Source organism: Schistocerca piceifrons, chromosome 8 (genome assembly GCF_021461385.2).
Source record: "Schistocerca piceifrons isolate TAMUIC-IGC-003096 chromosome 8, iqSchPice1.1, whole genome shotgun sequence".
NCBI classification, from domain to species: Eukaryota; Metazoa; Arthropoda; class Insecta; order Orthoptera; family Acrididae; genus Schistocerca; species Schistocerca piceifrons.
The window spans coordinates 138,550,743-138,794,535 of NC_060145.1; the positions used below are offsets into that span (position 1 = coordinate 138,550,743).

The following is a 243,793-nucleotide window of genomic DNA, read 5'->3' on the forward strand; positions in this document are numbered from 1 at the left end:
GCGTTTCTGAAGAAGAGAAATTTGTTAACATCGAGTATTGATTTAAGTGTCAGGAAGTCGTTTCTGAAAGTATTTGTATGGAGTGTAGCCATGCATGGAAGTGAAACATGAACGATAAATAGTTTGGACAAGAAGAGAATAGAAGCTTTCGTAATGTGGTGCTACAGAAGAATGCTGACGATTAGATGGGTAGATCACATAACTAATGAGGAGGTATTGAATATAATTAGAGAGAAGAGAAATTTGTGGCACAACTTGGCTAGAAGAAGGGATCGGTTGGTAGGACATGTTCTGAGGCATCAAGGGATCACCAATTTAGTATTGGAGGGCAGTGTGGAGGGTAAAAATCGTAGAGGAAGACCAAGAGATGAATACACTAAGCAGATTCAGAAGGATGTAGGTTGCAGTAAGTACTGGGAGATGAAGCAGCTTGCACAGGATTGAGTAGCATGGAGAGCTGCATCAAACCAGTCTCTGGACTGAAGACCACAACAACAACAACAACGTGTATCTAAAGAGCTTTTTAGAAACCAAGCGTGACTCACAAGTATGGAAGTCCAAACACTTCGTGGAAGAATATTGGATTTATTTTCTTAAGAAAACCGATAATCCTGAACGCAAATGCCGACTGCTATAATTATGCGCGTATTTATTGTCTACTCCTGCACACAATGCCACTGTGGAAAGAGTGTTTTCGCAGATGTCCGCCCAGTGGATTGGTGAAAGAAATGGACTGCTGCCAGGGACAGTGGAATAGTCTTGCAGTGCCAGTTTAACTACGTGTTGACTTGCATACATTTTTATAAATATATGGAAGGGAAAAAAGACTTGCTGAAAAAGGTGAAATCTTCTGAAAAATGAGGTGTACCAGCTGATTTTATCGCAACAAGTCCCATGTAATTGTCTTCTAAATAAAAAGTAATTAAACAAATTTTTTACTTCATTTGTACACGCCCATCTCAAAGTGTCCCGACAAGGTGCCAGCTAGATATGGCGACTCTTGTTCAGCGAGAAGAAATTAAAAATTTGGAGTTTACCATTGACATGGTAATTCTGCCAGAGATGGCAGAGGACTTGGAAGATCACCTGAGTGGAATGGATAGTGTCTTGAAAAGAGGTTATAAGATTATCATCAGCGTAAGTCGTATGGAGGAAATCAAATGAAGTCTAATTAAATACAGCGATCCTAAGGGACTTAGTTTAGAGACTTACGTTAGACATTATGAACATTTCTACAAATATTTGTCTGGCGCGTTGCCTTTTACAGAAGTGAAACAGGGATTATGAACAATTGAGACAAAAAGAGAAGAGAAGATTTGGAAAGGTGGTGCTGCAGGAGAATGCTGAAGATTACATCGGTAGATCAGATTGATAACGTAGTACTGAATTGAAGCGGGGAGAAAAGAAGTTTATGGCATAACTCGTTTAGTAGAAGAGATCGGTTGTTAGGATGCATCCTGAGGCATCAATGAATCATCAGTTTGGTAAGGAGGGAACTGTGAGTGATAAAAGTTGTAGAGAGAGACCAAAACTTTACTACGGAAAGCAGAATGTATTGTAGGTTACAGTAGTTAACGCATAAATGAAGAAGAGGTTTGCACAGTAGCATGGACGGGTGCTTAAATCCAGTCTTCGGACTGAAGACCTAACAACACCAATGAAGGATGCAGAAAACTTTCTGAAGTAGATGCGCCAGGCCACTTTCCGTCTTACTGAAAACTAACCGTGGTGAGATGTAATCCGCTATATCGAAACAGTATTGCCAAATGCTAAGCGTTTAGTACTTAGAGAACGACAGTTTGCTGATGTACAATAGAAACAACAGACCTGTGTTCCCATGGGCGGATGGAAATACTGAAGAGGCAGCTCCGATTACCACCAGTGAAAAAAGGGTGTGAGATACTAGCTGTTGGTCCTAAAATTTTGTGATAAGTACTGATATACGAGGGCGGTTCAGAAAGTAACCTACGATTGGTCACAGTGCGGGTTGTGGGGGGAGTAGCGACGCCATCTGTGCGTTCACGCACTCAACAGGTCAGTCGGCATCAAGCCGTGGTCGAGTGAACGTCGTACCTGCGCTAGTTTAGTTTTTGTGGCAGTTTGAAATGTGTGCTGCAATAGAAAACCCCGCCAAATTTGAAGTGCGTGCTGTTATAAGGTTTTTTACAGCCAAAGGATATTCTGCAGCAGCTGTTCATCGTGAGCTTTGTGCCGTGTACGGACCAAGAGTTATGAGTGAAGGAGTTGTCCGTGAATGGGTACGTTCATTTAAAAGTGGACGAGAAAACGTTCATGATGAAGAGAGGAGTGGTAGACCATCATTGGTGACTGACGAACTCGTTCAGACAGTTGATGCAAAAGTTCGTGAAAATCGACGTTTCTCAATGTCGGAGTTGTCTACTGGTTTTCCACAGATTTCTAAGACTCTCTTGTACGAGATAGTGACAGCAAGATTGGGTTACCAATAAGTTCTGTGCACGATGGGTGCCCAAAATTCTTACCGACCACCACAAAACTCAAAGAATGGCCTCTGCATTAGACTTTCTGTCACGTTATGAGGACGAAGGAGAACCATTGTTAAACAGAATCGTGACCGGTGACGAAACCTGGATTAAGTACGTGAACCCTGAGACAAAAGAACAATCAAAGATGTGGGCACATTCAAATTCGCCTACCAAACCAAGAAAAGCCTCGCAAGATTTTTCTGCCAGAAAACTGATGGCAACGGTGTTTTGGGATGCCAAAGGAACGTGGTACGACCATTAATCAAGACGTGTACTGTGAAACAATAAAAAAGTTACGACGGGCTATACAGAACAAACGCCGTGGTATGCTGACTTCCGGTATCGTTTTTTTGCACGATAACGCCCGTCCTCACTCTGCTCGCAGAACAACGGCCCTTCTTGAGTCCTTCAAGCGGGACGTTATCAACCATCCACCTTACAGCCCAGACCTGGCGCCAAGTGATTATCACCTCTTCATGCATTTGAAGAAATGGCTCGGGTCACAGCGGTTTGATGACGACGAAGAGCTCAAAGATGCGGTCACAGGCTGGCTCCAGGCACAAGCGGGTGATTTTTATGCAGAAGGAATTTCAAAGCTTATGAAGAGATACGATAAGTGCCTCAATCGCTATGGAGACTATGTAGAAAAATAGTGCAAAGATGTAGTTGTAAGATGTATATATTAAAATATTTTTATTTAACTTGGTGTATTTTTTTAAATCAACCGGAGGTTACTTTCTGAACGGCCCTCGTATAATTGAGAGCGTTTGTTGGTTCAAATGGCTCTGAGCACTATGGGACTCAACTGCTGTGGTCATAAGTCCCCTAGAACTTAGAACTACTTAAACCTAACTAACCTAAGGACATCACACACATCCATGCCGGAGGCAGGATTCGAACCTGCGACCGTAGCGGTCGTGCGGTTCCAGACTGTAGCGCCTTTAACCGCTCGGCCACTCCGGCCGGCTAGCGTTTGTTGTTAATACTTTCCCACACTGTCACAAAAAGTCTGTAAATGTCCAAAACGCTGTTTCACTTACGTAAAAGTAGAAAACGGCCCGAAAGCAACACTATGCTGATAAAATCAGGACGACTATTGTTTATAATCTGGTTGTCGACAGTAGCATTGGATATACTGTATTTGCTGATTACACACCATTGTTCTCTTCTTCATGGGCGAACAGTTCTAAGGAATGTACGAGATACATACAGTAAGGAGCCAATGTAGGGAAGAAAAGTTTGTTTGAAATTTGTTAAACTGACATTTCCTAAACTAACCCTGAGTTAGTCTGGTGTGGTGCCATACAAACGGGATTGGTATTAGGTCACATTTAATTTTTTCCTATTATCTACCTTTTCGTTTTGTAATCTAACAGGGGGACAATGGAATGTTCGTTATTCTTTAAGTTAAGTGTGTCTTTCATCCGACCAGCTAGTTGTGTAACTGTGATAAACTCTTCACTTGAGCTAAGTTTTTGCTTTATTTTTAAATTTGTTTTACGTTCTACGTAGGTTGGGAGTTTAATAGTGGCAACTGTTTATTTACAACTTGTGCAAAATAGATATATGTTTCAAAGTTTCAGTGTCATTCAAAGTAGTCACAAGCGTTGTGTATACTATGGTGACAAAAGCCGTGGGATATCTCCTATTATCGTGTTGGATGTCCTTTTGTCTGGCGTAGTGAGCAGCTCGACGCAGCATGGACTCAACAAGTTGTCGGACGTCCCCTGCAGAAATATTGACCCAATACTGCCTCTATTGCCGTCCACAATTGCCAAATTGTTTCTGGTGCAGGATCTGTGCACAAACAGACCTCTTCCATTATGTCCTGTCAGTCTTCGACGGGATTCATGTCGGGCGATCTGGGTGACACAATCACTCACTCGAATGGTCCAGAATGTTCTTCAAACCAATCGCGACCGATTGTGACCCGGTGACTTGGTGGCATTGTCGTCCATTAAATTCCATTGTTGTTTGGGAACATGAAGTTCAGGAATGGCTGCAAATGGTCTCCAAGTAGCTGAACATAACCACTTCCAGTCAACGATATGTTCAGTTGGACCAGAGGGCCCAATCCATTCCATATAAACACAGCCCACACCATTATGAAGCCACCACCAACTTGCACAGTGTCTTATTGACAACTTGTATCTATGGCTTCAAGGGGTCTGCGCCACATACAGACCCAATCCTCAGCTATTACCAACTGAAATCTGGACCCAGCCAACCAGGCCACAATGTTCCAGTCGTCTAGGATCGAATAGACATGGTCAAGAGCCCAGGAGAGGCGCTGCAGGCGATGTCGTGCTGTTAGCAAAGGCACTCGCGTCGGTCGTGTGCTGCCATAGCCCATTACACTGTCCTAACTGATGCATTCGCCGTTCACTCCACATTGCTTCTTGCGGTTATTTCACGCAGTGCTGTTTTTTTGTAAGTGCTGACAACTCTACGCAAACTTTCCTGCTCTTTGTCGTTAATTGATTGGTTGGTTTTTGGGGAAGGAGACCAGACAGCGAGGTCATCGGTCTCATCGGATTAGGGAAGGACGGGGAAGGAAGTCGGCCGTGCCCTTTGAAAGGAACCATCCCGGCATTTGCCTGGAGCGATTTAGGGAAATCACGGAAAACCTAAATCAGGATGGACGGACGCGGGATTGAACCGTCGTCCTCCCGAATGCGAGTCCAGTGTCTAACCGTCGTTAATTGAAGGCCGTCGACCACTGAGTTATCCGTGGTAAGAGGTAATGCCTGAAATTTGGTATTTTCCGTACACTCTTGACCCTGTGGACCTCGGAGTATTGAATCCCGTAACTATTGCCGAAATGGAATTGTCCACGCGTCCAACTCTAGCTATCATTCGTGTTCAATATCTGCCAGTTCCCATCGTGCGGCCATAATCACGTCGGAAACCTGAGTACAAATGACAGCTGCTCCAATGCAGTGCATTTTATACCTTATGCCATGAAGTACTTCCTTCGATTTAGAAATAAAGTTGAAGCCACATGGGCTTAAGTCCGCAGACTGTGACAAGTGGTACAGCATTTCCCAACCCCATCGATTGAACAAATCCGTCATAACGTGTGCCATACGCGCTCGAACATCCCCCTGCAAGAAGTCGTCGCTGCCTCTTTCTCTAAGCTATTCATTTTTGGAACACAACTCGCGATCAGCTGAGAGTAAGAAGTGGCTACGCTTTCTGCAAGAGCCGCCATTTTGCACGACAGTGCTCTGGCGCTTATGGCGCAGGTTGTGACTCAATTGTTCGATCAATGGGGCTGGGAAATGCTACATCACCCACCATAGCGAGCGCAGATGAAGAACACCCTTTCCAGCAGACGACAGTCCCCTGGGTAGCAATGGCATACATCTTTTTATTGTAAATGAAGACTTAATCCTTTAAAAGACAGTGTAAGGAAGGCAATATTAACAACTGGAAGTAATAAATCGAGGTGTACCAGAATTAGTTTGGTGGGGGCGGACAGCAGTCTCAAGAGCGATACAATAAAACAAATCAGCATCACCAGATTCCCCTTAATCTAACAGATATTGAGTATAATTAGTTTACACGATTTTTTTTTTAAATTGCTATCGGGATTTTCAGTTGAGGTATACTTGTCATGTGATGTTCTCGACACCAGTGATAGTTTTCTCGTTCTATCTTAGTGGTCTTTTTTGCGTCTTTGATGCCAACCATTTTATTGTATTATTCTGGATGTCTTAGATTTAAAGTTTTAACATTTTCGTGATTTTGTGGTTGTTATTTTAGATTTTTAGTTTGTCCCCGCCCAAAACCCTCGATTTCTTCGCTTGTACCTTCTTAGGTCAATGGTGCCATGGGAACGGACGATTGTGGCGTCATGTTTGTGTTGCATTTCGGGGCTTGTGATGTAATTGTTCTAAGTCAACATCGCGGGTGATTTCGAAGCCTCTGGTTCATCCAAAACATCAAGGTTGTTGCCCCATTTACCCTCGCGCAAGAAACAGAAAACAAGTTTGGAGTGAAAAATGGCAAAACATTATTGTGAAGCACGCATTTCTGAAACAGAAATCTGACAACCAAATTCTTTCATGCAGTTTCAATTTTATGGATGTTTTTAGTTTCCCGTCATAATAACGTTACCTCCAACTTTATGTTTTTTTCTTTACTTTTTTATTTTATTTTGCATTATTCAAGCACAAAAATGACAGTAACGTTGACTTTAAGGTAAATGTTGATTATAGCACAAAAGACATAAATGTTGATTTCAAACTAAAGAGGTGATTTTTTTTCAGTCATGGCTCAAAAGTTAGTAGTCTCATCGTAGCTGAATTAAATTTTGGGGGAAATATATACAGATTAAGATTTGACGATTACTCATTAGTCGATTTTTTTTTATAAGTAAAAAGATCTGGGATGTCAGAAAGCCCATCGCACTAATGGCGTCATTTTCCTTTTCCAGTCTAACACAGGGTTAAAAATGCACAGTTAAAGAAGCGTTCTGTGGGCTCTATTTGCAGTTCTTGGATCACGACCGAATGCGGTGACAGGGAAAGACGCTGGAAATCCCACAGGGGCCAGTTCTGATGCCGAACGGCTTAATTGCTGCACTTGCGTCACAGCTGCCAGCAATACAATTCTAGGAAGCGCTTTCGTTTAGAAGTCTTGCAGCGTGGTGCTAAACGTCTTCAGGTGCCGCGGCGAAGGTTGGCGACCGCCGTTCGTTCCTGTCGGAGAATAATCTTAACAACTCTCTCGTTAACATTCCGCTATAGCCTCCTCCTTTCATATGTTGATTTCTGCTCAGGCGGTAAACGGTAGACAGCAGCATCATTTGCTTCTGAAGGCAAAGAGCTCAAGACAGCAGTTAATGGCTTCTCGGAAAACCTTCGCTTATAGGTACGCTGACGTGTGTATAAAAAGAATCACACGTACGCTGTCGCCCATTCTTTTGTTTTGTTTAAGTCAATGTTAAAAGAAGAAAGAGTTCACAGAAGGTGGTTGCTTCAGTTGACTCAAGACTACTACTTTTCTTCAAAAGCTATTGGCCTAATATTACGTGGGCACATTCATTCCTTTTCCCATGTGTGGTTTTCAGATGAATTCCGAATGGTGTCCTTGCGGTCCACTTCGGTTTCCTCATTTCCCCCTTACTGTCTGAAACAGCGAATATGTGAAGCACACTTTTCATAGTTCTGAGTACGGCACGAATGTACTGACTGTATGAAGTATAAGGTTTATAAGCACTCTACAAACATTACTGCATCATAGTCAAAATTTGTCTCGAAACTGAAACTTTTTAATTTTACTTCGCCTTCATTAACTATGACTGTAAACCATGTTAAACATCTACGCGACGTTTTCAGAATCTAATAAATGCATCAGAACGAGAATACAAAAATGAAAGTGTAGAAACGGTTTAAAAAAAGGGTTGCCAAACTTTTTAATCAGAACATTCCTTCCCTGATCAGTCTTATAATCGGCTTTTTTTAAAAATACTTTCCATGATATCAGCAGAACTCTCGATAGTTTAGTGTCGTAGACTTTCCTCAGTTCAAGCACTTTCTCAGGTAGAAGCTCCTTCTCAGGCAATTCCCATAACGAAGACAATATCTCACGTACTGCATATTAAGAAGCCAGTGAAAAAGTAATAATGCTCAAGGTTTAATATCGCGGTACTGGTAAGATCATTAGCTTGAATTAGACCGAGGTCAGGACGCACTCGTCGACCAGTCTGTGATGGCAATAGAAGGTAGCTACAGGAAAGCTGAAGTTTTAAATTTCTCACTTAAGAAATTCTTCACGCATAAGGAGCGCACAAAAAGACTGCCGTTTGACTATCGCACAGATTCCCACGTGGAGTACATTCACTGAAGCGCCAAAGAAACAGGTAAAGGCATGCGTTTTCACATACAGAGATATGTAAACAGGCAGAATACGGCGCTGCGATCAGCAACCCCTCTATAAGGCAACTATAAGACAATGTCTGGCGCAGCTGTTAGGTCGGTTACTGCTACTACAGTGGCAGGTTATCAAGATTTGAGTGAGTTTGAACGTGGTATTGTAATCGGCGCACGAGCGATGGGACAGCATCTCCGAGGTAGCGATGAAGGCATCACAACAACGTTTCACCAGACAACTCCGGTCAACTGCTGCTTGTGTATGAGAAATCGGTTGGAAACGTTCCTCATGTCAGCACGTTGTAGGTGTCGCCACCGGCGCCAACCTTGTGTGAATGCTCTGAAAAGCTAATCATTTGCATATCACAGCATCTTCTTCCTGACGGTTAAATTTCGCGTCTGTAGCACGTCATCTTCATGGGGTAGCAATTTTCAAAATGGTTCAAATGGCTCTGAGTACTATGGGACTTAACTGCTGAGGTCAGCAGTCCCCTAGAACTTAGAACTACTTAAACATAACCAACCTAAGGACAACACACACATCCCTGCCCGAGGCAGGATTCGAACCTGCGACCGGAGCGGTCGCGCGGCTCCATACTGTAGCGCCTAGAACCGCTCGGCCACTAGAAGGCAGCTGTAGCAATTTTAATGGCCAGTAGTGTATATATGTAATCTGACAGAGAGGGTGAGATGCAATTTACGACTGTTTGCTGATGACGATGGTTTACAGAAAGGTGACTTCGTTGAGTTACTGTAGAAATTTACAAGACGACTTAGACAAAATTTGTAGTAGCAATATTATGAAAAGGAAAGTTGCTAATCACCATATAGCGGAAATGCTGAGTCACAGATAGGCACAAAAAAGACTCACAAATAAAGCTTTCGGCCAGTAAGGCCTTTGTCAAAAGTAGACGACAGACACACACACACACACACACACACAAACGCAGCTCACACACACACCTGCAGTCTCAGGCAACTGAATCACACTGCAAATAGCAGGACCAGTACATGATGTGAGTGGCGACTGGGTGGGAGTAAGGAGGAGGATCAGGTGGGGTCCGTAGCTCGTGGTCATGCGGTAGCGTTCTCGCTTCCCACGCCCGGGTTCGATTCCCGGCGGGGTCTGGGATTTTCTCTGCCTCGTGATGACTGGGTGTTGTGTGCTGTCCTTAGGTTAGTTAGGTTTAAGTAGTTCTAAGTTCTAGGGGACTGATGTTAAATCCCATAGTGCTCAGAGCCATTTGAACCATTTTTGATCAGGTGGTGAGGGGGAGGGACAGTAGAGTAGGGGTGGCAGACAGTGAAGTGCTGCAGGTTACATGGAAGGCACCATCACCTATCCCATCAAAGGCTACCTGTGAAAACAGTCATGTGATCTACAAGCTAAGCCGCAACCACTGTGCTGCATTCTATGTGGGCATGACAAACAACACGCTGTCTGTCTGCATGAATGGCCATCGACAAACTGTGGCCAAGAAACAAGTGGGCCACCCTGCTGCTGATCACGCTGCCAAACATGACATCCTTCATTTCAATGACTGCTTCACAGACTGTGCCATATGGATCCTTCCCACCAACACCAGCTTTTCTCAATTGCGCAGGTGGGAACTTTCCCTGCAATTCATCCTATGTTCCCGTAACCCTCATGGCCTCAACCTTCGTTAGACACTGTCCTCACCCATCCAGCCCCTTCCCTGTTCCCATTCCAGCACTATACAGCCCTCATTCCACCATTCTCTCCATTTCCACTACCCCCTTCCTACCTTTCCCCTGCAGCACTTCACTGTCCGCCACCCCTACCCTACTATCCTTCACACTCCCCACACCAGCCTCCTCCTTACCCCCATCCAGTCGCCACTCCCATCATGCACTGGTGCTGCTGCTTGCAGTGTGGTTTCAGTGGCTTGACACCGGAGACGTGTGTATGAGTTGTGTTTGCGTGAGTGTGTGTGTGTGTATGCCTGTTGTCTATTTACAACAAAGGCATTACTGGTTGAAAGCTTTATTTATGACAGTATTTTTATTGTGCCTATCTGCAACTCAGCATCTCCGCTATACGGCGAGTAGCAGCTTTCCTTTTCATTATATTGTTACATTCCATCCTGGATATTCCATTGTTTAAAAATTTCTAGTTGGTGCGCTTAATAGCAGCCTACTCTAAATGTAGAAAAATGTAAGTTAATTCAGGTGAGTAGTAAAAACAGTCCTCTAACGTTCGAATAGAGAGTTAATTGGGTGCAATTTAACACAATTACTTCGATTAAACATCTAGACATAATTTCGCAAGTCAGGTTGGTAATAGGAAAGGCGAATGCTCGACTTCATTTTATTGGGAGAATTTAAGGAGAATGTAACTTTTCCATAAAGGAGATGGCTTGTAGAGCACTGGTGTGACCCATTCTTGAATAGTGTTCAAGAGTCCAGTATCCCCATTAGGTCAGATTAAAGGAAGGCATCGAAGCAATTCAAAGGCGAGCTGCTGGATTTGTAACCAGTAGATTCGATCAACATGCAAGAGGAGACGATGCCCTTTCTGCAAGGCATACTCTAAATTTAGAGAACAGGCATTTGAGGCCAACTGCAGAACGATTGTTTCCTCGTTCTATTTGCAAGTGGAATAGGATAGGAATTGAATAGTAATGGTACAAGGTTAGTAGGGGGGCTAGGTCAATACGGCCTCACATTCCATTTTGCCAGATGTATCCAAGGTGGCGGCGATGACGTCATCCAAGATGGAGGAATGTAGAATTGGCAGCAGCACATGACGTCATCCAAGATGACAGCCATGACGTCATTCAAAATGGTCGATTTTGACGGGAAGTTTGAATTTTGAGGGAAGTAGGTCAATTGGGCTACCTCTACTAACCTGTCTCCCTCCCCCAGAAAATGGTGGGAAGTTCAAGTTCCAACAGGGCATTACAACACACCTTTACTAACCCAACAAAATGGCGGGTAGAAAGGTCACTTGGGCTACCTCCACTAACCTAAGTCACTTGACCTCCATCTCATCTTAGGAACTGGCGCCAAGTTTGAATTTTGGTGGCAAAGAAAGGTCACTTGGGGTTTCAGGAAACAACGCTCACCTCCACTAAACTAAGTCACCTGACTGACACCTCTTCCCATGGATTGGTGGGAAAAGGACTCAGTGTGTACTGGGCTGCTGGAGAGAGGAAGGAGTGTACTTTATTTATTTTGGAACAAGTCATTTAGGGATGGAGTATATTCATCACAGTGATACAGAACACACGCTCTGACATGCCACACAGCATACAGACCTGCAAACTTCTCCTAAATGACTCACGAGCTTACTAATTGTAAACTGTCAAAATAACGCATTGCACAGCCTACAGACATGCAAACCACTCGTAAATAATGCAATGCATTTACGTCCAGGGAGCCAAACAACTCGTAAATAGTCAAAATAATAATCCGTCTAAAAGATTCTGCAAACAAGCTTGCTAATCATCAACTGTCGAAATTATGCATCAGTCTTTATTTAAACAATTAGAGGCAGCACCACCATCCAGTGTGTTCACCACGAGATCTAGACCTAGTACACAGTACCACCACCAGACAGTGCTGTCATCTGTTTCATGACGTAATCCAAGACAGTGGGGGGAAATGGTGGAAAAAGGACTCTGCCTGTGCTGGACATGAGTCTTTATTTTGCAGGCAACCTCTCCACCATGAGATCTAGAGTCCAACTGACCTAGTACACAGTACTGCCCACCAGAGAGTACTGTCATCCCTCCTGTGACATAATCCAAGATGGTGGTATGGGGGGGGGGGGGGGGAGGCGGGATGGCGCGAAAATGAGTCAGCCTCCGCTGGGCTGCTGGGGACGGAAACGAAGGAGTGTACTCCATTTACTTTGGAACATTTTATTTAGAGATGGAGTATATTTATCACACTGATGCAAAACACTCGCCCTGACGTGTTTGGGGTCACAATACACAGTCTGCAGGCCTGTAAACTACTTCTAAAATACGCTCTCCATACATGTAAACAACTCCTAATTTATCGAAATAATTTCAGCACAGATATGCAAACTCTTCGTAAATAATGCAGTACACTGATGTGCAGATACGAAATCAACTCGTAAACTGTCCAAATAACGCATAGCACAGCCTACAGACCCACTCGCAAAATAATGCAACACACAAACTATCAATGCACCCAAGCAACCTCTGCCACCCCCTGTCCACTAGACCACGCTGGAGGCTACAGGCAGCCCCAGCGAAGTGATGCGAATGTCAGCTGTCAAACCGTGCACAGCTGCCGTCAAGCATGAGACGGCGTCCTCCCTTTCATACTTGATACCTGAGGAACTCCTCACGAAATAAGTGTTCTCCTAGGCATACCGTTCATGACGCGACTGGGCAGGAATGCACGCCATCATAGCCGTGAGCCGCTGCCGGACGCAGGTGAAATCTGTTTATGTTATCCAATATACAGTCAGTGTTACACTGACGTCACAGAACTCTAAGGCACACTCAAACCGGTCTCACATGCTAGACGCCTCCGGGAAGCACGTGTCTTTACAATTGATGACCATCGATGACAGATACTGCATTGTTCCTAGTGCAACAAGAGAGACGCGTCTAACCGTGCTTAACTGACCAGCGTGACTGACGCAACGCCGTGAAGTGTGCATGCGTAGCTACAAACTGTCGCAAGCACATCTAACAAGGTTCTCAATCTTATGCTGATGTCACATTACTATGTAAAAATTAGAATTAGTCGATCTCGTGGAAGTTGTATAGTGTCCCAGAAATAGTTAACGCTCGCTTTCTTGATGTCTCAGCTTGTATGCATGGAAATTCTTGCCCTAACAGAACCTGTTTACGTAAAAAGCGCAGAATAACGTCGTATGGAGTCTTCCTCGCGGACCTAACGTGGTACCCCGTCCATCACCTGTTCCCCTTCCTGCTTTAAACACACACAAACGTTCCCTCCACTATCTAGAGGCTCCTATATTCCAGCACAATGGATGTGAATGAATTGAGCATTATGATTGGCTCTTATCGAATTTACCCGCCGAAATTACTGCTGCCGATGCTATCAAAGCACCATCCACCTTTTTTCCTTCTGCAGACGTCACATTCAGCAGTTATTTTACGCAGATCACCATATTCCACTGGCAATTAAATTTTACAAACTACAATACATATCGTCAATCACGGAAAGACTCTTACTCATTTACACTGCTCTCCCACAGAGGACAGGAGCTTGAATATTAGAACGTGTAACCGACCTGTGACGCATCAATACGGAAAGGCTCCTATTCAATTAAGCTGCTCTCCCACTGAGGACTGGACAAACTAAATCATCCCTTTAACATCATTCGTACATATACCACGAAGACGTGCGGTACCGTATATATAATCCTCTCAGCACCAAATATTGTCCTGCAGCCATCGATCGCAAGTCATCCACCCCCAACACACAACCAGATCACCCACAGTGGACCAAAGTCGCTCTCAGAAGTGTTCTACAAATTCGCTAGATATTTCTATATTACTTGTGACGTAATCTGACACGATATCAGAGGTTCTGCGATATATCCACTGAGTTATACGCGATGACTGATTGAGAATGGACACAAACAGTAGTAGTAGATGATGTGCTGATTTGAGGTCGTCAGAAAATGTACACAAACTTTTCAGATCTCTAGTGTTACACTATTTGCTAGAAATGATGTCCATTATTTGGAATCAAGTCTCTCCATTCAACCACATATCTGCATCCGATCACACCCACAAGTGACTCATATTTCTGGTACTCTCATATCTCGAAACAAGACACCTTTCACGAATACAGTAAAATTCCAACGTGGTTGTAGTCAGCCCCTACACATTTTGCAACTGCTCCCATTTCTACAGCTTAGCACATGTGATCGTTCCAATTTAAGTGAGCAGAAGTGGGAGAAAGACATATCCCCCACCTTCTGCAACCCATGTAGAAATAGAACGACCTGAGTTAGTGCAACAGGACCGTGTTTTGGCCATTTGGTGGAATTGCGAGCAATGTGGTACGTCTCCAAACTAGATACAGATACTGCAGACCGAAGCAAATCCGTGTCCATTCAAATCTATCAGCTCAACATGGTATCATCGTTATTCTGCACCATCCAACAGAGAAAAATTAACAACTATAAAAACTTCAGTAACTTCACCCAATATAGAACTCACTTAGGCGCCATTGCTCACGCGATGACGCATAGCTCTGATGTGCACCCGGCGCAGAGAGAAAGTTGTCGCAATGCTTCCCAGGATAGCATTCCTCCTAGCATTTATAATGGGACACTCAGTCCGTCATCGAATTTACCTGTAAAACTGCTACTGCTGCGTATGTTGGACGATCCTATTAAATATACAGCTTTTGATCCAATGCAGAGGTCAGTTTAACGTTTCATCACCTGCAATGTAGGATGATGACCGTATCTCACAGACTATACTGTAACTCCCAAGAGGCGTTCCCTGTGTCCCTGTGTCATATGTCTATTGAGGTACCAGTGATACACGTGAGTTCAGTAATCTATTGGTGCTTTTCAGGAAGACAGAGAACCATTCACATCTAAACTTACTTGCATTTGTGTTAAAGGATAACAGAGAATGGACGGGCTGATCGATTGAGATGGAGATGTAATGAGGTACGATTTAATGGTTGACTGATGCATTCTAGAGAAGGAGAAGTTGCTGCAGGTCAATTTTTCCATTGTTCTGTCCAGATGTAACAGTCACGTGACATAGCCTATGTTCTACTTGTATACAGCAACTTGTTCTGTATGTAGTTTAAAGCACTGTCTACTTGCGATCGTTAATGGTAAACCTGTCGGTCATCAGAGGACTTCCATCTCATGTGTGATGAAACGTGACACATTCCTCTAAACGAACTTTGATTTATGCGATGTACTCCATTCCCCCTGTCGCATCTTAGGTGTAAACTCGAGGCTTCAGCGTCATAACTAAGTTAGCGATAGGTGCTTGTGAGGTGGTGCAATCGCTGTCTACACATTTGCCTGACAGATGTGCTGTTTACAGAGTTAGTGAGGGAATGACTTGAAATTTTCACATTTCGGACGCTGTTTCCTTGTAGGAGGTATCCCACACTACTAACGATCATTTTATGTAGGCCTGATGCAGGCATCATATAATTTCTGAACCGTGATCAGAAGTGAACGGTGGACACTATACGTCTCCGGAAAGCTATATTGTGCTCGTATAAGGCAGAGAAAATGTTTTCAGAAGTAGTTTTTCCTTTTTACGGCTTGATAACATAGTTTATCGTTCAAATGGTTCAAATGGCTCTGAGCACTGTGCGACTTAACTTCTGAGGTCATCAGTCGCCTAGAACTTAGAACGAATTAAACCTAACTAACCTAAGGACATCACACACATCCATGCCCGAGGCAGGATTCGAACCTGCGACCGTAGCGGTCACGCGGTTCCAGACTGAAGCGCCTTTAACCGCACGGCCACACCGGCCGGCAGTTTATCGTAGATAAACCGGGAAGAAGGATGTATGTCATGTGCTTGAAATACATTTCTCACATTGGAATATTAACAGCGCTACATTCCATGCGACTGATAGGTTGGAAATGCAGTCGATCTATCTAACATTATAGCCCGTTTCAAGTGCAGAACGTTGTAGCCTTAGGAGTGCGTGTGATGATGTTCTCTCTTACCAATATCCTCCAGGTACCGATCCTAGACTCTAGAACAATACTTTACAGTTGTTAGCTTGGTTGATTTACGTAAAAATGCGTCTAACTCCATCCATCTGGAGCTCCATCGCCCATAAAAATTATTCGTTTCTTGTTCTTCTTAACAGTGTGCTATTACATGACAGCACTTTGAAATCCGTTACTATGCATCGATGAGTGCTAAGCTCCTCGACAGGGGCGCGTCTCGTGAAATCTCGTGCACTTGGATGGGTTAGGACTCGGAAAGCTCCATTCATTTACGGGACGTGGAGTGTAGCGGTCTTCTTCTGATCGGTTGCAGATTAATTCGGTAACGGTGCTGCAGGGTGGGTTGGTCAATGACAGTGTGAGGAGGGTCTTTCAATCTCTAATTTTACCCTAAGAAATCGAGATTGCTCTGTGAATCTGATACGCAGAGAGATAGATCGTAAATTAAGCACTATGCTCTAGGTGTTAGAAACATGTAGAGCACTGTCTGGTGTACTTCGATGATTTATGTGTTCGAGAATTAACACTGAATGAACGTACTGAGCAGTCATCTACCTACATTCGCAATGATATTCGCAAAGTAAAGAAGAGGCGGTTTAGCTATGATACTGAAACAGGGGAAACATGCTGTCACAACACTGGCCGGTTTTGAAGTCACTGTAAAAGTGCTAAAATTGTTCGTGCTATCAACTGTGTTGCTTATTATTACAGCACATCAGCAGTGTCTTTTCCATCGCATCCGTGCATTGGTGCGCTATTGGGTACCACATAATGATTGACTAACAACGTTTGTTTGAGTTTGGGAATGAGTTTTGTGGATGGGTGACAACTTCTGGGGGTTGCTAGCAGCGAAACAGTGATTGCGTACACGAGTGCAATATGAAGAATCAGTCGAAAGGGAATGCAGAGTCATAATCTATTCCGTCACTGTGACAGATGAGTTTAAATGTAGAGGTCATCAATCACTTTCGGACATCAGTTTGGAAACTTTCCACAATGCAGCCAAACTATTATAGCTTCCTTATGTTGTAACTGTCTTTTATTTAAAATTATCCACCATGTGTCACGCGTTATGGTAGTTCTGCAACAACATGATTTACACCGTGCGATGTCTAGTTTTCTGTGAGAGGCCGTGGATCAGAGCGTCTTAATGTCAGCTTACGACCTGAGACAGACCTCAAAGTCGTGGCAGAAAAACCAAATAAATGGCAGTGTTCAAAGAATGTTAGAAAACAATGTTTCAAACAACGACACAGGGTCATAGGGAGTGCCTCTTGCGAGTTACAGTATAGTCTGTGGGATACAGTCATCATCCTACATTTCACGTGATGAAACGTTAAACTGACATCTGCATTGGATCAAAAGCTGTATATTTAATAGGATCGTCCGACATAGGCAGCAGTAGCAGTTTTACAGGTAAATTCGATGACTGACTGGGTGTCCTGTTAGGAATGCTAGGAGGAATGCTATTCTGGGAAGCATTGCGACAACTCTCTCTCTGCGCCGGATCCACATCGCAGCTATGCGTCACCGCGTGAGCAATGGCGCCTAGGTGAGTTCTATATTGGGTGAAGTAAGTCTAGCTTTTATAGTTGTTAATTTTTCTCTGTTGGATGGTGTAGAATAACGATGATACCATGTCGGGCAGATAGATTTGAATGGACATTGACCTGCTTCGGTCTATAGTATCTGTATCTAGTTTGGAGATGTACCACATTGCTTGCAATTTCACCGAATGGTCAAAACACGGTCCTGTTGCACTAAATCAGTTCATTCTGTTTCTACATTGGTTACAGAAGGTGGGGGATATGTCTTTCTCCGACTTCTGCTCAGTTCCAACTTAAACTCAAACGATCACATGCACTAATCTGCAGAAATGGGAGCAGTTGCAAGATGTGTAGGGGCTGACTAAAATCACGTTGGAATTTTACTGTTGCACATATTCGAGAAAGGAGTCTCGTTTCGAGATATGAGAGTGCCAAAAATATGAGTCACTTGTGGGTGTGATGCGACACAGATATATGGATGAATGGAAAGTCTTGATTCCAAATAATGGACATCATTTCTAGCAGATAGTGTAACACTATAGATCTGAAAAGCTTGTGTACATTTTCTTACGACCTCAAATCAGCACATCATCTACAACTACTGTTTGTGTCCCTTCTCAATCAGTCTTCGCCTATAACTGAGTGCATATATCGCAGAACCTCTGATATTGAGTCAGAATACGTTACAAGTACTGTAGGAATATCTGGTTGGGCAGTGTGAGGGAGTCCCAAATACTGCTTACATACCACGTCCATTAGTCGAATCACTTTCAAAATTCAGCGATTTTATAAAGAGGTTGCATCATGGGCTACGTGTAACTGGAGTGCTGGTCTGATAATATGCATTCCAGTGATCACCGGATGGAAAAACCACCTCATTCAGAGGTAATGTAGTACCTCGATTTATAAAGCCAGTATAGCTTTTAACATGGATACTTGTGTGCATCTGTAGAACCATGACCGCTTTTGACAGTAACATACAGTAGTTGTTGGGATCGAGTTTTTTTAACATTTGGCCGATTACGTCTCTCTTTCTAGGACACGGTGGTAGCATTTACAGGAAAAACGTATGAGACATGTCAACTCATGGTTGATTTTCCCTCAGTGTTATTTGGTATTGACAGCGATCGGCTATTGCCGAAGTATTAAAGTTAGTAGCAGGGAGTGCATGATATGTTCGCATTTGAGCATCAGGCTTATAAAGTGTGTGTTTGTGTTCTGATATGTGTATAGGAAGTGACTATGTCCAGTCATAAGGAAGGCATGGATCTGACGTGCAGTACTGTGATAGCATGGGAAGAGTATGTCAAGTCATAAGAATGGTACTGATATTTCTATTTCCACAGCCACAGGCGTCAACAGAGTGTATTTCCAATACTTCACTCATTGTCGAATGTCGTTCAACTGAGACCGCGATCGTAACATTGTTGTAAGTACAGGGATAAAATATATATGTGACCGATTTCTTAGGATAAACATTCTACCTGTACGTGCTCGGTCTGCAGCGCCAGTGACCTGTGCAGGGGTGATTCACAATTCCCATTAATGGTGGGAGCCGTCAGACTGGAGATGCCTGTTGGAGTGTAGGAATGTAGATGAATTAACCGTGTTGTCCTCTAGACGACTAAATAGTGAACTAATACTTAATATGTGTTGGATAGCTTTCGTGATTGCGTGGAAATTTCAGAAGATTGAATATGGAGATGCATTTATGCTGGATCGTTACTCACGCTCATATAAGTTCGCGCCTTCATTTAGTTGAGAGAAACCCGATTGTGGTGTGTGCATCTAGCGTGTGGAAGACACGTTTGCCGGTTCTCTAGACATGAGAAACACTTTAGTTGACCTTGTAAATTATGGAGGTGATTTGGAACCTACTACATCACCGACATCGGTATTTGAGAGTGGAAATATTAGTTTCCTCTATTTGTTTCGAGTTGCCAAGTAAATGTCATCGCGGTTGTGACAAGTTTCTAGTTAGTGGTTTACAGCACGCCCCACCTAGCTAAAGTTTCGGGTTTGTAGAGAACTGATTTCCAGTTTATACCTAGGGAATTACGTTGAGCTATCGATCGGTAGGATGCTGCCTAATGCTTGATGTCGAGAAGTACTACGAAAATGGTATAATTTTATGGCGAATCATGCGAAAAAATACATGTCTTCTTGTAATCCTCGAATCTGGACATGTGTGTAGCAAAGCGATCAAGCAAGGAATCAGATCCGTAGCAGAAACAGTAACGTGTTTGTGCGAAGGGGAAACGATCCCGAATTTGTAGAACAGTTCTGAGAGCGACTTCCATTCACTGTGCGTGCTCTGGTCGCGCGTTGGGTGTGGATGACTTGTGATCGTCGGCTGCGGGAAAACATCAAGTGCTGAGAGCAGTATATATACGGTACTATATTGATGGGTCGCCGGTCGGTTTCACTTTCTAATATTCAAGCTCATGTCCTCGGTGAGAGAGCAGTGTAAACGAGTAAGAGTCTTCCCGTATTTGACTATACATATGGTAGTTTGTAAAATTTAATTGCCAGTGCAATATGGCGATTTGAGTAAAATAACCGCTGAAAGACTCGTCTGCAGAAGGAAAAAAGGCGGATGGTGCTTCGATACCTGCGGCATCAGTAATTCAGCGGAAAATTCGATAAGAGCCAATCATAGTGTTCAATTCATTCACATCCGTTGTGCTGGGATATAGTAGCCTCTACATAGTGGAGGGAATGTTTGTTTGTGTTTAAAGCAGGAAGTGGAACACATGAGGACGGAATACCACATTAGGTCTGGGAGGAAGACTGCATTTTCGTAAAGAGGTTCTGTTAGGGCAAGAATTTCCATGCAAACAAGCTGAGACATCAAGAAAGCGAGCGTTAACTATTTCTGGGACACTATACAATTTACGCGAGCTCGACTCACTCCTATTTTTACATAGTCAAGTGACATCATTATAAGATTGAGAACATTATAGATGTGTTTGCGAGGGTTTGTAGCTACGTGCACGCACTTCACTTCATGGCGTTGCGTCAGTCACACTGGTCAGTTAAGCACGGTTAGATGTGTCTCTCTTGTTGCGCTAGGAACAATACGCCCTGTGCTACTCTGTCATCAATGGTAAAGACACGTGCTGCCCATAGACGTCTCGTGTATGAGAGTGGCGTGAGTGTGCCTTGGAGTTCTGAGATGTCAGTTTAACACTGACTGTATACTCGAAAATAGAAACAACTTTCACCTGTGCCCGGTGGTGGCTCACGGCTGTGACGGTGCGCATGCCCCTGGAGCGTCTGCGCTCCCACCCTGTTGCGTCATCAATGGTGCCTAAGTAAACATGTATTTGCGACTGTGTCTGTCGCCTGTGCTATGCGTTATTTGGACCGTTTACAAGTTGATTTCATGTCTGCACATCAGTGTACTGCATTATTTAGGAGGAGTTTGCATGTCTGTACTAACACCGAGCGAGGTGGCGCAGTGGTTAGCACACTGGACTCGCATTCGGGAGGACGACGGTTCAATCCCGTCTCCAGCCATCCTGATTTAGGGTTTCCGTGATTTCCCTAAATCGTTTCAGGCAAATGCCGGGATGGTTCCTTTGAAAGGGCACGGCCGATTACCTTCCCAATCCTTCCCTAACCTGAGCTTGCACTCCATCTCTAATGACCTCGTTGTCGACGGGACGTTAAACACTAACCACCACCACCACCATGTCTGTACTGAAATTATTTTGGTAAATTAGGAGTCATTTGCTTGTCTGGAGAGCGTTATTTATAAGTAGTTTACAAGTGTGCAGACTGTGTATTGTGACCCCAAACACATCAGGGCGAGTTTTTTGAGTCAGTGTGATAAATATACTCCATCCCTCAATAAAATGTTCCAAAATAAATATAGTAAACTCCTTTCTTACCCTCCCCAGCAGCCCAGCGCAGGCTATTTTCGGGCCATTCCTCCCCCCCCCCCCCCCCCACGCCCCCAATACCAGTATCTTGGATTATGTCACAGGAGGGATGACAGTACCCTCTGGTAGGCAGTACTGTGTACTAGGTCAGTTGGATTCTAGATCTCGTGGTGGAGGGGTTGCCTGCAAAATAAAAACTCATGTCCAGCGCAGGCAGAGTCCTTTTCCCACCATTTCCCCCCACCATGTTAGATTATGTCATGAAATGGATGACAGCACTGTCTGGTGGTGGTACTGTGTACTAGGTCTAGACCTCGTGATGAACACACTTTTTGTCACCATATTGGATAACGGTACTTGGGACATCAGCTAACATCAAGGCTGCCATCTTTTATTATGTCACGGAATGGATGACAACACCCTCTGGTGGTGGTATTGTGTACTAGGTCAGTTGGAGTGTGAACCTTGTGGTGAACACACTTTATGATGGTGCTGCCTCTAATTGTTTAAATAAAGAGTGGTGCATGATTTTGACAGTTGACAATTAGCAACCATATTTGCAGAGTCTTTTAGATGGATTATTATTTTGACTATTTACGAGTTATTCGGCTCTCTGGACGTAAATGTATTCCATTATTTACGAGTGGTTTGCATGTCTGTAGGCTGTGCAATGCGTTATTTTGAAGGTTTACCATTAGCAAGCACGTGTGTAGAGCATTATACATGAGTTATTTAGGAGAAGTTTGGAGGTCTGTATGCTGTGTGGCATGTCAGAGCGTGTGTTCTGTATCACTGTGATAAATATACTCCATCCCTAAATATATTGTTCCAAAATAAATAAGGTACACTTCTTCCTTTTCCCACCAATCTCTAGGAAGAGGTGCCAGTTGGTGACTTAGGTTAGTGGAGGTGAGCTTTGTTTCCTGCAATTTTCTTAGGATGGTAGAGAAACTCCAAGTGACCTTTATTTGCCGCCAAAATTCAAACTTGGCGCCAGTTCCTAGGACGAGGTGGAGGTCGGGTGACTTAGGTTAGTGGAGGTAGCCCAAGTGATCTTTTTTTCCGCCATTTTGTTAGGTTAGTAAATGTGTGTTGTAGTGTCCTGTTGAAATTTGAACTTCCCACCATTTTCTGGGTAGCCCAATTGACCTTCTTCCCGCCTATATTCAAACTTCCCGCCAAAATCCGCCTCTTGAATGACGTCATGGTCGCCATCTTGGATGACGTCATCGCCGCCATATTGGTTACATCTGGCAACAATGAAATGTGGGGCCGTATCGGCCTAGCCCCCTACTAAGGTACTCTCTGCCATGCACCATATGGTGGTTTGCAGAGTATGAATGTAAATGCATAAGAAAACAATCCTGTCCTTTCTAAGGATCCAGCTGGTCATTCGTGTATGGAAACCTAACTCTGGATGGCCAGAAAAGTCTGAGTAAAGGCGTCCTCAGGCAATGGAACACCTCATCAAGTTTCACAAGTTCGTCAGATTATTTGCCAGACTGCTGATTCGTTTGATGTGATTGTAAAACAAGAACTGCCTTAGAGGTATTTGAGAGAAATTAGGATTGACAGTCGATTTGGCAACAAATTTGAGCTTTTGCACTTGCATTTGTCCAACAGAAGCCACCTCGTTGCCAGTCATCCGATATGATGGACTGCATGCATGTCAATATTTAGTCGCACATTTTGAGTGAAAAAGAATTTGTATTGCAGCTCACCTCGTTATATCGCGCATTCTCACTGTTGTGAAAGCTAACAGCAAAGGAATATTTGGACAAAAAGAAGTGGGTTATTACGAAAATAGTGGAGTTGATACGACTTTCCTATCTGAGTATAAAGGAGGAAGACAGAAAAAATTAACATTTTATTATTGACGTATAAGCAGGAGTCTTAATACTCAATTTATAGTTTTCTTTGTTTCCATACTAATATCAATCAGTATACGAGGTGCAATGCAGTATAGAGGTTTTAAATCTTCAGAATCTGCAGCATTTGCGAGGTATCTCATAAGTATAGAAATTGTCGAGAAATGAAACAGATTTTCGCATAACTGTGCCTTTTACAATACGAGAGCGGAGTAATTCTAACAAGTTATTCAAAGTTTGACTGCTCATTCGGAGAAAGTTGATATAATCATTAGATCTTGAGGGTACAGTTTCCTTTAGCAGATTTTCATGGAGATGAATATAGCAACCATTCTAGGGACCAACGCTTTGTTTTCTTTTTCTTTGAACACAGTACTAAAACCACTGTAGGAATGCTTTGTCATTCTTCAGCTTCTCCAGGGTTATGTCATCACGAAACAGTTCATGGATGAATGGCTGGGTGTCAATGTCATGATGTATCATGCAGCGTAACTTGCTGTGACAGTGCGAGAGAGAGACAAAGATATTGCTTATTACTCTGTGGCGGTCAGCGCTCACATAATTATTCTTAAGGATATAGAGTTTTTTTGTTCTTGTTAAGAGTAATGTTAGGAGACGAGAGCCATTCTTGTGATGTAAAAAAAATCGACGCCATTGCGAGTTTTTGATTCACATTGTAAAATATAAGTGCATATGGAAGGAAATCAGTTAATAGAACAATAAAATATTGTTCATTTCAAGAAGGTACGTCTTATTATACACCCAGCGATCTACTGCTATTGTGATTTACTAATAAACACCAGCTGAGAACAGTTCCGACGGGAGCATTCAGTTCTAGTGAAATAGTTCGATGTTTTCTTCGGAAAAGAAGTCACTTCATGGATCATTCAAATCCACAATAGTAACTGGACATTTCTCAGAACTGAAAGCAATCTGACTGCTATGCAACAGAGCCCCGAAGAATATTTCTCCGTACTTTGGTTACCACTTTCAGCTCAACACGGTATCTGCAGCATCTGGAGCAGATTTCTACAACAGCGGAAGGGTGTAATCGCTATCAGTTTCACACACCGCCCTGTGTACGCCGTATGTATTTACCCACAACAGTGAACATACAGTTACTCACACACATAGAAAGACAATACTAGGTGGTGTGGGGAACCATTTTAGTATAAAGGCCCTGTAGAGCTAAATAGTAATTAGCCTAGTAAAAAAAGGAGTCTTTATATCATTCGGAGAAAGTTGATATATTCATTAGATCTTGAGGGTACAGTTTCCTTTAGCAGATTTTCATGGAGATGAATATATCAACCATTCTAGGGACCAACGCTTTGTTTTTTTTTTTTCTTTGAACACAGTACTAAAACCACTGTAGGAATGCTTTGTCATTCTTCAGCTTCTCCAGGGTTATGTCATCACGAAACAGTTCATGGATGAATGGCTGGGTGTCAATGTCCAGTTGGCACAATATTTCGGCCATCGACAACATCAGAATTATCAGGTACGCCGACGAACTGATCTCTTTGTTTTTTTTTCTATTCTTATGGGATGGAGTGGGCTACTTGAAGACATACATTGTCCTTATCAGTCTTGAGGTACACAAAGGTAAGTTACATTTATTAATCTTTCTTCGTTTTTAGCATAATAGTGCAGGAACCTTTATATTTGGTTTCCATTTCATGAATTAGGGTATGGTTTTGCTGTGGACGGTTTTTGGAAACAGTTCCAGCATTTGACTTACTGTCAAGGGAAACATCCAAAACCCTGGCCGGAACAGCTGGTGTTACTACCTTGCTGTACAGCTACTTTGCAGCTGCTGTCATTTCATGAACACCTAGCGTTTCCATGCTTTTCACACTCGGTTTCTTCCATCTGTTTCAGCCAGTGTTTTGGGCATCAACAAATAGTTGCCTGGTGTGACTATTCAGTGCGTTTGTATGCTCTTATAGGCCAACAGTGCTTGGTTGGGTCCATGCCTCTCTAGACTCTCCTCTGGGAGCAATGGGAAACTGTCAACACTGCTCGGCTGACCACTATCTATGGATGTAACTTGGGCTCATATGTCAGGGTCATTTTCGTTCCCTGTTGTCGTACTCGGCGGTCCTCAGTTCGTGAGGGCATCGTTACACTCATATGTTTAATGGTCTGTACTACTCATGGCTCCGTCTGCTGCTGCGGATGGGAGGTTTCCCGGCGCAGGAGGCAGGCAGTCTCCATCCCGGCATGGAGCGTTGTCTAGGTGGCGTCGACCGTGGCGCTTAGTGGCCGATGCATAGCTATAATTGCCCCCCCCCCCCTCCCCCGCGACCATCGATCTGTAGCACTAAATGATGTTTGCGCCCAGCCTCACTTTTCCTACTCCTTCCACCGACACGTTGCTCTGTCCTAGGTTCACACCCAGGCACACATGTTGGTGGCACCTCTGTTATTCCTCAGCTTGTCCCCAAAGTCAGTTCATTGTGGAATGTCTGCTTCTTCTTCTTAATCAAACTTTTTGCCGGTTTCCATGTCTTACTAAGGATCTAGCCACTACCGGAATTGATCAAGATCCGTACCCAATATTCAAGAAAAGTAGTAGGAGTAATCCACTAAATTACAGGCCCATATCGTTAACGTCGACATGCAGCAAGATTTTAGAACATATATTGTGTTCGAACATAATGAATTACCTCGAAGAAAACGGTCTATTGACACACAGTCAACATGGGTTTAGAAAACATCGTTCATGTGAAACACAACTAGCTCTTTATTCACATGAAGTGCTGAGTGCTATTGACAAGAGGGATTTCAGATCGATTCCGTATTTCTGGATTTCCGGAAGGCTTTTGACACTGTGCCACACAAGCGGCTCGCAGTGAAATTGCGTGCTTATGGAATATCGTCTCAGCTATGTGACTGGATCTGTGATTTCCTGTCAGAGAGGTCACAGTTCGTTGTAATTGACGGATAGTCATCGAGTAAAACAGAAGTGATTTCTGGCGTTCCCCAAGGTAGTGTTATAGACCCTTTGCTGTTCCTTATCTCTATAAACGATTTGGGAGACAATCTGAGCAGCCGTCTTCGGTTGTTTGCAGATGACGCTGTTTTTTATCGGCTAATAAAGTCATCAGAAGATCAAAACAAACTGCAAAACGATTTATAAGAAATGTCGGAATGGTGCGAAAAGTGGCAGTTGACATTAAATAACGAAAAGTGTGAGGTCATCCACATGAGTGCTAAAAGGAACGCGTTAAACTTCGGTTACACGATAAATCAGTCCAACCCAAAAGCAGTAAATTCAACAAAATACCTAGGTAGTACAATTACGAACAATTTAAATTGGAAGGAATACATAGAAAATGTTGTGGGGAAGGCTAACCAAAGACTGCGTTTTATTGGCAGGACACTTAGAAAATGTAGCAGACCTACTAAGGAGACTGCCTACACCACTCTTGTCCGTTCTCCTTTAGAATACTGTTGCGCGGTGTGGGATCCTTACCAGATAGGACTAGTGACTGAGTTCATCGAAAAAGTTCAAAGAAAGGCAGCACGTTTTGTATTAGCGCGAAATATGGGGGAGAGTGTCACAGAAATGATACAGGATTTGGGATGGACATCATTAAAAGAAAGGCATTTTTCGTTGCGACGGAATCTTCTCACGGAATTCCAATCACCAACTTTCTCCTCCGAATGCGAAAATATTTTGTTGACACCGACTTACATACGGAGGAACGATCACCAAGATAAAATAAGGGAAATTAGAGCTCGTAGGGAAAGATATAGGTGTTCATTCTTCCCGCGCACCATACGCGATTGGAATAACAGAGAATTGTGAAGGTGGTTCGATGAACTCTCTCCCAGGCACTTAAACGTGATTTGCAGAGCGTCCATTTAGATGTAGATCAGGCGTTTCCTTATCCGAATTTTATTAGATTCTTTAATGACGCAGTCCCAGAGCTTAGATGTCCATGTCAGAACTTTAGTATGGCCTTAATTCATCTCGGCTAATTCCAATAGGCAATGTTCCATGTTTGCCGACTTGTTAGACTACTGCTATCTGGTGTGCCGTTGGTGTTCTCGGTAACGATCGTTGACAGTACACTCTCTTTCACTTATATACACACATCAAATAATTTTTTGCATCACCCCGGTTCCCAGAACTCCTGAAGATAGACGTTGACTGTGAATATTGAATCACAGACACAGTCCCTTTGACTGTTCAGAGATGTCACTAAACCCGCCCTAAGATGTAAACAAGCATGCATGAGCAGCGCCTATTAGAGGGAGGGGGTCCGACAGCCGATCAGTTCCAGGCATTCCACCAGGAAGGAGATACACGGCTCGTGTTGTCTGTAGTTCAACCATGCCTAAACGGTCAATACCGCGGTTCGATTGCGTCCCCATTGTTACTTTGTGCCAGGAAGGGCTCTCAACTAGGGTAATGTCCAGTCGTCTTGTAGTGAACCAAAGCGATGTTGTTCAGAAATGGAGGAGATACAGAGAGACAGGAATGTCGATGACATGCCTCGCTCAGGCCGCCCAAGGGCTACTACTGCAGTGGATGACCGCTATCTATGGATTATGGCTCGGAGGAACCCTGACAGCAACGCACCATGTTGAATAATGCTTTTCGTGCAGCCATAGACCTTCGTGTTACGACTCAAACTGTGCACAATAGGCTGCATGATGTGCAACTTCACTCCCAACGTCCACGGCGAGGTCCATCTCTGCATCCACGACACCACGCAGCGCGGTGCAGATGGACCCAACAACATGCCGAATAGACCCCTCAGGATTGGCATCACGTGCTCTTCACCAATGAGTGTCGCATATGCCTTCAACCAGACAATCGTCAGAGACGTGTTTGGAGGCAACCCGGTCAGGCTGAACGCCTTAGGCACACTGTACAACGAGTGCAGTAAGGTGGAGGTTCCCTGCTGTTTTGGGGTGGCATTATGTGGAGCCGACGTACACCGCTGGTGGTCATGGAAGGCGCCGTAACGGCTGTACGATACGTGAATGCCATCCTCCGACCTATAGTGCAACCATATCGGCAGCATATTGGCGAGGCATTCGTCTTCATGGACGACAATTCGCGCCCTCATCGTGCACATCTTCAGGATAACGGCATCGCTCGACTAGAGTGGCCAGCATGCTCTCCAGATATGAACTCTATTGAACATGCCTGGGATAGATTGAAAAGGGCTGTTTATGGACGATGTGACCCAACAACAACTCTGAGGGATCTACGCTGAATCGCCGTTGAGGAGTAGGACAACCTGGACCAACAGTGCCTTGATCAACTTGTGGATAGTATTCCACGACGAATACAGGCATGCAGCAATGTAAGAGGACGTGCTACTGTGTACTTGAGGTTACCGGTGTGTACAGCAATCTGGACCACTACCTCTGAAGGTCTCGCTGTATGGTGGTACAGCATGCAATATGTGCTTTCCATGAGCAATAAAAAGGGCGGAAATGATGTTTATGTTGATTTATATTCCAATTTTCTGTGTAGCTTCCGGAACTCGCGGAATCGAACTGATGCAAAAGTTTTTTTGGTGTGTGTATATATCTTGTCACATTGGTAAAATATCTGATAGATCCTGGATTTCTGTAGTCTAAGTTCGTTTTTGACACTACCAAATAGTACTCCTGTTCTGTCTGGTGGATGAAAGACGGTGTTCTCATGGGGTTTCTAGAGAATTGTTTCCGTCTTTCCAGATAATGTCACAAAAAGGTATAAACGCAAAGGCCGCATCCTTTTGAGGTCCCTCTTCTGTTTCCGCTCGATATACTGTGGGTGTCGGATGTACAGCTCTCTGAATTTGCCATTTCATGTAGCCATGGCTTCAGAACACCGTCCTCACATTTTCGAGTTCTAGATTCAGACATTCATTGTCAGAGAGGGCGCGAGCCCTATGTGCCAATGCTTTGAACACCCATTCCTCTGTCCCCAACATACTGACCAATCTTCTTTGCACCAGGATCTCCAGAAAGGAAAGCACTCTGTCCACTTTGAGCTCCATAGTAAACTTGACGTTCTGGTGTGTGGAATTCAATATATAAGGAAGTCAACCAGCTTGTCTCACCCATGTGACCGTATGATTAAGGGGAAGACTATGTACCAGGGCTTCCTCCTCGAAATCTTCCATATACATGTTGGCAACAACTGGTGAAAGTGGGCTCCACGTGGCTACGCCTTTCATCTACTCATAGTAGCCACCATGCAAAAGAAAGCATGTCGATGTCAAGACATGCCTGAGTAGGTTAGTCGTCTCTATGTCAAATTCCTGTCCAATAAATTCTAAGAATTCTTGTAAAGGCTCATTAGTAAACAGGTAGACAACATCAAAGCTCAAAAGGATGCCAGTACCCTTACCATTAGCATTGTTAAAGCATCCAACAAAATCCACAGAGTTGTACATGTGATATGAACACTTTCCAACGTAAGGGCTAAGCAAATCCTTCAGGTATTTAGTGGGTGTGGGTGAGTATGTTGGATCACCATGTTGCTCACAATAGGTCATAAAGGCATCCAGTCTTTGTGAACTTTTGGCAGTCTGTAAAATCTCGGTGGAGCTGGTGCTCTGTCATAACTTATTAACAGTCTCGTCTGGCAGGCTGGATTATCTTCACCCTCTTGGTGGGATCAACTTCTATGTTCTGGTATGCAGTGTCTTGTAGCAAGCCCTGCATTTTGTCATTGTAATCCTGGTGACACAGTACCACAGTTGTGTTGCCTTTGCCAGCTGGTAAAACCATGCTATTTGTGTCTTCTCTTAGTTCCCGTATGGCGGCTCTCTCACTGTTAGAGATGTTCAATCGTGCATGTAGTGTCTGGGCACTCACCTTGCCAAAACCACAATGGAACACATCTATGGCCAGTGGGCTGCCAGACCTGTAGCCATCCTCTACTGAACCCAGATACACGTGGCAATCCCAATTCTGGGCATACAAACTGCATGCTTCCAGATAGTGGCAGATGACAATAGCAACACGCCACTCTGTGTATACACAGCTGCACATTATTCTGTGTACACACCAGACTTCAACTGGGGGCATTGCGAACACAGTACTACATTTCGTCTGCATACTATATAACACACATTCACATGTTATGTGACATCTCACGGGAGTCCTTCTGCTGGATTAAGATGCTGCATGACCATCAATAGACAGCACTCACACTCTGGGCTCAATTATGACTGCCCTGCAGCCCATCTTTTGGTAGCGCTTTCAGCAGCAGTCTTTAGCGCCGCCCAGTTCAGTGGCTGGACATCGATCCAGTGCACCCTTGGATCCCAACCAGGGCACTGACCAGCTTGCACTTGACTGAGTCAGACACCAACCCAGACAACAGCCAGACCACCAGACAGACGTCATAACTGAATATTACGTGCACTACTGATTGTAACTATAGGTTAAAATCGTGACTGAAAGATATATTTTTGATTGTGCAATATTGCCAAACGAAACTGATAGTGTGTAAATTGATCTAAACATTGTTAGCAGCGGAAAAATGTGTGAGGGTGCTGTACATGACATTAAGTGTACGCTTTTTTAGTGGTAATATTTAACTACATCTAAATTCGATCAATAATTTTCATACAATGTTGTCCTGTTCCTCTGACTAAAAAGCGTTATTTCAGTTTTACATTCCTAAAAGCATACATTTTGCTAATGAAATAATCAGGAAGACTATGGGTCTTTTGCACTGTGAACTGTTATCAGTTCGACTTAACTCTAAACGATTGGCTGATTTGCTGTGAGCTAGTATATGCCTAACAAATCAAATTTTGCAGCAACATACTATGTTGTGAACTATCTGATTATGAGTATTAGTATTCTTCTACGAAAGTAGGTCATATACAAGTACATGCTCAGATGTGACTGTCAGTTCAGGAGCTCTAAGTAGACAGGGCAATCTTCACTCAGGCTTTTAATGGAAAAGTCCTCGTCTTGGTCTCCATAAGGTGGCGGACTACCGCATCCGTTGGCTTCAGCCAACGCCTGTTCTCAACATAGGCAACGCCATTTCCCTTTATTCTAACCTGCTTGGTTTCAACTACTGTCACGTGGTGTTGTTGTGAGTGCTCTGGTGTGAACGTTGTCTAAGTAGGCTGTTTAGGTTCTTATATTGGTAACGCCACGTAGCGCTCTGTATGAAAATCACTGGCTGTGCTGTGTGCAGTCTGTGGCTGGGTGGAATTGTTGGAATTTGCTATTGTTGGCTGTTAACAGCGCGTAGCGTTGCGCAGTTGGAGGTGAGCCGCCAGCAGTGGTGGATTTGGGGAGAGAGATGGCGGAGTTTTGAGAGCGGATGATCTGGACGTGTTCCATCTGAGACGGTAAATCTGTTAAGACTGGATGTCATGAACTGATATATATATATATATATATATATATATATATATGACTTTTGAACACTATTAAGGTAAATACATTGTTTGTTCTTTATGAAATCTTTCATTTGCTAACTATGCCTATCAGTAGTTAATGACTTCAGTAGTTAGAATCTTTTATCTAGCTGGCAGTATTGGCGCTCGCTGTATTACAGTAGTTCGAGTAATGAAGGTTTTTGTGAGGTAAGTGATTCATGAAAGGTATAGGTTATTGTTAGTCAGGGCCATTCTTTTGTAGGGATTTTTGAAAGTCAGATTGCGTTGCGCTAAAAATATTGTGTGTCAGTTTAGTGATGATCAGAATAAGTAAAGAGGGAAATGTCCGAGTACGTTCAGTTTTGCTCAGCTGTTTGAAAATCAAATAACGTAAGGGGTTTACCAGCACAGTCATTCACTAATTTTTCGAAGGGGACGTTTCAGTTGTTGATGATTTCTTCACACCATCTTCTACTGTGTCTGAGACTTTTGAAATGGCTGGTTTAAACGAACAAGGATCTGTATTAAGTTTTGTTTTAAATTCCGTAAAACTACAACTCAAACACTTAGGAAGGCTTTTGGAGAGCAGTCTTTGAGCCAAGCAATAACATCTGAGTCGTTGAAGTGATTTAGAGATGGCCTGGAGTCTGCAGGGATTATAAATGGTTCAAATGGCTCTGAGCACTATGGGACTCAACTTCTGAGGTCATTAGTCCCCTAGAACTGAGAACTAGTTAAACCTAACTAACCTATTTTAGAAACAAATGTTTTGCTAGGTAATATGTTGGGGCTCCTATATTGCTCTCAATGGGACGAACCTTCCTCACATATCTTTGGCATCCCATAAAATCGTAGTGAAAATGGCACTTGCACTCTTAAGCTCTTTTTCAGATGATCAGGAAACTGGCTGAATTTGAGGAAGGCAGGTGTCTTCCGTTCTACTGCAGCTGTTGGATCCCTCTGGAGACTACAATATGACGAGTCCTCCATTAAATCTGTCATCTTGACAAATTAAGATGTTGCAGGCAGAAAAACAGTAGTGTTTCCACTGTCAGCGGGTAAAATTACTATTTGTGTGTCTCCTCTTAAGGAACAGAGCGTATTTCTTTCTTCTGTGGTATTCCACTTGGGTGCGGGCAGTAGGGGAACAAAGAAAGCCGGGCGCTGTGGCCGGGCGGTTCTAGGCGCTTTAGTCTGGAACCGCGCGACCGCTACCGTCGCAGGTTTGAATCCTGCCTCGGGCATGGATGTGTGTGATGTCCTTAGGGTAGTTAGGTTTAAGTAGTTGTAATTTCTAGGGGACTGATGACCTCGGATGTTTAATCCGATAGTGCTCAGAGCCATTTGAACCATTTTGAACAAGGACAGCATCAGCACACATTGCAGGTTGCCTACACCAGGGGCAAGTACGCGTTCAAGGGTAAACCTAATGTTATCTTTTGAATGACACGGTCCTTAACCTATTGTATGGTTAAGTGGTTTTCGATGTCACCCCTACTCCTCCCACCCTCTTGGGAAGACGACACCACTTCTGATATCAAATTAATTGTCTAATTAATTAAACTGATTGACAAATATTGGCGGGAATAGCTCATTTGTGCCATTTCGGTATTCACGAGCTCTTTCAGATTATTCAAATAGCCTACCACCCCCTACCACTCTATCGACTTGATTGACTAATTAATTAATTAATTAAATCGATATCCCTCAGTTCTCCTTGCTCCCTCCCCTTCTGAAGATACTGATTAATCGACTGAAATTTAGGCAATGTGTGGAATATTGTTTGTTTAAATAATTTACAGGATAAAAGGTGGTGTATGGAATATAGTTTATTTAAAGAATTTCTCAGGAAATCGACCGCTGTTTGTGGATTGGTTAAACAATTGCGGCGCTTTTCTCATTCCGATCGCGTAAGGAAACACACAACTACACCATCACAGATTGCTTAAGCGTATCTGAAAAATTTCCCTGTATCTCGCCACCCGCGCAGGCTGCTTCAGCTGCACGTCCCAGGGCCCGCGACAGTTGGTGGCAGCTCCACAGCCAAGTGAACTTCAGCGATAATACCTGAACAAAAGCGACAGGTGGCGGCACCCATTTGAAATTGATACCTGGAAAATTGCCATCGCAATCCCCCGCCATCTCAAATGGTCTGAATGCATGAACCAACCTGTCGGATACCAGTGCAAGCGAGAGATGCCTTCTATCCAAAGTAAGTACCTGAGAGGGAATCGACCCAGAAATACTGCGCAAGTTAATAAAGATAAATTTGTGGTCACATGATCGTCATGTAGGGGATATAAGGCAGATGTGGTAGCCATTTCACACACACAAATTGACGATGTCACAAAGCCACTAACAAACTGACTCGTATTACACTTTAGAAATAAGATTGTTACTTACAAAGAGAGAGACTGCTGTAGTTTCCTTTGCAGATGACATAGGAACTAGCATTGGATATTTCATTCCACCATGGGCTCTAAGCTGCCCGGACTTCCTGCCGCACTTTCTTTTGGTGCGTTTCACGAACTGCTTCAGGAGTTAATAAATCTGGCGCGGAATATCATCCTGAAAATGTCACTAATGTTGCTTCAGAAGATGTCCCATGGAAAATATTAATTGAGTCGCTAATATACCAATAAACAATTTGCTTCACACAGTTTAAAACTACTCGATATAAAAAAGATCGACACTGCACAGTAGTTTGCATGCATAAATAATGGTGATATGTTTTTAATGAGAAATTACATTAAATAATCCAAACTTATTGTTATTTGACGTCAAGATGAGAGATGATGTATGAAATAATAGTCGGAATTTCAACATGAATTTATACCATCACGGTTGTAGAGTTCCTGACCACTATAGATCTGCTAAGTGTATTTTCTTTTTTAAAAGTCCTACACAATTCCTAAGTTGACTCGTTCTCTCAGCTACACCAGGACGAAGATGGAGGGAAGAAAGGGTCTACCGCGTGATAGAATGGTGACAACAAATACCACTGTGATGTATTGAGAAACACGATCCATACACAGCTAGATGTCTGACATCGCTGAAAACACTCTTACGTCACATGAACTCACCTTCTGTACGTCCACATGCAGCGCAGAAGTGCCCCAGTATAGCACCAATGCTCAGAGACTGCAGAAATCTACCACCGAAAACGCGGCCCATGACCACAGCTGCTGAAGCGCGTGTCAGCCAGGAAGAGGCCCGCCAGCCGTGAAGTGTCCATACTCCAGGAGGACTAATTGGTAGGAGATCAAAAGCTATCACTACTATCAGTGCAAGCACTCGTTATATCGAATTTTCTCAAATTCCCACGGTGTATACACACGGCACATGCGGTCTCGAAGGCGACTCAACGCAAACTAGATATTAGTTCACTATTCACCCGTCCAGTAGGAGCTGCAAGCCAAATTGTCACAAGTCGTGGCAGACCAGAAGCTTTCTTGGGTTCTCCGAACTGGTGTACAAAGGATGGACAAGCGTGAGGCCAGAACAAAGGCGTCCGCTGAGATACCGTTTCTGGCCCTGGCCTGCTTGCTTACTGCTAGGCTTTCTACGCCCATCTCCAGATTCACAAGAATGTTGGGGACTAGGCACATACTTATCAGTGTAACTACAATTAAATACTACGATTGCTGCTGCAGTCTGACACCGAACGATGTACTGGAAATGTCTCCTACTGATAGCTGTGGTTCTGCAATGAATCTCACGCTGAAATTTCAGTGTCTATAGCGCACATAATTTTTCACGTAAAATCTGTCTCACACACTTATGGCTATCGATGTATTGAATCTATACCTCCCTCATGATGGCACAGTCATTTTCTGTGCACATGCCGGAACATAAGCCACAGTAACTTTACACTGCAACATATACACATTTCAGACAAGCAGTGCAGTTACCGTTTATATGTGTGCAGCACCCAAAAAAATTATGGTTCCCCATACTCGCACCAGCTACGTGTGTCGATTATCCTCAGTTCTAGGAAATTATTTAACGTTTAAGCCTTCCAGCCAGCGCTTCTGGAATTTGTTGCATACTGCCAAGACTCTCTTAAGCAAGTGTTATAAAAGCACAGATGGCCGGCACTGTGTGATAATCAACAGCGCTCCCACAGGTGAAAGCGTTGAAAAGACATCATCGATTCCAGTTGGTGTACTATAATCAACGCTGCAGTCGATAGTGCAACAAGGAAAACGTGAGGATATGCTTAGGAAAGCCGACGAGGGGACGTTCTGTGTATCCATTTTGTTACAGATGTATCGCCCGTCCTGTTTGTACACTATAGCAGATTCTGTTGAATCCTCACATTTCTAGATTCTGCAGCTGTTTACGAAATTAATCTATGACACCATATGTTTAGGGATACTTCTGAATGCGTTGAAATCACAATTCAATTCATCAAATCTATCCTCCCCTTATGAGTAGACATACATTTTCTTTTTTACGTGAATAGTAGTTTGATAACTTTCCACAAACGTCTGGTGATATGTCAGAACATAAGCCACGGTAACTTTATGTTCAAGCAGCAGCATAACATTTCTGACTATCGTTTATAGCCGTATAAAAAACATGTGATACATTAACACTTGCACCAGCTTGGTGTCGTTTTCATACTGCCCAGTAGCAAAAAAGCCTCCCGCCATCACATATTTGTTGATGAATAAAGGATGTAATTACAATTTAAAAAAGCCCTAGCGTCTTTTTTTATTTTATCGATTTCACCACTTCCACTAAACCTTTTCGTATTTCTGACACTTGTAAATCCAGCCAACACACAGTGGCATTTATCTATATATGAGGTTTGGAACTTAAATAGTGGCACCTATTTATTCACAACCTATACAAAGTGTTACATGTTTGCACCTGTTACTGTCCTTCAAAGTAGAAACCAGTGTTGTGCAGAACCCGTTGCCAGCTATGTGGAAGGTGTAGTATACCGTTAGCAGAGCCTGTTCTGTCGATGGTGCGAATGGAGCGGTCTAAAGTTATGGTGATTCTCGTGTACGACTGTGATGGTTTTATCCTAACGCATTACGTTCCTCCACGACAAACCGTCAATGCACAGTATTACTGTTCGTTTTTGGAGCATCACCTGCAACCAGCTTTGCGAAAGAACCGACGACACATTCTGCGCAACCCACCCATCATCTTGCGCGACAATGCACAGGTGCATGCAGCTCAAGCTGTGGCTGCTCTGTTCGGTCGATGGGACTGGGAAGTTCTGTACCATCCACCATACTCCCCAGACTTAAATCCTTGTGACTTTGATCTGATTCGCTTCAGAACTATTCCAGAGATTCGACAGGTAGTAGACCGCTCTATTCGCACCATCAACAGAACAGGCTCTGCTAACGGTATATTACGCCTTCCACATCGCTGGCAACGGGTTCTACACAACGCTACTGACTACTTTGAAGGACAGTAACAGGCGCAAACATGTAACTCTTTTGTATTGGTTGTGAATAAATAGTTGCCACTATTTAAGTTGCAACCCTTGTATATATTCAGACCGCCAAGTTGGGGTTTGTTGTTGGGTTGATTTGGGGGAAGAGACCAAACTGCGAGGTCATCGGTCTCATCGAATTCAGGAAGAATGGGGAAGGAAGTCGGCCGTACCCTTTCAAAGGAACTATCCTGGCATTTGCCTCAAGCAATTTAGGGAAATCGCGGAAAACCTAAATCAGGATGGCCGGACACGGAATTGAACCGTGATCCTTCCAAATTCGAGTCCAGTGTGCTAACCACTGCGCCACCTCGCTCGGTCAAGTTGGGGTTTGTGTCAGTGCATTCCATGCATAGCTACCGTAGACTTACCTACCACCACCAAGATCATACAAATTTCCCCTGACTAAGAAATCATTGTGAGTGCAATATAGAGTACGACCATTCAGAGTTAATTTTCAGGAGCCAGGTAGATGGGTGGAGAAACCGCAGAACTGATCTAGTCTAAGCATATTTTGAAGTTCCTGTTGCTAAGCACCGCACCTCTTTAACACTTTTGAGCAGGAGGAGGATCAACGCGAAATGGATCTGCTACAGCTGGAAAAATTGAGTTTGTTACGAAAAAACAAAAGTGTCTGTTAGAACTTCAGACAAAGATTTTGTTTGTTACATGTGCGAGAAACGGCGACTTAATGATACAGACCTGTTTAGATCCTATAATGTGAGTGCAGAAGCTGAATTTTCAGGAAGGAATATCATGTTATCTAGAAACCTCCTATAGGCTTGAACGTAAAGAAAACTTTATTCTAAGCGTACAACAGACTTTGGTTTGTCCATTTCAGTGCACCAGCTGTATATAACTGAATAATCACTATGAATCCATCGTCAGTCAGTTACTCAAGAAGTGTGCAGGATATCTGCGAATAAGGTAATGCCGTAATTTAATAGTGAATTTGAGGAGTGGTAGTGAGCGTATTGTGCAAAGTATGGTCAGGCTTTAGATAACGCTATTAAAGGTGGATAGTAACTGCACAACTATGCTTAGTCAAGAACAGAGCTGTAGCCACACATTAGAAAAAAATGTTTTAGAGCTCTTACTTACTCAACATGTTACGACAGTTCACCTCGAGGACTACGGATTCGCTGGGAAAAGAGAATGTGACTACTTACAACGTATTCGATTGGTTAAATTAAGAAATGTGTGTAATGTCCTCTTCGATATTTATATGAAACTGATTCATCGCCATGTGAACGCTTTTGATAACTACATGTTCCCTACAGAAGTTGTACCTTTACTATGTGATACATATCCCACAGTTTTTATTCGTTACCTGACTTGTTTAAAAGGGATGAACTCATTTCAAAGTGTGAGCCCTGCTGTGTGCACTGTGACTCGAATGCACGATGCCACACTGATGGACCACCATCAACGTCCCTTATCTCACTTTAGTTCAAGCTTTGCAGCAAAGTGATTCTCTGCTTCTCCAAGTCGTATTGCGGTTAACTTGTTATTAAGGTGTTTCATTCTTTCAAGTGAACTCAAAATTCCGAGGAGGAAGTGTTCATTCCTCAGATGAATGGCTCCTATGAAGCAGAGTGTGTATTTTGTATTATTGTATTACTGCAGATAGGAAGAGCAGATATTAAGTATCATTTAGCTACCGTAAAGTACAAATCAAACACGCACTCTGGAAGCACTTAAAGAAACGGACAGTTACTTCGTTTCAAATTCATTCAAAGAGGGTCTGTAAGTATCAGCAGTGAAATTAGCAGTAGGCTATCATACCATTAAACATCATCATGTCCTTTAAATCAGTGAACTATACTTTCACGCCAAGCTCCAAATTTTATGTTTCCTAAACCACAAAACATGTGATGTTTGGCATAACAATACTTACAGCAAATGTGAAATAATTGTTTGTTCCCGACACAGTCAAACAAATACACAGTGATCTTTCAAATTTTGTTATTTTTGGTATAGCTGTAGCTGTTTGCACCCAAAAGCGACGTTTGCTCCAATCTTTCACTTCTTGAAGCTCAGGAGATGTAGCGCGCTTTGTCCCGATTTCTCGTTCGCAAATTACGTCCATTTTTAGTCAATTTGATACAAAAGTTCCGGTTCGTCAGATAGAAATTATGGCACCCTAGATACATACACTACTGGCCATTAAAATTACTACACAAATAAGAAATACAGACGATAAACAGGTATTCATTGGAAAAATATATTATACTAGAACTGACATGTGATTACATTTTCACGCAATTTGGGTGCATAGATCCTGAGATATCAGTACCCATAACAACCACCTCTGGCCGTAATAACGGCCTTGATACGCCTGGGAATTCAGTCAAACAGAGCTTGGATGGCGTGTACAGGTACAGCTGCCCATGCAGCTTCAAAACGATACCACAGTTCATCAAGAGTAGTGACTGGCGTATTGTGACGAGCCAGTTGCTCGGCCACCATTGACCAGACTTTTTCAGTTGGTGAGAGATCTGGAGAATGTGCTGGCCAGGGCAGCAGTCGAACATTTTCTGTATCCGGAAAGGCCTGTACAAGACCTGCAGCATGCGGTCCTGCATTATCCTGATGAAATGTGGGGTTTCGCAGGGATCGAATGAAGGGTAGACCCACGGGTCGTAACACATCTGAAATGTAGCGTCCACTGTTCAAAGCGCCGTCAATGCGAACAAGAGGTGACCGAGACGTGTAACCGATGGTACCCCACACAATCACGCCGGGTGATATGCCAGTATGGCGATGACGAATACACACATTCCAACGTGCATTCACCGCGATGTCGCCTAACACGGATGCGACCATCACGATGCTGTAAACAGAACCTGGATTCATCCGAAAAAATGACGTTTTGCCATTCGTGCACCCAGGTTCGTCGTTGAGTACACCCTCGCAGGCGCTCCTGTCTGTGATGCAGCGCCAAGGGAAACCACAGCCACAGTCTCCGAGCTGATAGTCCATGCTGCTGCAAACATCGTCGAACTGTTCGTGCAGATGGTTGTTGTCTTGCAAACGTCCCCATGTGTTGACTTGTGGATCGAGACGTGGCTGCACGATCCATTACAGCCATGCGGTTAAGATGCCTATCATCTCTACTGTTAGTGATACGAGGCCGTTGGGATCCAGCACGGCGTTCCGTATTACCCTCCTGAACCCACCGATTCCATATTCTGCTAACAGTCATTGGATCTCGACCAACGCGAGCAGTACTGTCACGATACGATAAACCGCAATCGTGATAGGCTACAATCCGACCTTTATCAAAGTGAGAACCGTGATGGTATGCATTTCTCCTCCTTACACGAGGCTTCACAACAACGTTTCACCAGGCACCGCCGGTCAACTGCTGTTTGTGTATGAGAAATCGGTTGGAAGCTTTCCTCATGTCAGCACGTTGTAGGTGTCGACACTGGCGCCAACCTTGTGTGAATTCTCTGAATAGCTAATCATTTACATATCACAGCATCTTCTTCCTGTCGGTTAAATTTCGCGTCTGCAGCACGTCATCTTCGTGGTGTGGCAATTTTAATGGCCAGTAGTGTAGAAAGCTGAACAGAGTTACTGTAAAATGGGGGGCAGTACTACCTAAATTTAATCTTATGTTCGGTTTTGTTGCGACAACTGGCAGGACACAGGCAATGCTCGCACACCAGCACAGACCTGTTCATTGTGCTCAGACTGGCACCGACCTGTCCAGCACACTCAGACCAGCATTCATCTGCAGATGGGGTAGAATGCTGCGTTCCTGTTGGCTCCCTGGGGGAAGTGTGGGTGGAGGGGGCATAATGTATGTAAAGGCCGCTCCACCCCTAGTCGCCCTCATTCTGTCGTCGAGAAATACATTTCATTCTCCAAATGAATGACGCCAAGAATTACGCTCTGCTTTCTTGACATGCAATATTTTATGTAGATGCCACTCCAGAAACTCGTTGAAACTTTGCCTCCGGGGGATATGCGTATCACTAGAGCTGCATTTTCTGTTGAGGAAAAGTTTCAGTTTGTGATTAGGAAGGGGGTTTCCCCATTCACGTATGTGGACAGTATGGCAAAAACTCAACGCAACCAGGCTACCCGACATAACTGCGTTCTGCAGTAACCTTAGAGGCGATGCCAAATGGATGCAGAATATGAACATGCCGTGAATGTTTGGCAGGAATTCAACATCTCCATTTAGGGGAGTATGCGTGGCTTTACATGTACTTGCTTATGGACGTTGTCGAAAAATTTCAGAGACTATGCATGACCACATATTCTCTGTATCCCACCTTTTATTATGTGGCATATGGGTTGTTTTAGGACGTAATGCTCAAGAAAATACACTGCAGCATCGAATTATTGACCATTGCTGATGTACTTCTTTTCCTAGAGCAAGGGATCTGTGTGGGACTTTGCCAATGTGTCTATAGGCACGTGAAGGCAAATAACCCATGGATGGGGGGCAGGTTCAATGTATCTCTTCATTCGAGTCAGGTATTGTAACTGAATGTAAATAACTTATACAGGCATACCATGCAACAATCACTACCGATTGGTGAGTTTCGATGTGTGCATGAAGACGAATGTAAGGCATTTGGTGGAAAAAGTCATGGGGAATATGGCGACTGATTCTGATGTGGGGTTAGTTTGCATGATGTGCACACCAATTTGCCACTCTGTCCAGAGCAACTAGTTCTAAGAGGAGGCTCCAGCCCAGAACTGGTGACAACAGTGGGAAATAAGTGGAGATCCATTGCTCTTTATCGTAATCTCCAGTGGTGTCTCATTTTGGGGGTGGAGCTAGTTAGTATCACCCGCACTATCTCCTTCAAGCAATGCCCCTGGTCGATGGAGGGTATTGATTTGAATAAGAGACAAAGAGCTTTGGTGGCGTGTGACTTTGAGGAAAATTTTTATAAATTAATGGACAATTCAGTTTTCAGCAAAACAATGGAGAGTTCGAGGGAACGACTTGAAATTTTTATTAGAACCAAATGGGATGGGTGTTATGGCATAAGAAAATGCATTGCCAGACCTAATTTTAGGTGGGTTACCATATTTAATAAGAACTTTGTTGCTGTGGAGATGATGAAGACTGCAGTAGAGTTTACAAAACCTATTTATGTGGTGATGTACAAACTAGAACTATCCAAACTCCACATGAACCACTTTCAGTATGAGTTTGCAAAAACTCATTTTGCAGATACTAAATTGCTTTATAGGGATACAGATAGCTTCATCTATTGGCTGAAGAACTGTGATTGTGGAATTTGTAGGTCTGTGATCAAAAATGTATGCATATTGCACATTGGAAGGTGCTATCCGGAGGTGGGCTAAGGATGTGCATCATATGGCATCAAGAGTCCTCTCTATTGAAGACTATTTGCGGTGCCTGTACAGCATTGTCCATGGTGCTGCACCACATCTGCCGCATATGGTACAGCAAATTAATATTCGTTTGGGAAGACACAAGGTGTACACTGTGCTGCAGGCCTTCATTCGTGGATGAATTTCAATAGGTTTCACACTTTCATTACGCAAATACCGAATAACAGAACGCTGTTCTTCCCTGGTGCAAGTCGCAAGTGGGGTGGCCGTCTTTAACTGATACTGCGACAGTATGTGTGCATCTGAGCTATGCTGCTACCTACAGGCCATTCTGCACGCTGTTTGTAGCATGCTTACCAACTTACAGGATAACGGCGCGAAATTTAGATTTGTTATTACAAATTAAAGTTTTCATTTGACTCAATCTCGTAGCAAGCAAAGTGGAGAGTATTTTTCCATGTGGGTATTATGCAAAGTTTCACTATCTACCATATTATTTCACAAACTACAGACTTTTTTGATGAAAGAATGTAATTTTTAAGGGTAATCGATAGCTGGTGAAACGAGAAAAGCCACGGGTTTTGGAACAACATAAGTGAAGACATTACACGTTTATTTTTGTGCCGAGGACGTGCTTTTTCATAAGCTATTGACGTTGCGTTTCCTCAGACCTTCACTTAGTGAACTTAACTCAATTGCATCTGCACAACATATTAGTGAGGTGACACTATGTAAACTCCGCTGTGTTTTGGCAAAACAAGCAAATTTTAACATGACAACAAGAGAAATATGTAGTTTTTACTCAAAATTCGCCACTCGTGACGCTTCCTTGAAAGTTACAAATTGTTTAACAAGTCGGGCGAAAATAAATTACTGTTTTCATTGGATTTTCAGCGGATATTTTTTAGATACTAGTTAAAGCAGACCCGCAAGTGTGGCCACGGAGTGGCTACACTTAATATTTCCAAAAAATGTGAGTGTAGGCTTCAGTTTAGAACGGTGCTTCCCCCTACAGCGCCTGCCGTACGTAACCCGTACAACTACCGGTCTCCCCACGCGTTCCCCGCTGACTGCGCACTTACGGGCCACATTATTCTGCATTCATTATACCAACACGCATTCGAAAAGAAATGGAGTAATTTTAGTGCCATTTCTGGTTTGCATTCGAAGAGTAATGGCGGAATTTTGGTGTGCAGCTTCAAAACGATACCACAGTTCATCAAGAGTAGTGACTGGCGTATTGTGACGAGCCAGTTGCTCGGCCACCATTGACCAGACGTTTCCAATTGGTGAGAGATCTGGAGAATGTGCTAGCTAGGGCAGCAGTCGAACATTTTCTGTATCCAGAAAGGCCCGTACAGGACCTGCAACATGCCATCATGCGTTATCCTGCTGAAATGTAGGCTTTCGCAGGGATCGAATGAAGGGTAGACCCACGGGTCGTACCACATCTGAAATGTAGCGTCCACTGTTCAAAGTGCTGTCAATGCGAACAAGAGGTGACAGAGACGTGTAACCAATGGCACCCCATACCATCACGCCAGGTGGTACGCCAGTATGGCGATGACGAATACGCGCTTCCAATGTACGTTCACCGCTATGTCGCCAAACACGGATGCGACCATCATGATGATGTAAACAGAACCTGGATTCATCCAAAAAAATGACGTTTTGCCATTCGTGTACCCAGGTTCGTCGTTGAGTACACCATCGCAGGCGCTCCTGTCTCCGATGCAACGTTAAGGGTAACCGCAGCCATAGTCTCCGAGCTGATAGTTCATGCTGCTGCAAACGTCGTCGAACTGTTCGTGCAGATGGTTGTTGTCTTGCAAACGTCCCCATCTGTTGACTCAGGGATCGAGACGTGGCTGCACGATCCGTTACAGCCATACCTGTCATTTCAACTGCTAGTGATACGAGGCCGTTGGGATCTAGCACGGCGTTCCGTATTACCCTCTTGAACCCACCAATTCCATATTCTGCTAACAGTCATTGGATCTTGACCAACGCGAGCAGTAATGTCGCGATACGATAAACCGCAATCGCTACAATCCGATCTTTATCAAAGTCGGAAACGTGATGGTACGCATTTCTCCTCCTTACACGAGGCATCACAACAACATTTCACCAGGTAACGACGGTCAACTGCTGTTTGTGTATGATAAATCGGTTGGAAACTTTCCTCATGTCAGCACGTTGTAGGTGTCGCCACCGGCGCCAACCTTGTGTGAATGCTCTGAAAAGCTAATCATTTGCATATCACAGCATCTTCTTCCTGTCGGTTAAATTTCGCGTCTGTAGCACGTCATCCTCGAGGTGTAGCAATTTTAATGGCCAGTAGAGTATTTCCACGGACTGTTTTCGCTCAAAAGGAACTGATGGATAATAATCCCACAGGCACTTGAAACGACAACTGATTGAATCGACTGTTTTCACTCGGTTGCGTTCAATGACTTGGATCACTCAAAAAATGAATGAGTAATCCACCCGAAACATAAAGTTACTGCAACTGACTGAGTTCATTCTGTTCATTCCGTTGCTCCCATAGATTGATTTCACTTAAAATAATAAATGAATAATTCAACCTATACGTAAAGCTACAGCCAAAAGATCCGATTGTATTCCAGTGACTGAATCGATTGTTTTAATTCGCTTGTTCCCATCACTATGCGGACGGCCTGAGAGATGGGAAGATAAAGACTGATTGGTGCATCATCCCTACGCACGTGTACAAACCTTGCTCATTTCTGGAAAAATCAATATTCACTACGTTTACATGCGACACCTCTCCTGGAAGAAGAAAACCGAATTTCTGAAACAGTTTTTCGCTGTCGCGTTTACATGTAAGGCCTGAAGCGAATTTGGTAGCTCAGTTAAATATGGCGCCTGGGAAATAGCTGTTAAAGAGTTTGTGATTTAGCCAGCACAGTCGCTATTTCTCTTCAGTTAGAGAAGGTGTAAACAGCTTTAGTGTAATATGTCTACTTATCCACCACTGTACAAAAAGCCACTCTGTCCATATTAACCGAAAATTTGTAAAAACAAGACGAAACCTGACAGCCCAAGCACGTTTCAAAACCGGTTGGGTTTACATGGGGGCGAAAATCGATAGCAGAATTGGAAAACCGGCAACCAGAAGTGGATTTTCAGAAACGGTTTTGGAGTGTTTACATGACCACCCAGAAGCGATATTGGGAAATCGGTTGACAAAATCCGGTTTTGGGAGCCCCATGTAAATGAGGTGATTGACAACTGTTCTGCACCCTCTTCGCCCTTGCAATTTCTGTCTCTTCCGTAAAATGAAACTGAAGTTGAAAGGGTGGCATTTTGACTTTGTAGATGTGATTCAAGCAGAATTGCAACTAATTTTGAACACTATTCAGCCGGCAGACTTCAAGCACTGCTTCTAACAATGGGACGACAGTTGCTGGATGTGTTACATGCAAGCACGAGGTGACTACTTTAAAGGTGTTGGTGGAAATCAAGTTTTCTGATTTTGACAGGGATATTCTCGGAAACTGGGTAGCACCTCGTAATGTAACATGGTAATTGCAGTCACAATACACATGTTGCATCTGTCTTTGTATATTAGATGAAAAGTGCATGAATTTTTTTCAGCTGGAAATTGTCAGCTAAACCCCACAGGCAAAGAATAAATAAGTAGATAAAACCGTGGCAGATGAAGAATACCAATTACATAATGTCAGTTTCTGTGAGTTCTTGTGCATGACTGACCCCAGTAATAATCAGCTAGAACTCACCATCTTTGGCAAATCTTGGTGTAGTACACGTTTACGTCAAATGGCATCCTCGATGAACGACAGCTCCTCAGATGTGGACACGGTGATGAAAGCAGAGCAATGCAAGGAAGGAAACGATGTACCTCATCAGGTCAAAAAGTATCGGTTTGGCTCGAATGTCAAAGCGTTGACCCTTATGTGAATTTCTGCACTTTGTCTCTTTTCTGCAAAAGAATCGCCTGCTTTTGCATTTCAATAAAGGCATGGTAAGCATCCATGCATTGTTATTTTTGTTGAGGAGTCAAGATGTATGGTACAAACGTTGCACAAACTTCCCTCTTCTTGAAAACATTTTGGACAATGTCTTGAACACTTGGTTTAGAGATATTGCTCCATTGCGATTTATGACACAACAACGCTGACATGCTGGCCACACATCCACTACTTTTACTGCCTGCTCACAAGTAGCTGTCAAATGCACAACTGTTGTTTACAGTTGGCAACTCAAACTGCCACCATAGTTGATGTCACTAGTATGCCACAAGGTCAATAAGCCTTATATAGATCTTGATATACTAGTAATAAAGTCAGCATTGGAACTTTTTGGGCGGACGGTGTCTATAGGGTGGTCGGGAACTGTCTGAAAATCTTTTAAAGTGTTGTAGGGTAGATTGTGCTGAGAAATAACTGTTAAGAAAAAAATTCGATGCGTTATGCCCTTTCTCTTAATTAGCACTGAAATTAGCCAGTCACGTCCTTGTGTGCGCAAAATCGAGAGATCCGCCATATACAATTAGTATCATTTGTTCTCAGGTTCAATCCTTTTAGGAAATCAAATGGAAAACATGTTGAGTTACACTGTCTGTGGTGAGCTTCTTGAATTTACAAACAACGGCCTGATTGGCTAACTTCGATGCTAATAAATTCGGAAACTGCGCAGCGTATCAAATTTATTTGTTAAAAATTATTTCTCAGCACAACCTAACCTGCAACACTGTTACAAGATTTTCAGACTGTTTCTGACCACCCTGTATATTAGTTTCCTTTTCCTAACAAAAGTATAAAGATAAATCTGCATACAGGTGGAGATAAACAATCTGATAAAGAGGTCGGAGCAGATAAGAGGGTGTCGACTGGAGCAAAATTTTCCAGATATCAGATAACCGTAGGTCGGAAAGGCACCGTTGTGGTGCTACGGTTATCAGAAAGACAGCCTATCAGTGATGGGTGCACAGAAGCCTGTGCACGTAAGAGTAATTTATTCCAGCTAATATTTTTTTGCCAAAGAGCGCAGTTACAAGTTACGTTACACTAAGATAATGGTTTCAGCTGCACAGTTAAAGCTTGGCTAACCTTAAAATCTTATACAATGGTGAGATAAATCATTATGATCATTTACTTACTAGCGTTTTGTTCACCTCTGGAACACAATACAGCAGCGATTCTACATGGCATTGATTTGACGGTCCTTGATAGGTCTCCAAAGGTATGCGGCACCATATTTCTACACACAGCTCATGCAGTTTCTGAAATTTACAGGCCAGTGGACTCAGTCAGCATAGATCTGGCACCCGGTAGCTTCGGAGGTATGATTCATCACTTTCAGATCAGGACAAATTTAGTGGCCAAGATATCAAGACAAGTTTAGTCATGCTCCCCAGACCACTACAGTACGTGGATTGTTATCCTGCCGAAAGGTGTCTTCACTATTGAGGAAGACATCCAGCATGAAGGGACACAATAACGTTCATGTTGCCCACATTTGTGATAGAGATTTCGATTCTACCAAAGCTCCCAAGGAAGCAAAATTAAGTGTCCCCATTCATGTATCATCGTCGACACTGTAGAGTCTTGTTCCATAGGAATCCAGGGAGAGGATGTTGTTTGGTGCCGGCCGGGGTGGCGGAGCGGTTCTAGGCGCTACAGTCTGGAACCGCGCGACCGCTGCGGTCGCAGGTTCGAATCCTGCCTCGGGCATGGATGTGTGTGATGTCCTTAGGTTAGTTAGGTTTGAATAGTTCTAAGTTCTAGGGGACTGATGACCTCAGAAGTTAAGTCGCATAGTGCTCAGAGCCATTTGAACCATTTTTATAACCTCACGTAAAATAGTTTTTGAAATGTGTGGAAACTCATCGCAAAGCATTCTGATTATGAACCGTCTGTTTTCATGAATCTTCTCAACCAAACTTTCATTAACAATAGAAGACCGCCCATTCCATGCTTCATGATGAAGCCCACTTTCTCGTCCTTCCATCAGGCATTACATTTTCACCATAAATGTGTACAAGATGACGATAAATTTCAGCTGGCTTAACATTCTTTGCATTCAAAAACCATACACAGTTGGCGGGCTCACAGATTATCTTAGACATTCTGAACGATCACTAAAAATTAAAATATGTAAACACAACTCAATCCGGCTGTAATGGCATCAGTGAAAAGATAATGAACCAGGGACACACTAGTGCTGTGGTGGTGATTTTTTTTTGAACACAGTTAAACGTAATGTATATGTAGTAATCTGAAACACAATGCACTAAATCTGCCGCGCTGTGCAACGTTGTTCCTCTAGAGTTGGTGAAATTTGGCTTCAGGGTCGTCAGCACACCTTCACTTGCGCACTGTTTAACCCTTTCGCTACGGTCAACTTCTGTGGAAGCCGGGAGCGAATGTGCCGCTCAGCCGGTGAACTGCTCCAGCAGTCGAGTGCGGCGTGTGCCGCCCACCTGGGGGACCGCTGTAGCAGTTCCGCCTCGCGTCATATTTTTCCGCTACACTATGTTCGACTTGTGTGGAAGTTTGACCTATGCACCATTATTCATACACCAACATTTTCAGAACTGCTACCTAGTCACCGATTTCAACATATCTTGCGGTTTTTACATTTCGCCAATAACGAACAGCCTTACGACAATGCCTATTTGTACAAGCTATTAAAAACGTGTGTAATTTGTATAAATATTTTCCTGAAGAAATGTACAGTATATAGTCCAATAATTGAGATAACACTACGAGTGTGAAAGCAGGACAGAGTAGCACCGCGGGCTCCACGAAAAATTCGCTGTACAGCGACATAGAGATTTGATAAACAATGTGCACGTTTCGTGGCATGCACTGCTAGCCCTTACCACTAAACTACTAGTTTATGTCAATGCAACCAGGTGGTGGCACACTCCACAGATATGACAATACATTCGCTATATACACTACTGGCCATTAAAATTGCTACACCAAGTAGAAAGGCAGATGATAAACGGGTATTCATTGGACAAATATATTATACTAGAACTGACATGTGATTACATTCTCACGCAATTTGGGTGCATAGATCCTAAGAAATCAGTACCCATAACAACCACCTCTGGCCGTAATAACGGCCTTGATACGCCTCGGCATTGAGTCAAACAGAGCTTGGATGGTGTGTACAGGCACAGGTGCCCATGCAGCTTCAACACGATACCACAGTTCATCAAGAGTAGAGACTGGCGTATTGTGACGAGCCAGTTGCTGGGCCACCATTGACCAGACGTTTTCAATTGGTAAGAGATCTGGAGAAGTGCTGGCCAGGGCAGCAGTCGAACATTTTCTGTATCCAGAAAGGCCCGTACAGGACCTGCAACATGCGGTCGTGCATTATCCTGCTGAAATGTAGGGTTTCACAGGGATCAAATGAAGGGTAGACCCACGGGTTGTAACACATCTGAAATGTAACGTCGACTGTTCAAAGTGCCATCAGTGCGAACAAGAGGTGACCGAGACGTGTAACCAATGGCACCCCATACCATCACGCCGGGTGATACGCCAGTATGGCGATGACGAATACACGCTTCCAATGTGTGTTCACTGCGATGTCGCCAGATACGGATGTGACCAACACGATGCTGTAAACAGAACCTGGATTCATCCGAAAAAATGACGTTTTGCCATTCGTGCCCCCAGGTTCGTCGTTGAGTACACCATCGCAGGCGCTCCTGTCTGTGATGCAGCGTCAAGGGTAACCGCAGCCATGGCTTAGATTAGATTAGTTTTCGTTCCATAGATCCGTGCTGAGGAGATCCTCGTGGATGTGGAACATGTCAATTTTTTTTTTATTTTTTTTTTTTTAAAGCTGAGATAACAATACTAATAGTTTGAATATATACATTACATCATTTGTTTCCATTAAAAAATTCGTCAGTGGAGTAGAAGGAGTTGGCCACTAGTAAGTCTCAGGCTCCTTTAAAACTGATCTTTATTTGTAACTAAATTTTTATGTTTACTGGCAAATTATTGAAGATCAGTGTTCCTGAGTAGTGGACCCCTTTTTGAACTAAAGTAAGTGCTTTTAAGTCCTTGTGCAGATCATTTTTGTTCCTGGTATTGTATGTATGAACTGAGCTGTTTGTTGGAAAAAGAGATATATTATTTAGAACAAATTTCATTAATGAGTAAATATACTGAGAGGCAGTAGTTAGTATACCCAGTTCTTTGAAGAGGCTTCTACAGGACGTCTGTGAATTTACTCCACAAATAATACGTATTACACGCTTTTGGACTCTGAAAACTTTTGTTTGACTTGAAGAGTTACCCCAAAATATTATATCATATGACATTATGGAATGAAAGTAGGCAAAGTATGCAAGCTTTTTCATTTTTATGTCGCCTATGTCTGCTAACACTCGAATTGCAAATACAGATTTGTTAAGGCGTTTCTGCAGTTCTGTGGTGTGCTCTTCCCAACTGAATTTATTATCAAGTTGTAATCCCAGGAATTTAAGACTGTCAACCTCTTCTATTTGCTCTTCTTTGTATTTTATGCATATGCTGGGTGGAAACCTCTTACAGGTCCTGAATTGCATATAGTGAGTCTTTTCGAAGTTTAATGTCAGTGAGTTGGCTTTAAACCATTTATTAATATCCATGAAAATATCATTAGCAGATCTTTCTAGAACTACACTTGACATACTATATATTGCAATACTTGTGTCATCTGCAAACAAAACGAACTCTGTTTCTGGCAGTGTAACTGATGAGAGATCATTAATGTACACAAGAAAAAGCAATGGCCCTAACATGGATCCCTGTGGGACACCACATGTAATTTCTTCCCATTCTGATGATGACTGATGACTAAATGCACTAGTCCCTTGCACTGACACTCTCTGTTTCCTGTTAGTGAGGTATGACTTGAACCATTTTGCAGCACTGCCCATGACACCATAGAATTCTAATTTACTTAAAAGGAAGTTGTGGTTCACACAATCAAATGCCATTGACAAATCACAGAAAATACCTGCTGCTTGTAATTTGTTATTTAATGAATTAAGTACATTTTCACGGTAGGTGTAAATAGCCTTCTCGATATCAGAACCCTTCAGAAATCCAAACTGTGTTCTTGATAATATGTTATTTGTGGTCAGATGGTTGAGCAGCCGCCTGTACATTACTTTTTCTAAAATTTTTGAGAATGCTGGCAAAAGTGAAATTGGTCTGTAGTTTGATGGTATCTCTTTATCCCCTTTCTTGAATAGAGGCTTAACATCTGCATATTTTAGCCAGTCAGGAAATGTCCCGGTTATAATTGACTGGTTACACAAGTAACTTAGAATTGTGCTAAACTCACAAGAACAAGCCTTAATTAACTTTGTTGATATTTCATCGTACCCACTAGAATGCTTTGTTTTTAAAGATTTTATTATGGACATTATTTCTTTTGGTGAAGTGAATGATATATTCATGTACTTGAAGCTATTTGTGAAGGCTAGTTTCAGATAATCAAGGGCATTATTTACTGATCCTGAAAGTCCCATTCTATCAGTAACGGATATAAAGTACTTGTTAAATAGATTTGCCACACTATGCCCATCAGTTACCAATGTGTCGTCTACCCTTAGTGCTATTTGCTCCTGTTCCTTTCTGGTTCTACCGGTCTGCTCTTTCACTATATCCCATATTGTTTTTATTTTGTTCCCTGACATCGCTATCTTCTTCTCGTAGTGCATTTGTTTAGACGTCTGAATTACTTTTTTTAATGTTTTACAGTATTCCTTGTATTTAGCTAAATCATCAGCATTGGAGCTATTCTTGGTCGACAGATAATTTTCCTTTTTGTCTTACAGGAAATATTTATTCCTTGTGTAATCCATGGTTTTATTATAGACTTCTGTTTAATTTGAGTAACTTTTAGAGGAAAACAGTTTTCAAACATGGTATTGACATTGTTCATGAATGTGTTATTTTTTTCATTCATGTCATGAGCACTATAAACATCTTTCCAGTTCATATCTTTGAGAAGTTTTCTAAAACACTCAATTTTTGGTTGATTGACTACTCTCCTGTACTCTGATTTAGCAGTCTTGATAATCTGCTTAGAATTTACATCTAAAACAAGGAGCTGCATGTCATGATCTGATAGTCCATTTATAACAGGTTTTATGATCTGATTTTGTTCCTTTGATTTGTCTATAAAAATGTTATCAATGGCTGTCCTTGAGGATTTAGTGATCCTAGTTGGAAAGTTTACAGTGAGAGTCAGATTGAAGGACAACATTACTAACTGCAGTGAATGTTTACTGGAAGATTGCATCAGAAAATCTGTATTAAAGTCACCAGCAATCAAAATTTCTTTGTTTCTTCCTGTTAAATAACATAAAAGAGCTTCTACATGATCTAAGAATAGATTATAATTTCCTGCAGGTGCTCGGTAAATAGTTATTATTATATAGGATCTGTTATGGTTCAAATGGCTCTGAGCACTATGGGACGCAACTGCTGTGGTCATCAGTCCCCTAGAACTTAGAACTACTTAAACCTAACTAACCTAAGGACATCACACACATCCATGCCCGAGGCAGGATTCGAACCTGCGACCGCAGCAGTCGCACGGTTCCGGACTGTGCGCCTAGAGGAACTCTACTTCTGTTGCACATGCTTCTAGATGCTGCTCTAAACAGAATTTATTAATGTCAATGTTCTTGAATTTATGGCAGTTTTTGATAAATGTGGCAACTCCTCCTCCATCCATATCCACTCTGCAGAAGCAGAAAGCTAGCTTAAATCCTGAAATGTCTAACATATCTATATCAGTGGTCACTTGATGTTCAGAGAGGCAGATTATGTCAATTTGGTTAGATGAGCTGATAGTCCCTGCTGCTGCAAACGTCGTCGAACTGTTGGTGCAGATGGTTGTCGCCTTGCAAAAGTCCCCATCTGTTTACTCAGGGATCGAGACGTGGCTGCACGATCCATTACAGCCATGTGGATAAGATGCCTGTCATCTCGACTGCTAGTGATACGAGGCCGTTGGGTTCCAGCACGCCGGTCCGTATTACCCTCCTGAACCCACCGATTCCATATTCTGCTAACAGTCATTGGATTTCGACCAACGCGAGCAGCAATGTTACGATAAACCGCAATCGCGATAGGCTACATTCCGACCTTTATCAAAGTCGTAAACGTGATGGTACGCATTTCTCTTCCTTACACGAGGCATCACAACAACGTTTCACCAGGCAACGCCGGTCATCTGCTGTTTGTGTATGAGAAATCGTTTGGATACTGTCCTTATGTCAGCACGTTGTAGGTGTCGCCAACCTTGTGTGAATGCTCTGAGAAGCTAATCATTTGCATATCACAGCATCTTCTTCCTGGCGGTTAAATTTCGCGTCTGTAGCACGACATCTTCGTGGTGTAGCAATTTTGATGGCCAGTAGTGTAGTAAAATTAGATGGGTCACTAGTATCTGTTGTATGGACACAAAAACCTATTTTGTTGGATTCTGAATGGTATATAGAGTATTGGAGGGCAGCGTGGAGGGTAAAAATTGTAGAGGGAGACCAAGAGATGAATACACTAAGCAGATTCAGAACGATGTAGGTTGCAGTAGGTACTGGGAGATGAAGAAGCTTGCACAGGATAGAGTAGCATGGAAGGCTGCATCAAACCAGTCTCAGGACTGAAGACCGCAACAACAACATCATCCAGTAATCTATTTGACACACTGAGAAACATAAAGCACATCGTCGATTGTGAGACTGTAGCATTTATTCATGCTTCTGACAGCTGTTGTTCTTATGGTGGGTCAGGTTTATCTGTACTGTAGGCCCACGTTGTACGTGTATCTGAACATTTAAGAAAGACTGTCTCACTGGTTTGTCTGATATTCATTTAAATACAGGAGGTCGAAGATGGCGAGCTTTTGATCCTTATGGTTCTCAGCGCCACATTTGTATTCCAGTCAAGTGACCTTGTTAGTAGATAGTACTACTTGAATTTAATAATTTCCACAAACGGCAGTTTGTGTTTGGAGTCGGTTGTTTACTGTGCAGGAATTGGTTTTCCTGTGCAGTGTCACCATGAATTGTGTTGAACCCGTATTAAGCGCTAACAAAAAAGAAAACTGCCAAGAAAAAAGAGCCGCAAAGAAAGTAGGGCCTCCCAGACCAGATCCGCTGTCTGAGAAAGTGACGATATCAAATAAACGTGACTACAAGCAAACATTTAACAAAGAAGGGTATATCAAGCGTAACGTTTTGTGGGGGTGCAACTCATGAATGTCTAATTTTCAGCCAGGAAGTTAATTCGTTACGTAATAAAGGTTTTACGAATCTCGTTCATTTGTCCGATAAAATAAAAACGCGTGAAAACTCCCACTTACACAAAAATGCGAAACGGGCAGTAGCGAAAGCTTGAACATCATTTTGCTTTTGTCATAAACTGTACTTTATTATGCACAAAACAACAAAATTCCACAAAAACAATCCTTACCCTTTTCAGACAAGTTATGCTTATTATTATTATTATTATTGACGGCACTTCAAGCTGATGAGCATTATTGTTACACTCTGATATTTATCTGTATTTAAAAAATTGTGAACATCCAGAACGTATACCTACGAGCAGCCACTGCGTCTCTCGTTCCATTCATGGTAAGAATGACTGCTTGTACACCTCTGCGCTAGCTGCCATTAATCTTGTCTTCACATTCGCTGCGGGAGCGATACGTAGGATGTGTTGTATTCCTAGCTTCCTCCCTTAAAGTTGGTTCTTGAAACTATGCAAGCAAGATTTCACGTCAGCTTGTCCTGAATAATACGGAAGACTCGAAACGTGACTCGTACGTTACCGAATTTAGACATTTCTCGAACACTTACCAAAAAGAACTGCATTTTTCCCTCCAAAAGCAAGGTTAGTGTTTGGAAAATTCGGAAAAATTCTTATTTTTTTGGAGACGAGGAAAACTGTATGCCAGTGCACGATTAGAATAAACTTAATTTAGTCAAATAATTGAAAGTGGCGTTTTACCAGTTACAATGTAATCTGAATGTTTATGTTGAATGGAACGAAAGCACAAATAAACCAGCAAGAAATGACATCAGTTGGGCTGACCTGTACATGAACCCTTTGTCAGATCATTCCAACTCCTGCAGGTTTCAGTTTACAGAAGATGTTCCACACTAGCTCATCTGGTACGTCGCAGCAGTTTGCCCTATTGATGCTAAGTTTCGTTACAAGTTACAAAAAATAGCTCTGAGCACTATGGGACTTAACTTCTGAGGTCATCAGTGCCCTAGAACTTAGAACTACTTAAACCTAACTAACCTAAGGACATCACACACATCCGTGCCCGAGGCAGGATTCGAACCTGCGACCGTAGCGGTCGCGTGGTTCCAGACTGTAGCGCCTAGAACCTCTTGGCCACCGCAGCCGGCTTACAAGTTACAAATCTACAAGTATAAATTACTTGCCAGTGCGAAATGCACCCCATTGTACGTTGTTCAAATGTGTGCGAAATCTTACGGGACTTAACTGCTAAGGTCATCAGTCCCTAAGCTTACACACTACTTAACCTAAATTATCCTAAGGACAAACACACACACCCATGCCCGAGGGAGGACTCGAACCGCCGCCGGGACCAGCCGCACAGTCCATGACTGCAGCGCCTCAGAGCGCGCGGCTAATCCCGCGCGGCATTGTACATTGTACCTACTGTCAAATTCTCTCGTTCAACATTCTATTCATGGAAGAACTACAGAGGAAAGCTGTTGGTTATTCACCTCTGTTTGTTCTGTATTTAATTAAAATTATCTTCGCCATTCCTGAATAAGCGGTGCCTGGGCAGCTGCTTAGTATTCTAACATTTCCAAGTGGAAATTGACCCCAAAATTTTACATTTAATCTTCAGCCACTAGTTTTTGCTCCAGACATATTCTACTTGTTTAAGGGGATTAATCAGAATTTTCATAAACTCATAAAATTGTCTGCCTACATTAAGCGAAGCTGAATAATATGCAGGACCGTTAAGGAAAGCGAAAACTTCCTAAATTTCATTTTAAACTAAAAGAGTCGGAGACATTCATCATGCCTCCATCATAATTTGGAACATGATAAATCAGTTGCTTCTACCTTCAAATGAGTCTGTTAGTTACGTTTTTTTTCAGCTTTCCTATGACATTCTTCCTTGGGCCACACAAACCTGTGACTATTCGTGCTGCTCGTTTTGCATCCCAAGTGGTAACCTGTGTAGTTCTGTTTGGCGTGAGACCTTCATACTTGAACAATATTCTAGGATGGGTCACACAAGTGTTTTACAAGCAATCTCCTTTGTGAATGGATTGAATTTTCCTAGTATCCTAACCTATGAACCAAAGTCTGCAACCTGCTTCACGTGTGGCTGAGCTTATTCAATCGTTCCCTTTCATAACCTACAAATTACTACACCTAGATAATTTATACGAATTGCTCAATTCCAGTTATGACTCACTGATATTGTAGTCATAGGACACAAATTTTATTTGTTTTGTGAAGTTCACTTTACATTTCTGAACATTTAAAACAAGTTGCCAATCTTTGGACCACTTTGAAATGTTACCGAGATCATAGCGAGTCACTATGCCGAGATCTACTTGAATTTTTTTACTGTTCTAAGAGACATTACTCAATTCTATGAATGCATCATCTGCAAAAGGTCTCTGGTCGCTATTAATATTGTCTGCAAAGTTATTAATATTCAATATGAGCAGAAAGGAACCCAATACACTTCTCTCAAGCCCACCTGAAATTAGTAATACACCTGTTAATGACTCTCCATTCCAAGAAATTGCCAACCAAGTCACAAATTTTGCATGATACTTTACATGATCAGAGTTTCAGTAATAAGTGTTGGTGTAAGACTGAGACGAAGGTTTTTCGGAAATGAAGAAATAATGCCTCTGCTCGGCTGCCTTCATTTTGGTTTTTCAGAATGCCATGTGGTAAAAGCACGAGATGGACGCCCCATGACTGATATTTTTGGAATCATTACTGGCTGGTCCAGAGGAGGTCATTTAGTTATAGATACCTTATTACATTTGAGCTCAGGGTATGTTATAAGATTCTACAACAAGTGAATGTCAAGTGTATTGCATGGTAGTTTTGTGGATCAGTTTTGCTGACATTCTTATAGACTGGTGTGGCCTGCGCTTTCTTCCAATTTGTGGTCCCAGCTTTTTATTCGACGTATCTGGGCATAATATAGTTAAAAAGGAATCGTAATTTTTTATAGAATCAGATAGGGATTCCTCCCAGCACTGAAGCTTTGTTGAATTTTAGTGATTTCAGCTGTTTCTTAAAGATTCTGACTTCTTTAGGAGTCTGGATTGACTTGACACAGGTGCAAGCTGCGTGCTATGGTACTCTGGCACTGGAATTTCAATGTTTACAAGGACTGTTGACATGTACCTGCACACAAACGCCGGCCGGTGTGGCCGAGCGGTTCTAGGCGCTCAGTCCGGAATCGCGCGACTGCTACGGTCGCAGGTTCGAATCCTGCCTTGGGCATGGATGTGTGTGATGCCCTTAGGTTAGTTAGGTTTAAGTAGTTCTAAGTTCTAGGGGACTGATGACCACAGATGTTAAGTCCCATAGTGCTCAGAGGCATTTGAACCATTTTTTGCATACAAACAAATACTTAATTACATTATGTTATTCGACATAATAATTAAAGTATTATGGTTAGCTCTGGTAAATGGCCTTTCAAAACATAAAAGAAACAATTAAACAATTGCGTTTCACTGTAAAATGCACATAAAAAGGATTTAAATATCAAAGATTCCAATGTCCAGTCGCTCCTGCCTTCACAAGTCCCCCAAGTTGACCAAATCACGTAGGTGTGTCTTGTTTTTCCTGCAGGCAACCACAGGGAGTTTCAGTCATGTCCCAATATGGGGCCTGGGCCTGTACAGGGATCAGATGCGAGTTAGCTTCTAAAGATTTATCTTGTTAGTTATTTACAGTTTAAGTCCAATGAATGTGAAACTTATTGCTCTGGGTCTTCATTAAGATGGAGGGCAAACTAAATAGCCAATTCGTCTATGGGGTCGATGGATGGCCGGTTGGAGAATATTTTTCCACACATGTCACATATCAATTGCCCCCTCCCTCTCCTCCTCATCCCTCCCAATATCCTCAGACTTTAACTGTCTTTTCTTGGTCCCTCGGAGTGAATCTCAATCCAGTAATCATGTAAATCGGTTGTTTCCTCCTATAAAATAACGAGTACACAGAGATTCCTCTGAAATAGAAATAAAATTCAGAGTCTGAGTCCAATGCTAAGCACTAGAAGGAGAAGCAATTCGTTTCCATTTTAGGTAATTCATGAGATCTTTAACATCTTTTAGTGACAACAGAAAGAACTAATGTTCAACACAGATGTGCTATCAAACTGCCTACAAACAATGAAAATATAAAATATGTTACATTTTTTGGTTAGTAATTGTATTGTATTTGTTGGAATTGTGTGAACAATATATTTCGTGTGTGACGGCGCAAAGTGCACTGTGTAAAATAGACCTCTTTGGCATTGTCTAACACTCTTTGTGTGCGCTAATTATTCTGTTGTGTTCGCTGTAAATTTTTTTGTTCTTGAATGTGCAAATATAGTTATTAGTAAAATGTCCTTTTTTTCTCCTTAATACTTATTCAGCTGCGCAAATTCCAATAGGTTATTGGCCCAGGCTGCATTTGGAATAAGTATATCAATAAAATAGTAGGGAGAAAGTATTGGAAAAGTTCCAATTTACGTGAAGTGCGAGTTATCCTTACAAGACGATCGCAATTTTTTCCGCATTATTTTTCGGTGTTCTTTACGGCAATAAAAAGCAAGTTACCGTTAAGAATGAGTGCGGCACAAATTCCACAGATTGAAAGACTTATAGGTCGCGAAAACTATGCAACCTGGAAGTTCGCATTAGAAGCGTATTTACATTTAGACGACCTATGGGACGTGGTAGATAGGACAATGAAATCCACAGATCAGAATTATTCAAATAAAGATAGGAAAGCAAAATCAAAATTGATATTACTGACTGATTCGGTGAATTATGTTCACGTTGAAAAAGCTGCTACAGCGAAGGAAGTCTGGGACAATTTACGAAGTGCATTCGAGGATGGTGGTCTTACGAGAAAAGTAGGGTTATTACGCGAGTTAATTACCACTCGTCTGGGCAAATGTAAGAGTGTAGACGAATACGTTAACAAAATAATAACCACGTCGAACCGACTGAGAAACATCAGATTCGAGATCGCTGACGAATGGATAGAAACATTGCTGTTGGCAGGACTGCCCGAAAGGCATGCACATATGATTATGGGACTTGAAAGCTCGGGTATACCAATCACAGGCGACAGTGTTAAGGTGAAAATCCTGCAGGATGTAAAAAGTGCTCCAAGCTGTTGTACATTGGAGAAGGAAGGTGCGTCTGCTCCCTACTCAAAAAACAAAAAGAAGAAATCGGTGAGGTGCTATAAATGTCAGAAGATGGGACATATTGCGTCTCAGTGCAAAGAAAAAGTAAGCCCAAGATCAGACACTCAGCAAAAGAGGTATGTTACTGATAGCCCAGAGAGAAGGACCAATAACAAAGGTAAGGCACTCTCATGTTTTTATTCTTTTGGTGGGATGAGTAATCGTGATATGGAATGGATTTTAGACTCAGGTGCATCTGTGCATATTGTTAAAGATAAATCACTTCTTTATGACATCAAAGATAAGACTCATATGGGAATATCTACTGTTGATGGCAACAAGCTCCAGTGTCACCCGGCTGGGAAACTAGATCTACATGTAAGTGTAAATGGTGAATCAGATATGGTTACAGCACACAATGTTCATTATGTGAAAAATGTGGCAACTAACCTGCTGTCTGTAGGGGAAATTGTCAAGAAAGGAAATAGTCACTTTTGACATGCAGGGTGCAAGAGTAATTGGTGAAAGTGGTGAAGTTATAGCTACAGCAAGTAACGAAAGGGGTATTTTTAAGTTGGATACCATTGACGGTAAACATAAAAATGTTAGTGATTCAGTATATTCAGCAGAAGGTTTTTTATGGCACCGGAGGCTTGGACATCTAAATAGAAAGAGTATGTCTATAATAAAGGATATGGCAAAGGGAATACAGAATTTTAGTGTGTCGAAGGATCCTTGTGAGACATGTATAAAGGGAAAACAAGCAAGGTTACCCTTCAAGACTAGTAAGAGTAAATCCACAGAAGTCTTACAGTTAATCCACACAGATGTATGTGGCCTGATGGAGTGTGAATCCACAGGTGGGAGTAATTATTTTCTTACGTTTATTGATGATTACTCACGATATACTCATGTTTATTTTCTTAGTTCTAAAGACCAAGTGAGATATACCTTTGAGGAATATTGCAATATGGTTGAAAGGTAGACGGGAAAGAAGATCAAGATCATCAGGTCTGATAATGGGAGAGAATATATTAACCAGAAATTGAAGAAACTTCTGGCAGAAAAGGGAATCAGGCATCAAACTACCATAAGGCACGCCCATCTCAAAATGGGGTTGCTGAGAGGCCTAATAGGACCATTGTTGAGAAAGCAAGGAGCATGATGACTGACGCTGAATTATCCAAAGATTTTTGGGCAGAGGCAGTGTCAACAGCTGTGTATTTGAACAATAGATCACCTACAAAAGCATTAAAGAATAGAACTCCTTATGAGATATGGATAGGAAAGAAACCTGATCTAAGCAATATAAGGGTTTTTGGGTGTGATGCAATGGAACATATTCCAAAACAGCTAAGAGAAAAATGGGATCCGAAAGCTAAAAAGTATATTTTTGTAGGCTATGGTGAAAATTCAAAGAGCTGCCGATTAATGGATCCATTGACTAAAAAGATTGTCACGAGTAGAGATGTAATAGTCTTTGAAAATAGAAAGGACTCAGAGCAAAACCACTAAGTCAACTGCACCTAGTTCAGAAGGTGAAACCTTGTGTGAGGAAATAGAAAGTGAAGAAGAGGAAGACGACAGCCAAGGACAAATGGATACAATTTATGTTGACAATGAGTTAGAGGATGAAAAAAATGAAGAAAACAATGTAAGGCATTCTTCTAGTGTCCCAAAACCGAAGGAAGTCTTTTAATGATGAGCCAAGAACAGCAGAAGAAGCAATGAGTGGCCCAAACTCTCAAGAATGGAAAGAAGCGATGAAGAGAGAATTAGAATCTTTATATCAGAACGAAACCTTTGAATGGGTAGATATGCCAGGAGATAAGAAACCACTGCAGGCAAGATGGGTATTCAGTTTAAAGAACCCTGAAAGCTCATCACCAAAATACAAAGCAAGACTTGTGGTAAAAGGATATTCACAAAAACAAGGGGTAGATTACGAAGAAACTTTTTCACCTGTAGTCAAGTATGCATCATTGACGTATCTTTTAGCCTTGGCAGTAAAACGAAATTTAATAATTCATCATATGGATGTTAAAACGGCATATTTAAATGGGAAATTGGAGGAGAAGATATATGTCATTCCACCAAGGGAAGCCATAAAAACCAGATCAGAAAGTAAAAAGATTTGGCGTTTGAGAAAAAGTATTTATGGACTTAAACAAAGTGGACGTTGCTGGAATCGATGTCTACATGAAACTCTAATAAATATGAACATGAAGCAATCCAAGGCAGATCCCTGCATTTACTATAAGGGGAGAAAAGAAGAAATAATAATAATGGCGATATGGGTGGACGATTTCTTTATCCTGACTGAAAGTGAAGGCCAAATGAGAATTTTCAAGAAACAGCTGCAAACCAAGTTTAAGGTGCATGATTTGGGAGAAGTCAAACGTTATTTAGGTATGCAGATTACTAAGGATGAAGAAAGACAAGAATTGAGCATAAGTCAATCAGCATACACGGAAAAAATATTAAAAAAATTTGGCATGAGTGATTGCAAACCCATAAGTACTCCAATGGAAATAGGAGTGAAGTTAAGTGTAAATGAGACTGATGTGGAATGTGACAAGAATGTTCCTTATTTAGAAGCAGTAGGGAGTCTGTTATATTTGTCTCAAACGTCACGACCCGACATTGCTTTTGCCACCAATGCAGTGAGCGGATATTGCAGAGACCCAAAGGAAAAGCACTGGAAAGCTGTAAAGAGGATATTCCGATACCTAAGAGGAACCTCAAACTATGAGTTAAAATACCATAGAGATGGTAACGCAAAACTAGAGGGATATAGCGATGCGGACTGGGGGAGTGAATTGGGATACAGTTACTCCACCACTGGCTGCTGTTTTAAATTAATGGGGGGGCCTCACATCATGGTCCTGTCAAAAGCAAAAAACTGTTGCATTGAGCACCGTAGAGACCGAGTATATGGCACTATCTTACACCACACGAGAAGCATTATGGCTACGAACATTAATAAGTGAAATAGAACCCAATTTAATTGAGGAACCTACAACCATCTTCTGTGATAATAAGGGAGCCATAAACCTAGCTAAAAATGATGTTACTAGTGCTAGTACAAAGCATATTGATACACGGCACCATTTCATTCGGGACCACATAGAGCGACAGAACACTGCCGTGGACTATCTGCGCACAGAAGACATGTTAGCTGACCTTCTGACCAAACCCTTGGAAAGGAAGAAGTTTGAGAAGATTGTGGGACTATTTGGTTTATCTTGTGGAAGCAACACACAAAATATAAGTTCAAGGAGGGGTGTTGGAATTGTGTGAACAATATATTTCGTGTGTGACGGCGCAAAGTGCACTGTGTAAAATAGACCTCTTTGGCATTGTCTTTGTGTGCGCTAATTATTCTGTTGTGTTCGCTGTAAATTTTTTTGTTCTTGAATGTGCAAATATAGTTATTAGTAAAATGTCCTTTTTTTTCTCCTTAATACTTATTCAGCTGCGCAAATTCCAATAGTATTGTATTGAACTGGGGACCTAGAAACAAGGGAAAGACTTCGTCCCCGCCATAGTCATAGTCTGGCAAGCAATGCAGATTTTTGTGGACTTGGTGACAATTGATACGGTATAGGTATTTTTTATTGTTTTTTGAACCATGCTGCTTGAGTTGGGCATCATTAGCCTGGCTCCTCGATGGTTAACTGTCTGATGTGGCTGAACCTGTTCAGTATAGCTTATTGTGTCCTCCTCAGAGCACACAAGGCTCACCACAACGTCAAGGTCACATGCCCGTACTTCAGTTCCTCTTCTTCCTTTGTTGTTGTTTCCTATTTTTCCGGTATTCCCGCATTTTCTCCCCATTAAGTCTCTTCCTTTCTTCTGTCCATGTTATTCCTGATTTTTTATTTCTTCTGCTTTGAAATCCTTCCAAATTTAGTATTATATTTTTAAAACTGTTTCTTTCTGCTATTTCCGATTCTTTGATGTTGTTTCTTTCTAGATCTTTCTTTACTTCTGTAATCCATGCTATTTCGATTTCTTATTCCAGAAATATAGGATTACTGGTTTTGTTAGTCTATTTCCATCCATTCGGTAGAGGTGTCTGAAAAAGGCTAATCTTCGTTTGGCCATTACTTTAGATATTTTCTCTATTTTGCTATCCTTCATTAATAAAGTCACGGACCATATCGGGAAAGTTCTGGCCAAGTATGGGATCAAAACAATCTTAAGACCCACCAAGAAGATTAAGGGATATTTAAGAACTGCGAAAGATGCCTGACACCCCCTAGCAACACGTGGGGTATACAAAATTCCACGCGGTTGTGGACAAGTATATATTGGAACAACGAAAAGAAATGTAAACACTCACTTAGCCGAACATAAAAGAAACTGTCGCTTAGGACAAATCGAAAAATCGGCCGTAGCTGAGCAAATTTTTCGAGATGGGAACCACGAAATTAAATTTAATGAGACAAGCGTTCTAGCACAAACATCCCATTATCATGCGCGCATGTACAGAGAAGCATTATAGATTCATAAACACCATAATAATTTTAATTGAAAAGAGGAAGTTTTAAAGTTGGACAAAACATGGATGTCGACGTTGCGCCAGCAGAATGACAATCGACTACTCTTAATTGAGAATGACGATACTTTCCAAGGATAGGCATACCGTCGGCAACACGTGACGAATGGTGGTGCCCTCTATGAGCTCTAAGAATTCTAGAGTTCCTGGAGCCTCAGCAATAGCGAAATCCTGGACGACGCGATCCCGAACGTGGCCGAGCGTGATGAGGATCAAATGAACTTCCTGCAAAGTCAGGAGCTCATAAGAAGGAAGGCAGAAGCCCATGAAGAGCAGTTCAGAAGAGAACGAGAAATAAGGCAAGAGGAGGACCGCAACAGAAGGCGCGAAGCCGCTCTTGCCCGCCGTGAGCGCCAGCACCAACGCTGGCAGGACGGCAAATAAAATAAGAGAAGACAAAACAAGCAGTTCTGGCCGGGTTTTGCAGGTGTTCCTCGGCCGCTAAGGTGAGTACTGGAACTGTCCCCAACATACTCCCGCAAATAAATTCCCAATTGGGAGAACACCCCCCCCCCCCTCCCCCCCATGCACCCCCAGCGAGCAAAATAAATTGTGCCGAAACAGAATAAAAGTACACCCCATGTCTGAAAAGGACAAAATGCACATCCTAGAACCTCTCCTAAAAAAAAAAAAAAAAAAAAAAAAAAAAAAAAAAAAAGGAGAGAGCCTCGGTGGTAGTAGCTGGATGACCTCAGAAGATGTCTCCCGCATATGGATATGAAACGTTAGGTGGAAATTTTATACATCGACCTTAGCCTCTCAGCCCAGAAGTTCCAACTGATGACAACACCGGCCGTGAAAGCCTACATTGTATGACTAGTCTGCATTATTGTCTTTCGGAAGCTGTCTGGCAAGAAATGTATATATCATCAATATACATCCAAATTGGTCATAATAGAAAACAAGAAAAGTGTGTTTTATTTATTTAGTACATCAGCAACATCAAACACTGGGAGTTTCTGAAACAACAACCCCCGATGATATCAAAGTTGAGTATCTCATCATATGGATCAGCTAAGTTATTATCAGAACTTTTATTAACTGTGATTGAAATACCGGTAAGAGTCCTAATTGCTCTTATCTTTTGTTCATCACAAATGTCAGTCCTCAATAGTATTTTCATGAAAATAGCATGTTTACTACACCTACCAGAAACAAGTCCAGCAGTTCATCATTGGTACTGAGAGAAGTCTTCTGCTTAGTAAAGGGAGTGTGTTACAATATTTCTGCAAGCAACAAAAGAATTACTGCTATGAAGTATGGCTATCAACCCAACAAAACCAGTTTATGGGAATTGCTCATAATTGATTAATAAATGTGAGATATAATTATTGTGCATCCTACCTTAACTGTATGGTCACTAAACAAATTACCCAGCAGAATTACACAAGAGGAAGACATCACATGCGCGGATTACAGACATTTTCCAAATGAGTTGTGTTTACAGCCTTCCAAGAGAATGGAGAAGAAAGAAAAGATTCAGTAATAGCCTATCTACAGATTTCTCTCAGAAGCATCAGGCTTTGAACTTGCCTCTTGTATTAGCTGATTAATGCTCCATCATCAATGACAATGTCGTAGAGCTCAGAGCTTTAACAACATATGAGAAGCAGGAGAGAGATGGATTCATGATAAAATCTTAATGTCCACTATCAACGATATTACTGTGTTGAGTACATGTACGGATGTTTCGTTACTAAATAATGCATTTTTGTTAATGAGAGTATATGGGTAGGTCCAGCCGCTAGCAAACATGTTCAATGACATGAGATATGTAATAAAAATAATTTTACAATGATTTATGGTCATCTTCATACAGCATTTGGAGAGCCCACAACCATCTCTAACTGCTGGAGCTCCCCTATCTGGAGGCCATCTTAAGAGGCTGTGCGAATTATCTAATAAAAGCAGCTAATCATGTTTCAAGCCACTGAAGGGAATTCTGGACCATTAACTAGATGGACACGCAAGTCAGTGATTCCCCCCCCCCCCCCCCCCCCTTTTGCCCTGAATTTTAATACCATTGTTAACCTCTCATTTCTGATATTACTTCTTTGATGTATAGGAAGGGCAGGAATGAAATACTATATCATTGTCTTACACCCTTTCTAATCCAATCATTTTGTTCTTGGTCTTCCATTCTAACTATTCTCTCTTGATTCCTGTGCATATTGTACATTATGTGTCTTTCCCAATATCACACTCATATTTTTTCAGGATTTCCAATGTCTTGCATCATTTTACATTGCTGAACACTTTTCCCTGGTCAACAGATCGGATGAATTGTTTTGATTTCTCATGCGTTTTGCTTCCACTATCAATTGCAACAACAGAACTGTTTCTTTATGGCTTACCTCTCCAAATGCCAAACCGATCATTATCTAACAGATCTTCAATTTTCTTTTCCATTTTTTTGGTGTATTATTCTTGCCAGCAACCCTCATGCATGAGCCATTAAGCTGATTGTGCAATAAATCTCACACTTATTTGCCCTTGCTACCTTCAAGATTGCATGGATGATATTTTTTCACTGTAATGACAAAATGCCACCACATTGATGCCCAAGTACCCCTTAATTAAAAATGTCTTGCACTCCGAAGTTAATATTTATTTATCTCCAAGATATCTTTCCCACTATTACACATACCTATACCATCAGTTGACAAAATTAAACTCTTAGTAGAGATTATTGTCATACCCACTTCCACGTATATCATTGGTAGCTCGGTTGGTAGGGCAGTGGGCTATAAAATATTGGTATGGCCAGGTCACTAGTTCTAATCAAGCCTGCATCAATATTTTAACTTATTTATAAAACAAATTGACAGTCCAATCATATGAAAATCAAATCACAATTACAAAACTTCACCCCACCAATTAGAAACAGGGTATTACTGTTTTACTTGGCATTTACATGCGCTTATGTTTGCAATAGCCATTCATACATGTCATGTTCGAAAAGATATTATCTAGTTAATGTGACCACACACTTTTAATTTACTAGAAACAACATTTTTAAAAAAAAAGTCTCCATACTGTCCAACTAGGACCCTTACTGTTTAAGGTTTTGAAGTTTCATCGTCTTACATTATGTGATCAAAAGTATCCGGACATCTGGCTGAAAATGACTTAAAAGTTCGTGGCGACCTCCATCAGTAATGCTGGAATTCAATATGGTGTTGGTCCACCCTTAGCCTTGTTGATATCTTCCACTCTTGCTGGCATATGTTCAATCAGGTTTTGGAAGGTTTCTTGTGGAATGGCAGCCCATTCTTCACAGAGTGCTGCACTGTGGAAAGATATCGATGTCTGTCAATGAGGCGTTCCAAAACATCCCAAAGGTGTTCTACAGGATTCAGATCAGGACCCTGCGCAGACCAGTCCATTACAGGGATGTTATTGTGTCATGTAACCATTCCGCCATAGGTCGTGCCATACGAACAGGTGTTCGATCCTGTTGACAGATGCAATCGCCATCCCTTAATTGCTCTTCAACAGAGGAAAGCAGAAGGTGGTTAAAACATCAATGTAGGCCTGTGCTATAATAGCGCTATGCAAAACAACAAGGGCTGCAAGCCCCCTCCATGAAAATAAGGACCACACCATGACACCACCGCCTCTGAATTTTACTTTTGGCACTACATACGCTGGTAGATGACATTCACCGTGTATTCGCCATGCCCACACCCTGCCACGTTGTGTACCGTCATTCGTCATTCCACACAATGTTTTTCCACTGTTCAATTGTCCAACGTTTACGCTCCTTACACCAAGCAAGGTGTCGTTTGGCGTTTACCGGAGTGATGTGTGGCTTATGAGCAGCTGCTCGACCATGAAATTAAGTTTTCTCACTCCCCGCCTAACTGTCACAGTACTTGCAGTGGATCCTGAAGAAATTGGGAAATTCCTGTGTGATGGATTGGATAGACGTCTGCCTATTACACATTATGACCCTCTTCAACTTTCGGCGGTCTCTGTCACTCAACAGACAAGGTTGGCCTGTACACTTTTGTGCTGTACGTGTCCCTTCACATTTCCACTTCACTATCACATCGGAAACAGTGGACCCAGGAATGTTTAGGAGTGTGGGAATCTCGCGTACAGATGTATGACACAAGTGACACCAAGTCACCTGGCCACGTTCAAAGTCCGTGAGTTCTGGAGTGCTCCATTCTGCTCTCTCCTGATGTCTAATGACTACTGAGATCGTTGATACGGACACGGTTCCAAGATGGCCGCCGAGTAAGTGACGCCAGAAACCATTTCCAGAAAGTTAAGTGATTTAGACAGGAATATAATTTAGTTTAACGCCAACAACAAATTAAATATGTGCATTAGTGTATCGTTTAGTCTTGCCGTTAAACGTTTGACTTTTCTTTGCGTATTTTTTCAGAAAACACGAAAAGATCGTAACTTCGCGAAGTCGTGCTTTGGCTTAAATTTTGTAAACGTGTTTGTTTCTTATTTCACGGTAATTTAACTAGTTTCTCGGTAACAAATAAGTAAACTACCGTAAATAGCGTATAACTTCATTATTTTAATACAGATTTCAGAAAAACAGAGTAACTTTATATCAGAAACTTGCCTATATACATTTGTTTATAGGCCTAATTCTCGTAACGTTTTTGGAGAATCAAAGTTAAAGTATCTCGTTTAATTGTCCTCTTTTTCATTCCATCGAGTGAAATATATAATAAATAGCGTATACCTTCGTTGTTTTATACAGATCTCAGAAAAACAGCGGAATTTTAAATCAGAAACTTGCTTATATACATTTGTGAATAGGCTTAATTCTTGTAACGTCTTTTTTGATTTTCGGTAATTTAATTGATTTATTCTAGCTAAAGTATTATTTTTGCCATGAGTGAGAAGTGCCTGACTTGCCGTAGAATTGTTAGTACCGGGGTTTGGTGTGATGGATGCAGTAGTTTTTTTCACTGAGGGGACTGCAGTGGCGTGGGTGTTGGGAAAGTGGATCAGGCTCATCAGTGGTTATGTAGGATTTGCAGCAGAGATAGGAAGATAGTGGAACAGGAGGGGAAAATTGCTGCCCTTCAGGCTGAGCTAGATCAGGCTAGGGAAGATCTGGACAGGTTAAGGAGGGAGAAGGGCAAAGAGAGGTGGGAAGTGGCAACAGGTAGCAGAAGGAACAGGCCTAGAACTAAGCCTGACAGTTTTGTGGTGAATGTCAAAAATAAGTTTGACCTGTTGCTTCAGTTAGAAACTGATGAGCCTCAAGCAGAGGTAGGTGTAGACAGGACACAACAAACTTTCAATAGGAAATTGAAAAAGAATGTAGGAAAGTCATCGAAAAGGAAGAAAGTTTTGTTGTTAGGCAGTTCTCATGCCAGAGGTGTAGGCCAACTTCTGCAGGAGGAATTAGGACCAGAATACCAGGTCACAAATTTTTTCAAACCAAGTGCTAGTCTGGATCAGGTGACAGAGGATTTAGGTTCACTCTGTAAAGGATTTACCAGGGAAGACACCGTGGTTATTGTGGGAGGGCCAGGGAACAGCATCGACAGAGATCCTGGGTACAGTATAGAGTGTGACCTGGTAAAGATTGCGTCGGCATCGAGACACACCAATGTTGAATTTGTATCTGTCCTGAGACGCCATGACCTGCCTCATTTGAACTCTTCTGTTGGGAGAGTTAATTTGGAGTTGGAACGGCTGCTTGGGTCGGGTGCGGGGGCTCATATTGGTGTGGCTCCTGTTGATTATGTCAGTAGGTGGGACTATACCAGGCACGGCCTACATCTCAACAGGAAAGGGAAGGGGAAACTGGCTGGGGTAATAGCAGGAAATTTAAGGGGGGGAGGCACTGCCATGAATGGTAAAATACCAGTGGTTACAGGTGTTGGAGCAGCACCTTTTTTAGGATAGGTAAGACAGAAAGATGTCAAGTTCTACGAGAGGTCAGGATTGAAACAAATCTTCAGTTTAGGAAAGAAATTAAACAGCACAATTCTAGCACATTGGATCACCAATCACAGCTACCAATTATAAATTTTCACCAATCACCAGAAATTTTATCTCCACCAAGTTGTATCTCAGTCCTAGGTAATTGCATTGATGAATTAAAGTCACCCAACCCACTTGACATAATCTGCCTCTCTGAACACCATGTGACCACTGGTATAGGAACTAGGCCTAAGCGCAATGAGAAACTCAGACAGGAGAGTACTGCAAATGTTAGAATAAGGAAAGGTTCTCATAAAAGTGTAATTAAAAATAATGTAAGTATATTTCATCAAAATATTGGGAGTTTAAAGAATAAAGTAGATGAGCTTCTGGTTTGTTTAGAAGCTGAGAATGAAATAGATATACTATGCCTGTCTGAGCATCACATTGTTACCGATATGGATAAGGTAAATGTAAGTGGTTATAAGCTCTCTGCACATGTAATGAGAGAAAATGTGGAGAAAAGAGGAGTTGCCATATATGTCAAAAGTTATCATTGTGCAAAAAGTATAGAAACAAAAAAGTTTTGTGTAGAGAAACATATAGAAGCATGTGCCTGTGAGCTTAAATTAAATAAAGGCACATTTATAATTGTAACTGTATATAGGTCCCCATCAGGAAATTTTCATCTATTTCTGAAAAATTTGGACTCCTTGTTGCGCTATCTGTCAGACAGGGGGAAGCAAATTATTATTTGTGGGGACTTCAATGTAGATTCTCTGAAAGAGGGTAATAAGAAAAATGACCTTGAAGTATTACTCGGTTCTTTCAATTTGACACCCGTTATTGATTTTCCTACTCGGGTGGTAAAGGATAGCAGCTCACTGATAGATAACTTCTTTATAGACCAAGATAAGTTTAACCAGGTAAATGCTCAGCCTGTTGAGAATGGTCTTTCTGATCATGGTGCTCAGCTAGTTACAATATATGACATAGCTCCATTCAGCAATACTAAACAGTCCTCCAAAGTAGTACGTTCAGTCAACGATTTAACAATTGCAAATTTCAGGGAAAGCCTACAGCAGTTAGACTGGGATGAGGTGTATCGTGAACCTGATGCCAATTTAAAATATAATTTATTTCATGACATTTTTGTAAATGCATTTGAAATCTGCTTCCCCAAGAAAATAGTTAAATATACTCGTAAGAAACCTTGTAACAAACCATGGCTTACTAAGGGTATAAAAATATCTTGTAACCGGAAAAGGGAAATGTATCTGACAGCAAGAAAGAGTAGTGACCCAGAAACTATCAAACATTATAAAAACTACTGTGTTATATTAAGAAAAGTTATTAAAAAATCCAGGAGTATGTGTTATCATGTCTGAAATCAGCAACTCTGATAATAAAATTAAAACAATTTGGAATATTATTAAAAGAGAAACAGGTCAACCAAGAGCAGAGGAAGACAGTATTACCATCAAATTGAATGAAAGCTTTACGAACAAAAAGTCTGAAGTTGAAAATATTTTTAATAATCATTTTCTAAATGTTGTGGATCTAGTAGGATCCAGGTGTTCATTAGAAGATGCTAGGCTGTTAATGGAAGAGGCCATACCTATGCAATTTGATACAATTGAAATCTCACCCACTTCTCCCTCTGAAATTAGGAAAATAATAAACTTGCTTAAAAGCAAAAACTCACATGGAATTGATGGCATTTCCAGCAAAATACTAAAAGCTTGTTCTCAACAGATAAGTAAGATTCTCAGCCACCTGTGTAATAGCTCTCTGGAACAGGGCATTTTCCCTGATAGACTGAAATATGCTATTGTTATACCTTTGCATAAAAAGGGGGATAGATCTGATGTCAACAATTACCGTCCAATCTCCCTTCTAACAGCTTTATCCAAAATTTTTGAGAAAGTAATGTATTCAAGAGTAGCTTCACATATCTGTAAAAATGAAGTACTAACAAAATGTCAGTTTGGTTTCCAGAAAGGTTTTTCAACAGAAAATGCCATATATGCTTTCACCAGTCAAATTTTGAATGATCTGAATAACCGAACACCACCCATTGGGATTTTTTGTGATCTCTCAAAGGCTTTTGATTGTGTAAATCATGAAATTCTGCTAGACAAGCTCAAGTATTGTGGCACGAGTGGGACAGTGCACAAATGGTTTAATTCGTACCTAACTGGAAGAGTGCAGAAAGTTGAAATAAGTAGTTCTCTTAACATGCAAAGATCAGCACATTCCTCAAACTGGGGAACTATCAAGAATGGGGTTCCACAAGGGTCAGTCTTGGGTCCTTTGTTGTTCTTATTATATATTAATGACTTGCCATTCTATATTCATGAAGAGGCAAAGTTAGTTCTCTTTGCTGATGATACAAGTATAGTAATCACACCTGAGAAACAAGAATTAACTGACGAAATTGTCAATACTGTCTTTCAGAAAATTACCAAGTGGTTCCTTGTAAATGAACTCTCACTGAATTTTGATAAGACACAGTACATACAGTTCCGTACAGTGAATGGTATGACGCCCTTAATAAATATAGACCTTAATCAGAAGCATATAGCTAAGGTAGAATATTCCAAATTTTTAGTTATGTCCATTGATGAGAGATTAAATTGGAAGAAAAACATTGATGATCTGCTGAAACGTTTGAGTTCAGCTACTTATGCAATAAGGGTCATAGCAAATTTTGGTGATAAACATCTTAGTAAATTAGCTTACTACGCCTATATTGCTTTCATATGGCATCATATTTTGGGGTAATTCATCACTGAGGAATAAAGTATTTATTGCACAAAAGCGTGTAATCAGAATAATAGCTGGAGTCCACCCAAGATCATCCTGCAGACATTTATTTAAGGATCTAGGGATATTCACAGTAGCTTCTCAGTATATATACTCTCTTATGAAATTTGTTATTAACAACCAAACACAATTCAAAAGTAATAGCAGTGTGCATAACTACAATACTAGGAGAAAGGACGATCTTCACTATTCAAGATTAAATCTAACTTTGGCACAGAAAGGGGTGAATTATACTGGCACTAAAGTCTTTGGTCACTTACCAAATAGTATCAAAAGTCTGACAGATAACCAACAAGTATTTAAGAAGAAATTAAAAGAATTTCTGAATGACAACTCCTTCTACTCCATAGAGGAATTTTTAGATATAAATTAAGAAAAAAATATTAAAAAAAATAAAAAAACACAAAAAAATAAAGTTGTTATATTAACTCAAGTATGTTGCTAAATTAACCTAATTATGTCATGTATTGGAAAATTCGACTCGTTCCACGTCATTACGAAATATCGTATTCATGATCCATGGAACTAGTATTAATCTAATCTAATCTAATCTAATATGGAGTACCTGGCTGTAGGTGGTGGCACAATGCACCTAATATGAAAAATGAATGTTTTGAGTGGTGTCCGGATACTTTTGATCACATAGTGTAAGATGAAGTTAAGTCTGCTTCAGACAATGGCGTTAGTTTACACTCACAAACAGCACAGACCTTATGCCTGTGTTACCTGTATGTCGCATGTGCTTTATATCTCTCTGCATAGAAAACCTCATCACCCTATACCTCATTGTACTGTGGGAAAATGGTGAATCTTAACTACTAGCAAACCTTTAAAACAAAAAAGACAATTTTTTGTAAGCAAAGTAGATGCATTTATCTTTATTTGTCCATTTCTCCAACTAAGATTGCTATGAAGCTATATACAATACATTCCACCATCAAAATATCTGTTACAATTTGTTCTTGCTTTTAAAAATTCAGGACCCTTCCTGGATTTGAACCTGTGTTCCTTATAACCATAGTCACAAGCGGTATCCGTTGCACTTCTTGCAGTGTCTCTGCTCAGTATCCTGTACAGCATTAACCAGCACTAAGATTTGCCAAGAATAATTTTACTGTGTTTCAGATTGTATTTCATGACTAATAGATGATAATCTAGATATAAGACATGGACTCATTTGCAAAAGTTCCATAATTCCTCTCAAAGGGTTTAATTATGTTGCACGGAGCAGGGAAAAGAATGTCCATCCTTGGACCATATCACTGCTCTAAATAAGTGGAGCATAAACAAATTAATTTTCATAATGTTTCCACTATCATCGTTCATAAAATTCTTTTCTTTTGTTACTTTTACACTGTAAATTCATTTTCTATCAGTAAATAGCTAAACTATTTGCAGAAAAAGTAAGTAAAAGCCTAGTCACTTTGGCTAACACTCCTATGACATACACTCCTGGAAATTGAAATAAGAACACCGTGAATTCATTGTCCCAGGAAGGGGAAACTTTATTGACACATTCCTGGGGTCAGATACATCACATGATCACACTGACAGAACCACAGGCACATAGACACAGGCAACAGAGCATGCACAATGTCGGCACTAGTACAGTGTATATCCACCTTTCGCAGCAATGCAGGCTGCTATTCTCCCATGGAGACGATCGTAGAGATGCTGGATGTAGTCCTGTGGAACGGCTTGCCATGCCATTTCCACCTGGCGCCTCAGTTGGACCAGCGTTCGTGCTGGACGTGCAGACCGCGTGAGACGACGCTTCATCCAGTCCCAAACATGCTCAATGGGGGACAGATCCGGAGATCTTGCTGGCCAGGGTAGTTGACTTACACCTTCTAGAGCACGTTGGGTGGCACGGGATACATGCGGACGTGCATTGTCCTGTTGGAACAGCAAGTTCCCTTGCCGGTCTAGGAATGGTAGAACGATGGGTTCGATGACGGTTTGGATGTACCGTGCACTATTCAGTGTCCCCTCGATGATCACCAGTGGTGTACGGCCAGTGTAGGAGATCGCTCCCCACACCATGATGCCGGGTGTTGGCCCTGTGTGCCTCGGTCGAATGCAGTCCTGATTGTGGCGCTCACCTGCACGGCGCCAAACACGCATACGACCATCATTGGCACCAAGGCAGAAGCGACTCTCATCGCTGAAGACGACACGTCTCCATTCGTCCCTCCATTCACGCCTGTCGCGACACCACTGGAGGCGGGCTGCACGATGTTGGGGCGTGAGCGGAAGACGGCCTAACGGTGTGCGGGACCGTAGCCCAGCTTCATGGAGACGGTTGCGAATGGTCCTCGCCGATACCCCAGGAGCAACAGTGTCCCTAATTTGCTGGGAAGTGGTGGTGCGGTCCCCTACAGCACTGCGTAGGATCCTACGGTCTTGGCGTGCATCCGTGCGTCGCTGCGGTCCGGTCCCAGGTCGACGGGCACGTGCACCTTCCGCCGACCACTGGCGACAACATCGATGTACTGTGGAGACCTCACGCCCCACGTGTTGAGCAATTCGGCGGTACGTCCACCCGGCCTCCCGCATGCCCACTATACGCCCTCGCTCAAAGTCCGTCAACTGCACATACGGTTCACGTCCACGCTGTCGCGGCATGCTACCAGTGTTAAAGACTGCGATGGAGCTCCGTATGCCACGGCAAACTGGCTGACACTGACGGCGGCGGAGCACAAATGCTGCGCAGCTAGCACCATTCGACGGCCAACACCGCGGTTCCTGGTGTGTCCGCTGTGCCGTGCGTGTGATCATTGCTTGTACAGCCCTCTCGCAGTGTCCAGAGCAAGTATGGTGGGTCTGACACACCGGTGTCAATGTGTTCTTTTTTCCATTTCCAGGAGTGTACGTATAGCTTCACGTTACTTGCAGTCTGTGAGGTCATCAGAGCTTCAGCCAAGAACAATGTGTTTTCAATCATGTTGCCAAATCTTGATATTTAATGATTTTAAGCTTTAATTACATAAAAATAAGAGATATTTTGTACGAATGTTGACCATAAATGCAATTTGAATGTCATAATCACTCTGAACAAAAACTATCGAAAACCATATTTTTAACATAGGAAAACAGCCTACTCCAAATAAATAAACTGAGGTGGCACCAGCACATGAACTGGTTAATCAAAAAACTTAATTTTGTGTGCTTGCACCTAGAAACATTTCATTGCTGTGACCCACAGAAGGGATCGTTAAGAATACCTTTGCTCAATAATATTCTGGGGGCAATGCAGTATTTACTCTGCAGAAGCATACAGTAAAAATACTGTGTAAGTTGACAGCCAAAATTCTGCAGAAGTATTTTCAGGAACCTAGGGATTCTTACATTTACGTGCCAATGCACACACTCACTCATGTTATGAGTGTTTAATAATATGAGTAAATTTAAGACGAACTATACAATTTACAACAATACCAGAAGTAAAAGTAATTTCCATATAGATTATGCATCTTTGATCATGATTTAAGATGTTTTTACATATTAGTGCAAGATTTTATAACAGATGATCGACAGACACAAAGCAGGAAATTGAAAATAACCCAATATTCAAAAATAAAGTAAAAGAACACCTCATTAGCCACACACCCAATACTCAAAAATAAAGTAAAAGAACACTTCATTAGCCACACTTCTTACAATTTATCAGAATATTTAAACTCAAATATGTAGATTCACAACCCAATGTTTAATTTAAACAGAGCTTGACTTCACAAATATATGGAAAGCTGATAGTAATCTGTGTAAAGGTCCTATATAAAAACAGTAGCTAGCAGTGTAAGAAGAGAAGCAGGGGCCTTTTTTTCTACTACAAAAAAGCTGTTTTTCTCCAAATATACCTAACAAATATAAAGTGGCCACTTGCAAATACCTGACAATAACAAATATGAAGTAATTTCCATAATTATCAGCATGGACACATTAGCACTAGTCGTAATTCATACAGTACACAGGTAGTCTGCTGTGGCTGCTTCTGCCTATTAATGCATAACTTGATTCACTCTCATGTGGGATTCATGGAACACAATGTTGAATGAATGCCTGTTTCACGTTGATGACTGTGATGAAGGCTTGCACAGTGGAATGTTGTGTTTGTGTTATGAGGGATTACGGAATGAAAGGAAGGGAAACAGTAAAATTTAGTACTGGCACAAAGCCAAGTGTTGAACAGTACCAAGGCTAACACCCTAGGTTGATGTAGAAGCTGTTATAAAACAGTCTCAGAGACCTAACTTTATGAGATACTGTGGAAAGGTTAAGGATTTTACAAGTGCACAGAATTGTGATTAATAACCTAATTCCTTGGCAGCTAACTATGAGACAGGTCAATCAAATAAGTTTTCCATTCATCCCATAGCTAAAAACATATGTTACACAAAGTGACTGTATGAATATGATAAAAGTAACTACATGACATGACATGGCATGGCACGGCACACGAGCTAACGGAACTTCTCAAGGTCTCACAGAAGCTTCCCAGCAGCATGTGAATATGGAGGCTTATATTCCAGCTTCTGCTATGTTTGAAGTGCAGTTGGTGGCAGAAGTTTTTTAGGGCACAGAACATAGTCCCAATTGAAAATCATTGTCAGCTGTGCCAAGTCTATGGGCTTAACATCATGAGCACCCAGATTGTGCATCACTGGTGCAGAGACTTGGGAGAATGTCACCAAAATGTTCATGATGTGGAGCCCATTGGGAGGCCATCCATAATTACAGGCAACTTGGTGCAAGAATGCATTAGGAGAATAGTCACTTCACAGTCACACACTTAGTAGTCAGTTTTAACAGAAGTGCCGCTCATTATTGCATTGGACCGTTATGGAACAAATACTGTATGGGAGGTTGTGCACCACATAGGCCCCGAAGCGACTGACTCCTCAACACAAAGCCTAACGGATGGGGTAGTTTCAACTTTCCTGGAGAGGTACCATAATGACGGCAATGAGTTTCTGAACTGGATCAGCACACATGATTTGCAAGCAATGCTCCAGAAACCAAGCAGCAGTCACTGCTTTGATGTCCCTGTGGCTCTCCCCATAAGACAAAATTCAAGCAGACTACACTAGTGAAGAGAGTACTGCGTTCAGAGTTCTGGGACACCTGGGGAGTTCTCCTTATCAAATTCCTAACCAGAGGTGAGAAATGAATGCTGAGCATTATTGTGAAACAAAGTGAAAACTGCAATGGGCTCATCAGAAAAAAATGGCATGGGATGCTTAGGTGCCAGACTTCTGTTACAAATGAATATAAAAGTTGGTCCCATGGTATGATTAATGTCTGAATATCGGTGGTGAATGTGTTGAAAAATAGCCCAACACTTAATGTATCTGTTGCAATAAACCTTTCCATTAAACTGTGTTTTCTTTCTGTTCATAGCCTAATGAAACTTACTAAATGATAACTATTTACAACATACCACAGAGGCATAGGTGATGTTGAGGTGATCAAATTGATACAGGACACTTGGTGTCTATCAAGTCGAGAAACAGCATCAAACTGACCTACAAGAGTCCATCTATGCTACAGTGCATGCACAATGTACAAGATTTTGTCTAAAATCATCCTTTAATATTAAAAACCCCCTGTTCTTGCACTTACAAAGAGTAAAATTGACATCTGTACAAATTTTACTTCAAAAATTATGATTTTAACAACATAAAATTAACAATTAAATAATGTTGTTTCTCCAGCCCTCTTACTATGAAATGGCTGTGCTTGTAAGAGTTAGTTTCTGCATAATATTTAAGAAAGTTTTTTTCTTTCATTATTGTCACAGAAGAGTTTAAATTTATAATGTTAATGTAATAGCTGACTAAACCCTTGGCATAAAAGAGCGAGAGGATATTGAAAATCTCGATTGTGCATGTGCTCTAGCTTAAGTGGCTTCTGTAGACCAATTTGAGGTTATCTCCTGGTGTAACACGCTGCAAGATGTGTTCCATATCAAATTCTTCACCTTGACCACCTCCACCACTGTGGTATGTTGTAAACAGTTATCATTTTTTACACTATATTTAATGTCTGTCGTATGCTGAGGCTTATAACAACTCAGCTATGAGAAAGGTACCAACTGATCACTTCTCTGTGAATGTTTTAGTAGTGGTGTAGTCCTTCATGTAATATTGGCATTTTTAGCTATGTGAAAGCAACAGACTTTGGGAAACAAATGCACTCATGACAAAAGCTTGTACTGTTTTGGATTATGCCTTGGCTGTAGAACTATTCTCTATTTTTGGATGTTGGATGTTGGATGTCCAGAAGATCACTTACCTATTCCTTTCAATTTGCTAAACATTACATTTCAGAACAATTCAATATTTTACTGAGAGATCATTTCTAATTCATCACAATTTTTTTCATATATATTTTTCACAAAGCAGGAGATACAAGAGGTTATTATTATTTTTTTTTTTTACAAATATACACATATAAAACTATAAACCACGCTAAGATCGTTGTAACATTGCTTTTCAACAATAAATAAATAAACATGTACAAAAAGCTAAGTTTTATACATCATGTAAATTGGCAGAATGATGCAAGTGAAGATACTAATGCTGATGCAGCAATGTGGCCCATTACATGGTCCCATGACTTGAGGAAGCTGCGGCTTCTTCTATCTTCTCTAAACTTCTCCTGAATAAAAAATTAACACAAAATTTTTATTAAAATGAAACTTAAATACGTTCAGTTAAAACGACTGGTACGCCAGCACAGTTTAGTTCAGGCCTGGTTATCAGTATGGCCACTGGCACTCAGGCTTTGGCCAGCTTTTGTTTACTCGTTCATTTAGTTTCATGAATTCCATAATAGAGGAAAATCTCCAAGGACATAGGATTAAATAAGGCTCACATTAAGAAACTGAAGCAGCTGTTAGGAACCATATTTATAATTAACTACAGCTAAGCTAAAACAAGGTATCCATTTTTACTTGAGCTAACAGTACTAGAAAGCCATGGATGGGTTATAAATAGAGGCACCTGTTTGTGGTGAAAATTTTTGCCTGATTTCGTCATTTTTAAAAACTTATTTCGATATATTTCTCACTAGTTTTTTTTCCATTTCGTCAATAATTTCGCTAAATTTTATTTCCACTTTACAGCAGTAAAAGGTAAAGGAAATACATGTATGGCACATTTGGAGTGAAAAATCTTTTATTTTACATGAATTGTAGAAGCATAAAAATTATAAATCTTATTAAAACACAAATACCAAATCATGAAAGCCTGGAAAACATTTATCCTTTCCCAGTCTATGTACACAATACACAAGTCAGTCTGAGAAAGACAAGGATACCATGACTTCCATATTACTGGGAGTTAGAGCTGTTTACTGTCAGACATTATATCGCAATATCTATAAAATGATCTCTCACTCATCAACATTACTGACTGGGATCCACAAAGCCTTCACTGCAGCTTCCACAAAAAGTCATTACTCTGCTTTCAGGGAAAGAAGAATACCAATCACATCAACATCTTTACCTTCTCTACAAGAACTAGCTACTAAATCCCTAAACAATATGTATGGTACAAGAAATTCTGATGTTGGAACTTCTTGTAGAATGGGATTTCTTTTTTATCAGCTGAGAGATTCCAGCACTGTCTAAATTGCCTTTTATTATGTTTCTCGGATCAAACAATTTACCTATACAAGAAATGACAATTTTTCCTGTACCACACTCCATCAAGTGGTTCAGTTTTGTAAGACTTGCTCTACCTACAGACTGGAAGAGTGATGTTAACTGTACTTGCATATGCTCTGGCAGTTTAAGAAGTTTTTCTGAGATTGTTTCGGAAAATAAATAAATAAATTTGCATCCTCTAGTAACTTAAAGCTCTTTGCAAGGTCACCAAGCTTAGACTGCAGAAGATGAATTAACAGTATCTTGAAGCCTTCTAACGTCAGCAGCAAATTGCAACATTCTGAGCAGTGCTCAACAAGAAAAATAGCTAGGCGTTGATTTTTTTTTTTTTTTCCTTCAGCATAAGTCAAAGCTTTAAAATAATTGACAGCTACACTCTCATCTTCAACAGTTTCAACAAATTCTACTATATCACAGAGATATTCTCCAAGTACTCGACACTTTCAAACCACGAGTTCCACCTGGTGATGACAGGAATAGGGAAAAGTTTAGCTTTTGTGGATACACCTACATATTTCTGAGCTAAGAACTTAATGTACGCATGCTATCTCTTTCGGGTATTAAGGAAGATGTGTTTTGTCTGCAAAACACAATGGTTCAAATCACAAAGTTCCACAGCCCACACATTGCCAACCAAATTTAATTTATGAGCCCAGCATTGTGTGTGTACTAACCATTCTGAAACTAAAACCCTAACTGCATTTATACACTTGCCCATATAACGGGCTGAATCTGAAGTTATAGAAACTACATTTCTGTACTGAATTTCAAGTTTCGGTATTACACTCATAATTGCTTGCACACATTCTGTGACATTTACATTTGCAATAACTTTCACTTTCCCGACAAATAATTTCTGAACTGCACCATCGCCACAACTAAGTACTTTTATCAGAACCACGAACACACACTGCCCTTTTCTGTCTGTCGTTCCATCACAAAGAATTGAAACTCTTTTGTCTTTCACGGCTCCTTTTAATCTTTCCTCTGCTTCTTTGATGATTCGAGGTATGTAACCTTCCCGTAGTCTTCCAGCTGAGGGTAAGTCTCCAGCACCTTAAAAATGTCAATAGAACTGCTATTAGAGTACTACGTAACGAATTAAATTACCTCATTACCCAATTATAAGACTTTTTTAAAAGGGTGCTCGAGGAAAAATTATTTTTAATGTAGGCCTATTCTGACCAACAAAAATTTTTGGCTATCGAGATAACCTAATTTTTGCTGCGATTAGCAGACGGTACATTATTACACAAACCTGGTATGTATTTGTTCATCCATTCTCTCAGCTTCGGATGATCAACTTTTTCCATCAGAATGTTAGCCTCAATGAAAGCTCGAGTAGTCAATAAAATGAATTCTTCTTTACCATTTTTCGCTCGTTTTGCCGCTGCAGTGATTTCCGTGTGCGTAGCTTGTCTTTTTATACCAGTAGTTGTTAGCACCTTCTCCTTGTTCTTCTTATGGAAGAACTGTTATTAATGTGTTTCAAGCACGTGTCCTTCCTCTGCCACTCAACACACACATTACAGTATTTGCACGTAAGTACCTTCCTACTTTTGTCTAAAACAAAAAATCCTTCTGACGAAAATTCCTTTTCTCGGTCGAAAATGGTCACTACCATATTAATCATCTGTAGCACGAAAACAAAACACAAACTACCACACTCAATGCACCGGCGATACACGATTTCCAATACGCAATACTGAATACACCGCCAGAACATTGTAGAATGTCTTTGGAATACTTGATATATTATATATACACTCCTGGAAATTGAAATAAGAACACCGTGAATTCATTGTCCCAGGAAGGGGAAACTTTATTGACACATTCCTGGGGTCAGATACATCACATGATCACACTGACAGAACCACAGGCACATAGACACAGGCAACAGAGCATGCACAATGTCGGCACTAGTACAGTGTAAATCCACCTTTCGCAGCAATGCAGGCTGCTATTCTCCCATGGAGACGATCGTAGAGATGCTGGATGTAGTCCTGTGGAACGGCTTGCCATGCCATTTCCACCTGGCGCCTCAGTTGGACCAGCGTTCGTGCTGGACGTGCAGACCGCGTGAGACGACGCTTCATCCAGTCCCAAACATGCTCAATGGGGGACAGATCCGGAGATCTTGCTGGCCAGGGTAGTTGACTTACACCTTCTAGAGCACGTTGGGTGGCACGGTATACATGCGGACGTGCATTGTCCTGTTGGAACAGCAAGTTCCCTTGCCGGTCTAGGAATGGTAGAACGATGGGTTCGATGACGGTTTGGATGTACCGTGCACTATTCAGTGTCCCCTCGACGATCACCAGTGGTGTACGGCCAGTGTAGGAGATCGCTCCCCACACCATGATGCCGGGTGTTGGCCCTGTGTGCCTCGGTCGTATGCAGTCCTGATTGTGGCGCTCACCTGCACGGCGCCAAACACGCATATGACCATCATTGGCACCAAGGCAGAAGTGACTCTCATCGCTGAAGACGACACGTCTCCATTCGTCCCTCCATTCACGCCTGTCGCGACACCACTGGAGGCGGGCTGCACGATGTTGGGGCGTGAGCGGAAGACGGCCTAACGGTGTGCGGGACCGTAGCCCAGCTTCATGGAGACGGTTGCGAATGGTCCTCGCCGATACCCCAGGAGCAACAGTGTCCCTAATTTGCTGGGAAGTGGCGGTGCGGTCCCCTACGGCACTGCGTAGGATCCTACGGTCTTGGCGTGCATCCGTGCTTCGCTGCGGTCCGGTCCCAGGTCGACGGGCACGTGCACCTTCCGCCGACCACTGGCGACAACATCGATGTACTGTGGAGACCTCACGCCCCACGTGTTGAGCAATTCGGCGGTACGTCCACCCGGCCTCCCGCATGCCCACTATACGCCCTCGCTCAAAGTCCGTCAACTGCACATACGGTTCACGTCCACGCTGTCGCGGCATGCTACCAGTGTTAAAGACTGCGATGGAGCTCCGTATGCCACCGCAAACTGGCTGACACTGACGGCGGCGGTGCACAAATGCTGCGCAGCTAGCGCCATTCGACGGCCAACACCGCGGTTCCTGGTGTGTCCGCTGTGCCGTGCGTGTGATCATTGCTTGTACAGCCCTCTCGCAGTGTCCGGAGCATGTATGGTGGGTCTGACACACCGGTGTCAATGTGTTCTTTTTTCCATTTCCAGGAGTGTATATCGAAATGGTACACAATTGATATCCGGATTGTATTACCATAACTCCAATCGAATTTCTGCAGTTAAGTTCAAATGACGAGATTTTGCGAAGTTTAGTCAATTATTTCGCAATTTGCCTTAAAAGTAAATAGTTTTGAGTTTTCAGCAAAATGTGTAAAATTTCATGAAAATTTTACGATTTCACGCTTTGCAAAAAACAGGTGCCTCTAGTTATAAATAGTGGAGAGAGTAAAGGTGACTACTCACTCTAGCTGAGGCACTTAGCAGTCAACAACTATTTGAACAAGACTGAAAACATTATTAAGGTTTAAGATAACTCCTTTCCTAGAGCACATCACACACACTTATCGTCCTGAGCAACTACATTTTGCTGGCGTGGAGCTCAAGTGGGGTGGGGGGTTCTGATAGATGCCACAGATAAGATAAAAAAAGAGAGGTGGGGAGGAGCAGCTGGGCAGCAGGGGAAAGGGAGGCTGACAGCAAGGGACAGGAATGTGGCACCGATGAGGTTGCCCCACTGCAAGTTAGGGAGTTGTGATGTGATACACAATGAAATGGAGGTGTGTGTGTGTGTGTGTGTGTGTGTGTGGTGAAGGTGGGTAAGGGACAGGGGGTAGCGAAGACTGAGGCCAAGAAGGCTGCAGGACTGAAGGATATGTTGTAATGACAATTCCTTTGACATAATTGTTCATAAGATCAGCAATATTTCCGGTCTTTTATTCTGTGTCTTAATAGGTTGCTGCTTTTGAAAAAACTTCAGGGGTGTTAAATTGGGTCACCCTCCTCTAGCATTACGCTTTTTTTTTATATAGAAATAACCAATACCATGTATATTATCAATTCTTGTATAGGTTAAAATTATCTCAACCGTTTCACTGAAAGAATTCATATGATTTTGTATACAATATGTTATGTTTCGGGCTATAATATGTAAAAAGAAATTAATTTGTTAGTACTCTGTATGTACAGTTAAAATTACTCCTCTTTTAAAAATATTTGAAATTACGAAATTTCTGGTATACTTAAAATTCATATTACTAATGGCACAATTTAATGCTAATTATTAAATTTATTTCTGGACTGATTTACAAAATAATGATATATTTTAGCGAAGATTCTTCTTTGGTAAAGGAAGCGTGTAAACTCTTTTGCTTTGTAAACTCTTTGGAATATTGTCAGTACAGCAGAATGTTAGTAGTAGTGGGCATGCCTCTGATGGGAGCAGACGTGTTTTTTGATTGTCTCAATAATGTAATTTCTGGCATGAACAAAGTGAAAATTGTAAAGTTGGTGTGATTTAGAAGAATGGGATAAAATAAAAAGATATTCATAGCAACAGGCAAATCTTCATCGGTTATCTCGTCTTCAGAAACCCAGAACGTTATAAATGAAAAATATTTACAACAAGTGGTGGTGTTGAGGGTGCCATCAGGTCAATGATAAGCTGCATATGGGCCATGGTTTGTGATATCTGCATTAAACAAAACATTGTGTGTAAAATTTCACAAGGTCCATGTAAATACAAAAAAAGTTGAAACTGAGTTCAAAATATAGAAAAAAAAGTAGAGGACAGCCCTTTGTAGAACAAATTCTTTTGAGAATATTTTGTCATAACTATATTTGTGAAATAAATGATGTGAACTTTTTTTATGTTTGTGGGATTAAGGCTTAAGCTGTTCGAAGTGAACCATTTGCAGGCCTGTTCATTCATGTGCACTGAGTGTAACATGATTGAGATTAGGCCCTTGGTCAATACACTAGTATCACTTAAAAGTCACTGGAAAGTCTTTTATGTGGGTCAGGAACATGAGATCATGGGATACTAAACCATATGGGACTCCATGTTTATGTTCCCCACATTGAGTTTGGATTAATATTTCTCTGTTACAGGTAATCAATGCCAACCTCTGATTTCTGTTATAAATGTATGCCTATTCACGCAAAAAGGGAACTTAAAAAGATTTAGTACTGGTTCAAACAATGGAAGGTCTTGTTTAAGACCACAAAACATGGAAGCAGAATGAGTTTGGTTGTTTAGCTCTAGCAGGACATCATTTATGAGGTCACATATTGTTCCCATCCCCCCCCCCCCCCCCCCCCCCCTGTTAAAGGCGAACTTAAAGGCAGTTAACAGTTATGCTGTGAACAATCGGTAGAAAACTTTCTCAAAAATGTGTGAAGGAACTGAGAGAAGCAAAATATGTCTGCAATTAGACGTGATCTACTAATTTCCACTATTCTAGAAGGCCAGATAGTTTAAATTACTTAGGAAACATATCTTGAATCATTGACTGTTAATGACAGCTTGCAGGTAGTTTGACAATCTGAAAGCAATACTCTGCTAGAAACACCGTCTTACAGGCAGAAAAATTACTGGCTTTTAGTGACAATGATTTTTGATATCACCCTATTATTAAAATTAATATCTGTCAGTGGTGTTCACAGTGTTAATCTTATTCACTTACAGACAGTTCTTTATTTTCTCAATATTTCTTGATGGTTTCAATGTTGGCTGCCAATGTCAGGAAGTAAACACTGAAATTGGTGGCTAGTAATTTCTGTGCTTCATTTGCCTGCCTTCCAACTTTTTTTCACTTTTATTATGAACTGTTTATTTTTTGTGCACTACCATACATGCTTTTTTTCATGAGAGACTATAGGATTTTACAATACTTGCACTAATTGGGTTTCCAATTTGCTTTCTGAAATAGGTAGTGGTTTCCCTTCCCGGCACAAGTTACTTTACTTCAGTGTGTTATTCATCCAATTCTTACTATTATTTAATTACAACCTATTTTCTTTTAGAGAAAAACTGGAATCCAAGTGCAGGGGGTACATGTTTAAGAAACAGTTACAATATGTGGTTTTAGGGCACACAACTTCAATGGTCATTAGCGCCCTGACTACGTTAAGAATGCACCGCGAGGCACAAGTTTAAAACAACAACTAAAAGGGAAAACATGATAAAAGACAGACTGACAGGCATAGGATTAAAAAACAGCATCATCAAATGTCCTTAGAGAGGTTTGTCAAATTGATAAAACGAAGAACACGAGCAGCTGCTCGTGGGTCATCCGCTAAAATGGCATCTAAAGTACATGGCAGGTTAAGATCTAGACGCAGTGTGTTAAAATCCGGACAGGACATTAAAATGTGGCGGACCGTCAGCAATTGCCCACATGGGCAGAACGGCGCCGGCGCAGCCGTCAGCAGATGGCGATGGCTGAACCGGCAGTGTCCAATGCGTAACCGGGCCAAAACGACCTCCTCCCGCCGAGAAGGGCGGGAGGAGGACGTCCAAGCCGCGGGAAGAGGTTTCAAGGCCCGAAGCTTGTTGTCTGTAAGTGCAGCCCAATCGGCATGCCACAGCGATAAAATGCGCCGACAAATGACCCTGCTACAGTCTGATGAAGGGACACAACAAGAAGCTGTCCGAGGCTGGAGGACCGCAGCCTTGGCCGCGGCATCTGCAGCTTCGTTCCCAGGGATACCGACATGGCCAGGGACCCACATAAAGCTAACCGGAGAACCGACGTCCACCAGCTGCTGAAGAGAGCGTTGGATCCGGTGCACGAAAGGGTGAACCGGATACGGATCACTGAGGCTCTGGATGGCGCTCAGGGAATCGGAGCAGATGACACAAGCAGAATGTCGGTGGCGGCAGATGTAAAGAACAGCCTGGTAGAGGGCGAAGAGCTCAGCCGTGAAGACCGAACAATGGCCATGGAGCCGGTATTTGAAACTTTGTGCCCCGACAATAAAAGAACACCCCACCCCGTCATTGGTTTTTGAGCCATCTGTATAAATGAAGGTCATATTGATGAACTTTGAACGAAGTTCAACAAAACGGGAGTGGTAGACCGAACCGGGGGTAACCTCTTTTGGGAGCGAGCTGAGGTCAAGGTGAACGCGGACCTGAGCCTGGAGCCAAGGTGGTGTGTGGCTCTCGCCGACTGGAAAGGTTGCAGGGAGTGAAAAATTAAGGTGTTGATGGAGGCGACGAAAGCGAACTCCAGGGGGTAGCAGGGCAGAGACATACAACCCGTATTGACGGTCGAGAGAGTCGTCAAAAAAGGAGCGATAAGACGGGTGGTCGGGTATTGACAGTAGCCGACAGGCATACCGACAAAGCAGTATATCGCGCCGGTAGGTGAGTGGCAATTCGCCAGCGTCAGCATGAAGACTCTCTACGGGACTAGTATAAAACGCTCCGATCGCAAGTCGTAAACCCCGATGATGTATGGAGTTGAGGCGGCGTAAGATGGATGGCCGTGCAGAGGAGTATACGAAGCTCCCATAATCCAGCTTGGAGCGGACGATCGACCGATATAGACGAAGCAGGACGGTTCGATCCGCTCCCCACGACATACCACTGAGAACACGGAGGACATTTAAAGAACGGGTACAACGGGCAGCCAAATATGACACATGTGGAGACCAGCTAAGTTTCCTGTCAAATGTAAGACCTAAAAATTTTGTTGTCTCCACGATTGGGACGGCAACGGGACCGAGTCGTAAGGACGGTGGGAGAAACTCTTTGTAGCGCCAGAAGTTAATACAGACCGTCTTCTCGGCAGAAAAACGGAAGCCATTGGCGACACTCCACATCAGCTGGGAGGCAATCCATTATTGGATTGATCGCGATGGCGAAGAGAGCGACGCTCAAAACTGAGCCCTGTGGCACCCCATTCTCCTGGCGAAAGGTGTCTGACAGGACAGAACCCACACGTACCCTGAACCGTCGATCCATTAAAAAAGAACGAATAAAAAGAGGGAGGCGACCGCGAAGGCCCCATGTCTGCATGGTGCGGAGAATGCCCGCCCTCCAACAGGTATCGTAAGCCTTCTCCAAATCAAAGAACACAGCCGCGGTCGGGCGCTTCCGCAAGAAGTTATTCATAATGAAGGTCGACAAGGTAACCAGATGGTCAACAGCAGAGCGGCGCCTACGAAATCCACATTGTACATTGGTAAGTAGGCATCGAGACTCGAGCAGCCAAACCAATCGAGAGTTAACCATTCGCTCCATCACTTTACAGACACAGCTGGTAAGCGAGATGGGTCGATAACTGGAAGGCAAGTGCTTGTCCTTCCCCGGCTTAGGAATCGGGACAACAATAGACTCGCGCCAGCATGCGGGAACATGTCCCTCAATCCAGATGCGATTGTAAGTACGAAGAAGAAAACCTTTACCCGCAGGAGAAAGGTTCTTCAGCATCTGAATATGAATAGAATCAGGCCCTGGAGTGGAGGACCGTGATCGGCCAAGTGCGTTTTCGAGTTCCCGCATGGTGAATGGGGCATTATAACTTTCACGATTCGAGGAGCGGAAGTTAGGTGGCCTAGCCTCCTCTGCCTGTTTGCGGGGGAGGAAGGCAGGGTGGTAATGAGCAGAGCTCGAAACCTCGGCGAAAAAGCGGCCGAAGGCATTGGAGACATCCTCAGGGGCCACAAGGACGTCATTCGCGACCGTCAAGCCAGAAACTGTTGAGTGGACCTTAGTGCCAGATAGCCGGCGCAGGCTACCCCAGACAACAGAAGAAGGAGTAAAACTGTTGAAGGTGCTTGTGAAAGCAGCCCAGCTGGCTTTCTTGCTTTCTTTAATAATACGACGACACTGAGCACGTAATCATTTATAATTGATACAATTCGCCACTGTAGGGTGGCGTTTAAAGGTGCGTAAAGCACGTCGACGAGCACGTAAAGCGTCTCTACATGCTGCAGTCCACCAGGGGACCGGTGCGCGACGTGGAGAAGAAGTAGGGTGAGGGATGGAATATTCAGCAGCAGCGAGAATGACTTCCGTGAGGTGTGCGACCTGACGATCGCAGCTTGTGAAGGTTTGATCCTGAAAGGTCGCCCTGGAAGAGAAGAGCCCCCAGTCTGCCTTGGAGATGGTCAAACTAGAGGAGCACGGAGAGGGGGTATGCTGCAGGAGATGGATAACACACGGGAAGTGGTCGCTCGAATATGTATCAGAAAGTGCATGCCACTCAAACCGGCGTGCAAGTTGGGGAGTACATATAGAGAGGTCTAAATGGGAATAGGTGTGAGATGTGTCCGAAAGAAAAGTAGGGGCGCCAGTATTGAGGCAGACAAGATTGACCTGGTTGAAAAGGTCTGCTAACAGGGAGCCCCTCGGGCAGGATGCTGGAGAGCCCCAAAGGGGATGGTGGGCATTGAAGTCTCCAGTTAACAAAAATGGTGCAGGTAGCTGAGCAATAAGTTGCATCATGTCTGCCCTGGTAATGGCAGATGACGATGGAGTGTAAACGGTACAAATGGAAAATGTAAAAGTGGGGAGAGTAATGCGGATGGCAACTGCCTGCAGGCTGGTGTGCAACGTGATGGAATCGTAGTAAATATCATCCCGGACCAGCAACATAACCCCTCCATGAGCTGGGATACCTACCACAGGGGATAGGTCAAAACGCACAGAGGTGTAGTGTGCCAAGGCAATTTGATCGCATGGGCGTAGCTTCGTTTCCTGGAGGGCTACGACGAGCGGACGGTGCAAGCGGAGCAACAACTTCAAGTCCTCTCGGTTGGAGCGAATGCTGCGAATATTCCAGTGAATAAGTGCCATCGTAAGAAGAAAAGGAAGATGAAAGAAGGGGTCACCTCGAAGGCCGCTGAGGGCCTGGCTTCGAGCGAGCACTGCCGCCGCTATCAGTAGGCGGACAGTCATCGTCCATTGGGTCTACAGGTTCATCGGCCATCTTGGGAAGATGGCCGGGAGGGGGAGCTTCCTCCGCCAGTGAACGGCCAGATGTTCGGCTACCAGCGGTGCGGCCAGGCGAAACGGATGACGGCCTGGGGCGGCAACCGCTGGGTGGCGCAGGAGAAGAAATGCGCCGTGGCGGAGAAGGAGAACTGTGCTTCCTATGAGCCTTCTTGGAAGGACGTTTGGTGGAAGTACCGGTCGAAGGCTGGGAGGTCGAGGTACGTAGGAAGTCTGCACGGGACGGTTCCTTCTTGAAGGCCCATGCATCTGACTTCTGGGTCTTCGTCTTGGCAGAAGCTGATGAAGGTGCTTGTGTCTGAGGGGTGACGGGAGGAAGAGGAGACGTCGACCGGGCGATCTTAGCACTGACCGAACGGACGACCGTGGTGCTGAAGGTCAGATCGCATGTCTGGGTTGCCACATCCCTGGTAGTCCGAGGAGAGGTGAGGACAGTACTGTATTTCCCCGCTGGGAGCAGCGTGGGCTTCCTACTAGCCAATAGCTTGCGAGCAGCCGAGGTGGACACTTTCTCTTTGACCCGAATTTCTTGGATACAGCATTCTTCCTTATAGACAGGACAGTCGTGGGAGGATGCGGCACGGTCACCCTGACAGTTCACACAACGAGGAGACGGGGGTGGACAGTCACCCTCATGGGCATCCCTGCCACAAGTGACACATTTAGCCGCATTGGAACAAGACTGTCGAGTGTGATTGAAACGCTGACACTGGTAGCAGCGCGTAGGTGTCGGGACATAGGGGCGAACAGAAATAACCTCGTAGCCCGCCTTGATGCGCGATGGCAGCTGAACACTATCGAAGGTCAAGAAAAGTGTCCGGGTCGGTACAAGGTCATTGTTGACCTTTTTCATGACCCTATGGACAGCCGTCACGCCCTGCTCAGCGAGGAATGATTGAATCTCCTCGTCAGTCAATCCGTCGAGGGAGCTAGTATAGACCACACCACGAGACGAATTCAAAGTTTGGTGAGCCTCCACCCGCACAGGGAACGTGTACAGGAGTGTGGCCCGAAGCAGTTTTTGTGCCTGAAAGGCGCTCTCAGTTTCTAGTAATAAGGTACCGTTACGCAACCTGGTACAAGATTTGACAGATCCGGCTATGGCATCTACACCCTTCTGGATTACGAAAGGGTTGACAGAGGAAAAATCCTTTCCGTCCTCAGATCGAGAAACGACGAGGAACTGTGGGGCAGGCGGTAGTACTTTTGTCACTGGTGGCTGGTCACGTTTCCGTTTTTGGGCAGAAGTCAAGACAGATGGAGTGAAATCCATTGCGGAGGAATCCCCCATGATTGCCAGCGTCTCCGATGGTGCGCTCCTTCCTTGTGGGGACCGTCTCAGAAGGCACTCCCGCCTTAGGTGAATGTTTACACCTCAGGTCACACCTCCCGAGAAACAGACGGAGGGACCAATTGGCATGGTCAGAAGGTATCAGCTCAGGCAATCACCCCTCCCCGGGCCTGGCCTTTACCAGGGGGTACGCGCGTGCCTTACATGTCTACCCAGGGCGGGGAATTACGCGTTACCCCGTCACCGGCTACGCGTGCGAACGCGTGGGTCAGCCTTCAGGCACGCACAGGGAGGAAGGAAGAAGAGGAAAAAGAAGAGAGAGAGGGAGAGAGAGGACAGACTGTCTCAAACGCCGAGGCGGAGACCAGAGAAGGCAAGGAGAAGAAGGTAATGAGAAGGCAAGGAGAAGAAGGTAATGAGAAGGCAAGGAGAAGAAGGCAATGAGAAGGCAAGGAGAAGAAGGCAAAGAGAAGGCAAGGAGAGGAAGGCAATGAGAAGGCAAGGAGAAGAAGACACGGGAAAGAGTAAGGAAGACAGTGAGGTGGAAAAGAGCAAAGAAAGGAACCAACCAAAGGAAGGAAGAAACGAGAAGTGAAAAAGCAAAATGACCGCAAATAGAGGTCGTGGAACCGTCCGTCTCCGGACGCAGGCGCTAACGACCCCCTTGAGGGGGTAGGACTCCTTTTAGTCGCCTCTTACGACAGGCAGGAATACCTCGGGCCTATTCTAATCCCCGGACCCGCAGAGGGGGTTATTCGGTGTGGAACGTGTCAGTGGATTCAAATATTAACATGTTCAAGACAGCTCACACCACTGAGGTTTGAGGCTTTCCTGGCCTACTGGACAGTGCATGCCTGTATGGTGTCACTGACTCCTAATGATGCCAAGGTTTCTACGCTTGGCCCAACCTGCACATTAAAAGGGACATACTGGCCAGGACCTCAGTAGACCTTTCGCTGTCATTTAGGCTGGTTCGTCTGTGAGTTGCAGTGTGAAGTGAACTGATCCAGCTCATCGAATATTCATCTTTATTACTCCAGCATTTGGATATTTTTCTGTTTGTTCTCCAAGGGAAGTTACTATTTAATTTATTTCATAAAATCAATTTCTTACAGACATATCCAAGACTTTTCTCAGAGATATCCTGGATCTTTCAATGAAATTGGGGAAAAGGGGGGGAGGGGGTGTCAAAATGTCTCTGGCTACGTTATTGTCTGTTTTTGTCATTTCGTGTCCATCTTTTCATTTTTATGGGTGTTTTCCAACAGAAAATAAATGTGTTCTTTGGGCATGGTCTATCATCTGAACAAAAATTAATAAAACCATTATTTCTCCCATTAGCTGACAAATGTCCACTAATGCGATTCCTCTTTCCTCTGCAACTAAATAATAACTGTATACTAATTATTCTATAACTAATATTTTCTGGGGACAAAATTTAATGTTTTTCTTCTTTTGTGTTTTTTAGATGTCAAAGAGTCCATTCATCAAGCCATTTGGAAGTAGAAAGAGAAAAACCTACACTGTAGACAAATACCTTAGCCACTTAGAATGTGGAAGACGGATGGACAGCGAGTTAGAATTTTTGTCAGATGAATCGAGTTTGGATGAGGATGAAGAGAAGTCTGCTAACTTTCAAGATGAACACCCGGTGCTACAGATGTACCCTGTGCTACAGAAGTACCACATGCTGCATCTGTTGTAGCTATGGCAGGGCCCAGCAATGCAGCTTCAGAAACCAACACAATTCCTCAACCCGATCAGCACCCCATGTCTCCCATTTTTCTTTCTGAAGACAAGTGGAGTGAGGAACCATCAGATAATATGGAGGCAATACCTTTTACTGGTTCTCCAGGACTTTTGGAAATTCCATCTCCTACTACACCAATATAATTTTTCTTCTGGTTATTTACTCAAAACTTCTTGCAACTAATAGTGGAAGAGACATATGATTTTGCCCTGGAAGTGTTTTTTTGACAGTGAAAATGACCTTGGCGATATAACTTTTTGGAAAGAAACCACTATCAAAGAAATAAAAACCTTTCAATTGGTCAGTTGGAGGGGAAGGCTGAAGTGTCACTAATACATACAGAGGAAGTGCCACAAATTTAGGATGAAACTGTATGTGTGTTAGCTGATCTTAGTGAGTTTGCAAATAAACTCCACTTATGCAGTGGTGCTGAGGACCCTATAGTAGGAGGGAAGGATCACGCTTCAAAAGTGGTATGGAAAATCACACAGATTAAAACAGTTTTCTTATGGACAACTATCATAATAGTGTTTGCTTCACCAATAAATTACTTGCCAAAATGCTTTTGCACTGGTACTCTTCACTCCAATAAGAAGGGTAATCCTCAAGAAATTGTTGTGATAAAATTGGGAAAAAAATATGAGAGCCAGTTTCTCATTTCGTCCAGTGAATTCGGAGGCACAATGGTGGACACTAGAACTTGCCGTGGATTCTCCATTGAGAAACCAAACACGATTGCTCAGCACAATAAATACATGAAAAGTGATCAAATGCTGCTCACCCATAAACCCATTTGCTACAAGACAGTGAGATGGCAACAAGAACACCCTGCAGCAAACAGACCAACCATGCAGATTCACCTTCCAGAGCAGATGAAAAACGCTTAAGGTGGAAGACCGCATTGTAGGAGGTGTATAAACTGCATGGACAGCAAGAACAAAAGAGTGGACTTTTTTTTCCCATCAGTGTCCAGAACAACCAAGGTTTTGTCTTTCTCCCTATTTTAGGGATATCAGATGTGTGTTATTTTTTATTATTGAAACTTCAGGATAGTAAAAAAACAACATTCCATTAGAACTACTGATAGCCTTGGGAGAGCCAGCCCTGACAAAACTCTACCATCTGGTGAGCAATATGTGTGAGACAGCCGCAATACCCTCAGACTTCAAGAAGAATATAATTATTCCAATCCCAAAAAAGCAGGTGTTGACGGGTGTGAAAATTACCGAACTATCAGTTTAATAAGTCACAGCTGCAAAATACTAATATGAATTCTTTACAGACGAATGGAAAAAGTGGTAGAAGCTGACCTCGGGGAAGATCAGATTGGATTCTGTAGTAATGTTGGAACATGTGAGGCAATACTGACCCTATGACTTACCTTGGAAAATAGATTAAGGAAAAGCAAACCCGCATTTCTAGCATTTGCAGACTTAGAGAAAGCTTTGACAATGTTGATTGGAATACTCTCTTCCAAATTCTGAAGGTGGCAGAGGTAAAATACAGGGAGCAAAAGGCTATTTACAATTTGTACTGAAACCAGATAGCAGTTATAAGAGTCGAAGGGCATGAAAGGGAAGCAATGGTTGGGAAGGGAGTGAGACAGGGTTGTAGCCTATCCCCAATGTTATTCAATCTGTATATTGAGCAAACAGTAAAGGAAACAAAAGAAAATTTCGGAGTAGGAATTATAATCCATGGAGAAAAAATAAAAACTTCGACGTTCGCCGATGACATTGTATTTCTGTCAGAGACCGCAAAGGACCTGGAAGAGCAGCTGAATGGAATGGACAGTGTCTTGAAAGAGAGAGACATAAGATGAACATCAACAAAAGGAAAATGAGGATAATGGAATGTAGACAAACTAATGCTGAGGGAATTGGATTAGGAAATGAGACACTTAAAGTAGTAAAGGAGTTTTGCTATTTGGGGAGCAAAAATAAATAGTCGAAGCAGAGAGGAAATAAAATGTAGACTAGCTGGCAATGGCAAGGAAAGCGTTTATGAAGAAGAGAAGTTTGTTGACATTGAGAATAGATTTAAGTGTCAGGAAGTCTTTTCTGAAAGTATTTGTATAGAATGTAGTCATGTATGGAAGTCAAACATGGATGATAAATAGTTTAGCTACAGAAGAATGTTGAAGATCAGATGGGTAGATCATGTAACTAATGAGGAGGTATTGAATAGAATTGGGGAGAAGAGGATTTTGTGGCACAACTTGACTAGAAGAAGGGATCGGTTGGTAGGACACACTCTGAGGCATCAAAGAATCACCAATTTAGTATTGGAGGGAAGTGCTGTGGGTAAAAATTGTAGAGAGGGACCAAGAGATGAATACACTAAGCAGATACAGAAAGATGTAGGTTGCAGTAGGCGCTTTGAGATGAAGCAGCTTGCACAGAATAGAGTAGCATGGAGAGCTGCATCAAACCAGTCTCTGAACTGAAGACCACAACAACAACATAGTAAATAGATTTGTTCTATCTATTATTATTTGTCTCCAATTTTCTAAAACTCTTACATCTCAATCTGAACCCATAAAAAATAAATATTTGTTTTGACATTTTTATAAAATATCTAAAAATGCCAATAAAAATTAATAAAGTTATAAACCAGATCAAAATATGATTTATACCATTCAAAATATGAATGAAAATTGGGAAACAATGATTTTCAGTATAGACAGAGGTTCCTGGCTGGTTGTTTCTCATGTGGGTTTGACTACCAAAACATCACTGTTTATCCTGGTGGGCTGTGCACGCCTCTGTGGCGCAACGTCAAAATTATATTGATATGGTGGCTTTTTTTTCCGTAGTATAAGCCATATTGTTGAGTTATTTAGGTTCGGTGGAAATAAATCACCAGTAGATCATCGCGAATATCTTAAACAATTTATCAGTGAAAAATGGCTAGGTGCTGATCACTTCATAATGAAATTGTTAATTGTATTACTCTACTTAGTAAATGTAACCCTACCACAGAGATATATTGCCTACTCAGAAACTCAGCTTATAAAAGAGTACATAAAAGTTTGGCTTACCTGAGACCAGCATCATAACCGACGCCACGCAGCCTTTCCACATGTGTAACTGCCTCTTTGATATGTGGAAGACAATTGGTAACTATTAGTGGTGACACACTGCTCAATGTTATCATGAGGCGTGTGAAAGGCTGGGTATTGAAGGCTAAGTGGTGCTGACAAATTCGTGCCACAATTGCAACAAACTGTGATCTGGAAGAGATAAAAGCACAGAAACTTTAATAAATTCCATTATTTTGAAATTACTATAATGTTTAATGTAACACTAATGAATCACTTGTTCTGGAGGAAAGTGTATCCTATACATAGTAGCTAATATGCTAACTCACTAAACATGATGTGTTTTACAAACTTTTTATGTCATAGTTTAAAAAGATTGTAGTGTCTGAGACAAGGTATCTGCAATGGAAGAAAGCTGTGTGACTGATAAGAATACGGAGTAGTTGAAATCTGTGGTATCAAGCAAAACGAACTGAATGAGCCTTTAATAGTGTTATTACATACACTTAGTCAGGAAAACTGAATTACATTTTTGTTTTTTAACAGTATATAATTGTATCAGTGCAGTTAGAGTAACTGAAATAGAAACAAGGAGAAAAAAACTTTTCAAGAGATCTTCAGAAATCTGGACAGAGAAAGAGAGAGAGAGATCAGAAACATTGTGTTCAGAGAGTAAGTCCTATACAGTACGTACATGAAAATGTATTTTGTGTGACCTTAACAGACAAAAAAAGAGTTGTTATTACTAAACTCTCTTCTTACTTCACGGCATTCGTCTCATTATGTGAAGAAAATGTTTTTGAATTACTTCCAAACTATTTTTCATAAAAATTTATTTTAAAACCAGTGCACTCTGTTAAATATGAACATTCAGCTACACAATTCATAATTTACAATTATTTCACAAAACAGCAAGCAATATGGCTCTGACTATTTCTTCACACTTACTGTAACTCAGATGTATTCTGGAATACAGCTGATGTGACAATCACTCGTATAATATCTGCAGCTTGTTTCTTACAAGGATTTTTCTCCTCCACAAACATTGCAATTTCCAGAAGATTTGTAAGGGTCCGGCTGATAACTAGGTGAAGGACTGTATCGCTCAAGTTCTTTGTTTGAAGCAGGTCCATGACAAGAGATAGAGCCTAACAGACAAAAAATATAGATTAAAATACATGACAAGAGTACTGAAATAAGAACTACAGTATTGTAAGATTCAGGAACAAAGGTGAGCAGAAGCCAGCAGTACAAGTACTGTGCAAAGAAAATGACTGTACAGCTTGCAGGAACCTCTGTAAGACTCTCTGAATCCTTATAGTCAGTTCCCTATATATTTAGTCCTTAAGAGGTTTTTGTTTCCAGCAGTAAAAATCAGCTTCAGTTTAAATGCAGTTAATGTAATCATTGTATAAGACACCATTTACAAAGAGACTTTGCTTTCTTGTCTGTGGCTGAAAGTGGAGCTGGACAGACCAGTGCAGGAGCATTCAACATGCTCTTGTCTTCTGTAAAGCAAGAAATTTGGCTCACAACCAGGAAAAATGAGAATTAAAAAGTTGCCACTCGTCCCACAAGCTATTTGAATATTTACAACTAAGGATTGAAAAATTCTGGTGGCTTCACGGAAAGTAACGGTGTTTATTGTAAAGCTGCACTGAAAGCAATAATGTACTGTCAATAGGACTCAAAATTTACTGATGTAGGCAAGTATTCTCTTTGAAAGATACTGTTGTAATCAAGTAAGTATCACACTGCCAAGTCAGGAGGCAGCAGCTGTCTTTCCCATTTTCTTTATTAAATTTAGCTGATATAAGTATGAACAAATTTATCAGAGTTATGATAGTTTACAGTTAATGCATTATACAATTTTTATTGCTGTGATTCGCCCCCCCCCCCCCCCCCCCGCCTCTTTTTTTTATATATGTACATCATGAATCATTCCACAACTCTGAAGGTTTCCTGTTTGATGGGATCACCAGAACACACAGAATGTGTGCGGTAATTTGAAAAACTTGCTGTAATTTATTTCATTTTCTGAAACAAAGAGTTGTGAATAATACTAATGAGGTAAAAATAATAATTAGAGTAACTACTTATGTAATTAACAGTATCGTGGAAAAAAATACACACCACTTGTGCATGCTGACTTGTGGGAGTGGCTCCTCTGACTTTGAGATGGACTTCAGCCACCAGGTCCAAAATAACTTCTGCTTCCTTACCCATAATGCTGTCTTCAACAAAGCAACCCAATAGTGGATGCTGCATCTGTGCAGCACTTGTTACTCTGGCAAAAACACCTCCAGAAGATGCTGAAACTGGGGGTGCCAGTCGTGGAACATACAGTAACACTATATCTCTCAGAGTGCGGTTCACATAAGGATCACCATTCTGGTACAAACGAGCTATGCCTCTTACAAATGCAGCAATTGTACGCCGCAAAGCATTAGCTACATTTGGATGCAGCTGTGACTCTGGTCTGTATACTGCATGAGGGAGCAGCAGATGGAAGACTAGCATAGGTAGGAGGCAATTGGGTGTTGACTGGAAAAAAAAGAAGTTAAAATATTGTAAGAATTAAAAAAATATGTTGTAACACATAACATTAACAGAACTGAAGAAAACATATCAAATGTCAAGAATAACACGTAATGGGACAGGTTTTGATTTTGATAACTGGAATAGCAATGTATTAATTATGTACTTTTCATTTAATGTGTTTGGCTTACTGTTATATTGTAGGCATCACTTACTGTGTCTATGGTAGAAACTGCAGTACAAAACACATCTACATTTGATACCATTGGATGGTAGACAAAAGTGTTTACTGAATGGAAATAAGACTGATTTTGCTAAAATAAACATTTGTGTGTTGCTATAATTGCTGTTGTGGTCTTGAGTCCAAAGACTAGTTTGATACAAGCCTCTTCGAATAACTACATCAATTTGAACCTTCTTACTGTATTCATTATTCATCCTTTGGTCCCCCTCTACAATTTTTATCCCAAAAACTTACGTCCATTCTTTTAGTCAAGTTGTATCATAAATTTCGTTTTTACCTAAGTCAATTCAGTACCTCCTCATTAGTTATTTGCTCATCAAATCTTCAGCACTCTTTTGTAGTGCCACAGTTCAAAAACTTCTTTTCTGAACTGCTAATAAGTCCTTGTTTCACTTCCATAGAAGATCACACTCCAAACAAATACGTTTGGAATAGACTTCCTAACACTTAAATTTACATTAAATGTAAACAAATTCTCCTTTCACAAAAATACTTTTTATGCTAGCCAGTCTGTATTTGATATATCAGTTATTGTACTGACCAAATGGCAAAATTCATTTACTACTTTTAGTGGCTCATTTCCTAATTTAATTCCTTCTGCAGCCCATGATTTAATTCGACTACATTCCATTACCCTTATTTTACTTTTGTTGATGTTCACCTTATAATCTCTTTTCAAGACACTACCAATTCCATTCAACTGCTCTTCTAACTCCTTACCTGTCTCTGACAGAATTACAATTATCAGAAAACCACAAAGTTTTTATTTATTCTTCCTCAACTTTAACGATGTAGGAAAAGATAGAGTGGTATTTACCATAAAGGAGGCACATCAAGTTGCAGACGGGCACAATTAAAAGACATTAAATGTAGCTTTTGGCCACAGTTTTCATTAGTAAAGACACACACACACACACACACACACACACACACACACACACACACAAAAAAAAGCACACACACCTCACACTCATACGACCACCACTCCAGCATCTTGCACCAGAATTCCAAAAGTGTTCTGGCCCCAGATGCTGGAGTTGGTGTGAGGTGTGCGTGTGTGTGTGCGTGTGCGTGTGCGTGTGCGTGTGTCTATTCACTAACGAAGACTGTGGCCGAAAGCTACTTGTGAGTGTCTTTTAAATCATGTCTGTCTACAACTTGACGTGTCTTCTTTACGGTAAGTAGCAATCTATCTTTTCCTACACTGTTGATATTCCTACCTCAAATTTCCATTGTTTGACTTCCTGAACTTTAGTTTCATTTCAAAATTTCTCCTTGATTTTCTTCACAGCTTACTCAACCTACAGATCGAATAACATTGGTGATAGGCTACAACCCTGTCTCACCCCCTTCTCAACCGCTGCTTCCTTTTCATGCTCTTAAACCCTTATACCTGCTGTTTGGTTTTTGTAGAAGTTGTAAACAGTCCCTGCATTTTATTCCTGCAACCTTCAGAATTTCATAGAGTGTATTCCAGTCAACATTCTCTGAACTTATGATATGGTAATATTCATATCTTTTAGCATCTGCCTCCTTTGGAATTGGAATTAGATTCGTTTTGAAATGTGAGGGTACTTCACCTATCACATTATTTCTCGCACACCGTGTGGAATAGTTTTGTTGTGGCTGGCTCTCCCAAGGACCTCAATAATTCTGACAGGATGTGATCTACTTCAGGAGCACTGTTTCAACTTAGGTCTTTCAGTGCTAAGTCAAATTCTTCTCACAGAATTGTATCTTCCAACTTATATTCACCTGCTTCCTCTTCCCTTTGTCTAGCATTATTTTTAAGTTCATCTCCCTTGTATAGCCCTTTTACATATTCCTCCCACCTTCCAGCTTTCTCTTCTTTGCTTAGTGCTGGCTTGCGATTTGAGCTCTTGGTATTCATACATCTGCTTCACTTTTCTCCAAAGGTATCTTTAATCTTCCTATAGTTGGCATCTACCTTTCCTGTAGATATGCATGCTTTTATATCCTTAGATTTCTCTTCCAGCCACTTTTGCATTGTCATTTTGCACTTCCTCTCACCTCATTTTTATCCGCTTATATTCCTCTTTGTCTGCTTTATCTGCTGTATTTTTGTATTTCTCCTTTCTCTGGTTAGATTCAATTTTTTATGTGTTATACAAGGACTTCTACTGGGCTTTGTCATTTTGCATATTTGATTCTCTGCTGCCTTTCCTAATCATTTCTCTAGGTTACCTATTCATGTTATATTAAGTTTCTTACGCCTGTTTCAGTTGATCACTGTCTAATGTTCCCTCTTATCTCTCATCATCATCATCATCATCTGGTATTTTCAATTTATCTAGGTCCCATGTTCTTAAATTTCCTACATTTTGCAAATTCTTCAGTTGTAATGTGCAGTTGATAACTAATAAATTGTGAATCCATATCTGCCCCTGAAAATGTTCTGCAGATTAAAATCTGGTCTTGAAATCTCTGTCTTGGTATTATCTAATCTATTTGAAATCTCCCTGTGTCTCCAGGTCTCTTCCATGTAAACAACTTTCTTTCACAATTTTGGCATTAGCGATGATTAAATTATGCCCTGTGTAAAATTTAACCAGGTGGTTTCCTCTTTCATTCCTTCCCCCAGTCCACATTCTCCAACTATTTCTTTCTCTTCTTCTTCCTACCACCAAATTCCCGCTACTCATCGTAATTACATTTCTGTCTCCCTTGACCATCTGAATAATTTCCTTTACTTCATTCCACATTCTTTCAACATCTTCATCATCATTGACACGGATCAAAACAGCAATGCAACATCACTCTTATACTAAGGAATTAGCCACTGTGGTACCAAGTGGCAGCAATGAAGCCAAGCGGTTCAAATAATTGTGCAAGTGCACTACAGCATAGCAATTTAAATTCAGGTATGCTTTCTTTCAAAATTATGGAACTGTATGTTAATGGAGAGAACAGAAAGCACAGTCATCATTGGCTGTTATGTTAAATATCCAATTCCATAGAGTGGGACACATCAGTAAACTGGAACAGCACAGCTGATAGTAATGTATCAAAGGAAAATTCAAAAGATAAAACTAATACTTGTGAGACACACTACTTGCCTGCAGGAGGTGAAATGTTTAGTGCTACTGACAGACAAAATTAAAAGTAAAAATGATGACATACCCTTGCTTTCAGAACTATTATACCCGGGTCGCTGAAACATGTCACTTCAAGGTCACTCCCCAAGCGCCGTAGAGTTGGTAGTATAAATAACAAACAAGTGAAGAATGGGAGGCGCCGCATCTTCTGAACCAATAACAGCACCGAACAAAAGCCGGTTCCGGGGTCGACGCTACCATATTGCCGGCTTCCATGTAAACTTTGTATGTTAGTGTGCAAACGCCTGCCGTTGTGTTGTGTTACTGCCTCGACTACAGTTTTTGTTTGTTAAATAATGTCACTAAAAAGATGTCGTTCACCAAGCGACAATCCGTTGCACCGTGGAGTGCCATTAAATAGTCAGGCTTTGGAATTGCTGCGGAGGAAGCGTGAGTTTTACAAGCAAGAAAAAGAATTTGTTTCTGTTCATGGGCAAGCGTCAATTCCTGCTGATAAAGTTTTAGAGCGTACCTTGAAAACTCTAGGACTCAGTGAACAGAAAGTTATAAGGAAAGGGGTGCTACTTCAAGACTTACAAGACAGTGAAGTAAACAGTGTAGAAGAAAGCCCATGTGGAAGAAACAGTGAGTTTTTCAGTACTCCGAGCAAGAAAGAAAAGCAGCCTCGTCTGTTACAGATATTGCTTCTTTCCAATCCGATGCAATTTGTCGGCACATATACGGATACTATAAAAGGAAAGAATATCCCACAATAGCGAAGTTGCTAATTTCTTTAAAAGAAAGTGAACTTTTCTCAGGGGGGAAAACGTCACTTAAGATGATATTAAAAAGTATGGGGTTCCGTTTTAAAAAGTTAGATGGACAAAAACTGTTACTAGAAAAAGCTCATGTCATTGCAGCTTGTACCATTTTCTTACACAAAATTGTAGGAAAGGACATACACTCAATCATATGGTTAGACAAAACCTGGGTCATGCTGGAGAATCATTTGAGAAATGCTGGACAGACGAGACTCCGAATAGCAATGGTCATCAGCCAACAGGAAGAGGATCCCGTTTAATTGTGGCCCATGCTGGATCTTCAAACGGCTTTGTGCCTGGAGGACTTTTAGTTTAAAAAAAAAAAACCAGTGACTTTCATGAGGATATGGACCACCTATGGTTTCTACAGTGGTTTAAAAATTTGTTGCTCCAGTTTAGTGTTCTGACAGTTTTTGTGATGGACAATGCACCGAAACATTCCGTGATTTTAGATAAAACTCCCACCACTAGTGACCGTAAAGAAACTATGGTGCTGTGGTTGCAGGCGAGAGACATTACTGCGGACATGAGCATGACAAAGCTACTGTTATACTCGCTCATGAAACAAAATAAGCCTGTGATGCCTAAATACGTTGTAGATGAAATTGCAAGTGAACAGGGTCACATGGTAATTAGGCTACCGCCTTATCACTGTCATTTTAATCCAATTGAATTGGTTTGGAGTGAAGTTAAGGTGTACATTGCAAGTTACAACAAGACTTTTACTATAACAGAAGTGGAAAGACTGCTACGTGAAGGTCTTGCTACTGTAGATGCTGCATCATGGAGGAAAAAAGTAACCCATGCTGCTAAACTAATAAGAGAAGCACAGACAATAGATGACATTATAAATAAAAATGAACAATTAATGATTTCTCTTTGTAACGCCGGAAATGCATATCCTCCTATTTTCATTTATTGCACTGCAATTTTTTTTCCTTATTTTGTTACCTGAAGATATAACATTTCTGTGTCTTTGTATATTGTAATTGTTTTATTATTTGTATATATATGAATTTATGTCGATGTATAATTGGTTTGTTTTGTGAATGTTATTTGTATTTATACGCTGGGTCTGGCCTAGGGAAAACTATGCTATCGAACGAATACATCGATAGGTCGTGTGGAGAACCAAAGTGTTTAGGATCTTTGGTAGTGTTAACTCTGCCGCATGGAGCGCGCGCAGAGCAGAGGGGAGGGGAGTTTGGCTGGGGTGGTGCAGTGGAGCAGGTGTGTTATGCGACGCTCCCGCGAGTTGCCGCGCTTTCGGGGTTGGGCAGCATGTAATTGCGCACGACTTGCTATGATAGTTTCTGACACGGTGTCGCGGATGGGAAGCATTAGCTGGCGCACATCAAGAGCCCGTTTCGCCTGGTGACCGTGTCGAGAAGAAGGCGCGCCAACATCCAGCTTCTGCAACAGCGACGGCCGACAATGAGTGACTGTCGCCACCTCCTCGATCGACGGCTTCAAACCTTCAATCAAGCAACAAGGAAGACTGGAAGCACGTAAAGTTTTAGAACTGTATGGCAGACCTCAGCTTTTCAAACTGATCCATTTTCATAACTAAATGACAGCAACGTAGCATGAACCTTTGTTGCTCATTGTCCCAATTGCAGTACCAATTGTTGAAATTCAAACGCCAGCATCATTCGATTCCACTGCTTTAATTTCAAAGTTCAGTTAAGGTATTCATAGCTGGCTACAGTATTTAAATTACGCAAGCACAAATTAAGAGTGCGAGTTTTGTTACCATATTTTAGCTTACCTGTGACTGAAGCTCGGCTTGGTACGTACTAAATTTTACTATTGTTAATAGTTCAGAAAGCTAAATCTCTTATTTCTAAATTGCATAGATTCGAGTAGCTTTTGAAATGATTGTTGAGGTAGCCCAAGACTAACCGTATTTTACTGAATTTCGATGTGCTTCAGAAACAAAGCTCACTATTAATTTCAGTCACTAAATTAACTTTCAATTTTCCGGTTTTATTAATTCTTTTGCTAAATTAAGTCAGAGTGTAGCAAAATTTATTATTTCTGATAAACTTTCAGTTTTCACACTACACGTGTCAACCTTCAGTTGCCACGCTTTTAGTGCTGATTATATGTGCAATAACCTTTCTTTTTCAGTTATTATAGTAATTGTCCACAGGACTGGCGACCATAATTTCCCCAAATCTCAAATATCTAATTACCGCTAGTTAATTGTTAACGTAACGACCGCACATTTACTTTCTTTATTAACTTTACCCTTTTTCAAAATTAATTTCCACCAGTTTCATTTGCATTTTTCCTTTCATTTAGATGTAACCCTTTCCTCCCTCTTTACCGACAGATTAACTTCGGGACGATTGCTTTTCCCAAATTTCCATTCAGTACACGCGGTTTAATTTTTCACTGTCATTAAGGTCGACAAGTGAGGGGGAGGTTACATCTTGATGACGATGACAATGAAGACAACGTTTTTGGCAGCAATTCCGATGACAGTGAAGGAGAACTGGATGGAATTGTGCCATTGACATCGTAAATTGGTGAGTGTAAATGTATACAGAATTATATATAAAAACAAAGATGAGGTGACTTACCGAACGAAAGCGCTGGCAGGTCGATAGACACACAAACAAACACAAACATACACACAAAATTCAAGCTTTCGCAACAAACTGTTGCCTCATCAGGAAAGAGGGAAGGAGAGGGGAAGACGAAAGGAAGTGGGTTTTAAGGGAGAGGGTAAGGAGTCATTCCAGTCCCGGGAGCAGAAAGACTTACCTTAGGGGGAAAAAAGGACAGGTATACACTCGCACACACGCACATATCCATCCACACATACAGACACAAGCAGACATATTTAAAGACCACTTTAAATATGTCTGCTTGTGTCTGTATGTGTGGATGGATATGTGCGTGTGTGCGAGTGTATACCTGTCCTTTTTTCCCCCTAAGGTAAGTCTTTCTGCTCCCGGGACTGGAATGACTCCTTACCCTCTCCCTTAAAACCCACTTCCTTTCGTCTTCCCCTCTCCTTCCCTCTTTCCTGATGAGGCAACAGTTTGTTGCGAAAGCTTGAATTTTGTGTGTATGTTTGTGTTTGTTTGTGTGTCTATCGACCTGGCAGCGCTTTCGTTCGGTAAGTCACCTCATCTTTGTTTTTATATATAATTTTTCCCACGTGGAATGTTTCCTTCTATTATATTGTATACAGAATTAATTCTTTTTCTCTCTGCAATCGTGTAGGCTATGCATGTTTTGCTTTATTTCTTTCTATGAGTGTGGATAACGTGTTATTTGGTATGCTTAGATTACATTATTATATGAAGTTTTACATGCAGCTATTACTGTAACAATTTGGAACAATTTTTTGTAGATATTGTCATTAACTTCGGGTGTTTTTATTTCCCGGTTTAATACACTATCGAACGCTTAGTCTCCTTCGTCGTTCTCTCTATTGTTACAAAAACGTACTTTGTTGCACTTAAGTATAAACGTTGATTGTAGCTTACATTTGCAAAACGTACTTTGGAGTTGTGGGCGTGTGTGGTGGCAGCTGTTGCAACCTCGCAGTCGCAGTGTAGCCAACCACACGCGAGCTGTCAAGTGACATGTTTCACCGGCCCAGGTATAGTTTCCTCCTTGGAAAGGAGAGAGGAATGGTTTGGCAAGTGTAAAAGGGAGGGCAGATCACTCAAACTCCAGGATAAGAGGCACCTGGCTGTTATGAAGATGAAGGCACTAACCATAATTTACTTGCAGTAAGTTCAGTGTAAATACGAACTAATTGTGATAACTTCTCAGATCTCTCAACTGGCTTCTAACAGCTCATTAAATTTGAATACAGAATTTGCAACTGAATTACCATTTAAGTATCTACAGCCTGATTTTTTCCCCCCCTTCAAGATTTGAAATGTTTGTGTTGTGTTGAGTGTAATGTCATAGCAAATTATGTACATTTACAGTACTCACTCTCAGGTACAAGAGACCCCCACAGTGCAGAACAAGACTGGCTGATACTTTGTAGAGCCTTAAAAGAGCTGCACCAGATATGATAGCTGGGTTTTTTAGCACTGCTGCAGAACACTTCTCAATAGGTGCCAAGTAGCGGTTACACCTGTGAACCAGAAAATTTCTGAATTAATATTCTGCAGTATTTAGATCCAAAAATTGGAGAGACAATCATAGTATTGAACAGATAAACAATATGGGGATACAAAAAGAATTAAGAGTGGCAAAAGTTACAGGTAACAACAAAAACTTTCTTTATAACAGAAATCCTAAAGTTGATTTCATGCTATCCTACAAGTCTCGTGATTCAATGACAAAGATTGCAGCTCTGTACGCCTTGATAAACTGTGATATATATTCTCTGCATTGATATTTTTTCATCTCAACTGCTTCCCCTGGTGTGAATCCATGAAAGCATCAAGTATTTTACAGAAGATTTCTGAATGATAAAAAAGTTTAAATTATATTACACTGAGATGCACCATGGCCATGGAACACAGAGAAAAATGATGCATTTGAACAAATAATATCAAGATTACATAAGGCCAAAATTATGCACCATCTGGATTTGTCAGCAGACTTTTACCTGGATAGTAACAAAGTAGCAGCAAATAAGAGACTGGAGCAGATCTCCATCAGCTACATAAAGTTAATGGAACTGTTAAACCTCTTAAAATAGCCTTCAAAGTCATTTGTCAGTGGTGTGGGAAAGGAAATATACCACAGCTGAGAGAAATTTAGATATTATTTGCTGGGTAAATGTACAATCTCCATGACAGACTACAACACTGTACTCTCTTGACTCACTAGAAATTAATGTGCAAGTGGCTGAATAGATGGACCCCCACATTAAAGGAATTCAATTTTAAAATTAAATACATCCTGGCAGGAACAATTTAATGCCTGATACTTTAATGTGACTGCCAGAAGGCACAGAATTTTTCAATGAAGCAACCAAATGAGGTTCAAGATACTCTGTGTAAGCATGCGGTGTGAGATTGTTTACTTGTCCACCCATTTGTTTCATGTTCTTTCACTATTTGTTTGATGTAAGAAAGGTAGTCATAAAAGTTTTAATTGTCATGTCAAAAGAATAAAAGTTATGCAATTAGTTTTTGCTTGTTTGTCTGCAAAAATTTTAGTATGTACCAGGACTGTGGACATGTATCTGCAAACAAACACAAAATTAGTTACCTAACTTTAGTATCCCGTCATGTGGGGGTTGCATGCAAGAAGGGAGATGTGCCCAGGCAATCAAGAACAATAGAACTTTATCACTGACATAAAGAATAATGCTAATGTTACAGTCAAAACAGAACAACTTCTGAATGAATGCAACTGAAAGATCACCCTGATCTAACGAGAAATGTATGCTCAACAACAGTTCTTGAATGTAAAATTTGAGTACCCAGTCTGTCACTGTAAGAAAACACTTCTGCAGGCAAAGTCCGCATCTGTTACACTACCAACATCTTGTTTCCACCTGTCATGCACTGTGATTTGACAAATGACACTCGATGAAAGTCAATGTTGATACAGTGAACTGGAGTTGGAACTCACATAATCATGGACTGACTGGAGGACTGCTGGGCAGCATCTCATAAAGTCAGCCAGTGGAGAGATACGGGGAAATCAAGCTTGTTATCATGTGGCCCAGACAGGTGAGCTAGTGTTGGTAACAGTGGCACTGCTGCACTCCCAAATACTGCAGTGGATGTTCTAGACAATATGAGCTGCAGTTGAGTAGCAGGCACATTACAGGGTGGTTTGCTGTATGGCTGGTGGATGGATTGTAAGGTGCCAGTCATCGATACTACATCCCTCTTTGCTATGGAGATGGTGAAGCCACCTCACTGTGTAGTTGGTAGCTGTGACGTAGGCAACAGCTGAGGATGCACCAGTGATCTTTTCTTCTCCCTCTTCTGAGGCAATAATTAAAACTGTATGACTACTACTCATACAAGTTAAAATGACAGTAGTAACAAATTACAAATTGCTCTATTCTTTTTTTAAAACATGTGTTTGTATTTCTTGATTTTCGACTTTTAATATTCTCATCTAATTTTATGTACATATTGTAGCTTACTCGTCTGTATCCACACTTTATCCCCATTCTCTTTGGAATTGCAATATCTTATTACATTTTACACTTTCAAAAGCTTACTCTTGGTATACAGACATCAACTGCCTTTTTAAAATACGTCTACTCATCAAGTGGTTGCAGAACACACATATAATAGGTATTAAAGTTTGCAAGATTTTGGAGCCAGTATCTCCTTCTTCTGGCAGAAGGGTTGAATGTGAAGGAAGAGGCTTGAAAGAAAGGGACTTATGAGGTTTAGGAAAATGGGTGGAGATCAGAAAAGTCACGCCCAGAACAGAGGGTCAGGAGAGACTTACCGGACGGGATGAGAATAAAAGACATTACACATTCAAAAGTTGATTACTTTCATTGATTTTTAAAACTTATATTTTTTAAATTGTTCTCTCATTCACTCCAACCATGTATTTTTCAGCATAACAATGCTTCTTGGAAAAAAATAGTATTGTGTCTACGTATACATGAATTTTGAACGTAGTGTTGTATAACTTTTCATTTCCTCTGTCTCCAGTGATAACAATGGGTTTGAAGTTATCTTACTGATTCCTTAGGACTACTCCCTAGTCATGACTTACCTTTATAACTGTATAATTTTTTTGTCAAATTCATTGGATACTATATAACAGTGGGTGGAGACAAAATGTATTGTGTCAGTCTTGAACATTGTCTCCACACTCATGTTCATAAATTGGGTAACAGATGAAATAAACTGGAAACTGAAGGGAACACACCAAATGAATGACATTGGAGAACTGTGGTAAGACTTTCTATGCCTTGTGAATAATTCCAGAGCAACAAAGTCAATAACAGATAACAGATTTTTTTTATGAACTGTACTCTTCTGACCATTCAAAGAATCAAACAACAAGCAGCCACATTAAAGCATGGATGAGAAATGGCTCTGTCTCTAAAGAACCTCTGTTTCTGATAGACACAATTTTTATAACAAAAAATAACACATGAATGACACATAAATACTATAGTGCATACTACTCTGAATTCTTACTGTTTACACAATGACAGTGTTTGTACCTGTATAAAGCTGGGTATGGGAAACAAGTGAAAATGAGTGGATACTGTTACCTTTCTCTCATGCTGCTTTTCTCTGCTACTGTGGTTGTTTGCTCATATGCCCGTCCTAGTATCATGATAAATGAGTATAATGGTTCTTCACCAACCAAACCTAATGTCCCTCCACTAGCTGCACAGAGAGTAGACACTTCTGGTAATTGGGCGACTACTGTTGTTAGGTTGTGCAGCTCCTCTGAATGTTCTTCTGATGAAAGCAGAGAGCATCTGTCAAAATACACAAAACCAGTACAAAAAAGTCTAAGAAAACTATACATTATAATTATGGTTTAATCTGTGATTGATTTTTGGATTGTTTTCTGCCACTTATCACTTCTTTCACCTCTGGCAACAATTTTGCAAAACTTGGTTCAGAGTTCATTTTCATCTTTATGTCCCCTAGAAATGGCTGGGTAAGTGTGTGTGTGTGTGTGTGTGTGTGTGTGTGTGTGTGTGTGTGTGTGTGTCTGCGCGGGCGCGCGCGCGCGCAAGTATTCAAGAAGAACTGTCAAAAATGCCCACTCCACTCACAGATGTCTTTAAATCATCACAAACGACTGTTTCTTGATGATTATTTTTTTTTAGAACAGACAGAAATTAAAGATATTATTGTTGGTGCTCTTATATGCTAAATGCAGTACATCTTGATAAGTGAAATTTAAGTAGTCAAGAATAAAGTATTTGTGTACATCTTGGAAACATTTCCAAAGAAATGATCTTTGGTAATTTTCAAATGCCAAGTTTCATTTTTTTTTTCAACAGGTGAATTACAACATCTTAACTAAGAATAGATATTAATATCTTCCTTTCACTCAAGTGATTCTGGTGCTTCAATAGCTTGATAGATACACAATGAAGAAATTGTATTGTATCAGATACCTGACTCTGTAGAAACATGAGGTTCACCCTTTTATGAGTCTGGTTTCATTACTATGTAAGTGGGACTTAATAACAACTAGTTCTTTCAAAAAGCACCAATTCTTTTTTGTATATCACATGACAGAATCACTCATGGTAACATATTTTACTGAAATAATGCTACTATTTATGTCAGGTTGCATTACTACAGAGAGGCATATCATCAGTATGATACCACCAAGCAGCTGGTTGCCAGTGCTGGAAAATATAATACATTACATTTTACTGGACATAAAAACATGTTAAGTTCAAGATTAATAAGCTGAAAGTGTAACATTTTGTTTCACTAAACTACCATGGAATGATGCAGCACTACTATTATTATGGCACTAACTTGAAGTTTGTCCCTTGTGTCACCCATAATCGTACACCACTTTTTCTTGTCAGTGTAGTCTCCCTCATATAATCACAGCCTTTTAATGCCTTTCCTGATGTTATCGAATCCTCTTTGTGTTGTTCTTATCTCAGCCACATCCCCTTTCAGCATTTCTCATGCAATTTTTCCATCATTTCACATTACATGCCTATATCAAGTTACCAGTATTTGTTTAACTTAGTATACTATGTGAAGTGATCTGCTCAGTTTCTGCAGTTCTCTGCTTTTGATGACTGGCTTTCATAGGTAATAAGCTTCCTCCCCAAATTTTAGGCGATTATTCACTCCTGGTTTAATTTAGAAATCACTTTTTGGATTACAGTTTCATATATTTTGATCTTACCTGTCCTTTTAAAGAAGTTTACAGTCAGTAACTGTCCAAGTGCAAAATGGGTTTGTTGTCTGCTTCAATCATGGCTAATTTTTAGCCTCTATTAGGTTTACAAAACATGAACAGATCACTGAGGTACTTGAAAAACGAGGAAAGACTAAGATTTAATACGTCTATAATGGGCAAACAGGGATCTGAATCATTGTTATCCCAATATTCACCTACTACGTTTCCTTCTCTTCCTTTTCCTTCAATCGAGTTCCAGTCACCCATGACTATTAAATTTTCATCTCCCTTCACTGTCCGAATAATTTCTTTTATCTCATCATACATCTCATCAATCTCTTCATCATCTGTGGAGCTAGTTGGCACGTAAAATTGTACTACTGTGGTAGGCATGGGCTTCGTATCTATCTTGGTCGCAATAATGTGTTCACTATGCTGTTTGTAGTAGCTTACCCGCATTCCTATTTTCCTATTCATTATTAAACCTACTCCTGCATTACCCCTATTTGATTCTGTATTTATAACCCTGTATTTACCTGACCAGAAGTCTCATTTCTCCTGCCACCGAACTTCACTAATTTCCACTATATCTAACTTTAACCTATCCATTTCCCTTTTTAAATTTTCTAATCTACCTGCCCAATTAAGGAATCTGACATTCCATGCTCCGATCTGTAGAACGCCAGTTTTCTTTCTCCTGATAACATCTTACTGAGTAGTCCCCACCTGAAGATCCGAATGGGGGACTATTTTACCTCCGGAATATTTTACCCAAGAGGACGCCATCATCATTTAACCATACAGTAAAGCTGAATTGCCCTTGGGAAAAATTACGGCTGCAGTTTCCCCTTGCTTTCAGCCGTTCACAGTACCAGCACAGCAAGGCTGTTTTGGTTAGTGTTACAAGGCCAGATCAGTCAATCATCCAGGTTGTTGCCCCCTGCAACTACTGAAAAGGCTGCTGCCCCTCTTCAGCAACCACACGTTTGTCTGGCCTCTCAACTGATACCCCTCCATTGTGGTTGCACCTACGGTACAGCTATCTGTATCAGTGAGGCACGCAAGCCTCCCCACCAACGGCAAGGTCCATGGTTCATGGGGTGAGTGGGTGGGTGGGTGAGTGGAGGGGGGGGGGACTACTGTTGCAGAAATGATTACTGAATGTCACATATGCCAAAAGAACAGAGTCGACAAAATAGTTGATGGTAATTACAAATACCTCCAGTGCCATACCTCTTGTAAACCTGGTAAATGCAAAGAATCAACTTCAGTAATTCAAGAGCAAAACATGGATGATCAACTAAGAGAAATACATAATATGTCTATATAGTGCACTTTTCTGCTTTTTCCAACTGCAGAACTTGTCTACATATAGGCAACATTGGGGAAGCACACAATCGAGCCAATCTTTTATGAACTATGAAGGATGGTAAAGCTTCTGTAATTGTTTGCGCAATCTTAAGATTACACCAAAATCAAAATTAACCATTAAGGCATAAGGGACCATTTTCATTCAATGGAGCATTTTTTCTGGTAAGTGTTGACCCTCCTATTTCATAATGCTGCAAAGCGCATGGCTGCAAATGTTTAATATCAATTTGATAAACCTGAAGATGAAACAGTATATCTTTTCTGGCCTCCAGATTTGAATATTATCAAACAACTATTTGCACTGGAAACACAATTGTTGTACCTTAAAAGCTACTGAAACTGTTCTACATTCTAAAAGAATTTCTATGAATATACTGAAGTCGCATGATTTTCAGTTTAGTGTTCAGTTGTTACATTGCTACATTTGCATATTTTACAGTATCATTGTATTTACTTACTGCTTTGTGCCAATCTGAGTTAATAAAGTGTGTATTATGTAAGGACTTCAGAAATTAAATTACATATGTTGTCACATGCTGCAACTACTGCACAAGAGTAGCACATTGTCAGAAGAAGTTACATGTTATCAATATACCCATTACTCTTCTTTGGTATTGGATCAGTCTGCTTGCAAGAAATTGTATTAAATCTCATGGAGTACCATTCAAGATGTATATTCACCAATTATCAGAATGATTCATGTAGTTCTACATGCTGGAGGTGGCCCTATACATGTTAGGTGGCTGATTTTATTATTTTGACCGGTTTCTATATATGCTATCAGAATAAATGAAGGGTGAAATTCACTGTCATACAAACCTACCACGTATTGGAGAGCAAGTCAACAAAAAACATGCATTCACATCTAAGCAAAGTGTAATATGGTTCACTTCTGTCTTCACTGATATTTAGAGAGGAATGGTGGTAAATACTTTTCAGAATAAAGTAAGAAAAAGCAAAGTACAACTTACTTGATCCATGCCTGCACTAATACAGTTTGGTAAGAAGGGAGTTGTTCAGCAAGCACATCAAGCACTCTCTGTTCTTGAAGTATGTGGCAGAGGAATCTTCGTATGAGACACACGTTGCCCCACAAATGAGCATCAGACCCAATGAGAGAACATAGCAGTGTCTGCAATTGTGGTAATGGCTGGGAGCCAGGAAGTGTGATGTTTTGCTGTGGCAACAGAAATTTTAGAGTGAAACACTTCTCAAATTTTTGTTACAAATGTTTCTCATCAAATATAATGACAAAAATATTAATTTGCAATAAGCTAATGTTTGTGAAAATTGCAGCATCAAGGAGGATACACTTGACTGAAATGATCCATTTACCACAAATTAGGCACATGATTTTACACAAATGGCCCAGTTAACTAACTGTCACACAATCTCTCACTTTAATTTTCACTACTGTGTAGAGTCCTGTGTGTTCCACTTTAAACATTTTGGCAAACAATCAGTCCAGCCAGATATATATTCCTGAGGAATCTCCTTCCATGTAGTTCAAATGTGAGAGAGAGTACCAATAGTAGTTACTGGGTGACAACAAAGAACAAGTTGCTGACAAACCATAATCCAGACATGTTTAATGGGTGACAGATCAGGTCTTTTCAGAGTACAGTGTACACGTTCCTTGCCACATGTGGCTGGACATCATCCTGATGAAATCCTGCATATTTACTTGTCAGGAAAGAGGGGTGGGGGTGGATAAAGACTTTATACCCTGCTCTGTTGTAGCACTTGCTGTTCAATACATAGAAATAGAGTTAATATTTTGTATCCAAGGGTACTACAAACCATCACACTTTGGACGAGTACAGCGTTCCACTCCAATATAGGCAGGCACCATGCTATAACCTCATAAGGGCACATTTGACATTCAGCACACCAGTGACACGATTCATGTACACAGTTCAGTCTGAAACATTTGTGGTTTCTTGACAATGGAAGCTGTTCTAATTGAACGTTTGCTGATATCAAGGTATGTATGCCACACAGTACTCGCTGTCAAACCACCAACACAAACAGTTCCACATCAGCTGTAATTCTGACACACTGAACAAATGCTGTGGATGAAGTAGTAAGATCCTATAGGTCATGCAGAAAAGATAGTGGTCATGCCATGCTGTTGTCACATTGCATGGTCCAGCACCTGATTGTCAACATGTACGACTTTCTCCTATCCACTGATTTCAATATATTCATCACTATTGTACGTGCATTCCCTTGTATGAACAAGAAAAGCCATCATGCACTGAACCCACCTGGTCGTTTGGCCCATTTCTAAGTCACATTGCATGCTGTGCTCTTTAATTTGGCAAAATATAATGGCAGCTAGTTTCATGCTTCCAATTATTATGATGATTCTTCACTGAATGAGTGTAATGCTGACATTTCAGGACACACATAAGAAACAAAGGACGGTTTTATGCCCTGTCAACAAGGGAACCATCAGAATTTAATTTATCCATATTAATGGTGGTTGAGATCTGTGGCTGTGGACTCAATTACTTGAAGAAATACTGCAACTTGCCGCTTGGAGCTGGAGCACAAGCTTGGATTGAGGAGTAGGGGGAATAAAACTGGCTGTACCCTCTCAAAGGAAGCATCTGGACATATTTAGGTTCATCATCATGGAACACCTATCTATAAAGATAGGAAATATACATCACTACAGTTAACTACTAGGCAAAAAGCAAATGTTTTTGTTGCACCCCACTCATACCACATACAAATCATACACTTTTATTTTTATTTTAGCAGATAGTATCGTCCAGGTTTCCTCTTTATATTTTCCCTTCACTTTTATGCTGCCCCAGTTCTTCCCTCCACTCAGTATATCATTCTGCAACATACATCTAAAGCAAACAATGGAAAGTCCAGGATAGAATGTAACAGTATTATGAAAAGCGGAGTTGCTACTCACCATATAGCTAAAATGCTGTCACAGATAGGCACCACAAGAAGACTGCCACAAATAAAGCTTTCAGCCATTAAGGCTTTCGCCAACAATAGACGTCTCACACACACACACACACACACACACACACACACACACATACAACTGTAGTCCCAGGCAACTGAAACCACACTGTGAGCAGCAGCACCAGTGCACGATGGGAGTGGCGACTCGGTGGGGGGAAGGAGGAGAGTGGGGCAGGGAAGGGGAGAGGAGAGATAGTATGGTGGGGGTGGCAGACAGTGAAGAAGTGCAGGTCAGATGGAGGGCAGGTGACAGGTGGGGACAAGGGGGGGGGGGGCAGCAGGTAGGTAGCACAAAAGGAGAGAAGTAAAAAGGCAGGTGTGGTGGAGGAATGACGGCTGTATAATGCTGGAATGGGAACAGGTAAGAGGCTGAAAATGTGAGGACAGTGACTAACGAAGGTTGAGACCAGGAGTGTTACGAGAATGTTCCCATAACCCTCCTGGCCTCAACCTTCATTAGTCACTGTCCTCACCCATCCAAACCCTTCCTCGTTTCCATTCCAGCACTACAGAGCCATCATTCCACCATCACACCTGTCTGTTTACTTCTGTCCTTTTCTGCTACTTACCTGCACCCCCCCCCCCCCATCCCACCCCCCCTGCCTTCCATCTAACCTGCAGCACTTCACCATCTGCCACCCCCTCTACACTACCCCTCCCCCTCAGCCTTGCCCCCCTCCCCCCCCCCCCCCCCAGTTGCCACTCCCATCATGCACTGGTGCTGCTGCTCACAGTGAGGTTTCAGTTGCCTGAGACTGCAGTAGTGTGTGTGTGTGTGTGTGTGTGTGTGTGTGTGTGTGTGTGGGCGTGCGCGCGTCTCTCTCTCTCTCTCTCTCTTCTATTGCTGACGAAGGCCTTAATGGTCGAAAGCTTTATTTGTGACAGTCTTTTTGTTGTGCCCATCTGCAACTCAGCATCTCCGCTATATGGTGAGTAGCAACTTTCCTTTTCATAATATTGATATACCTACATCGATGTCATTGTTGTCCAATGGGTTTATGACTGTCCAGCTGCATCTCATAAAATTTACAACCAGTTGACCGGCATTCATTTACCTAAAACATTCACACAATAAGAGCCCGAGTACAAATATTACACCTTGAAGATTGTTGACTTTAGCAAAGTCCTTCACTGTTTTGCTCTGAATCAGGCTTTTTCTAGTCTTACCATTCATTTAGAAGTCGAAATTGGAGTATAATAAGGGTGATAAATGGTTTATTAGCACTTCATGAGTAGTCTCTTGTTCCAAGCAATTTCTTTGACCCATTATATTAGGTTGGTGCGTAAGTCTGCAGCATCTTTCTTTAATGTTAGTATTCCAGTTGCTATGGGTTTATTTATCGCCTGTCTTTTTCTGTTTGTAGTTCACCATTGCTATTTGAGTTTACATATTGTAATTTTGTCATCTAGATATAGCAAGTGCAGCTGTGGACAGTAGAAAATTGAGTGGAAAGTGGAGAAATCTGAACATTTCTGACATATTCTTCTGTTTGAGTTCAATAGAGTGGTGCAGCCCCAGAAGCAGGTAGGAACATTTTCGCCTGGGGGTAATGCTACTGGACGGAGCACAGCTTTCATATTAAGGAGGATCATTCTGATATTAGAGACTCTCCACATTTAGGAAGACTTTTAGGGTTTGATGAAGGTCATTTAAATGCATTGAACCACCATGATCCATGCCAGTGTACTTGAGGACTGGAAAATGTGAACTGTGTTCATTCCATCATCGTGCAAATTTTGCACGAGGTTCAAAAATTAGGCGTATGGGTACCACATGCTTCAAGCCAAAAACACAAAATTCAGCGTGTGGCCATATGTGCATCTCTGCTTGCTTGTCATCAATTGGCACATGAACAACACTGATCATTCCTATCCTGTATTGTTACTGGTGATGAGAAATTTTTTCTTTGTATTAACATAAGGAAAAGAAAAGAATGGTTGAGCCCAAACAAAGCAGCAACTCCACATACAAAGATGTGCATGCAACCACAAAAGATAATGTTATGCATCTGGTGGAACAGTGACAGTGTGGTGTACTACAAATTGCTTCCTTGAGCTGTAACTATCACTGCTGACATTTATTGTCAGCAACTGAGATGTCTTGCAGACGCAATCCAAGAACAATGACCAGGAAGACTGCATCAAGTGATGCTACTCCATGATAATGCCTACCCGCATCTGATCTTGTGCTCTCAGATGTTCACCTTTCCTCTCTCTATCGAACACTCTTCAAGGAACTTCCTTTCTGGATGAAAATGCGCTCCAGATATGGCTTGACAAGTTCTTTGCCTCAAAACCAAGTGATTTCTACAGTCCCAGAATCGAAACGTTGCCCCAGCACTGGCAGGCTGTTGTAAATATTGATCGAGAATATACTATTGATGACTGAAGTCTGTGTTATGTATATCTGTTGTGCTCATTAAACTTGTGGAAAAACATTATGAACTTGTGCACCAACCTAATATAACCTTCATTCAGAACAGCTTCTGTTTGTGATTTCCTTGAATAACATTTGAATGACTGTTGATGTCTTGCTACAATGTCTAAGTTTTCTCTACAATGTTGTGACTTACTGCAATCTTTCATAGTTCAGCATAAACTTCAGTCCAAATGCTCGGACATAAATACTGCAACATCACAAGGTGGTTTTCTGCACTCTACTAATATTTCTGACTCTTTTAATTAATAGGACAAAAAAATCGCTCAACAGGAGGCAAAGATTTGTGCCCTTAAAGCTGAATTAGAAAATGTGAATTTGGTATTATGTAGGCAAAGGGAGGAAAAATAGATGGCGTGCTGGAAAAAGGTAGCAAGCAAAGGGTGGGAAAGGGAAACTGTTGAAAAAACTTTAGAAATTCTGTTAGTAAATCAGTTTGGCTTGCTATCTGAAGTTGTGGAGGAAGGGCCTCATCCAGGTGCAGCTGAATGTAGGTTGAAGCAGAATATTAGCTTAAAGAAAAAAGACCAGTCCGGATCAAATCAAAATAGGAAAAGAATTCTGCTTCTAGGTACATGGGAGTGGTGTAAGCCAGCAGTTTCAGGAAAAATTAGGTGAAGGGTATCAGGTCACAAGTTCTGTGAAACCATGTACTAGCCTTACCAAGGTGACAGAAAACTTAGGTCAGCTATGCAGGAATTTTGAGGAGGAAGCTCAGGTAATTATAGTTGGGGGAGGAGGAAACAGCCCAGCTACGAATCCAAGATATACAGTGTGATTACAATTAAACTTTCAAACCGCTGCAGAAGTAACACCACTGGTCAGAATGATGTCAAATTGCAACAGAATATTATCGGAGAAGGGGCAAAACGCGTGGCAGAAGAATAATAAATAGTTACAAAATATAGCAATAGATGGCGCTGTAAGCATCATAATTTAATAGTGGTCGGCTACAAATGACAAATGAAACATACAACAGTGCCTAAGGTGTACATTTGACGTTAAACAAACTGTACTACTCAGTGTGCATCGGTGTTCAGGTGCGATACTCGCATCCACCACAGCAAGGTCATATTACATCAAATGGGAAAAATTGGTTTTTAATTGTCCCGAGGCAAAAAACCGCATTACTTAAAATCAAATCGGATTATTAATTTCCATGTGACTGGCGCCACTACAAGTTGAAATCGAGAAACAGTATGTTCCACAACTGATCGAAGTGTTTCCAGGGTTACATTCGGAATATGTTGCGCAATGCGTGCCTTCAACGCAGCTAAGTTTGCAATCGGAACATTGAACACAACATCTTTCAGATAGCCCTACAGCCAGAAGTCACACAAATTAAGATCAGGTGATCGGGATGACCAGGCTGTAGGGAAATGCCAGCTGATAGTTCTAGCATCTCTGAAATGGCACTTCAGCAGCTACTTAATTGGATTTGCAACACTTGGAGGTGTGCCCTCTTGCATAAAAATGATCACATCCACATTTCCGAATTGGCACTTCAGCAGCTACTTAACTGGATTTGCAATGCGGGGAGGTGGGCCATCTTGCATAAAAATGATACTATCCACATATCCACACTGTCGGAGAGCTGGAATGACGTGGTTGCAGGAAAGACACTCATAGCGCCACTTACCAGTGATGGTACAGGTGACAGAACTGGAAGTATGTGTCTCTTTGAAAAAATATGGCCCTATGATAATGATGAATGATGCCCTAAACCCACATCATACAGTGAACTTTTCAGGATGAAGTGTTACTGGTTGACTTGTATGTGGATTTTCTGTTGCCCATATTCGACAATCTGTGTATTGATATATTCTGTCAGCTGGAAGTGGGATTTGACATTGACGTTGACGTCCGGGCTTCAACAGGGGCACCCCGACCCCTGACCCCTGGGTAGGTGGAGTCCTAGTAGGCTACCCCTACTTTGCCTCCAGGTCTTCTGTAATGTCATGTGGTGTATTCTTCTTTTTTCTTCTTGTCAGCTCATTGCCCTTCTCAGGTATTCTTCTCCTCAATGTTTGCTGCTTTTCAGACAGCTACGAGGGCCCGTGACAGGCCTACTTCACTGCTCCCAGTGCGGACGGCGTAGGGAGTGCCTTACTGCGATGGCTCATGGGCGGCCGCCAGTGTGGTGGACAGCACTGCCTCAGCAACTCAACAGCGTGTCGGCCAGGTGCGCGACCTTGTCGATCACCGCAAAGAGTGTGGAGACAGCTGCCGCCACTCTCCTTCATGCACTGTGGGTGCATTGCCTTGGGTGGGTGCAGCTGGTTTGCGAGTGGCAGCTGATGTGTTGCCACTTCTGCCGCCTTCCAGCGATGTGGCCTCTTCTTTGTGCATTTTCCCCTGGAGGGGATCGACATGCTAGTTTTCAGGAGTGCCCTCATGGGCACATTTTCCAGTGCGGGTGTGTCTTCGTCTGTTGCCTCCTTCAGTGGGGACAGTGGTGGCAGCATCGGCTGCCAGCATCATCCTTGCGGTTGCCGGCCACCTCACCAGCTGCGCACCTGGGTGCGGCCAAGGGAGGGAGCAGCTGGCAGTCCTCTGCGCCTGCTGCCCGTGTTGACGAGCAACCGCAGCTTTAATGACTTCATAGCCACAGTAACTCGCCACGTGTTGCCCACCACAGTTCGCACACTTTGGTGCGTGCATCCTTGGTAGCAGACGAAGTCTGCTTGGATGGGTGACAGCGAACTTCACCCATGCCTCGGGGAGAGAGCAGTAGCGAGCCATGTGGCCCATTCCCTGGCAGCGGAAGTACTGTACTAAGCCCCTCTTCTGCTTGAGGTTTTCGATGGTGACCATGGTATTGGCCACCCGTTTCAGCTGATAGAGCCGCCTGTTCTCCAGTGTGTTGGTGGCGAACACCAGCAGAGACAGCGACTCATTGTGCATGATGTGGGACTTGACTCACGTCACATTGCACACGCTAAAATCAAGCTGCACCAGTTCTTTCCTCAGTAGGGAAAGCCCTTGACGACGAGCTTCAGTAACCTCTCAAGGACGGTGGCGTGCATGTACCAGTGGAAGCCTTGGTTTGACACCTCGCTCGCCACCTTTATGAAGTCGTCGGTGTTACAGACTAGCATCTGCATGAGGTTCCCTGCTGCAGTCGTCCACTGCTTAACGAGCTGCAGGAAACCTTTGTAGTCTTCGGCCACCTAGAAGACTATGGGTGGCGGCCATCGCTGAGACCTTCCGGTGGTGGGGACGGTCACTTCTTCTTCTTCTTCTTCTTCTTCTTCTCCTCCTCCTCCTCCTCCTCCTCCTCCTCCTCCTTCCGAGTGGCCAGCTTGGGCAGCGGTCGTGGATACCGTTTGCTCGGTTGTTGGCTGCTCTGTTATCTCCTCGTCTGCAAGTGCGCCATAGCAGTTTGCAGTTGATGTGGGCGGCGAGGCAGGCCTCGTCCTGGGTCTGGCCACCTGCCGACATGTGACAGTAGTCCAGGTTGCGCCTGCCATGCTGTCACCTGGTATGGCACGTCTTCTGCCACCCTTGGTTGAGACAGCAAGCTGCCGCTTCTTTTTGGATGCCTTTTTGGCGCATTTGGTGCCGAGGAGAATGGCCGTTTGTGCAGCTCGCCATCTGGGCGCTGCAGCACGCTGGCCGTCATCCTTTGTGCCCTCTCGTCGGCCAGGAGTGTGTCATGCACAATGATGTCACCTTCGCCAGAATTGTCATCTAAGTTGAGGACCATGGATGGTGGCCGAGTCATTCTAGGCGGCAGGTCAGACAGGGCCACTGGGGAGGCAAGCTCCTCCGAACGGCGGTCTGCCACACCAACATCTCCAATCGTCATAAGTGGGGGGCCAGATGGGCCGTCGACCAGGCAGGCTCGGCCGAACAGCAATTCGCCACACCCATCGCTCTATTCGCCGCTCCTCAGAACTCCGGGCATGCCCACGACATTTCTGCTCACTGGTGGAGCGACCACTCAATGGGCTTTGCCTGTCCACAAAATCTTCCACTGCCAATCATTGTCCACTTCTATGCATACAAGAAATTCTAAAGCAAAGATTTCTTTTGCTGCCAGGTCAACAGGAAGCAACTTGTGAAAATGAGTAATTTTGAATGGATAGCAATGTGCTCACAGGTATGTCCGATGTTCGGGCAATTCTCCGTGCACTAAACATTTGCACACGACCACTTGTCTCCTCCTGCATTGCTGTGGCTACTGTTTCCACAGACGTCGACTCGATTCATTTCCTCCCTCTACCAGGTTTCACACCAAAAGAACCAGTCTTTTTGAATTTCTGAATCATTTTCTCCAGATCCACTAAAGTCATTGGATCAATGCCTTTTTTCAAACACTTCAGTGTCTAAAACTTCTGCGGAGCTATGTATGCACAGTCATCATTCTTGTAATATAGTTTTACAAGCAGAACATGATCCTGCATTGAGACAGTCACAGAGAACGTTGCAGATGCGAAAGGAGGAAAAGTCGTGTACCCAACTTGTTTATATCAACTTCAATGGGTCGTGCGCATAAAACGTTTTCATTTACGTATTCTGACACATACAGCACCATCTACTGACCAATTTTCACACTATTTTTTTTTCTTCTGTCATACATTTTCCCTCTTCTCTAATAATATTCCGTTGCAATTTGACGTCATTCTGACCAGTAGTGTTATTTCTACAGTGTTTGAAAGTTTAAAGTTAAATTATAATTACCCTGTAGTATTAGGAGTGACCTGGACAAAATACGAGCAGAAACTGAGCACACAAATGTGGGGTTTGTGGAGGTCTTTCAGTGCCACAATTGACCCTGGTTAAACACTGCTGTAAGGCATGTTAACAATGAGCTGAACAGGATGCTCCAGATACCAACAAAATCTCACATGCGTGTTGTTCCAGTTGACACTATTTTTAGGTGGAGATACACTACACATGGCCTGCACCTAAACAGGAAGCGGAAAGATAAGTTAGCTTCTCTATTAGCAGATACTGCAAGGGGGTCCACAGTCACACAAGGGATGATCCCTGTGGTTGATGGGAACAGGCAGACAGGTTTTTTAGGTTAAAGCCAAAGTCCAGACAGTCAATAACCAAGAAAAATTGAATAAAAGAAGCTTCATGTACAGTAAATAAGGACAAAGATAAGGGTAGTATCAATTTACTTCTTCAAAATATCAGGGGAATAAAAAACAAAACAGATGAGCTGTTAGTGTGTTTAGATGATTTCCAAAATAAGAATAAAATTGACAAACTTCGTCTGTCTGAAAACCATGTAACTGTGGGGATGGAAAGTGTCAGTATAAATGGGTATAATTTGGAATCTTACACTTGCAGATCTGGCATGGATTAAGGAGGAGTTGCCATTTACACAAAACAAGGGTATAAGTACAAAACTGTAGAAGTAAGCAAATTTCGTGTCGATCAGCACTTTTGAAGTTAGTGCATGTGAACTACAGCTAAAGTTTGACTCCTTATCAAGCTGTCTGTCAGACAAAAAGAAGAAGTTATTAATTTGTGGTGATTTCAATGTAAACTTTCTAAGCAATTCTTATAGGAAAAGTGAACTAGAAGTGTTATTAATGACATAAAACTTAGAATCAGTGATCAATTTCCCTACACATACAGCTCAAGACAGTAGCACTCTAATAGATAATGTATTTGTGCAGCAAGAGGATGTAAAAGTGACACATACTTTCCCTGTGATATATGGATTATCAGACCATGATGTACAATGATTAACTTACAAAACTTAGCAGCGTGTAGTTCCGAAACCATTAAGTAAAAGTCTAAGGCTGGTCAATCCGATATCTGTATAGCATTTCGGGGAAAGTTTAAAAAATGTTAATTGGGGAGATGTATATACTGAGTCAAATGCCAAACAGTTTTCAAAGAAACAGAAAGGAAAAGAAAATTTTATGAGGCAGCAAGAATTAGTAAAGACCCATAAGTAATTCTACACTATAAAAATTACTGTAACATACTGAGAAAAGTTGTCAGAAAATAAAAAAAAATATGTATACTAGAGATGAAATTAACAATTCGGACAATAAAATCAAATCAGTATGGAATGTTGTTAGAAGAGAGACAGGAAAAGTAACCACTGGGGTAGGTAGTATCACTATTAAAGAGAATGAGACCGTCTTAACCAACAGTACACAAGTAGTTAATGTATTTAACAATCATTTATTAAGTGTCGGTGAAAAAATTGGAGACAACAGTTCAAAAGAAAAAGCCAAGCAGTACATGGAAGAGTCAGTTTTAAGAAGTCCTAGTCAGATTAATTTTCATGTAACAACCTCTTGTGAAATACGAAAAATCATTAAATCTTCGAAAAATAAATGTTCTGTTGGAGCAGATGACATCTTTAACGAGATATTAAAACAATGTGGAGCAGTTACATCTGATGTTCTGAGTCACATCTCCAATGCATCACTAACTCGAGGTATTTTACCAGACAGGTTAAAATATGCCATTGTCAAGCCTCTCTAAAAAAAGAGGGGACACCACAGACGCCAACAATTACCGCCTAGTATCCTTGCTCAAAGCATTTTTTAAAATTGTTGAGAAAGTAATGTACTCAAGAGTGGCTTGCCACTTAGCAGTAATGAGATACTTAGTAAATGACAGTTTGGATTTCAAAAGTGCTGCTCCACTGAGACAGCAATATACAATTTTACTGCCCACGCAATAGAGTCTTTAAATAATAAAATGTCACCAATAGGAATTTTCTGTGACAAAAGTATCTGATTGTGTAAACCATGGCATTATGTTACAGAAATTACAATTGCATGATATAAGTGGAACAGAATATGAGTGGTTTAGGTCATACCTACAGAACAGAAAGCAAAAAGTTTCTTTGTATGGATTAAGTGATTTAAGGAAGTTTCCCACTTCATCTAACTGGGCTGAAATTGCATTAGGTGTTCCACAGGGTTCGATCATGGGTCCCCTTCTGTTCTTGATATATGTGAACGAGATCCATTATAAATCTGAAACAAGAAGGTAAACTGACACTGTTTGCTGATGATACAAGCATCATTATTGATCCAGTAAAAGAAACTCTAATAGAAATTGATACAAATAATGTTTTTGGAAAAGTTATTGGTTGTTTTTTGCAAATGGGCTTGCTCTGGGCTTTGGAGAAAGAAAAGAAAAGAAAAGAAAGAAAGAAAAAGAAATCACACACAGTACATCCAGTTTTCTACTGCAAGGACTACAGTCCCTTCAATAAATAGAACACATCAAAAGAATTCAGTAGCCAGGATAGAGCATACTAAGTTTTTGGATGTACATATAGATGAGAACCTTAATTGTAAAATTTTGGGTCTCTTAAAGCAACTAGTTTCAGCAACTTTTGCAACCAGAATAATTGCTGATTTTGAGAATATAGAAATTAGCAAACTAACATACTTTACATACTTTCACTCTCTGATGTCACATGGAATAATATTTTGGGGTAACTGAACATTTAGGCAAAACATATTCACTGCTCAAAAGAAAGTGGTAAAAATAATTGTGTGGCTCATCGTCACACATCTTCTAGGCATCCCTTTAAAAGGTTAGGAATTCTTAAAACAGCCTCACAGTACATTTACTCGATAATGAAATGTGTCCTCAACAACACGGACCAGTTTAAAAACAAGTAACAGTCATTATTATAATGTCAGAAGAAAGAGAAAGACTTGCATTATCCTCCACTTAAACTATCTTTGGCACAGAAAGGGGTATTTTTTTGATAAATTACCAGATGAAATAAAATGTCTGACAGATAGCAGTAACAGTTTTAAAAATAAACTGAAATCATATCTCCTTGACAACTCCTTCTACACCATAGGTGAATTCTTGAATAGGAATAAATAAATGTATAGGTATAATATATTCATTCATGTATGCGTTTCTTATGCACCTCACACATTCCACATTGTAAAGGTTACTGTGGATTGACCAATGGAACATGTAACTAACTAACTAAGAAAAGTGTAATATGTGGTTTACACCACTCAGCATACGTGGTGAAGGATATCAGGGCAAGAAGGTATAGCAGCTGCTGAAGAGGAAATAGTTTTAACTGTTCTTTCTAAAAGAGAATACCGAACAAAAAACTTTAGCAACATATTTAAATGCACAGTGCAAACTATCATGTGTGCTGTCCACTATAAGCCTTTTGACTGGCTTTGAAACTGAAAGGCTCCTATGAAATCAAATGGCAATATGATATTGCATTTGGTAAACAGTGAAAAAATATGTCCTTTAATGAGCAACTGCATGATTTGTAATGTTTCAAAATCTGTTCTGAATTATTTATTGATTTTCTTTGTTTTTATTCCATATTTTCTCACAATACTACTGCTATAGAATATCATTCATTATGACAGATATTCTCTTTAACATGTCTGCCATTTCAACAGCAGTGATCACTGGTGCTGCGCAGCCACTTTCCTTTTACTTCATATAAAATCTGCAACAATGCTTACCTATGTTACACCACCACAGCTGTTTTATTAAAAGTGTCATAATTGTAGTGCAGCCACATCCGAAAACACCCCCCCCCTCTCCGGTTTTGAAGCATTCTGCACGTCCACCTACACTGACTGTCAGCAGTCAATGAAATTTAGTTTCCCTCATGACATCTTGCCACGAGTTGTGCTGAACAGTGGTAACTGTTCTCCAAAATATGAAGTGGGCATCTACACCTATTTAAATAGTCTAAAAACCACCCTACAATGCATGGTGTTGGGAACATCATACCAATATTATTAACTTTCTTTCCTACTCCTTTTGCGTATTGAACAAAGGGGGAATGACTCTTTCGGTACCTCTGCATGTGCACTAACCTCTATTAGCTTCTTCTCGTGATCCTCTATGAGAGAGATATGTTATTGTGTCAACATAATAGTCACAGAGTCATCTTTGAATAAAGATTCTTCAAATTTATTCAACAGTGTTTTGCAAGAACTACGAGGGTCATTCCATAAGCAATGACAGACATTTTTTATAAAAAGCCATTAATATAAATAGACAAACGTTCTTGTTGGTGCTTCAAATTTGATGTTATCACCGTGCGCTGGCGAAGTTTCGAACTGTTCTGGCAGATGGCAGAGACATCGTACAGTGTCAAAATGGCATCTACATACGACTCACGTTACAATCAGTGTGCTGTTATTGAATTCTTGAGTGCAGAAAAAAAAAAAAAAAAAACCGTGGTGAACATCCATAAACATCTGTATGCAGTATATGGCAATGCTGCAGGAGTACAGTTGGGCGAAGGGTAAAGAGAGTTACAGCCTCAGTAAATGCAGAAACAGAGCTCCATTATCAGCCATACTTAGGATAGCCTGTCACAGGCATTGCTCCAAGCATTCAAAGAAAGGCCACTTCATCTGAACTGTTGGAGCTTTTTGAGACTGACAAAGAGGCCTCTCTGTCACGGTCATTACAGAGGACGAAAGCTTAGTGCACCACTTTGCGCCAAAAACAAAAAGTCAGTCCATGGTGGGGCATCACCCTCATTCACCACTAAAGAAGAAATTCAAGACAACTCCTCTGCCAGGAAAGTCATGGTGACAGCTTTCGGGGATTGTGATGACATCATTCTTGTAGATGTGATGCCAAGAGCGTCAACCATCAGTTCAGAGGCATACGTGAAGACTTTGAATAAACTGAAGAACTGTTTCCGATGTGTTCGATTACAAAAGAATCCAGGAGAAATCTTGCTCCAACACGTTAATGCAAGTCTGAAAGCACGGAACACATCGCCAAATTGGGTTGGACATCCCTGCCTCATCCACCCTACAGTCCAGACCTGGCACCCTCAGACTTCCATCTTTTTGGGCCGCTTAAAGAGTCCCTACGGGGAACATGCATTGAAGATGACGGTAGTGTCAGTCATGCAGTGAAAACATGGCTATGCCTACAGGACAAGAGCTTTTACCAGCAGGGAATACATGCTCTTTCACAAACTGGTGTACGGCCATAGAATGTGATAGAGTCTACATAGAAAAATACGGCATGGACAAGACATGTTGATGTATATTGTCACCAAATTCTGACACTTGTTGTGGAGAAAAAAAAAAAAAAAAAAAACCTGGGGCATTACATATCGAATGACCCTCGTACATTGTCTTTCTTCCAAGGATTTCGACCTAAGTGCCATAGTACTTCCCTCTGAATTTGTTCAACATCTGTTGTCATGCCTACGTGATAAAGACTTCAAACACCGCAACGAGATTGTAAAATTGATCTCACTGGACTACTGTATGCAATTTCCTTTGCAGATATACTGCCCTTTTCCCAGAACTCTTTGACTAAAAATCTTTCATTTGCCTTCCCTAGCAGTGATTTAAGTTGATTGGCCAGTTTCATAACACTTCTTGTTGACGTAATTTTCTTTGTTGTTGTCCACAGCAACATTTTGCAATATTTTTGAACATGGAAAGTGTCTGCTCCCTTTCTGTCACTATATGTAAGCCAACTCCATCCCATCCACCCCTCTCTCTGTCTCTGCACACGCCATCTTTCAACATGATTTCAAATATACCGCTACTCTCACAGTTAAAATTCACAGGATATTGAACACAATGACATTTTTATATCTTATGATTCAAAATTATCTGAGTGACCCACAGTCCCTAATTACCCAGTGCTGCAAATTTTTGTGGTGTTTAACAATTATTAACAATTGTTTCACTGCATATGCAATATGTTTCTGACATCTTGCTATGCTACAAAACCATCCAATAAAGTACTGTGTTCATGCAACAAATAAGTAACAGCCATCACATTTACCAGTATAACAATGAATACCTTTCCAAGTGTGAGAAGAGCTAATGCTGCAGCCAGATCTGCAGCTTGCATGGGTGGCTCTGCAACCGATCCAGATGAAGTAGCCTTAGGCTGTTGCTGAAAATATGTTTTAACAGATGGCCAAGCATGTTCCCACAATGCATAAGCAAGCTGCGGCACGGTTTCATCCCAACAGTGGCTGCCAAGGGCACGGCTGTCGCTCTCCACTCTTGTGGCAATAGACAACAGAGTATCAAGTAGGCGGCACATATCAGATGACTGGCAGTAGCTAAGGTACACCTGTATCCAGCCACCTATATGACATTGACATATGGTACTTACATCAGTCACATATCAATGTGTAAGAATGATACAAATATAGATACTTATTTAAAATAAAATTATCATGAGTGAATATTTAATGTGTCAACATATATGTATTGCTTTATTCTAAGAGGTACTAAATCGAAAAAATGAGTCAGAGATGACTGTCCTTACCTAATAACTTGCTGGCTCTAACAAGTACACTATGTGATCAAAAGTATCTGGACACTTGGTTGAAAATGACTTACAAGTTTGTGGGGCTTTCCATTGGTAATGGTGGCATTCACTATGATGTTGGTCCACCCTTAGCCTCGATGAAAGCTTCTACTCTAGCAGGCATACGTTATTGTCATTATGAACAGATGCTCGATAGTGTTGAAAGATACAATCACCATCCCCGAATTGCTCTTCAACAATGGGAAGCAGTAAGGTGTTTAAAACATCAATGTAGGCCTGTGCTATGATAGTGCCACACAAAACAACAAGGGGTGCAAGCCCTCTCCATGAAAAAATTCGACCACCCCGAATTTTACTGTTGGCACTACATATACTGGCAGATGATGTTCACCGGGCATTCCACACACCCACACCCTGCCATCGAATCGTCACAATGTGTACTGTGATTTGTCACTCCACACAACATTTTACCACTGTTCAATCGTCCAATGTTTATGCTCCTTACACCAAGCGAGGCATTGTTTGGCATTTACCGGTGTGATTTGTGGCTTATGAGCAGCCATTCAACCATGAAATCCAAGTTTTCTCACCTTCCACCCAACTGTCATAGTACTTGCAGTGGGTCCTGATGCAGTTTGGAATTCCTGTGTGATGTTCTGGATAGATGTCTGCATATTACACATTACGACCCTCTTCACCTGTCGGCAGTCTCCGTCAGTCAACAGACGAGGTTGGCCTGCACATTTTTGTGCTGTATGTGTCCCTTCATGTTTCCACTTCACTATCACAAGGATGTTTAGGAATGTGGAAATCTCATGTACAGATGTATGACAAGTGACACCCAATTACTTGACCACGTTAGAAGTCCGTGACTTCCGTGGAGCACCCCATTCTGCTCTCTCACGATGTCTAATGACTACTGAGGTCGCCTTTTGGGGGTGTCCGGATACTTTTGATCACATAGAGTAAATATTTTCTTGCAAAAAGTACCAAATCTCTTATACACAGGTTGTCAAATCCAGCATTTTACTCCAAAACATGCCAAATCCCTTTGAACTTTCATAGCAAGAAGCACCAAATACTCTTGCACTGATCTGACTGAGTATTGTGACATCACAAACACTGTGAGCCAATATAAAGTGTTTGTGTGATCATGTAATTCCTGTCTAAGTAATGGCTGCCTGCAATTTGTTAGTGTGTTATTTCACGAAATGTTCTTGTGTTTTCTGTTGTGTTTGTTTACTGTGAACAATTAATGAATTCTGATATGTCAAATGAATTTGCTGATTTGAGAGAATTTACAGAAAAGCCAAGGAAACGTAAAACATCTGTAAATATGTGGAAGCAGAATGTTTTGAAACTTGAAAAACATAATGCTGCTGCAAGTGGAAAACCTCCAATCACATGTAAACATAATCATAACTTTCAAGAGCATTATGCATATCAGAAGATGTCATGATACATGAAAATAACAGATACTGGTACAATACAGATGCTGTGAATCAGAGAAACTTTTTAATGGGGTATATTGGTGTGAACTATCCTAAAAGATGAAGGCCTAATATAGGTAAGAAAGCATGTTCAAGCACCAAATAAAACTATAAGCTACAGCATACAAATTTCTCTTCAGGGAAAGGCCTCTGTTTGTAGAGCTATATCCCTAAGTATTTTTAATGTTGGGAGAAGGAAGGCTGAGTATGCAACTGATGAGAAAATGAATTGTGAGGCTGCAGTTTCTGAAATAAGAGGTAGTGCAAGGCTTGGTGATGGTATATAGAAACTGAAGGCTGAAATTATAGCTCACATAACAAGGTTTAAATGCAGAGGACAGTACTGGGGGAGAAAAAAGACATCATTAAGAAAATATTTGCTCCAGAATTAACCATACATATGTGGAATTTATTTTATGAGAAGACAGCAGTTGGCAATAAAACTTCAACAAATCTATAAAGTGAGCACCAAATTAACTATCTAGTAGATACAGTATGATAAATTGACAGTAAACATTTAGATTCAGATTATGTGTAAAATATATGTTATGATTACTGCGTACTAAAAGGCAATTTCTAATTACTTTTTTTCTTTCAGTTTTTTGTCACCAATTTCTGGGGTTTGGCAACATAAAACAGGACACTTGCAATGTTTCACTAGCATTCAAAGTTCGTTTTAAAGCTACTACTGATTAGAATATCAAGAAACAGCTGCAGTGGAAAGGTTTGTGTACAAACTAAAAGCAAATTCTTTTTATCCAGAACCTTAATAAACACCCAGATGGCAGTTTAACAGTGAACTTTGATTTGATGCAGAATCAGCCTTTATCAAAGACAAATTAACAGAGCATATTATTCACACTAATTATGGTACATGTGTTAGGAATAATCATTCATGAGGAAAGAAAATTGCTTCACCAAACATGACATTTTTATAGGTGGCTGAAGAGCGAAGATGGCAGGGGATCCAAAGGAAATTAGTTCATGTCTATGGCATTTTTTTGAGTTAGTCTTAAAACCATACAGTGATGCAAATAATATTAAATGTATTCAATTGTTTAGTGATAACTGTGCAGCTCAATACAAAACTTAACGTATTTTATTTCTGGTCTGTGTGACTGCATGACAATGCGGATTTAATGTTGACTGGTTTTTCCCTGTACGTGGTGATTCATACATGTCTGCAGAAAGGTCTTTTGGCATTACAGGAAAGAAACTACAAAAAACTTGGAACTCTAATGCTCCCAGAGGTATGACAGTGTATTTGAGACAGTAGGAATACTTGACTACCTAAATTTCTGATTTTTCCTGGGTCAGTTGGTAAGAACCCATTCAAATATTAGGAAAAAGAAGAAGAAGAAAGAAAAAGAGAGAGAGAGAGAGAGAGAGAGAGAGAGAGAGAGAGAGAGAGAGAGAGAGAAGAAAAAACCTCAAAACTTGTGAAGCTAGATGTCATGCATGAGCATTGGTTGGTCTGGATGGTGTAAATGCAATGATACCAGTGAGCAAACACAAAATGATCAGAAGTGGGGTAAGGTATGATTGTATTTTGCCTCAAGTAAAAGACTTGTAGAATAGTAGTCATTCACAACAGGCAAAGAAACATGATATGGTACACACATTTTCTGCAGTGGGCTACAAACTGAACCAAATACCTTTCGACAAAAATCTTGCAGAGGATAATGGTGTATGAGTAGATAATGAGGATGGAGACAATGATAAAATAGATGTTCATTATGACTGTTGTTTTGAACCAAATGTCGATAATACTAAGAAAAATTATTTCCTATTTGTGTAATCATTATTAACATAGTATCTCTTAACAACTCAGGCAAAATAATTCTGTAACACAGTTGGAATCGGCCAAGTCATACAAATACTTGAGTGTAACAATATTATGTGAAGGTAAGTTGCTAATCACCATATAGCGGAGATGCTGAGTCGCAGATAGGCACAACAAAAAGATTTTCACACTTAAAGCTTTCGGCCAATGGCCTTTGTCAACAACAGACACACATACCAACCCACCTACCCACCCTCACACACACACACACACACACACACACACACACACACACACACACACACAAGACTGCAGTCTAAGGCAACTGAAAGCACACTGCGAGCAGCAGCACAAGTGCATGATGGGAGTGGCGACTGGGTAGGGGAAAGGCGACTGGGTAGGGGAAAGGAGGAGGCTGGGGCAGGGAGGGGGAGGGATAGTATGGTGGGGATGGGACAACGAAGTGCGGCAAGTTGGGCGGTGGGTAGGGGAGAGGTGGGAAGGGGGGTATGGCAGACAATGAAGTGCTGCAAGTTTGGTGGCAGTCAGGGGTGAGGTGAGACGGGGAGGGGGGGGGGGAGTAATGGAAAAGGAGAGAAACAGAGAGAAATAAATAAAAAATAAAATAAATAAAAAAAGACTGTGTGTGGTGGTGGTGGAATGGCGGTTGAGTAGTGCTGGAATGGGATCAGGGAAGGGGCTGGATGGGTGAGGACAGCAACTAATGAAGGTCGAGGCCAGGAGGGTTATGGGAACGCAGGATGTATTGCAGGGAACATTCCCACCTGCACAATTCAGAAAAGCTGGTGTTGGTGGGAAGGAACTATATGGCACAGGCTGTGAAGCAGTCATTGAAATGAAGGATATCATGTTTGGCAGAGTGTTCAGCAACAGGGTGGTCCACTTGTTTCCTGGTCACAGTTTGTCGGTGGCCATTGGACAAGACAGCTTTTGTTGGTTGTTATGCCTACATAGAATGCAGCACAGTGGTTGCAACTTAGCTTGTAGACCACATGACTGGTTTCACAGGTGGCCCTGCCTTTGATGAGATAGGTGATGTTAGTGACCGAATAGTTGGTGGTGGGAAGATGTATGGGACAGGTTTTGTATATACGTCTACACAGGGGTATGAGCCATGAGGTAAGGAATTGGGAGCAGGGGTTGTGTTAGGATGAATGAGTACGTTGTGTAGGTTTGGTGGACGGCCGAAATCCACTGAGGGAGGGGTGGGAAGGATAGTGGGCAGGGCATTTCTCATTTCAGGGCTTGGTGAGAGGTAATCGAAACTCCACCAGAGAATGTAGTTTGGTCTCGATTCCCATAAGAAGGGAGGATTTCAAAATTGCATTATTGTAAGATCATATGCACAAAGTCGACTCCCTAATCCAATGGAGATAAAATGAATATGATGTGTAAAAATTAACAAATTACAATGTGAAGAAACCTTTGATTTCAGAAGCTAGTTTGTTCTTATCCTCTTTCGTCTATACACAGTCACTCTTACATGGTAATCTGACTTTTTTACCTTCATTTGAAATAAGACCATATAATAAATTCATACAAAATTAGGAATTATGGAAATGCTTGAATTTTTATGGGTAATTAACATTAAGGCTATTAGAGAGAGAGAGAGAGAGAGAGAGAGAGAGAGAGAGAGAGAGAGAGAGAGAGAGACCAGCTTGATAGGATGGAAGGGGAAAATCTGCTGTGGTTTTGTCAATGAAACCATCTGATTCACCGAAGACTTAAAATAAAATCTGAATGTAACACACACATACTGGCTTCAGCAAGACTGCAAAAACTGGCGTAATTTTCATTATTTAGTTCTTCAGAAAACAATAAACAGGTTTTTTGGTGATGTAACCTTGATTGAAGCTATAAGATTACAGTTAAAAGTAATACTTGATGAATTACTTTTAATTTTTTTATTAATTAGCAAACTGTAACGACAGAAAAAAATCATTCAATAAAAAATGTGGACATGTGTTCTAGGGTTTGGAAACTAATGGTGTTCTTTACTAATTTGAAACACCTGAACCCCCAGTTTTCACTACATAACTATGACTCTCCTAACCTACTGAAAGCTATTTACTACTGGTTGTGAAATCCAGGTTATGTAATGTTGTTTACATAAACGTGGTAACATTTCTTGTTTTTAGGATGGTCGAGTAGAAGAACAAATTTCAAAGCTAATTTTCTGTTACTGCTGCAGAAATCAACAGCTGCGTGACTGTAAGAGCTAGCATTGTTGTGAGTGGTGTTATTTCATCGAAGCCATGTTCAAAATGTTGGAGAGGCATTGTGTGAATAGCCCAGATAAATTTTTTTTCGTATGTGGAACTTATATGATAAGCAGAAGACACTGACAAATAAGAGAGAGTGTGTGCAAATCGTGTTTTACTTATTTTGGTACGATGATCGGAGATCATTTCATACAAGCATGGAGCAATTAAGGAAGTGATGTGTAGATAAAATGAAGTGTATGAACTTTAAATTCCCACAGAATGATGTAAAAAGAATAAAACGAATCACATCAATGATTGTTACTTCTGTATAAAATTAATGGAGTAAAAAAATAGGAGGGAGGGGGAGATGGAGAGAGAGAGAGAGAGAGAGAGAGAGAGAGAGAGAGAGAGAGAGAGAGAGAGAGAGGAGGAAGAGGAAGAAGAAGGAATATCTTGTATCTGAACTTAAATTCGTCGATTTAACCTTGGTCCAGAATTGCTGATCCCCTCTTCACCAAAATCAGTCTATGCATTTGAATTCTCTGAACTGGAGGTGACTCACGAAAGCAGTGAATCTGACTATTCCGAGCATGGTACTGATAGTAACCCAAAACCTCTTACTCAAACAGGACCTAACAATTTTGTGAAAGACTTGAGACCCTCAAAAGACGCAGTACAATTTCTGAGATCATGGCCCAGTGAAAATAATTTACCTGTATATGGTACATCTCATTCAGTGTGCAGAAATCATGCTAAAGATTTTGTATAAACGAGACTGTTTTGTCACAAATGGTCACTTTTAGAACACGACAGAAGATAATTCATGGAGTACAAATATCAAATGCCTATTAGGCCTACTACAAGCAGAAAGCTTTATGTTTAGAAATAGTTTCACACTGCATTCATACATACGCATCAGTCTCTCAAGCACGAGATTGAAAAGTAGTATTACGAAATTTTCATATAAATTTGGAATCACCTTTACTTCCACAATTTTTATGACGTCCCCGCTTCTTCTCCTTCCTAGTTCTAACAAACAATCTTGTCATCACCAATTCTGTAGCTATTCCTGCCATTGTCAAAATTTGTTCGCCGATTAACTTCACTAACCCTGCCAGAATCACAGGTTTAGTTATCCTGCAATTATTCTCCAGTTAGGCGTTGTTACATGTTTGTACAAAATATTCTCCACATTACTTCCAGAATAGAACATAAACGGCTTCTAGCCGGGGACTGTACAACTGGTCCTTACTAGTGTAGCGATCTGGCCAAAAATTTTCTTTAAAAATTTGATTTTCTTGGATACACCGAGAAGATAATATGTAATCTTTCTCACCTGTTATTCCTGTTAGTCATTTATTTCAATTCTGGTAGTCTGAATCTATGAATTTCGCTTGTAATTATAACAATGCTGATCATTCGCAAACCCAATCAACCACATAATCAGACAGCGATTGGCATTCATTCATTCGGGTTTACTCTGCTCAGCTTGTATAGCCCCATCCCCTTTTGTCTGCAGAAAGTTTATCTCTAGATGTGACAAGGATTCTCCTGACAGAGACATCACATACACTATACACGCACACGCATTCAAAACTCAACTTATGATTCATTCAGAAATCAACTTAAAATGTGTTCAAAAAACAACAGGGGTGCATTTCAAAATAACATGAATAATCGATAGACCAACTTGCGCTGGATGCTAGGCGCTCTGGGAAACAAGCATCTAGCTGCTTGCTGCGACTACTTGCACACCCAACAGCCACATTCCTGTAGCCAGAAGCGGGAGAATCTACTACTCAAATGCAACTCAAATGCGCACGTGCATGAGCCCGCTCATAACTGCCAAAACGAATCCAATGTGAACAGTTGTGACTTCACACTCATCAGAGGCATTTTGTTGTTAAGAAGCATTGCATAGTCTTCCTAAAGCCTTTGACACAATTTTCTGTTGGCAGATGCTTGTATGAGCACTGTGTGTCATTGTTGTATATGGCACATTTCCTTTGCAATTTAAGTTATTTTCATTTTTTCTCTCGTTTATGTTTTAGTGTTGAAGTATTATTCTGCAGTAGCTGGATACAGTAATATCCTTTGTTAGAGTATCGGTTCTCATCAGTCAAAATTACAAAAATTTAACAGAAAACTAAAACAATGAAAAATTCCCAGAATTCTAAAAAATTCCCGGATTTTTCCTGGTTTTCTCCTGGATGAAAAAATTCCCAGATTTTTCCCGGAACTCCCAGTTGTACCGGGTCGTATACAACCTGAGTCAGATCCCAAATCTATTACCTGCAAAGCTGGAAGAAGAGATATTTGCTGGACCAGATATGTGTAAGTTGATGTCTGATGAACACTTTAAAATCACAATGATGGAAATAGAACAATAAGATCAGAGAAGTTAAAAAAAAAAATCCTTAACATATCCAGTGTATCGTTTCCCTGCCCAGACTAAAGAAACTGATTACAAGAAAATAGTGGAAGATATGTTGCAGTCATTTAAATAGTCAGAATCCAAGGTCTCCCCAAAACTACATTTTTTAATGTCACACCAAGACAATTTTCAGCACAATCTGGCTACCGCATCAGAGGAAAATGCTGAATGGTTCCATCAGGAACTTCAATGTCTGCAACATCATTATCCAGGTTTTTGGGGAATAAACATGATGTGTGACTACTTCTGGTCTACCACACATGAAGGAGAAGTGATACACCAAATGAAGGACATCAAGCACTAAGTCACAGGAAAATGTAAATGGAAATAATACCTCCACCTGGTAAGTGTCCAAATCACTGTATTTGCTTTTTCTAATTTATATGTCTCTCACATTAGTTTTTAATCATTTTATTGTTCTGCTTCAACTACCTTCCTGTAATTGTTTTCTGATCTCATAGCGTACAGAGTTTGATGATAATGTGGCGTAAAAATCTGACAGTTTGTAGAGAAATAGGTTTCAGATTCGTGATCAACACAATCGATTTAGTCAAAAATTCATATTTTCATGCAAATTACAGAGAAAAAGGAAAATTTTTTCAGCCTGTGTAATTTCTGTATGCAAAGAATTCAGGAAAAATCAATAACATTACACAAAATTTAGACAAACAAATGGAACATAAACACCAATAAATGAAGCAATGACTTTGCCAGCAGCAATGAAGGGAAGTAGGGATCGAATAATCAATATGAATTATTTCTGCCACTGACCAAGCTCAATGTTAATTTATTGTCACATATTTGCATTTTAATTGTTCTGGTACTTCCTAATTGAAATTTGAACTTCTTTGAGGTTGCATATTACATATATTTAATCAACCACTACTTTAGAAAACAATGTAGCAACATTACCTAATAGTTTCTCCTGTGACAGTTCCAAGTTTGCACTTGCATTAATAATATCTTGTAGTCCTTCAACAAATGTTCTCATAAGGAGTACAGAATCAGTACTTTTTGATTTGCATACTGTTGAAACATCACTCATGAGAGGAACTGCAATGCTTCCAACATCTTCTCCTGCAAAATAAACAAAATTTTTAGCTTCATTCTGGCATATATAAACAAAGATGATGTGACATACCAAACGAAAGTGCTGGCAGGTCGATAGACACACAAACAAACACAAACATACACACAAAATTCAAGCTTTCGCAACAAATGGTTGCTTCATCAGGAAAGAGGGAAGAAGAGGGAAAGACGAAAGAATGTGGGTTTTAAGGGGGAGGGTAAGGAGTCATTCCAATCCCGGGAGTGGAAAGACTTACCTTAGGGGGAAAAAAGGATAGGTATACACTCGCACACACACACATATCCATCCGCACATACACAGACACAAGCAGACATTTGTAAAGGCAAAGAGTTTGGGCAGAGATGTCAGTCGAGGTGGAAGTACAGAGGCAAAGATGATGTTGAAAGACAGGTGAGGTATGAGCGGCGGCAAATTGAAATTAGCGGAGATTGAGGCCTGGCGGATAACGAGGAGAGAGGATATACTGAAGGGCAAATTCCCATCTCCGGAGTTCTGACAGGTTGGTGTTAGTGGGAAGTATCCAGATAACCCGAACGGTGTAACACTGCCAAGATATGCTGGCCGTGCACCAAGGCATGTTTAGCCACAGGGTGATCCTCATTACCAACAAACACTGTCTGCCTGTGTCCATTCATGCGAATGGACAGTTTGTTGCTGGTCATTCCCACATAGAAAGCTTCACAGTGTAGGCAGGTCAGTTGGTAAATCACGTGGGTGCTTTCACACGTGGCTCTGCCTTTGATCGTGTACACGTTCCGGGTTACAGGACTGGAGTAGGTGGTGGTGGGAGGGTGCATGGGACAGGTTTTACACCGGGGGCGGTTACAAGGGTAGGAGCCAGAGGGTAGGGAAGGTGGTTTGGGGATTTCATAGGGATGAACTAAGAGGTTACGAAGGTTAGGTGGACGGTGGAAAGACACTCTTGGTGGAGTGGGGAGGATTTCATGAAGGATGGATCTCATTTCAGGGCAGGATTTGAGGAAGTCGTATCCCTGCTGGAGCGCCACATTCAGAGTCTGATCCAGTCCCGGAAAGTATCCTGTCACAAGTGGGGCACTTTTGGGGTGGTTCTGTGGGAGGTTCTTGGTTTGAGGAGATGAGGAAGTGGCTCTGGTTATTTGCTTCTGTACCAGGTCGGGAGGTTAGTTGCGGGATGCGAAAGCTGTTTTCAGGTTATTGGTGTAATGGTTCAGGGATTCCGGACTGGAGCAGATTCGTTTGCCACGAAGACCTAGGCTGTAGGGAACGGACCGTTTGATGTGGAATGGGTGGCAGTTGTCATAATGGAGGTACTGTTGCTTGTTGGTGGGTTTGATGTGGATGGACGTGTGAAGCTGGCCATTGGACAGGTGGAGGTCAACGTCAAGGAAAGTGGCATGGGATTTGGAGTAGGACCAGGTGAATCTGATGGAACCAATGGAGTTGAGGTTGGAGAGGAAATTCTGGAGTTGTTCTTCACTGTGAGTCCAGATCACGAAGATGTCATCAATAAATCTGTACCAAACTATGGGTTGGCAGGCCTGGGTAACCAAGAAGGCTTCCTCTAAGCGACCCATGAATAGGTTGGCGTACGAGGGGGCCATCCTGGTACCCATGGCTGTTCCCTTTAATTGTTGGTATGTCTGGCCTTCGAAAGTGAAGAAGTTGTGGGTCAGGATGAAGCTGGCTAAGGTAATGAGGAAAGAGGTTTTAGGTAGGGTGGCAGGTGATCGGCATGAAAGGAAGGGCTTCATCGCAGCGAGGCCCTGGATGTGTGGAATATTTGTGTATAAGGAAGTGGCATCAATGGTTACAAGGATGGTTTCCGGGGGTAACAGACTGGGTAAGGATTCGAGAAAGTGGTTGGTGTCTTTGATGAAGGATGGGAGACTGCATGTAATGGGTTGTAGGTGTTGATCTGCGTAGGCAGAGATACGTTCTGTGGGGGCTTGGTAACCAGCTACAATGGGACGGCCGGGATGATTGGGTTTGTGAATTTTAGGAAGAAGGTAGATGGTAGGGGTGCGGGGTGTTGGTGGGGTCAGGAGGTTGATGGAGTCAGGTGAAAGGTTTTGTAGGGGGCCTAAGGTTCTGAGGATTCCTTGAAGCTCCGCCTGGACATCAGGAATGGGATTACCTTGGCAAACTTTGTATGTAGTGTTGTCTGAAAGCTGACGCAGTCCCTCAGCCACATACTCCCGACGATCAAGTACCACGGTCGTGGAACCCTTGTCCGCCGGAAGAATGACGATGGATCGGTCAGCCTTCAGATCACGGATAGCCTGGGCTTCAGCAGTGGTGATGTTGGGAGTAGGATTAAGGTTTTTTAAGAAGGATTGAGAGGCAAGGCTGGAAGTCAGAAATTCCTGGAAAGTTTGGAGAGGGTGATTTTGAGGAAGAGGAGGTGGTTCCCGCTGTGACGGAGGACAGAACTGTTCCAGGCAGGGAGCTGGAAGTCAGAAATTCCTGGAAAGTTTGGAGAGGGTGATTTTGAGGAAGAGGAGGTGGGTCCCGCTGTGACGGAGGACAGAACTGTTCCAGGCAGGGAGTTGGATCATTAGGAGTAGGATTAGGATCATTTTTCTTCGTGGCAAAGTGATATTTCCAGCAGAGAGTATGGGTGCAGGACAGTAAAGCTTTGACAAAGGCTGTTTGGTTGAATCTGGGAGTGGGGCTGAAGGTGAGGCCTTTGGATAGGACAGAGGTTTCGGATTGGGAGAGAGGTTTGGAGGAAAGGTTAACTACTGAATTAGGGTGTTGTGGTTCCAAATTGTGTTGATTGGAATTTTGAGGTTTTGGGGGGAGTGGAGCTGGAAGTGGGAGATTGAGTAGATGGGAGAGACTGGGCCTGTGTGCAATGAGAGGAGGTTGAGGTTTGCTGGAAAGGTTGTGAAGGGTGAGTGAGTTGCCTTTCCGGAAGTGAGAAACCAGGAGATTGGATAGTTTTTTGAGGTGGAGGGTGGCATGCTGTTCTAATTTGCGGTTGGCATGTAGGAAGATGCTCTGAACAGCCGGTGTGGATGTGGGAGAGGAAAGATTGAGGACTTTTATTAAGGATAGGAGTTGACGGGTGTGTTCATTGGCTGAGTTGATGTGTAGGTGAAGGATTAGGTGGGTGAGGGCAATGGATTGTTCAGTTTGGAACTGGTATAGGGACTGATGGAAAGAAGGGTTGCAGCCAGAGATGGGAACTTTAAGTGTGAGGCCTTTGGGGGTAATGCCAAATGTCAGACAAGCCTGAGAAAATAAAATATGGGAGTGTAATCTGGCTAGGGCGAAGGCATGTTTGTGGAGGGAATGTAAATAAAACTTAATGGGGTCGTTGTGGGGATGTTGTGAGGGTGACATGGTATTAGAAGGTGGAAAGTGTAACATGAGGCTGAAATGAAAATGAAAATAAAAATATATGGGGAGAGAGAGAGAGGTGAACTAGAAAGTAACTGGAGATCTGGTGTGAAAAAAGGCGAAAAAGTGTTGGCTATAGCTGGGATATGTTAATCCTATGGTGAACTTGGGTTGGTAGACAACGATGTGCACAAAGGTTAGGTGGTTGTGTTGCCGCCAAAACACGTTAAAGGGTGGAGCAATTCGGGAAAATTTCGAAAAATCTACGTGTAAATGTATTAAAAGGAGTGGTTTTGTGGTGGCAGATTGTGAAAATGAGGCTAACAATTGTCTGACGAGGAAATAATGACGTTAAAACCTGTGGGAAGCAGCTAAAAAAGATTAGTGATGTGGGAAAAACGAAAATGGAAAAAAGTGAAAGTTATTAGAACTCTAAGAAATGGCTGTTTAATAGCTGAAAGGAACTGTTTGTGAACTGGAAACGGTGGATTTTATAGCAGCGGTAGTGTTGAAAGCGGAAAAAAAATTTTTAGGTTATGGTTTGGAAGTGGGTTACGGATTATTGAGTATATATAGGTGGGATAAAATTGTATGGTAGATTCGGTAAAGAGGAGAAGGTGAATACAAAGTGGAACTACTTGCAAAAACAGAAAGAGAAAATAAGATGACAGGAAAGATTTCGAAATGCAACAGTGGCAATAACAAACATAATTGTTGGGTTCAAATTAATGATATGAATATAATAGAGGGAAACATTCCACATGGGAAAAATATATCTAAAAACAAAGATGATGTGACTTACCAAACGAAAGAGCTGGCAGGTCAATAGACACACAAACAAACACGAACATACACACAAAGTTCAAGCTTTCACAACAAACGGTTGCTGCATCAGGAAAGAGGGAAGGAGAGGGAAAGACGAAAGGATGTGGGTTTTAAGGGAGAGGGTAAGGAGTCATCCCAATCCCGGGAGCGGAAAGACTTACCTTAGGGGGAAAAAAAGATAGGTTTTATACCAGGGGCGGTTACAAGGGTAGGAGCCAGAGGGTAGGGAAGGTGGTTTGGGGATTTCATAGGGATGAACTAAGAGGTTACGAAGGTTACGTGGATGGCGGAAAGACACTCTTGATGGAGTGGGGAGGATTTCATGAAGGATGGATTTCATTTCAGGGCAGGATTTGAGGAAGTCGTATCCCTGCTGGAGAGCCACATTCAGAGTCTGATCCAGTCCCGGAAAGTATCCTGTCACAAGTGGGGCACTTTTGGGGTTCTTCTGTGGGAAGTTCTGTGTTTGAGGAGATGAGGAAGTGGTTCTGGTTATTTGCTTCAGTACCAGGTCGGGAGGGTAGTTGTGGGATGCGAAAGCTGTTTTCAGGTTATTGGTGTAATGGTTCAGGGATTCCGGACTGGAGCAGATTCGTTTGCCACGAAGACCTAGGCTGTAGGAAAGGGACCGTTTGATGTGGAATGGGTGGCAGCTGTCATAATGGAGGTACTGTTGCTTGTTGGTGGGTTTGATGTGGACGGACGTGTGAAGCTGGCCATTGGACAGGTGGAGGTCAACGTCAACACTGTGAAGCTTTCTATGTGGGAATGACCTGCAACAAACTGTCCATTCGCATGAATGGACACAGGCAGACAGTGTTTATTGTTAATGAGGATCACCCTGTGGCTAAACATGCCTTGGTGCATGGCCAGCACATCTTGGCACAGTGTTACACCGTCCGGGTTATCTGGATACTTCCCACTAACATCAACCTGTCAGAACTCCGGAGATGGGAATTTGCCCTTCAGTATATCCTCTCTTCTCGTTATCCGCCAGGCCTCAATCTCCGCTAATTTCAATTTGCCACATTGATTTCACCTTCCTCTGTGGCGACGCGTTTTTAAATATGTCGACTGAGAATCTGCAGAAAAATGGAGCAGATATAGCATAAAAATATTTGAAAGACTTGAATACAGTTGATTTTTGCCAGGAACTCACTGGATTCAAAAAGCTAATAACAAAAATGAATGAAAAATCAAGTGCACTTCACCTGTTACAACATCTGTGCAAATATGACTTGCAAGAAGCGTTCTGTAGTGTTAGTATACCTTTAAGGATATACCACACATTGCCTATGAAATCTGCAAGCTGTGAGTGAAGCATCGGCAAACTGAAAATAATTAAAAGCTATGTGCATTCAATAATGAGTCAGGAATGCCTATCCGGCATTGCGATCATAGGACTGAAAATAAAACCGCCTTTGAGATGAACTTTGATGAGCTAATAGACTCTTTTGTAGGAAGTCGTGTAAAGCTGTAGCAAGATTGTACAGACAAAACTGCTGGGTCTTAAAGATTGAAGAGCTGCATAGTGACTAGCTTGTCTGTTGCCTTTACTGGTTATATGTTTCCTATATTTAATTTTATGTCAGACAAAAGAGAAAGTTATTAGCTAATAGATAATAAAGAATGCAAATTTACTGAAGGGGTTTTATCCTTCTGGTCAAATAAAATCCCAACCAGTATATAATGTATTTTTTTTATTTAAATAATATATTTTAAATGCTCGAGAACCACTATAAAGTTTCTGCCCCGGTTCGGATAAATCCGGATAGATCCGATGCTGCTGGATCCCACATCACTAAGTTGTTGGTATTTGTCTCTCTTCTGATCAGCAGATTTGTCGAGCTATGAATTTCCACCAGTTCTTTAATAAAGCTGTCTCCGTACAAAAACATGGACAAGAGATTTTTGGTATTTTGTAGTCCGTATTGTGCCCCATACACAGACAGTGTACAAGCACAGCAGATTTCTCTGGCTTGTCCTAATGTGTGTGTCGTTGAAGTTTGATGCATCAGTCTTCTGCAGTGCAACAAGTTTTTCAATGTATGATATCCTGCAGCTACGAAGAATCTTACATACCAGACCTTCTCAAAACAAGATGGTCTTTCCCTTTACTTAGAAGAGCTCTGAGGTTTGTTGGTAAGCAGAAGATGGATTTAACTTTATGTTCCTATTTTCGAAGAAACACAACTGACATGTGGCAAGACAACCACTCCTCTTTGTTCTTCACTGTCTTCCAGGTCCTCACTTTGTGTAACACACGCTGGGTGTATGGCACATCGAATCTTCCTTTCAGAATATCCATTCTGAATGAATATGGTATGGGTATGGTGCAACTCGTCAGATAAGCTGTCTGAATACAATATGACTCTTTCTTTATGTACCAACATCCTAGGCACACTGGTTCACTGTGAAAGATGGTGACAGTTGGTGGCCTGTGAGCCTAAGTTTGCGTGTGCAGGTTTATGGTGCACAGTGTGACCCCAGGTGCCATTGTCGTATCACAGCAACCACAAAGGGAAACTGATAGTCAAACAAGGGATGATGTTTCGGTGGCGATATGGATGTTTGGATGACCACAGCAAAGATGGTCACACGCAACCACGGATGCATATAACAGCATGTGATTCCCAACAGTGGGTGCTTGGGTGGCCAACAACAGTGCACAGTAAGAACAATAGCCCTTGCACATGCGCTGAAGCTCTTGGTTCATTGTTCGACAAGTAGCATTGCTATATTTCTCCACTGCCGATCAGGAAATCTTTGCTATTGGTCACTGAATTTGGCGCCTTCACATCTGTGCATGAAAAGGACAGAATTGTGCCAATGAACTTTGTGGGAACTTCATGATGATATCCAATGTTCCACCCAAGAACCATTTCTACAAGATGGTGAAGATGAAAAAAGCACACAGAAGTATGATAAACAAGTGACTGACAAAGAAAATTGTTTTATTTGTATTTAATTATCAATCGTAGGCCTCATTATGCCATCCTTTATGGATGAAATAATTATCTATGTGCCACCTACCTATAACCTATAGACAAGGTGGATGTAACTTGGACACACAACAAAACCATGAATGTTGGTACAAGTTTATTAGACTGTGGCATGTACGCCAATCACCGTAACATAAACTGAACACAATAAGATAAGGCAAATGTATGCAAGCAGTAATAATATAACTGAACGCAAGTGTGGTTTAAATAGGCACTCGCCTGTGGTAGGTTCTATTGGATGTTCACAGCATTGCTCTTTCACATCACATTCTTGTGGATGACAATGCATCACTAATGCACACGGATTTCAAGTGTGCATACATTACTTCATTCCTCTTCCCTTGGGGAACAGCTCAGATTCGCCAAATGCCCATGGCGTCTTCCTTTTGCAAGGCTATGGCTGAGATGATGTACTGATAATGGGGCGTATGATTGGAAGTACTTGGGGCGCAGGCAGTGTCACAGTCTGTCTTCTCCTGTCAACCCATACGGTAGGATGGGGGACATCGGCTCCGTATCCACATCAGGTCAAGGCCTGGTGGCCTGGTGGTGGTGGTGGTGGTGGTGGTGGTGGTGGTGGTGGTGCCCCTGTAGTTGGTAGCTGAGGGGGAGGAAATGGCTCTGACAGGCACACTGGTACTGGTAACGGTATTAGAGAAGCTGCGCAAGTTTCGTCCAACAGCGATGGGGTATCCCCAGTACGTTGTGGCAGGGACCCATCTGCAACAGCTAATCCATCGAGCAATGAAGATTGGCATGGCATCGTCAGTGTCCTGGCCGAGGTTGTCCATGTGCGCATGTGCAACTGGTTGTAATGACAAGCACTGAGGTGCCCCTCTGTACGGGAATTGGGAGATGATAGCCGGAATCCATTTTGGGTGACCACCAAACCCTTGTGCCCAGATAGGTACCTGAGGCTGGAAAGTGACAATGGTCGCACAGGTTGGTGCCTCTGGCAGGGCCGCAAGAGATGCAGGAGAGACCAGGGTTGATGCCCATGGAGCAATTCAGAAGGATTGTTGTTGCCGAATGGTATGACAAATAGGAAAACAGAAACTGATCAAAAGCAACGTCAGACGGGAACCAAGACACATACTTTTTCCATTTCATTTTGAATGTTCTACCATTTCGGCCTCATCATTGACTGCAGGTGGAACGTGGTGAATCCTGAGAGTGTTGCAGAAGGCATTGTTTTATTTGTAAATATCTAGTCCGAGTCAAATTAAGTGTCTTTGATGTGTACGCAATAGGCCACTAGGAGCCATCAGAATGTTTATGAGCTGACACTGCCCCTAGCCCATGCTGGGATGCATCTGTTGCTAACATTAAATGTTGACCTTGTTGGTAGGTAATCAGGCGATGTGCAGATCATAACATAGACATCAGTTTGGAAAACACTGTTTCACACACCTGCAACTAGTGAACAGTGAAAAGACGTTCCCTCACGCAGCAAGGTATGTAATGGTTGTACAACCAACACCACCCCCAGCAAAAACTGATGATAATAAGCAATCTTACCTAAAAAAAACCAGGAGATCCTTCACTAACATAGGACGTGAAAGAGCCAGAACGACAGACATTGTGATGAAGGGTATGCCACCTGCACCCAAGACATAGAACGCAAGTTAAACAATAGAAGGCAGAAAGAAGCAGCACTTTTCCAAATTTCGTTTGAACACAGTGCCCTGTAACACTGAAAAGAACCTACATAACTTGTTGAGATGTTCAGTGGTGGAAGAGCTGGAGAACACAATATCATCAAGATAGTTTGCACTGCCAGGCACGGACCTTACGTGCTGTTCAAGAAATCATTGAAAAATCACCAGGGGTCTGGCCACGCCAAATGGCAACTGCAAGTATTGATACAAGTTCAAAGACGTGTTAACGACCACGAGCCGTTGAGAATCAGAATCAATGGGAAGCTGCCAATATGCAAAGGAGGGGTCACTCTTGGAAAATACTGACCAGCAGCGAGTTTAGCAAAAATTTCGTCAAGGCATGGCAAGGGATATATGTCAATGATAGACTGAGCATGGACAGAAACTTTGAAATTGCTGTAAAGGCGTAACTGTCCCGACGGCTTCTTGATAATGACTAAGGGTGTAACCCGTTTGCTGGATGTGATCAGTTGGATGGTCCCAGAGGCTGTGAGGTGGTCGAGCTATGCCTTAACTTGATCACAGAACACCATCGGCACTGGGCAAGCCTGAAAGAAACATGGTCTGGCCAAAGATTTCATTGTAACATAGGCTTTGAAATTATTGGCACAATTCAACCCAGCAGAAAACAAGGCTGATACTCATATCATAAAGAGTCAAGTTGTGTGTAAGGTAATTGACCAGAGATGAGATTAGCTTTATTGGAAACAGTAAACCCGAAAAGGTTAAAGGCGTCCAAAACCATACAAATTTTCGGTGCGTGCATTGTTCACTACAAAAAATTCAGCAGACAAACCACAGATTTATATGTGACTGAGGCCGAGAAACTACCTAATATCAGAATGCTTTGTTTAGAGTAGGTGACTAATGTACGTGACACTGGTGCTAAAGGGGGAGAACCCAAGTCCATGTACATTATTTGCAAGTTGAGTAAGGTCACAGTAGCACCAGTGTTGACTTGCATTTGCAAAACCTTCAGATAAACCTTTCACATACACCTTGTTGTTGTTGTTGTTGTTGTTGTTGTTGTGGTCTTCAGTCCTGAGACTGGTTTGATGCAGCTCTCCATGCTACCCTATCCTGTGCAAGCTTCTTCATCTCCCAGTACCTACTGCAACCTACATCCTTCTGAATCTGCTTAGTGTATTCATCTCTTGGTATCCCTCTACAATTTTTACCACCCACGCTGCCCTCCAATGCTAAATTTGTGATCTCTTGATGCCTCAGAACATGTCCTACCAACCGGTCCCTTCTTCTCGTCAAGTTGTGCCACAAACTCCTCTTCTCCCCAATTATATTCAATACCTCCTCATTAGTTATTTGATCTACCCATCTAATCTTCAGCATTCTTCTGTAGCACCACATTTCGGAAGCTTCTATGCTCCTCCTGTCCGAACTATTTATCGTCCATGTTTCACTTCCATACATGGCTACACTCCATACAAATACTTTCAGAAACGACTTCCTGACACTTAAACCTATAGTTGATGTTAACAAATTTCTCTTCTTCAGAAACGCTTTCCTTGCCACTGCCAGTCTAGAATTTATATCTTCTCTACTTCGACCATCATCAGTTATTTTGCTCCCCAAATAGCAAAACTCCTTTACTACTTTAAGTGTCTCAGTTCCTAATCTAATTCTCTCTGCATCACCCGACTTAATGCGACTACATTCCATTATCCTCGTTTTGCTTTTGTTGATGTTCATCATATATCCTCCTTTCAAGACACTGTCCATTCCGTTCAACTGCTCTTCCAAGTTCTTTGCTGTCTCTGACAGAATTACAATGTCATCGGCGAACCTCAAAGTTTTTATTTCTTTTCCATGGATTTTAATACCTACTCCAAATTTTTCTTTTGTTTCCTTTACTGCTTGCGGGGAGAGGCTACAACCCTGTCTCACTCCCTTTCCAACCACTGCTTCCCTTTCATGCCCCTCGACTCTTGTAACTGCCATCTGGTTTCTGTACAAATTGTAAATAGCCTTTCGGCCCTGTATTTTACCCCTACCACCTTTAGAATTTGGAAGAGAGTATTCCAGTCAACATTGTCAAAAGCTTTCTCTAAGTCTACAAATGCTAGAAATGTAGGTTTGCCTTTCCTTAATCTTTCTTCTAAGATAAGTCGTAACGTCAGTATTGCCTCACGTGTTCCAATATTTCTACTGAATCCAAACTGATCTTCCCCGATGTCGGCTTCTACCAGTTTTTCCATTCGTCTGTAAAGAATTCGAGTTAGTATTTTGCAGCTGTGGCTTATTAAACTGATAGTTCGGTAATTTTCACATCTATCAACACCTGCTTTCTTTGGGATTGGAATTATTATATTCTTCTTGAAGTCTGAGGGTACTTCACCTGTCTCATACATCTTCCTCACCAGATGGTAGAGTTTTGTCAGGACTGGCTCTCCCAAGGCCGTCAGTAGTTCTAATGGAATGTTGTCTACTCCTGGGGCCTTGTTTCGGCTCAGGTCTTCCAGTGCTCTGTCAAAATCTTCACGCAGTATCGTATCTCCCATTTCATCTTCATCTACATTCTCTTCCATTTCTATAATATTGTCCTCAAGTACATCACCCTTGTGTAGACCCTTTATATACTCCTTCGATCTTTCTGCTTTCCATTCTTTGCTTAGAACTGGGTTTCCATCTGAGCTCTTGATATTCATACAAGTGGTTCTCTTTTCTCCAAAGGTCTCTTTAATTTTCCTGTAGGCTGTATCTATCTTACCCCTAGTGAGATATGCCTCTACATCCTTACATTTGTCCACTAGTCATCCCTGCTTAGCCATTTTGCACTTCCTGTCGATCTCATTTTTGAGACGCTTGTATTCCTTTTTGCCTGCTTCATTTACTGCACTTTTATATTTTCTCCTTTCATCAATTAAATACAATATTTCTTCTGTTACCCAAGGATTTCTACTAGCCCTCGTCTTTTTACCTACTTGATCCACTGCTGCCTTCAGTATTTCATTCCTCAAAGCTACTCATTCTTCTTCTACTGTATTTCTTTCCCCCATTCCTGTCAATTGTTCCCTTATGCTCTCCCTGAAACTCTGTACAACCTCTGGTTCTTTCAGTTTATCCAGGCCCCATCTCCTTAAATTCCCACCTTGTTGCTGTTTCTTCAATTTTAATCTGCAGTTCATAACCAATAGATTGTGGTCAGAGTCCACATCTGCCCCTGGAAATGTCTTACGATTTAAAACCTGTCTGATACCTTTCAGTATCTCCGGGATTCTTCCATGTTTCTTTTATGATTCTTGAACCAAGTGTTAGCTATGATTAAGTTATGCTCTGTGCAAAATTCTGCCAGACAGCTTCCTCTTTCATTTTTTAGCCCTAATCCATATTCACCCACTATGTTTCCTTCTCTCCCTTTTCCTACACTCGAATTCCAGTCACCCATGACTATTAAATTTTCATTTCCCTTCACTATCTGAATAATTTCTTTCGTCTCATCATACATTTCATCAATTTCTTCATCATCTGCAGAGCTAGTTGGCATATAAACTTGTACTACTGTAGTAGGCGTGGGCTTTGTGTCTATCTTGGCCACAATAATGCGTTCACTATGCTGTTTGTAGTAGCTTACCCGCATGCCTATTTTTTTATTCATTATTAAACCTACTCCTGCATTACCTCTATTTGATTTTGTATTTATAACCCTGTATTCACCTGACCAAAAGTCTTGTTCCTCCTGCAACCGAACTTCACTAATTCCCACTATATCTAACTTTCACCTATCCATTTCCCTTTTTAAATTTTCTAACCTACCTGCTCGATTAAGGGATCTGACATTCCACACTCCGATCCGTAGAACACCAGTTTTCTTTCTCCTGATAACAACGTCCTCTTGAGTAGTCCCCACCCGGAGATCCGAATGGGGGACTATTTTACCTCCGGAATATTTTACCCAAGAGGACACCATCATCATTTAACCATACAGTAAAGCTGCATGCCCTCGGGAAAAATTACGGCTGTAGTTTCCCCTTGCTTTCAGCCATTCGCAGTACCAGCACAGCAAGGCCGTTTTGGTTATTGTCACAAGGCCAGATCAGTCAATCATCCAGACTGTTGTCCCTGCAACTACTGAAAAGGCTGCTGCCCCTCTTCAGGAACCACACGTTTGTCTGGCCTCTCAACAGATACCCCTCCGTTGTGGTTGCACCTACGGTACGGCCATCTGTATAGCTGAGGCACGCAAGCCTCCCTACCAACGGCAAGGTCCATGGTTCCTGGGGAGGAGATAAACCTTGACATCAATAAAATACTTACTGGGTGCAAGGGAAATTACCGATACACAACTGATTGTGAACAAATCAATGAGAATTTGCAGAAAATAAATGCGTGGTGTAATGATTGGCAGTTATTTCCCAATATTAGTAAGTGTAAACTACTCCATATAACAAGGCGAAAACCCCCATTAATGTATGAGTACGAAATAAATGCCCAGTCTTTGGAAGCAGTAACGTCCGTCAAGTATCTGGGTGTGACTATTCGAAATGATCTCAAATGGAATGATCAGATTACACAAGTAACGGGTAAGGTGAACTTTAGATTGTGGCTTATTGGTAGAATCCTGAAGCGATGCAGTCCTTCAACAAAGGAAATAGCTTACAATACCTTAGTTCGTCCAGTCTTCGAGCATTGTTCGTCTGTATGGGGCCCTTACCAGCTGAGTCTGATTCAAGAGATTGAGAAGGTCCAAAAAAGAGCGGCAAGATTCGTGACTGGTACATTTAGCCAACGCAAGAGCATTACAAATCTCATAGAAAGTTTGAAGTGGGACACACTTGCAGATGGACGGCGCGCTAAACAGAGGGGGCTGCTCACTAAATTCCGAAATCCGATCTTCACCGAGGATGTAGGGCATATATTATTACCACTAACTTTCAAATCGCGCAATGATCACCATTCAAAGATAATGGAAATTAGAGCTCGTACTGAGGCGTTCAGAAAAGTCTTTTTTTTCCCTCGTGCGATCCGCAAGTGGAACAGAAGGGGGGAAATATGACTTTGGCACGAATTGTGCCCTCCGCCACACACCGCTTGGTGGCTAGCGGAGTATATATGTAGATGTGTAGATGTAGACATCCAGGTCAGCATCTGCAATAGGCGGTTGGAATTTTGCGTTACAAACAGAACCAATGTGTGTTATATTGCACTGGCAGCAAATGGCCCATTGCTAGGACAATCTGGCCTATCGCGACTGACAAAACATGATGGACAAGATGGAAGAGTGGAGGGTTTGCACTGTTGTTCATTACTGGACTTGCTGTGCTGCTGCTACAGCCATGGCTGATGCAAGGAAGTGGGTCAGCAGCTTTAATGTTTTGCTTGTGCAGACCACTGCTCCCCTGTGATACATCCGACAAACGGCAGGGGGAAGCGAGCTGAACTTCTGCATCCTCACACCCTGATTCAATTTGAGTATGCGCAGCCCTTGAAACCTCACATGATTGTCAGATAGTCAGAATGTTGGAGAGGGAGGGGTTTTCACACTGAAGGGCCCATTCACAAACCTCGCGATCGGGGGCCATTCGAATGATTGCTTCGCAAACCATTTGGTCGACATACTCCTTATGTACATCAGTGACAATGGTAGATTAAACCATGCAGCTCAGCTGCTAAAGTCTTATAGGAATGTTCCGATTTCTTGCGACACTGGTAGAACTCAACTGGAGCGGCAATAATCCATTTATAGTAGTACTGTAGAATGGGGTAAAGCGGGTCAAATGGGGTAAAGCTGATCAAAGACACATTACTGTACTAAATCACTGCCATCTAGGTGACAGGAGAGAGCAACACCAACTTTGAGACACTTAGAAAGCTGTGACCTGTACGTTTGTTACCTGTGTCATAAGCAAGGTGAGAAATGAAGATTGTGACAACCATCAGCAATTATTATCTTAGTGTACATTTAAAGATTTGTCATTTCAATGAAAACAAATTTTTGCAGTGACCACAGGTTAGTAACTACATCTATTTTTCAGCTGAATTCTATTAGAGCAAATCTACATCTACAATGTGTGTGAAACTCACTTTCTTAGCATAGGTTATCTTTTAGTTATTGTGCCAAACATGCCTTTTTTGTGATTCTGGGGGTAAAGTGGATCATGCCGCACAAATACATAAAGCAGCTTGGAGCAAAAGGAAAAAGGAATTATAATGAAGCTTATTTCAGTGAAGCAGTGAAAAAAGTAAAGAACAATGAAATTACTTTGCGAAAAGCTTCTGAAATTTATGCTGTGCCTTAAACTAAACTTCAAAGATGGGTGAAAGGAGATGATAAATTAATGAAATATGGAAGGCCGACTGTGTTGAGTGAAAATGAGGAGAAATGTGTTGTGGAAGGTCTTCTTCTATGTGCACATTGGGGGTTTCCACTTGGAAGTACAGTCATTAGAATTGTAATACAGCAGTATCTTAACAGGGAGAGAGTAACAGAGCCACAATTTACAGACAATATGCCAGGTGTGGACTGGTTTCAGTCATTTATGTCACGGAACTGTGAACTAACTGTGAAGTGTTCAGAAATATATAAAGAGAGCAACATCTGGGATATCACAGGAAGTTATTGTATCTTATTTTAGAAACCTGGCGAACTCTTTAAGAGCAGTTCCATTGTTTCACAGCATAAATTATGATGAGACAAATTTTACAGATGACCCAGGAGCAGTCAAAATAGTTGGGAAGAGGGGTGTAAAACATCCTGAGAAAATTGTAGACTGGAGCAAAAGTAACACCAGTGTCATGGTTGCTGCAGCAGCAGATGTACACGTTCTTCCCCCTTATGTGGTATATAAGACAAAACACATTTACTCAGGATGGACTGAAGGTGGAATTAGTGGTGCTGCATACAACCAAAACTCCAGTGGATGATTTGATGCAGACATTTTCTGTGAGTGGTTTTCCAAAATAATTATGCAATATTGCAGGACGCTTGATGGTCCTAAAGTGCTTATTGGTGACCATCTCTCAAGTCATTTAACATTACAAGTTATTCAAGATTGTGAAGCAAACAACATTCGTTTTGTCTTACTTCCACCTAACTCAACTCATACGCCAGCCTTTGGACGTGGCATATTTTTTGTCCTTTAAAGAGAGCATGGCGAAAAGTTCTTGGTGTGTCGAAGATGAAAAACAGGGGACCACTTCCTAAAACAGAATTTCGTAGATTGCTGAAATCCCCATTCGAAGCCATAAATTCTACTTCAGCAGAGAATGTGAAATCGGGTTTTAAAGCTTGTGGCATAGTCCCTCTAGATTCACAGAAAGTTCTGAGCAAACATGTAGAACATCGTCTGCAGATGTGGAAAAGTCTTGGACAGACTCACTTATTGAGCACTTAAAGAAAACTCGTGAAAGTGAAATACAAGCAAGCTCTCATAAAGCTGGGAAACGACTCTGCAATGCAAAGATTTGATTGTTACAGATGTGGCAGAGAGAGTAGTTAATGATGCTGATACAGGGGATGTCATGGAAGCAGAAGGGAGCGGATTTTCTGAAATGCATTATGACAAAGGTGATCATGTCCTCATTCCCTTCAATACTGAAGGAAGAGATACATGTTATGTAGGAAAAATTATGGAAGCAGATAGAGACACTGCTATGGTCAATTTTTTAAGGAAGAAAGGTGGCAAAAAAGAGACATTTAGTGTATCCTGATGTTGCTGACATTCAAACAGTTTCCTTATCAAACATTATTTGTAAGGTAAAGATGAAAGATCTATGGAGGACTCGGTATGCAATCTCAGACATTAATGTGAACAATGTGGAATAGATAGAATTGCCATATGTGACATGATAACATTTTTATGATGTTGGTTTTATGTTCAAGTTCTTAAAAGTAGTACTCATTTAACTGTATTTTCAATCGTAATTTTGATGTTAAATGTCTTTTTTAAAAACATATACTACTGTACACCATTATTTCATCTAAAAAGACATACAGTGGTCCACTTTCCACATTGATGGGGTAAAGCGTGGGGTAAAGCGGATCAGATTTTCATAATTTTTCTTTTGGTAACCATGTTCTGTAAAAATATAATGTTAGTGGAATCTGAAAGATGATAAATGTGAAGTACCTGACAATTTTTTGTCAGATTTTCATTAATCATTTAAGTCCTCTTTTCTTTAAAAAAAAAATCAATTTTTGATCCGCTTTACTCCATTTTAAGGTATTTCGAAAGAAGGTCGCACATGTTACCAGAAGAGAGTGAAGATGGATCCTGCAGGGGGGCCATTGGCAAAGGAGTTGATACATGCCAGACAATAACCAAGACAAAAAGAAAGCACAGTATAAGGTAACATCAGCCAGTCCAAATGCACGAAACTGCTGCTGCAACTGTTTTTGAGGCTTCCCATTCTTCGACAGGCTCATTGTAAGCTGGAAACAGTGGGGGCTAAACAACATTGGTAGGGACAGGCAAAGCAGGAGGTGCAAGAGGTGACGCGGATTGATATGGGCTCGAACTGGCCACAACAGAAACAAGCATTTGCAATAGCTGGGATTGATTGTGCTGCAATGTGGTGAACACTTCCTGCTGTTGGCTAAGGTGATGCAATGCCGCAGAAAGAGCCCTTTGTTGATCAACCTTCCGGCATAAAAACTCATCTGTAGCACCGTCTGACATTATAGATGCAACGGAGGACCAACCAGAAACTGAAATCCACACAGACAACAATCCTATCCTCGTCGCCACTCGTGTTGTAACTTGGACATAAAACACAACCAAGAATGTCAGTACAACTTTATTAGATTATGACATGTACGCCAGTCACCATAACATACACTGAACACAATAAGATAAGGCAAATGTTTACAAGTAATAATAACAGGATAATTGAATGTGAGAATAGTGTGACAGGGTTTAAACAGGCACCTGTGGTGGGCTCTACAGGAAGCTCCCAGTATTGCTCTTTGGTGGTGCACTCTCGTGGATGACAACACACTGCTATGCATGGGGGTTTCAAGCATGCGCGCATTACTTCAAAGGTGAATGGCTGTCTTTCGTAATTTTTGAGAAAATTCTTCACAAGGCTAAATACTGCTGATATACACTCATAAACGTAAAAGTGACATAGTTATCTTAGCTTTTGAAACTAAGCTTACAACATAGAAAATTAGAAGTGATGTCATCATACTAGATTTTGAAACTAATAGTTCTTTGCTCATGGAAGAGAGGGAGGGATACGTTGAGGGAGGTTGAAAGTGTAGGTTACTCACACCTAAGGATGAGAGGAAGCCACCAGTAGTGAACGAAGGTACATATTTAGCGACAATTTTTTTCGTTGATTCCATCCGGGAATTTCTGCCATCATAATAGAAAAAATTACATTAAGTAAATATGTGATGTACAAGAATAATAATGAAATCATTATACTGCACCATTCTTCTTTTTCTTGTTGTATCAGCTGTCTACAGACCGTGCTGTTTCAACTGTACGGTACCTTTTTCTTGCCTGTGGGCTTTAACTTTGGCCTAGTAACCCTCTTTCATTTCCTGTCCTCTCTTCCATTCATATTTTTCGAATTTTTAGTTTTTGCTTCCCTTGGAAACCAATGTACTCTTGGAGTTTTTTCTGGAGCAGAATGTGTTTTTGGATATCCTTCTGTGTTCCCCTCACTTCTTGCAAGTCTTTTCTATCTTGGTGAACCTCTCCGCCTTAGCTTCCTTGTTGAGTGTTTAGCAGATGATTCAGTTGGCCAAACTTATAGAATCTATATGAGAATGTGTTTGTAGAAAACAAGCCTGCTCTAACGAATGATATTTATGATCTTTTATACACTGAAGAGGCAAAGGAACTGGCACATGCCTAATATTGTGTAGGGCTGCCGCGAACAAGCAGAAGTGCCATAACACAACGAGGCACAGACTTGACTAATGTCTGAAGTAGTGCTGGAGGGAATTTGCACCATGAATCCTACAGAGCTGTCCATAAATCCGTAAGAGTAAGAGGAGGTGAAGATCAGCTCGTTGCAAGGCATCCCAGTTATGCTTAATAGTGTTCATGTCTGGGGAGTTTGGTGGCCAGTACAAGAGTTTAAACTCAGAAGAATGTTCCTGGAGCCACTCTACAGCAATTCTGAATGTGTGGGGTGTCGCATTGTCCTGCTAGAATTGCCCAAGTCTGTCGGAATGCACAATAGACATGAATGGATGCAGGTAGTCAGGCAGGTTGCTTATGTATGTGCCACCTGTCAGTTATATCTAGACGTATCAGTGATCCCATATCACTCAAACTGCACACGCCCCACAACACTGCAGAGCCTCCACCAGCTTGAACAGTCCCCTGCTGACATGCAGGGTCCATGGATTCATCAGGTTGTCTCCATACCCGTACACAGCCATCCACTCAATACAATTTGAAACAAGACTCATCTGACCAGGCAACATGTTTCCAGTCATCAACAGTCCAATCTCGATGTTGACAGGCCAAGGCGAGGTGTTAAGCTTTGTGTCATGCAGTCATCAAGGGCTCTGAAAGCCAATATCAATAATGTTTCGTTGTGTAGTTCACACAGCTGACACTTGTTGATGGCCCAGTATTGAAATCTGCAGCAACTTGGAGAAGGGTTGCACTTCTGTCACACTGAACGATTCTCTTCAGTCGTTGTTGGCTCCATTCTTGCAGGATCTTTTTCTGGCAGTAGTGATGTTGGAGATTTGATGTTTTGCTGAATTCCTGATATCCACAGCACACTTATGAAATGGTCGAACGGGAAAATCCCCACTTCATCGCTACCTCGGAGATGCTGTGTCCCACTGCTTGTATGCCGACTATAACATGACATTCAAACTCACTCAAATGTTGATAACCTGTCATTGTAGCAGCAATAACAGATTTAACAACTGTGCCAGACACTTGGTGTCTTATATAGACATTGCCGACCGCAGTGCCATATTCTGCCTGTTTATATATATCTGTATTTGAATACGCATGCCTATACCAGTTTCTTTGGCACTTCAATGTATATATGTATAGGAGTGCATTGTGTGTGGAGTCTTCTGATTTCACAATTTCCTTTAACTTAACCAAGGAATTTCTCAAGATATGTGTTTATATCATTTCTTAATCGTACCTTTTCTGTCCATAGCAAGGCATTCTGTGGCATACAAGGCCTGTGGAGTAAAGTTGTATCTTGGTGTTAATGGATACTGATTTCTTCTTATAAAGACTTTTGGTTAGTTTGTAAGCCATTTGTTTTTCTGACTTGTGAAGCAAAGAGGAGTTTGACTCTGATCACCCTCACATGTATTTAAACTTTTTCCACACAATTAATATATCCTACTTCTACCTCTAATAGCCCAATCCTACATTATTTTTTTATTTAAATCTGTTTTGAAATTATTTTTTATTCTTACACATATCAGTCTCTAAAGTTCTTCTTCTCTTTTCCCCCACTCTCCGGATTACTATCCAGTTTTTCAATTTTGTTATCTTGTATTTCGATAATTAACCTAGTCAAATTCCCTGTTGTGAAGAAGCTGAATGGAGAACCTTGTGCTGAAAGTCATGTCATGAGAGACAAAAGATGTGGAACAGAAGAATGTTTAAGAGTGTGGATTGAATGGAAGAACAACCATCCAAGGAGGAATGCGTACTGCTCAAGATTAAAATGTTAATAATGTCATATTGTTATCAGAATGAAGTCCAAATCCGAAAGCAGGATCATCAATTAAATACAACACTTATCACTGAAAGCCCATTTATTACATACACTAACGTACTGCCAGAACAGAAATGACCTCCTGGGCAAAGAGAGCAGCTATTTATACAAACTTAGAATATTTGACAATGCTGATGGTCGGGTTTGAACTGGCGTCCAGCACCATGCCAGCCAGTGATAGTAATCACTACAGCACACTGGGTGCACCATAGCTCATGGCAATAATAATATGGATTCATTGAGAAATGAACATTAAGGTTTAACTGTGGATTGTAAAAATTATTGCACTATGACTTGTTTCTCAATTATTTTCTGTACTTCTATTAATTTTTAATATATTGTGTTCAAGTCATAAACACTGCTGGTCACTAAAGTAGCAAACACTATGTAGGAAGGTGGCGTGCAACAAATGTCAAACTGGCATGAAGTGTACTGCAGGCTGAGATATCCAAGTGATTAGCATTTCAGCAAACCACAAAAAGTAGGTAAGAGTAACGCCTTCTACATTTTGTATGTATGGAAAGGTTACTCCAAGGGTTTATCATTCAGAAATTTTGTTTGTTGTTTGGGAGAAGATCGTGTTGTACCTCATATGAGGAGAAACATCCACCAGCAAGTGTCAGAATTTGACTGTGACAGGATTGTGGAATACTGACACTGTGGTTTATGGTTCTACATTGGTCAGGATCCCCCAGCTATCATGTGAATACGGAATCAATGGTTTCAGGAGGGCCGTACTCAGCACCACGTGGGAACTCAATGGATCAGGCGACTAGATCATTGTTCACTTGTCCGTACAGGAAGGTACAGCCATGTTGCACACAGACCAAGTGATGAGATATAGAACACTGTAGGCTGTTAGCGCAATGACCATTTATGCAGCTTCCCTTGACGAGGCAGCAAAGAGACGTGTGGCGATAGTGATGTGCCCATCAACAACACTGGGCTTAGGAGTGGCACTACATCATCTTTTCATAGGAGTCCTTTTCAACTTACTGTTCACCAATGTGGAAGCTGCAAAAAGAACAAATTATGCCAGGTGACATTTGTCATCATCACCTGGGGCCAAAACTTGGTGTGAAGGCATCGGATACCACTACACGCACCTTCAGTTCACATAGCCATTAGTCTGGACAGCAGCTGATATATTTACGAGGTATTAAGGCTGGTGGCTCTGTCTCAGCTCTGGGGTCATTGTGATGGTATCTCTCAGCAAGATAATGCAAGACTACATTATGCCTGTTCTGTCCTGAATTATCCCGATACCCTGTGTGTGACTGTTGCTCTGACCATTCCACTCTGCAGATCTCTAACCCATTGAAAATATCTGATCATGGATTGCCAAGAGACTGTCTCATCATCACTCACCAGTCATTACAACTGAAAGGTTCTGACACAGAACTGAAGCAACATGGAATTACATACCTTCACCTGTCATCCAAGCTCAGTTTCACTTTATGCCAAGTTGGGTTGTTGCTACCACAACTGGCAGATCTGTACACTAAATTTTGTACCCTGTACGACCTTCCCCCTGTCCCCTCTACAAAATTACCTATGAATTTAGTAATGTATTCATTTATTCATTCTACTACACATCCGCAGCTTGTGGTCTAGTGGCTAGCTTTGCTGCCTCTGGATCACGGGGTCCCGGGTTCGATTCCCGGCCGGGTTGGGGATTTTCTCTGTCCGGGAACTGGGTGTTTGTGTTGTCCTCATCATTTCATCATCCTCATCATCATTTGTGTAATGGGGTGGTGACAAGAAGGGCATCTGGCCACCCTTAAATTAACCCTGCCGAATCTGACCATAACCATGCCGACCCTGCAAAACTGTTAGACAAAGGCACAAGGAAAGGAAGAAAGAAGATTCATTCTAATACACCTTTTACAGCACAATAAGAAAAATTTCATTATCGTCATTCTTTCTGGTGTTGCCATTTTAACAGACAGTAGTGAAATTACTATATACCACACCACAAATGGTAATGTTTGTTACCTCAAAAGCTGATTCCTGCTTTCCCTAATAATGGGAAGTACAGTAGAATTTTGTACTTAAAACAGATTCTCTCCATGACAAACTCATAAATGAAGGGTTGACATAATATATGGTGATGTATTAAACATATCAGATTGATAAAAAAATGTGGTCTGATTTTTTTCCTCTGGTATTGTCCACAAAGGAGAGATGAATGATTAAAGGAGATGAAGGCAAATTAAAACATCAATATTTCAGCTGAATTCTCAGACACACAGATTACAGAAGTTAATACTGTCCCTGCTTCACTTCTCTTAACCTGGAGCTGCACACAGGTTCTTTGTGCGATCCAGTCACGATGAAGCATTTGCAGTGACATGTTCCTCTGCATTTATTTTAATTTGTTGCTGCTCTTTATATTTTGTTTCTACGAAAATTAAAGCAAAACAACTTGGATCGACCAAGCGACAAAAGTGGAAAAAATCCAAGTATTGTAGTATGTTAATAACTTCCTGTCTCTCAACTACTGCGGATATTCACAGAATGCTTGTTAATTTTTATGAGAGGAATGAGAGATAAATGATAAATCACTTCAAAGATAAAACTTTACACATCTGTGGCATACTAAGGGGAAAAAATCTGAATGATGGCAAGGAAACAGCTAGGCTAATCAAGACATGCATATAAAAGAGGAGTCCATCCTAAGTAGATAGGAACTGAAAGCGATGTGCCAACCGTTTTTTTTTTTTTTTTTTTTTTTTTTTTTTTTTTAAGAAAGAAAGAAAAAGAAGCAGCCAATACAGTGAGAAAGCTGAGAGATTGTCTGCACCTTTCTATATCATCTCACTTCCAAAAAAATGTTTTTTGTATGTTTGTGTTACCAGTGTAACATTTTCACTGCTTTCCCCCTTATTCATTCAAAACCTTATATAAATAAATTACATCAAGTTAGACAAATGACACAATATAAATAGTTTGACTGGATTATATGTTTATGACAGTATAATTACCTTGCTCAACATGTAGCTGTATCAAAGCCAGTTGTATCTTCCACACAGTCAGATGTCTCTGCACCTCCAGCTTCTCCATGTTCAGTAACTTCAGAAGATCTAGAAGCTTCTTGCTCTAAAACATTGTAATTTACATTGTCAAAATGTGTGCATTAATTCTGTGTACACTAATGATGTGGTAACAATGTACAGCACTAAGGATTACTCACCACTTCCTGTAGGTTAGGTGTTGCAATGGCTAATGTCATAAACAGACACCCAAAATGGTAAAGGCCAGTCTCTGTAAGAGACTGCAGTTTTGCCGGTGACAGCTTTGAGTATATACGGCCACGCACCTGTGGCCACAGTTCTGGAGACTGTTGCAAGTGGTTCCCCAATACAGACAAAAACAGACCCCAGCTGTTTTCTACAACTGGAGCTGCAAGTGTACGTGTTGCTCCCCTACCCAATAATTTTCGAACCTGTTCCAATAGTCCTTGACCAGTTTTGCTGCAAGTGGAACAAATGTTCAGTTGCACAGTACAATTGATACTCTATTAATATATTTCAGTTTAAAATATACAATATCATAAAATAAATGCAGCCAAAATGTCTAAAAGTGCACTATGCATTCATTCCAGTGTTATAGCAACCACTGTGTCCAAATTCAAGGTTTCTTGATTCGTAAGAAAAGCAGAAATCGAAGATTGATACGTAAAGCAGCAAAACTCTATGTCCAAGACCAATATTAACAAAAAAACACAATTATATTACATGAATAAACATGTGGAGGATATGATACAGTCTGAGAAAAGGATAATAGAAGGTGGACGCAAATATGCAAAATAGACAGTAAAGTGCAGACATCAATAGGAAAGACAGAAATGGATTATGGAAAGTGAATGCAGGTAATGGCCGTAAAGTATCAATTTTCTCCAAACTATTAACAGTCTTAATAATCTTTAATTGCATGACACTATCATGGATTCAAATAGCTAATATCCAGTTGTTAATTCCTAGACTTTTTATCTACATGCAGAACAATCCAAAACCTTCATTAATCTCTATGTTGCCCTCCAAACTAGGATTTATTATACATAAACCCCTTCTTGGTAAGCTAAGTCGAGCATTCAGCTTCTTGATAAGCTAACCCATGTATTTAATATACTAACTTTACTTTGAGTCTGGTATTGGGCTATATTATTCAGTGACATTAATAATACTTAGAGCCATCAACATATTTATTGCTATTGAAAGTGGCCGTCAATTTGTTGTCGTAGTTGCACCTTATTCCATCCTTTGATTTGAAACTCATTCACAATAACATCACCATAATATTACACATCACAAAATGACACACATATATATTTGATTTTCTAAGAGAAAATAAACAGGAAATGGCAAGGAACCTCTGCTATGCCTTTGTACAAAACTGCAAAATTGGATTCTTGCAGTGTTCCGAGTGCTACGACAGTCACCAACTGTAAAAGAATTTCTATTATCGTAATGTGTAAAAGTTGGTGGGTAGGAAAAATTAATTTGCGGTGTGAATGTAAAATAACCCACACCATTACAATTTACCATATATATTGATACATGGAACATGAACTTTTTGACTCAGTTCTTCACATTCACTATTCACACTTTTAACAGCAGACATAATATTACCGAACTGTACTGCTGCTTTATGACTAGTTACCCACAGAAGTTCATTTTAATTGTAATTTATACTTTCAATTTTATTAACAAGAACACCACTTGCTCACAAACTGATTGATAGAGAAAATGTCACCCTATCATGTACCAGTCAAAACAACAGAAATTTAGGTCACACATACCTAATTATATGTTTATAATTTAACTGGATAGATAACAAATCCAATCATCAAGCAGCGGCAGGAGAACACAAATATAAAAAAAAAGTATTACTTATGCAAGCATTTGGAGCCAGTGGCGCCTGCTTCTGGCAGAAGGGTTGAAGGGAGAGGAGGGATGAAGCGAAAGGAACTGGAGAGGTTTAGGAAAAGATGTAAAGTTCGGAAGCCATCCAGAACCCTAGGTCAGGGGTGACTTACCAGACAACACGAGAAGGGAAGATTAATTATATGTTTAATATTTTATAAACATCAGCTTTTATGAATTGCACAGGAGGGAACTCTCCCAGCAATATATCATATGTTCTCATAACCATCCTGGCCTCAACCTTTGATAGTCATCTAGCCCCTTCCATGATCCAATTCCAGCACTACACAGCCCTCTATTCCACCAATGCACCCAGTCTTTTCCCTTATCTCTTTGCTATCCCCACTCACCTCTCCCCAACTCCACCTAACCTCCCAACTGCACCTAGCTGCCCTACCCTCTCTCCACCTCATCTCTGCACACTCTCCAGAAGTACTTCACTGTCCCCTACCCCTTCCCTGCTATTCCTTCCCCTCGCCACCTCAGCCTCCTCCTTACCCCCACCCCCAGTTGCCTCTCCCATCAAACACTGATGCTGCCACTTATAGTAGGCATCAGCTGCCAGAGACTGTAGTCATGTGTGTGCAAGTTGCATTTGCAGGTGTGTGTGTGTGTGTGTGTGTGTGTGTGTGTGTGTGTGTGTGTGTGTTTATTTTTGACAAAGGGCTTGTTGGCCGTAAGCTTATTTTCTGACACACTTTTTGTTGCGCCCATCTGCAACTCATCATCTCCATCATACGGCGAGTAGCAACTACCCTTTTCATAATATTGTTATATTTAATAAAGACAGTTACATATGATGAAAGCACATCCTGAAGTTAGACAAGGAACAACATCAAGGTGAATGGAATACAAACCCAACATTTTATTGCAACATGTTCTTACAGTCTGTGTTTTTGTAACTCTGCTTAGTCAAAAATTGGTGTATGTTTTTTGGTCACGTATTTAGCCTTTGTACCATTGTTTTCACTACCTGGTTTTTCTTTTTTCCTTTGAATTTATGGGAGAAATGTAGGAGGTTAAAAGCTTGATTCTGATTCCTTTTTACATTGAAAAATATGTAAAAATCTGCCAATCAGTTGCATAGATGTTCTATAGAAATATATATAGAAGTCAGTCTCCTCACACCACACCGGTGTTACTTATGTATTAATGTTTGACTTTTTGAAGAACATTATGTCTTATATTTTAATGTATGACTTGAGCAACTCAGTTCTTAAATCACTGTACATCTTTGACGATACGTTCTTCACGTAATCACCTAACCTTCTGATGAAGTCACTCTTAGAGGTGACGAAACCGGGTCAAGGTATATAGAAAATCTATGCAACCGGTTGGCAGATTTTTACATATTTTTCAAATTTGTGTATATGGTTGCTGCAAACACCAGCCATGTTCAAAGTTGTACACCTTTTTACATTGCTCCCAAGGTTAGTGTAATTTTGATTTGGAAAAAATGAGTTGAGTGTCATAATCACTGAGCTTTCTTATTCAGTAACATATTGTGAGCTTTCATTTTTGGCTTTCATTTTTAGATTTCATATAGAAATAACTCTAATGAACTGCATATTGCACACTAAATGGAACAATTGAAAACATCCTTTACAAGATAATTAATAGCTATTAACTGGTACACCAAACCACTAAAAGGAAAATTTTTGAGTTCTAAATACTTAGATTGTTTTAGTGGGAAATTCCATCAAGTAAATTTTAATATATATTGCTTACTTGTAGTTATAGTGTACTCTCTTTTACTTTACTTACCTGTATGTCTTTACCAATTTGTTTAGGAAAAGGGGCGTAACGCACATGGACTTTAAAACAGAATTCAAATCTGTAAATCATTTACACTCCTGGAAATGGAAAAAAGAACACATTGACACCGGTGTGTCAGACCCACCATACTTGCTCCGGACACTGCGAGAGGGCTGTACAAGCAATGATCACACGCACGGCACAGCAGACACACCAGGAACCGCGGTGTTGGCCGTCGAATGGCGCTAGCTGCGCAGCATTTGTGCACCGCCGCCGTCAGTGTCAGCCAGTTTGCCGTGGCATACGGAGCTCCATCACAGTCTTTAACACTGGTAGCATGCCGCGACAGCGTGGACGTGAACCGTATGTGCAGTTGACGGACTTTGAGCGAGGGCGTATAGTGGGCATGCGGGAGGCCGGGTGGACGTACCGCCGAATTGCTCAACACGTGGGGCGTGAGGTCTCCACAGTACATCGATGTTGTCGCCAGTGGTCGGCGGAAGGTGCACGTGCCCGTCGACCTGGGACCGGACCGCAGCGACGCACGGATGCACGCCAAGACCGTAGGACCCTACGCAGTGCCGTAGGGGACCGCACCGCCACTTCCCAGCAAATTAGGGACACTGTTGCTCCTGGGGTATCGGCGAGGACCATTCGCAACCGTCTCCATGAAGCTGGGCTACGGTCCCGCACACCGTTAGGCCGTCTTCCGCTCACGCCCCAACATCGTGCAGCCCGCCTCCAGTGGTGTCGCGACAGGCGTGAATGGAGGGACGAATGGAGACGTGTCGTCTCCAGCGATGAGAGTCGCTTCTGCCTTGGTGCCAATGATGGTCGTATGCGTGTTTGGTGCCGTGCAGGTGAGCGCCACAATCAGGACTGCATACGACCGAGGCACACAGGGCCAACACCCGGCATCATGGTGTGGGGAGCGATCTCCTACACTGGCCGTACACCACTGGTGATCGTCGAGGGGACACTGAATAGTGCACGGTACATCCAAACCGTCATCGAACCCATCGTTCTACCATTCCTAGACCGGCAAGGGAACTTGCTGTTCCAACAGGACAATGCACGTCCGCATGTATCCCGTGCCACCCAACGTGCTCTAGAAGGTGTAAGTCAACTACCCTGGCCAGCAAGATCTCCGGATCTGTCCCCCATTGAGCATGTTTGGGACTGGATGAAGCGTCGTCTCACGCGGTCTGCACGTCCAGCACGAACGCTGGTCCAGCTGAGGCGCCAGGTGGAAATGGCATGGCAAGCCGTTCCACAGGACTACATCCAGCATCTCTACGATCGTCTCCATGGGAGAATAGCAGCCTGCATTGCTGCGAAAGGTGGATATACACTGTACTAGTGCCGACATTGTGCATGCTCTGTAGCCTGTGTCTATGTGCCTGTGGTTCTGTCAGTGTGATCATGTGATGTATCTGACCCCAGGAATGTGTCAATAAAGTTTCCCCTTCCTGGGACAATGAATTCACGGTGTTCTTATTTCAATTTCCAGGAGTGTATAATCCTTTCTTTTCTGTCAACTGTCTTCAAATTTTGACATTTGTCAACGCAAAGATAAAAATGTAAATCTATTGGGGAAGGAAATGGCTAATGATAAAATGATGGTTGAAAAAAAGTACACAATAAATATTTTTTTCAAAGTGCTATTAAAAAGGGACAAAAAAACTAGTGGGGAATTCAATGCAAACATTTTAGTATACATGCTATTGAAATAGCTATTTTTTTTCAACTGTCATTTGTTTTAATTTAACTGTTTTATTATCAGTGGTTAGGTTAGGTTAGTGTTTAACGTCCCGTCGACAACGAGGTCATTAGAGACGGAGCGCAAGCTCGGGTTAGGGAAGGATTGGGAAGGAAATCGGCCGTGCCCTTTCAAAGGAACCATCCCGGCATTTGCCTGAAACGATTTAGGAAAATCACGGAAAACCTAAATCAGGATGGCTGGAGACGGGATTGAACCGTCGTCCTCCTGAATGCGAGTCCATTGTGCTACCACTGCGCCACCTCTCTCGGTTTTATTATCAGTGGAAAACTTCAATGTTGCCACAAAACTTTCTACTGATGATGATGAAATCTTAAAAAATATGTCACGTAAGTGAAAAATCCTTCAGTTATTTAATAGTCATAGCAGAAATGATACCTTTCCACCTTCTTGAAATGTTGCTTTCAACTGACCTCACAACAGCCATTGTCTCTGGAGAAGATCCTGGCACATAGAAAGTTGAATTGAGTCTACGTTGGAAGTATTCCCACAGCAGGAGTAATGGATCATTGCATGCTTCCCACATTGACAAGAGCTTCCTTAGCAATGAAAGGACAACTCGAAGCTGCACCTCACTCACAGAATCCATTGACAGAATGGATTTAAGTGTAGTGTTGAGCTGATCATGGCAACTGTGAACCTGATAGGAACAAAAACTGAAATAAAATACTGAAAAGATCAAATGACATAATGCAACAGTAACTCTATTTACTTGTTACCCACACAGAAAGGATTTAAATCTTCTGATCAGCCAATTGAATTTAGGTTCCTCTGAATCACTTTATGAGAACTGCTGCACTAGTATTAGTCTTAGTCATAGAAAAGGGGAATTTTGTTAAAAATTCAGTAAAGGCGCAGTTGGGTGATGAAGTCTGGGGCTGCTGGCAATGTGTGGTAATAATTGGCAGGGAGCAGGCCAGGCAGAGTAAACATGGCACGGAGCTGCAGCAGCATATTGCACATACGATTTGTTTGGAATGAAGCAACAGCGAGGCAGGGAACTGCAGCGTTGCTTTAAGTTATTGTGATGTATGAGGCGAGGCAGTAGGCCAGAGCCGGGAGAGGCAATGTGTAAGTGGCTGACGTATGGGAATTTACGCCTGCCATAGTTTCTATCTCTCTCTGACACTACGTCAGAAGCAAGGGGAAAAGCAGTACAAATAGTCAGCCACTTTTAGCTTGAGGGGGTGTGCCAGGTCAGACGAGAAAGGGGTCGGACCTGTGCTGGTCTACGCTTGGAGGGGCCAGTCTGGCAGCGATGTTGTTAATATTCTGTGTAACCTGTACTTTGTTTCCATGTACTTGTTCGGACTGTATTCAGCCTCCGGGGACACAACACCAGGGCAGGACGGAACGGCAGCCAGGTACTTAGAGATTGCATGGTCTGCCTGAAGAAGAGCAGTGATAGCGGTCTGCAGCATGTCCAGGATGGGCCACGGTTGCTTCACAGCAGGCGTACCGGGGTCCGGGCGAGGCGTACGCTGCGAGAGGCGCAGTAGCACTGGAGCAGTGCCGGGTGTTGCCATCCAGCAAGCACCACTAGCAGCAAGTTGTGGCATAGCATCCAGGTGGGCACGCGTTCGAGTTCGGTCCTGTCCTGACCATTACATCCACCTTCGTTCCATGGTCGGACAGAGCAGGCCAAACGGGGTGGAGGGCAGCGGGGACTAGGGACTGTAAAAGTCTCCAGAATCGCGGGCAGCTACGCTGAGTGAGACGCGTTGCCTCGGCGAGCAGTGACCTGGACTGACTCCCAGCTGAGTGGCCTTGATGACGGAGCAGCGGCGTCAGCATGCCAGGAGATGCTGAGCCGGCTGGACTCGTGGAACAGTGCTGCGGGCGGAACGTCAACACTACGCTGCACCCATCGTAGTGCTGTTAATTATGTGAATAAAGGAATACTTCCGAATACTGCTGTATCACTCTGCACTGCCGCTTGACACTACTGAACTTGCTCGGCCTCCTGACGAAATACGGGTGGTGGGTCCTGACTTCAGCTCGGCCATCTGGAGTCCTGGGTTCGACCATCGACACCCCGCAACAGAATATAACTATGGCCACTCTAGGTTGGTAGCACTGAGTTATTGTACCACCTGCAATGACTTCATGATGACTGTGTATGGAAGAGTAGAAATTAGGGAAAAAGGGTTGATTTGGAACATATGAATGATCAATAGCAAGTTTGATAAAAAATTAGAGAGAAATACACAGCAGTTTAACTTCAACAGACAGTGGTATTTTGAGGTTAAACTCATTAATTCATATCAACTCTCAGGGCAAGGAAATTGGATAAGTAGGTGGAGACAGCAAAGATATGATTAAATATGATGCATACCACACCAAATATCAGCTCTTCTACAGGCAAAAGTGAAGCACCCAATAAGGAAAGTGTTGCAATAGTTTCATCAAATGTATACATACTTCAGAGTTAAAATCCTGATTTGGAAGAACCCATTTCATTGATTACTGGGGTTGGCACACCCTGTTAAATGCTGAGAATGACAATATGCAGAATTTCTTTGAATGATCACAATCAGTACCAGTTGAACTAGAATAAAATCAATCATGCCCTCAAAAAGGAAACTTCTAGCAAATGTTGTTGGTGTAAAGTGCTACTTAATCAGACGAAAACTTATGGATGCCTGATTAGGTACTTTAAAAGAGACTTAAAATCTGCCACACAAAAATATATAGTGGTATGTAAAGTGTCACTCGATGACCGCTTTTAAAGTGCTGTTGAAGAGTGTAGATATATATGTTACACGCTAACATAATTGGCCATCAGACGCAGTACACAAATTTTGTCATTAATCCTTATATAATTGAAGATAGAAACACTACACACACAACAAAAGGTTGTCGGATTAATGCACAGTAACGACGACAGCGACAATGACAACAACACAATTTTACAATCATAGATGTATATGTTTAATATACTTACAGACCCTGAAAACTTTGTTTGCTATTTATCTTAATTACAGTGAAATGATCCGAGACATGAAAAACTCTAAGCACTCTGATAGAGTCGGTGAAAAATCCATCGATAAAATTATATTTATTGTTAATTATAAATAAATCTCTTTTCTTGTGCGAAAATGGCAATAAGTGAGAACATTTAATTACCTTCTAGTAGAATACCTTACGTGATAAAAATCTTGTTAGTGATACCATTTTCATCTAGACAAACTTGCATGGTCAATTTGGTGTATTATGTAGCTCGTATTGTTTAAATTTGTAAAATAATTGCAAACATGTGCAAGAAGGGTTTGGGTCATTAAGAATTTGATCATTAGAGATGGAGCACAAGACTGCATTGGAGAAGGAAATCAGCCACGCTCTTTTCAAAGGAACTGTCCCAGGAATTTCGTTAAGCTACTTAGGAAAATCACAGAAAGATTATGCCTGGAAGTGGATTTGAACACCTATCCTCCAAAATGTAAGTCCGGTGTCTTACCACTACATTACCTCACTTGGTCTCATTGATTTAATGAGGGGATTGAATGCTCAGGTGCTTGCTGGGGTAGCAACTATATAAGAGATACGTGGAAGCTAACAGTACCAACCATTGCCAGAAGTATAATGGAGACGAACCTGTTAAATCTGTGTAACAATCACTTCAACGCACTGAAGGAGTGACATCAAGGTTTCCTAACTACAATGTGAACACAAAGGTCTTTCAGGAAAGCTAAAAATTTCTGTGCAAACCCCCCCCCCCCCCCCCCCAAAAAAATGACCGGCAGTGTTTTAGGCACCCTAGTGTGTTCTACTGCTTGTTCGTAAAGCTCAAAATAAGTTTCCCACTTAAAAGGATTGGCCACGTTGCATAATGAAGCAAATTATTGATTTTCAGATATCTGTGTATGGTACTGACTGATGTGGAACTGTGTAAAATAGGGTACTTGACTGGAGTGACAGACCGGCAAAATAAAGTAACATCTGAAACTTCCTGGCAGATTAAAACTGTGTGCCGGACCGAGACTCGAACTCGGGACCTTTGCCTTTCGCGGACAAGTGCTCTACCAACTGAGCTACCCAAGCACGACTCGCACCCCATCCTCACAGTTTTACTTCTGCCAGTACCTCGTCTCCTACCTTCCAAACTTTACAGGAGCTCTCCTACGAACCTTGCAGAACTAGCACTCCTGAAAGAAAGGATATTGTGGAGACATGGCTTAGCCATAGCCTGGGGGATGTTTCCAGAATGAGATTTTCACTCTGCAGCAGAGTGTGCGCTGATATGAAACTTCCTGGCAGATTAAAACTGTGTACTGGACCGAGACTGAAACTCGGGACCTTTGCCTTTCGCGGGCAAGTGCTCTACCAACTGAGCTAACCAAGCACAGCTCACGCCCCGTCCTCACAGTTTTACTTCTGCCAGTACCTTGTCTCATTAGTAAAGCTGTGAGGACGGAGCGTGAGTCATGCTTGGGTAGCTCAGTTGGTAGAGCACTTGCCCGTGAAACGCAAAGGTCCCAAGTTCAAGTCTCGGTCCGGCACACAGTTTTAATCTGCCAGGAAGTTTCATATCAGCGCACACCCCGCTACAGAGTGAAAATCTCACTCTGGAAACATCCCCCAGGCTGTAGCTAAGCCATGTCTCCACAATATCCTTTCTTTCAGGAGTGCTAGTTCTGCAAGGTTCACAGGAGAGCTTCTGTAAAGTTTGGAAGGTAGGAGACGAGGTACTGGCAGAAGTAAAGCTGTGAGGACACGGCGTGAGTCATGCTTGGGTAGCTCAGTTGGTAGAGCCCGCAAAAGGCAAAGGTCCCGAGTTCCAGTCTCGGTCCGGCACACAGTTTTAATCTGCCAGGAAGTTTCATATCAGCGCACACTCCGCTGCAGAGTGAAAATCTCATTCTGGAAACATCCCCCATGCTGTGGCTAAGCCATGTCTCTGTAATATCCTTTCTTTCAGGAGAGCTAGTTCTACAAGGTTCGCAGGAGAGCTTCTGTAAAGTTTGGTAGGTAGGAGACAAGGTACTGGCAGAAATAAAGCTGTGAGGACAGGGCATGAGTCGTGCTTGGGTAGCTCAGTTGGTAGAGCACTTGCCCGCGAAAGGCAAAGGTCCCGAGTTCGAGTCTTGGTCCGGCACACAGTTTTAATCTGCCAGGAAGTTTCATATCAGCGCACACTCCGCTGCAGAGTGAAAATCTCATTCTAAAGTAACATCCTCTGCACATACTAAAGATTATAGTGCGATGGAAGGGGTGAAACACATATCACCATTTATCAGGGATGGACAATATGTGGTTTTTAAGCTACGTGTAGCTCTTTTCTCAGCCTATAGTTGAGGGAACATAAGAAAGTAGCTGTGTAACACTATCTGCACAGAAAGATGGAGAATACTTTGCGGCGCCACCAGTGTGCTCTCCGTCTCTGCCCCATGCTTCGTGTTCTAACTGTTGCCTGCCCTGGCAACTGGCAACACTGGGGTGAGCACATTACACCAGGCCATTGACTCTCAATAGTAGAGTTTATATGCTTGGAAAACTATCACTGTGATTTCTTAATGTAATAGTTGTTGTGTTTGCTTTATGCCACCCAGAATGAAAACAACAATGACTAAGTAATCTCACAACACTGAAATATTCTGAAAATCAACACTAAATGTTCAACACACACTTCAAATTGGAAGCTGCAGGCAGAGTGCTGCTACTGGCTGGAGCATCATGGGGTATTCTGCTCCTTGCCTCTGTGCATCACCCCAACACCTTCCTTCTTATGTGCACATCACTATAATTCAGCTCTTGTCAACTTAACAATGCTGTGCATGAGCAACCTTTTTGTTGTCTTACACACTGTACATGGAATATATTTCTAATACCAACACATTATGGAGACAGTTCTACAATTTGCCAACTGTATCTGTTCAAATCCCAAAACACAATGATAATTCAAATCCTTCATAGAAGACATGAATAATGCAAGCTTCCTGAGCTACCTTGGCATTGTTTGTCGAAATTACTATCAGTAGGCAATGTTCTGGGCAGACTTTGAATTACTGGATTGAATCAAAAAATTTCTGTGAGGCTTCTTCCCACTTCACTTGCATGTAGGGGTGAGAAGAATGATTTATTACATGACACTGTGCATGCTGTAATTAGTTTAATCTCATCTTTGAGCCCCTATGGGAGTAGTACATAGGGGGTTATATACAGTGGAACAGAATTAAAGGATCATATTTTAGAAAACCCATAATTATCTCCCACTGTGATGTAGGGGTTGTTGGCTAAACAGTGCCAACAACCTTTCTCAGTAATGGTGAAAAACTATGGAGTTCTGAGCAACATGCCGGAACATGCAAAAAAAAATGCCAGATGTCAGAAGTAGATGTGATGTGTAAGATGGGTTAATGATGCTATATTTACACTAAATGTCAGAACAATTCTGTTCAATGCCACCAAGGAACTATCCCACGATGGGAAGGTCATCAAAGCCCCACGTTCCCCCATTTCAGCCCTTCTTTTGATGCCTCTGCAATGGAGGTCAGAGCTGCTACAAACAGTATTGAAATCATGCTGTTTTCTTATCAGTGGCCTTGGGGAGCATTTCAGACAGGCTGCTGCTGAGAATTGACATTAGAAGGCCTAGGTGGGGAGAGGCGGGCCTGGCGAGTAGGGCATTAATGAAGCCACTTCCTTTCTTGGGTCTCTGATTACCACACATTTATCAGTCGAAAATGGCAGATTGCAAAGTAATAATCAACACGAAGATGTTCTCGACAATATTTGACACAACCGAAAACACTGGAAGTTTCAATCCTTCTCTATGGACACTGGAGTGCGGCAGCCCTATTGAATATGATCCCGCCCCTTTGGAGTGCAGCGTGACCACAATTTTTGCTCTTATGTACAGGCTGGAACCACTGGGCACCATTCAGAACCATTCGACCAAATCTGAACATATCCAAATCAGCAAAGGGTGTGTGTGCGCTTTTTCAGCCTCCTGTTTTGTGCTCTCCTGTGCCATGTCATGATCACAGGGGGGTGCGAAATTGACAAAAAATGTGAATTCAATGGCAAAGCTGCCCCCCCCCCCCCCCCCCCCCCGTCATTTCAGCTACACTCCTGGTGGCACCTGCCCACCTTAACTGAGAATTTTAAAAATGTGGTTTTACACAGACAACCTGCAAAGTAGTCTTAGGCACCTGCAGGCAAGCTACCTCTTGACACCCCTCTAATTTCTGTTGCTTGCCTGCAAGCATCTAGAACTATTTTGCAGGCTCTCTATGTGAAGCCACGTTAAAAATTCTTGAGAAAGGTGGGTGGGTGCCACTGAAGGTTTTGCTACACTGGGGAATTTTAGAGGGACCCTTTGGCATTTTATTCGAGCAAGTGTCAATTCTTCACCCCCACAGTCATGCCACAGGAGGATATTTCAACCCCTTGAGTCTGTCGAGAAGGGTTGAATCGCCAAGGTGTCAGCTGTTTCAAAGGTTGAAAAGATCATCCATCCTGTTACTCACTGCACTGTGAACTCTGTGAACTATCATTTTTGACTGTGAAATGTGAGGGCATCAATGCCCCTAGGAAAGGGTTGATCTAATTGACACCCTTTATACTAACCCCCCCCCCCCCCCCAAAAAAAAAAATGCAACACATTTTTGTGTCAAATCTGAGCTCTGGTGTACTGCACTGAGAGTGGCGGTATGTCTAGCATATTTTCCCCAGCCACTCATAAGAAAAACATGTAATTTCAAAGCTGGGTTTCACGGTTCAATTTCCATCACAGAGGCATCAAAAGCAGGGCTGAAATTTGAGCAAGAGGGGCTGTGATGACCTTCCCATCGTGTGAAACATCCACTATGGCATTGGGCAGAATTGTGGTACAATTTGGTGCCAATGTGCCCACATTAACTTTTTTTCCTCAAGTGTCAACATCTTGCTGTTTGAAATGTTATGGAGCCCAAGGATGACATTCCAGGGCCCCATGCTTTCGCACCATTACAAAGGAAGGTTGTAGGCACCTTTGAGCTAAATTTTAAGCTTCTGCATCACAATGGTAGGCTATCATGGGGTTTTGAAAAAGTGATCCTTTAATTATGTTGTACATTGCAGTATGTTCCTAGATCCTTCACATAATTCTGGTTCTTGAAACGTCATAAGTAGGCTTTTGTGGGATAGTTATGTCATCTTCAAGTATCTGCCTATTCAAGTTTTTCATTATCACCATGACGCTTTCTCTCGAGTTAAATGAACCTGTGAACATACATGCTGTCCTCCTTTGTATATGTGAAATGTCTCCTGCTAGTCCTATTGGGTATTGGTCTTTCACACTTGAACAATATTTTAGGTTGGGTTTCATGAATGTTCTGAAGCAGTTTCCTTTGTACACTAAATTTTTCCAGTATCTTACTAGCGACCTGAAGTCTGTTACTTGCTTCTTTGACTATGACAGAGCCTTGTGAACATTCAATTTCATACCACTACAAAACTGTATTAGTCGACTGGTTGCAACTGTCACACTGATATTGAAGTCACAGACAACAATGTTTTTCTTTTCTTTTTTTTTTTTTTTTTCTTTTTTCATTTTGAAGAAATAAAGGGTAGATTTAGTGACCTAAAGACACTTAAACCTTCATAATAATTCCTGGAAAGTCAGTCAGCTGTTGTTGTTGTGAAGGGATGGCTGTCAATTACATCAAAAGGATTCAGCAGCTGAAGACTTGGAGCCACTGGAACTGCAAGTGAAAGAAGATCTGGAAGAAGGTTCCAGAAGAAAAATACCACCTAATGAAAGATTTTGCCAAGAGATCTCATTTTTAGGACCACTTGTGTGTGTGCTGCTCAACACTAAGGTTCATTAAATCTAAATTTTGATCTAAGCTAGCTGAAGAACATTTTAATGAACTTAATGTGATCTGCCCTTGCCAGTTGTCAGCTGGACTGTAAACAGCTCACAGCAAAATATAACACTCAAAACAGCACAGCACAAAAGTAACTTTTTTTGTCCTGATTTGTAATGAAACAGTGTTCAGTGACATTAGTTTTAAGATAAAAAAATCAATGTTTCTTTATTTTTGAAATAAATATGTTCCTTCATTAGTGTTAACTGTTAGTCCAAACAATTAGTTCTCTTCCGTAAGTTTGCAGCTCCTAAAGGTAGTGTTAGTGGACACATCTGCCTATATTGCCCTATGAGTATAAGGGATTGTAACATCATCATCTCTACAGCTGAACAATTTCATCAATATAGCCCAAAGATGATCATGATGTACTGTGGCTAAAGTGCTCCATTTGAGTTAGGAATTTCTGCATAAAAAAATGTTGGTCCTCTATGATTCATACGCAAATATGCAATCCAATAGAAATTGCATCACAGGGATATGCTGAGCAAATTGCGTGCCTTGCTCAATACTGCACTCAACATGTACTGGTCTCAGCAGTAGAGTGATTCCACAAATGTACTGTGAAGAACTGGAAATATGTTACCAGATCAGACAAATAATGCATCTTTATGTAAGTAAAGGATGAGCAGTATCATTATCACTGCTGGCAACAGAAATTCATCTGGGATTATTATGAGCAAGAGGTAGTGCAAGCTTCAAGACGATCTGCGAAGTTCTGAGAAGGTATTAATTATACGATAATGGGTCCATAGGACATCCAACAGGATGGATATACTGAGATGACACACAACCAGACATGGCAATTTGCTTATGCTCTAAGTCATAGAATCATCAGCCCCGTCTTCCACAACAAAAATTCTTGCATTCTTTAGACTAAACCCGTGACTGATTTGCATCAGGAACACTCAGGAGCAATTAAGGGTCTGAAGGGCCAGAAAAGCTCTGAAGCCACTTAGAGCAATTTGTTAAATGTCAGTGACATCATTCCACACACAGCAAGACACAGCTGTTGTCAAGGCTTGTGGAGCTTTTGCGTGCTATTATGATGGTGACAATTTTTTGTCCGATACATATAATATCAAGTTGTCTGACACAATACTGTAATGGTATAATTCCATAAAATCCTTTGTGAGAAGCAATTATATTCCTCCCCACCTACAGTATTATCACCTCTTACGTATGTATACTTCTTTGTACAAACAAAACAGGAAATAAACAATAATTTATAACATTCTGATAAAGTAATACTAAATTTAATGTCAAACAAGTATTAGCAGCAGCAGCAGTAGTAGTACAGACCTTATGAAGATTTTGTTCCTGGTAAGTACCATCTCTCTTGTATCCATACAACTGTGTCAGATGCAGCAACAACCACAAAACAAAAATTCCACGATTGGAACAACTGACACTCTTTGGAACAGCTAAAGATGCACAGGTAGTGGTGGTTTTGCTCTCTGCAGTCTTGTCTGACAGTACATTATTTAATATCTGGCCCAAATGCATCCAAAAATTCTGTATTAAAAATGCAAATCACGTTAAACTTTAACTGTAGTGAAAAAACACATGCCACATGCATTTACAAATGAACATGCACCCCCCCCCCCCCATGCAAGCATGCGCGCGCACGCACAAACGCGCGCGCACGAGAGAGAGAGAGAGAGAGAGAGAGAGAGAGAGAGAGAGAGAGGGGGGGGGGGGGGGGAATGAAGTTCTACATTAAATAACCTGTATTTTTACATAAAACTAAAGAAAGTACTAACAAACAGTTCTCACTGTCACGATGACCACTTTTTGATCCCTTTCACTCTTCAGGTTGCAGATAAATTTACTCATTCCAAATGTTTAATATGCTTGTTCCACACATTTAACATCCTTAAGTCTTCACTTTGTGTCTGTCTGCAATAACATGAAGCAACTGTAAAACTGTTTATTTATTGTTTGATACGTAACACTTACTGTTTCCTGTTGCCAAGGGTTTCTACACCTTACAACACATTTTTCAGTTATAACATTATGTATTTTCTTTCCCTCGGTTGAACAAATACAAGGAAAAGGTTAAATATGCTTCATATATACAACATACAAGAGAACAAAAAGCGGCAATATAGAGAAAAAGAACTGAATAACAACTGCATACAAGATGCTGGTGTCACCAGCCTCTTCTCTACAGCTGTGCGACAATACACATTTTTGCTCAGTCAACAAAGTTCATAGGTAGCAAAAAGAAAGATATGAAACTTGTTCTGAATAAATATGTGTTCATCTATTAAGTATCAATTCTTTCCAGTCTGCTTTGGAATGGATTTATTCCACTAGACATTCTCACTGCATTTAAAGATCTACTTTAATATACACTCCTGGAAATGGAAAAAAGAACACATTGACACCGGTGTGTCAGACCCACCATACTTGCTCCGGACACTGCGAGAGGGCTGTACAAGCAATGATCACACGCACGGCACAGCGGACACACCAGGAACCGCGGTGTTGGCCGTCGAATGGCGCTAGCTGCGCAGCATTTGTGCACCGCCGCCGTCAGTGTCAGCCAGTTTGCCGTGGCATATGGAGCTCCATCGCATTCCTTAACACTGGTAGCATGCCGCGACAGCGTGGACGTGAACCGTATGTGCAGTTGACGGACTTTGAGCGAGGGCGTATAGTGGGCATGCGGGAGGCCGGGTGGACGTACCGCCGAATTGCTCAACACGTGGGGCGTGAGGTCTCCACAGTACATCGATGTTGTCGCCAGTGGTCGGCGGTAGGTGCACGTGCCCGTCGACCTGGGACCGGACCGCAGCGACGCACGGATGCACGCCAAGACCGTAGGATCCTACGCAGTGCCGTAGGGGACCGCACCGCCACTTCCCAGCAAATTAGGGACACTGTTGCTCCTGGGGTATCGGCGACGACCATTCGCAACCGTCTCCATGAAGCTGGGCTACGGTCCCGCACACCGTTAGGCCGTCTTCCGCTCACGCCCCAACATCGTGCAGCCAGCCTCCAGTGGTGTCGCGACAGGCGTGAATGGAGGGACGAATGGAGACGTGTCGTCTTCAGCGATGAGAGTCGCTTCTGCCTTGGTGCCAATGACGGTCGTATGCGTGTTTGGCGCCGTGCAGGTGAGCGCCACAATCGGGACTGCATACGACCGAGGCACACAGGACCAACAGCCGGCATCATGGTGTGGGGAGCGATCTCCTACACTGGCCGTACACCACTGGTGATCGTCGAGGGGACACTGAATAGTGCACGGTACATCCAAACCGTCATCGAACCCATCGTTCTACCATTCCTAGACCGGCAAGGGAACTTGCTGTTCCAACAGCACAATGCACGTCCGCATGTATCCCGTGCCACCCAACGTGCTCTAGAAGGTGTAAGTCAACTACCCTGGCCAGCAAGATCTCCGGATCTGTCCCCCATTGAGCATGTTTGGGACTGGATGAAGCGTCATCTCACGCGGTCTGCACGTCCAACACGAACGCTGGTCCAACTGAGGCGCCAGGTGGAAATGGCATGGCAAGCCGTTCCACAGGACTACATACAGCATCTCTACGATCGTCTCCATGGGAGAATAGCAGCCTGCATTGCTGCGAAAGGTGGATATACACTGTACTAGTGCCGACATTGTGCATGCTCTGTTGCCTGTGTCTATGTGCCTGTGGTTCTGTCAGTGTGATCATGTGATGTATCTGACCCCAGGAATGTGTCAATAAAGTTTCCCCTTCCTGGGACAATGAATTCACGGTGTTCTTATTTCAATTTCCAGGAGTGTATGTACAATCCTAAATAAGAAACATTAAAGACAAACCTTTTCTACTTACAATAACACAGAATGGCACAGTTTAAAAGTAACTCTTTGAATGCAAATGGAATATTTTTAATCCTGAAGTAGAGTAAACAGCTACAACAATGGACATTTTTATGCAGCAAACAGTTGTCAGCATTTCAGTTTATTTCATCAGTGAAGTTAGACGTTTCACTTTGCGGTCTGCAAAATAACTTTCTCAATAGAAGTAAGAATTTAAATAGTGGAAACTTATGTGAAAATAGATTTGATTAAGGGACCTCGCTAAATTTTTGGCGTCAAGTATCCAAATAGAGGACTGCCAGCAAAGAGAGCAATATAGAGACTGTATAAAAGCTGGCTCACCTACTGATCTGTGCGAAATGTAAAACAACAAAGAGTTCCTACGGTTGACAGACCAGAAGTTATTGTAGACATTTGTTGAAGAATTATTCAGAGCCCAAAGAAGTCTACATCTAAATTGGCCCAAAAGGTACAGGTCCATGTAAATAGGAAGAGTTACTAGCGGATGTTTATAAGTCTTAACTTGAAGCCACATTGTGTAATGGTTCTGCAGCAATTATGGGAGAATGACAGTCAGAAATGTTTAAGTGACTGCATGTGGTTTCTGAATAACATCATCGATGGTTTGCTACACTCTTTCCATTACATCATGAGTGATTAAGCAGGGTTTCATCTTTTCAGTCATGTGAATTCACAGAACACAAGGTACAGGGCAATGGAGAATCCAAACATTGTGTGTCAGCAACCACTCCATGATGAAAAAAATCAGTATTTGGTGTACTGTAGCAGGAATGCGCATCACTGGACCAATATTTTTTGACATTACCCTCAACACAATTGCATGTATGGAAATTTCTCATACAGTTTGTGCTCAACTCACTGAATATGAAAGAAAATACTGCTTCTGCCAGCAAGATGGAGCAACATAACACACTTCATGTCCGTGGAACAAATCCATGATGTCTTCACTGAGAAACGAACTGTCACCAAACATTTATGGCCACCAAGTTTGCCAGATCTAACAACATGTGAGTTTTTCCTGTGGGGACACGTGAACACAAAGGTCAATGGAACAAATCCATATACAATACAGTGCACATGGTGACAGCCAGTCAAGGAATATTTTAGGGAATTGGTTTAAAAAATTTATTTCATAGGGCCAGCAAAATCTTTATAAGTTTACTCATCAGATCTTTACAAGTTTACTCCTAGAGCAACTTATGCTGTGCCTATGTGACACAACTTGCCTGTCTTTCAAAACCGAGGCAGTTCTGTCCAGTTAAAGCTCCCGACAAGAGATGCCCTGAGACCTCTGCTGAAACTGCTAGTGAATTCACACCATTGGTATTAGCCAATATCGTGTGTGGGATACAGGTCACGTGTGTGGAGGCTGGAGTGTTCTGCAGTGCGGAACACAGTTGCCTCTCTCTCTTGTAATCCAGACCTCAAACAGAACAGACGTCTTTTCGGAAGGCAGAGCCTCTGGCTCTGCTTTCCACAACCGGTCACCAACATAAGTTAACATGAACCACTTCCCATTCCACTGCCCATTTCAATTAATTGTTTGACCTCCTGGACTGGCCTGAACCTGGTAACTTCTGACCCTACGCACACCCCTTGTATGCCATACACTGAAATATATTCTCTTTATTTTTCCTAATTTCCTGTTCTGTTATTTAACAGTGGCCCTAGATGTCCACTCTCAAGTCCTGACCGCTTGACCTCTTGCAAACTGTAGTCACGAGGCATATGTAACAACCTTCTCCCCCCTTCCCTGATAATATACAGTACAACAGGCAATGAAAGACAACACCAACAATGAAGTTGCTGCCACCAGTATCCAAACTTCATGCCAGATATATGTGAATATGCTTATATGTGCACAGCTATGTGTTGATATTCCAAGGGGTCATTTAAGTATCTTCTATGATTTTTCATTGCAAATAAATGGTAACTTCATTTCAGCTCTTTGTTTCTGTAATTGCACTGCATTTTCTTCATATTTCCATGGACTACTTTTATCTATACCACTTGGTATATCAAAATGATGTAATTTTTGGTTCATTTGGTACTTCACAAGGATTGAGAACAATGGACTCATTTTACAGGTTAGTCTTCACTATATCATTCTCATCACACACTTTTTACTGACATTCACACAAACAATGACTGCCCAGGCAGAAGGACTTAGTGGAAATTTGGGCAGTTAGGAGGGAGGAAGACGTGGGACCAAGTGGAGGAAAGGAAGCAAAGGACGGTAGGAAAGTGAAAGACAAGAGTCAGTGGTTGGGAATATGTGGAGGTACAGTAAGGAAGTGTGTGTGTGTGTGTGTGTGTGTGGGGGGGGGGGGGGGGAGATAGATAGATAGATAGATAGATAGATAGAGAGAGAGAGAGAGAGAGAGAGAGAGAGAGAGAGAGAGAGAAGGGGCAGCTGCAAGGCTCGCTATCTGCTAGTACCAATGCCTCAGTCTCGGGTGCATGATTCTGTTTTGTTAGTAGTTTCTTGCTCCAGGATAGAGAAAAATTTGTAATGTTTTCATCGCTTTCCTTCTGTAAGTGCCTGTTATGATACAGTTGACAGTTCAGATTTAACAACTGAAGCAGACCAAAATATTAATTGTTTCAACTGTTTAAGGACCACATTTGTTGTTTACAATTACTAACAGATCATATACACAGATAAGTATCAGATTTGTAGGCACTTACTTTTCCGTGGCCTTTCTCATATTGGTCATCAAGTAAGAACAGCAGCAGTAACCACAGTTCTCTAACACATGTACAACTAAATGGAGACTTCTTTTGTAGATCAGTTACCGAAATCTGAAACATAGTTTAGAATAGAAAGAATGTAGCAATTTAAATTGTAGAAAAAACAGAAATGTAGCTCTTATTCAACTAACAAGTAAATTTGTGATGGGTGGATTATCCAGAAAGTCGTAATACCTCACAATATGAAGCACTCCCATTAAGTTGCATTTTACCATCACATGACTTTCCACAAAGCTCTACAAGATGGGTAGAAGTGGTTTACAAGTGCTGTGCTTCACTTTACAAGGGGTGTCCCATTTAAAGTCATGCCTGAGGACCTGATGCACTTGAGCTGGAAGGCTTAAGGGCCTTCCTGCCGACTCAGGAATGCATAGAACACACACATGGATGCAGTCATTCACAGGCATGTAGGCTGTTAACGAACTTTATGTGGGTCTTGTATCACACCAGTATTCAAGATTGTGTAAGGCTGCAATGGGAATGGCACCTACATTCACATGCTTTGCACCTGCTAGGGATTTTCCAAAACAAGATCAAAAATATTTGCACCCTACAATGAAGATCGAAAGAATCGAGCTACTCAGCTTCGAACAATTATTGGGGGACTCTCCAAATTAAACCCACGAATGACAAGACAGTACAATGAGAATCATCTCAGTGCCCAGCAGGACAAGAGTGGGGGAAGAAGAACAAAAGTCTCCAGTAGGCACATCCAGTGAGGCATTCTGGGACTCTTTCAGCAGATTTTCAATTGAAGCCTTTCTAAGCCATGAGGTGACTCTGTTTCACATAAGAGCATTCTGACTTTGAATACTGGAGGCATGCCAGTCTGTTTTCTACTTGGTTCTCAGACTTTGAGTCTGATTCTTGTATCCATCCTGATGTCTACTGTCATTCTGTGGTATCCTCAATTTCCATTCTGTGCAGGGTAGCTTTTCTTTCAGTCCAGTGTTAGGATCCATAAAAGTTCAACTGTGTTCTTGCTGCCTGACACATTGAAATATAACTTGGAATGCCGCCTCCACAGTCTAATTACTGCAAACAAAAGACATCATCTGATCATCAGGAGACAGAGAGCTGCCACTGTGGTCAGGACACTAGCACTGTCCTGACTACAGGGTGGTGGTTTTGCCTGGAGAATGATTGAGGAAGAAGCAGTGGACATAATGCAGGTTAAGCTGATCTGACTGTCATCTGTACAGCCATGGGTACACAGAGATATAAACTGCTGTCCATCAATCAACAACCATGAGATGCCATGCTGGCTAGTCTGGAGATCGAAGTGGGGTGTCAACACCACATCAGCCAGCTACTTCTACATGCACTGCTGATTCCATCATGTGGTGAGATAAAATGGTTAATCCCTCCTCCCTACCTACATGTTCAATTACTGAGCTGTGTCTACACACAGACAAATTGAGCCTAAGTAATTAGTAATTTATGTAGCAAACGGTAATTAAAAAAAACATGGCTATTGTTACATTCTTTCATTGTTTTAGTACCCAGCATGGAGTCGCTCTGCTCCTTTTGCACATCAAAGGTTATAACAAAGTAACACTGCCAAGCTATTTCTCAAGATACTAAGACAAATGTTGTACAATAAGATCAAATCTAGTTCTCTGTGTCGCAGACATCTGCCTCCTGGACTTGGAATCAATGTGTAACAGCTATCCTATCTGCACCTCATCATTGTGACAATGTTAACTAGACAGAAATTCATTCTGATGTAATAAAGATAAAAATCATTGAGAACACGACCAAGTTTGGAACTGAATTGACAAACACTCCCTGAAGAATATATGGGAACAGACAGCTTAGTGTGTTAAGATGTCACCTGTAGAGACAGTAGAATTTGCTAAATTGGTCCCTATGCTCAGCAGCTTACAGCATTGTGTCCTCTGCTTAGACTCACTCCGTGCCCTCCAAAGTCTTATGTGCGCTGTACACTGCTCATCTCTTAGTGCAGCAGGACCAGGAAAACTGTCATTTGCTCACTCTTCGTGAGGCCAGTGTCAGGTTTCTGTGAGTTCTAGGTCATGTCGGTCTGCCAGGAAATGAGGCTGCTGACACTGCTGCCAAGGCTGCAGTCCTCTTACCTCAGCCCACGAGTACCTATATTTCCTCCGATGATCTCTGCGTTGCCGTCTGTCAGGAGATGGTGTCCCTTTGGTTTCGCCAATGGTCCTCCCTTCACAGGAAGGAGCTTCGGCTTATTAAGCCTCTCCCAGGGCCTTGGATGACCTCCTCTTAGCCCTCCCACCGGAAGGAGATTATTTTAACTTGGCTGTGTATTGGGCACTGCCTTTTTAGCCACCATCATTTGCTAAGTGGTGTTATCCCACCACTTTGTATACATTGCGCCCAAATTTTAATGTCTGTCCGCAGCTCGTGGTCGTGTGGTAGCGTTCTCGCTTCCCGCGCCCGGGTTCGATTCCCGGCGGGGTCAGGGATTTTCTCTGCCTCGTGATGACTGGGTGTTGTGTGATGTCTTTAGGTTAGTTAGGTTTAGGTAGTTCTAAGTTCTAGGGGACTGATGACCATAGATGTTAAGTCCCATAGTGCTCAGAGCCAATACCACAATTTTAATGTCCGGCACTTCCTGCTGGAATGCTCCTTTTTTAACATTTTACATTCCAGCCTGGGTTTGCTGTCTGATTTACCAGCCATTTTAGTGAATGACGTGCAGGCTGTCGAAGGCCATTTAATTTTTAGTTTTGGACCTCCATTTCTCTATGGTGTTTTTTAGCCCTTTTTCCATGTGCATGTTTTTAGCTGTCTCCTAATCTGTCCATTGGTACCAACATATAGTCGTTTAACTCATCTCTGTGTTCGTATTCTATAGTTTTGACTTGGGCACGTATGCCCCAGTTGCTTTTTGTGCACTAAAGCAAAACAAAACAAATAGAGAGACAAACTTCACTATGAACTAAACCAGTTCTAGCTACGCTGCCTAAGAAGGAGTCAGAAAAACCAGGTTAACTTTTGTTTTGTCAGGAGTATTGAATATTCAGTACAGAGAGAACTTCAGACATCCAGAGACCAAAATTTGAGAATGTGATGTGGTGTCACTGCAAGAGATCAGCAGTGATCCTAACATGGCAGCTTATCTGTCTATTTCAGCAGTGTTGCAGCCTTAAATGTAGATTACACAGCTCAGTTAGTTAGTTAGTCCATGGGAACTGCCAGTAACACAGCCTGTTGCGGGGATTACTTCTTAGTTGATCACTCACTATTAATGAATGGTGAGAAGACTGGCATCCCAGACAAAGAATGTGATGTAGTTGGCGTGCATGGTTGGAGCTGGTTCTTTGTAATAGGTGGGCTTACATCTGAGTCCATGTGTTCCTTGTCACAAAGGGAGGGTGAGACCTCAATTGGTGGTGGAAGAGGCTCCTACTCCACAGACACAGACCACATGAGGTGATAGTGGAGCTCCAGAAGTTGCTGAAGGTGTTCCTGCCAGGGGTAAAAACTGTGACACACCTGTGACAGTGATGTGGGTAGTTTGTTCGTACCTGGTGTCCAACATCTGATGTGTGGGTGGAGCTGGTTTGCATGGCAGGTCTAACGAGCCCTTGACACTGTAATGCTGCTGGAAGCCTACTCATCCGTACTTCTGTAGCTGCCCAAAACATATCGTAGCCAGCCATGTGGCAGGCTCAGGGCACAGAAGGTTCCACACTGTTTATAGTATTCACCCATGGAGGATATTTTTGGGAAATAGCCATTGGGGGACAGGGTTGTCATCTAACGAGAAACAGAAACCCACAGAACATGGCCTGTTTTAGTAATTATTTTAATTTTAATGGTCACACAATGAGGTCTGCCTTCCCAATGGATGCAGGGTGAAAAATATGGTCTATCCTGTTTGCTGAGCAGAAGTTGGGAAAATCCTTGGAACAAAATTGTGGTCTGCTGTCAGACACCAACACAAAACATGAGTCCTCAATGGAGAAAATCAACTTGAAGATTGTGATGTGATGGATATCATCTGAGAGGTGTAGGGGAATCTGGAGTGTTTGGACATTATGACTAACCACACTTGCCCCCTGAATGGACCAGCAAAATCAATATTTATATGCCCCACTAATCCTTATGGCAAAAGTGAAGTACGCACGGACAAAGGGCACTCAGACATGACTTCATACTCAGTGTTCCTCATCAGAACTCTGTTAATAATGCTGAGCTCTTTTTATATGGAAATGTAGATATGGAGTCAAAATGGGGTGATCAAGAATGCGGTCTCGGCACTCATTAGTGATGAAATATGAGACTACTTAGGTCAGAGGGTTGTTGCCTTTGGCTTTGGCAATGACCTCCAAGGTAACTGCGAATCCTTTCAATATCCTCAAGAGGGCATCACGAGTTTGTATAAACAAATGTTCATGACATCAAAAGCTGGGTTGGGACTCTTAGGGAGCCAGGAGAGTGCATCAGCATTTGCTTACTGAGTGGTGGGGCAATGACGGATGTTGGCAGCTACTGAGAGACAGCAGCTGTTATCTGTTTATTAGGCACTGAGTTTTTGACCAAAAAAGCATGATGAGAGTTTTGTGGTCAGTTATTAAAGGCAATTAGTTTCATAAACAGGTTGTATACGCGGACAAGGAAAAAACATTCCCAGATTTCTCGGTTAAAAATACACTTTCTCCTGGGTGTTAAGTGACGGTATATTTTCCCTCGGAACTGTAAAACTTATCAATCCTTTGAATGGTTATGGTTTTATACATGAGCTAGAATTTGCCGGCACTTTAGAAAACAAAACTCAAGGAGAAAAAACACATTTTGGAAAGATCTTTGATGTGCAGCAACATGTACACTGCATATTTTCATATTACCAAAGTATAAATTCAAATTCCACCAAAAACCGCATGTTACTTTCCGAAGCATTGAAATCGCGATTGTGACGTGCTTTTGTAAGCCAGTCATAGCTCATTTCACGTGATCTCGCCAGCCGACGAGAGCAGATATTCAGAGCATAGGACACGTGATGTGGTCAGCCAATAGCAATATTGATGTTAAGTAGTGGGAACACACAAACAGGAAAATTTAATGGTTTAAATTAATATATGTAGTGTCGCTACAAGAAAAGCAACGCTTTCACATATGATATTGGTCTCTAAGGTTAACACGCTGCAAGAGAAGCTAAGCTTTCACATATAATGTTGATCTTTTTTGTGCATATTACACCTGAAGATATATCACACAAATGTGTCAGTAAAATTTTTAATAAGGACATAAATGTCTGATCTTCTGGGCTCAAAATTCTTCTAAATGGCTCGTCATCAAAGAGTTGATTTTTAAATGAGAGTCAAACGCTCTGTGATTTAAGAAATTCATCGTACATTCTTGCACACAGTACAACTTATGTACAAGAAGTTTACTTTGAAAGTAACACTTTTCAAACCACCATTTGCAATATTTACCCACGACCTGTTAGAAATAGGTTTGTTTCTGCAGTTGCCAGAGAGCACCAGATAACAGGCACCACCACACTTGTGCAGCTACAACGATGGAGGAGGCTTGTATGTCCATACACGTAAAACATTATAAGATCTTATGTTATGTCAAAAGAAAAGAGACATCAGAGAATAATCAAAGAGCATCGGAATTTCATAACCCTACTAAAATGTGCACATTTAAAGTGCATACTTTAAGTGTTCATTCGTATCTCCAGATTCCCAATGAAGTAGGCCTCGAACTCATTTTAAGCTTTTCAGTGTGGTTTTCGGGATGTAAATTTTCTTGGAGTACCAGTATTGTATTATGTTTGGTTCTTTATTATGGAATATATGTATGTGCTAGAAGATGAAAACGTGTACGTGAAAAGCAGCGAACAGTTGAAACTAGCCAACTGTGTGGAATTAAACACTTCGTTTCAAATACATTGACTGCCTCAACGGAAAAGATAAATAAAAGTAAAATTTCTTTAGCAAATTGACAAAAATAACTCCATTGTTCTGCAAGGTGATTAATGCTTGAGTGTCAGAAAGGTGGAAAGAAAATAAAATCTGAAACTAATAACATAGTTTGTTGTTGTTGTTGTTGTGGTCTTCAGTCCTGAGACTGGTTTGATGCAGCTCTCCATGCTACTCTATCCTGTGCAAGCTTCTTCATCTCCCAGTACCTACTGCAACCTACATCCTTCTGAATCTGCTTAGTGTATTCATCTCTTGGTCTCCCTCTACGATTTTTACCCTCCACGCTGCCCTCCAATGCTAAATTTGTGATCCCTTGACGCCTCAAAACATGTCCTACCAACCGATCCCTTCTTCTAGTCAAGTTGTGCCACAAACTTCTCTTCTCCCCAATCCTATTCAATACCTCCTCATTAGTTACGTGATCTACCCACCTTATTTTCAGCATTCTTCTGTAGCACCACATTTCGAAAGCTTCTATTCTCTTCTTGTCCAAACTGGTTATCGTCCATGTTTCACTTCCATACATGGCTACACTCCATACAAATACTTTCAGAAACGACTTCCTGACACTTAAATCTATACTCAATGTTAACAAATTTCTCTTCTTCAGAAACGATTTCCTGGCCATTGCCAGTCTACATTTTATATCCTCTCTACCTCGACCATCATCAGTTATTTTACTCCCTAAATAGCAAAACTCCTTTACTACCTTAAGTGTCTCATTTCCTAATCTAATCCCCTCAGCATCACCCGATTTGATTTGACTACATTCCATTATCCTCGTTTTGCTTTTGTTGATCTTATATCCTCCTTTCAAGACACTGTCCATTCCGTTCAACTGCTCTTCCAAGTCCTTTGCTGTCTCCGACAGAATTACAATGTCATCGGCGAACCTCAAAGTTTTTACTTCTTCTCCATGAATTTTAATACCTACTCCGAATTTTTCTTTTGTTTCCTTTACTGCTTGCTCAATATACAGATTGAATAACATCGGGGAGAGGCTACAACCCTGTCTCACTCCTTTCCCAACCGCTGCTTCCCTTTCATGCCTCTCGACTCTTATAACTGCCATCTGGTTTCCGTACAAATTGTAAATAGCCTTTCGCTCCCTGTATTTTACCCCTGCCACCTTCAGAATTTGAAAGAGACTATTCCAGTTAACGTTGTCAAAAGCTTTCTCTAAGTCTACAAATGCTAGAAACGTAGGTTTGCCTTTTCTTAATCTTTCTTCTAAGATAAGTCGTAACGTTAGTATTGCCTCACGTGTTCCAACATTTCTACGGAATCCAAACTGATCTTCCCCGAGGTCCGCTTCTACCAGTTTTTCCATTCGTCTGTAAAGAATTCGCGTTAGTATTTTGCAGCTGTGACTTATTAAACTGATAGTTCGGTAATTTTCACATCTGTCAACACCTGCTTTCTTTGGGATTGGAATTATTATATTCTTCTTGAAGTCTGTGGGTATTTCGCCTGTCTCATACATCTTGCTCACCAGATGGTAGAGTTTTGTCATGACTGGCTCTCCCAAGGCCGTCAGTAGTTCTAATGGAATGTTGTCTACTCCCGGGACCTTGTTTCGACTCAGGTCTTTCAGTGCTCTGTCAAACTCTTCACGCAGTATCTTATCTCCCATTTCATCTTCATCTACATCCTCTTCCATTTCCATAATATTGTCCTCAAGTACATCGCCCTTGTATAAGCCCTGTATATACTCCTTCCACCTTTCTGCGTTCCCTTCTTTGCTTAGAACTGGGTTGCCATCTGAGCTCTTGATATTCATACAAGTGGTTCTCTTCTCTCCAAAGGTCTCTTTAATTCTCCTGTAGGCAGTATCTATCTTACCCCTAGTGAGACAAGCCTCTACATCCTTACATTTGTCCTCTAGCCATCCCTGCTTAGCCATTTTGCACTTCCTGTCGATCTCATTTTTGAGACGTTTGTATTCCTTTTTGCCTGCTTCATTTACTGCATTTTTATATTTTCTCCTTTCATCAATTAAATTCAATATTTCTTCTGTTACCCAAGGATTTCTATTAGCCCTCATCTTTTTACCTACTTGATCCTCTGCTGCCTTCACTACTTCATCCCTCAGAGCTACCCATTCTTCTTCTACTGTATTTCTTTCCCCCATTCCTGTCAATTGTTCCCTTATGCTCTCCCTGAAACTCTGTACAACCTCTGGTTCTTTCAGTTTATCCAGGTCCCATCTCCTTAAATTCCCGCCTTTTTGCAGTTTCTTCAGTTTCAATCTGCAGCTCATAACCAATAGATTGTGGTCAGAATCCACATCTGCCCCTGGAAATGTCTTACAATTTAAAACCTGGTTCCTAAATCTCTGTCTTACCATTATGTAATCTATCTGATACCTTTTAGTATCTCCAGGATTCTTCCAGGTATACAACCTTCTTTCATGATTCTTGAACCAAGTGTTAGCTATGATTAAGTTATGGTCTGTGCAAAATTCTACAAGGCGGCTTCCTCTTTCATTTCTTCCCCCCAATCCATATTCACCTACTATGTTTCCTTCTCTCCCTTTTCCTACTGACGAATTCCAGTCACCCATGACTATTAAATTTTCGTCTCCCTTCACTACCTGAATAATTTCTTTTATCTCATCATACATGTCATCAATTTCTTCATCATCTGCAGAGCTAGTTGGCATATAAACTTGTACCACTGTAGTAGGCATGGGCTTTGTGTCTATCTTGGCCACAATAATGCGTTCACTATGCTGTTTGTAGTAGCTAACCCGCACTCCTATTTTTTTATTCATTATTAAACCTACTCCTGCATTACCCCTATTTGATTTTGTATTTATAACCCTGTAATCACCGGACCAAAAGTCTTGTTCCTCCTGCCACCGAACTTCACTAATTCCCACTATATCTAACTTTAACCTATCCATTTCCCTTTTTAAATTTTCTAACCTACCTGCCCGATTAAGGGATCTGACATTCCACGCTCCGATCCGTAGAATGCCAGTTTTCTTTCTCCTGATAACGACGTCCTCTTGAGTAGTCCCCGCCCGGAGATCCGAATGGGGGACTATTTTACCTCCGGAATATTTTACCCAAGAGGACGCCATCATCATTTAATCATACAGTAAAGCTGCATGTCCTCGGGAGAAATTATGGCTGTAGTTTCCCCTTGCTTTCAGCCGTTCGCAGTACCAGCACAGCAAGGCCGCTTTGGTTAATGTTACAAGGCCAGATCAGTCAATCATCCAGACTGTTGCCCCTGCAACTACTGAAAAGGCTGCTGCCCCTCTTCAGGAACCACATGTTTGTCTGGCCTCTCAACAGATACCCCTCCGTTGTGGTTGCACCTACGGTACGGCCATCTGTATCGCTGAGGCACGCAAGCCTCCCCACCAACGGCAAGGTCCATGGTTCATGGACATAGTTTAGACTGCCATAATTATGTGAAGGTATTTTAATTCATTTGAGAGCTCCTGGCCACAGAAATCTGTTTTTTTTTTTTCTTTTTTTTCATTTGACATGAGAGCAGCAAACAAAGAGGAAACAGCAAAATCACTAAATGTAAACATGGGTCACGTGAAGACTACCCACCTCACCACTGTAACTCAGACTGCTCTGCACATCAGCCCCAGATCTACGATCTACGATATTTCTGAACTGGGGCAACACTAGATTCCCGGGGTTTTCCCAGAGCTCTCGGTTGTCCCGGGTCGTATGCAACCTGATAAAGGAAAGTGAGAAAAGCTAGTTCTCATAAAGTATAGTCATTGCTTCTTTCTCAATTTGGCTGTAGTTTTCATGTAGTGCCATCAATGTGTTTAATACAGAGGTGATGAGCTATTCCACACCACTAGCATTTTTGTGGGAGACAACCCTAGCAGTCCCATGTTAGGATGCATTAGTGGCAGGAATTAGACTTTTGCTTGGATCAAAAAGTGCTAAGAACAGGCTTGCTAAAGGCATTTCTTAAGTTATTCAAATGAAGTTGGCATTCATGTGTCCATTTAAATTACTGCAAGCTTTTCTTGCATATGTGATCTAGTGATTTTGCAAATTTGATGCCATAGTTATAAATTTCTCATAATAGTTTAATTTCTTCCCTCAAATTGGTAGGTGGTGGTAGCTCGGTGATGGCTTTACTTTGTTGTCAAGGGGGATATCAGCCATCAGCGTGTAATGTATGTCCAAAATACTCAATGTACTGCTGAAAAAAATTCACATTTCTGCAAGTTACACTTGAGGCCACAAGATTGGATTTCATAGAAAACAGCAGTCAGAGATTTTCACGTGTTTTTACTTGATGGGACTTCATACGATGATGCTGTCAAGGCAATTATCACTGCAAGGAATGTCATGCAGGATGTGTTCCACATATCCCTGGAAAAGGGCATATGCACTGGCAATCTATATCTACAGCTATACTCTATACAAACCACTGTGAAGTGCATGGCAGAGGGAACACCCCATTGTACCAGTTATTTGGGCTTTTGCATTTCATTACCATGTGGGGTGAGGGAAGAATGACTGTTTCAATGCGTCTGTACGCACTGTAACTAATGTAATCTTGTCCTCACAAACTCTATGGTAGCAATACAGTCATCATTCAAAGTCAGTTCTTGAATATTTGTAAGCAAGCTTTCTTAGGGAGTTGACCTATTCAGTTCTTTCAGCACCTTCATGACACACTCTTATGGGTCAAACAAACATGTGACCATTGGTGCTGCCCTTCTCTGTATATCCACTGTTAATTCCTTCTGGTAAGTGTCCCATACACTTGAGAAATAGTCTAGAATGGGCCCCGTAAGTAACTGGTAATCAATCTCCTTTGTAGAGTGATTGGATTTCCCCAGTATTCTACCAATAAACTGAAGTCTGCCACCTACTTTACCTATGGCTGAGCTATATGATCATTCCATTTCATATCCTTACAAAGTTTTATATCCATGTATTTGTATGAATTGACCAATTCCAGCTGTTGCTCGCTGATCTTACAGTCATATGGCACTATTCTTTTTTTTTTTGTGAGGTGCACAACTTTTCATTTCAGATCATTTAACACAAGTTGCCAATCTCTGCATCACTTTGAAAGCTTATCAAAATCTGACTTAATATTTGTGAAGTTTGTCTCAGACAGTATGTCATTATAGTTAATGCTGCATTAACTGCAGAAAGTGTGAGGTAACTATCTGTACTGTCTGCAAGATCATTAACATAAAACATGAATAGCAACGATCCCAACACTTCCCCGGTGCACTGCCGAAGTTACTTCTACATCTGTCAATGACGCTCCATCGAATATAAGTTATAGAGTCCTCCCTGCTAAAATAATCTTCAGTCCACTAACAAATTTCACTTCACATCCCATATGATAATACTTTTGATAATATGTGTAAATGTGGTATCAGTTCAAATGCTTTTTGGAAATTGGGAAATGCTGCATCTACCTGACTTCCTTGATCCATGGCTCTCAGTGTGTCATGTGAGAAAAGTGGAGTTTTCAGAATCCATGCTGGTTGGCATGGATGAGGTCATTCTGTTCACAATACCTCATTAAGGTTGAGCTCAAATCATGTTCTACAAATCTACAACAAATTGATATCTTGGATACTGGATGGTAGTTTCATGGATCATTTGTGCTACCCCTCTTGCAGACAGGTGTGATTATGCTTACTTCCAACTACTGGGCACAGTTTTTTGTCAGAGGTATGTTCTAATAGATTATAGTTAACAGAGGGGTTAACTCAGCTGCAAATTCAGGGATTCTATTAGGCCATGGAGCTTTGTTCCCTTTTAACAATTTCAGCTGTTTCTCAATGCCAATGACATGAATATCGATGTCCTTAATCTTTTCAGGAGTACAGGAATTAAATTGAGAAATTCTTGCTTTGCTACCTTAGATTTCAGTTCTTCTCATCTGTGCATTACTGTACACTAACTCTGGTGTCACTAACAGCCTTTATATATGACCAGGATTTCTTTAGGCTTTGTGACAGATCTTCCAATAATAGTCTGCTATGGTAGTCACTGAAGATTTCATGCACTGATTTCATGATAGCCAAGTACATTTAATTCAGCATCTCTCTATCTACAATGCTACACTGTATTTTACACCTATTATGCAGTAGCCTCTGTTTCTTTGGAAGATTTTACAGTTACTGTATACTCTGCAGAGCCCCTCCCATCACAAACCGTTCTACTTGGTGTGTGTGTGTGTGTGTGTGTGTGTGTATATATATATATATATATATATATATATATATATATATATATATATATATATATAGACACACACACACACACACACACACACAGCGCATGGTCAACTATTCTTTTAAACTTGGGCCATGGTTCCTGTACGTGCTCCTGTCCTGGCCTGAAAGTTTCACGTTCTACATTAGAAATGACACCACTGCTTCTTCACCTAGTTTACTGAACACATAATTTTTTCTTCTTGTTTTAATTGCCCTTTGTACTTCTGTAATCATGTTGCTACAACTGCCTCATGGTCACTGATACCAGTTTTGATGTGGAAATCCTCAAAGTGGTCAGGTCTGCTTGTTGCCATCAGATCTATTTCTGTCGTGAACAGTGTTCCAAACTGTCTGTTCTAGATAGTTTTCAGAGAAGACATTTAGTAATATTTCACATGATATCTGGTCATGCCACCACTAAAAAACCTATAATTATCCCAACTGATTGATGATTTAAGTTTCCTCCAATGATTACAGAGTGATTGGGGAACCTACGTACAAGCAAACTGAGGAGTTCTCTTAAGTTATTTAAAAAGTCACAGCACTTGGTTTACTGTTAAGCATATATTTACACACAAATTTGCATTTTACATAATTTGACTTCATCCCCCAATTTTGTGAGTCTGGTGGTCAATAGAAGGATCCAATAATAATTTTATGTCCATGCCTGATACTGAGTGTTGCCAAACAATCGCGCATACAACTTCAGTTTCTATTACACTGAATTTCAGTTTCTTGTCTCCTGCAACAAATAAACTGCCTTCATTTTTCCATTATTGTATCCTTTTGATACATGCCTAAATGTTCCCCCAAAAATTTCTCTGTTGACAACTTCAGATTTTAACAAGTTTTCTGTATCTAGTATTATGTGAGCTTCACTGCTTTTTAAGAGCACCACTTTGTTGCAAATGCTTCAGCAACTAACCACTAAGATTTAAATACTAGGGTTTTAATGCTCTCACCTGTGGGGGGGGGGGGGGGGGCGGCATTTCTTTGGATCTTACACTGATAGTTCTCGGTTTCTTACAGATATCTTATATGGACTGGATGAGGAGTTGCTTAATCTAAGAAACCATTGTGTAGACTCCACACACAGTCAGCTACCTGCTAGCAGCCTCTTCAGGTGTAGCATATACCTGAACCACTTAACAGGACCTTATAGTTATCACCCCTATGGTACAACTCGAGGAAATCATAGCCTAGCCTGACACAAAACCTTTCCAGTTGCTGGTTCAAGTCTTCCACTAGTCACAGAACTAGGTGGCCACAATCTATTTTAAGAAAATGCTGCAGGTTTTGAGCTTTGTTGAAACTTGGCGAGCAAGCCTGATATTCTCAACCTTCTCTGCCAGACATTGGAATGATCCAATTATGACCTCAGAGTCAAGATGACAGATATTGTTAGTCTCAGTGTGTGCCACAGCCTGAAGTTGATAACACATTGTTCCCTAAATGGTGGTTGGAATAGCCTGGTAGACAATATGTGGGGCATCAAATGCTGTAAACATCATTAGATTTTTGCAACCTCACACTCAAGGGGTTCCTTGCGAGTGCACCTGGTATTACTCCCTATTCATTGCTGCAATTTACCTAAGGAGTACCATTATTCGCCATACGTTTGGTCTGACGACGATTAATAGACCCTTACCCCCTTGTGTCCATCTCCCTTCGACACGGGACACAATAAGTTTCCCAAGAGGTGAAGTAAACTTACTTCAATGGCTCAGTATTGACTTTTAGTTGAAGGCGGCACCTTGAATTTGTTTGTTAGGGGATGGGTGTAACATCCTGAGTTTGCCCTGATCATGTAAGTTTATTATTTTGACAGAGAGAAATGGTGTGTTAACGACCACAGTAGCTTGCGATTGCACATCCACTGGAAGTTGTACATATCCATTCACGAGATCAATTTTGGAAAAGTATGGGCAACACATCAGTTTTTGCATCAATTTCTCATTGCAAGGAATAAGATAAGAGTCAATCACACATTAAGCATTTACAGTAGACTTGAAATTACAAAAAATACCTAGTTTGCCATTTGGTTCATGAATGACACCCAAAGGCAAGATATAAATGATAAAAGTAACAAAATCTGCTGCCTTTTGAGATAATACAATTCTTTCTTCAGGTTGAAATGCAAAGCGACTGGAATAAGTCATGCACATCAAAATTTCAGAGTGGCTAATTATTTTAGTTGTTGGCACAGCCTAATCCTTATTAAAAAGAGAGGTCAAAAGGTTTGAGATGAGGTATACAGATTTGTAAAAGGTGCTATATGTGAAATGATATTCATGTTGCCATGCATGTGAAAGGCAAAAGTTTGGAAACCATGCAGACTTAATATATTTTGCACTAGATGGAAAGTGACAATGAAAAATTGTAGTTGTCAACAGACTTGTTTGTAGATTTTGGAGACTTGTCATAACCCCATAATTGTGTCTGTTGTTTACTATAACACAACAGCTATTGATTTACTCCTTTGAGAGGGAGTGAGCTTATTTCTTCATAGGTCTTCTCATTGATTAATGGTGCAAAAGCTGTAATACTGTAGTTTTCAGCGGCATTAAGTCATGAGCTACAGCAGACTACAGCAAGTGATCTCGTCTTCCACAATTTGGGGAATGAATTCCCAATATCGGCTTTGGGAACTATTATGTCTGCGAAAACAGTCTTCACATTGGATGGGACAGAGTTATTTCTTACATTGAACTTTGTTATGATGAAGATGACATAGACTAGTGTCTACTACTGGATTTTCAGTGACTGACTGGCATACTGGAATGCAAAGAGGTGAAGTGTCTTTTGTATTGGACTTTGTGACAATGCAGACGGTTGTCCATATGTTTAGTGACTGCTTTTCATAACATTACTGTCACTACTTGATGAGAACATACAACCTGAATTTGGACTACCCTCACACCTGAGCAGGTGGGTATGTGTCTTTAATGTAAACACATTTCTTTGTCTTGTGCAATAGGGATTATCATTTTTTCTGTGGAATCAACATATAATTTTAAACAGTCACTCTTCTCAAAATTAAAACCACACTTCTTCTTCTGATGGGAATGTTGACATAAGTGGTGGTTTATGCTCTGGTGAAGCAATTGTTGAAGTATAGACTCTTGCAAACCTATCCTCTGTTGGAATAGTGCTTCTTGCAGACCCATCCTCTGCTTCTGCAGTACTTGTTGTTATGTCTGCAGCACCTCATTTGATTTTGAAGCTGCATTTGCTGTTGTCACATCTTGAGAAACTCAAGACCAATTTTGCTGAATGTACATTCTTTAACGTGCCAACTTCGAGCCCAATGCAATCACTTGTGACTTGAATCCTTATTCACCTTGTAGAATGGGCTAATCCATTTCTTATATTCAGCAGCACACAGCACTTACTGACAACACACAAAGGCACAAACATTATGCAGTACTTTGAACAAAATTAGTTACAGCCAAGTAATAAATAATTAGAGTAATAAACTGGCAAAGACAGCTCTAGAAAATCTAGGTAAAGCTCTGAACAGTCACCAGTATTAAATATTCCTGGCTAGAGAATAGGCCAAACATCCAGTATCCAAAGTCTGAGGATGTGATGCAATGTCAAAGTAAGATGTCAACTATGTTCCGAGCTTGGCAGCGATCTGTTTGCTCCAGTTTTATATGCACCACATAGGTCACCTAGTTCGGCCTTGTGACATGCAGGTCACCTGATGCGGATGGTGACTGCAGAGTCAATCACACACAGTCGTTGTTGGAGAATGACTCATGCCAGAATGCAAGACACAGCAGCCTAAGCTTATTGTTGAACCGTGATAATCACAATTTCTGCAGTTTTCTACTTTATGTGTGGAGAGAAATTCAGTGCCTTTCTGTGGCGTGATATAATGCTAGGCAATTTCCATAAGGACATTATCTACAGCCAGGGCCGGTTTGAGCACATTTTTCCACACAAGCAACGTATGATTTGCCCTCCTCCATCTCCCTCCCTTGTGTACTTTAATATGTCAGTTTGGCCACTCTTACCCCAAGTGACATGCCTCTCCTTTCTAACCTTCCCCTACCAATCCTTCCTTCCTTTTTGGCGAAGGAGCTAATAGTTCTGAAAGATAAGAATAGTTGTTCAATTTTAAACAAGTCTATCAACAGTGCTGGAATTTCACCTCTTCAAGGTAAGTATTGGCCAGCCATTCTCTCTCTTTGTAAAATTACAGTTTTAATACGAGAAAAGACACATAATTACAGATTCATGCATTTATTAAAAATAATACCCTAGTCCCCCTTATCTTAACTTTCAGATTATTTACAGTCCTCAAATACTTAAACACGGAACCAACATAATTACATGCTGACACCTCCTCTTCATGAGGCTGTCGGAAAATACACTATTCAAACTTAATGCGACAAGCTGCACACTTTGCTGAGATGGTCAAGGTGACCAACATTGGATAGTTACATGTGCCTCAGGCAAACCGTTGGCATGTAAATTTGTGAGGCTGGATAAGAAATACAATGGTAAAACAAAAAAGTAACACACAGCTTTCACTTTTGAATACGTTTACCAAAGTTAAACTTGTATTGCATACATAGTGCCCTACAGAAGCTTACCGTATTTTCTCAAATCTAAGCCGCACTTTTTTCCAGTTTTTGTAATCCAAAAACCTGCCTGCGACTTAGAATCGAGTGCAAAGTAAGCAGAAGTTCTGAAAAATGTTGGTAGGTCCCGCCACAACTAACTTCTACCGTCGAATATATGTAGCGCTACACAGGCATGCTTTGCAGGCACAAAGATAAATACTGGCACCAAAACCTCTGTGTCAGAAAATAAATTAAATGAAAAGGTAGAAGAATGTAAACATTATGCCATGTATTTTTTTTGTGTTTGCTACTAATTTAAATCCTGTCTGCCCAATAAACTACGAAACTAGAGCGAGACAACAGCAAACGCGGAAGATTATACATATAATGTCATGTTTATATTTGTATTATTCTTTTACTGAATAGTGATACAGTCATAAATGAAGCACGGCAAGTGACTAGATTTTTAAATCTCAGGTTACTAATTTCTGTGCAGAATGTAATGTACTAAAGAGGTGTCTGCAAAGATTTTCAAACGGAAATTTTTTTTCGCTAGACTCTCGTTCAGAACATCATCTATCAGACGCACTCTATTATTTGTTTCTTGTTGATCATTATCAAAGAAATCAAGCAGTGTAAGTAACAACAACAGTCTCTTGCCATTGTTTCGCTTATGAGACAATTCCTCTCTTCTTTTTTTTATTGTAAGAAGCGGTTGCACGCACAAAAGCAAGCCATGCCACGAGCGGCGACAGGTCGTAAGCACTCATTATCATGACACAGTACAATAATGCATTTTCGGCTTAGAGTGACGTAAACACCTATATCAAAGAGAATGGCACTTATCAGATCAAAGCAAAATAAGCAACTGATTCAAACCAGGCGAAGCACCTCAAAAAGGAAGGGTACCCGTGTAAATACGGATGGAGTGCCTGACACACAGCAGTGGCTACCTGGTAAAGCTTAACTGCTAAGCTTACAATTCGAACCAAACTACTGTAACTGTATCTTCATCCATTCAACCTCAATTGTGCCTCATGTTACAATGGACCAACTTTGTTTCAATTTGGAGGTGCGGTCTAAACCTTTTCTTTCCCCTTGAATTTCAAGCCTCAAATTTCAGGTGTGGCTTAGATTCGGGCAAATTTTTTTTTCCCTTGATTTCTAGTCTCATTTTTCAGGTGCGGATTAGATTCGAGTGTGGCTGACATTCGAGTAAATACGGTATCTTAATGGCTCTGCTGCACACATTTTCTGGCAAAACATGGATGCAGAGAACAAGGATACTACAATACAGGACAGAACTTCATTCTAGGTTTACACAACTTGGAATTTGCTACTGAATATGAACTGCAGGCAATATATTGATTACAGAGGGCAATGCAACATACCTTTCCAAATCTGGCAACTGCAAGCATCACAAGGTCTGTTATCACCAACAAAATGTTCTTCTCTGTTTCACTGCTAAAGTTACTGCATCTTGTTTCACTGAAGCTGGGTGTCAAAGAATCAAGCAGCATGTCTGTTCCACATTTATAGCTGTCTATCTGTACACTTAAAATAAGATGATGCCATCGCAGATCTAGATGCAAGTGGAACAGATGATAAGATGCCTGTGGACACTTAAAAAAGAATGAAAATCAGCAATGACACACAAAAAAAGCTGATCAGATATAAAATATTATGACTATAAGCAAAAAGGTTATTGTACTTAAGATGTAAGTAGAGACTCCATTTAAGAATGGAGGTATTCTGGAGAACACAAATACACTGCAGAGATGTAGAGAAGAAGCAAAACTGATTCAGGTCTGACTGTTGCTAGATTTATATGTTCAATAATTGTGAGACTAAATAAATTAATAACACTCATAAGTACCAGCAATACAGGGAAAGATAGATTGCTACTCACCGTAAAGATGAGACAATGAATTGCAGACAGGCACAACAAAAAGACACTTACACATTAGCTTTTGGCCAAAGCCTTCTCCAGGAAAGGAAACACACACACATTCATTCAAACAAGCAAGCACACCTCATGCACACATGACTGCCATCTCGGGCAGCTTGGTCCTTGGTATTGTCATCCACTTGTAAAGAGCAAAAAAGTGTTCGCTATGTTTTTGTGGGAAAATGGGAGCACTCGGAAAATCTAGCAGAGAACTTCAAGAAATAAAGAGACGCAAATAAAGCAAATTACGAAAGTGTGCATGAAAAGCTTCAAGTCCTTCAATAAGTTGCTTCATTTGATTATGCAGTTGTTGCTATTGGAGTACAAATCATTAATCACTTTTCATTCAGCAATATCACTGAGGGTACAAGAACTTATTCAGAGGTCAAATGGAAAGAATGAATCCATAGCAGTGCTTAAGTTTGTGATCTGCCACCTGATAAGACGATTTAAAACTGCTGTACATGTGAGGCTCTCAACAGCTTGATCTCGAGGAAAGATGGTACTGGAAGGACCCCACAGCATGTTATGTACATTAAAATCCCATAAAGGAGCATATGAGAGAGTAGGTTTACAAGCCAAAAAGATCTAAATCTCCATCAAAAGCAAGTACAGTGGACATATGATTACCACATATGACATGTGCACATAAACATACAATTGCTTGCAATGGGGTGAGGAGGCGAAATGAATAGTGGTATTCATTGTTGATAAATACGGCCACCTCATCTTTAACTATCTCCGTACTGAGATAAGTCTTTATGTGTAGGTTACACACTTCAGTACAGGGGTATCAGTGCCTTTCTGCTTCTTGATACCATTCTCTTTCAGTGGGTCACCGGCAGTTTTGCAACTGACAGCACAGTAAATTTCTGTTCAGTATTTTCTGTACTAAGATTCTGTTGTCACAAGAGTATCATATTGAATAACTTATTGGATCGTTGAGAATTTAAATGCAAATACATGGACGAGAGTGGAGCTACACACAAGGAAGTTTGTTCCACTTCCAACACCTTTGAGAAAAACATTATAGTTAGATGTCAATTTTTTCACTGTCATGCCAAAAAAGCAGTGACGCTTGGTGGTGCTATTGTCTTGAGTGCTTATTTCACTGTTAGGAATATTTCTGATCACGTTACTGGATTTCCTTTCTCCTCCATATGACGTACAACCACAGATCCACACTATATGATTCTGAGTGTCTAGCACAGTTAGGTTGGGTAGAACACGCTGACTCTAACATGGGTCATATCCTCTAAAAGGGGAAGGCAAAGCTGTCCTCAATACAAAGGCTGGTGTTAGCTGTCTCTTCTAACAGCTCTTTTACATTGTAATATCTCATGACATTTCACAATTGTCTTTCAATTCCTGAATATGTCAAATCTGGATGACCCTGGAGTATTCATGAAGAATAGACTAGTTTCTACAACACATGTCTTTCATATTGCTGAAGTCAGTCATTATGAAAATTCTGTTAGATGGAAAGTTTAACTTACTGTTACAGCAGAAGTATCATCAGACTCAATTGAATTTGTTGAGAGAATTAACTACTGTTAGAACACATGCTTAAGTTTTGTTTGAAAGGTACATTGATTTTATTAATTCAACAATATATGCTTTCCTATTTCTATGTAATATGATGCACTGCAGAAGGTTGGTATCGACGAAAATTGGTTCAGTACCGTGGAACTGCAGTCACGGTCCTATTTCATCGAAGGAAAATTATTACTCTCGACAGAACTGCATTTTATTATTTTTCCTCGACCTAGCAACTAGTTTTTGTTGAGTGATCTGTCATTGCACATAGGCAGACTCTGGCTTATCTATAGAGACAACTTTGAAGAAATGAAAGAGATACAAGAGCAATGCCAACGAACAGGAGAAAAGAATTTCCAGCAAACTGCACTTTTAATTACAGTATTCTGAACTCTTTGAGGATGTCCACAATGAAAATGGTATCAGTGACCATGATGCAGTTGTGGCAACAATGACTTCCAAAGTACAAAGGACAATTAAGACAACAAGAAACATATATATATCTTCAATAAAGAGGATAAAAAATCAGTAGTGTCATATCTCAATGAGGAACTTGAAACTTTCATCACAGGGCAGGAGCATGTAGAGAAACTATGGCTGGAGTGTTTAAAAGAATAGTTAACCACACACCGGATAGATGTGTATCTGATAGAACAGCCCATAGTGGGCACCTCCACGGTATACGTCACTGTAAAGAAACTTCTAAGGAAACAGATTATTGCATAATAGGTGTAAACCAAAGCATAGTGTTATAGATAGAGAAATACTAAGTGAATAGTGTTTGGCTGTGTAGAGAGCAATTTATGATACATTCAATGACTACTGTAGCAGAATACTGTCAAACGATTTTCCATGGAATTCAAATAAATTCTGGTCATATGTAAAGGCCATTAGTGGCACCAAGGTTAGTGTCCAGCCCTAGTAAATGACACAGGAACTGAAACTGAGGGTAGCAAAACAAAAGCTTAAGTCTATTTTCAAATGTTCCTTTACAAAGGTAAACCCACGAGCATTGCCCCAATTTAATGCCCATACCACAAAAAGATGGATGAAATAAGTATTACTGTTGAGAAACAGCTGAAATCATTACAATTGAAGAAAACCCTGCCAGATTCTACACTGAATCGGAGGCTGGGTTGGCCCCTCTTCTGACTATAATCTATCCTCGATCCTTGAATAAAAAGCAGTGCCCAGTTCTTGGTAAAAGGTGCAGGTCATACCTGTCAACAAGACGTGTAGCAGAAGTGATCCACGAAATTACCATCCAATATACCTGACATCGATTTGTTGTAGACTCTTCGACGATATTCTGAGCTCCAACATAATGAAGTATCTTGCACAGAACGACGTCCTCAATGCCAACCAGCATGGATTACAAAAACTTTGATCACGTGGAACCCAACTTGCACTTTTCTCGCATGACATACTGAAAGCTTTGGATCAAGGCAGTCAGGTCAATGCAGTATTTATCGACTTCCGAAGAGCATTAGATTCAATACCACATCTATGCTTATTGTCAAAAGTATAAGCATATGAGGTATCAAGTGAAATTTGTGACTGGATTGAGGACTTTTTGGTAGGGAGGATGCAGCATGTTATCTTGGATAGAAAGTCATCACTAACTTCAGGTTAGCCCCAGGGAAGTGTATTGGGACCCTTGCTGTTGATGTTGTATATTAATGATTTTGCACACAAATTAATAGCAACATTAGACTTTTTGCAGATGATGCTGAAGCTGTATAAATATTGAGAGATCTGGATAAGATTTCAAAGTGGTGCAAAGATGGGCAACTTGCTCCCAATGTTCAGAATGCAAAATTGTGCACTTTACAAAAGGAGAAAAACATAGTATCCTATGACTATAATATCAATGAGTCACTGCTGGAATCAGTTAACTCATACAAATACCTGGGTGTAACACTTTATAGGAATATGAGATGGAATGGTCACATAGGCCCAGTCATGGGTAAAGCAGGTGGTAGCCTTCTGTTTACTGGTAGAATACTGGGGAAGTGCAATCAGTCTACATAGGAGATTACTTATAAATCACTCATGCAACCCATCCTAGAGTATTCCTCAAATGTGTCGGATCGACACCAAATATGACTGACAAAGGATATTGAATGTATACACAGAAGGGCAGCATGAATAATCACAGGTTTGTTCAATCTATGGGAGCGTGTCACAGAGATACTGAAGACAGATGTAAACTATCCCAAGAAAATCTATTAACAAAGTTCCAAGAATTGATTTTAAATGATGACTCTAGGAATATACTACAATCTCCTATGTGTTGCTCAAATAGGCATTGTGAGGATAAGATTAGAAGGATGTAGATGCAGAATCTCAAGTACAGTTCTAGTGTGCACTCTACGGAGAGTGGATGCACACACACAAAGTCAGTCAACAAAGGATATTATTCAGTTTTAACATCAATGCAGAATAGACAGTGGGACACAGAAATTTAGCTGCTTCTTGCGCTGTAGCAGCCTTGATTACAAGGGCACCATTACACAGCTCTATTGGGGATTAATACAGTAAAAAGGTTAAAAATGATGTAAATTGTTACAACTATACAGACACGAACAACTGGGACAGGCTAGACAAGCATGGAGAGCTACATCAAATCAATTTCTGGACCTAAGATCACAACATCGGGATTTGAGGATACCAGCTACTTTTGTAAAAACTATCCTCAGTTCTGCTAGTAACAATAAACTAATTTTGATATCTTTGTGTTTAGCCACAATTTAAAGATTTAATGTTATTTGTTGATTGATCAGAAGACACATCTCTATAAAGTTCTCTTGATGTTTACTTATTATAACGGGATTGGTGGGATGTGACAGGTATGTAGAAACAGGGAAAAGAATAGGTATGTGATTCACAGATCTAGAAATGGCTTTTGATCTAGGAAATAAGAAAGGCCAGAGTAATTCTAAAACTGAAGGAGGTGAACTAGAAAGACAGGAGACTAATTAAGAATACAAGGCAAAAAGCAACCATGAAGGTTAGAAATGGTATGACAAACTGGGTTGAAATCGGATTGTTATCTTTCACTAGCTCTGTTTATTCTACATATTAAAGACTTGATAATGAAGACACTAGAAGGAGAGAATGAAGAAGTAAGCATAGGAGGCCAGGAACTCAACTACATCAGACCAGCTGATGGCACGATGGTGGTTGCAGATAAAACAACATTGTAAAAACAGTATCTCTTCCAAGAACATTATCCAAACCTGACGGAGGACTGCAAGAGTACAGAATGACAATCAACACAAAGAAAACTAAAGAGATGAGATTTCATCACAAATAAGAAATGAAAGTAAAAACAATGAAAGGTTAAATTGGACAGTTTGTGCAGTACAGATATTTGAGGAACATTCTAACTGGTAACCTGACGAGTGAGAGAAATGAGATCAAGAATTCCAATGGCAAAGCAAGCTTCTTTTTTTTGCCCCCCCCCCCCCCTCTCCCCCACACACATAAACATTCATTACATGGAAAATTGTGGTCGGTGTAAAGAAAGAGGTCGCCTAAATGCCTTGTGTGAAGTTTTTCTGTACAGCTGTGAAAGTTGGACATTGAAGAAGAGAGAGAATTGAAGCCATTCAAGATGTATGTTTGGAGTTGAATAGAGAGAATACATTGAAGTAGTGTGAAGTGCTGGAAAGGTTAAAGGAGCAAACCAGGTAAATAAAAGAAAGCAGGCAGTGCACGACATATATTGTGAGGAAAAGGTAGTCTGACAACAGCTATCAAAGCTACTGAGGAAGAATAATTCCAGATGAAAGGACAAGAGGAAGATACCACACTATGGAGCATTTGGTCTGGAACAGGATCTGACGGAGATTGCATTGTGTCAGGAATCCAATAAGTGAAACACCTTACAATAATGAGTGGAATGCACTTTGACCTCACAAGAAGCTTGGTAGATCTTGGTGAAGCCAAGCATAGGCCAGCAAGACAAGAGCATGTTTTATAGAGCTGTGTTAACCTTAGTGATACACCACACTTCAGGCAGCCAGTAACAACTGCAATCCCAAAGAATGTCAGAACCACTGAACAACTGGTATAAGCAACTGCAAACCTTATTACAGCAGTTCTACATTTTCTACAGTGCAGTGTATGATATTGTTCAGGAAACATTGAAATTTCATAAATGTAGTGCTTGGTGGGTGCCTAAGAACCTGACAGACAACAAGGGCCAGCAAATGATGACATGATTGGATCACTTAATGTGTTATGTTGCAAAAGGGCACGACTTTCTGAAAGGAATCATCATTGGCGGTGAGATGTGGGTGTATCACTACATACCCAAAACCGAGCAGGCCTCTATGGAGTTGAAACATGCTGGTTCCACAGTATGAAAAAAATTCAAAGTGACTTAATCTACGAAAGTGTTCTAACAGTGTTCTGGAATATATATGGTGTGTTACTGGTAGAATTTGATGAACATGGGACCACTGTGAATGCTGCAGCCTACATCGAAACTTTGGATAAATTATGTCCTGCCCTTCATGACAAACACTGCAACATTAATGTTGATGGTGTCACACATTTTTATGACAATACTCACCCTCATGTTGCTGCTTCAGTTCATGAGAAAATTGCCCGAGTTGGGTGGGAGGTGCTCCAGCATCCACTATACAGGCCAGACCTTGCAACATCATACTTACATCTGACTGGTTCAAAGAGGAAATTTCTGGTTGGCCAATGCTTTGCCACAGATGCAAAAGTTAAATCAATAGTCTCCATCCAGGTGGCTCTACTCCAACCAAATGAACTTTTACAAACAGGGAATATTGAAACTGCTACCATGATTGGAAAATGTGTTGAGAGTGTTTGTGACTATGTAGAAAAGTAGGTAAAAGATATAAGTTCATTTGTGATTTCTTTGTTTTGTTACCTACTGACCTTTTCGGTAATGAAATTATTGTGAGTTACTTTCCGATTTTCCCTTGTACAACTGGGATGTGGCAGATCTTTCCAAACTGGTGATCTCTCCAGCTCATTGATACGTAGCTGTCCTCGAGGTGAAGGACTTATGTGTGGAGGGTGAAAACCCTTTCCAATTGTGCAGTTGAACAGCCCCTCTCGGTCTCAACGTCAATAATGTCATATGACTATCTTTCGGTACCTGTAAATATCTCCTTGAAGCAAAGCTTGTCTGTTGCAACATCTGTTCTTAATTTGCGTGACAGTCTGGTATTTACTAAATGAAATAGGTATAAAACATGCTACTCTTCTTTGGATTATATGTGTCTCCTCTATTTGTTCATTCTTTAAATTTTTTCATAAAAAACAATAATACCCTGCATCAAAATACACAATCATACACATATAAAGAATTGTATTGTGATGTTGCTTACAAACCATCAAACTACAACAAAAATCCTGTTCATTCCATTTAGAATTGCTCAACAATTTTAACTAAAAAGTATACTCCTCAGAATGATCTCATGCAGCACGAGAACAAAATAAAGTTTAACCAATACTATACACATCCACTTCTTGCCATCTCTAGCACACAATTCTGTATAATTTGTGAAGAGGTAAAACTGGCCTTCTTGCATTTCTTGCCTGCAGAAATACTGTGAACCTGTGCCACATGTTGACTTTCATCATACCTACTCATTATTGCAGAACAGAGAGAAAGTGGTGTTATAATTCATACTGATAAAACAATTATTTATAAACCTTTAAATTTAAATAACTATTGTACAACAAAAATTTGATGTCTGTGGGATTGAAATTACTGCAAAAGGCAAAACAGTTACAGTGCTTACAATTTAGAGAGCTCCAGCACAAAAGTTTCATATTTTTCTGGATAAGTTCGAATCTCTCTCTCAGCTGAACTTTTTTTTTCTCAAAACCAGATATTTAATAGTTACAGGATACTTCTATGTTAACTTCTTAACCAATAACAATTGCAAGACTGACTTAGAACATGTAATGAATTCTTACAACTTGACTGCTATTGTTATCTTCTCCACTACAGTTGCAGAAAATTGTGAAAAGCTTGGAGAAAATATTTTCATTAACAAGAGTAGAATCAACAGTGCATTATAAGCCAAGTCATAAATGGCCTTTCTGATTATGATGGCCAACTGTTTACAGTCAACAACATATATTTGTGTAACAAAGTTTCCCACACCTATCAGTCCTTTAGATGAAAAAACACTGAAACTCATTCTGCTTTTAATTACTACTTGCCACAGGCTGATTGGGATCCAGTACAGAGTATAACCTATGTAATGATAAATTTAATTTTTTTTCTTAAATGAATTCATCTCTCTATCTGAAATGACTTTTCCAAAAAGAAAAGTCAGGAAGAGCACTGAGAGTTCTTCCATGGATTACGGAAGTTATTAAAATTTCTTGCAGGACTAAGAGAGAATCACATTCCGCATTAACAGTATCAAACTATCCCCTTGAAAGAGCTTGTTATCAATTGTACTGTAAAATTTTAAGATGGAAAATAAATAAATCCAGAAGTTATATATTAAATGTGAAATTGACAACTTTACAGACTAAATAAAATCAATTTGGAATATTGTCGCAGAAGAAGCTGAGTAGCACCGTGGTTTAGTGGTTATGATACTAAACTGTTGCATGGAGGGTCGTGAGTTCAAAACTCATCTGGACCGAACAATTTTAATTTCTATAATTGGTTCGAGTACATTCTAGAAGTATCCAGAAATGTCAAGAATCATTCTACTGGAATGTTCTGTAGCTGTATATATATACTGTAAGTGTTTTGGCCGGAGGCAGTTCACTCTGCACTCTTGTGAGTGCAAGTGCTGAATAAACTTTCGTTAAGTGAAGTTAGTGTTTGTCATTCATCTAATTACACCTTCTTCTATGTGACATCATTCTGGTGGAGGCGCTGGGTAGTGGAACTTGTGATAGCGCACATTATCCATGACACAGGAGCTCCCATCAGGCCATGAGAGCCGCCATTTATGTGGTGAGAAACCAGAGTTCGAGCCATATTCAACAGATCGCAACCTACCAGAGACAGAAGAAGAAAAGGACGTTACGATGACAGCAACTGTGTGCCACCACATGAGACATCCTTCCAGGTTCTCTGGTGATGATGGCCAAGATCCAAACAAATGGTTGAAGGTATATGAGCATATAGCCAAATTTAACAAATGGGATGACACCATGTGCTTGGCTAACGTATTTTTCTATTTGCAGGGCAATGCCAAGCAATGGTATGAGAACAACGAGGAGAAGTTCACAAGCTGGGAAGTATTCCAGGCGGAACGTCGAATAATTCATGTTGAGGCAGAGAAAATGACGAAGAATGACATAATTCAGCCTTTGCAGAGCCCATGGTTGTCACCAGTGGTCCTCGTCAGGAAGAAGGATGGCAGTTGGCACTTTTGTGTTGATTATATGAAGCTTAATAAGATAACTAAAAAAAAGTCTACCCTCTTCTACGAATTGACGATACACTAGATTGTCTGAAGGGGGCTAAGTTTTTCTCAACCATGGACATGTACTCGGGAAACTGGCAAATCGAAGTAGATGAGGCTGATCATGAGAAAACTGCATTCATCACCCCTGAGGGCCTGTATGAATTTAAAGTAATGCCGTTTGGTATGTGAACCAGCAATTTTTGAATGAATGATGGATAATCATCTAAGGCACCTGAAGTGGACGATGTGTCTTTGTTATTTAGACGGCATTGTAGAGTTCTCAGAGACATTTGATGAACATATAAAAAGACTGAGGGGCTGTATTGAAAAATCTACAACAAGGCGGACTGAAACTTAATCCAAGAAAGTGTCTCTTTGGAGCAAAAGAAATCAAAATACTTGGACACCTTGCGTCAAATGAAGGTGTGCGGCCAGACCAAGAAAAGGTGTGACCTATAACGGAATTTCCTATTCCTAAAAGTATTAGAGATGTGAGAAGATTCCTCGGGTTATGTTCTTATTACCATTGTTTTATCAAAGACTTTTGTATCAAAGGCAGGCCACTCCAGGAGTTGTTAAAAGCTGATGCTAAATTTATCTGGGGTTGTACTCAAGAAGATTCTTTCGATGTGCTGCAAAAATCGCTGACGACTGATCCTGTACTTGGTCTGTATGATGAGAGAGCACCTACAGAACTACACACATATGCCAATGGGTATGGGATTGGTGCTGTTCTGGTGCAAATTTCAGATGGAAAAGAGAAGGTTATAGCCTATGCTTCTAGGACACTTACAAAAGCCGAGAGAAACTACTCCACTACAGAAAGAGAACGTCTTGCTGTGATCTAGGCCATACACAAATTTCAACAGTATCTCTATGGAAGGCCATTCACAATTGTTACAGACTTTGTTGGTTGACAGGTCTTAAGGATCCAACAGGACGACTGACAAGGTGGGCACTACGTCTTCTAGATTATAACTTTACCATAGTGCACAAAAGTGGAAGAAAACACCAAGATGCCGACTGTCTCCCAAGAAACCCTGTGCAAGACCATCAAGACTTTGACAAAGATAGTGACTGTCTCGCTGCACTCCAGGATCTCTCTGTTGAGCAGAAGAAGGACGCCAAGACATCTCAAATTATGCTTGCCTTACATCGGTCAGAGAATGTGAAAGGACAGTTAAAGGTAGTTAATGGATTGCTTTGCAAGAAAAACTTTGATCTGTATGGAAAGAGGTGGCTACCAGGGAATCCTAAACACATGCGCTTAGATGTTCTGCAGAAATTCCATGACACACCTGAGGGCAGACTTTTAAGATTTATTAAGAGATTTTTCTGGCCAAGTTTATTTTGGAGTATCTGTCACTATGTGTTGCATTGTCTAGAATGCCAGAGGAGAAAGGCAGTACCTCAGAAACCACCTGGCCGACTCATACCAATTCCACCAGTTGAAAGGCATTTCCAGTGTGTTTGGATTGACCTGTTTGGATGATTTCCGATGTCTACTAGTGGCAATAGATGGATTATTGTTTGCCCTGATTATCTGATACGCTTTGCCATTACAAAAGCTGTGAAAGCAGCTGAAGCATCCGAGGTAGCCGAATTCACTGTGGAAGACATTTATTAAAACACAGTGCCCTAATGTCGTTAATTATGGATTGAGGGAAATTTTTCAATTGCATCAAGTGACAGAGTTAAACCGTCAGTGCAACATTGCTCATCACATGAGGACTGCCTACCATCTGCAAACTAACGGTCTTACTGGAAGCCTTAATAAGATCTTGGCCAACATGCTATCACTGTTCGACAATGTTGAGCAGAGCAACTGGGATGAGGTGCTACCTTTCGTGAAGTTTGCCTAGAACACTGCCAAGCAAGACACCATTTTTCCTGGTGCATGGGCGTGAGGCGATGACGACGATGGTCACTGTGTTCCTGTTAAATCCTGATGATGTGGACAACAACTACATTGGCCAGGTGTTAACCAGAGCTGAGGAAGCTCTGGCAGTTAGCTCGACTCTGCATGCTACAGGCTCAACAAAACGACTGCACAAGGTATGATGTGAGCCACCGCCCTGTTGTCTACCAGCCTGGTGACCTCGTCTGGATCTTCACTCCTGTTCGGAAGGTTGATCTCTCTGAGAAGCTCCTCAAGTGCTACTTTGGACCTTATAAGATTTTAAGACAGTTGTCTGATATTACTTATGAAGTAGAAGATTTTGACACCGACACAAGACAACGAAAGATCAGAGATACGGTCCACATCCTTCAAATGAAGCCCTATAAGGATCCTGCAACCCAGGGCAAATTCAAAGCTCCAGCAACAGGCAACAAGCGGAAAGGTGACTAAGAGCGTAGCAGCAAAAGAAGTTCTAAGAAGATCACCACCAGGATGAGAATCAGTCACCAGGAGTCTGAGTATGCAGGACCGATGACACATTCCCAGACTAGGAGGACGTAACACTTCTATGCTGTTCTCTTATGGAGGGAGCAATGTCACAGAAGAAGCTGAGTAGCACCGTGGTGTAGTGGTTATGGTACTAAACTGTTGCATGGAGGGTCGTGAGTTCAAAACTCATCTGGACTGTACAATTTTAATTTTTATATTCAGTTCGAATGCATTCTAGAAGTATTCACAAATATCAAGAATCATTCTAATGGAATGTTCTGTAGCTGTATATATACTGTATGTGTTCTGGCCAGAGGCAATTCACTCCGCACTCTTGTATGTGTAAGTGCTGAATAAACCTTCATTTAGTGAAGTTAGTGTTCGTCATTCACCTTCTTCTACATGACAATATCATGAAGAGAGCATGGGACACGATCAGTACAAATGATGATACTATAAAGATAAGCTATTAAAAGGTGACAAATACTGCTGTAACAATTTCTAACATATTTAAAAATCACACTAATATCAAAATTCCTGGGTGCAACAACACATAAAGCAAGAGGAAGGCCACTACTCACCTATAGCAGATTGATGCGTGGAGCACAGAAACACTTAACAGAAAACATTCACACTAGCTTTTTGACCACTAGCTCTTTTTCTTAGAATAGTACACACACACACACACACACACACACACACACACACACACACACAAAAACCACCCGAATACACACTCCAGTGGCCACGGCAATACTAATTATTGACGTTCAATTACTGAAAGCTGAAATCAGTTGCCCGAGGTGATGGGTGACAGAGGTGGGGAGGGGGTACGGAAGGATGCCAGGAAGGGGTAGCCGGAAAGAGGCACGTCTTTGGATGGATGACTTTGTGGCCGCACACAAGGATGAAAAGATTACAGAGGGTACAACAAAAAGAGCTTTAGCAAGAGGAAGAGGAGGAAAAGGGGGAGGCGTGCAGAGGAAAAATTAGAGAAAGGTTAAGTTGAAGAGGGAGAGAGGGAGGGGGAGAGATAAGGGAGCAGGTTGAAAAAGAGGTGAGGAGAGGATTGAAAAAGGGGTGAGGAGAGGGTTGAAAAAGGGGTGATGAGAGGGGGTGGGGGTGGCAGAGGGGGGGGGGGACAGAGGGGGGGTGGCTGAGGTGTCTGACATCTTAGGGGAGTTATGTAGGAATTTTATGAAAGAGGATCAGGTAGTGATTGTGGGTGGAGCAGAGAATAGTCTAGATAGGGACGGGGAATATGACCGGGGTGGTGACCTGGTAAAGATAGCTACTCAAACTGCTAGCACTAATGTGCACTTCACGCAACTGTTTCAGTGCCATTATCGGCCTCACCTTACTGCTGCTGTTAGGCGTGTTAACATGAGCCTCTAGAAGGTGCTGATGGCAGGGCATGGCTCACATTGCAGTGGTGCCACTTGGGTTCATCAGTAGATTGGGATTCACTAGGCATGGCCTGCGCCTCAATAGGTATGGGAAGGGGAGGCTGGCAAAGCTTATAGGTGACAGTGTACTGGGTGGGGGTGGGATCGCTCATGGAAAAATTCCTGTAGTAGTTGGTGTTAGATCTGCACCTTTTTTAAACTGAAGTCAGCTGATCTATATAGCTGCTTAAAGGAAGTCCCTCTAACTATGGGCTCACATTCAGAGGACGTCGTGTTTCCAAGTAAAGAAGGAATTAGCATATTTCATCAAAATGTAATACGTATTAGAGATAAAGATACCAAATTTTCATACGTTAGGCACATTATTTTATTAACTATCACGTTTGAGTGTGTTCATAACAAAATATTGCTCCAGAAGGTGGACCATTATGGAATACAGGAAGTAGCTCACAATTGGTTCACCTCTTACTTGAACAACAGACAGCAAAATGTCATTACTCACAGAACTGAAGATGGCTGTGATGTAGGGTCTGAGTGAGGCGCCGTCAATGTTGGAGCCACTCCTCTTCCTTGTTTACATGAATGATATGCCCTCTAGTGTTACTTGGCTCTGTTTCAAATAGTGCAGTCCACGACATAAGTTCATGGCTTGTCGAAAATAAAATAATGCTACATCACAGTAAGACTCAGTTTTCACAGTTTCTAACACGCAATTCAACAAAACCTGATATTTTAATTTCACAGAATAGGCATATGATTAGTGAAACTGAACAGTTCAAAATTTTAGGTGTTCAGATAGATAGTAAACTGTCATGGAAAGCCGACATTCGAGATCTTGTTCAAAAACTTATAGTGCCATTGTTACTATTCAAATGGTATCTGAAGTAAGTGATCATTCGGCACAAAAATTAGTCTACTTTGCTTATTTTCACTCGCTTATGTCACATGATATTATATTTTGGCGTAACTCTTCCCATTCTCAAAGGATATTTTTGGGTCAGAAACAGGCAGTTCGGGCAATAAGTGGTGTAAGTTCGCAAACCTCTTGTCGATCCCTGTTCACTAGTCTGGGTATTTTGACACTGGCTTCTGTTTACTGTTGTTTCTTGTTAACAATATCAGCTTATTCCCAAGAATTAGTAGCTTTCACCCAGTTATTACTAGGCAGAAATCCAATCTGCATTTGGATTGCACTTCCTTAACTCTTGGCAGAAAGGTGTGCAGTATACTGCTGCATCTATTTTCAATAAGCTACCACAAATATTAAAAAATCTTAGCAGCAATCCACGCGATATCAAATCGAAACTGAAGAGATACCTCATGGGTCACTCCTTTTATTCTGTCGAGGAGTTCCTTGACAATTTAAGCTGATTCCTATGTTACATTGTTGATTGCCTTTACTTAAACTTAATGGTTTGACTTTTTTGAGTTCATAAACATCTTATTTCATCTGTTATTACTTTTATGTTTTATTTTCACGTACTGACATGTTCCATGACATTGGAGATTTTCTCCTCAATTTGGTTACGGAACTGGACAAGTAAAATAAAAATAAAACTGTCTGTCTGCATGGAAAAAGGGGGAGGGGGGGGGGGGGGGAAGGAGGAGAAGGCAGTGCATGATCTGGGAGGAAGAGGAGTGGTGTGGACAGAAGAGAGTATGAAAAAGGCAAGCTGAGGCATTGGGAACAGTAGGTTTAAGTCAGCAGGAAGTGTTGAATAGACAATTCCCATTTGGGTAGTTCAGTGAAACAAATTGTATATGCCACACATCCTGCACTCCTGCAATCCCCCTGGCCTAAATCTTTGCTCACTTGTTCCCACCGCCTCACCTTACTTTCTCCCTACTCTAATCTGTCCACACCACTCCCTCTCCATCTAGATCATGCTCTGCCTTCTCCCTCTCCCCACCTCCCTTTTCAACCACTCTCCCACCTTTCTGCCCTCCCTTTCTCCCTCTTCATCTTTAAACTTCTCTCATTTCCCTACATTTTCCCCCTCTCCCTCATCTTACATCTTTTCATACCATCTGTACTCTTTTTGTCTTGTGTACAGTTGCCAAGTCATACACCCAAAGACCAGCCTCTCTCCCACTACCTCTCGTGCTCCCACCTCCATCACACCATGCAATAGCTTTCAAGAACCAAATGTCAATATTAATCATTCCATTGCCACGGTAGAATGTGTGTGTGGGCGCGCGCGCGCAGTCTGGGATGTAAACCAGCTCGCATCCGTAGTGGAATACCACACGTGCACCCCCGGTAGCGGTAAATGAGCTAGAACGAATAGGCAGCCAGACCAGATATTAGATTTCCTGGCTACAAACATGCTGACAAATCAAAATCAAAAATGTTTTAAAAATTGACCTTTTCAGGACCAACTAGTTAAAAGACTTGGCCCTTCAATCCAAGTATGCCATTTAAACATAAAAGGCATCAATCAAGCTAAAAGCGACCACCTATCTAAACCCCTTGTAGATAATGATATTGATGTAGTTCTAACCCAGGAAACACATGCTCCAACTATGGAGGACCAGCGTAAAAGAGGTAGGATCCATGGCTACAATCTTATTGGTACTATATATTACAGTGTGTATGGTGTAGCCACCTATGTAAGGAGCAATATCAAACATGCTCCTCTCATTTTGACAAGTACAGAAAATGAAATCCAATATGTCACTATGCAAATGGAGGAGGCCATTATAAATAATATATACAAGCCACCAAATGTGCTGTGCCACTGGATATCCTGTCAATTACTGCTCACCCATTGCTTTATGCTGGAGATTTTATTATACAGCATCGTCACTGGAACTATGCACGCGACAATGAGAGTGGTATTGCACTCATCGAAATGAAAATCTGTACCTTGTTTATAATGCCAAGGATTTGGGAACTTTCTGATCAGCTGCTTGGTGAAGAGATTACAACTCAGATCTCTGCTTCGTGTCCAGGGACTGCACAGGGCACCCAGTGCCAATATCCAGAAAAGTCATACCTAATTTCCCACACAGCCGGCACAGGCCATTCATTAATCCTCGATATGGGGCTCTCTGTCCCAATAATGAGATCTGTACCACAACCCAGATGGAATTTCTGCAGGGCTGATGGGCGGAGATTTGTTGACCATCTTGATACATATATCTGTTTTATTCTACCAGGACCTAAAAACTGCCCTTGATTCGTTGGGGCTGTTATTACTGCTGCTAAGACGTTTATCTCTCATGGATGCAGAAAGGAATACATAACATGCTGGAACAAACATTTTGAACAACTTAATGAACAGTACAGCGAAACTTGCAACAGCGATATTGCACACGACCTCCTCTAAAGTCTTGACACTGGTAGAAGACTACAAAGGTGTGAGATGACAGAAAATGTAAACTTCAGACATTCAAGTAGAAAGGCATGCAGTCTTCTGCGTAAGCTTGGTGGAGCCGCCAATAAACCCGGGCAGAAACCTGGTATTTTACATAATCAAATCGCTAATCACATAGTTGAAACATCTACATCATTCTGTGACAAACAAAATACTTCCAAAATAAAATGAGAACTCACCTCCCTAAAAGCTCAGTGCCCAAATGAATCCTGTTTCTCTTCCCCTTTTACAATGACTGAATTGGATGAGGCCTTGAAACAAACTAAACATGGTAGAGCATCTGGTCTGGATAACATACACCCGGAATTTCTGATAAAAATCGGTAATGGTGGAAAAAAATGGCTGGTCCACTTTTTCTCCAACATCCTGGATAGTGGATCACTGACCTTTGAGCTAAACAGAACAAAAAAAGATGCAATTTTGAAACCAGGTAAACAAGCTGACCATCCTCAAAGTTTCAGACCAGTTTCCCTTTTGAGCTGTACTCAAACTCTTTGAGAGGCTCATCTACATAAGAATTAGCGGCTTCATTCTGGAACATATCCCAGCTGAGCAAGCAGGTTTCAGGTCATAGTGAAGTTGCTGCAACCAGGTACTGGCCCTAACAACATTCATACAAGCTGGTTTCCAAGAAAATGTGAAGACATCTGTCATGAAAACAGTCCAATGGCGAAAAATTGTTACTTTCATCAAAACCATGATAAACAATAGATATTTCCATGTTTACTTGGGAGAAAACGTGAACAAGGAGATGAAATTGGTCTACCACAGGGCTCCGTCTTAGCCCCCCTATTATTCAACATTTCTATCTCTGCCCCAATACCAGGTCAACAAAATTCTGCTACACAGATGATATTGCTCTTGCTTGTAGAACCACGAATCTCGAACGAGCGGAGAAAATTATCACAGAAGATTTAGCCATTATGAGCACCTATTTTACAAAGTGGCAGCTTAAATCCAGTACAAGTAAAACTGAAGTATGTACATTCCATCTGACTAACAAACAAGCTAATGTGGAGCTCAGAGTGAAACTTAAAGGAAACATTCTTTGATATAAGAAGTACCCTAAGTACTTTGGTGTTACCCTTGACCACAACCTTTCATATAGAAAACATCTTGAAAATACTGCTACCAAGATAAAAACTCGTAACAATATTATTCAAAAATTGTGTGGAATGACATGGGGAGCTTCAGCAGGTGCCTTGCATACATCATCCATTGCTCTGGTCTTCTTGGCAGCTGGGTATTGTGCCCCAGTGTGGCTCAACAGCTGCCACACCAACTTGATCCATGTCCAGTTGAGCCACACTATGCGATTAATAACTGTGGAGATCCGAACAACACCGATTTATTGGCTTTCTCTGCTGAGCAACATCTATCCTCCTGCGATCTGCAGAAACCGGGCCTTGCTTAGGGAATACCACGAGCTACAGGACAACCTGGAATTCCCTACACAGGAAGACATACAAAGTCTACGACTAAATAGACTCTGTTCAAGAAACCCACCATTACAGGAAGCAGAGCAGCTATATGCCAGTAATACTGGGGTGAGAGACCTATGGGACCAGAGCTGTCAACTTAGTGAAAATCCTGAATAGCTCAAGTGGTTCCGAAAGTATGATTGTGATACTGCTGGCACAGAACTAGACAGGAAACCATGGGTAAAATTTAACAGAGCTCGTACTGGGTGTGGATGATGTGCAGACTCTCTTTACAGATGGTTTGCTACACAGTCTCCAATTTGTGACTGTGGGGCTCCAAACCAGACAATCAAGAACATTAGAGATGAATGCCCCTTGCGTTCCTGTCAGGGGAGTTGAAAAGACCTCATGAAAGCTGATGATACAGCTCTTCTGTGGATTAGGAGCTTAGATATTGACATTTAGTTAGTTTTATATGTAGTTTTGCATTTTCATACTCCTGTTAAATATAGTATTACTAATGTTATATAGGTGCGCCACGATAGCTGTGTGGTCAGTGTACTGGAATACCGTGCAATGGAGCCCAGGTTCGATTCCAGGCTGGGTCGGAGATTTTCTCTGCTCAGCGACTGGGTGTTGTGTTGTCATCATCATCATCTTATCATCATCTCATCCCCATTAACGCGCAACTTGCCGAAATGGCGTCAACTCAAAAGACTTGCACGAAGTGACCAGTCTACTCGACTGGAGGCCCTAGCCAAACGACATGACATTTCATTTCATTTCTAGGTTATATACCTGTACTTTAAACTGCTTGTGAGCCATACGAATAAATAAAATAAATAAAACATCAGTCCACTACAGATAAGTGCTTGCTTTAACAATCACTTCTTAACTGCAGCAGAACATGTAAGTTGTAGGAGCTCGTTAAATACGGCCACAAATTTATTACACAGAGGTGACCACAAATTCTGAAGGTGTCAGGGGTAAAATGTAGGGAGTGAAAGGCTATTTACAATTTGTATAGAAGCCAAATGGCAGTTATAAGAGTTGAGGGGCATGAAAGGGAAGCAGTGGTTGGGAAGGGAGTGAGACAGGGTTGTAGCCTTTCCCTGATGTTATTCAATCTGTATATTGAGGAAGCAGTGAAGGAAACAAAAGAAAAATTCGGAGTAGGTATTAAAATCCATGGAGAAGTAATAAAAATTTGAGGTTCGCCGATGACATTATAATTCTGTCAGAGACAGCAAAGGACTTAGAAGAGCAGTTGAACAGAATGGACAGTGTCTTGAAACGAGGATATAAGATGAACATCAACAAAAGCAAAACGAGGATAATGGAATGTAGTCGAATTAAGTCGGGTGATGCTGAGTGTATTAGATTAGGAAATGAGACACTTAAAAGTAGTAAAGGAGTTTTGCTATTTGGGGAGCAAAATAACTGATGATGGTCAAAGTAGGGAGGATATAAAATGTAGACTGGCAATGGCAAGGAAAGCGTTTCTGAAGAAGAGAAATTTCTTAACATCGAGTATAGATTTAAGTGTCAGGAAGATGTTTCTGAAAGTATATGTATGGAGTGTAGCCATGTATGGAGGTGAAACATGGACGATAAATAGTTTAGACAAGAAGAGAATACAAGCTTTCGAAATGTGGTGCTACAGAAGAATGCTGAAGGTTAGATGGGTAGATCACATAACTAATGAGGAAGTACTGAATAGGATTGGGGAGAAGAGAAGTTTGTGGCACAACTTGACTAGAAGAAGGGATCGGTTGGTAGGACATGTTCTAAGGCATCAAGGGATTACCAATTTAGTATTGGAGGGCAGTGTGGAGGGTAAAAATCGTAGAGGGAGACCAAGAGATGAATACACTAAGCAGATTCAGAAGAATGTAGGCTGCAGTACATGCTGGGAAATGAAGCAACTTGCACAGGATAGAGTAGCATGGAGAGCTGCATCAAACCAGTCTCAGGACTGAAGACCACCACAACAACAACAATATAAGGCACTGTAGTAATTGTGTATGTCAAGTCTTTTGTCACATTTTCAATGAATCATTGCAAGAAGGCGCTGTCCCAGAGCGGATAAAGTTGCTGTTTTGAAACCACTTTTTAAGAAGGGTTACAAAACTAATTTATCCAATTATCATCCAATATCTCTGCGAAATTGCTCCTTGAAAATGTTAGAGATACCGATGTATACAAGAATTGCAGACTACCTCAACATTCAGGACATCCTCAAAAAAAGCCAATTTGGTTAAAAAAATAAATAAAATAGAAAAAGACCAACAGAGCAGGTTATTTTCTCTCTCATAAATGCAATTCTTTAACCAATAAATAACACAATGTCACCCATGGTAACTTTCTGTGACTTGCCAATGGCCATTGACTGAGTAGGCCACCACCTTCTCTTAAGGAAGGCTGATTTTTATGATTTGAATTGTAGCAATGGTACATGCATTGAATCATATCTGCAAAATAGAAAGCAGAAGGTGATACTTAAAATGGTACCAATGGCTGTTCTGTTTCATCTGACTGAGACACAATGTGTGGAGTGCCACAAGGATCCACTTTGGGGCCTTACAATGTTTTATCTTCATAAGCAATCTCCCACTTTCTACGAACACTGAGAGCAAATGTACTCTTTTTGCTGATGACACTACTATTCTGCTTGTAAGCCAGTGAACTACAAAATACGTGTAATGCTGTACTTATAGACATCTTACATTGCTTTAAGTATCATGGATTAACACTACATAATGAAAAAACTCAGTACCTACAACTGCATTCATCTCAGTGAGAAACTGATGTAATCCACTTGAACAGTGATAACCAACATATATTACACTGTGAATCTTCAAAGTTTCTGGGTATTCTCATTCACAGCGGCTTAAATTGGTCTGGGCATATTTTAGACCTTCAAAAAAACTGTGTGGCAACTTACGCCCTACTGGTGCTGCCAATACTTTCAAACCCTCTTATTTGGTCCATTTTTACTCTTATGGCATAATTTTTTTTTGGGGGGGGAGGGGGGGAGGGAGGGGGTTAACCAACCTTCAGAAAAAAAGACACTATTTCATAAAAGAGAGCAACTTCAGGGGACTTGCTAATCTCCAACCAAGCACCTCCCCAGGTGGCAGAGAGGGGAATGCTCACCAGACATGGTGTGAGCACTGGGGAAATAAAACACTCCCGATGTACCAAATTAGTACCAAGGGGATGACAGTTGCATATGTCAGTGGCGGTTCCCAAACAGTGTCTGTTCCACATGTTAGTGGTGGGTAATTAACATCCTCTGGGGCTAACAATCATAGTTGTAATACAGAGCTTGCTCCACTCAAGGTTGGTAGCCTCTGAGAAACATGAAAAGGTGTTTTAGAGAAAAATTTCCAACACCCAAACCAGTAGGGGAGGAGAAGGCTACATCAGATTTGGGGCGTAGCCAACTGGAAGGCTCAAATGAATAGGAGCATTTGAAACCACCCAAGTCTCATCAAGCACATAATGGTAAAATAAAACATAAGCACATTAACTTAATCACAACACATAACAAACTCTTTACTGAAATCTGGGAAGCTCAAAAACTTCACAAATGAATTGGACAGACAAAACAGCGTAATAGCAGGAATACAAGAAATGAGAAATATGACAGAAGATCCACATGAATCTCAAGGTTATAGAATTCACTATGGAAAACCAGGTCAACGAGCCATGGAACAGTGCCCACAATTCGGAACAAGAGTTATAGCAAATCTGAAAATGACACGATACAATGACTGATTTTAAAGTTATTTCTCCAAGAATTGCAACTTAAATTCTGAAAACCATAAACAAGATCCATACTATCATATATTCCCTTGCCCCTACCAATGAGAAAATTTTCTACCTAGAACTATGGTAGAAGTAGAAAATTCCGGGGTCTTTTGGATCAGACAATACAGAGATATAACTGGAAAATGGGCTCACACATAAACAAACAGAACCGAACAAAGACTCGTTGAAATTTGCAGAACACTTGGGCTGATCTCTAAATCTACATATTTCAAAAGAAAACCAAGCAAAATTATGAATTGGAAACATCCTTATTGGGCAAGGGGAGAGTGGCAGCAGGACCATGTCTGCATGAACAAATTCTTTCATAAAGAAACTTGAAATGTTAAAGTGCTGAGAAGAACAGACACAGGTTTAAAGCATTATTTGGTCAAAATCAAAATCACCCCATTAAGGAAAAAAGAACAGAGCCCAATTGGAGATAAAAGAGAGTATGACCCACATAAATTAAACGAAAATGACAAACATCAGAAAAACACAGAAAATACCTTAGAAATGGATAATATTGAGGAAGTAACGCCTATTTTAAAACAACATGCTGAAGAATTGGCCCCAGTAAATCAACTAAAAAAAAAAAAAAAAACATGTACGGTGGACTACGGAATGTGATGAAATTCATGACAAAAGACATTAAGCTTGAACAAAATCTCAAGGTCCCCCCCCCCCCTTCCCAAATGAACCAACCAACAAAAACTCAAACGAACACAAAAGAAAATGCAACTAACTTCAAAAACACTAGAAAAAAACCCTCTCAAATTATCAGAAAAAGGAAGAGGCAATACCTAAAGGATCTACTCAGTTCCACTGAAGTAAACTACTACAAACCAATTCCAGAGAGTGGGTTAACGGAGGCGTCCAATTAGAGATTAGAGTACCTTTTTTAACTATTATATTTAGCTTGACTCCTCCCTAAAATCCCCATTTCCCAGAGTTGTCCCGTTAGTTTGATTCTATTTTTGGAGGGAGTACTATTGTCTTATTTATATGTATTTTTGTGTTTGTTGCCATGTGTATGTAGTGACATCATAGGCGCCACATATTGGAGACACTTAGACTAGCCATTTCCACTATATTGATGACGTCATGGGTCAAAGCAGACGGGTGGAATCAGACGCTTCCATAATCCCCAGAGTGTATCTCAAAGCCTCTGATAAAAAATTATGTACTTAGAACCCACATACTATTGCTGAGAAATAAAGATGAAGAATAGCCCATAATAACAAGGATAATGCAGATATCATGGCACAAGCATTCAACAAGCTCCTGAACTGTGATGAACCTTAAAAGCTTTTAACAACAGACACAAGCACCCCTATAAAAACCAGACCAGAAAATATAATCCCACCTACATTTCAAGAATATAAACTGCACTTAGATAATGAGGAACTACAAAGCATGTGGTGAAAATCTATTGTTTGTGGAAACGCGAAAGTATGCTGGATAAAGCAACTGACCTGGTCAGTCATATGCATAACTACCAAAGACATAAACAAAGCGATTTAACAAAATTCACACGGGAGAAAAAAAAAAAAAAAAACTACAATAACGTCGACATAACAAAACCAAAAACATTAACTCACTGAAAAATATTCCACTGAAAGCACAGTCACCACCAATGCCACACACGTGTAATACTACCATGCAAATGAACCCCATACGCCACATAACACGCTATCCATAAACACACCACCAGACAGCACCACCGAGCACATCAAGATGACACCTACAAACACGCCACTCTCAAAAACTAAACTCCGTGTCATCGTGACGTCACACACCACAACAGCTTTACGTCACGGGTCAAAGCCGACGGGTGGAAACGGATGCTTCAATTGACACAGAGCAGCATTAGATGGACTGCAGAGATCAAAGAGGACATGATGAAATTACGGATTACGATAGAGGATTTGAAAGGCAAGACAGACGCACTCAAGATACTTCAGGACAAACACATCACAGCCGGCCGGTGTGGCCTTGCGATTCTAGGCGCTTCAGTCTGGAACCGCGTGACCGCCTTGCAGGTTCGAATCCTGCCTCGAGCATGGATGTGTGTGATGTCCTTAGGTTAGTTAGGTTTAAGTAGTTCTAAGTTCTTGGGGACTGATGACCACAGACGTTAAGTCCCATAGTGCTCGGAGCCATTTAAACCAAACACTTCAAACTACCAATAAAAATTAACAAAAAGTGAATGGGAAGGGTGATTTCAGATGAGAAGTTAGACCCAGTCTGAAAGAATGAAAAAGTATTGGGCCAACAAAAAACAGAAGAACCTATTTCAGAATATTGACTAAAGTGGTCCAATGTAGGGGATGGGGTGAGGGGGAGTGGGGGTAGGAGAGCAAATAAGAGTAGTAAGCGACGTTTATCCAAGACATTCTTGCAGAAACCTATTCCAAAGCTCCAAATACTGACCACCATGTCTCAATATCTATGTTCTTTGATGATTTTTGTCTCCAATAACCATTCTCTTATAAAACTTATAGTGCACACCATTATCACAATACAAGGGCTAAGAATGATGTACATAGGGAACTAAAGCATTAAGTCTTGTCCAAAAAGGTGCTCACTATTCTACCATACAAGTTTTCAATTCACTGTGACCAGATATGAAAGTTCACATTAATGCCATACCTACATTTAACCAAATCTAAATTAAGAAAATACATTATGGATAAGTTATTCTATTCGCTTTATGAGCACCTGCAGATTAAACAATGATTGTTTCTGTACATTTGTATTCACGTTTTGAGACTTCCTATTTGTAGCATGTTAACTATAATTCATCTACCTCGTTTAAGACGGTCAGTGTATAAACATCCTTTCTTTCTGTACCTTAAATTATTCGCAGTAACTTACGTCTTGTTTACTTTAACTGTATCCTATTAATTTTACTTCAGCTCTTATGTTTATTCGTCAATTTGCTACAATTTTCGTTACTGCACATTTGCTCAAACCTGACTTGTTCCACATCCCTGTGATTAATCATGATACCCTCAGTAAATTTTTAATAAACAAGTACACTGCTAAAACAATGGGTCTTCATCCAAGAAATGAAATATTTAATTCACAGCAGAATAAGTTGATTACCTTATTGCCATGTGATGATGCAGAATGGTGGATAATGTAATCAGGAAGATCAGTTATTTGCTTCATGAATAATCTCATAGACTTCAAATGTTCCTGAAGAGGTCGCAATATCTTCTCCACAATCCAAGAATATTCTTCATCTGAAAACATACTGAATGGAAAGTATTATTTTTATCAGTACTTTGAGGATTAAAACTTTATCAGTGCACTAGGCTAAATACAACTATCAGAATCTAGGGGCACTTACCACGAGATGTATTTCCGGACGTACATAAAAAATGTACAGATTTCTTTCCTTTTCAAATCATAATCTACGTCGGTTGCTGGTGCTACAGAGAAGGCACTCATTACATTGGACTGTAGTTTCGATGCTGAATCTAATAACATAATTTCTTTTCTGTGTGAAAACAACATGAATTAGATGTCTGGAAATTATTCCAATATATAACATATATGCCTATAAAAGCCTGTGCTGTACCTGACAAGTTGGAACAGCATATCAGCATAATTTAGCAATGCGGTTCCTTCACTGAAGGAAAATCCAAAAAGATGAAGCGTCGAGTTTGAATCTACAACATATGGATTAGGCTGATAGGTGATGAATTCTATTTCTCCATTAGCAAGATATCCAGACGGATGTACTACATTGTCTTTCAAATTCACTTCCCCCAAACAGTTAAAGCATTTAAAACGCCAAAACGAGCAGCCTGAAAATTAAATTTCTATGATAAGATTTGACAAGAGTCGAGATTCAACATTGCACTCAATATAATTCTGGTTGAAATCAGCTGTTATGAGTGAACATTACCGTTTTCAGAGATTTTGGGCCGTAAAACACTGAATTCGCTGCCGACTAGCGGGGAAATTGGAGGTGTCATGTCAAGAGTTTCGGAATCCTCCATCGTACGTTCTTCAACTTAAGTTTCGATGGAAACTAACAAAATCGGTTTAATGTTTTCACAATATGAATAACTGTCGTAAGAACTCGTGTATACAGCCCTGACCCCGTCAATTATCAATAGTATACGTATAACATCTTAACATGTAATGTACACAACTGACTTGTACGCCAGATCCAAACAATCCAGTTTACCGCCAAAAATACAGTAGAACCAACAAAAAGCTTTTGTTAAACAAAGACAAACCGCCTTATCTAAAGGAAGACCTTTTTAAGTACTATGATATATGTGAAAAACATTCAGATTTTTTTGCATAAAACGAGCTGTACAAAATGTTTTATTTGTGGAGAAATTATTTCAACACATGAGTAGCAGTTATGTTTGTTGAGTTGTCAAGAGTGGTACAGTGTCAGAGATGATAACGTATACTTTGTTTATTAACATTGGGTTGTTTATTTAGGAAAAAGCATGTCGTTTAAGAAAGATTTGATTTTACTTTTAAAACCTTATTACAGCATAAACATTTTGTTAAGTTTGTCTTATATACTATGTAAGAAAGTTCCTTTTGTGTGTGGGATTTTGTTTCCAGGCAGCTATCCACAATGTGAATTAGATACCGTACGTACTCAACACAAATAGGTCACAGAATTTGACAACTTTTATATTCGTCGCACTTTCACATATTGCGTTACATATTTCAGAGGGAATCGGAGATCCTATTTTTTCTCATAATAGTAGTAATGATGAAAACCAAGAAATCTGGAAGCGTCACTATGATAAACTATCTGACTTCCAGCTTCATTTACAATAAAGTAGCAAACATGATATTATGGTTTTATGCTGACGTACGCATGGGAATAATATTTAGCGTAATTTGTATATGTAAGTAGAACTTTTCGCTACCTCTAATAATGAAAATCGTAGGTGAATAAATGTTATGCACATTTGACATACAAGATTTAATATTCATGGATGGAGCCATATTTTATACATGTTGCTGGTTTCACAGTCTTTGCGATGGTGTTTCCTGAGCCAACGTACAGCGGCCCGGATAAAGTTGTCTACTTCAGAACTGCTGCAGGCTTGGAAGAACAACTCGAGAGAGACAGGAGAGTTACGTGGCTGGTTGTGTTCTATACTGCATGGAATCCTGCCTGTGTTACTTTTGCACCAATATTTGCCGAATTGTCTGCTGAGTAAGTATAATTTTGCTTAAATTTACTGCTTGTATAAGGTTCTCTACAACTCTCTTGAGTTACGTATTCTGTGTTTGTCTGATTGGAGACCTCCTTCAGAAGACTCTTTTGACCAGAGGAGTTCACTACATACAGTCACCTGTGTAAAGGTAAAAGTAATTCTCAGTGCAGTTTAGTCGTGTGTGTTGTGTCTGCTATTATGAATTGGACAGTGTGGCTTGTGTACACATCTGTCACAGTATCTCAAAGTGTCATTTCAAAATAAAACCATGCCCAGATAGTCATTTTATGATAAATAGGACTCTTAGTATGAGAATCTGCATATAAAATGTGCATGCCTCTCGGCAATCTCATGTGAACAATAAACCCCTTCTGTGAAACATAGAACATTGAAAATCCGCATTGTAGTGGTCACCTTCAGCACTGCACCAGCTGATATATAGCATATATGCTGCATACAAGTTCTGACTCCTGGGCACTCTGAGGAGAATTCAACAGAACAATGTACTACTTTATTGGAGGCAGCTGGGAGTATTGTGTCAACCTAGGCTGTAAGCGCCTGCCTTCATGTAATCAGTTTGTCTTCTTGGCACACATTACAAACAACAGCACAAGCTATCCCAACACCATGAGGAGTGAAGATGATGGGCAAGAGAACACCTGGAATTGTACCAGGACCAATGGTGTGGGTTTTCTTCACTGACAAGTGCGGGATTCATGTGATGCCTGATGATCATCATAAAAGTATGTGGAGACATCCAGTTACCAATGCCCCTCTCGGGCATCCATTGTCAAGAGTTAAACAGGGAAGTGGACTAATATCATATGTAGCTATCTGACAGCTCTCGTTACCATTGATGATAATTGGAGGTCTGCACAATATTGGGACAAGATCACCAAGTCTATTGTCCAGCCCAATAGTCGGCAAGATTGATTTGTGTTTCAAGATGATAATGCATGAACATGCTTTGCCTCAACATGGTAACACAGCCCCGCTCAAGAAGGGAAAAGAGCCAAATGTCCTATGGTATCTGCTAACATGCTTGGGACCAGGTAAAACTTGCAGCGTGTAATTGTAGGAAAACCTTCCTCGCACACTGGATGATCACAGAAGGGCTGCTGTTGAAGAGTGGAACAGGCTTGAGCCACCTTATGTATGGCATAGGGTGAAACAACCCAATATTAAATGTTACCCAGCAACAGATTTTGATATCACAGAAATTCAAAGGTGCGCACTTTCTAACGGGCAGCCTTTATTTTTGCTTGTGTTTTGTTTTTACCTCACAGTGAAGTTATTTTTTCATCATGCTTATTCATTTGTTTCTTGCCCTCATTGAATCTAAGCCTGCACATGTTCTCGGATGTGCACAATGTTCAAAACTCTTCTTGGTCAATTCATTTGTGATTCACTTATTTATTTATTTTATTTATTTATTTATTTATTTTTTTTCGTCCTTCAAACTCAGCAAATCGAGCATAGAAAGTGGAGCTGATTGAGACGTAATGGTCTGCCGACAACTGTAACTGCATGAGAACTGTCACTGAATATTTAAAACCTGAAATGTCAACCATGTAATTGACATGTGTTATCGTTCACTACAAAGAACAAAGTGCAGTTGTAATCTTCAGCCATTTGACATTCATTGCCGCATGAAGGCCTCCTCCAGACTTTTCCACGCAGTGCGCTCTTTAGTTATATGAGTACAGTACTCGTATTAAGTTACTCAACTTAGAAACTAAAGAGGAAAATACCTCATTCTTTCCACCTGCTGTACATACATGATGTCACTTTAGAACATTTTGTTCTGCCAGTTACATTTCTCATTTTATTTGTTTATTAGAGTGCTAGTAATATTCGTATCACTTGACTACATTGATATCATACCCTGTGTCACAGTAAGTTAAATAATCAAATAATTTTCTGTTAATGATTTAAACATATGCATTACTTTGCTGCTGCAGATATGGTCTTGAAAATTTGAAATTTGGAAAGATTGATGTTGGCCGCTATCCCGATGCAGCCAAAAAGTATAATGTTAATGACTCATCTATGAGTCGCCAGTTGCCTACACTGATACTTTTTAAGGATGGAAAGGAAGTTACAAGACGCCCTGGATTTGATAACAAGGGGAAAGTTATCAAGTTCTTTTTCTCTGGTGTAAGTAGCACAACACTAATAAGTGCTCTATATGTACTATGTGATCTGTATTAATTGTAAATAATAATGTACAGAAAGTTCTGGTTGAGAATAATGAATTATTTAGGAACAAAGGAGTCAACTCACTTTAAGACAGAAGTGCTGCATCATTGACGGAGACGCACACAAATGGCACAGAGCTTTACTTCGGTAGCTTTCGGAATGCAGTTCCTTTCTCAAGCTGTAGGACACACTAGGATGCACATGTCCGCGCGCTCTCTCTCTCTCTCTCTCTCTCTCTCTCTCTCTCTCTCTCTCTCTTTCTTTTTCGAGGACTGGTTGTTTGTGTTGTCCTTATAATTTCATCATCATCATCATTTGTGTCAGTGGCTAGATTGGACGGTGTAAAAATTGGGATTTTGTAGGGGTGCTGATGACCACGCAGTTGAGCACCCCACAAACCAATCATAATCATCATCTGTCTATATCTCTCTCTCTCTCACTCACTCACTCACATGCACCTGTCTGTCACCCAATGTTGTGCTCATTCGACTGGCAGCTCTTTCCTGGCCCCTGGTGAGTGTACTGGGGTGAGGTGGGATTGAAGTGCGGGGTGGGGTAAGGGATTGAGAGAGGTGACAGGCAGGGAGCAGGTTGGGGGGAAGCGTCTAGCGGCTCATGGGAGACTTGGGAGTCGTCTGTGGGCTAGCTAGGGTACAGGTAGAGGGGCAGATGAGCACTCGATTTCACAGACTAGGGCGTGAGATGGTAACACACAACTAGCTGCCACATATTGGGCATTGGTAATGAGAGAGGATGATGTGTGTACACACACACACGCTATTTGGTTTGGCTGGGGAGACAGCGAGTTACTTTAGGTGTTAGGCCGGAGAGGTTGTGAGAGTGAAGGATGTTCTGTAAGCATAGCTCCCATCTGCGCAGTTCAGAAAAGCTTGTGGTATTGGGGAGGATCCAGATGGCGTGGGTTGTGAAGCGAGCATTGAAATTTTGCATGTTGTGGTTGGTCCACCTTGGTTTATGCAACAGTTTGACGGTGGCTCTTCATTCTGGTTGACAGCTGGTTGGTTGTCATGTGTGTGCAGTGGTTGTGACAGAGCTGGTATATAACATGGCTGCTTTCACAGCCTCTTACAGGGTAGGATAAGCCTATGACAGGATTGGAGTAGGAAGTGCTAAGTGGGTGGATAGGGCAGGTCTTGCATCTGGGTTTTCCACAAGGTACGATCCCTGTGGTAGAGGACTGGGGGTGGGAGTGGCAGAGAGATGGACTAGGATGTTGTGGTGGTTGGATGGGTGGCAGAGCACTTTAGGAGAGGTTGGAAGTATCTTGGGTAGGATATCCCTCATTTCAGGGGATGATGATAGATAATCAAAGCCCTGATGAAGGACATGGTTCAGTCGTCCCAGTCCCAGGTGGTATTGGGTGACAAAAGGGGTGCTTCTGTGTGGCTGGTACTTGGAATGGATGTGAGGATCAGTTGTGTGCGAGGATATGGCACAGGGGATCTGCTTTTTGTTGGGTGAGGGAGGGTATAGACCGTCTGCGAAGGCCTTTGTGAGGCCTTCAGCATACTGGGCGAGGGAGTTCTCATCACTGCAGGTGCATCTGCCATGACTGGCCAGGCTTTATGGGAGGGATTATTTGGCTTGGAAGGGGTGGCAGCTGTCAAAGTGCAGGTACTCTTGGTGATTGCTGAGTTTGATGTGGACTGAGGTGTGGATGGAGCCATTTGAGAGGAGGAGATCAACATCTAGGATGGTGGCATGATGGGTGGAGGCGGGCTAGGTGATCGACTGCACAGCGTTTTACATTGGTATGACAAGCAACCAACTGTCAGCCAGAATGAACAGCCACTGTCGACTGTTGCCAAAAACAAGGTGGACCACTCACAACATGCAGCAGAGCGCAACATGCGAGCGAGCTGTGCAGGTGGGAGCTATCCTTACAGCACATCCTTCACTCCCGTAAACTCCCTGGCCTAAACCCAAGTTAACTCACTGTCCCCCCCACCTTCACCAAATTGTGTGTGTGTTTGTGTGTGTGTGTGTGTGTGTGTGTGTGTGTGTGTGTGTGTGTGTGTGTGTGTTTCTTGTACAGCTTGAGAAAGGAATTCCACCCCAAAAGGCAGCAAAGTAAAGCTCTGTACCTTTTTGGTGTGCATCTGCCGACTACGCATCTCTTCTGCTGTTAGGCGAATTATCTCCTTTATTCCTAAATAATTCAGTAATTGTAAATGAAAGCAACACTGTTGATGGAATATTAAAACCCACAGGAAGAAACTAGTCTGAGAAAGACAGCAGTTGGCATGGAGATAGATACCTTGCTCAGAAATGATGCCTTTATGTTATCAATTGGGTGTAATGTTACCATGTTTTCTTCCTTCTCAATCATTTAACAAACTGTAGTGATTATCTATCTCAGAAGTGCAAAGTACAAGGAAGTAATAGGTTAATTGCAGATTAAGTATATTAATTGTTCTCTGCAGTAGTTCAGTTTTGTGAGGAATGTCTTTTTAGGTTTGCTTCAAAACCTGAAAGGTAAAAATCTGGGAGGAGTCATCGTCTTAGATAAGTTTTTTGTTATAAAATTATTTACAATTAAACTAGCCATCATTTTAAGACTATTTCAGTGGGCACCATTATTATGCACATTGGCTTTACAGATTCACAGAAGCTAGAATAAATGAAAAGGCTTATACATTCTGAGCAACACATAAAGATTGACATGAACTTAAGGAGACTGCTGCCAGAGTACAACCATTACTTGAAAATGAATTACTGCAATATAATGAAAAGAATAGATTACTACTCATCATTAAGATGACACATTGAGTTGCAGACAGGCACAACTGAATGACTGTTGCACATTGAGCTTGCGGCCAAAGGCTTCTTCAGTAAAACACACACACACACACACACACACACACACACACACACACACACACACACACACCTTACATACACAATCTGGCCAGAATGCTTATTTGAAACTCTAATCTACAGAGCGTAAAAAAACACACATTATTGAATTGTTACTCAAATTAGCTGAATTAATAGTGTGGATAGTACTGTTTACAGTTTCAGAGATACAAAAGTTTGATAATACTGCTGTAGAAATATTAGCGTATCTGTAGCCAGATGATAATACAGAGGTAAAAGCCTACAATGGGGCCAGTGGCATATTTAATGTGTTTCATGCAGGAATGTTGTCAGCACGTGCCGTGATGTATGTTGGGAACAGAAGAAGGTGTGTCAGCTGTTTGTGTTACGCAGCCAATGAGTAGGCGGGCAACGTATTTCCAAGTAATACATTTGTAAGAAAGGGTGAAACATTGCTGTAAACAAGGATTATAAATTTAATTGCTCCTTGTTTGAGTCACAGATATTTATGCTGTGCTGGTATCTGCACACCAAGGACAGTGTAACAACACATGATACATTGAGAAAAGCAGTGAAATATTTCTCTGCTCTGTGTTGAAAGGCTATCAGCCTGTGCAAGCACACTGAGTAAATGGAGTGTTTTTTAATTAGATCGTGGGAGAAGGTAGTGAATTTTAGTTAAATAATTAATTAAATAATTCCTGTCCTTCTGTATCTCCTCCATGTCCGAACAACATCGCTTTGGTTGACTTCGAGACACCTGAACACTTCACTTGTTGAGACCCCTTCCTGGCACAAAGTAAAAATGTGGACCCAATTGAACCGCGGTATTGACCCTCTAGGCATTGTTTAACTATAGACAAGACGAACCGTGTACCTCCCTTCTGGTGGAATAACTGGAACTGATTGGCTGTCAGACCCCCTCCGTCTAGTAGGTGCTGCTCATGCTTGGTTATTTACATCTTTGGACAGGTCTAGTGACATCTCTGAACAGTCAAAGGGCCTTTGTCTGTGATACAATATCCACAGTCAATGTCTATCTGCAGGTTTTCTGGGAACTGGGGTGATGCAAAACTTTTTTTGATGTGTATATTAAGCAGATGTTGTAAGCCACAGCAGTGAAATAACCAGAATTCACCAAGGAAAACGTAGTATACACTGTTACAAATTCACAACACAGTTTATAAATAGCGTATCATATCAAATAGTTCCCCAAAGCAAACACTCAGGAAGTTTTACTGATGCCTACAGCTCATAACAACAACAACTCATTTAGCAACCAAACACTAATTAAGTACAGCTCAGAACAGATCGACTGTAGCAATAGTATGCATTAAAAGGGGCATAAACCAGTTTTTTTACCTGAATAAATAGTTTTGAGATTGTATTCTAAACCCATCGCTGTGTTACAGAAGATATGCTGCATTAATATGGGGAAGTTCTAGTAGAATGGAAATAATGTAGGAATAAAGATAACAACTCACCAAATTGTAAAGCCAATGAGTCCTCAACAGGCACATAAATAAGACTGAAAATTTTGCTAGCTTTCGAAAGAATCTTTTTTCAAACTAGGGTACTCTCTCTCTCTCTCTCTCTCTCTCTCTCTCTCTCTCTCTCTCTCTCTCTCACTCACATATGGCTATAACATGCTTAACTGCAGCAGTTCCGCAGCTTGACTGGGGCAAGAGGTTGTGTTGGGTGGGTTGAGTGAGGAGGTGATGAGTGGGAGGGAAGATTGGGGAAAAGTAGCTGATAGCTTGGAGGGAGACAGCTTGTGCTGTGGGTAGCAATGCAACACAGGCACTGGCAGTGATGAGTTTATGTTTATGATGCGCACAGTGATAATGATGTAGAGGAATGGATTGTAAGGGGAGGGGAAGGGTACAGAACAGAGAAAGACAATGAAGAGGGTGCAGATGCTGAATGGTAAATTTGGGGTTTTTGTGCAGGAGGGTACGGGTATAGGGCAGGAGGCCAGCAGAGATTGATGCCAGGGGTATTACAAGAACAAAGGTTATGTTGTGAGGACAACTCCCATCTACATTGTTCAGAGTAGTAGGTGTTGGAGAGGCGGAGCCAGATGGCATGGATTGTGAAGCAGCTGTTAAAATCAGGCATGTTGAGCTCAGAAACACATTCTGACAGTGCGTGGTCATCTAGGTTCTTAGCCACAGTCCATTGGTGGACATTCATTAAAGTAGGCAGGTGGTTTTGGTGGTCATGCTAAAAAAAAAAAAAATGCTGTGTGGAAATTGCAGCAGACTTTGTGTGTGACATGGCTGCTTTTACAAGAGACCCTGGCTCTGATGGGATGGAATAATATTGTGCTGGGACAGGAGTATGATGCATTGGGTGAGTGCATTGGACAGGTATTGCACCTGGATCTTCCATAGAGATGACTCATGTAGCAATGTTGGGAGTGTGCGTGGTATAAGGATCACACAGATGCTGCATAGATTTGCACGTGATCTGGCGTCAAACCCGTGACGACTGTTTGCATCATATCTGCTGGGAAAGCTTGAAGAGTCACATCTGGTACCTTTAAGGGGAGGAGATGGCGAAGAACATATGTCAGTTTGACAAGTTATGCTGTAAGAGAGGTAGATTGTTAAGCAGCCTTGCATTTTGACTGAGATACCGTGACAAGCAAACCATCCCTACGTTTGCTAAATTTAAACATTGTATAAATTCTGTGGCTGCCATTAGAATTACACGAAGAGCGAGTGCGGCACTTGTGAGAGAAAGGTTGCGCTATATGCATAAGGAATTGTGCGTAGTATCCAGACAATCACTATTACCCCATCTGAAGTTTTCAGCGATCCTTTCAGTGGTATCCTGGAACTGGGTAGACAGTACAGCTTGGGCACTAGCTGACTGAACGACAAGCTAAGGTTCTTCAGATGACTAAATACAACCGACTCGAAGCCAGAACGCAAGGACACATGCCAAGAAGAAATGCCAAGATGATGTACTGTGTTTTATCTCACAGAGGAGAATTTGGACAACACTGCAGTTTTGGTGGTACAGAAGGGTCTGAATTACACCAGGGACCATTCCCGTCCGAGATGTGATTAGTGGAATAGAGCAAGCTGTTTTGAAACTCCCTATGGATGCTGCTGTAGAGATTAGACGTGACACATGCGGCATCTTGACTCAAGCTTCACCTAAGAGGTCCAACTTTAACATCACTTCAGCTGAAAGAAATGTGCTACAAGCATTGAGAGAAGACCAAGACATCGTCATCTTACCTGCTGACAAAAGAAATACTACAGTGCTTCTCTTACGTACAGAATATAACAGCAAGATATACAAACTGCTCGACAATCCTGCATACAGTAAATTAAAAAGTGATCTGATGGGTAGACTGTGTAACTCATCAAGAAGAGCTTGATTCTAGCGTGAGTCGCTAAGGGTTTGCATCAACAGGCTGCAGTTCCTCCTAGACTCTATGGCCTACCGAAGATCCATAAGAATGGGGTGCATCTCCATCCAATTGTAAGTAACATATGAGCACCTACTTATTTTGTTTCCAAATATCTGACATCACTATTGGGTCCTCTCGTAGGCAAGTGCGACCATCGTATTCGAAACTGAAGATTTCATAGGTCACCTGAAAACTCTTAGATTGCAATAATTGGATTTCTTAGTAAGTTTCGATGTTGTATCTTCATTTACAAAGACGCCCTTGTGGGACTCTTTGGAGCTCATTAGCAACAAGTTTGAGGAGGACATAGTAGCATTATTTAAACATGTGCTTACTTCAACATACTTCTTATATCATGACCAATATTTTGAACAAGTGGACGGTGTCACCATGGGAAGCTCTGTGTTTCCTGTGGTGGCCAATTATTTTATGGAGGACTTTGAAGAAAAAGCACTACAGTCAGCTACTCTCAAATCCTCTTGTTTTCTGCGGTATGTGGATGATACATTTGTGGTATGTCCACATGGACTTGACACTCTACCTACATTTCTTCAGCATCTGAATCCACCCCATCCGAATATAATCTTCACAATGGAAGTGGAAAAAGATGGTACTTTACCTTTTGTTGATGTTTGGTACAAAGGAAAGCAGGTGGAATCTTGGGAACATAGTGACTACTGCAAGCCAATGCATACAGATCTATTTCTGCAGGCTACAAGCTGCCAACATCCTGCACATTGCGGTAGTGCATTACGTACGCTAGTTCATACAACACATGTGGTATCTGATCCTGAAAGCCTGTCGAGTGAAATACAACATTCGAAGACAGTGTTCCGACAAAACGGTTATTCTAAGAGACAGATACACAATGCATTCAGGCCCAGGTGAGTTCAAGCTATGGAGCAAAATGAGGGTACGAAGACACACACCACTTTGGCCTTTTTGCCATATTTTGGTGCCATGTCGTCAAGAATCGGAAGAGTCCTCGGAAGTTGTTACATTAAGTGTGTTTTTCAACCATCTGCAAAACTGAGAAACCTGTTGGGTTTGGTTAAGGATGATCTTGGCATGAGGAAACATGGTATGTACAAGATTTCTTTTCAATGTGAGGCAGACATGTCGCACAGTGCAAGAACGCTGCGATGAACATAAGTGTCATACATGCCTTCGTCAACCAGAAAAGTGGGCAATTGCAGAACAGTCTGAATATAGGACATTGCATGATTTATGAAAAGATGGAAGTTTTATCCCCAACATCATCTTTCTGGGGCTGTGTCATTAAGGAAGCAGTACATATCCATACAGTCGATAATCTCATCAACACTGATGTGGGATTTCAACTGAGCACAACCTGGAACTCTGCATTGCTTGCTATTAATCATGAGGTGAAACTCAGGATTTTTTGTAACTGACCCATCATAACATTGGTCTAGTACGGTCTTTGGCGAGTAACGTCTGGCCACACTGTTAGTAAATGTTTCGTACAGTGCACACGCAGGAGAGCCGTTCTGCGATTTTCAGCAGAGGACGTTTGAATATGGCACCATATATCTGCAAATCATTTGCTCATGCGCGATTTCTGCACCTGCGCATTCTTCATGCACATGTTCTAGATATGGGGTGCCGACATGCGGATACCATTAGGCATACCTAGCCACCAGCAAGGTTGAACCACCTGAAGATGTTGGACAGTTGGTCCAAGGAAATATTGTGGAATTTGCACAACCTGATCTGGATTCAAACCTGTGAAGACTATTTACTACAACCCTCAATGTTTAAAAATTATTTATGTAATTTATTTTTCTCTCTTAGCTGCATATTTTGTTATAGTATGGCTAGTTTCTGGTCACACTTTATCATCTGCAGATAAAAAAAAAAAAAAAAAAAAAAAAAAAAAAAAAAAAAAAAAAAATGTATGTGCTTTCCATTATTTTACTGTAATTACAAAAGTATTGTAGACAGCTGTTGAATTTACCTAGCTATTTGTGTATTCAACAGTTGTATACAGTATGTCTCTATTTATTGTGTAATAATGGAAAATACATATTTAGTTTTTTTTTAGGTCTGAGATGAGCAAGTGTGATTGAAACTAGTCATACCATAAAAAATGTGTAACTTTTTTAAGTATCAACACAGTTGTTGAATTCTCTCACAAAGAATATGCCGGCTGTAGTGAAAATCTCTAATTGTGTTTACCTAAAGACAAGTGTGTTGCCTTTTTAGGATATTTTCATTCCTAGTATTATAAGATTATCTTGCGGGGCAGTACACTTTAACTGTTTATTTATCAGAAGCAAGCAGTAAGGATGCTGTGTAAACTAGGTAATTGTACACAATCACAATATACTGAGGTGACAGAAGTTATGGGATAGCAATATGCACATATACAGACGGTGGTAGTATAATGTACACAAGGTACAAAATGGCAGTGCATTGGCAGTGCTACATTTGTTCTCAGGTGATGTGTGTGAAAAGGTTTCTGTTGGGATTATGGCCCCATGATAGGAATTAACAGACTTTGAAAGCAGAATGGTTGTTGGAAGTAAGACACATGAGATATTCCATTTAGGAAATCATTAGGGAATGCAATATTCTGAGATCCACCGTGTCGAGAGTGTACTGAGGATATCAAATTTCAGGCTTTACCTTTCACTACGGACAACTCAGTGGCCAACAACCTTAAGGTAACAACCCAGAAGAGCAGTTTTGGCGTAGATTTGTCAGTGCTAACAGACGAGCAACACTGTGTGAAATAACCACAGGTATCAATGTCAGATGTGTGACAAATGCTGTTAGGAGAGTGTGGTGAAATTTGGCGGCAGCAGCGACTGACACGAGTGCCTTTGCTAGTAGCACGACATCACCTGCAATGACTCTCCTGGGCTCATGACAACGTTGGTTGGACCCTAGACAATTGGAAAACTGTGGCCTGATCAGTTGAGTCCCAATTCCAATTGGTAAAAACTGATGGTAGGGTTTGAGTGTGGTGCAGACCACATGAATTCACGGACCCAAGTGTCAACAAGACATAGAGCAAGCTGGTGGTGGCTCCATAATGGTGTGGGCTGTGTTTACATGAAATGTACTGGGTCCTCTGGTCCAACTGAACTGATCATTGACTAGAAGTGGTTATGTTTGGATATGAGGAGACCATTTGCAGCTATTCATGGACTTAATATTCCCAAACATTGATGCAATTTTTATGGATGACAATTGGACAATTTGAGTGAATGATTTGGCCACCCACAGTACTGCACACTAATATCATTGAACATTTGTGTGACATAACTGAGAGGACAGTTCGTGCACAAAATCCTGCACTAGCAACACTTTCACAATTGTGGACCAGCTATAGCCGCAGTGTGGCTCAGTATTTCTGCTTCGAATTGCTGCACTACGCTGGGCAAAAAGGAGGTCCAACATGATGTTAGGAGGTATCCCTCGACTTTCGCCACCTCAGTGGAGAAAGTAGAGTCATAATTTTCAAGTAGACTTTGTCGCCATATGTGGGGGTTTGGACACAAGTTGTATATCCTGTTAAGAAATCCTATAATCTTCCATCTAACATGAACCAAGAAGTTGGGAATCTCAACCACTTTAAAAGAAAATTAGAAATGTAATTTATTAGCTACTCTTTCTACAAATTATCTGGACTCAAGGATTGAAAAATTCTAATACCTACATGGAAAATGGCAGTGTTTGTTGTGAATCTGTATGACAAATAGTAATGTAATGTAGGTGAGACCTAGGCTTTGCAGGTATAGGTACTAGTTTTCTTTGAAAAATACCGGTGTAATCATGCAAATATAAAGATATAGATGTGAAATAAACATCACCTGTTTAGTATATCTGAGGATGCAGCAGTGTTTTTCAAAGGAGGAGCTTTCTTTCTAATTTATTTTAAGCTTGCATATGCTTCAACTGGCATAAACATGATTAACATTTAGCACTATAGTGATAGGTTACTATTAATACAGTATACACATTTTGTTTGTGTGATTTACTTGTCTTTTATTAACTTAATCTTGACTAGTTCCACATGCTGGAAGGTTCTCTTTCTTGATAGGATTTGCATAACATGATAAATGAATGAATTCCTTTTACCCTTTAAATGTTAGTGTAAGTGAGCATGTTATGCTCGAAAAAGAGCAGTGATTATTTGGTGGCTGACCCCTGCTACTCAACTTGCTGACACATTAATCACGAAGTTATTGTAACTGAAGAATAGGAATTGTGACATGTTTATGGGAGGACAGTGGTTCATATCCCCATCAGGCAATCCAGATATAAGTTTTCCCATGTTTTACTGAAGTCTTCAGGCAAATGTCTGGGTGTTTCCTTTGAAATGGACACAGCCAATTTCCTTCACTGTCAGTCACCAATCCAAGCTAGCACTCTGTTCTAATGACTTCATCATGAACAGGATGTTAAATTCCAGTTTTCCTTGTTTTCCTGGGTAACAGCTTTTCTTGTTGTTAACATTCACTTTTCTTTCAAAACTTGTTGCCTCTTGGGACAGTACATAGTCAATGCTCTTGTTATCCACCCTGCTGTACATGGCAATGTATGCAACATTTCCACTGTTACTAATGGCATACCACACTGGACTCGCATTCGGGAGGACAACGGTTCAATCCCGTCTCCAGCCATCCTGATTTAGGTTTTCCGTGATTTCCCTAAATCGTTTCAGGCAAATGCCGGGATGGTTCCTTTGAAAGGGCACAGCTGATTTCCTTCCCAATCCTTCCCTAACCCGAGCTTGCGCTCCGTCTCTAATGACCTCGTTGTCGACGGGACGTTAAACACTAACCACCACCACCACTAATGGCATACCAGTCTATGTTGTGTTCACTCTCTCCGTTGACAAAAATCAGCTCCTACAGCTAACCACCTGTACTGACTACAAAATTTCTTGTGCTGAATGCCCTAAATGAAAATAATCATCATAATTCCGTTATAAATACATTAGCTCTACTTCTCTAACAATTTTCGTGTACTATATGAGTTTATGAGCAAGGAAAAGTAGATCAGAAACTACATTATGAAGTGTAATCTGCATTCTCAGTCTACCTTTCTAATAAATAATGGGAGTGACATTATGTGCTTGAAATTATTCTCTTAATGTTGTTGTTTCTAAAGAATTACATTAGTTGATTACTTTACTGTCTTTCTTTTCCTTAATGTTTCATTTGTATTTTTTCTTTGTTTTCAGGATAACGTTAAAGCATCATTTGATCTGAATAACTTGTATAATGAGTGTAAATCAAACCCTTTGAAAAAGAAGAAACCTCTCACTCAAAGGACTGAAATGACAGAAACTGTGAATAATCATGTCAAATCTGAATAGTGCTGAATGTGTATTAAGGCTAGCGTCTGTTAGTATTTTTTCTCTTTTTCTTTTGCAATTGGCTGTGCTTTAAGTGTTTTATTGTCACACTAGTGATTCATACAAGAGAACAAGAGCCACAACTGTAAAAGGTTTATGCTATGAGCAAGCGCACACAGTGGTCCATGGACTTTTTTTAAGCCAAAAATGAAACTGTTTGCTTAATTTGCTATACACAGGTATTATATAGAATGTAGCTCTAAACCAAAGATTCTTACAAAATATCGGTCGAGTATTAAGTTCTGAGTGTATACATGTGAAAGAGCAGTGCATTTTTCTAGATTAATTGTTTCAGTCTCTCGGAAGTTCTCTTCACTGACTGAAATATTGTCAGTTTCAGTACCATAAATATATTAAAACTGAATGTTTTATGTCATAATAAGCTGATGCTGCTGAACATGTAACATTGTGAACCATTGCAGTATCATAAGAAGAGAATTGTGACTTCTATTTTGTGGATTATTTTACTTTTCCATTTACATACATGATTACTGCTATCTGAGTAGCAACAAAGCTTTTGATTGCAGCAAACTCGCAAAATGTAAAGAAGACAACAGGTAAGAGACAAGGTCTAGCTATAACATAGTGTAAGCAAAATAGGCAGCTTCTTTAGGTGCTAAAATTTTCTGGGCACCAAATAATAGGCACACAACAAACAAAAATTTTTGTTCATTTGTATGGTTAGGAGTTTTGCTTTCAGACTAGTATTCTACTGAAGTATTATTGTTGTGGCCAAGGGAGGAACAACCATGCCTGATTTCTGTCATCAGTTCCCACTTGCAGCTCATATGCTTATACTGGCTTGCCATTATAGTAAGGGATACATTCCAGTTCTGGTTTCTGCACTTTTGTTTACTCCACATTTATGCCAATGTTG

General features: G+C 41.4%; 2 protein-coding genes and 1 non-coding gene across 4 annotated transcripts; 1 reads left to right on the top strand and 2 right to left on the bottom strand.

The window, feature by feature from the left end:
• Nucleotides 1–3,383: 3,383 nt before the first annotated feature.
• Nucleotides 3,384–3,467, bottom strand: Trnas-gga. Its single transcript is given in 2 exon segments — nucleotides 3,384–3,418; nucleotides 3,428–3,467. It is a non-coding gene; the product is annotated as a tRNA-Ser (tRNA).
• A 76,234-nt stretch (nucleotides 3,468–79,701) lies between these two features.
• On the bottom strand, nucleotides 79,702–228,051 carry LOC124711952 (protein MMS22-like). Of its 2 annotated transcripts, XM_047242222.1 has the most exons (19): nucleotides 227,782–228,051; nucleotides 227,452–227,680; nucleotides 227,221–227,370; nucleotides 226,974–227,124; nucleotides 201,943–202,173; nucleotides 183,768–183,881; nucleotides 178,547–178,759; nucleotides 168,809–169,035; nucleotides 163,129–163,408; nucleotides 162,920–163,034; nucleotides 139,279–139,443; nucleotides 129,955–130,247; nucleotides 114,731–114,936; nucleotides 110,773–110,985; nucleotides 107,550–107,694; nucleotides 99,064–99,474; nucleotides 97,879–98,078; nucleotides 96,931–97,122; nucleotides 79,702–79,908 (listed from the first exon to the last, which is right to left on the bottom strand). In XM_047242222.1, the coding sequence occupies exons 1-19, from the start codon at nucleotides 227,873–227,875 to the stop codon at nucleotides 79,851–79,853; spliced, it is 3,687 nt and encodes a 1,228-aa protein (XP_047098178.1). In that variant the 5' UTR covers nucleotides 227,876–228,051; the 3' UTR covers nucleotides 79,702–79,850. The 2 variants fall into 2 exon arrangements, with proteins under 2 accessions (XP_047098178.1, XP_047098179.1); XM_047242223.1 differs by lacking the exons at nucleotides 227,452–227,680; nucleotides 227,782–228,051 and having other exon boundaries at nucleotides 226,974–227,113; nucleotides 227,221–227,343.
• A 243-nt stretch (nucleotides 228,052–228,294) lies between these two features.
• On the top strand, nucleotides 228,295–243,366 carry LOC124711666 (thioredoxin-related transmembrane protein 2 homolog). Its single transcript, XM_047241857.1, has 5 exons — nucleotides 228,295–228,490; nucleotides 228,574–228,754; nucleotides 228,882–229,068; nucleotides 231,031–231,226; nucleotides 242,743–243,366. The coding sequence occupies exons 1-5, from the start codon at nucleotides 228,341–228,343 to the stop codon at nucleotides 242,875–242,877; spliced, it is 849 nt and encodes a 282-aa protein (XP_047097813.1). The 5' UTR covers nucleotides 228,295–228,340; the 3' UTR covers nucleotides 242,878–243,366.
• The last annotated feature ends 427 nt before the right edge of the window (nucleotides 243,367–243,793 follow it).

Coding starts and splice junctions, on each gene's coding strand:
- LOC124711952 (XM_047242222.1), bottom strand. CDS start 227,875: ATGGAGGATTCCGAAACTCTTGACATGACACCTCCAATTTCCCCGCTA. Junction 169,036..178,546: donor AGGAACAAAATCTTCATAAG/GTCTGTACTACT, acceptor TGTTCCTATCAG/GTTCACAGTTGCCATGATCA. Junction 99,475..107,549: donor GGGGTCTCTTGTACCTGAGA/GTGAGTACTGTA, acceptor TTTTTTTTCCAG/TCAACACCCAATTGCCTCCT.
- LOC124711666 (XM_047241857.1), top strand. CDS start 228,341: ATGTCGTTTAAGAAAGATTTGATTTTACTTTTAAAACCTTATTACAGC. Junction 228,755..228,881: donor ATTTAGCGTAATTTGTATAT/GTAAGTAGAACT, acceptor CTGGTTTCACAG/TCTTTGCGATGGTGTTTCCT. Junction 231,227..242,742: donor TCAAGTTCTTTTTCTCTGGT/GTAAGTAGCACA, acceptor CTTTGTTTTCAG/GATAACGTTAAAGCATCATT.